Raw genomic sequence first — 282,401 nt, 5'->3', positions numbered from 1 at the left:
ATGCCGGTTCCATCTCAACTGTGGCTGGTTTTCTCCAAAAAAAAAGCATCTTCAAAGAAGAATTCGGCTACCACCATGCATCATTTATAAATAGCTCCACACACTCTAGACCAGGGGTAACCAATTTAAATCAGCAGAGTCCGAATAAAGAAAATCAAAAACTAGTAAAGGTCCGGAGAGATTTTTAATTATAATCCATTACTTTAAACAGCATTTAACACTGAAATAAAACGCAGGTGCTTATGCATCCATGTTATGCATTGAATTTTTTATATAGACAATCTCCTGTCTCACTTTTTTATAAAACACTTGAACTGACCATTTTCTTTCTTTCTTTTTTACGGCTTAATGAGAGCAGTGGGCTTTAGGCTGCCCTGCAAGGCTTTAAACATTAGTTTGAATGGCGACAAAGCCATACTCAAGCACATATCAAGGTGCTCATTTTGAGCCTGGATCAATATTTATTTTTGATTCTGTTCATGGTGGAGAATCCTGCTTTACAGCAGCAGGTTGAGTCAAACATACTGAAAAGGTGCAGGGTCATCTTTGAGCACACCATTTCACTTTTCTTTCACCAGTTCACCGCAGTTCTTCCAGCAGTCCAAACTTTCTCTGCTCTCTTTTTCTCATCATCTTCTCCTTCTTTCCCATCACATGGCTTGCCCCAGGTTTGCCTGCTGTGTCTAAAAGTAGCAGCTGCAGCAACCCAGACTGACAGCTCATTGTCTAATTTGTATCACTTGCAGCCTGGTGCCGGACAGGAGAAGTGGTGCAAGTGATGTTTAGACACTATCGTCGGACAACATGCAGTAATTTATAAATGTTTTAAATCAGGTTAGGTTCAGATTAGCAAACCTAACGCTCTATATACTGTAGGCTGAAATTTAAAAATTTGATCTCATCCTACCAAACTACCTTCTTCTACATGTCTGCTGTGCCCAATTTAGTGGTCAGTCTGGCTCACCCACTGAGCTTTGACCAGGTCACCTCTGCAATCTTCTAATGTGCTTTTTATATCTGTTCCCTTTAAATATGAGGCCTCATTTCTTTAAATTTATCTGTCAGCTTAATACTTTTCACCTCAATTAAGCATTTTGTTAAAATCTGCTCTAACAAATCTAAAAGGAGACTTAAAAAGCTGTCTTTTTCAGTATTTCCATCTGACCTTGAAAGCTCCCTCAAAGTGCCAACAGTCACTTCATGTTCCGACTTTCATGTTGATGACCTCAGCTCCTTCTCTCCGTCTATCTCCTTCCACCCATCTCATTATCTCTCCAAATATCATAACTTATTCAGAAGCTCTTAAAAAAGGCAGACCATACCCTGACACAGCAATATCCCACCAAGAGTCTGCCAGTTCATTAAAAAACCTCATCAGACATGCACAACACAAACACACACACACATACACCCACATTTCCAGCTAATTCAGCTTTCTGGAAGCATTACCTTGTGTTGCTAATAAGTTTCATTTAGCTACCATATAGAGTCTTAGAGTGCAGGATCTGATGGGAGCTTTGTGAGAACAAACTGCAGTGAAGAAAGCTGGCTGTTATAAACAAACCTGCAAGCAACCTGTGCAGCTTTGCTTTGTCACAAGCAGGAATGCCAGCTTTTAAAAGTTTTACATTATGTTGTCAACTGTCACACACTCTAATAATTTCCCCCTCCTGGCATCCCGCTTTTTAAATTGCCTGCACCTGGTTGCCATGTTGCTTGCATGTTTTTGATGAGGATCATTTGCCAAGAAGGAAAGCTTTTCACTTGTCTCTCATTGGAATAGCGAGAGCTTTATTAGGGCCCATACGCCTGTCTGACAACAACCGCTGTCGTGTTAAATTTCATATGCAGCTGTGTGTTAGTCCCAGACTCTCCTGAGTTGCCTGCATCTGCGTGTGCTCTGTTGGGTAAACGGTCCTCTTCAGGTTTATTACCTGGCCATGAATCATGAGCCTTCATTACAGCCAGCTCTTTGTGTTTTGAAGGTTAAGCAAACCAATTAGAGTTCTCAACATGCCGTTGGGGTTCTCAGCAGCAACTGCATCCTTACGCCTTGCATTTAAAGCAGTAGAAATGAGTGTTGGGATTTAACAGAAATAGATAGTGAGATGTATAGGAAATGGTGGATGGTATAAGGGAGAAGACAGGAACAGTGAGGTGAAAGAAGAAGAAGAAGACGGAAAATGGCAGGAAGGGAAAAGAAAGAGAGCCTATTAAAAGAAATGACACCGTCATGGTTCACTGAGTAGCCCTGTGCTTAATGCTCTCTGGCTGTCAGCACCACAGTCAGCAGCACTGGCTGGCTGCTCCCAGAGGGATGCAGTGTTGCTTCGTGCTCTCGATTAACTTTGCGGCTTATTAGAACAGATATCAATGAAAGATGCTGCCAACCGGTCCGGTAGAGTGCGAGATGTGATCCACTGTTTTAATGATGCAAATAGTTCCTTTTTTTTTTGGGGAGAGATGGGAATCCGTAGCTTGCTGCTGCAGATCCGAGCTGAGATGTCTTAACACTCTTTTGTTTTGCTCAAATTTTAACGTCACGCGCACTGAGCTTGACTGATGCAGACGCCTCCATCGTCGTCACCAGATCTGTTTTCCTCGGATCGATAAGTAAATTAGTCTGTGAGAAGGATGCAAACATGCATCCTTCTCACAGGCCTCCGCTTCAGGATTAATCATTAGCCTTTTTTGTTGACCTTCAAAAGTGTTCAGATCCCTCAATGTTTAAGATCACAAAACAAAAAAAGTTAAATGGATGAGAATATAGATAGATAGATAGATAGATAGATAGATAGATAGATAGATAGATAGATAGATAGATAGATAGATAGATAGATAGATAGATAGATAGATAGATAGATAGATAGATAGATAGATAGATAGATAGATAGATAGATAGATAGATAGATAGATAGATAGATAGATAGATAGATAGATAGATAGAGATGAAAAGAGTACGAAGCAACAATGAATCTATCAAAACACAAAACGTTTTTGGAGAAACAGTTTGCTGAATATTTGCAAAAAGGAAGCCATTAGGAAAAGAATAATCCGTCGGGGAGAATTCCGTCCAAACAGACCTTTCTCCTTAGCTCTACCTTCTCATATCTCATCTAAAATAGTCGGGTTATTCTGAGCTATTTTCTATACTCATGCTGCTGTATATATTTAGGCTGTCTGAGAACATAGAGACCACTTTTCCTCATTCTCCTTTATTCTATCTCTATTTCCCCCTTCTGCAGTCTTTGTTAATGTCCACTTTTAACTTTATGCTCTCTTTGCTTTTTCCTGGCAGAGTAGCTTCATCTGATCTCTTCCTGTTTGGCTATCACACCCTCCTGGATTGAAATATCAGCTGTGCTATAGGGGTGTAAATCACATCCATCATGGCGATTCGATTCAGTATCGATTTCCTGACCCAACGATTCGATTATTTTCGATACTCAAGAATACACCACGATACGTTTCGATTCGATTAATCGGTTAATTTTTATTTTTTTTTTTACACTAAACAAAGGCTAAACAAAGTTTCAAGTTTGAAATAAATCAATGAAAGCTGTAATATCGTTATGCCTCTTTTTTTAGAAACAACAGCAAATAACAGAAGTAGACAATTTGCATAAAAAAATACTGCAAAAATACTGCACATAATCAGTGCAATGAGTGCAATGCAAATACCTCAGCTCCAGACGTCCCCGCCCCCTCCACAGTCGCTCCGCTGCTCCTCTCCCAAATTGTAGCTGATTGCGGAAAACAACTCGCGAAGTTTGACCCGCTAGAAGAGCGAGGTGTCCGAGAACGCTGGGACCCTTTTTCCACCTGGATCTCCGCTCTTTTTGGCCCTCATGTCCCTCCGTCGTCGGACTAAACTCGCCCCCACTTCCTCGCCGCCTCGGCCGTATCTAGACCCACAGCGTGTAGCACAGACCACGCTTCAATATTGAGCATAATTTAAAAATGTCTGTGTCAAGCTTACTGCAACACACTGCTGTAAGAGTATAACCAGGAAGCGAGGTAGGAGGGCAAAATAGGTGTAGCGCCACCGCAGCACGGGAGGGAGAATTACGCCCAGGAGCAAATGGATAAAAATAGACCGGAGGAAAAAAAAAACATGAATCGATTCTCTTATCGATGCATCGGATCGTCGACTGTTGGATCGATGCATCGATACAAAACGATTATTATTTACACCCCTACTGTGCTACTTGCTTCACCACCTTTGTTTATAGATTTTGGAGCCTGTTTTTCAGTACAGACTTTATTGTGACTAACTGTGTGTGCCGTACTCTCTCTTACCCTCTGACATGGCTCCAAACCCATCTGGCTGGCTGTGTCTTTCCTGGACAGGTCTACCTGTGGAGCTGGTTAATAGTTGCCTTCTATATCTCTGCTTCTTTAAGTACAGTACAGGTGCTGATCATAAAATTAGAATATCATGAAAAAGTAGATTGATTTCAGTAATTCCATTTAAAAAGTGAAACTTGTATATTATATTCATACATTACATACAAACTCATATATTTCAGATGTTTATTTTGTTTAATTTTGATGATTACAAATGACAACAAATGAAAATCTCAAATTCATCATATCAGAGAATTAGAATATTGTGAAAAGGTTCAAAATTGATGGCCCCTGGTGCCACACTCTAATCAGCTAATTAACTCAAACCACCTGCAAAAGCCTTTAAATGGTCTTTCAGTCTAGTTCTATAGGCTACACAATCATGGGGAAGACTGCTGACTTGACAGTTGTCCAAAAGACGACCATCGACACCTTGCACAAGGAGGGCAAGACACAAAAGGTCATCGCTAAAGAGGCTGGCTGTTCACAGAGCTCAGTGTCCAAGCACATTAATAGAGAGGCGAAGGGAAGGAAAAGATGTGGTTGAAAAAAGTGTACAAGCAAGAGAGATAACCGCACCCTGGAGAGGATTGTGAAACAAAACCCATTCAAAAATGTGGGGGAGATTCACAAAGAGTGGACTGCAGCTGGAGTGAGTGCTTCAAGAACCACCACACACAGACGTATGAAAGACATGGGTTTCTGCTGTCGCATTCCTTGTGTCAAGCCACTCTTGAACCACAGACAGCGTCAGAAGCGTCTTGCCTGGGCTAAAGAGAAACAGGACTGGACTGCTGGTGAGTGGTCCAAAGTCATGTTCTCTGATGAAAGTAAATTTTGCATTTCCTTTGGAAATCAAGGTCCCAGAGTCTGGAGGAAAAGAAGAGAGGCACTTCATCCACGTTGCTTGAAGTCCAGTGTAAAGTTTCCACAGTCAGTGATGGTTTGGGGTGCCATGTCATCTGCTGGTGTTGGTCCATTGTGTTTTCTGAGGTCCAGGGTCAACGCAGCCACATACCAGGAAGTTTTAGAGCACTTCATGCTTCCTGCAGCTGACCAACTTTTTGGAGATGCAGATTTCATTTTCCAACAGGACTTGGCACCTGCACACAGTGCCAAAGCTACCAGTACCTGGTTGAAGGACCATGGTATCCCTGTTCTTAATTGGCCAGCAAACTCTCCTGACCTTAACCCCATAGAAAATCTATGGGGTATTGTGAAGAAGAAGATGCAATACACCAGACCCAACAATTCAGAAGAGCTAAAAGCCACTATTAGAGCAACCTGGGCTATCATAACACCTGAGCAGTGCCACAGACTGATCGACTCCATGCCACGCCGCATTGCTGCAGTAATACAGGCCAAAGGAGGCCCAACTAAATACTGAGTGCTGTACATGCTCATACTTTTCATGTTCATACTTTTCAGTTGGCCAACATTTCTATAAATCCTTTGTTTTTATTGGTCTTCAGTAATATTCTAATTTTCTGATATGATGAATTTGAGATTTTCATTTGTTGTCATTTGTAATCATCAAAATTAAACAAAATAAACATCTGAAATATATGAGTTTGTATGTAATGTATGAATATAATATACAAGTTTCACTTTTTAAATGGAATTACTGAAATCAATCTACTTTTTCATGATATTCTAATTTTATGACCAGCACCTGTATGTCTGCTTCTATCACCTTGAAGCTCAATTGGCCTCAGCAGATGGCCGCTCACACTGAGCCTGTTCTGCTGGAGGTTTATTTCTGTTATTATGTAAGTTTTCCTCTCCACTGTCGCTGCATACATGATCGGAGTGAAGGATTTCTGTAGAGTCAAAGACAAAATACAAACGAGAATTGTTGCCGCAAGCTCATCCAGGAGGAACAGCTCCTCCAAGTCAATATTTTCTTTGACAGAAACTTTCAAGCAATCTCTGTAAAGTGCCTTGAGAAGACTTGTGTTATGAATTGGCACTAAATAAATAAGAGAATGTGAGGTGAAGACTGAAAATTGATTTTCACAGACAGCCATCAGCCAGCCTGACAGAACTTGACCTATTTGACAATGAATGTGTCTAATTATTATTGATTCAAAGCAGTTAAACACATGTTCAAAACATATTTGTTTAGATTTCCATGTAGTGTTTTTTTTCTTTTAAAATCATGCTTTGCTTTGTATTGATCACATACAATTGTTATTATATATCAAACTGAAATTGGTTGTTTTAATGTGGCAAATAAAAGCAATATTGAAAGGTATAGATAACTAGGATGGCAATACATTGTTGTAGGCACAAAAGGATTAAGGTAAACTGACCCAACTGATGAAGAGAGGTTCGAGAATCATTAAAATTACAGCTTTCATCCACATGCAAAGTGGATTAAGCACCATGAAATATGCTATTTTCAGAGCAGCATAAAGAAAGGTCATTTCATTGGCGAATCACGGATGAGTTGGGTTAATACTATGTGACTCTGTAACGTTTTTCTAATTTTGTGAGAATTTACATGTTTTCTGACCTTTTTCTGTATCTGTAATTTTTGAATTTAAATATTTGTAGGTTAAACATGTTTTTTTTCATATTTTAGACTTTAACTTTGTAGAGGAGAGATAGATAGAGGAAGAATATCTCATCCAGGAGATATAAAGATGAGAGGCTGGGAAGCGCTGAGGCTGGGAAAGGCTGATGCAGGCGCACTAAGTTGCCATATTAGCATTTCAGAGGGAATAGCAGAAGAATCGTAAGGAAACTAAAAGGCTGGTTCAGCACTGACAGACAGACCCAAGGACTAATGTTCAGGGAGAAGAAAAAGAAAAAAAATCCACAATTCTCTTTTTTTCCTCCTGCTTTTCTGCTTTTCCTCTCAGCTGCACTCAGTCAGAACAGCAATATGAGATGAATGACTCTCAGGGCTTCATTATGTTCAGCCCTTTTTTGCTTGAATCATTGTTGGTGCCAAGACTTATGCATATTTCAAACCTTTCTGTCAATTTTTTTTGTTTAAAATATATTTTCCTTCACTTCCTTGCCCTTAATATCTATGTAAAACACATTCATAAACATTATTTTGTCTACCTGCTTTCGTTCAGAATTAGCAAAAAAAACTTGTCATTTAGACTTAGGGTTTTAAAGTTCCCGAGGACTTTACATCGTTTTCTTCAGGAATGTTAATATACAATGACACAAGCCACAAAGCCACTACTACAAATAGGAAAAAAAAAAGAACATCTCATTCGAGGAAGAGGAAGCTTGAACCATAAAAGTAGGACAACAAATAGATTAGCGTTACCTTTAAACTAGAAACATTGATATGCAGGAGCTGGAGCTAATGTATTTGTATAAACACATGGCTAGCAACACATATGTTGCTTTTAACTTATTACCAATGAAGTGGGGCTTTGCTGTAGTGTTTGTTATATTAACATTACCAGTGGCATTCAGAGGAGAGGGTCAGAGGAGGCAGTCACACCCCCTTAGGGGCCCAATTGTTAAAAAAATCTGTCCTAAAGTGGTCTTTGGAAGCCATAACTTGTGCTAAAGTGCTCTCTTACAAGCCAAAACATGCACTAAAGTGCCATCTTGCAAGCCAAAACGGATGCTAAAGTGCCCTCTTGGAAGCCAAAACTGTACTATAGTGCAGTGTTTTTCAATCCTGGTCCTCAAGGCACCCTGCTCTGTATGTTTTGGATGTTTCTGAGGTTCAGCATACCTGATTCAAATGATTGTAGTTCAGCAAAGCCTGATAATCTGCTATGAATTGATAACAGGTGTGTAAAAGCTGGGAAACATCTAAAACATGCAGGACAGGGAGCCTTGAGGACCAGGGTTGAAAAACACTGCTATAGTGCCCTCTTGGAAGCCAAATACAAACTAATGTGACCTCGTTGAAGCCAAAATACATGCTAAAGTGCCCTCTTGGAAGCCTAAACGCGTGTTAGAATGCTCTCTTGGAGGCCAAAACGTGTGCTAGAGTCCCCATCAGGGAGCCAAAGTACGTGCTAAAGTGTCCTTCACAGTGGTAAGGACATGCAATTGCCACCCCTGCCCTTTAAAAAGTCTATGTACACCAACAATACCATGAGGTCATTTTAAAGTGCAGTTTTTAGTGTATTAAAATGCTAAAGAAAATAGCATATTTATTTGTTAGAAGAAAAAAAATTAAATCAGCATGACTTTTCTAATAACTTACAGCTTCTAAGCTCTTTGTGTGTATGTGGCAATGTTTGAGAAGCTGAACTCCATGCTCTGCTTCCTGAAATAGTGTCGCTTCAGGAGTTGGTCTGGCACTTTACCCAGTAGCTGTCCCCTCATTCAGTTAGATTTCCTTAAAGCAGGTTGAGGCACTGGGGTCACAGCTGCTGCCTTATCAGCTTGACCTGTTTTAAAACGGCAACATCATCAGAGGGAAAGAGCCTTCAAATGCCTGTTAGTGCTGAGCTTCAGATTTCCATTCATAGCCCTCTAAAAGCCTCACTTACTGCAACCTGATAACAGCTCCAGGTGTCTGGGTGACGTCCAAATAGCTGTCTTTAGTCTTTGCTTGGTTAGAGTTGTTCCGTTTTTGGAGTCAGAGCATTCACAGCCCTTTTTCTTTTTTCATTCTGTTCTTTCCTCTTCTGTCCTTCTTTCATGCATCTACTCATTTTCATCTTGCCCAGGCAGGTTCTCCTGAAGATGTTTCTTTTTTAAACAAACGGAACAGCTCTCCATTGATAAATATGCTTGGTGAGTTTCTTGTCAAATACACTGCTGCCCGCAGACTGTTTTTTTCAGTAGCTTTCAGCTCCTTTAAACTGCAGGATGAGATGGGAGCCGTATTTACTGAAGTCAGCAGTTTTATTATGGTCTATATTGCTGTGGAAGCTGTGGGTTCCATATAATTCCTCTGTAATGCCACATCTCTTGGGGTAGTTTGTATAAGATGAGATAAACCATAAAATTATTTTCCAGCGCTATGTTCCACATGTACATTATTCATGTGCTGGGTCATTTTGGTTAAATTACTTTGGGGCATCCCTGTTCTCATATAGAACCTGCACATTGTGTACATTACACGTCTTTTTTCTTCTTTTTCCAGCATACCAAGAGCTTTTGCTGTAGCTCTGAGATTTTAAATGTGAGGTAATAAATCTTTGGACACTTTGCTCACAACCTTTGTTCTTCTATCACAGCCAAGGGAGGCTGATGAGCTCTTTAAAATACCTGTGAAAGATGATATTTCCTGGATTGGTAGTTAATTGGGTATTTTAACAAAAAAAAAATCCCATTTGTTACATATATTAAACTGTATTTCAAGACAGTTTAATATCAAGACATCTTTACTGCCTAAATATTTCATCAAAAGTTGCTCCTTTTGTTTTAGACCATTTAAATTTGGTTGCTTTTCACATATTGAATGAATTGTAAAGAAAAATGAGGGTTTAGTTTTGCGGATAACATAGAATATTAATAACAACCTCTTTTATTGTCAAAAACAGCTATGAGAGGTAGTTATCAGAACTATGCTCTTGGACTATACAGTACCTATGTTCATTTGGAAGCTCTTTAACCCCAAATGTAGCTCAAGTGAAATGAAAATGAGCAAAATGTCCTTTCAAAAGTGAATGTCAAGAAAGAAATAAGTGTCTGTTACATTATGGACTCTCATTACCGTTCCTGTTGCACGATCAGTACCTTCAGCTCATTTGCACAAGCGTAACTAGAAATACAATTGATTCTACTTTCTTAAAAAAGACCAAAATTACTACTATCTCTCAATGATTATAGTAAGTGGCAAGCTCAGAATTGAAGGATCCAGTATTCAAGGTGGACAAACAGATTTGTATATTGACAACAGCCTCAGCCTCGGCTTCTAAGGCTGGAACCTCTGGTCTTATAGTTTAGTTTGAACCATAAGATAGAGGATGGTTCCAGCCGGCTGGCTGCCAATCTCAAGACTTAAACGCTGATGAATTGGTGGTCGGAGGACAGGCAGGAGATCAGAACCGTGTGGACAAATGTATGCAGGATAATCCAAAGGGCGAAGCCAAAGCCGATGTCAGTGATGTGGTCAGTTGTCAGAGCCAGGAGGTCAGAGATACAGTGAGGCGCCAAATGAGAATCCAGGACAGAGTCGGGTCACGGTTCCAAGTTTCGATAACGAGCAGGCAGAGCTCAGGCAGGAGTCAGAAGACAGGTCAGATAAACAGATCAGGTGGGAACAGGCGGGCTCAGAGGTCGAGAGGCAGAATAGGTCAGGATCAGATAGTCAGAACACTGGAAAGCTAAAATAAGCCTCACCAAAGGCTTAAAATAATCTGGCACTGATGACTGGTCTGAAGGCTGGTTATATAGTGACTGATGCAGGTCCGTGAGCAGGTAATGAGAACTGGGCGGAGCTAAGCAGGTGTGTGAAATTAGTAATCAGACAATGGATCAGTACTTAGATTAATAGTTCTAAACAACAGTGTTTGCCAAAGTTACTCAGGCTTGCAACTGTTTTAAAGCAAAACAACTTAAAAGGGAATCTCATAAAAAATCTGTCTTAGTTGAGAAATTAATATGTGACACAAGTCACTTTTTAAAGGTAGAGTATGTTAATTCAGAGAAGTTAAAATCTGTGTTACACACAGTTGCACTTAAGATTATAAACAGCATTTAAAGGAGCTAAAAGTGGGCCTAGTTGTTAGGGCATAGGGCTTGGAATCCTGAGCAATCCCACAGATTGCTACTCTGGGTCTCTGAGCAAGACCCTTAACCCCTGATTTCTCCCCAGGTGCCACACAATGGCAGCCCACCCATCCCTTTGGGGATTGGTTAAGTGCAGAGTTCATTTCATTGCTCTGTACTTGTTACAGTGTTACGACAATAAAACACTGAGAAAAAAAATTAAATAAATGCAAAGCAAGTCCTTTTGTCACATATTCGATGTTTGAAAAGAGTTGAGAAGATTTTGCAACTTGGTTTGGTGATACCATTTTGTCACCAGGACTCTTTAAAGAAACATTTATTGACCTCAGTGAGGAACACTGATTGCATCTGTGGGTGAAAAGAACTTCTGATAGATAAAACCCTTGCAATAATTTATTAACCTACAAGACATTTAAATTCTAAAATTCAATACCAATCATAGTAATGTACTGTGTACTTGTAATTCAGCTCTGTATAATAGCGTAACTTTAATGCAACAGGAAAGAAAAATATCCAACATGAAAACACTCAACATTTTGGTGGAGCCAAAAGCTATAATCTTCTCTGAAGTTGTAGATTACTGGAATGTGTCTGCCGGTCTTACCCAGTTTCTTGATTATCAAAAAAATGTTGAACATGCAAAAATGGAAAGATGAACCATAAAATGAGAAGATTCAGAATATCACTGAGGCGGCTGGCCGGAATATATTGTACCCGACTAAGGTGATCTGTATTCCAAGGAGGAAGACATTCAAACCTTTTTCATATATTCATGTTACCCTCATGCACCTGCTTCCATTTCACTGATGCCCTCTCTTCCCTCTTGGTTTCCTGTATGAGTGGCGCTTGTCCCTACAGACCCTGGGGCTCGGTAGGTAATAGAATCAGGAGACAAGTATCAGTTAGACAGAGAGGATGTGAGCATCTTCCTAAAGAGGGTGATGAATTTGGATCATTGCAAGTCATAACCTTCAAAAGGGCAATTCACCGAATGACACCATCTTAGAGCAGCTGATTTAAAGATGCTTGATGGAGACTATGAAGGTCCATATGAGGAAGCACACTACTTTAAATAAACTGTGCTTCAACCATATTGTTACAGCCTGGTTAAAATGGTAGCACAAGATGTGCAAGCCAGTGCTCGGCTTGGTTCTTGCCGACCGATCAGGGTCGACTGGACCCGTGTGGACCCGACTGGACTTGGGAGTCGGTTGGGTCCTCGCCACAGCTGGTCCCCTGGATGAACCCCGGTCCTCTCTGGAGCTACAGAGTCACTGGTGCTCTGAGCTTTGGACAGACCTTGCACGTTGATGACACCTGTTACCACAGTGACACACCTCCTCATGGGTGGAACGGCGCTCCCTAGATACCATCCAGCTGGCCACATAATCAGAAGCACCTCCAACAATCAAGGACCTGCATCCACCTGCCTCACAGCATGGGGAGAGGAGGCACAGGATGAAACAGGTAAAAACTGATTAACTATCTATTGAGAAATTAAATCATAACGAAATCACAATGTTGCAAGCGTAGCTGCAATGCTGATTTTGAGATGATAAAAATCAGGTTGCAGAACGTTATTTCTCTATCTATGATGTTAGTTAGGCCTGACGTTTCAGGCTCATAAGGACATATTTGCGGTCAAATATGACAGAAAAGAGACTATCAAGTTTGGTTTTACTCAAATCAAAACGCAAAAAGGGATTGGATCTAAATAAAGTTGTGAAGCGTTTTGCTGAGCAACATGGAAATCACTGCATTCAGCTGTTATAGTCATGTCAACTTTATGTTATGCTCTCTGGTGAGCCTTTACAGAGCTGTTACATTTTGTTTTGGCACCTGAGAAAATCTGATATTTCCTTTAATAAAACCAAAAAGTGTTAAAAGAAAAGTAAAAAAATTTGATACTGGTGTAAATCCTGCTTAATACGAAGCAGTGTTGTTGTTTCTTTTTTTTGTATGTTATATTTTATTGTATGATAGTATGAAACTATCCAGAAATGACCTGTATGAACCTACTCACAAAATGTTTTGTACTTTTACAGATTAGAAGCTAAAATTATTTTTATGTTGCTTCTTTTCAGATTTGTGGAGTTTTGGAGGTAACATACAGTACCTGCCTTTTTGTTGATTTGTTGATACAGCAGCTCTATCTACAGCATATTTACATGCATGAAATGTCTCTTTCATGTTGCCTTAACTGCTGTATGAGAAGTTACTGAGGAACAAATGTGGTAAATGTGTGTTCAGAGTAAACAATACATGGATGTCTGGTACCTTCTTTGGGTGCCTTGACCCTTTTATTTCTACTGTGTAGTGATGCTCACTTTAGTACAGCTCAGTCCATAGATCTTTGATGGGTAACTTTTTCTTTTTATAGTTTCTTCTTGTGCAAATGATGCAAAGCTGCTTCTCTGACAGTCAATCTCACACATCTGCGACTCAGCACCTGTGTCTTACCTTAATACCTTTCCTGTCATAATGCCCTTCTAGAAGTAGTGTTATCATTCTTCTATCTCCTATTAGGTGAGATCACATTGTACAATGTATTTCTAATATGAACTGTTTCACATGAAACACACACTGTACATACTATTCTCACCAAACTGTGATAACTGTGATTAAATTCAGCGTAAACAAATGCCATATGTTGCCACCCCTCAAAAATCCCTGCCCCCCTCTCGCCACCCCATAAATATTTTTCTAGATCCGCCCCTGCTTGTGGAGTGCAACAGAAATCAGTGCTAGGCCAAATTCTCTTCATATATATCTGGCAGAGCATGTCAAAACTAGAAAGAAGTCTACACAGAGCTGAATGAATTATTTCAGTTAATGAATTATTTACAAATCCTGAAAGATTGGACTATAAGCCTTCCAATTATGTCAAAGCTGTGAATATAAAAATAAAAAATTATTGAAGACATGAATATTTGAATGTTGACACTCTCCAGGGTACTCGGTAGGAAAATCAGCCCTTTAAGACTGTCTAGAATCACCCTGGAAGCTAGTTTGGTGATGACTTAGCTTACGTTCCCTCTGCAGGTCTTGATGCTGATCTGATATTTTCTGCATGGTCATTCAGACCAGTGTGAAAGTTTCATAGTCCCAATGCAGCCAGCATGTGCAGAAGGACAGCTCACTGTTTACGGAAGAACATGTCGGCACCTCTGTTTTATTATTAGGTGTTAAACAAGGAGATATTATAATTAAAGACAATACATGTAAGAAAATAGAGAGATAAACATTTAAAATGGATATATGTGAAGCAATCACTGCTGTGCTGGAGAGGAGCGTGCATGAATGAATAGTCAGAGCCCGGATGATAATGTGAGAGTTGGATGAAATGTAACATGAGCATTCAGACTGCAGACCCTCTTAAAAATGTTGGATATGTATCAGATTTACAACCAAATATGGACTTCTTTTAGAGGTGAAAAAATCAGCATTGGGGTGTTTTGACTGTTATGAAAAAGTCACAAATATGCAAAAAAAATCAGATTTGGGCCACATTTTCCTACAGTGTAAATGTAGCCAAAAGCTGTTCATTTAAAGACATATGCCTACCTTTCCTCCAGAAAGTCAACAAACTGAACTATTTTTTCCATGTAAAGGTAATCTACAATCCTGCATTACAATAATTGTGTAACATAGATTAATTGATTGATTGACTTTATTGATCTCACAGTGGAGAAATGTACTCAAATAGTAAAAGGAGAAGAAGAAGGGGCCAAAGAAAGAAAAATGTGCACTGGATTTATACAGTATACACTGCAAAAAACGTAAATTTAAATAAGTCTCTTAAAATAAGTTAATTTTTTCTGGAATTGAGGAGGAAAGTGAGACCCCTTTGCCAATGGAACAAGTCAATTTACATTTACATTTAAAATTAGAAAAAAGGGAATTTTATCTATGAATTCTGTTTAGATTTTGTAGGCAAATTGTCTTATTTACCTACTTAAATTAAGAGTAAATACCCTTGATTTAAGAAATTTGCAGTGTCCACAGTACACATATGATAGCTTTTTTCTTTGTTTTTAATAGCAGGATTATCTAACAAGGTTATTGCCCAGGGTATTTATGTTGGTATTTATATAGATGGATATTTATATTTATATATATATATATATAGTTATTGCACAGGGTATTAAATAGTAATTGCACATTATGCATTGCACAAGTTATTGCCGTTGTAGTGTCGCATGTTAGAGTCTTGTCTACTAATCAAACAGAGAAAAATCTTTCAGAAGTCCAAATAAATGACAGCATCAACTTTGACAGCAACATATACACAAACGAAAAGTGAAAAGCTTAAAAAAAAGCTGAAATATACAAAACTGGTTATAATCAACTGTCCAAGTTTCTTATCTCTGCACTCCATCCATTAATCCATCCATTCGTGCCTCTGTCCTTCCGTAAGTCCATACATCCATCCGTCCAGTAGTTAGTTAATCGTTAATTTAATGATTAACTAACTATATATTTAGCAATAAACATCCAGGGCCTTATGAATAAGATTAAGAACTGCATAAGATTGCTATAACTGAGTTTGAAAACTCAACGTCCTTTCCTTCAAGATAGGCTTTTAAGAGAGAAATTTGTATCTTTTGCAGATCTGATAGTGTCAAAGTATTGAAGTAATGATTTGTGCAGAAGAATTTTGAAAAATGATCCTGTTGGTGTTCATTGATAAAAACAAACCAGAAAATTAAAAATATCAATTTCCTCCTTCTAATTTCAGTCCACACACACTTGGAGATATTGCTTCCTGTGGCGCCAGCTGTAGGTTTTCATGTGTATTTCTGCTGCTGTTTATTCCCCCCCTTCCTTCTCCCTTATCTAATGCCTTTCACTGCAGATGGTTCAACAAACAAACTGCAGCCATTTGATTCATGTTTCATAGAAGCAAGCCAATTACTGAAAACGAATTCTTTCATAAATTTCTGTGAGTGACGTAAATGAAAGCGTTTCAGAGCAGTGCTCTCTCTGCATCATAGCAAAGTCTGTCTTGGGGTCCAATTTACAACGAGGTGTGCCGATGGAAGCCTTAGGCTTGCTTGCCGCAGTAGGAGGGTGGTATCATGATTAATTTAGGCTTGTTTTGTTAGTGCAGGAAGCTACAGAAAAGCTCATTACAATCAGCTGGTTTTTGTCACAGTCTGGGCTGCCTCTCATCTCCCATAGAGAAGCAAGGCGATACAGCTTTCCTGAATATGCATTGATGATGATTGCATGATTTATGCATGAGCTCCGTGGCACCTTAAGACCATTTAGCCCAACAGAAGTCCTCGAAAGTCTGAAATTGGAGCTTTTCTCACAATTCTTTACATGTTTGTTTCAAGCACTCCTCTACATCAGTTACAGGCCACAGTAAAATGTGTGACAACACAACTAAATAACTAGACAGAGGAGATAACAGTAGCTTCTATATTTTAATATTAGTACTTGTACAACGCTATTAGGAAAAATGTAAGTTGTCATGTTGTAATGGCACACTAAAGGCTGTGCTCACTTTGTTGCTTGTTTCCGTTTGACTTTGGGCTTTCAGTTGATTATTATATGCACAATTAGGCCGTTATAATGGAATGATTGGTTGTAAGAAAATGGCTTGCAAGAAGAAAAAAAAAAAACGAATTGAATCGGACAGTGATGGATGGTCACATGAGAGTCGCCAGACTGATGTGTGCATTGACCTTCAAGGGAACTGAACTCATGTGGGAGTTGACCCTTTTATATGTCCAGACAAGCCCTCCCAAACAGCTACAGTGTGTGCTGCTCTTGCAGCAGGCCCAGGGGATTGCTGTTAGCTCTGATAGATGATGATGATGCACTTGGCTCACTACTCGTGCTGCAAATATTTCTGCAGTTTCCTCTCATCGACTACACCTGACTCTTGAGTAAAACTGGGTAGAGGGAATAATCATTGATTGTGGATTATAATTTCGAAAAAGCTCATTAAAGTTCATATTCATACAAAAGATTAGAAGTTCACGGGTGAACTTTTCAGAAACTATGACACTGTCAATGACACTGTCAAAAATTAAGGGCAGCCATTTCTAAAACAATTATTTCATTACAATAAAAAGTTCAATGTTTCATCGAAAAAAAAAATGGTTTACTTAATTCAGTATGACAACAAGAACTTTGGAAAATGGATGAGGCTTTCTATGTTTTTGAGTTTTGAAACATTCAATCAATACGAAGGCAAAACAGCTGTTTTTTTTACTTCATAAAAACAACAACAAAACACTTTCAAAATCTTATCTAACTTTCTTTATTTTACTTAATTGGTGTCATTTCTGACACCACTGGCTGGAAATTAGTCTGTTGCATTTTTCTGCATCACCATAAAACAAGGCACCATAGTTGGTATGGTCACAAAGATGAATTAATAAACATCGTGCCATACTGTTACTTTACATACAGAGTAAACAAATTATTTGCACAGAACCCAGAACCAATGTAATCTTATGTTGGGTTCATACCGCAGGAGTTAGACGCATCAAAATGACTCAAACGCAGAATGGTGCTGGGTTAGATACTGGATCAAACTGGTCAAGTTGCTTTGGCGCTTCTACGCTCTGGATGCTCGGCGCTCTGGTAAAGCTTAGCTTTATTTACTTTATCAGTTGGAAAAATGGATTTGACATGTTTTTAAGCAAGAAAGTCCATCTCTAAACATCATCTGTGAAGTCAGTTCATCAGGATTATGAAACCACTAAAATATGCAGTTCTTTTTCGCAGCATAATACCGACTGGCAGCGCTGGAAATCCTCACTGGAAGCTTTCTTTTGTGGCCGGGATGTGGGGGATTTCCTGCTGCCGTTTGTAGCGGCTGGAGGGGAACATAAAGAGTTTTTAGTGTTGTGGTAAAAAATACAAGTACCAGAATATACGATTAAATATTTTTCGTCAGCAGGTTTTAACATTTCTACTCATTTGGGGTATTTATAAACTCTTTAGCCATAGTTCATAAAAAATGTTTTAGTGCAGCAATAATAATCAGATGTTGCCTTCTGTTCCTTCATAACATAACAATCCATTCTTCCAGCTTTTTTTATTTTTAATGTTTGGAGTGTAACTCCCTTGATATTTATTTATTTTTCATTTGCAGCATGTCTGCTGAAGCTTGCAGGTAGTGTCTGTCTCCCCCGAAAAAAACCCTGGATTAGCTTTTCTGATTGGTTGATGCTCTAGCGTCCCGCGAACAGCACCGAACAGCTCGGACTCTCTGATGCCTGAAAGCTCGGACGGCAGAGCGCTTGAAATGCACCGCTGGACCCTTCAACAATGTCCCCCATAGACTTTGCATATAAACCTGAGGCTTTTGATGCCCCTAACACCTTCAGTGTGAACAAATTATTAGAGGGGTCCTTTCTTTTATAAAAGTTGTGTTATTTTTTAAAGTTTAACCAAAACGAGTCATTTTTAAGTCAAAATAAAGCAGCTGCATTATTAAAATTTTCACAGGACTAAATTAATGTGAACCGCCACCTTAACGTGGTGGAGGGGTTTCAGTGCCTGGGTGATCCCAGAGGCTATGTTGTCGGGGGCTAAATGCCCCTGGAAGGGTCTCCCAAGGCAAACAGGCTCTGGGTGACAGGTCAGACGAAGAGCGGTTCAAAAACCCTTATGACGAGGACTCAAACGAGGCACGTGACGTCGCCCGGTACGGCGGAGCCGGGACCCCACCCTGGAGCCAGGCCTGGGGTTGGGGTTCGTCGGCGAGCGCCTGGTGGTCGGGTTCTTCCTCGCGGGACCCGGCCGGGCCCAGCCCGAAGGAGCGACGCGAGGCCATCCCCCAGTGGGCCCACCACCTGCAGGGGGAACCATGAGGGACCGGTGCAAAGAGGATTGGGCGGCAGCCAGAGGCGGAGACCTCGGCGACCTGATCCGCGGGCGCTTGAACTAGCTCTGGGGACGTGGAATGTCACCTCACTGGGGGGGAAGGAGCCCGAGCTTGTGCGGGAGGTGGAGCGATACCAGCTAGAAATAGTTGGGCTCTCCTCTACGCACAGCCAGGGCTCTGGAACCCAGCTCCTTGAGAGAGGCTGGACTCTCTTCTACTCTGGAGTTACCCGCGAGGAGAGGCGGAGGGCGGGGGTGGGGCTGCTTGTCTCCCCCCAGCTCAGCCGTCTCGTGTTGGAGTTCACCCCGGTAGACGAGAGGGTCGCCTCCCTTCGCCTTCGGGTTGGAGGGAGGACTCTGACAGTTGTTTCGGCCTATGGGCCGAACGGCAGTACGGAGTACCAGGCCTTCTTAGCATCCCTGGGGAGGGTGTTAGAAAGCGCCCCTCCCGGGGATTCCATCATTCTGCTGGGAGACTTCAACGCCCACGTGGGAAACGACAGTGACACCTGGAGGGGCGTGATCGGGAGGAACGGGCCCCCAGCTCTGAACCCGAGTGGTGTCTCATTATTGGACTTCTGTGCAAGTCACGGATTGTCCATAATGAACACCATGTTCAGGCATAAGGATGTCCATCGGTGCACTTGGCACCAGGACACCCTAGGCCGAAGGTCGATGATCGACTTTGTAGTCGTATCTTCTGATCTTCGGCCGCATGTCTTGGACACTCGGGTGAAGAGAGGGGCGGAGCTGTCCACCGACCACCACCTGGTGGTGAGTTGGATACGCTGGAAGAGGAGGAAGCCTGAAAGACTCGGCAGGCCCAAACGTGTAGTGAGGGTCTGCTGGGAACGTCTGGTGGAGCCCTCGGTCAGAGACGTGTTCAACTCCCACCTCCGGGAGAGCTTCTCTCAGGTTCCGAGGGAGGTTGGAGACATGGAGTCCGAATGGGCTGTGTTCTCTGCCTCTATTGTCGATGCGGCTGCCCGTAGCTGTGGCCGTAAGGTTTGCGGTGCCTGTCGTGGTGGCAATCCCCGAACCCGGTGGTGGACACCGATAGTAAGGGATGCCGTCAAGCTGAAGAAGGAGTCCTATCAAGCCTGGCTGGCTTGTGGGACTTCTGAAGCAGCAAGCAGGTACCGTGAGGCCAAGCGTGTCGCGGCCCGGGCGGTTGCAGAGGCAAAATCTCGGGCCTGGGAGGAGTTTGGAGAGGCCATGGAAAAAGACTATCGGTTGGCCTCAAAGCGATTCTGGCAAACCGTCCGGCGCCTCCGGAGGGGAAAGCAGTGCTTCACTAACACTGTTTTTAGTGGGTGTGGGGAGCTGCTGACCTTGAAGGAGGATATTGTCGGGCGGTGGAAGGAATACTTTGAGGATCTCCTCAACCCGACAGACATGCCTTCCGTGGGGGAAGAAGAGACGAGGTGCTTGGGGCTGGGTTCGTCCATCACCCAGGCTGAAGTCACCGAGGTAGTCAAAAAACTCCACGGTGGCAAGGCTTCGGGGGTGGACGAGATCCGACCTGAGTATCTCAGAGCTCTGGATGTTGTCGGGCTGTCATGGTTGACACGTCTCTTCAACATCGCGTGGAGGTCGGGGACAGTTCCCCTGGATTGGCAGACTGGGGTGGTGGTTCCCCTCCACAAGAAGGGGGACCGGAGGGTGTGTTCCAACTATCGGGGAATCACACTTCTCAGCCTCCCCGGAAAGGCCTATGCCAGGGTGCTGGAGAGGAGAGTCCGGCTGATTGTCGAACCTCGGCTGCAGGAGGAGCAGTGTGGTTTTCGTCCTGGCCGTGGAACGGTGGACCAGCTCTACACCCTCTGTAGGGTGCTTGAGGGTTCATGGGAGTTTGCCCAACCAGTCCACATGTGTTTTGTGGACTTGGAGAAGGCATTCGACCGTGTCCCTCGTGCTGCCCTGTGGGGGGTGCTCCAGGAGTATGGAGTCAGGGGCCCTTTATTAGGGGCCATCCGTTCTCTGTACAAGCGGAGCAGGAGTCTGGTTCGCATTGCCGGCATTAAGTCGGACCTGTTCCCGGTGCATGTTGGACTCCGACAGGGCTGCCCTCTGTCACCGGTCCTGTTCATAACTTTTATGGACAGGATTTCTAGGTGCAGCCAAGGACCGGAGGGGGTCTGGTTTGGGGAACAGCGGATCTCGTCCCTGCTTTTTGCGGATGACGTAGTTCTGCTGGCTCCCTCCTGCCAAGACCTACAGCGTGCGCTGGGGCGGTTCGCAGCCGAGTGTGAAGCGGCCGGGATGAGAATCAGCTCCTCCAAATCCGAGGCCATGGTTCTCGACCGGAAAAAGGTGGCTTGTCCCCTTCGGGTTGGAGGGGAGTCCTTGCCTCAAGTGGAGGAGTTCAAGTATCTTGGAGTCCTGTTCACGAGTGAGGGAAGAATGGAGCGGGAGATCGATAGACGGATCGGTGCGGCTGCTGCAATAATGCGGACGCTGCACCGGTCTGTCCTGGTGAAGAGAGAGCTGAGCGAAAAGGCAAAGCTCTCAATTTACCGGTCGGTCTACGTTCCTACCCTCACCTATGGTCATGAAATTTGGATCATGACCGAAAGAACGAGATCCCGGATACAAGCGGCTGAAATGAGCTTTCTCCGCAGGGTGGCTGGGCTCTCCCTTAGAGATAGGGTGAGGAGCTCGGTCATTCGGGAGAGGCTCAGTGTAGAGCCGGTTCTCCTCCACATCGAGAGGAGTCAGTTGAGGTGGCTCGGACATCTTCTTCGGATGCCCCCTGGACGCCTCCCTCGGGAGGTGTTCCAGGCATGTCCCACCGGGAGGAGGCCCAGGGGACGACCCAGGACACGCTGGAGAGACTATGTCTCTCGGCTGGCCTGGGAGCGCCTAGGGCTTCCCCCAACAGAGCTGGAGGAGGTGTCTGCGGAGAGGGAAGTCTGGGAGTCTCTGCTTAGCCTGCTGCCCCCGCGACCCGGTTCCGGATAAAGCGGGAGACGACGAGTACGACGAGTACGAGTAAATTAATGTAAATGTTACTCTTCTTCAGATTTGGCTTTGTATAAAGTACAAACTACACTGTGTATTATTGTCATTTTTTATCATTATTTTTTTTTAAGTTATAAGATAACACTTAGTAGTGCATAGTTGTAAAAGATAGAAAAAATTTGAGGGTTTAGTTGATTTTTACAAAGAGCGCCTTAACAGTGTGGCATCTTTTTTTTGCTAAACCAAAATATAATCTAATGAATTAAACAGCCTACAGTTCTTGGTAAATATATTTAACATTGGGGAAATATAATTGTAGTATATGCAGTATGTGTACAGTGTCTTTAGAGGTCACTTAATGAAAATTAGTGGACAAAAAGTAACATGAACATCTTGGCACATAGCAGAGCAGTCTGGGATAAAGATGTGGGGGAAGTTCAAAGCATTTCAAAGCAAATATCGAAGGTTTTGGACATCTCCAGGTTTGTTTTTTTATCCAGTGACCATAAATATTCCTTTTTATATCTGATCATAATGCCTGGAAGGTAAAGTCCCATGTGGGGCCCCAGGGAGGGATACTAGTAAATAAACTCCTGCATTATTGAATTGACACTACCTGATCTTTTGAGATGTAACCATGATGTCAGAATCTGCACTTCTAACTTCATAGCTCCATACAGAGGGATGCTGAGGTTTACACACACAGTTATACTTTTATATTTGACACCTGATGTTCATAAAAACAAAATACTACTATGATGTGACATTTTCAATTTTCTGTCATAAGATAGAAAGCACTTTCTTCATGCACAAGTTCTTTATTTTGGAAATCCTAAATTTACTGACATCTTATTTTACAAGTACAATATTTTTTAAATTTTATTTATAATTGTAAATTCTGATTTACAAGGAAAAACTGAGCTAAACCAAATTCGAAATGATTCAACAAAATATGGCTAAATTTTCTTAATTATGATATATTTGTCCATGAAAATGAAATGAAAAGAGAAAATGATTGGTTAAAAAAGAAAACTAAGGGGGAGCTCAATAAACTACAAAAGAAAACCACACTTTTACAATTGTTTATTTTAAAGCATTCACCCCGTAGAAGCAAATGCCTGAATTTAGAAAACTACAAAGATAGTGGAGAATGTTACACGTTGTTAGAGCTTCGGGCATAACTGCATTTTTAAGCAGATCCCCTTTATTAATATAGCACACTCAACATCACTTCTGAAAGCCACATAAACCAAGGCTCAAACAGAGCTCTGTGTAATATACAGTCTGGAATCTGCTGGCTTCTCTGAGTCTGAGCTCATTTAGGCCAACAATTTAATTGCCTTTATAATAATTTGTCTAAACAGGCACCCTTTCAGCCTGATTGCATTACCATGATGTTTATGATGTTTATGACTGAGATGGTCACATGCTGGTTTCCTGCTGCCACAATAGTTGGAGCTTGGATCTGTATTTTTTTGAAAAATCAATAAAATATGTTCCCAAATCACACTCTGGTATCATTATTCCTAATAGCTAACAAGAAGCTACACAGTTTTCCATCTGGTATGTATCATTCTTCCAACATAGACGCCTGTCTTTGCAAGTAATATTTTTCATGAAATGCTTTACAGAGCAGCTTATGCCCTAATAAATATTATAACCTTAACTATGACAGCCTTTAACACTTAAGGCTCAGATGTATTAGATTTTTAGGATTCAACTTTTAACCTCTCATAGAATGTTGTGTGCATTTGGTCTCCAAGCATCAAAATAATTAGAGAATGATTTTTTAAAAAGGGTTTGCCAACAAACTTTTGTAAATTATGCAGGACAGATGCTAGAAATGTAAATCTAATAACTAAAGACTGGGTCAGAATTTTTGACCCAGTTTGTTTAAAGGGGAGGAGAAAATGGGGTAGAGTGCCTGTTATACTGCCTGTCTTTTTGAATGACTCAACCTCCCTGAACCTACTTCACACAATGAAATAGAAGATACAAGTATAAAATGGTAAAAAAAAAAATACTGTCTAACAATATTACGGCCTGTATCAATGTTAGATGTTCCAATAAAATCCAGTTTATTCATAAAGCACATTCAGTAAGAAAAAAAGACGGAAACAAAGTGTTATCATGAGATTCTAAGCTATAACTCACGCAAAAGAACAAGCAACTAATGCTGAGTTTAACGTTAGGGAGAAGATATGAGTCTTTCAAAGATTTTAGAAAGAGAGTTAAGAAGTTTGTTAAACATGTAGAGGCAACCTGTTCCATAAATAAGGACCTAAACTTGCAAGAACATGATAACCTCTGAGCTTCAGCCCCATTTTGGAACAGAGCAGATGGTCAGCTGACCCTAGAGACCTTAAAGGATAGTGAAGAATTATAATTCTTATAATAACAATAAGAAAGATAAGGTGGACAAGGCCGTTTTCTTTATATATATATATATATATATATATATATATATATATATATATATATATATATATATATATATATATATATATATATATATATATATATATATATATATATCGTTGTGTTGATCGACAAACAGCAGAAGAAGGCAGTAGTGATAGATGTGGCAATCCCAAGCGACAGCAACATCAAGAAGAAAGAACACGAGAAGCTTGAGAAATACCAAGGGCTGAAAGAGGAGCTAGAAAAGATGTGGAAAGTAAGAGCAGCAGTGGTGCCAGTGGTAATTGGAGCACTGGGGGCTGTGACCCCCAAACTGGGAGAGTGGCTACAGCAGATTCCAGGTAAAACATCAGAGGTCTCTGTCCAGAAGAGCACAGTCCTAGGAACAGCTAAGATACTGCGCAGAACCCTCAAACTCCCAGGCCTCTGGTAGAGGACCCGAGCTTGAGGATGACACATACCACCCCACGAGGGGTGAGAAAACAGTTATATACATACAATTAGAATTAATTATATATCATAGCTAATAGTATCCCTTGAAGAGCAGCCAGCACAGAAGTGTTGAGTTAGAAGTCAAGCAGCTGAATTTTGGACAAACTGAAAGCGAAAGACGGCGGCCTATCTGTCATCTTTATTTAATTCAATCTGTTGCTTTAATTAGTTATTGTAAAAGAGAAGTAAGAACAATGAAGAAACAAAACCAATTCAGGCTGCAGTAACAGCTGAATAAATTGGTTTTCTAAGTAAATAATCTGTTTTCCTCCTCCTATTATACCCACTATTATTGGTAATCTGGGCGTTTGACTGTAATACTTTAAGCAGCATTTTTCTCACTGTCAGGTCAAACCTATACCAAAAACCAAGATGTTGGTTCATATTTGCACTAGGACACATAGGGGGAAAAAAATAACGCTTATGACATGGATACTTCTTACACATTTACTCAGAGGCACCATTTAACATGCTAAATAGATTGTTTAATTCATTTACTTTATATGTGTTTTTTATAGAACAAAGCATAAAACTGCTGTCAGAAAAAAAGAGCAAAAAGCATGTGATGATAATATGACTGTATGGTTTTTAACATTAATATTTTTGAGCGTTAATATAACAGGATATGAATAAAACTGCTGCCACCTCACTCATATTAGACACGTTTTTCCTCCTTTACAGGCCCATGTGATTTCCATTCCTCTCAGTGTATGCTAACACTATCAATGCTGCTGAATGACAGCAAAATCTCTCCATCTCTCCAAATAAAGCATGAAGCAGAGGGTAATCAGTTCTGGAAGACTTTACTTTTTCTTGGTAGTTAATCTGCATCTTCATCATCTTCACTAATTTTTAGAGTCAACATACATTGTGTTATAACAATATGAAATCTGTAATGCAAAAAAAAAAAAAAAAATGTAGGTGTTTAGAATACATGATCCCATTAATACGATATTATTTTAAAGTATAAATTAAAGGTTTTTGATATAATGTAATCCATCTTTATTTTTTATCCTGATATGATATTGCCCAATTCAATAAAAGTTTTATAGTAAAGCTTCCAGGTTCCAACTTGAGATATATTTCCTTCTCTTTTGCCAAGATGGCAGCTTTACACTTTATGTTGTTTATTATCAACATGGTTCCAGTAAAAATGTCGGAGTCCCTAACATCCATCAAGGCCTCTAAGTGAGTCAATTAGCTTGACCTCTAAGTGTCTTTTGTCAAGTCCAGAGCGGTGCTGATTATATGAATAAACAAACATTACTGTCACCGGCAGATTACTGCATAGATCATTGGGAATGACAGCTCTGATAAAAGCTTTTTAAAAAGGTTTGCCTAAGATGGTTTTACTTCTATCTGAATAAGAAGGTGTGTCAGATAGCTGATTAGCAGCAGCACAAAATAAGTTCGAACTAATCTATGTTTTCACTTACACAGAAAATCTCCTCTCCTCTTATAACTCTCACTCTCTCCCACCTAGTTACCCCCTCCCACTCTCACTGTGCTCTCCAACTTTCTTCTCCCCCACACTCTCTCATCTCTCCAAGCTGAGCCAGATCTCTTCTATATTCCTTTTGCTCAGGTCTGCGTGCTGAGACAGACTTATTTAACAAGCTCCTGGCGACTGGGCGGTGGATGTGGCAGCTGTGCAGTCGAGGCCAATGCGGCCCTTCCTTCCACTGGAGAGTAAATCCCTGGGAGAAGGTCTCCAGATGGGCTCGGTTTGAGGCAGTTCCCCCCTGGGTCTGCTAGATGAACGGCATATGAGACAAAACTGCATATGTTAATTCCTAATGAGTTTAATTAATTAGGTGGCTGCATTTTGGTCTGTACTTACATACAGCACCTGATTTCTTTCCATCTTCAGCTATTAGATCATTAGTGTCGTGTGGACGATGGTTACAGCGCTGTCAAAAAGTATTTGCTCCCGTTCTTACAAGTAAAAGCTGACCCCCTCTTGCATATTTTTTTACTCTGACTCCACATATTATGACAGAATATTTTAGTGCAAAGATTGATGTTTAAAAAGAGTTGCAGGGGACCAGCCAAGGGCCCATCAAGGACATTTTATATATATTTTATATATGAATATATATACATAAGAGTCAGTCTTTCAGAGCTTGGTGCAAAGCGACTGAGATGCAGTATAAAAGTGAGTTACTTATCTGTTCTTGAACTAATTTCTGTCAGGACATATAGTCTTTTAGCCTACTTCAGGGTTCTGTTTGTTTGTTCTTCTATGCATCCAGCAGTCAAATCAAATTCAGCTATCCTAAAAATAAAAAATAAAACACAGTGATTTCATTATTTATAAAGAGGGGAAGTAAAACTTCATGCACAGCCAGGTTGTTTGGTTTGGATCTTTTCTTTTTTTTTCTGAAAAAAAAAATCATCATTTATTAATCACATTTTGTATTTATTCAGGTTATCTTTGCCTTATATAAATATTAATTTGACGCTCTAAAGACAGGGGAATTGGAGGATATTTTTTTTCCCCCAGCACTGCAGCTTTAATAGACTTCATATCATCAGCATCAGGGCGTCTGACCATTGTTGCCACACATTAACATTTTCTTTGACACTTTATGTTGATATATTCTGGCTTGCTCCCTTCTTGCATGAGCTGCTGGTATTCTCAGTGCATACTGCGTGCTGACACTGCTTTCTTTTTTGCATCCATTGATTCAGGAGCTCTGAGTGATAGATGGGTTTAATAAAGAAAGGTGCAGTCCTTCCCAAATAAATGAGCAAACACAGGATTTATTAACAACATCTGCATTTTAAATGGAAGTAAACAGGTCTTGAGCTGAGAAACACGATCCTCCCCATCGACCTGAAATCTGGGTCAGAGTGTTTGGTGATGCATTGAATGGTGCAAGGGGACACTCATTCATGATTATTTTACATGAGCAATCCTCTCATTGTCTTTTCTTGCCTATCATTGTCTCAGATTCATGTATTTGTAGTTCATCTTTGTCCTTTAGGAAGAACAGACCTTGTGTTGGTGCTTCTGTTCTCCAGGGTTCCTCACTCTTCTCTTTTGTCTGTCCCTCCTTATTCTGACGGAAGTTCTCTCTTTTGAAGTTTCAGAGCATTTTCCCTTTAATCCAACGAGCTCATCACGGGTTTGTCATTACACATATTGTCCTTTTAGTCACAAACAGCAGCACATTAACTTGTCCTTTCCTTTTCTTGCCATGCCAGTGCCACAGGCTGCTTAGTGGTTTTGATTTATCCGTGCACAGTGCCAGCAGAGTTAAATCTCTACTCCCGCTTGGCTTAGAAACAGTGGTGCGCACGGTTTAATTTCAGCTCGTGCTGTCGTGATAATGCAGGCCTGTTTGCCAGTGATTGGACTAATTAATAGGCTCACAGATGATCCATGCCGTCTCTAACAGTCGCAGCGGAAGAAGGTGGAGAAAAAAATGCGGGGGGGATAAAAAAGGGGCATAAAGGAGAGAGCAAAACTAAAGCTGTTTGACCGGTGAATTTTTCAAATATCATCACTTCATATGTTTAAAATTTCCATCTGCACAGATAGAATGTGAAGAAAATATGCAGATTGTTTTGTACTTTGCGTGAATCTTTTTATCAGTTGCATCTTATTTGGTAATTAGGCACACATTTAGCAGGTCTTCTATTGCCCACATGAACATTTTTATTGTTCACTATCCAGCATTGAAAAAAAAACTACAACAACCCCCCTTCCCCTCTTTTTCTTATTGTCCCCACAGATAATCAACAGAAAGTCTGTGCAATGAACATTAGTATGATAGCCATCCCTCTGAGCAATTACTGACTGAGCTGTGACTAAATGAAAAAAATATTGTGTTTGCCACACATCCATTAGTCAACTATATGCCTCACAATGGAACAATAGGGGAGTGCTGTTTGTCTGCAGAGTGTTGACAATGATGTATGGCTATACAGTTCAGCAAGAGGGTAATTTGTCCCCAAACCTTTACTGTGTGATCTAGGATTTACGTTCCAGCCCAATTTGTAAACTTATAGATCTGAGCTTATTTGCCACAAGTCTCATTCACTCATTCAGTCTCATGCAGCAGCAGATCTCAGGAAATCAATTGAAGGAACTAGCAGCATTAAAATATATTTATAAATTAACATTTCCCTCTTCAAACAACTGCCACACACTTGGTTTTCCTTTTAAGATATCAGCAAAAGCAGGCTCAGTGTGAGTGGCTTTCTGCCAAGGCCAACTGGGGTTCAAGGAGACAGAAAGAGACGTACAAGAAAAGTAGAGATACAAAAAGTAACTGTTAACTAGCTCCACAAGTCAAAGAAAGACAGTCAAGCAGACCAGCTTCCTACCAGTTCTTATTTAGGAGGATGAAAGAGAGCACATACAGCTAGTCACATAAAAAAAAAAAAAAAAAAACTGAACTACATTGAAAGAGAGACCAGGAACAGAGCAGATGAAGCTACTATGATGAGAAAAAGCAGAGAGCACATAAAGCTATGAGAGAGGAACTCAACAAACAATGCAGAATGGGAGATAGAAAGAACCTGAGTAAGGAAAAGCGATCCCATGTCTTCCAGCATAAATGTAGAAAATAACTCAGGGAAACCTAACTATTCTATTTTCTTCCTGTTAAAAGGAAGTTTTTCCTCTCCACTATCGCCTCCTGCATGCTCTTTGTGAGGAATTGCTGAAGAGTCATTGACAAAATACAAGTGAAAATCGCTGCCTCAAGCTCATCCAGGAGAGCATGTCTTGCAAGTCAATGACTCTATGTAATCACGTGGTTTTCCTTGACAGAAATTTTGAACAATCTGAAAGTATTGTCACTGTAAAGTGCCTTGAGATCAGATGTGATATAAACTGAATTGAAATGAATTGAATTTCAAGCCCACTCTCTCTAAACTTATGACTGGCCAAGACTTTTTCCAGATTGGTTAGCTCATGCTGATACCAGTGGTCAGCCCATGTTTAATGCCATTATAATTCTCTGTCATCCTCCTTATGCTTATCTTTACTAGACTTAGGTACCAAATACTTTTAGTTGCTCCTGTTTAAATAGGCATTTGTAAAACGATACAAGATATGTTGGATGGTAAGTGAATGTTGAAATGTCATTTTGGGGGCTGCATGGTGGTGCAGTGTGTATTGTAGCACTGTTGCCTTGCAACAAGTGCTGCAAGGTCCCGGGTTCCTGGTGTAGGGTTTTTCTGCTTGGAGCTTCCTTGAGCATGTATGGATTCTCACCAGTTATTTTGTCACCCTGTTCAAAAACATTACTGTTAGGTTGATTGGTGACTCTAAATAACCCTAAGGTGTGTGCATGCTTGTCTCTGGACTAGACTGGACTTTTTAAAATGTATTTTATTATTATTATTTTTTTAATGGTAAAAATTGTGTTTCGCAACCCCTAGCTGACAAAATGGTTTATTTACCCTTGTGTCTGTAGACACATAATAATGTATAGGCTTTATTTCCATAAACTAAAAAGATAGCATTGTCTTGAGTTGTAAACAGTTAGCATTTTGTTGATTTTCCATGGGAGCACACACTTACCAGCATCTCACAGCATTGAACTGCAATTTTTCACAATATTATCTGTATTTTCACATTACAAGAGTTTACTACAATATTTGCAGAATAGTATTGTAATTTAGTAATTTAGTACTTTTCACAAACTTCACAACATTTTACTGCAGTGTTTTCCGTAAGAATACTGTAATCACACTATCCTTTGTGATAACACAATACATTACAGTACGATTTCACAAACCTGATTTGCTTGTTTGTAATCAGTCTTGCCTTTCAGTTAAGATTGTGTTGACATTGATGCAAGTATCTAAAATTCTGCTAATACTGCTCAAAGTGCTGGTATCAGTACTGGAGCTCAGGCACGAATCATATATTTAATTTATTAGAATATAATCTTTTTACTGATTAGCTCTATGTGCAGCCTCCTGCTGTTTTAGAGGGACGAAGAAGAACTGATCACCTAGATTTAAGGATTTAACAGAGTTTAACCTGAGCCAGACCTTACCACCATGATAGTCAATTTACAATCATGCAAGTGGAATATTTTTTACAACATATTGGTATCTGTACTCTGTATTGGCAATACCCACAGCACAGATATCTGTAATAGGAGAAAAACTGGTATTAAACATTCATACTACTAATAATACTAAATACTAATTTCTTTCTGTGGTGTTGGATTCACTTACAGGGAAACAAAGTAGGAAACAATAGGATGTGAAATGCTAATAGGATTTTATGTAAAACTGAGGGTTGTTTTTTTTGTTTATTGTTTACAGCAGTGTTTCCCAACCTTTGGGCATTTTGTCTTACTATGACTAACCCTCTCAGTCAAATGTATTGATGATTGTCCAAACAAGGAATGTACAAAACTGATTATAAAATAAGAGCTATTTTACTTAATCTTTTCATTTGAAAATTTTATTATTTGCATCTCAAAGCTTTATATGCTTCCATCTTAAATATAAAAAAAAACACTCCAACATAAATATGCTCCCTGGAAGTTAGTAAGGAATAGAAATAAATACAAAATAAAAGGATATTATAAACTTGTATTTATAAAACTGGAGCTCCCCCCAGTGACTCCTTATAATCACTTTAAACTTGATGAATTGTAAACAAAATATAGAACAAAAATGATAGTCAGACTGACTTAATTAGTTTTACTTTATTTTCATCAAGAAACCTGAGCTGCTTTTATTTTCACTTTAGATCAGCGTGAAAACAGCTGATATCAGGCTGTTCTCTTCATCCAGTCCTCTGCTTGGTTTTAGTGTGTGTGAAAGTTGAAGATGAACTCAAACATATTAGTAAAACTTATTTTTTGATTGATAAAAGCTTATTTTATTTTTCACTTGGGTCCTCACAAAACAAAAACATATCCCAGCCCTATTTTATTTTACTACCTAATAAATAAAAATATTTTCATCTACCCCTTGCAATGTACTCACGGACCACTAGGGGTACAACTGATCAACTTTGAATGGATGATGAGAATGTACAAAGTAAATAATTTGTTAATTTACAGCTCTGGGCCGGATTTATCAAGATCCAATTTTGCGTGCAGTAATTTGCGCTCGCAAACTGGAATTTTGCGCGAGGGGCTGAACCATGGTTTGCAGTTGATTTAACAAGAGCGATTGCGTAACTGGTGGCAGGTGCAAAACTGTTGGAAACGCCCTATTTAAATGATGGTTTTGCGCGTTTTGTGGTTTGCGGCAAAGTAGTTTGTAGTTTGTGAAAACTAGTGCGTTAAGAAATTTTAATCTTACAGTGACACCCCCACCCCCTCCAAAAAAAAATAAAAATAAATATATATATATATATATATATATATATATATATATATATATATATATATATATATATATATATATATAAACTTTGGCAACCTTTATTCCCTAAGGTGGTATGTGGCTGAATTTCTACTTCACTGCAGTAAAAAAAAAAAAAAAAAAAAAAACAGGTGTTTTGTATTGGCCTGTAGAAAAATGCACATACCAAATGGCTCACAATGGGACTGTGGATGAGATGACTGCGCGTACGCATCCCAGCAGCATTGGCATGTTGCTCCACAGGTGCAGAGGTCGGGGTTCTCCGGTAGAGCGTCAGGGCGACATGGCATTTAGAACGTCGGACAGCACTTCTGAAAAACGAGATTGGGAGATCCCAGATGCAAAAAAGTGCCATGTTGCAAGGAGTTTTGTGATATCTGGTATTGCGTGGGTCCTCCTTGTGGCTGGCTCCAAATCCATTCGGAGTTCCTCCAACAGCTCCAAAATGGCAATGCTGGATAAACGATATGTTTTGATGATCGTTTCCTCGTTCATTCCAAAAATATTCACACGGAGTGAAAAAATGCGTTTTCTGCGTCTCTTTGCTTCATTTCGATGTCTCCTTCTTGCGACAATAACCGCTGCCATGTGTGCGCAATTACGCATACAGACCATTTGCAACTTCTTTTGAAACGTGTTAAATATAGAGTCAGATACCATTAGCAAAATTGCTTTCAGGTTTAATAAATCACTTTGCAAGTGCTAAATTAATATATTTACATGTTCTCCTCCCACAAGACGCACTTTTGCGTGTAAACGCCCCATATTGCATATTCATTGCAGAGAAAGTACTAAATGGATAAGAGGCGCTATTTAGCACGTTTTAAAGACCAAATCCTTTTAGCACGCTGTTGATAGATCAGTTTGTACATTTTTTAGCGTGCGCAGTGAAATAGCTCACGTTTTTATACACGCAAACCTTTGATAGATCCGGCCCTCTGTGTATATTTTCCCCCCCTATTTCTTCTACTTTGTGTATTTTTTTTTTTGGCTATGTTCTGACTTCAGAGCTGAATAAGTAGCCCTTGTCACTTGGTTATTGTTGTTTTCCTCAGATAAAACTTTTAAATATGACACACTGTGTTTCTATTTTTAATGGGTAGTAGGTTCAAAGGGAATAAGTTAATTTATTTGACAAGCAACCTGTTTATAAGCTCTACATCAAGGATACACAGATAAAGAATAAAAAAAAAAAAATATATATATATATATATATATATATATATATATATATATATATATATATATATATATATATATATATATATATATATATATATATATATATATATATATATATGGTGACCTATTTGCCACTGTAAGTATTTGTAGTTTGAGAGCCTTTGATATGGACTAAGCCTGCCTGACATACTGAATCTGACGTGCTGCCTCGTTCCTTTTTATATATGTAGAGCTTTGACAATTTACGAACCTAGTTTTATGAATTATTTCTGCTCCTGCTGCCTAATTTTGTCTTATCTTCATTACAAAATCACATAAATGTTTTACTTACAATACTCTTCAACTTGCCAAGTCTAACAACTGTTTTCATGTTTGCGCGTTCTTGAAGTAAGGTTCACTCAATGTGACAGAGTGTGAATGAAAAGTGTGTTGAGTTAAATTTTCATCAGCCTTAGAAATGGTTTTCAGGTGTTGGACAAAAATAAATAAACTAAAGATCTGAACAACTAATTCCAAGTCCTTGCTTTAGTTCTGCTTTTGGACAGGTTTGTTTGTCTCTTGATTCGGTAACCATGTTTTTAAAAATGTAGAAAGGGTGAAACCCCCTTTTCCAGATTTTATCAACCAAAGATATGGGAATGTTGGAGATTTTTTTAGATTTATTACTTGGATTTAAACCATTTTTTCACAATTCATGAAGTTTAAAAAAGATATATAAACACAGACTCGTCAGACACTACGCTGAACTAAATTGAACCTGAACTTAGTTGAACTTGAATATATCAAACTCTTTAAACACTCTTTGTTTGTACGCAAGTTTTGAACTTTGTTTATTTTGCCCCCATGTATATAGCACATGTACATTAGTCTGTTTTAAATGGCAATGGACCAAGACCTTGTAGAATGCACTTCCTATTTATATTAAATCATTTTTGTTGTTGTTTTTTTTTTCATAGTGTCATTTATATAATAAAAATCTTTGCCTAGGGGTGAGAATGTTGCAGCCTCAGAACATCACTGAACTGCATTTAGGCTGGTCATGTGTTCTCCTCTGCAGAGAAAAATAAAACCTTTTCTTCCTCTACAGTAATATCAACTCTCAGCGCTCATATTTTTTTTAACTCAACAGTGTTATTCATATAGTATGTCATTTACTTTTTTCACTGCAGGATCTGTGATACCTGGAAACTAGATAATCAATACTATATTCCTCACAACCTCCAAGATATGGGAAGAACTTATGGGTCTGAAAAAAGCCCATATTGTATTTTCAGACCTGTTTTTAATTTTCTTTTTCTATCCACCTTTCAAAGATGGATAGAAGAAGAAAAGGTTAAAACACCATAGATACCGTATGTTTGTCCAACTGTGCTCCCTGTGTGCATCTGCTCCTGCTGCCGTTCCTGCTGTCCGTTTCCTCCATAGCAACATCTGATATAGGAACAACATCATGTGTTCAAGACATCACTGATGTAAGCAACAGCTATGCTTCAGCTCAAACTATAATCAACAAGTATGTGCTTTCCAGAATGAGCCAGTCTCTAATGTGTTTGTAAATAAACATTTGTAAAATGTGACATAAATATTTAATCTGAATATGACAATATACAGGTGATCGGGGAGTTAGAACAACAAAGAAATAATCATTGGTAGCTCTCTTGTGTGCTGGAGTGGGCGATTAACACAAGTAGACCTTCACAGTTTCCTTCCTGGCCATAGAAGAAACTCTGCACTCTGTCAGGATTACAGTGCTTGAAACCTATAAACAGCCCTCTTCTCTCTCTTTGATAGAGCAAACACACTCATGTCTTAGGTGGTCCTTGTCTGGGCATGTTAGGGCCACTTTGTCCAAAAGACTGAAATCCAATGACATTACATGGCAACTCTAACATTCGGAAATAGACAAAGAATATTTCTTTATTCTTTCATCTTTTTCTATACTAAAGGTCTATACTTTTGGAAGGCCTTCTTAAAATGTTACATGTTTTATTAGCTTCAATATGCCAAGAACAGGGCTGCTCAGTGGAGCAGTGGGTAGCACTGCTGCCTTGCAGCCAGAAGGTTCGATTCTCACGCCGGGATCTTTCTGCTTTGTGTTTGCATGTTCTAAATCATCTGAATTCTCCTTAGATGTGTGTGTGAATGGTTGTTTGTGTCGCCTGTGGACAGCTGGAGATAGGCCCCACCACCCCTCCCGACTCCGCTTGGAATAAGAGTGACAGAAAATGGATGGATGCCAACAACATTTTTTAAGACAATTGGCAAAATACTCTGTCTTATCAGCTTAACTTCTGCCAAGAACTAAGTTTATTTACAAAAGGCAACTCCACAAGTTTTTTCTCTACTTTTCCAGATGTTGCAGCAGTTTGAAAATGTGGCTGTTGAAAGCAATGCACAATAGGAAGACAGAGATGTGACCCAACAAAAGACATGAGCTTTAAACAAATCTGAAATCTCATGCTGAAGTGCACTGAGAAAGAACAGATGTGTGGGATTACATCAGTGATGGTTTTATCAAAAGCTTTAATGATGCTAATCAGAATACATTTGGAAAGAATAACTAAAAGCATTGGCTGAAAAGTGTGAGTGATCTTACATAAACTAATATTGGCATTTCTTTGATGGACGTCTGATTGCAGCTACCGTATGTGTATTGACCTGTGGGGTAAACTGACAAGCAAATGATCAGGTAGATTCATAAAGAAAAACACTATTTTGTGTACTTGGATGGTATTGAAGCTGAATACATAACCTATAGATATATGCATTTGCATTTTCTGTTTTTCTTGTAGCTAAAAGCAGTCGGAACAACAGGTCTGAGTACCATTCTGAGGATTTCTTCTCTTTTTTTAAAGAGATATTATATAATATAACATATTTTTTCCAAACATAAAGTCAGAGCTGTACTTGAAAATAAATCTGGACAATCCATTTTAAATAAGGATAATTATAAAACACTTTAATTACATGTAATTACAAATGTGATGTGCCTTTTTATTTAGATTGCAATAAGATATAAAATAATATGATTTTAAATCCTAACCCTGTTCAAAAAGCACTTCCCACATTACCACATCACTCAAAATACAGTTCATTAAATTAATGTATGTCTAAAATGTTGTGTTGTGTAAGTTTAATCTCTCCATCTAATCTCATGTAGTATTTCTAAGCAACATGAACTTCATATAGCATGTTTACTTTATCAAAAAAAACCATATTGTGTTTCACATTAAAACACTAATAAACATTTGTTTAAATTGCTGAAAAAAACTGCGCTTTAGCTAAAACTGCATGCTGGCAATCAAAGCGCTAAAATAAACAACCCACTTCTTTTAGTACCTTATGCTTCTAGTGTTAGTTTAAAAGTGAATGCCAACCGTATACAGAACAAACATCTAATAATGTCCTTAGTGCCTGAGGCCAATTATCTACAGTACCAGGGAAAGAAATATAGCTTTAAATAAGTTCATATTGTCCAGGTTAGACAAATTATCACTTTAACTAATGTTAAAAATATCAGCTATATTGAGTGAAAACAGATAGCTTTGGATTTGATACAGTTAACTGTAAGAGATAAATGAGTACAACATAATGCAATATAAATTGAACCAATATTAAGATACTTGCTTTGCCCCTGTTGCTGTCAAGCAGTTTTTACTGTAAATGCATCTTAAAATAGCTCCTTTGGTAACTGCGTAAATTTTTTATTTTAAATTTAATCTAATCAAATTTCACATTTCGGTAACACCAGTAGGTTACCTGTAATCTAATGTTAATCAAAGCCACTTTTCTTAGGCACGGTTACATAAGAGCTGTGGTCAGATTTTACTTTATTCGTTCTCTTGTTTTATATCTGACCTCCCAGATGATTTTAAAGTGCAGATAATATTGAATTTCAATTCAATTCAATTCAGTTTATTTATATAGCGCCAATTCACAACACATGTCATCTCAAGGCACTTTACAGTTCAACCAGATCATCCAGTCAAATTGATACAAAGTTTTCTATCTAAGGAAAACCAGCTGATTGCATCGACTCATTGACTCAAATACAATCCCTCACACTAAGCATGCTTGTAGCGACAGTGGAGAGGAAAAACTCCTTTTTAACAGGAAGAAACCTCCAGCAGAACCAGGCTCAGTGTGAGCGGCCATCTGCTGAGGCCGACTGGGGTTCAAGGAGACAGAAGCAGAGATACAAAAAGCAGCTGCAAAAGGCTGCCCTGTCCAGGAAACACACAGCCAGGCAGACGAAGAGACCAAATCAAGCCAATCATGGTCAGAGAAACAGGACCACACTGTAAACAGGCCGATCTCCAGCATCTATAAACAAGCGTGTTGATGGAAGCAGCACAGCTGATATTTCTCTCCAGGATGGCGTCACAGCCAAACAGGAACAGACGAGGCAAAGCTACTCTTTATCTGTATAATAGGAAAGTTATACAAATTCATTGATATTTCATATCACATATAAAGTAGTTTCATAGTTACTTGGCCAGGTAGCTAACCACTTTAACTTTGCAGTAACTGAATAAGTAACTCAGTTACTTTTGGGGTGAAGTAATGGGTAACTACTTTTTAATTACTTTTTAAGGTAATTTTTCCTTGCTACTGTTAAGACAGGTTCACACCTCTGATCAAAAATTGAAGACCAGTTAGGAAATGAAGACTTTTAAGAAAGTTAAGAATTCAAATTTTACAGTAGTGGATTTTAGGAAGGTTCTCATAAAAAAAAGAGGAAATGGTAATGAGATAAAAAGGACAAACTAAAACAAAATGAAAATAAATAAGCTATTTACAATACAAAACCAAACTGAAATGCATTATTGAACAAAACGTTCAGCTGTCTCTTTTTAAAAGTGAATGGATTGTTGAGCAGCATAAACAAGGCCTCTTCAACATAAGGTTGGATGCAATAGGACAGTTGTTTTGATTTTTTTTTAATGATCCTGAGCCTCAAGGAACAACAAAATCAAGTGACTGGATCATCTAGCTCAGGAATCCAACTGGCAGGGATCCATTCGAACTATATGTGAATTCCCTAATTCAGGGGGATATCCTCATAACTCGAATTTGCACACGAGCACCGCATATGGGGCATGGAATATCCAGGGGGGTTCCTGTTGACACTGTGGAGGAGTATAAGTACCTGGGAGTGTACTTTAACAATAAGTTGGACAGGACTAGAAACACCGAGGCGGTCTACAAAGCCGACTATTCTTCTGAGGAGGCTGAAGTCCTTTAACATCTGTGGTGCAATGCTGAGGATGTTTTATGAGTCTGTTGTTGCTAGCACGCTCTTCTTTGCTGTCACATGCTGGGGTAGTGGGCTGAACAAACTGAACAAGAGGGCCGGTGATGTTGTGGGGGAGCATCTTAGACAATGACTCACATCCTCTCCACGATACAGTGGTCCAGCAGACGAGCTCCTTCAGCAGAAGACTCCTCCTACCCAGATGCACCACAGGAAATCATTCCTACCTGTGGTCATCAATCTCTATAACACCTCCCTCAAACGATTCAGCCTCCCCCCGTAATTGACATTTATGCACTATTTTTGCACACCACGTATCACTTTACTTGGATTTATCACTTTACTTGGATTTTAACTTTATTTGGATTTAGTTTTTACATATGCATAGATATACGTACAGATAGACAGAAGAGCTATATGTGTATATATTTTATCTATTTTTATTCTTATTTTTTTATCTTTATCATATTTTATACTTGGATTTGTTTAGATATTATATAAAACTGTAACTGGAGCGTGTAACAAAAGTAATTTCCCTCTGGGATTATTAAAGTATTTCTGATTCTGATTCTGATGGAAGATGACGAAGGGTTTAATCATGAAGGGATGGCTTCCAACATTACTGTTGTGACAAAGAGATCTCACCTGAGAGGTTTCTTACACAGCTCATTAGAGGTGGTGGTGGGGGGCATTATAATCTGGGATAAGTAGAGATGTTGAAGTGGGGAGCACTTATGACTAGGGACCATCTACTGTTTGGTAATGACTGTTTTTCTTTCCAACAGGACATTGATGCAGTTCACAATGCCTGTCTTACAAAAGAGTTTTTCCAGAGAAGCATAAAGTTTGGATGGGAAGGGAAGTTTATAAGAATGGACAGCACTTCAATACAGTGAATGTGCTCTGTGAGCCTATCTTCAGCAGATGGAGCAATATTCTCTCTGGCTTCCTGGTAACACTACAATCATGCCTGCTAAAAATGATTTTTTTGAGTTGTTTAACCTGATTGGTGCAGGTGCAACTGCTTATTTCTGGCTCTATGTTTGGAAAAACATTGTTTCTATTTTACAGAAATTGGCTTCCTTTTAGATAAGGTCTTACATCTTAGTTTTGTGGTTGTTTGCAATAAATTGCTTCTTTGGATCTAACTGCAAAATGTAAATTCTTAATAACAAACTTAGAGAAAGAAGAAGACAAAGGCTTTTGGACAGAGAAAAAAACAGAAGAGGCCATTGATTAAAAAACAAAAGAGATTTTATGCTGGGGAGTTTGATTACTAAAAGCTACAAAAAAGGTAATTGTTGAGTAATTGTTTTTCTCGAAAAGTCGAGAGAAACAAGGAGCCTGAAGGAAGGAATAATACCAAAAAAGTACTCTAGGTTTTTTAAAAAGGCAAAGTTGTAAACCCAAATTGAAAAATGTTAAGATCATGAAAAAAAGTGCACAAAGCTGCCTAAAGTTTTTTTTTACCATCATTACCTCTCCCGGCATATATCTGGGATCAACATCATTGTGTATTCCAGAGCTGCTGGTTCGGAGTTGCTTCGGGGGGTTTGAGAGCTCCGCGGCAAGTTAGCAAGCTGTTGGAGCACTGCAGTAAATGATTCATGGTGTACAAGGAGGCACGTTCGTGTCTGCGTTGATTTTAAAGCAGCAACTGAATGATGTCCTTTAACTCAAGGTCTGGAGTCCCTGAGTGGATATTACACCTCAGGTTAGTCCTATTAATGAGGAAGAAGTGATTTTCCTCCGCCTTTTCGAATGTTGTTCACATATGTTCCAGGAGAATTTAGATGAAATGTGTCATTGGAGGACCATTAGTCCAGGGTTGATCAAGCCACTGCAAAGCTGATGGTAATTTGCTCTGGGACAATCTGTGCTGGCACCATTCCTCCCCATGGGACTGTGTAGGTGTAGTAATAATAAAAACAAACACCTCTTGTTCAACTTTACACCATAACTCCCTGCTCCACCGACTTATTCCCTCACCTTCTTATTATGTGTTTTTTTCTCTTTTTTCTTCACACCTCTCCCTGCATGAGCTTGTATTTTAACCCAGTCAGTCCTCGAGGAGATGAAGTGGAAGGATAAGGTCACGGCGTATGTACTGGCTCTTATTGAGGCTTAATGAATACCATTAATTGAAACGGGGGACTTGTTGGGATGGCCATGGCCTTTGTCCAGTCATGATTAAGCGATATTATCAGTTATCAATCGTAATGAGCTTTTGAGGCTGTGGGAGGGGAGTGCCGGCTTTTGAAATAATAACATCTAGGTGCCACAATGAGGGTAAGGCCAGACACCTATCTATCTCAACATAATTATAGTATGATACCCTGGGAGTGGGTACTTTCTCATTACCTCACTGTTTTGTGTTCATTTTTTTTTATGTAAATATCAGTAAATGGACGTTTGTTTTATAAAAGTGATGGTGAAGTGTGAGAAAAATCTCATCCAAGACGCTATACTTTGGTTTTATATCAACAATACAATAAGAATACAGCTAATACCAAAGCTATTCATACCCCATTATGGATTAATATATACATAAATTTTCATTCAACAAAGAATTTTGTTTTTTATAAGAAATATACTGAAACAATGTTGAATGATTACATTTTTGCGAAAAGAAAGTATTATTTAAACAATGGCTTTTCAAAGTTATTTGCATCCTTTTCAAATTTTACTGGAAAATATATATTTTTAGTGTAATAATATCCTTCTTATAATTTCTGATCAGTTTCATCATGTGTGCTCTGGATTTTTGATGATTTTTGTCTGGTGATGAGCTCCATACAATCACCCTAATCTTAAGCTCCCTCCACCAATTCTTTGTCACATTCAGTATGGTACGCTTCCAGAATTATTTCCCATCCTCAAGCTAAGGTAATGAATTCAACATTTCTGTATTTCCATGAACACATATCTGAATTTTAAGCCAAATGCATAAACCTCTTCTTATATCTTCAGAGTAGCAAAGCTTGACTGATTTTCCACCCATGGTTTTCTCTTTCTTGTCACTTCAGCAGTGTTGTCCATTCCCTGACGCACTCATTGAGAATGCAGCATCTGTTGGGTCTTTGCCCTGCGGATTTAAATAATTCACACAAAGCACAGTATCCATTCAGTTTTTATGAGCCCCCTGTGGCAGTTCAAGGCAGTTCAGTCTGTTTATATCACAATCCCCCTTGTGTGCCATCATCTCCGCCTTTTTAAATTTGGTATTTGGTGGCAGCCCTACAAAACCTGTCCCCTCATTGATCTTCTCTACCTTTTTCTTAATAAAAAGCATCACTCGTTCTCCAAGTATGATGCTTTAGAGCCTTTGTCTTTTTAACACCTTAACACAAGTGAATGATAGCATATTTTTATGTAGCTTTTAAAACTTAAAACACCTGAGACATATTCATGGGTGGCTCATATAATCAGGAAAAAACAAGTCATCTTGCAGAGGCTCCAACAGAAAAAGAACAGCTACAGTAAGCAGCAGTGCACCAAGCCTGGAGTAATGTACCCATCTCATCTCTCTCATAACGTTATTAAAAGTTTAGGCCTGGAGGCCATGAAGCTTTAGCAGAGGATTATTATTTCAAGCTCTCTGGAAAATAAATCAATCTTTCATCAAAGTCCGCAGTCCCCATGAACTACCTAATCAAATTGAACAGTGTTCTAGGCAAGTATCCTGCTACTCTTCTATTAAACCGAGCTATTGCTGAGGGAGATGGCTCAAAAATAGCCTTCCTCATAAGACATGGTTGTTATGTGCAGACAATTGAAAAATCCCATAAATCTGTAAAACACTTCTCCTGCAGCATTCTGCCTTTGAAGTTTCTCCTCTCGTCATTTCTAGCTGAGTGAATAAAATGTGAAGGGAAGTTTCCACATTCTGTGAGGTATTTAAGCGTTTTATCCAACGTAGCACCCAAACCTTCATATTTAAAAATACCACTCTTATATTTCGATGGGAAATTGTAGGGCAAACCAATTTCTTTTTTTCATACTTTTATTATGTGATTTCTAAAGAATAATATCTCTCCTCTTAAAGTTGTTCTCCTCTCTCAGACTGGCCCCTGCCCCCTGTGAGTGGATGTGGCTGTTTTGCACACTCCCTGTTAGGTATAGGAGCGGATGAAATGTACGGTATTTAAAAGGACAATATGTTTGGAAAAAAGCTGATGAGTTTAATTGAAACTTGAAAGACTGCATTTTAATGATACCCACGCTTCTTTTATCTTTCATTCTACTATTCGTGGCGGTTTTCAGGTCAGAAGCCGAAGGATATGGTCTATAACACAATTAGTGCAACATGTGACTTTGTTTAGTTCAATTTTAGCTTTTTTCTCATTAGTAGGTTCGACCACCCTTTACAAAATAGGGATTTTTTTCAGTTTGTTGATCCTTAATATCTTGGTTTGAGTTAACAAAATATCATGGGGACAGATATCCCCAATGCCAATGAAACAAATATAGCAACCGATCAACTAGGGTAGTCAATTTCAGAAAGATGAATAATTCTATCGTGGAAAAAAATATTTTTTTTTCAACTAAGAAACATTTAAACTTTCACTAAGTGTCCAAGGAGTGGTTTCCCTGCAATATCATGTTTGATGAAATAACAAAAAAAAAAAAAAACAGCTTGATATCAGATCATACACACCTGATCCAGCATATTAAATGTTTAAGCTTATTATTATTACAAGGCAAGTACAAAGAGAATAACTAAGACTTGTTTAGATTTCACAGCAGAAAATCCTCAGTAGGACTGAGAGTTTTCAAAGCTGCAGCTTAACGAACAATGTGATCTCTGGAACAATGTGCATTTTAAACAGATGTGACTAAAGTAAAGATGCTTGGCTCTAAAGCTTAGGAATATGTTTGGTCTTGCACAGCCTTGAAGCGGACCGGGCTTACCTCTAAATCTCTAAGTAATAGACTCCAATCTGTGGTTATCTGTCAAGCAGTTTAAAAAGAGCTATAGTGGGTTATGAACAGTACAATGATCCAACTAACAAAATTAGATCTCCAACAGACTGGCCAGTCACGAGCTCACCTTACCTGAAACTTGTCAGACTCTGCAGACGGATCAATGCAAATGTTAAATAAAAATTGAGCTAAGATTCAAAAATCGATAGGTCAATATACCTTCGGATCCACTCAAGAGGCTCTTAAAGTAATACAGATAACTAATTTGATTTATTGCCATCAAAGGCACTAGTATAGCTATACATCTAGTGAAGTGATTTTAGTTTTTATCATGGGTGTACAATGGAAAACCGTGTTAAACTTACATTGGGCTGGGTAACTTTTCTGCTTTTTTTTTGTTTTTTGAAAGAGATGTTGTAAATGTTGATACCTGTAGGCAAGAAGGATCGTCTGTAATGGTGTCTTATGACAGATCTAGGAAAGCCTCTGACTGAAGACATTCTGTAGTTGTTTTACAGTCTTACAAACAGGATGGTCACTATTTGTGAATAATTCTTCTTTGTGAAATCCTCTACAGAGGTTATAGGAGTTTCTAGAAAATAGCCAGCCTTCTTTATCTGCTTGTTGAGCTTCTTTAAGTCATTTGCTCTGATGCTTCCTCAGGAAGTTAAGTCTGCTCCATCATTTCCCATAGACCATTTCACAATGTGTCTCCAGTCATGGTATTTATTCTCCTCCACCACCTCCGCTTGGGGAGTGGCGGCCTAGTGGTTAGGGCACAGAACTTGGAATCCTAAGGTTGTGAGTATGAGCCCAACTCCCATAGACTGCCACTCTGCGTGTCTGGGCAAGACCCTTAACCGCCGGTTGCTCCCCTGGCACCCCACGATGGCAGCCCACTGCTCCCCGAGGGGATGGGTTAAATGCAGCAGTACATTTCTCCAATGTGAGATCAATAAAGTTCAATTATGTATGTTATCTTTCCTATGATGTTATTAAGAATGTACTTTTTCCTGAAATCTACAATAATCAGGCTTGATTGTCACATCAAATATTATGATGATGTGACATTATATTGATATTCATCTTAAACACCATTACAATTTAACTAGTGGCTACTGGAATTCTTGCAGACCCACAAATACAAAGTGAAGTTTTGGGATTCCTTTGCAATCACAGTGCATTTTTCATCGGTGCACTGCTATTGAGTGACACATTTGTATCCAGGACTTTGGTATGCACGCACAAAGCTCAAATGTGCTTTATGTCCTTTCAACCAAAACCATGCACATTTGTGTGAAGAAAATTAATTTCCAATCAAGTTTTGGTAAAAGTTTGAATGAATAATTGCATGCATTTTGCGACTGTGATCATGTGGACTACACATCAGACTGTGTTGTCCTCCAATTAGGTTTTGTAGGAGCAGCAGTGACAGGAACATCACTTCCTGCTCAAAGACCGGGACTGTGTCACTCCTCCACTGTAGCAATGCTTTTATTTCCAACCCTAATGAGCATGCCACTCTATTTGTCTCATATACTGTAGGCTTGTTTACTGTTTGTCTTCTTTTACATCCTATTTTTCAAACACTACATTCAATTCATCACCTCAAGGGCATGTCAATTGAAAAGGTTATACTTTTATGCTACTGTTATTTGTGAATAGACATCAAAGAAGCAATGTACTACAGTATGTTTCTTTTCTTCTAACTCTCACATTTTCTTACAAACACACAAGAAAGGTATTTTTCTCTTTATATGCCTCGGTGAATGAAGTAAATTACTTCTTCCACTCTTTGATATACACGTACGGCCTGTGCCTCGTTTGATTTTGTTTCAGCAGTCAGGCTTCACTAGTCTTCTAAAATGTTGATGAGACCGTTTTAGAAGACACCTATAGTATCGTGACAGAGATTTTCACAGACCTGCATAACTTTGATACTGAGAAGAACTGGCTTTATAAAATAGGTTCATGAAATTACCTTTTATCAAGTAAATACCTTATTTAAGTATTCAATAAGTTAGATACTAAGTGATGATTATACTTTCAATAAAGTTAGACTGAAAACTTTTCTATAAGTTGGGTATTCTTTAAAACATGCACACAGATATTCTACAACATTTGTGAGTTCAACCCTCAACTCTATGTTCCCTGGGCTTTTTCTCGTAATATCAGCTTCATCCAGTCTGTTCCTGTTTTGCCGTGACACCGTCCTGGAGGAAAAACATCATCCGGGCTGCTGTCATTCACAGCTTTGAATATAGATGATAGAGTTGGGCCTATTTTTCAGTGTTTAGTCATGTTTCTCTCCTAAACATAGCTATGGGCTCAGCTAATCAGCCTTAGCAGAGGGCGACTCACACCTGGTTCTGCTGGAGGCTTTTCATTAAAAGGGGAGTTTTCCTTCTCCACTATCATTCCATGCATGCTCAATGTGAGGGATTTGTGTAGAATCAGCCACTCATCCATCCATCCATTTTCCATCTCCCCCTTGCAACTCCAAGTGGGGTTGCAAGGGGTGCTGGTGCCTATCTCCAGCTGTCAATGGGCGAGAGGCAGGGTCCATCCTGGACAGGTCGCCAGTCCATCGCAGGGCAACGCAGAGACAGCGCAAAGACCCCAGACCTGGAATCGAACCAGGTTTTATTGCAAAGCAGCAGTGCTACCCCCTGCGCCATTGAGCAGCCCAGTCAGCAACCCAGTGCATGCAAATGTCTAATGTTGCTACATGCTCATCCAGAAGAGGCTAATTTGTCAAAGTCAATGACTCAGTGCAATCAACTGGTTTTCCTTAGATAGAAAACTTTGAACCAATCTGTCACTATGATCTGGTTGAATTGTCTGTGTAAAGTGCCTTCAGATGACTAGTATTGTGAATTGGTGCTACATAAATAAACTGAATTGAAATTGAACTTTGTATAACTTATACCCAGGATGACTTGCCAATTTGTCTTTAATTTTAGAAGTGTAGGAGAACATGCCACCCCCCCCCCCACCCCTTAACCTGCCGCAGCGCGCGGCTGCCGCAGTCAGGAGGACGCGCGTGGAAGTCATGGCGGAGCGACAGCCACCAGCGAAAGAGAAACTGCCCTTACTGCCCCTGCCGACAACTGCTTACACGGCAAACTTCGGTATAACCAGCATCTTATATCTAGCTGCTTGGAGGTGAGTGTTATCGCTCTTACCGGTTCACACTCCATGCCGCGTACGCTGCTTGGATGCTTGTGGTCGCATGCGGTAGCCGCGCAGATGCTGTGAGAGGGGTGGAGCTTGGAGGTGGGGCATGAGTGAAGCAGAGAGGGTGGGGGAGTGGCGTGAAACCTGTTTTTCTTCAAATTTTCAGTCGAAGTTTGCTCTCTTCTCAATGTTACAGACTGCTGCTTTAAGCAAAGTTATCATATTTGAATATGGCCTGTACTTATATGGTGCCTTTTCAATTTAGAGGACTCCAAAGCACTTTGCACCTCTTTTAGTCATTCACCTACAGATGTCCTGGGGCACACTGACATATACTGGCATCACCAGACACTTTCTCTACCATAAGTGGCCCATGGGGGTGTCTTGCCCAAGGACACAATGACTCACCTGACCGGCGACCCTCAAGTTGCAAGGCAAACTCCTGAATCCTACATCACTGTTGTTTTTTGTATTTAAAAAGGGCTTTTTGTGCTGAAAAAAAGACACAGTGATAAATATTTAAGTGTAGGCAGTAAACCTACTAATGTATTTACACTAATGAGAACCAGAAAGCTTTTCGAAATGGAAAAGGGACTCATCAGCCACATTCTGACACCTGATTCTCCTTAAAGAAAAAGATCAGAGATGTTAAAGAACATCGGCTACTATAAACAAGTTCATAAAACCAACAGGAGATAAAGCAAACAAAAATTGGTAATAGAGAGGTTCCTACAGCATTAGATACAAAATGTTATCTCTTAACTGGCATATTCTTCTATCCCATCATATAGCTGGTGATGATCCGGGTGATAGTTATTGCAAAAAAGTAAAAAAAAAAAAATAATCCACTGGACTTATATGTTTCTATGTTTAAAGACATTTTGGCTACGTTCACACTGCAGGCTCTGATGCTCAATTCCAATTTTTTTGTGAAATCCGTTTTTTTTTGCGTTGCCGTTCATATTTCCAAATATATGCGACTTGTATGCGATCTCCTGTGTCAACTGCAGTCATACAATGCAAGTGTCCCGCATGCACAGTAGAGGACGCAATGATGTCACGGCCAGCGTGCTCTGTGTTTACAGAAGTAGACATGGATGGTAGTGCCGGCGCGCATCTAGCAGTCTTTTCCAACCATAAAAACTCAATCTTTTCACATGGTAAGACATAAATACTGCTCTCCGGATCATCATCTGCCATTGTTGTTTTTTTGCTAAAAAAAAAAAATCGGATTTGGTCACTTCAGGCTGCAGTGTGAACATAGCCTTTGCTTCCCATCCATCCAGGAAGCTTTTTCAATCGAAATGTCAGGATTAGCGTTGAGTTCGAGCCAATATACAGTAGCCCAACAAAACCTTGTTTTTGTTTAAAAAACCTGAATAAGTCTCTGAAAGGGGCGTCGTTAAGGGGAATTGTTGGCCTGGATGAATAGGCGAGGTCTTCTGTTCCCCTGTAAAAGGGAACAGAAGACATTAAAAGGTTATCATCGTAACCGCTTTACAGGGCAACAGAAGTCCAGTGGATTGTTGTTTAACCTTTTGGAATCCCATATTATTGTCATGTATGTGTTATAAACTTAGGCTTATACAAGATAGAGCACAACTGCAAACCCTGGTTCCTCAAGTATGTTAAAAACGTGATTCATTTATGAAATGCGATGCATGAACCAGCTTATCTCTCGGTAGTTCATGGTGAAGACAGAATAGCATTTTTTCTTTCCTCTCAACCACAAGGTTTTAGGTGCAAAGCATAGCTAAAGATTGCATGGAGTTAGCATAATCTGCTTCTGCCTGGCTTTGTTTGTTCTTTATACAGCAAATATGTGTAAATGTATGTTTTTCCATCTCTGTGTGTGATGCTCTGGTGATCTTCTCAAGCTGTTCCCCACATCTTGCTCCTTGACAGCTGGGATTGGCTCTATCCTCTGTGTCCCTGAACAGAATGAATAGAGTGTGAGGAAAAGGATGGATGAAGAGTGATGATTATTGATCAGTGCTTTAACCTCAGCTTGGCTCAAAAGATATTCCTTCAAAATACTGCATGATAATATTATTTCAGCAGTGATAGTGCTAGAAATACATGTATTTTTAAAAATGTTTCTGATCTTTACAAGCTGTCTATAACACTATGATATGTTTTAAGTATTTTTCAAAATTATATTTCCCCCATTTAATGTGGTTTTATACATTATGGACTCAAAAACTGAAAATTGCAATGAAGGGACTGTGCTATGCCACAGCCCAATGAATGTTACTTGGAATATTTTACCCTGAATTGATGGGGAAGGTGAAAAATATGACATCCGTTTATGGAATGGTCTTAAAGTCCCCAGAGAGACAGAAACAGCTTTTAAGGGTTTGAGGTTCCAAATTGGTAACCAGCTTCATCTTTCAGAGAGCAGACTACATAGAGCAAAGGCCACACACCTGAAGGAAATTAGAATCTGCTGAGCGGTTTGTTGGTCTCCATCCATCATACCACCAGCTTAGCTCTGCACAGTAAGGGCCACACAGAGACAAAGGGATGTACAATATTGTGGTAACAAGAAATATGACACTATTCTAGGTGTAATGTTGGAAAAACTCTTTTTCCATTTTACAAGTAAAGAATTAACATATGATGAAAAGTTTTTAAAATAATCTCAAATAAGAGCTGAACATTAGATCTTAAACAACAGTAAACTTACACTAGAAGGTTGAATATTTTAAACAATTGCACAGCGCTTTGTCATAAAAACTGAATTAAATGACTTCTTTCTTTCCCTGAACATTTTCATTACAGGCATTATGCTACGCTACCCACAGATTATAGAACATTTTTATTTTTATTTTGGAGATTTATGACCTGACAGAGCCAGTAAAAAAGGGCAACAAATGTCATAGTCTTGATTCTGTTAAGTTTTCAGTTTCATGTTGATTTATGTTTTTCTTTTTTTTTCAAGTTTTAATGGTTTAATTCCTATTTTGTTGTGTTTTTTGGATGTATTTGAGTTCTTGGGTTTTACTTTGTTGCCCTCTTGTGTTGGTCTCCTTTACCCTCGCTCCTTTCTATTAGCCTCTGTTCACACCTTCCCCCAATCAGCTCGTTAGTCCATCTTTGTTCAGTCAGCCATAAATACTCTCCCTGTGCAGTTCCTCAGTGCTGGTTCCTCGTCTTTCTCCATGGTTCTGGTTTGTTTAACCTTATTTAAGTTGGATTTTTGGATTCCTGCCTCTGTTACCTGTAAACATTCAATTAAAACTGTAAGAACTCACCTCTGCCGCCCTGCCTCTGCATTTGGGTCCTCAAACCTCAACCAAACCCTGACAGAAGGAATGAAACCAATAAAACTAGAAAACAAAGAAACACATGAATCAACATGAAACTGAAAACTAAAAGAAAACTTAACAGAACCAAGACCATGACAAAAAAATAACAGAAGGGAAAGAAAGAGGGAAAAAATAAAGATCCAGCAAGAGAATATAAGGGAAAGACATTTACTTTGTGGCAAGACCTCAACCAAACAAAATGATCCATAACTGATGCAGGCCTGACAATGCTGTTCTTATATACTCAGAGATTTAGCTGTGACGCGTCTTCCAGCTACAATAAGAGTTACAGCCCTTTAGCTGTCGGATGCTGGTTCATGGAGGGCAGTCAGGGTTTACAACAGTGCTATTTTCAATGGGTCCTGCAAGGAAAGCATTATTGAAATATTACTTAGTACTGCTTTAGAAAATTTTTGGGAGCCCATAGGTGGATAATCCAGGTCCAGGATGTAGAATCCTGCCTAGTTTTCATTCATCCTGTTCATTCTTCATGTTCAAACTGGGGGGTGATTAGCCTCTAGTCTGTGTTGGGGAGCTGGAAAAGCAGCTTTCTGGACCTGATTATCCACATTTCCATTATCTCTCATCACAAACTCACAGACTAGGTGGAAAATTATACATTCTCTTTTCATTCACATCATATCGATGCAAATTAAAGAATGTTATTTTCTCACAGTTTAGCAACACTCCATCTCAGTCCCCTCGACTGGAGAAAAGCAATACATTTAGGAAAGGATTCAGTCAAGTCAATTTTCTTCACTAGCCAATCAATGCATTGCTGAGAAGAACCATAGCAGAGTCATATTTCCCTTTGTTTTAATCATTATAACGTACAAAATCTATTATGGTGATTGGATTTAACATTGGGAGAAAAATGAGCAGCATTGTTTAAACAAGTAGACATCAGGAAAATAAATGATTTTTTAGAAATGCAACATCTCCCTAAAGCGTGGGAGTCAATGACTGATGTTCATTTCACATGAAAATACCAAGTAATGTCTGTAATATATCTGGGTCAGCTTAAATTTTGGTTGAAGGGTGTGTTTGTGCCATCAGCTGTGTGCCAAAAATGTATCTTTGAGTCTGCTGCCCTAAGCTGTAATGAACAACCGCAATGTCCAAATGTGCTGTCACACTGAGCTACTTGTCAGCTCTACTGGAGCTTTTAACAAAGCTCTGCAGACCACCGGCCCCTCCCTGTTTTTTCAGATCTCTCTGATCTAACACTGCAAATCTTCTCACTGCCTCTCTCTCTCTCTGCACCGCACATGTAAAGTGAAAGTACAAAACTACACACATGAATAATCAAAGCTGGCGTAAATCAATTCAACACGCTCCAAAGCTCACGCACATTTCACTGTCGTCCAGAAGTTACGCTTACTCCCAGAACAGAGAGATTCATCAAAGGAGGGATTTAGCATGATGCTAACAGTGCTCTGCAGGAGTAGGCACTGGTAGCTTTCCTGTATTACCTGCAGATTTTTCATCCAAGTTACCTGATCCATGCTGCGACCTGAACAGCGTGTTTGAGGAAGGATCCAGCTGGTTGAACCCCTGATGAGAAGATTGATACCCTGTCTCATTTCGTCTTGAAAAACCAGCCTGACTGTGCTCTAAAGCTGTTTTCTGCTGAAAATGTCACACAAACATACAGCAAAAAAAGGAAATAAAGATTCATTTGAATACTCAAATAATGTTGGTTATTCTTTTTGAAGAAACAAAACTGGAATAGTGAATTTTTTTCCTGAAATGTAATAATAAAATGTGCCAACTGGCAATCCTTATTTGGTTTAAAAAGATATTGCTGGGCAATTTTTATCCAACTTTTACACAGAAAACAAAGCTAAAAGTAGATTAATTAGGGTAACAGAAGAAAAAAAGAAATATTTCCCCAACTTTTATACAACTTCAGGTTAAGAAATGTTATATACACAGAGCTTTACAACACAGTTATGCTTAATTCAGAAAAGGCATGATATATCTTGTGTCAAACTGTCAAACACTGCAAAATTAAATTTTCACCATGGTGATATCCTGAAGACAGGCATAATATCAATGAGTTAAACACATTAAGTTATATAAAGGCAGATATAATTCTATATAGAAGAGGTAATCTTCAAAAGACATGAACCTTTGAAGACTGATAGGCAGGGACAGCAATCTTTCATTTAAATAATGTGGTACACCTGGCAGGGAAAGGTTTAAAAATGCAGGACTCAGTTCTTTACACGGGTATTCCTTCATCCTCATTATCCACTGTACCAAAAGAGGCAGTAAAGGATTTGCACCAGTTTTAAGTAATCAAACCCTCATTGATAAGGTTTGATTTCCCGTTATATTGCTTTCACTTGTAAATAATGCAATACAGCTGGAGGTTAATTAATATATTATGCAATGTGTTGAACATCTGTTGTAAACGCTCCCTTGGTTTAGCTTTTAAGTCTGAAACAATAATGTGTTGACCTGAGATATCATGTTGACAAACTAGTGTTAGCAATGTGTTGTTAGAATATAGAAAACACACAAAGAAGAACTTGTCTAATGGACTGCTATTTTTCCAATCAGAGAAAGCTATTCCATACATTTTTATATGTGTTAATAGTAATGTCTACATGTAAAGGATGTGAAAATGTTGTTAAAGAAAACTGAGTACTATAATGAAAGCGTCTAGGCCGGTTTAGTTCTACTTTTTTAAAGCTTGTGGAGCAAATAAAACATAAACTAGTCTTTAAAATAAGGATTACCTTCATATACTGGAGATAATACAGAGAGCTCCAGTTTACAACTATGGGTATTGTTTATCCAATTATATTATAAAACTGGAGATCCTGAGCACAGTAATTGTGTGAATAAACAACTTTGAAGCTTATATATACTTACACACATCTAAATTTAATCTGAGAACATTTTGGCTTTGAATAAATGCTGTTAATTATTGCTTCAGTTTCAGTTTGCTTCAACAAAATGACCTCTGGTGAGCAAACACTAATGCAAACAATAACATATAACCATTATTTTTGCATCCTTGCTCCTTAAATGTAAAATTTACCCATAGTTGTGATTATTCTCATACATATATCTGGTTTTGACTGGTGAATATTTAGATCAATCCACTGGACTTTGCTTTCCAAGTTTGAAGATGTTTCGCTTCCCATCGAGGAAGCTCTCTTAATGCAAAATGTCTGGAGTAACGTTTCAACTTCAGGCTTATTTAGTAGCCCAACAAAAGTCTTGTTATAGCTTAGAAAGCTTGGAATTCAATGCTAATCAAGACATTTTGAATTGAAAAAGCTTTCTGGAGGGGAAGCGAAATGTCTTCAAACTTGGAAAACAAAGTTCTTGGTTTGTTTTTCTTATTTTTTTGGAATGATTATGACCTGAATGACTGAGAATCTTCACCAGCGATTAATTGATGATTTTGTTATATTTCTTAATAAATATTCATAACACAAGTAGAGAATTGCACAACAAATAATTACCTTATACTTTTATCCTTGTGTCTTGCTATTTCTCCGCTTAGCGTTTGTATTTCTTTGCTCCCCTACAGCAGTCCCACTGTTAATCTGTCTCACCTGTTTGTAACCCGGTTGTAAATTGTCTCAGTATTTACACTCCCTGCTCTAAAACCGTCCTTGCAACCTTTTCACCTCTTGTCTCCTCTATAATAAAACCAGTATTTGTATATTTTTCTCTCTCTGCTCATATGATTCTTTAAGTCTCCTGCCTGTACTTTATTGTGTCAGTCTCATGTCATGAAGACACACTACATGACAACTGGATGTACAATCTCATGAAAAGTAGAGCATTGTGAAAATGTTTGATATTTTTATTCATTCCAGAAAGTGAAATTCATATATAGTCATCAAATATCACACATAAATAATGCAGTCTTTTCAAAAATTGTGTGTCTAAAAAAAAAATAGAATATTGTATAAAATAATAATAAAAAAAAAGATTTTAAAACAGAAATACCAGGTTTCTTAAAGCCATGTTAATTTCAATGCAATCTGTACTTTGGTGAATTATTGTGGTTTGGCATAATTTTAGCTCTGTGCATCATTAGTGCAGTTTGCAGTTCAACTCTGTGAATTGTTATTATATTTAAATAGTGAATCTGTGTTATGCAGATATCCATTTTATTTACTGTCAATGCTCTTTTTTTTTTATAGTATTTCAAGACAGCTGTATAGTTTTGTAGCTGTTGTCCCAAATGTCTCAACTATAAGTGAAGCAGGGTAAAACTACTGTATGGGACTATACATAATATGCAACACTGTTTCATTATATATATTGCCTTGTGTAGTACAGAACTATATTTTTTGATATTTTGCTCTAAATATATTCAATATAGGTTTTCCTATTCAGTTTATCATTGGAAATAACATCAATAATTGTTATCATGAACCACTTCAACATTAACCATCTTTATCTTTAAGTTTAGCTCTATGTGGATTCTACGGTTCCAAAATAACATTTTTGTATTGCTCGGATCTTAAGATAACTTACTATGATGAGCTCTATGCACAACTCCAATAATTTCTGAACTTAACTCAGCTCATTTGTTTTCCGTCTTTCTTTACTAAGTGAACTGATTAATCCAGGTGTGTCCAGCCATTGTCGTCACGGTTACTGAATTCACACCTGAATTAATTAGTTCACCCAGCAGAGAAAGGCAGGAAGCAAACATGTTGCATTTAATTCAGGAGGTAGTGGAGTTATGCATAGAGCCCACTGAACCATTTTGATTCAGTTCATCTCTACGGTTACATCCATTAGTATTTAAAGTATCTCCAACATAAACATTGTTTGTGTCATTATCAAATAACACAATTGTCAATATGTAAGATATTTTGCTAATTTAATTGACATATAAGAATAACTTAAGACCCAGAACTGGAATTAGAAAGCAGATCTCTCATATTACTGCCAACCATTTGAACAACTTCTCACCCACCTAAACACAAACCTAAACCTAAAAATTATTTCAGTTCGTTATTAAGTAGTTTTCCAATTGTGGAGAATTTTTGTACAAGAGATTTAGGTATATGTATAATGGGATTAATTGAGACATTTGTCTTTTAATAGGAAATGAACAACATAAAAATGACTTCTGACTTTTAAATCACCCCTAATACATGTTTTACTTCAGATAAATCAGTGCTATGTTTTATATATACATTTCTTTATCTATTATTCATTATCTATAGCTTTAATGATTTGTTTTGTTTCATTTATGCCTAAGATAATTTGAACCCAAATGGACCCCCCTGACCCCCACCCCCAAAAGAAAATGTAAACTTTAGCAATTTCATTTAAATAGAAAAATAAATTTCTTTATTAATAGAAAATAGTAGAGTGCTGTGTTTTATTTGGGCTATTTTTATAAAATACCATTCAAGTTTTTTTCTGTTACATGAAATGTTTATTTGCACAAATTTTATATAATATATTTTCTGCCAACTTCTGGCAGAAATCAAAAGCAGCATCTATACAAAGACTTTCTGCACAAAGAGGTATAAAGTGCTCTAAAATGTCCTGATAGATGACTGTGGACTTCAAAAAACCCCCATGGATCAACAGGACTAGAAGCCATGGCAAACCAAATCTTTACCAGGTGCAGAAACTTCATTCTGGAGTAAAGGATAATTGAAGTGCAACTTTTCTAAACAAATTAATTGTTAACTGGAGTTTAGAGACTGTAAAATATGTCCTTAGTTGACAGAGGAACCCACTTAGAGTAGTAATAATAACATAATTGTAAATAAATGAATAAACATTTTGCATTTAGGATAAAAAAAAAAAAATTTAGCTGTCTGTCAATATGCACTATCCAGAACTCCGTAAGTGGAAAAATAAACCTGGTTTATTTTTATAAAAAATCTTCTATAAGGAACCTTTGGATATCCAATTATTAATCGATTAATCCAAAAAAATTGTTGTTTAGTTGCAGTCCAACTAAAGATATTTTTCCTTCCTCTCAACTATTATATAAGAGGAAGGAATTATAATTATATGAAATTCTGCAGAATAGTCTAATTGTGTGAGGAAACTGAAGGATGTTTGTGTGTAAGCAGTAAGCGTCAAACAAACGAGAACTAAAGCATTTAAATAAAAATAGCAGAAAAAAAATATGAAACCTTTTCACAATATTAAACTCTTTAACTGCCTCAACAACCAAATGCTTAACAGTTTGCTCTGCAGAATGGAGGTTGACATAGCAGTTAAAGAATTGTAGTATTAGTCAATCTGAATTGTATTTATCATCTTTATTTTGTACTCCATCACAACTGTCGGACTAGAAACTTAGTAACCCTTTGATATATAGTGTTCACACATTAGCTACGTTTAATATTTTATTAACTTAAGCATGTGAAAAAATAATCAAAGAAGTAGTGACTGATTACTCCAACTAAAAGGGAAAATCCTTTCTTGTGTTTACTCCCTAAAATTGTGGCTCATCTTTAAGCTTAAGCCTTTGTCTGTCTCATATGACCCCTCTCTTTATTCTGAGCATGCATTTCTTGTCCCCAACAGCACTCATTCTTTATTAGTTGCAGACCATGGGTGTGAACTGCACAATACTCCCATGTGGGCAGCTGTCACAGCAGATGCCGGAGCCGACAAATCTGTTGCCAGTGATGGCAACTTTTTGCAGAGTTGTGTTATGAATCGTGACCGCTCAGATTCAATCAGACACTTCCTGGATTTCTTACTGCTGTTTGCATGGACTCTGAGTCACAGCTGAATTCCTTCAATGTCTGCAGAAGAAATGTTTTGCATACATAAAGATCTTATTTACAAAAAACACTTTTATGCAAAACAGTGCATTTAAAATGGCTTGTTTGCTGCAGCTTGTGTAAATCACTCAGCGTAGCATAGTTTCTCTGCTAATATTTTTTTAATGTCATTTACCAGTGTCGCCTGGAGGCTTTACGCATGATCTGTCTGTTATCTCGCTCTATATGTCTTGTCTATAAATTCGATAAAAAGTTCTTCAGAGGGGTTGATGAAATGAGAGACTGTTGATGTTAAGAACAAAGCATTATAGCAGCTTTACTCTATTGGGACTGTTTAATCCAGGGAATTTTGAACTATTTCCTGAATAGGTCATATGCTCAGATGGTTATTAAATACCAGGTCAAGTGCAAGTCTCTTCAGGTGCACTTGAAAACAACTAAAGAGCAAAAGTAAAGGTATGAGAAAAATGAAAGGAAAAAAAGGTCAGTTTATTTATTCTGTCCTTGAGAGCAGAGAGATGTGAATAGCTGCAGTAAAGTGAGGAAAGTCTACAGTAAGAGTTGCTTTGTTTGCAGAAGTAATCAAACTAAGTTTATGTGCTTCCTTCCATAGACCTTTGTCTTTTTCTTTAAAACAGGGAAATACCTGCCCTTTTCTGATTTTTGTGTAAAAACATGTTATTCTAGTTGTACTAGATGCTGTCTGTGGCTGTGGTGGTTAAGGGCAAATTTATCTGGTGATTTAGCTAACATATCTTTTACCTGTGTTGGTTTCTATATCAGACATATCACCAAAATAGCTGTTTTAAATTAGCTTCTCTTCATTTTCCCAGGATAGACTCCAATGTAGTTGTCAACACTGGCAGGTAAACTAATTCTGAAAGACAGTCTCATGAGCATAGTGTGCTGCAGCTACTGCAACATTCATGAAAACCACTACATTCACCACCCCCCACCCAAAAAAAATCATTGTGTTATTCCTTGCTGGTGGCAGTCCAGGCATAATAGCAGGGAAAAAAAGAAGTGGAAAGGGAAGGTGAAACAGCGAAGCAAATGAAAGAACAAAAAAAAAAAGCAATATCCTTTCTTTCTTTGTCGGATATGGCTTGTTTGGATTGTAACATCTCATGTTGGATGAAAAAGGTGCAGCCATGAATAAATCGTAATTCCAATTGTAATGTCCAAACGCGGTGACCACAGCTCCATCGCATCCTTCTGGTCGGCATCACGTCCTGTCGCGCAACAGGTACGTCACCATCTGCGTCATCTGAGCGCCGCTATGCCTACCTCAGATATGGCTGAGTTGGACCGGCGAACTGGAAGACCTGGAGTGGATTTCAGCGTTCTCCGCTCTCTGCATAAACTGGACTCAAATTCCCACATCACAATGGAACAGCTTAATGTGCAGTCACTGTCAAAGAAATCCGGATTCATCCACGATCACATTCTGGACAAAGAAATAGACATTCTCTGCCTCACAGAGACTTGGCAACAGCCCGGTGTCTACAGCTCCCTGAATGAGGCCTGCCCACAAGGGTACTCATACCTGGACAAAGCCCGCACAACTGGGCGGGGTGGGGGCCTTGCTGTTTTATTTCGCAGCTACTTTGCAGTGTCCCTCCTGTCTGTACCCGGTGCTTCCTCCTTTGAAAGCCTTGTTTTTAAATGCAATAATCCTTTCTCTGCTACAGTAGCTGTCATATATCGCCCCCCTAAACCACAACCAACTTTCATTTCTGACATTCATCAGTTCCTAATCTCTCTCTGCACAGCACACTCAAATATTCTTGTAATTGGTGATCTCAATATACACATGGACTCACACACTTCCCGTCTAGCTGCCGAATTCAAACAGGTTTTGGACTGTCTAAATCTTCAACAGCTGACAGATGGCCCCACCCACAGCAAAGGGCATACTCTGGACCTTGTTATAACTGACTCCCTTCCACTCACCAGCATCAACATATACGATGTTGGTGTCTCAGATCACCTGGCAGTTACATTTAGACTCCCAATAACCTTTTTCACCAAACCAAAACGCCATATCACTTTCAGAAACATCAAAAACATTGATTCCTCATCCTTCAGCTCACATCTTCAGCATCTTTCCCCCTCTCCACTCTCATCAGCCAGTGACTTAATGGACTTCTACAACACAAGCCTCAACTCCATCCTGGATACTCATGCTCCTGTAATAACCCGGACTGTCACATTCACACGTTCCGCTCCTTGGTTCACCAAAGAGCTAAGGCAAATGAAGAGGTCTGGCCGTGTCCTGGAGCGGGCATATAAAACATCTGGCCTGACGGTGCATAAATTGGCCTACCGGGAACATCGCAGAAATTATGCAACAGCCCTCTCCAAGGCCAGGTCCAATTACTACTCCTCGCTCATCAACAATAACCCAGGTAATTCCAGAAAACTCTTTTCCACAATCAGCCATATTCTCAAACCACAGGTCTCCTCATTCTACAACCACACAGATATAAACTGCAACCGGTTTCTGGACTTCTTCATATCAAAAATAGACAGCATCCGCTCTTCACTTTCACCTTCAAACAGCACCACTATTGATACCCCTGAGACATCTCCCACACAACTCCTATCACACTTCTCTCTGCCAACGCAGCAGGAGGTCGAGAACATCATCCGCAAATCTAAATAATCCACCTGCTCTTTAGATCCCCTCCCATCCCCTCTGCTCAAAACTCACCATCAATCCATTAGTCATCTCATAACCAAAATAATAGCCAGTTCGCTGGAAACGGGTACCGTCCCATCTACCCTTAAAACTGCCCTCATTAAACCCCTCCTAAAAAAAACCACCTTGGACCCTGAACCTCTGTCAAACTACAGACCCATTTCAAACCTCCCATTCATCTCCAAACTCCTAGAAAAAGTTGTTTCCACCCAGCTCCACAACCACCTTAAATGCAATAATCTGTATGAAAAATTCCAATCTGGTTTTCGCCCCTCCCACAGCACAGAAACAGCTCTCATCAGAGTCACCAGCGATCTGCTGATGGCCTCTGATTCCGGTTTCACGTCCCTCCTCATTCTTCTTGACCTGTCTGCTGCGTTTGACACAGTAGATCACCACATCCTCCTCCACCGCCTCCAGCATTTCATTGGTCTCTCTGGCACTGCCCTCCACTGGTTTCACTCCTACCTCACTGACAGGACCGAGTACGTGGCCCTGGGGGAGGCAAAATCCAGACCTCACACTGTCACCTGTGGGGTCCCCCAGGGCTCCGTGCTCGGCCCTACCCTGTTCACCATCTACATGCTCCCCCTTAGTTGTGTCGTCGGCAGGCATGGGGTCAACTTCCATTGCTATGCTGACGACACACAACTTTACATTAAAATGACTCCTCCCAGCTCCCCCGCCAACTCTGTCACCCGCCTCAGCTCCTGCCTGGAGGATATAAAGGCGTGGATGAGTCAAAACTTCCTGCAGCTTAATGCCTCAAAAACAGAGGCCATCCAAACTGGTACTCCTCATCAACTCCGTTCCTCTCCTCTCACCTCTGTTTCATTCTGTGGTCATACCATTCCCCTCTCTCCCTCTGTTACAAGCCTTGGGGTCAAGCTTGACCCCCACCTCTCCTTTGACAATCATGTCACCTCCATCTGCAAAACGTCCTTCTTTCACCTCCGTAATATCTCTAAACTCCGTCCCTCCCTATCCCTCCCTGCTGCAGAGAAGCTCGTCCACGCCTTCGTCTCCTCCAGGCTGGATTACTGCAACGCTCTCCTCGTCGGGATCTCTGGCAGGAGCCTTCAGAAGCTCCAGTATGTACAGAACAGCGCTGCCAGGGTCCTGATGAGGGTGAGGAAACACCAGCACATCACTCCCATCCTTCACACTTTACACTGGCTGCCCATTCACGCCCGTATAGAGTACAAGATTCTTCTGCACACCCATCACTGTGTGCACGGTGCGGCCCCCATGTATCTCACTGAACTGCTCACACCACACACCTCTTCCCGGACCCGGTCAGGCCAACAGCACCGTCTGGCCCCACCCAGGACACGGCTAAAAACAATGGGCGACAGGGCCTTCGAAGCCGCAGCTCCCCGTCTGTGGAATGCCCTCCCAGACCACCTTAGGGCCCCACAGACGGTGGATTGTTTTAAGAAAGGACTAAAAACTTTCCTTTTTAGAAATTCCTACAATTGTTGATTTTAGATTTTCTTTAATAGGCTACGTATGCCTTTTAATGTATTGATTTTAATGACTGTCTTTTTACTCTGTTTTTAATGTTATGGTCTTTTAAACTTGTTTTGTAGCACTTTGAGATTTGAAATCAAATGTAAAGTGCATGATAAATAAAATTCATTATTATTATTAAATCCTGAATCACAGCAACAGCTTCCAAAGCAAATAATAGAAAAGAAAAGGAGCATTGTTTTCACCATGTTTGGTGGATTTCTTATTTGAGCTTTGGCAGCCTGGATCTCTGGGGGGAAGCTTTCATTTCACCAACAAAACAGACAAGAAAACCACTAACTTTCATTCTTAGCACAGGTTGATTATACTAGTATTACACTAGATTTATAGATAGAGGTACTAGCAAGAACTTTTTCAGCAAAACAATTATTTTTTCCAAAATAACACATCCCCATGATGTCTAGGGTGCAGGATAAAGTTATTATTTTTCCTGTGAAAATACAGGATATAAATTATTGTTTAATAAATTTTTTCCTGTCTAAAATACACAAATATTTACACTTTCTTTTGAGCAAAGATAACCAGATCCTAGTACTTCTGTGATACATGACGAAGACATAAAATGAGGGTGAACACAGTTCAAGCGTTTTAGTGTTGGTGCATATTTAAACGTGCAAAGAAAGTCATATGCCACACAGAGTTTGCTGCTTTTCTTCGGATCATGTAATTTCACCAAAAGGAAGCATTGGTGTTAGAAGTCCTGGCAACCAGCTGGCAAACAGCGAGGAACTAGAGCAGACGTGCGCCAAACTTACTGTCCTGGAGGAGTTACATTTGCAGCTGGCATCCTCATAGGGTTGATTATTGATTGGTTATGGATAACTGAAGTTATCATCAGTCATATATATAAACTGTAGAGCATTCGAAAAATATTTTAAATATTTAAAGTGCAGCTTAAAATTCTCTATTTTAACATTCAATCACAAAGTGAGGAATAATTGTGGTGTGGCAGGAAAGTTTCTAATTATACTCACCATTGATAAGTTTGTGGAGAGATTTCAATATGTCATGTAGTTTGGATACTTAAATCCAGGAACAGAATAGCTTGTCAAGGTTGATAGGAAGAGTTTTTAAACTAAGCATTTGCAGCCGGTTCGGATGTGACATTTGAGTGAAAGTCACTGTTTAGATAAAAGTATTTTGTGGTAGAATGACGCAATCAAAGTCCAGAATAAAATAGGATAGATAATCTCTGTCAAGACTGAAAAAGGTTAAGGTTACAAACTCAGCATCCAATTTTACTAAGCCTTAAATATTCAGTTTTATAGAGTGGGCAAGAGTTTAATTTGCTAGAAGTTAGTAGAGATATACTCCAAAATGAGCACAGAAATTCACAATATTGTTTAAGAGCTATTTTTGGAGTTCACATTAGCCACTTTGTTTTTCTATCACATTAACCCTTTAAAGCCTGATCCAAAAATAAAACAAAAAACAAAATTACTTTTTTTTTGTTTGAATTCCTTATTTGCCCTTTTAACAAAATATGTAAAAGGAAAAAACAGAAAAACATTTTTGATATTAATAATTTATTACTAAGCGATAAGTCAAGATAATTTTTTGTGTAGTCTTCTACTGGCTGTTATCGGGTATATCTGATTGTGTACAATAGGATTTTGAGCAAAGTTTTTACCATTAAATTATGCAAAAGGTGTCAGACGCAAAACATTTCAGAAACCGTATGCATCAAATACATTGCATTTGGCATTATAGGGTTAAATCGTTGTAAAAAAATAAAATAAAAAAAGCCAGGTGTGTGGTTTCATTTTGAGAAAAAGAGAACAATGGGTTTGAATTTCATGGGTATGAATACTTTTTGGAGACACTTTATGGCCAAAATATACCAGGCAACAACACCTTCATAAAGCAGACAGTAAGCTATGCTTCAATGAAATTTGGAGGTTATAATATATTATTGATCATGTTAGAAAGGCTTCATGAAGAGTAACGGGGGGAGAGAGAGAACATGTCAAATGAACCCGTCTATGTAACTCTCAATCAGTGGATACAAGGCAAGATACTAGGATTAACGCAGATGGTGCTTACTATTGATCCAAAACGCACACTTTTACTGACTAACAGCTCAATATCGGACTATTACAGGAAAACCTGATGCATTTGAGTGCTGATCCATAAGAGTGCTGCTTGATAATGCTGCAGAGGTTGCAGTGTCCTTAACCTGATGTGAGAACCACTAACTACCGACACAATCTTTGCAAACCACACAGATCTTAACTTTAAAGTTTATGGAACAGATAGAAATAAGAACAAAGCCAAAATGACCTTTCTGTATAGTTTATTTACAAAAATGTATTAAAATCCTTTGTACAGCGCCTCTTTCGATGAGGTTCAGTAAATTATGCATGCAACTTTTGCTCTTTTGTCACCATTACTACGCTTGGTGATTCATTTTTTTTGTTTTTATGTTGCTGTTTTTTCTGTCCGTTTCTGCAGGAAGTGACACCTACTTTAAAGAAGAAGAAAAAAAAAGAAATACAAAGGAAAATGACCAGGGTTTTGTCTCTAGCATTAACCTAGGATCAGTTTGTGCGTAGCAGAGCTCGTCAAGCATCACTGATTTCACATGCAACTCTTTAGAGAGAAAAAAAAAAAAGAAATAATATAAGAAGGGAAAACCCAATCACTCATCATGTAATAAATATTTCTTTTTTGTCTGAATGTACACATCTCCTCTGGCTTACTCTTGGTTTCTAATATAAAACTATCTGCCCATAGTTTTAGGTGATTAGATAAATACCCTCCTAAACCTGTGGAATCACAGTCTTTATGAAAAAAACACAATTAATCACAGCAGTATGGAAATGTGCTAAGCTCCAGATGCCCCAGTGTGATCTTATAAAAAGTCTATTTTTTGTTGCATTTATATTTTTTATCATTTACTAAGCAAAATCCCTAAACACTTTAATTTTCATGGAAGAAAATCATTGTGAATGCAAACCACAGCTCATTGAAAAATATGCAATTTGACAGAAAATGTAAAAAAAAAAAAAGAAAAAGAAAGAAAGCTACCGAAAATCTAACTGTGAGCCTTTATTTAGACTACAGTTAATCTACAACTTAAGTATCGATTTGTTTGGTTTTATGTTATTGTAAAGAAGACTTGAATTAACCCTAAGCTCAGGGAAAGACTCTTCAGAGCATCAAACTCCCCTTGATATTTTACAAATTGTCTACATCCCAAACATTTTTTCTTTATCCAGACTTTACATAATCATTGTCATACAAAACACACTCTTGGCAGTATTGGAGGTGCGAATCAGGACCCGGTTCATTTTATCTTCTTCTCCTCTTGAGTCCCATCAAAATTCTTTTCCGAAGACAGTGGTGGCAGCAGCATCAGAGTTCCACATACAAACACGCAGGTTTGTGTTTTGCTCTGATGCAACAGTTTTTTTTCTTCTACCAGTTCATGGTCATTCAAGGGATTCACAGCATTATAAAAAGCTATTATCTAATAACTGGTGCCCTACAGTGCACTGAAAAGATCTAGTAAAATAATTTGAATCACATTGAACCAGCGGAAAATCTGGCAGCGGAAGGATGAAGAGTAATCTGATCATAGTCATTACAAGAAACCAATTAGACACTTGTCATAATATATCATCTATCTGGCACTTCAAAATGTGCTTAGAGTTGCAAATGATGGCTTTATTCTGTCATTCAGGTGTGTATATATATATATATATATATATATATATATATATATTGGTTTTAACTCTGCACCATTCATCTGTTTTGTATGAGTTTCAAGCAAAAAGCATTATCATTGTGATCGAGTTGCATTGTTTAGACTCGGAGTTCCATAAGGCACTGAGAGGCGGAGGGAACCTCATCGGCTCTTCCCATGACCAGTCAAGTCGTGTCGTCAATGCGGATTATCATGCCATGAAGCACAAACCCCCGTGGTCCTGTGCCTTTCACAGATGTTAAGTCACAGTTGTAGAGGATGGATGAAATGTTTCGTAAACCTGTGTGAACAGACAGAGTAGAGACAAAGATGGGGAATATGAATCTTAAAATTAATAAAAAATTATTTAAAAAGTAGGTAAATGTGGAACGGTTGGAGCTGCTCATGATATTTTGCTTTTATTGGAAATAAATAAATCACTTGCAATTATTTCGAACCAATTTAGCTCCAAAAGGCTTGATCAATCTGTTTTCCTCAGACCTGTGCTGCTTTTAGTCAGTCCCATTTGCTTGGCAACGGCAGCAACAGAGAAACCCTTTCACCTTTCGTCACATTTCTGCCACTTTGCTGAAATTATGTCCTCTGTTTTCAACTAAATCTGTGCCACTTCTAACCAGTTAAAAGAATACAGAGTGTAAAGAATTTACTGCAGAAGTCTTGTATATAGGGATGCACGATATAATCGGCCCCCTATCGGTATCGGCCTGAATCGGCCTTAAAACTGAATATCGGACATCGGCCACCCCACCGATATTTAACCCGATATTTGATCAGCTTCTGAGTTTCTAAAAAAAATATATACTACTTCTTCTTCTTCCTCAAAAACTTCTTTTTTACAGACTAAAAAACTTTTAAAGACGAGGGAAAAAATATTGATACATTAAAATATCACAATATCTTCATATGCTGATATATTGCCATTTAAAAACACCATATCAATCTCTTTTACTAATGAAATATTGCTATATGTCATCATTATGCTACGAAATCCCCCGAAAATTCACGAAAGTTTGCCATATTTTTATGTGTTGATATATTGACGCGGTATCGACCTATTTTACAAACAAAATCTCACAAGAATTTGCAAAATATCACGAGTTTGTAACATCTGTATCGGTATCGGTTATCGGCTACATGAGTTTTAAAATATCGGCATATCGGATATCGGCCAAAATCCCAATATCGTGCATCCCTACTTGTATATATAATGCAAATGCACTCTATCAAAACAAAACGATAAAAAGATCTCATCAGTGGATTCTTGGATCAGTCACAGTAATAAGCTGATTGGAAAATGTGTTTTTCTGCCATTTGAAACATTTCACATGTCATGCACTGCGTTTCATGAAAACACCCATGCAATGTAATTCTTTACTTTATGGGGTGCGTTGTTGCACATCATAATTTCCTTATTACTGCTGGTTTCTAAAGAAATCATTCAATGACTTTTAGCTGGAACTCCTAATTGTAGTTTTGCATTAGAAACTACTTTGAAAAACTTTAGTATGTCTCAAGTGATGTCCTTTCTGCTTCTAATTAGAGAAGAGTTTTAAAAGAGCCTTGCTCAACATAATCATTATTCATCCTAGCAGTAGGTAGATCGACTGGGTGCAATGTGTCAGAGGGTTCATAATCAGAGAATCTGATTTCACATCTCCTTAGCCTTACAGAGCACTTTAGTTATTTTCATTTCATTTGAATGAGTGACTTTATTTCAGATAATCCAGTAAAATAAAATGTTAATTCATACAAGCATGATGTATTTTTAATAATATATAATTACATGTATAATTCATGAATATGTCTGAAACAGGGTTAGATAAAGTGAATCTTATTTATTCATATCCCTTCACCTACCTATATTCCATAACACTAACAATTTCCCTACTTCACATATAAGTCCAAACTAGGGCTGGCCACTTAAATGCATTTGCAATATAATCCTAATTTAGCAAAATGCAATTTTCAAATCACAGACGTGCTCAATTTCAGTAACATTATACCATATACCAAGAGTAAGAGACTGAATTTCTCCTTCCAGCCCTTTAGGTAGTGGTAACATGTTTATAGTGGGTTTGTCGCCTCTCAGAAAGGAAGAGAAAGTTGCAGCTAGCACGCATATCAATGCATGATTGTAGATATAAGAACTTTTTCACTAAAGGGTCACAGTGAGTCTTGGACTCTGGACAAGCAAGCTTTTAAGGTCATGAAAAAGTGAAACCCTCAACCCTCATCTAAATGCTTGTGATGGGCAAAGGGCAATCTCAATAAAATCACAATAATTGCAATTTAGATTTTTGGCAACATTGTTCACCCTAGTTCATACTACTTAGAAGTACATTAAGTACATAAAAACATTTGTATAGACATTCACATGTGCCTACACACATCTTTACTCATACAAATATTACCCAAAGCCCAAATTACCAGAAACTTTACAAAATATGTATACACCTACTGTATGTACCTGACTGAGGGGCTGGTTATACTCACACACCAGTGTGTCGCAGTGAACTTGTCACAGATATTTTTTATTTATGCCCATTATTGAAGCGTGGTCTGTGCTATGTTATTCCACGCCACAATGCAAGAGGGACAATCCCAATATAGCTGTGGGTCTAGATACAGCCGAGGCAGTGAGGAATTGGAAAAACGCAAGGGGCAAGTTTGTAGCCTGGGTGCCATTCCGAACTTAGTCCCGCCCACAACGCTTGAGGTCGGGAAGTTCGGTCTGGCATTGCTTAATAGTAGCGGAGTATGCTCGCACAATATCTGGCGGGCCAATCAAATTGTCAGGGCGGGCTTTGTACGATGATGGACAGATGATCAACAGTAACGTAATCAACCACGTGACCAATGTGCGCTTGGGTGACAACAACAATGGCTGCAGCTGGAGAGTTGAGGTGTGTAGATTCTGCTATTAGGTCTGTTCTAGAAGATATGGACAGCAAATTAATTTTAAAAGAGGAGCAGAGAAACGCGATCAGGGCTCATCTTCTTATTCTAGGCGTGCAACTGCATGCTTTGATTTTTGTTGACAACGACTATGCGTCGCTTAACATACGTCACGCACTCCGTTGCTCTTATTGGTTGTAGGTCTATCCAATTGAGTGCAGAGGCATTTTTTTTTCCTGGTTCGTTCGAAACACGCCCCATGATCACAGCTCTATGGAGCAGTATCAGACTCATATTCTGACTAGAATTGAGTAGGACTACATCAGGCTAGCAAGTTTGTGCCACAACGGAAGAACATGAGGGCGAAAAAGAGCAGGAATCCAGGTGGAAAAAGGTTCCCAGCATTCTCGCACACCTCGCTCTTCTAGCTGGTTGAACTTCACGAGTCGTTTTCCACAATGGCGGTCATACAAAAAAGAAAAAAAACGGTAAGGTACCAAACAGGAAATATGCATAGTGTAGAGCGGATGTAGATTTGACCAATCAGAGGCCACCTCTCTGAGGCTCTGTCTGCGGTTTTGCAGAGGTGCAATAGAGTGTCTGCATTGGGGGATGCATGGTCTTACTAAAAAATAGTAAGAGATGATAGTAAGAAGATGCATGGTCTTACTAAAAAATATCTTTAAAAAAGCCTTTTTATTTGAGCATTTATGACTAAAACATAGTTTGATGAGTACACTGACACCTTAGTAGTAAAGCACCATTATAGCCATAAACCTGTAGCCTATTTTCCTTGAATTTACTTTGGGTCAGAATTTCCTGTGCTGTTTCTGCTGGTGCTACCTCAAGGGCGTCCATGTTGAATGGATTCAATCTAACAAACAGTTTAAGCATAAAATTCAAGATGGATTTTGTGGATACTCAGACGCAACAGACATCCAGCTCCAAAACTCTGAAATGCCTCTTTAATGTTAGACTGAAACTTTATTTTCATCTTGTATACACAGAGTGTATACAAAAGACAATTCTGATACATACAGCTTTTTGACAGTGAATGAGCAGCTTAGCAGTGAAATGAACATTTCCATTTATAAAATGTGAACAGTGTAGGAGAGACATAGTGCAAAAGGGATTGATGTGGAAGGTTCAGAGCAGTACAAATAAATAGATAAATAGATGTGGTGCAAAATGCAGTGGAAATACTGAGTTGAACTTAATTTAAAGGGATTGGAAGATTTGTCATCTAGTGCAAGTACGATATTTACAGTGGGATGCAGATGTTCACTGCGCTTCTTTCATTTCATATCTTTTAAGAAAGCCAAATCTTCCAAAACTGTCTCATGTTGGTGATTGCTTTATTAGAGATTTTATTTGATTCTTTCATATCATTTTTTAAATTGCACATTTTTTGTAATATGCAATATTTTAACATTTAGATAATTCCTGTAACTATGCCCTCCGTCCCTCTCTCTGAAACGTACCTCTATGCTGTCTGGTTGCTCTTTATTTCTAGTTTTACACATGAATTTTGAGGTTTGATTTTCTGCCACATCAGAGAATTTAAGCAAGCAGGAATGAATGAATAATGGATTAGGGTGGTCATAATAGCCAGCCTTATGAATAACCCTGATGGCTCCTTTCATCAGCGTGCATAGAGGTTTGAGGGATGCTGTGTAGGTCTTCTATGCAAAAGCTCAGGTACGGTAAAATCAGTAGAATATGTCAGCCTTTGTAACTCAGAAAATGTTTCTCTTTACAAAGAACTGCAATGTTTACAGATAGTTTGGTTTGAACACTTTTTACATTAGTTTTTCTGCCGATTGTGGAGATTCATGATGTGAATAATAGAAATGAATCAAGTTTCTACAAAAATTTGCCCCTTGTGTGCCTAGAAACATTAAAGCATTAAGAACTTGATCAAATTAAGAGATGAACTGAATTATACCTACTTAAAAACAACATAAAAGTCAAGTGCAGTTAAAGGTACAAATCTATATAAACATCTTACTGTGATCTAAGATTTTCCACCTTGAAACTGAATATGGAAGGTAGAAGTCTACTTTAAAACAGTGAGAAGCACAAGTTCACCAACAGTGAAAAGTATCAGTTCACAGTAAAGGCCGAAATGGAGGAGGCTCCTAAGACAGCAACTCTCCAGGAGGAGAGTTTAGAGCACCTGAAGTCTCCAACTCCATGTAGACATATGCAGGTTTTAACAAGAATATTCAATAAATGTCAGTGAAAAGTAGACGTTCCCCAACAGTGAAAAGTAGTAGTTATATAAAGACTGGCCGTCAGCAAACAGTACTAGGATAATGGGACAAAAACAAAGTGCTAAGGAATTGCCTCCCCCCAAGAGAAAAAACAAAATAATTGATTTATTGTGTAGAGAACTTGGGCCATAGTAGAGTCTATACCTTTCTGAAACATTTAATTTGTAGTCCAACTTTTATTTTATTGCCTAAATTGTGCCACAGCTATTTGTTTGCCTCTGTTTTTCCTTTTTTTTTTTAACATCCTGTTCATACACAGAACTTTGAATGGTCTTATTACAAAAATTTTCTACTGTACATATTTAAACTTGCCGGGGCTTGAAGCTCCAGAGCTTCGTTGTTTTCTATCAGTTTGTCTAGGCTGCTAACACCTTCACATATTTAATGTGCTACTATAATCATGAAATCACATTCTTATTCCACTAAAAATGTGCATTCTTATTTATTGCCACCACTACAACTTGAAATGTTGGGCATCTTGTCTTTTTTTATTTCACAATGTGTATCAGAGTTTTTTGGTGAGTGGAAATAATTGTGTTTTGTCCAACATGACAACCATAAACAATTTCCCTGGCAGCATACACAGAACTGAATAATTCAATCTGACTGCGATGACAGGAATCTAAATGATTCATCTCCTCTGATACACAGGGAGTCTGTAAAAGGTAAAGAGTACTTACCTCTAGATCTTAACACTCTCGGTTCCGTAAACGTTGTAGCCTTCTCTGTATGTGGCAAAGTTCTGGGTGTTGGTCGGGGGAGCGGGCTTAAAATTTTGGGTATTCTTGGCCAATTTTAGCCGTTTGGTTTCTTGCCTTGATTTATAACAGAACTCTATCAGAGCCACCATCATTGCAAGCCCCAGCCCTCCAACCAGAATATAGAAGACACCTGCCACATTGCTTAGGCTGAGAGCACTTGTCTTGTCCTGGGGGAAAGTGAATATCAAAGTTAAGAGTTTTATACTGGAAAAAAGGCAACATTCAAAAGGCAACCCTGAAACTATGCTGTTAACTACTAAATGTAAATCTAATCATAGCTAATTGAGAAAGCTATCAACATATAAACCAAAAACAAAAAAGCCAAGACTATATTAATATAGCTAAAAAATCTTATAGTAGCCAAGAAATCTTAATTTTTAGATAGAAGAGTTTAACTCTGCTGGTGAATGTAGAGCTTTGCCTGTTATAAGCTACATAAACATTAAAATGGCTTCTGCTCTTAACCAAAAAAGGAAGCCGGTCAGTATCGCATAGGTCGATAGCTCTTAAAAAAAGATCCCTGTCCTTTTAATTCTCTAAGAGACATGTACGTATAACTCTTATGGCAACAATGTCATACAGTACAGTCAAGTTGATAGCATATGAATGATAGCTGAGTTAAGAGTAAAAAAAACTATCAATCCAAACCATTTTGCTGCTGCTTACCTACCAAATGTATTACTTCAAAATTTGTTCATTAGAGTTTTACTATTTGCAGTTTAACCCTATGAGTGTGGAGTTATACTATAACCCTATGTTGATATCTGATACACCTGGATCTCAAAGGGTTAAATGACGGGTTTATTAAATTCTTCAACTTCTTGTAATGCTCAAACAAAGCATCTAAGCCTGCTCTCTGAGTCACCACAAAATTTAGAGGACACCCCGTGGCGCTCTGAGAGGTTGAATTTGTGTAACTCATCACAATAAGAGGGTTTGCTTGTTCATCACACCACAGGACACCAAAGAATCTAATAGACACGTCACGATGCAAAATAGTAAGAACACAAACAAATCAAATTTTCATTAACGGTTTGGTAAATAGAAACAGCAGCATAATGGTCATAGTATCATGAATGTCAAGAATGGAAATGAGCAAAAATAAACAGCATTTATCAACATATGTTAACTGCTGTGATTCAGAATAAAAAAAAAGGCACTTGCTCAGTTTCCCCAAAAAGTTATCGTTACAGTTTTTATGAAAAAGAGTGTCACATATTTTAAACTGCCTAAAAAGGTGTCTAGATGCAAATATTATTAAAAAAAAAATAATAAAGAGAGAATTAAAAAACTAGGGGAAGCAGTGCCCATCGCCGCGCAGAGGCTGGGTTACAGTGTGCGGCAAATTGTGAAGTTTAAAAAAAAGCAAAGTGTGTAGAAAATAAAGAAAATGCATTCTAGACATGTAAGAGTTCTTGTCTTGCATATGAACAGTACGTCAAAATGCAATTTGGAATCAGTACAAAAGACCTGCAGCGACTGACCTTACTTCCAGAGTCCTTGGTTCCACATTCACCCTTATCGTACCACCATTTGTTTTTCAGCTTGTCTAAGATGCCTTGTTCACTGAGTTTCAATACTGCAAGGTTTACAGGAGTTCTTCACGTGGGAAATAACATAAATAACATTATATTATGTTATTTTATGTTATTCAACTTTTAAACTACTACATATTTTACAAAGCGATAAAGCAGGGCACCTGGCTCAACATCACAAAGAGCAGGCATTCTACCTATCACCTGTATAACCCCTAGTCTAAAGCCAGGACCTACCTAATCGCTTTGAGTAATCGGCAGATGCTGCTAACAGAGCGACGAGCAGGTACTGTGAGTACGATCTGCAAGTCTATGAACCAATACATGGACAGGGGGAACCAGAGGCTTTCAGCTGTAGGTATCGTTTTTTAGGATCTTTGTCATTACTTAGAAAAAAGAATTAAAATGTAATTTAGACCTCATGTCTTTAACAAATTTATTTTTCTTTTTTTATATGTCTAATTATGAGTCCATAATAACAAGAACACATTCTGGAAGTGAATGAAGTGCAACAATTAAAGCCATATTATGCATTACAAGGTTTTTTGGGGCTGATTACTAAGGAAAGTTTTCTGTTTTGGCAAGTTAGGAAGTTAAAGCTTCAGGATGAAGCTAACGATTAGTGAGATATTTGTCCTATGTTGGCCTCCAGCAGCAGAACTGTATTATTTAACATGTTTGGAAAGTATCACAGCAGATGTAAGTAAGAAGACAGAAAAGCACACATCAAGGATCCACCTAATGAGTTTTAGTCGGCTGAAATTTAGCTGCATTTGTAGGTAAATGTAAAAGTTGAATTGACAGAAAAAAATAGAACATTGATAAATGAGTGACCTGACTACTACCTGGAAATCCATACCACAGATAACACACTGAAAGAAGATTACACCACTGTATGTCATTCATAGCCAATCTGTAGAAACAGAGTGTGAGGACCAACCCATTGTCTCCACTTGGAGAGACATTGATTAACAATGCAATTACCCAGCAACATGCTCTGTGTCTGAAAGTCAATCTATGCAGCGGTGTGTTGGGCCTGAGGGTGAGGGGAAACTCGGTGTCTCTGTGTGTTTCTGTGTGTGTGCAGGGGGCAGATTGGATGTGCATACTGCTGGGTGAAAACAAATCTGTGCATCTCTTCAGGTCTGCTAACGGGACCACAAAGCCAACGCCAGACCACATGATTGGATGTTCCAAACACATCGCTCCAGGCTAGTTTAGTCTACCTATCCAATGATCCCTAAGGAAAACCTATGAAACAGACAGATTGCACATTTCCTGGACTTCTATAGCACATTAGACAAGAGTGATAGAAACTGCTGTGTGTGGTAAGGAAAACTGTTAAGACTAGTGAGGTAAAAGGTTGCTGGGTAAATATTAAAACATGTTTGTCAAAAGATTACAGGAAAAAAAAGCAGTAAAAAGCTAAAAATCACATTCTTACAAACCTAAAAAGAAAACAATAAAAAAATAACATATAAATATATATGATTATGCATATGCTGCATCCTGAATTTTATTGTATTTATTGTGTTCCTCTGGTAATATGCTATTAATAGAGGTTATTGATGAAAAGGGTTTTTCTAATAATCTTTATCATATATGCATTTCTTTTCATGTTCATGTGAATAATTATCCCCTAGGAAGATACAAAAGAACCACACAATGTTTGTAGCACAAGGTCCTAGAATAATTATGTCGAACCACTTTGACAACTTAAAATAAGCAGCTCATTTAATTGAGTTACTTTCCTGGCAGGGACACAGCTTTTAAGGGTGGCTTATACATTTTGAATTAGTTGGTGGTTCAGGCCATTCCAGAGGCTTAATGTTAGCAGGCTTTAAAAACCAACTTTGGTCTGTGTTTGGGATGACTGGCCTTTGGAACACCCCACTGTGTTCCCATTTCCAACAAGCTCCGGTTTATTTAAACTGGAAGATGGAGGAAAATTAAGTTTCTACTGCTACTAGACTATTGAGACTAAGCTTCAGATTCACAGCTTACACATTGACCATATATACTGTATGTCCATTGACACTGTAAGGTTAAAATCCACATTAAACTTGATGAAACAAGCTGTCCTGAACAAATAGATGTCCAGCACTAGCTACCCCTATAAACTGGAATTATGTATTTGATCTCTGTAGGGATGTCATCAGTGGACAATTTTTATTGTAGTTTGTTGATTACTTTAAACATGAATAACTTTTAATAAATAGAAATAACAAAAATTAAAATGCAGCTTTTATGAATTTGTTTTTTTAACCAATAAATGGAATTCCCTTACAGCTGCATTATAAAGAATATGTACAATGCAGAAAAAGTATTGTCAAAAACAAATGAATATGGTAATAATTAACTAAGAATTGTGTACTTAACATAAAAAATTATACTATTATTTAGGAGGATATGTATAAATAAAAAAAAAAAATTTAAAACTCATATTCTAGGTTATTTCAGTTCCCCCTTAGCAAAAAGTAGTTTATTCAAGTATACTAAAAGTGCACTAATTTCATACTTAAAATCAGGGAGTGCACTTAGAGTTTACGTATTCTAAACTATATTCCATATACTTAACAATAGTATAGTCAAGTGTACTTGACTATACTATTGTTTACTTTATTGTTTACTAAAATATACTTTAAGTGTACTTTAGTGAACTTAAAAATGTCCCAATTTAGTTCGAAGAAGTATTACTTTAGTAATACTTCAAGTACACTAAAAGTACATTGTTCTGTATACTTTCTAAACTTATACATAAGTATTCTTAATAGAATTTACTTCAAGTATACTACTTTTTGCTAAGGGATAAGTGGAATCAGAAATAATAATAATACTATTAAATAATAAGTAATAATACTTTTTAAAGTTGACCTATACTTAATATTTTTATTCCATAAATTAAAGAAACATAATTAATAACAAGCAGTGTTGCAGCATTACAGTTATGCACATTATATATTGTTCAGACTCTAAAGACAGAAAGGTGCTAATACCTTTTAGCTTGTCGGAAATCAAGGTTGTTATCTTCCTGAAAGCAAAGAGTGTCATTAAACTGAGCTACTCTGTGTAATGTTTCAACCATCCTCTGTGAAAAACAGAAAAAACACATCATTTCGAAGCTCATTTCACCAGGAGCTAATCGATGTGTCACACTTTCCACCACCGGTTGGTGATTGCAGAGATCTGATGATCAGTGGGGGGGCAGTTGGATAGGAATCAAAGCACAGGTAGGTTATCAGGTCACTCATTTAGAAAGAACAAAAGTGTTGTTTTTAATTAGAATTCTCACGTTTGCCTGTAATGCTTAGTCCCCTCAAGACGCCGCTGTTCCCCTTGCTTTATGGTTGGCCTCCGCCTAGCAGCCATCTTTGATTTTAGAAGAACTTCTTTCTCTGAACCCAAGCTGATATGCTGAAACAGCTGTGTACGCAAAGACGTAGCTATGTATTGAGAAAATATTAAGGTTTTGACATAACTAAAGTTAACAATATATTAAGACATGTCTGCAATACATGTCAGCCATAAGTGAGAGCAATCATTTTAGCAACTAACAGTAAGGCTGAACATATAACAGGGAAATTGCTCTGTTGATTCATTTTAGTCTTCAAACGGTGTGTGTTATGGAACATTAAAAAGGTTGAAAGCTTAAGAATTATAATTTTCTTTGAAAATTTGCAGGGCTTGCTTCTTCACACATATATTTAAAAACGCCATAGCCAGATAGAAATGTCTAATTCTAAATTAGACTGATATTCTCTAAAAATGTAAAAACAATATTTAAAGCAACTGCTTTCTCTCACAGGTTAAATAATCTGGCCCTTAGCCCTGATACAAACACTCGCCAATCATAGGAGGAAGTTGAAAGAAATAGATTCAATGCTAAATCTTTATTTTCTTACTGCGCAGGTCTTGAGAAGAAATCAGGATCAAGTAAAATTGTTATCAAGAGGTCCCCACTTTTTAAAACCCTGAGATTGTAGATTGGCCATAAAACTCTGATCAATGCTTCTCTACGATTGCTTGTATTGATTAAACTGCCCTTCACATGTGTTAGGCTGAATAAACATGTTTCATCCTTTCACAACGGCAGGGCAGCTACATTCATTTCCAGAATCCTTGTCATTTATTACTCAGTATTTTAACTTAACAAAATATTTTTCATCCGGTCAAGGCCAGAGCTCCTTAGCTTAATTAAGCTGTTACGCCGTCTGGTCAATCTAACTGTAAATATTCCTCATCTGCCTCAGTGCAGCAGGTCTGTTGGTTTGGTCTGGATTGGGTTTGCTGTCGGTTGGGTTATATGTTGGCAGCTTTGCCGATTACTCTGCACTATGGTACCCGATTGTGGTGACATCGAGGCTGACCTTGGAGTCACCTCCCCCGCTGCCGCACTCTCCCTTGTCGTACCACCATTTGTTTTTCAATTTGTCCAAGAGGCCTTGCTCATTCAGTTTTAAAACTGCCAGGTTAACAGCATTTCTTGAAACGATAAAACATAACTTGTAAGAAAATGCACAGGTCCGTGAGAAATCTAATGCAAAGTGATAATGATAAGTCATAATAGGAAGGTAGTGAAACTACCAGTGTCAAAGAAGGGGCTTATGCATAGACTGTGGTTAATCAGAATAGTCTAGGAAGAGGACAAATTGCTTAGGAATTTAAGGAATATGGAGAGATAAGAGATAAGGCTCATATAAGGCAGAAACAGTGTTAAATCTTGGAAAAAGGTGGCATGAAGGGTTACGTAGTTTAGAACTGAAGTGTGCGGGATGGGGACACTTGTCATTGAGAAGAAAAAGTAACAACAAACATCATGCAATTAACATTCGTCACAAGTGACAGCGCAGCTTTTAAAGGCTAAATTGAAAAACCATTGAACTGTTAAATTAAAAGTGACAACACAACAGTCAGGTAGGACAGCACACAGGACAGAAGGAGGGATCGAAGGAGAGAAAAAAACAGCAGTAAGAAAGACATAAATATGAAATGATCATTAGCTTTCACCTTCTCATATGGTTTTTGTCTTTTTTAACATAACACACCAATTCAATGCAGAAAAAACCCCATTAAATAATCTTTGAATCCAACTATAGTTCATTGCATTACTACCATTACCTCTGCGTCCATACAAAACAAAGAAGAAGAGAAGAAAATGACAAGGGGACATCAGGGTAGGTGGAATACTATAACAACAGGGGGAATATTGTTATATTATTCCACCCACCTTAATGCTGAGCCTTTAGGCGTCGCCACACCGTAGCCTTTGGAGTCGAGGTTCCCTCCCACTTTCATGGTGTCGCACGGCTTCCGCTGCTCGATGTACTCATTCATTGTGGACTCAAGGAGAAAGGCAAACTTGCCCTTCGACTTTCGCACTCGGGCAACACCGTCTGGTGTGGTCTTAACAAACACAGAGGGCTCTGCAGATTTCATGTATGACCACATCTTCTCGTATACCGCTATTTTGGATCGCTGTGCAGAGGAGAGAGGGAGAAGGACTTTAGACGTTCCAAAATCTTGCAAACACAGGATGGATTTTGCAGGATTTTTGTGCTTAATGATCACTTGGTTTAAATAGGTGCTGCAAAGTATTTATAGACATCTAGGAAAGTGGGAGTGATATCTTTAAATACTTCCAGAAAATATGGCAGATGAACATTTATGTGATCACGTGGTACAAGAATTTACAAAATCCATTTCTTCTCTGCAGTGTTAAAGCAGCAAAACATATAACATCTCAAATTTCCTGCATGTAAATGCATCACACATTAACAAGTTTGAATTGATCAGTTGAAAGAAAAGAAAATGCATGCGGTTGTTCCATGAAAGCATCCTAAATTATTCAACTGACGGTAAACAGCAGGCAATGATATTTTTATTTGAAATCATGCATAATTCCAATATCATGTCTTTGATAGATATTCAGCCTCAGTGAGGGAAGTTAGGCTTTGTTCATAATTCAACATCAACTTGTAGAGCTTATTACAGTCATACATTTGAGAAATATAGTTAATGAAATATCTTAAGAGTGACTCAGAGGCATTGAGTAGAGGAAGCTGGAGAAGTGAACAACAAAACACCCCGTGACAAAGTGACAGAGACGAGTGCTTCTCCAGCGCCGCAGGTCAGGCTTAGTGAGACTGTGAAATCTGGGAGAGTTGGACGCTATCTATAATAAGCATCAATTAAATTATTCAGTGCTGCTGGATTGACTTTAGCATAGCCATGTCACACAGCCTGGTGTGATCATGGTTCATGCAGAAATGAGCTATAGCCAAAAAAAAGTAGCCTGCGAAGATTTAAAGTAAAGAAACACATTTTATGAAAGCAAATACCAAATTCAAAGTAAGCTGATTGGTATATATTTTAAATTTTTCAGAGCTGAAGGATTTTTTTATGTTTCTTACAATGTTAAATAAAGCAAACAAAAAAGAAATTTCCCTTTAAAAGGTTTATAATTTCCATCTAATCAATTAAAAATTAAAGATTTAATTAACACAAACACCGTCTTCTCTCACCAAAAGTTCTTTTTGTTTTCATGGATTTTTTTTCCCAGTTTTCTTCTGCACAGTGTATAGCTCTCCATCAGAGATTTATTATGTGACATTTGGGTTAATATGACCATCATTTGATCTAACTCTCTTTGATATTGTCACATTTAAAGCGATTACTATGTCTAATATTGTGTGGCAATGAAAGAAATCAATCCTCCCAAAAAATACACTTCGAGTAAAAGCTTATTTAGATGTCTACTGATTTATTTAAATTCAGTTATTTTACTACATAGTGCTTATTAGCAATATGTTATCACCAGTCACTTTACAGAGACAAATCAATTCAACATACTCATCTAATAGGTTTGTTATTAGTAATTTCATTTATTTTCAGATTTATTTTTTGGCCATCACCAACAAGGCTCTGCAGTGATCATTCTACACCAAGATGGCTATATAAAACAATATAACTTGGTATACATTATAATTTTTTTTTATTTAGGAGCTATAACAGATGACAGGTGGTTTTTAAGTCCCAATTGTATCCTTCCAGGATCAGCAGAGGTGCTGCATCACGTACCACTGCTGCAAAGAATGATCGCCAGTAACACAGATTTATAATGAGCCTAGCCCTTGGAGATAACCACATTATGGCTGTACCTGCATTGCAGATGTAATTCCACCGGACACCAGTGAGAAAAAAGTAAGAAATAACATCACTCTATCAGAAGGAGATAGGGATTTCAGGTAGGGTACGTAGATGATGTCATCCTTACCCTGTGCTACAATGAACCTGTAGGAATTCCAAAACTGCATATACTGAGGTGACTAATTGGTTCTAGGTGAGCAGAATATTGCATTTACAAGAGGCAAACCTCCTTAGAAACCATCCAAATTGGAAAATGTAAACAAAAATATGTATTTTTATTCATATATTTCAGAGATTCAAATGCAATAGATTTGCACCAGTTAATTGTCTGCTACGATCACTGACTTCATCACATTTGTTTTTGTTGCAGCTGTCGGTAACAGCATCCAGTATTGCTTGTTGTCTCGCTGAAACTACTATAGCTGAACCCCATGCATTTTGAACTCCTGCTCTGACTGGTCTTTATTATATTCTTCTTCATCTGAGTTGTGGATTCCTCAGGGGTAAGATCCAAGAGGCAGCATGAAAAGGCTTCTGAAGCAATGATGGAATCTATCAAAACTTGCTTTTCTGCCAGACTACTTACTAATGCCAGCTGATATCTGTAAACCTCAGCTGTCAATCATTGCTGTCCATGCCAATTAAAACTGCAACCTAAATACAACAAGCAGGAATTAGCAATTTTAAAGAAAGTCAATTTAAGGTGGTTTTGTGGCTAGTGTTCAATTCTCTCTAGGAAAGTAGCTACACCTTTTGTTTGCTTTTGTGATTTGCTACCAAGCAATAGTGTTGGACACAGTTCCATGCATCAGGGCGATACTTGCCTTTTTTTAACCTAAGGAGCCACAAGTCCATCAGTTTACATGTAGTCAATTAAAAATGAGAAGAATTATAATTAACTTTTAAACAATCTTAAATTGATAATACAATATTATTAAATGATGATTATGATTATAATAAGGACTTGACCAATGAAACGTAAAATTGGTTTCTGGACCAATGCTTTGGTTTATCAGATTATGAGCCTTCAGATGGGATTTCACAATTACCAACAGGGGAGAAATAATCAAAAATACATTTAAAGTGTCTTTGATATTTTGTGCATTATGCTGGAATGTAAAATTTATCATGGATTAAGTTTATAAACATGCTTTTAAAAGTAAAACCACTTTATTATTGTTCTATTGCTCTCATTAGGTATAGTAGAAAGTGGGTAAAACACATTGCTCTTTCTACTTTGAAGTTGACCAGAATAATAACAACACATCATCAGCTGCATTACTCCTCCAGTCAAAATATGGTGAATATGATAGAGGGATCTCTGCCTTGAATTAGAAAGAGTCCCCTGAACAGGAGCATATCCATCTCTAATGCATTTTCATTAATAAACAAAAGCATTAACCTTGACCAAATGAAAGTGCTTTTCTGGCTTTGTGTAATCATATAGTTTGTTTGCAGGCATCTGTCACAGCAAATCAGGGCATGGGTGAGGCTAAGATGAGACAGCCCCATTATACAATTATAGAAATCTGTTTTTTTCCCCCTTCTGAAATGAACAAACCCGATGCTTGGGTTATATCCTTTCGGCTCTAATGCAAACACAGCAAATGAGGGGAACAGCACTTAGTGACATCTGCTGTTTTTTTTACTTCCAACAATCATAATTTGGTGTGTGAGAGAGCATGAAAATAAGACTTGCTTGGAGGGCATTTCCCCAAAGACACAGGGCTCATCTTCTCGCCGGTGAGAAATCTCCTCGTGTATTGAGAAAGGAATAGATCTCACCGTTGATCAGTAACAACGGAATGTGCTGCCGCCGTGCCTTATGAAGTCAATTTATCAATATCAGAGAGGTTTGCAAATTGTGACCGAAGCCCAAATATGCCCAATTCACTGGAACTAAAAGTCTCAGCCGAGATGCTGCTTCCAGCAGGGAACAGGGAGAGAAAGCGGGATTTGAGGAGCGAGCGCAGCAGGGAAAGAGAACTATTTGATTGTTGACTGCTGGCACATTAATGTGCACACTGACAGCCTCACAAAGGCATTCATATTTACAGCTGACTAATACGAACAAACATCACTCATCTCTTTTTAAACGTTATCATTCATGTTCTTTGGTGGGCATGTAAAATTCAATTAGAGAGCAATTACCAACGTCCATAAGCAATCAAGAGACAATTTAAGGAGCTATTAAATGAGGTTATAAACACAGCTTTATATGTGTGGCCATGCTATAGATTACATAATGACCCTGTTAATGTATATGGATGGATTTTACATTTTAATGGGATGTAGAAGTGAAGGATTTTCATATTTGTCTTAAAAAACAGACGTAACTCCAGGCTTTCTCATTTGCATGCATATTATTCTCAGTGTCTTTAAAAGTCATTCTGAAGCAATCACCATGTTGCTGGCTTTATACCAGAGTACCTAAATAGCCAGTCCTCCCACCTCAGTGACACGGTTACATCATCTGTGTAGGTGTTCAACCTGCAAATCATCCAGAAACAATGAGCTTCCTGCCGTCTAGTAATGTAATGTTTTTCAAAGTCTCTGACCTGAGACGAGAAAGCAGACAGGAATTGCCTCAGGGGAAGCAGGGTTATGTTGAAAGCAGTGGTCCATAATAGCTTTGTTTTACAAATATCTAATACTGTAGACTTTTATTGACTGTACAATTCCTAAACATAAGATAAAATGGGTGGACTGAAGTGCAATGAAAACACATTCATTGCTATAGAGACTGTCTGAGGGATAATTAAGGATATTTTAATTAAATCAATATGGCTTTCTTTTTGTTTTTACATCACCTTTACATTTGATGCCCAGCTACTTTTCTGGATTTAATAATAAATTTAATAAGCTTACATTTTTTTAAATAAATTTGTGTCTATATTCCCTTTTTCTTTTGACACCTCCAGCCACCTCTCATATTGGCTGGATATCACACTAATGAACTATACTTAAAACAGTTTGGTTTTTCCATATGAACTATTGCATTGCTGCTCGATGGTGCTTTTCTTTAGTGCGTTTGCTTCTAAATGTCAGGTTTTAGCTCACAGAAACTTAACAGATCCCCCCTAAAGGCTGTAATATCACCCATTAGAGTAGGAGTTATGAGAACAGATTTTCAAAATAAACTTTCATTAGATTCCCCTGGCTTTTAGTTTAACCTTTGTTGGGTTTTGTTTTACATTTTTGTAGTATTAAGGTGTGTTAACTGCTGGGTGCTGTTTGTGTTTTTTTATTTTCTTTGCTACTGGATCAAACATGTTTAAGATGTCCTTCAGTCTGTTCACATCACATCTGGCCTGCCTGGCTCTGCTTATGGCAGTGGTTCCCAAAGTGTGGGGCGCGCCCCCTAGGGGGGGCGCAATGCCATTGCAGGGGGGGCGCGGGAAGCGGTATGAGTGAAGAAAAAAAAAAAAAAAAAAAAACAGCGCTTGCTTGACTGAGCATAATGGATAGTTGTGACACTGCAACCCAGATTTGAGAAGATCTACAGCTAAAAGCAGGCTCACTACAGCCACTGCAAAGATGAGGAGGATTAAAGTACAAAGAAAAAACTCTCAGGGAGCTGTTAAATGTTTTCACTCCATTTTGCACAGAGGCTTTTTTAATGTATAGATTATAGCAAAGTTAAATATTGTTACAAATAAAAATAAAAAAGAAATATGTTTAAAATAACACAGACAACTAATCTACAGTATAGAACTATGAAAAAAATACAGTTACACAAAAGTGTTCCACTGTAAAGATGGTGTAGTTTTTTTTTTTTTGCAACCTGAAGTGTGAAATAAACTTCAGTGGAGTTTGAAAACAAAATATGTGTATAGATTTATTATATCTGATTGAACGATGTGTGTGCCCAGTTGATTGGACGTGGACATCTTATTGTAATCCAAAGGGGGGCCCAGAAGAAAATCTTTGGGAACCACTGGCTTATGGCTTCTAAGGGACCAGATTCATTTACAAAATAGTTTATGATGTTATCCTCTTATATTACAAATTTATAATATATATATATATATATATATATATAGATATATTCTCATAATTACTATAAAACTATCAAAAACTCTTCTCTTTCGTCTAGCCCTAATACTCTGTCATATTAATAGAATAGAATGGACATCTCACCCTCAGCATACTTATTACCCTAACTAGCTTATACTTGAATTTTAATAGAGACAGAGCCAGAAAAATCTAAAATATATGTAGAAAATTGAAGAAAGCGACCATGATATTGTGCACATATGTCACTGTTTATGTATTTTTGTTTGTTTATTTGTTTGTTTTATCCTTGGTGCCTTTATGTTGGTATATTGATATATTTCTAATAATGATACACGGACTAGAGGCACCTTTTTTATTTCGTTGTACTTGTAACAAAGAGTAAAATTATATATTATTCAATTCTATAGTATTCTATTCTACTGTATTCTATTCTTTTCTGTTCAACATTCACTCTATTTTCTTTAAAAAAAATTGAGTGTAAGAGACTAAAAAAATCTTTTTCTGTCATGCTGAGGGTAAGCAGAGCAGAAAATCTTAGCTTCTGGGAATCCCGTTTAGTGTAGACAGGGTCTAAACTGAACCATCGGGTCATGTTTCAGGACTTTTTGCTCACTTTTACAGCTGTCTAATGATGCAGAGATTTGTAATATAAAATGAGTCAGATGAGCTTGACACATTTAGCTTTACTTTTCCTTTGCATCCTGCCTGGTTATGGTTTGTGCATCTCTGTAACAACCCCCACCAAAAAAATCCCTGTAGGCTATACAACGTGTTAATCATAGCTACGTTTCACAGAGAGTATTGTTATTGGCTTGAATGAGAAATGCAGACTTCTGCTTTGTTTGGCAGATTACGTCTGTTTGCATGATTACTGGGCATACCCCACAAAGATGAAGAGAATGAGCCAGGACGTTGTGGTTAGAAGAAAACTATGGAATTTCTAGTGATTAGAATTGCAAAGGTTGTATACATTATATTTGTAGGGAACATTGTATGACGCAGGGGCCCTGTAGAAAATATATTTTTTGGCAAAGTCTTGATAAGTTAGCAAAGTTAATTAAAATGGCTAATGGCCAACTAGTGTCATGGGAGACACAAAAAGTAATTGCTTTTTTTGTGAACCTTCAATGCAAAGGGCAAAAATAAAATAAAAAACAATCCATTGCAGGTTCCCTATATTATTGCACAAAGCTAATCAGCTGTGGCTCAACATTTGTCATCTTATAAATAAAGACATAAATGCTGGAAAATTGATCTGCAGTCAGATAGATATGGAGAATGTTGTTTGTTATTGTTACTTTGAGGATACAGTAGTATTTTCTAGTGATTGTAATACACCTATAAAAGGTTTGAATAAAGATGGTGAGGCAAATTCAGAATCATTACCTTGGAAGGAATACTAAAGACCCACATGTCTGACCTGCCCTATACAAACACTGACAATGACACGCCTTTGATAAGTTAACTAAAAACTGGAAGAAAAGTCAATAGCAGGAAATAAAACTAAGATCCAGAACCGATAAAAGAAATTCCTCAGAATCAACAGAAAAATAAAAGGAACCAAGTTTTTTTTTTTTTTTATTTACATACTTTTCTTACAGTCAACTATTTTGGGTTGAAAGGGTTTGGATTTAATTTGTTAATTCTAGAAAACTATAGAAGGACATGAGGAGGGAATTATAGGGGAGGTGGGTCTAGAAGGAGGGAAGGGAGCAAGTAAAGAAGGAAGGAATTAAATAAATGAAAAAAATAAATTACACACATATATATATATATATATATATATATATATATATATATATATATATATATATATATATATATATATATATATATATATATATATATATATGTTGTGATTTTATAGTTAAATTCTATTCCCAGCCCGCTGGGAATTTATGTTTCTGATACTTTAAGATGTTTATTGCCCTCCCCTGCTGTAGGGGTGGTGAAATATCTTATTTAATCAGATATTATTTCAGCTGTTATATACTGTTTATGACACACAGTCCTACTAACCGTGTGTTAGAACAATAGATGAAAGAGTGATTCGAGCACTAATCATGGTCAAACAGTTATTTCTGCACAAACATGGAATAAATTCACAACAACTTCTGTTCAAAATATAAGATTTTATTAATAAAAATCATTCAGCTCCATGTCAAACGTATTTCAGTTTAACACTCTCAACTAAGACTAGTAAAACTCAACTAAACTAAACTAACTACTATGTACAAAGAGGAAGGGAAAAACGGTTGAAAAACATATTACAGTTTAAGATGGATTCTGTGTTTGAAACCAAAGTTTATCTGGAAGAATTTGGGATATGATCAAATTAGCTTTTCACTAATTTTAAGGACATTGGAATGTTTTCAGACCAATTCACAATGCAAATCCATGCGGTGAATAAAACATTATTTGGCAAAATAATGTTTTATTAAATGATTTGCTTAATCAAGAACCAATAACCTTTAGCTAAATGATTCTTTACCCTCTTTGAAATAGCTAGCAGCGAATAGACATCAGGATTCCACTAAATGACTCTTGGTCATACTTGGCAATGGAAATGTAATGAGCATTTGAGGAACACGTGAACACTAATGTTATATCAGTGTTTAAACCTTTAGTGAATAAAGCTTGTCTAAGCTTTAGCAACAGCTCAACACATATTCCTGTAGCATAGCGTAGCATGCAGTCCATTCTTTAGCATCAATTAGCGTTGGCTTTACTCAGCAGTAAACACACGATATGATTAGCATCATCAAAAGACACATTGCTTGTTCTGTCCCTAATCATGCCAGACCTGCAAACCTTTTTCCATGTCCATTTGGAAAGCTTGAGTTTCATCCAGTTTTGCAGCTCTGCAGTCAGGGACTCATTGTCTCAGTCTCACAGCAGGGGTCCTCTCAGTCTCACACCAGGGCATGCTCCTCATCCAGTTTGGCTCTGTAAGTTCTGAAACTCAAGAGAAATGTGTTGCAAAAGTTCTGTTTGCAGCAGTTAGGTTCTGAAGAGTTCTGACTCATCCTTGATGGTTCTGGGGATCTGGTTCCCTGGGGCCTGCATCTCCACTGTGGGCCACAGTGGGCCCCAGCTTTGAGAGCAGGAGCAGAAGCAGGCTGGATCAGACGAGGGAGAAAAAGTGAAGAAGCAAAAGAGAGAGAATCCTGTGTGCTCTATGGTTTTCTCTGGCTTCACAGGGAGGGGGGGTAGGTTTTCACACCTCTGGTGGCTCCCATGTGACTTGCTGGCTGAAAAAGGGGGGCTGCAGAAGTCCCCCAGCTGTTATTCACCAAAGCTGCGTTTTCTTCTCTGGTCATCCTATCAGGATGAAATATGGACACTGCTTTCCAATGTCCAAAAAGTATGATCATGGCATATGGCACAACATATCCCCCTTTTGATCTGGAAATAAAAGATGCAGTTCTTTGTTTTCAGATCACAAATAGGTCCATAAAGCCATGAGATCTGGAGCGGTGATGAGTCAGGTTCCTGTTGGCAGGAAGAAAGTTCATTTAGGGTTCATATCTTCTCCAGTGTTTGTCCCTGGATGATTTCTTGCAGGTCTGGCAGAAGCTGACCCTATCTTATCATAAAACTGTTAATTTTCTCCAGAGGTTTTGCATCTGGTTGAAGCAGGTCTGGCAGGAAAGTCTGACCCTGATACACAAATATATACATTCCAAACAAAATTTCCTAACACCTTCATGATGCTGTTGTTCAACCTTCATCATTTCTCAAGTTGTAAAACAAAAGAAAGAAAGGATAAAACAGGTTAAAGTATGTTAGAAATTATCAGCAACTATCATACTCTTGGATATGATACGTTTTACCATTAGCTTGGAATTGTGGTACCTTGTGATTGGTCAGAGAAGCCAGTAGCTCTGTAAGAACTGTTTTGCAGATCTGTTCTAAGTTTTCTTTTGTGATTGTTTCTGTAACTTGTTGATGTCCCCCTTTACCAGTGTAAACCTTTGGTTTTGCATTGTGATGTGAAGGCTTATGACCTTCATCTTGGTGAACCACTGGGGAACTGAATCTGTGTCTGTTTCTGGTCCTGTTCTTTGTTTGAAGGTTAAAGACTCTAAGCTTGCTTTGAAATCTATCTGATTTGAGACGTATTTCCCAAACAAGCTGAGCATATCTGCGAGTTTCCTGCATAGAAAGGTTCTCTATCCTGCAATGCATTGCTACATCATATCGTACACTTTCATGAAGATTTTGGATGAACAATGCTTTAAATGTGTGATCTTCTTCGTCAATATCTGGAGAACTGCAGCCCTCAAAATAAACCTGTCTCAAGCGAAAGCAATATTCTCTGGGTGTTTCATGTTCTCCTTGGAGAACTAAAGATGCCTCAAGCGTTGCTAACGCCGGATCTCTGTAACCAGAATATTCTTCTCTTAAGTTTTGACAAAGAGCTGAATAACTTTCTCTGATTTTTGGAGGAAGAGATTTTATGAAAACATGGACGCTTCTAGCTGTTGTTTTCCAAATCAACTTCAATTTCTCACGAGAAGAAGGAAATGGCAAGTCTTTTAGACAGTGTTCAACTTCTTGCAGATAATCAGCTATGTTGGAGTGTTGATTTTCTGGGTCAAAAATATCAATGTCTTTGGCCAAGGATTCAATTTGTTGAGTTCTATGGTCGCTCGGTGGACCTGGCCCGTCAGGAAGCTGGTTCTGCTCATTAAGTGGTGGGGGGTTTTCAGCTAACCTTTGATGACACAAGGGAGACTGGTTCTCCTCAGAGTTTTTCAAGCTGTGAACTTTGGCACTTGGTGCTCGGTCAGCGGAGTGTGAGACAGAGATTGGTTTGCATGGCTGTCCTTTGCAAAATTTTAAACTGCTTGAGTTTACCAAGTGATCTACTTGTTTCTCTCTGTCTGCCACACTACTTTGACTTTGAACATCTTCAGATCTATTTAGTGTTAACTCAGAGTTTAGAGACTTTGTATCTGCTTCAGGAACTGTTCTCCTTTTGACTGGGGTGACCTCCTGCTGATTCAAAGTCTGCTTGCTTTGTTTATTGCATAGGTCCTCAGAGAGGGGGGTCACCATTTGTTCTGAGGCATGGTCAGTCTGGCCACATGGGTCTTTGATCTTGTCAGCTCCTGACAATAAAATGTTTGCAGCACTTACTCTGTGGCAGATCATCTGATATTTGGCTTCTAACTCAGAGTACTGTTTAGCTTTTATTTGGGATTTAAGCTGATAAAGAAGCGTGAGCTCACAGAGTACATCTGTTATCAGAAAGTTTCCATTTGGGTTTTGAATTAAGTTAATTAATTCTTGAATCTTTTCTTCACATAGGCTGAGGTTAAAATTGTTTAGGTTATCCTGCTTTTCTGGAGATAAGTGGATAAGCTTTGCAACAATTTGTTTCTGTTTCTCTATGCCTATGGAGTCAATGATGTGCCCAGAATTGAGGATGCTTGGATCCATTTTCAGCTGATGGCACAAAAACACAAGTTATGAAGAAATTTCAAAAGAACAGAATCCAGTCAATACCCACTATACTTGTATATTTACATATACATATTGTAAGGACTTATTTTTATGTGTGTAGAAACGGGTCACGGGTTCTCTTTAAACCTGTGATATCAAAGAAACACTTTTCTTTCAGTGTTAAAAATGCTACACCTTGTTTAGGATTTACCAGCTATTTTAGTGCATGCTTTACCTGTCTCTGAGGATTTATAAGCAGTTTGGCGCAAAGCTTACCTTTTAAGGACTTACAAGCAATTTTGCTTATGCTTCACCCTTTTCTGTGATATCAAAGAAACACTTTTCTTTCAGTGTTAAAAAAAATGCTATACCTTGTTTTAGGATTTATTAGCTATTTTAGCACATGCTTTACCTGTCTCCGAGGATTTATAAGCAGTTTGGCGCAAAGCTTACCTTTTTAAGGATTTACTAGCAAATTAGCTTATGATTCACCTTTCTTTAAGGGATTTTAAGCAATTTAATTTGAATCCACCCCCTTTTGGTCAGGTAGGACCACAGATTAACTTACGTTAAATCTGGCTACAAATCTTGTTCTACACAATATAAAATAAGTGTTTAGGAGTCTTATCAGACTAATAGACAAAGGGATTAAGGTTAAATTTCGAGGCATCTAACCTATTTTGGACTGGAGGTGACTTTGAAATAGCATAACTTGGGAGTTTTCATTTTTGGGATGTAGTTATAGAAACCACAAATGGCAGCATCTAGTTATAGATGTGCCTAAATTTTGGTCGAACGATAAGACTAACTTGGGAGTTAAATCTTTTAGTTTTAGTTGGACCAAAGTGATCAGATTGATTTGAATCATCTGAGTTTTGCTTTGAAGTAAAGTTGGTTATCACTAGCTGAAGAGATATTTTGGAGTTATTAGATTTAGTTAAATTTTCTATATTTTGATGCTCCAAGAATGTCAAAGGTTATATTTTCTTCTCATATAAGCTAAGACATTTAGTATTGGATTCTTAAGTTGTGAGTTTAAGATTTCATTATTGAGTGGTGAGAGCTGATGTTAATGCTTTCACACGGTTTTCAATAATGGCTCTGAGTTTATTCTCATATATGTGCAGAATGACTGTTATATTCGATGACCACCAAACTGAGACACCAATTAAATGTTACATTCAATGAGCCCAGTCGCATGGGACGCTAAATAAATGTTACAATTAATGGGCCCACCCAGGGACGCCATATTTATGTTGTGATTTTATAGTTAAATTCTATTCCCAGCCCGCTGGGAATTTATGTTTCTGATACTTTAAGATGTTTATTGCCCTCCCCTGTAGGGGTGGTGAAATATCTTATTTAATCAGATATTATTTCAGCTGTTATATACTGTTTATGACACACAGTCCTACTAACCGTGTGTTAGAACAATAGATGAAAGAGTGATTCGAGCACTAATCATGGTCAAACAGTTATTTCTGCACAAACATGGAATAAATTCACAACAACTTCTGTTCAAAATATAAGATTTTATTAATAAAAATCATTCAGCTCCATGTCAAACGTATTTCAGTTTAACACTCTCAACTAAGACTAGTAAAACTCAACTAAACTAAACTAACTACTATGTACAAAGAGGAAGGGAAAAACGGTTGAAAAACATATTACAGTTTAAGATGGATTCTGTGTTTGAAACCAAAGTTTATCTGGAAGAATTTGGGATATGATCAAATTAGCTTTTCACTAATTTTAAGGACATTGGAATGTTTTCAGACCAATTCACAATGCAAATCCATGCGGTGAATAAAACATTATTTGGCAAAATAATGTTTTATTAAATGATTTGCTTAATCAAGAACCAATAACCTTTAGCTAAATGATTCTTTACCCTCTTTGAAATAGCTAGCAGCGAATAGACATCAGGATTCCACTAAATGACTCTTGGTCATACTTGGCAATGGAAATGTAATGAGCATTTGAGGAACACGTGAACACTAATGTTATATCATTGTTTAAACCTTTAGTGAATAAAGCTTGTCTAAGCTTTAGCAACAGCTCAACACATATTCCTGTAGCATAGCGTAGCATGCAGTCCATTCTTTAGCATCAATTAGCGTTGGCTTTACTCAGCAGTAAACACACGATATGATTAGCATCATCAAAAGACACATTGCTTGTTCTGTCCCTAATCATGCCAGACCTGCAAACCTTTTTCCATGTCCATTTGGAAAGCTTGAGTTTCATCCAGTTTTGCAGCTCTGCAGTCAGGGACTCATTGTCTCAGTCTCACAGCAGGGGTCCTCTCAGTCTCACACCAGGGCATGCTCCTCATCCAGTTTGGCTCTGTAAGTTCTGAAACTCAAGAGAAATGTGTTGCAAAAGTTCTGTTTGCAGCAGTTAGGTTCTGAAGAGTTCTGACTCATCCTTGATGGTTCTGGGGATCTGGTTCCCTGGGGCCTGCATCTCCACTGTGGGCCACAGTGGGCCCCAGCTTTGAGAGCAGGAGCAGAAGCAGGCTGGATCAGACGAGGGAGAAAAAGTGAAGAAGCAAAAGAGAGAGAATCCTGTGTGCTCTATGGTTTTCTCTGGCTTCACAGGGAGGGGGGGTAGGTTTTCACACCTCTGGTGGCTCCCATGTGACTTGCTGGCTGAAAAAGGGGGGCTGCAGAAGTCCCCCAGCTGTTATTCACCAAAGCTGCGTTTTCTTCTCTGGTCATCCTATACGGATGAAATATGGACACTGCTTTCCAATGTCCAAAAAGTATGATCATGGCATATGGCACAACATATATATATATATATATATATATATATATATATATATATATATATATATATATATATATATATATATATAAGCCATAGTTGTCTTGTTTAATTTGAACAAGATAGTGAAATCAAATTTTAAGCTCATCCATACTTTTCCATTCTGTAAAGGGCATTTACATACAACATATGAGCATTATAGGAAGTTATAATTGGATCTTAGAAGATGATCCTTCTGTGTGAAACACACATCCAAGAATAGTATCAATATAACAATATATACTGTTCATTGAAATGCTTTATTTGACCCCCTTTCCAAATATATTGGTTTTGCACAAGCAGACATTATGTGGCACACCACCCCTGGCTTCCATCTCCGGTATGAATAACTATTGTTATGTAAAAAAAACAACAACTTCCTAATGCGAACATAACAGCAATTTAAAGCAACTTCTAATAGAGAAAAATCATCTTTAGTTCAGGCAATGTTTGTAGAAGCTGTAAACTTAAGTGTCTGGGACCAAATATTTAAAATTAACACAGACTGTAAAACAATTATCCTTTACGAGCAACATAAAAACTGCTTAGCACTTACAAAAAGAATCTGACTTTAGACGATTTTAACTGTGTTAAATCACTATGCATGTTCATAAGTCTTACTAATGCATGCATTTAATTGCTTTTCTTATGAGGGTGTAATTGTTACTTTTGCTGTAATTCAAATATAATTTAATTTAAGACATTTAGCATCCTCTATGTTTTTAATTACAGCCCCACATATTGCTTGTTACAGGGTTTTTTCTGTAAAAAATCTGCTATGAAACACATAGCTTAACTATGAAACAAGTTGCAAAACAATGAGCCTAGTTGCTTTATTGCTAAAACAATAACAGCAGTTATACAATAAAATATCTAATTGTATTATGATTTTTTTCCTTCTTTTTAATTCCGCTCTTTAAAAGCACAGTATCTTCTTGCAATGGAAGAAAAGTCTCAGCCAATTCTAAGGCCTATCTCTGCTAAGTTCTGATTGTTTAGTATACCTCTAAAAGCTTTATTGACAGGGAGAGGGGCCGTATGATATTGCATTTTAATGGATTGTTGTATAAGTTAGTGAAAAGAGATTTTCTTTCTTTTCTTTATAATCTCAAAACATGTCATTAAAACCTCTCCAAAAAGACAAGTGATTAAACTCCTAAGTCAAATAAATTGACCTCTCCATTCCAAGTAACCACTTAATCTGTATCGATTTTGAGTTACGCAGCATTTCCAGCCCTCTGCCCACTAGCCTACGAACTGCAGCGTCTTTATTATTCTCCCTCTGGCAATGCAGGACTGCTTTCATTACAGCCTCCCCCATGTATGCTCTACTGCTTGTGCATTTAAAGGCCAATGGTGAGCACTTCTGCAACATTTCATTGAAAAGAACTTCCCTTCCATTTTGTCCGTCGAACATTGCTGCTTCCCTTCAGAATCCTGTATGCCAGGACTACCTGTATCTCAAGGAGGCAGAGATGAAAGTTGAGGCTGGGGGGGTGTATATTGTTACTGAAGTACCACATGCTTCACCCTGAATACCAATTACTCGTCTTTGATGCTGGGTGCCGGACTCCAACGGTTTCCCTCCGCCTGCTGCCGCTCTTCTTTACTTTAGAGAATCCTCAGAGGACTGTACTTTTCCTCTGAGGTTACGCCTATCTCGAAGCATGCACATTTGTCAGGTTTTTCTGTCATGCAAACAGACTCTGATCTTTGTAGGAACCTCCCTTTTACTTAACGCTATTCAAAAAACACAAAGTGACAAGAGCTCTGGGAGTTGTGCTGTATACGACTACCTAAGGTTTTCTTACACAGAATCGCCTTTCTATCTCTTCTCCATGAAACCCTCCTCTAATACTAGTCTGCAAAGGACAAAGAGCTGCTTACTAACCATTGTACCAGGCCATCCTGAAACAACTGTGTGTGCCACAATAGCTGAGACGTGAAATTGATTTTTCTGCTCTGCGGAATGTATTGGTGCCTGCACCCTAGCTATCTCCACCATTCTAAGATCACTAAGATGCATGATGGTTTGCCATTGACGCTTTGGGTAATGGCCAACAATTTTTTTTTTCGTCTTGGAGGTATCAAAATCCTTATTTCTCCATGCAGTTATAACTCTCCTGCCTTTATGCCTAAAGAGGAGTATGGAGGGACATTTGGGTTTGCTTTCAGTGATCCATTCCATTTATTTTAGGTAATCAACCATGTCAAACAATTTTAATCATCAATGTTATTAGATCAAATTTTTTCCCTGTACAATGAATACATGTGTAAATAACTCTTAAATAATCAATCTTTTTGTTGAAGTGACCTAAGGCAGTATTTATAAAAACCCAGACCTTAACTTACGCTCTATTTTCTAAGTTTATAAGAATGTCCAGGAGAAACAAAACAAAAGAACCACCCATAATTTATTATTTTTTGCTTCTCTAGCAGCTGCCTGTCGCTTTCAGCCATTTTAAACTTACACTCAGGCCTAGTCAGCGAGAGAATAGCAGAGATGCAATTAGAAGACATGACTTAAGAAGAAATATATATATTTTTTGTTAATATTTTATTTGATTTTAGAACTCCATAGGAACTTTAACTGGAATTGGTGTTTGGTTAAGATGAGATTAGCTTTCTGCACCAAAAAATCCCAATTGGTTTTGACGTGAAACAACTGATGAATATATGCAAAATTACTTTATGTTGTCTTTGAAGTATTGTCAGGAATCTGTGATACTTTGGGCTTTTAGCTAACTTCTAAAATGGTAAAGAAACTTCTTTGAACTTTTGGCATTGTGAGTTGTTTTAAAAAAAAAGAATTTTGAGTCTACCAGTAAAGTAAAACTAAGTTTTTTGATTGGTCTTTTAACAGGTTAAATAGTCCATAAACTCAAGAGTCCATAAATTCTTCTGCTTCCTGACTGTATAAAAGTTAAATGATGGTTGAAGTTTAGGGGGAGTTTAACTAAAACTGCATACTTTGGTCTCATGAGGCAAAGATTGAGCTCTTTCAAAAAACCTCCTCCAACTCAGTTTGAGAAGGAGCAAAAGATAAACATGGGGAGAGGCACATCATGGCTAACAGTGGGTTAGGTATAGAAGAGGTTTTGTAAAGCTGAGGGTATTGATTACCTAGTTTGATTGAAAAACAGACATCATAAAATCTGCTCAAAGAAACAAGATAAAAAAACTAAATTCATGGGACCAATTCAACATAGAAAACAACTTGAGCATACATTCTTTGATCATATCTTTGATTTGAACTGAACAGAAGACTGCATATGGGGGCACTTAGGAAGAGGTCAACAATAGCCCTTTTTTTTTGCACTGACGTAAAATTTAACATTGCAGAGAATCTACAGTTATTTTTTCCAAGAAGGGGTTCAGAAAATATCAACCATCAAATATCAATATCAGCAACAGGAGTTCCAAACATTCTGTCAATGAGAACTTATGAACCTCTTCATTATTTTCAGATAACTAAAACCATAATTTGCTAACTTTAAGCAAAGAAATGAAGTGCATTGTATCTGCAGTGTTTACACAAAGCAGGCATTTCGAGTTAAACCAGACATGCTAAAGAGTGGCCAGGAAATGTTTTCAAGCAAGCATGGTAGTCTGGGGAAAATGCCAAGAGCTCTAAGAAAGCCAGTGGCAAATGCCTTGAGTGTTTAAGGCTTATACAGGGCACATCAATGAGCTCCCAGGCCAGCTGCTCTAGTGTCACTGGGCATCAGAATTTAGGCTTAAAGGTGAATCTGTTGTAAAACTCAGTGTTTGATATAACATCCAAAGCTTTCAGGAAGATACAAACGTCACAGAGCATTATGGTTCCTGTCAGGTAGAAAAATGAGTAAAATAATTTACCCAAAAACAACAGCATTAATTAACCTATGTTTCCTAATTATATGCAGCTAAAAAAAAAACGAAATCCTTTCCATCACAGAAGTTGTTCTTCTTGTGAGAGAACCTTGGAAAATAAACCAGGAGAAAGGATAAAAAATTAAAGGCTGATGGTGTTGGACGTGATGACATTACCCTGGTTTGAAAAGTTGGATTGACTTAAAATCTCTAGCTGGCTGATGCCATATGGGTCTAATTAGCAATGAATGTATTTTCTGGAGAAAAAGACCTGAAATGGAACCTGAACTCCTATTAATCAGTGAGTTTTCTTCTTTGTCAGTCCTCTGCAGCTTTAATTAAGAAGTCCCCTGGAACAGAGCTTCACACATGTCATTTCCTGTTTGAAGACTTGGGATGTATAACAAGGACACTCGTAAGACAGAATACATAAGAATGGAAATCCCCATACACATTTCCCATTGCTCTGTGACACAGCAAACCTTTCAGGTCGTCTCCATTTTCAACTGCCACTATCATGGACTTTACAGGCTTACACCTGCACTGCACGTTTGATTAAAAGCATAACAGTGACAGCGTTTTGTGAGCTGTTCCATGAAAAATAAATTTACTGTCACTCCTTATCTATTCCTAAATAAAAAGCATTATCTGCACTGCATTACATTTCATATGCCTTATTCACAAGGGGTTGCAGTCCTTAATCCAAAAATAAAAATAAAAAAATGCTTTGTAGACTGTACCTCGTCGTTCTTTGATTTGAGTCTGGATTTTTTGGTAGTGAATCAAAATTCAACTCCAACACAGAGTCTCTCTGCCAACAGACTGCAGCTGTTTAACATATGTATTGTGTCTCTCCTGCTGATGAGTAACGAGAGAGCATAAGATAAAAGACTGTCATATTGCCTTTTTTGTCATCACAGTCAGAGCAATGTTTCATGAATTGGTTGTCAGGGGTGCCATTGTGAACACACCATGAGCTAAAACATCTATGGATGCCAGAGCAGATTGTCCAGACAGCATACAGCTTTGGTTAACTCTTGTACTGTGAGCATGTGAATAGTTCTTAGAGGGTCATGCCTCAGATTGTAGTTAATTTATAACTTAATTGCTGAGCTAGTTTCCCACCACCGGCGGACATATCGCTGAATTCTTCTGAAATGTCTTTCCAATTGCTTCGTTTGACCTGCGGGGGCTCTTCTTCATCATAGCCAATTTGCCAGCCAGGGCTACCTTGCTAATTATAACTCATGAACTGACCCTTCTGAATTTGAGTCTTATGTGGGTGCTTTGATTAGCCTGCTGTTTTATCACCTCTGTGTCTTCCTTGTTGTTATCATGCTTTCTGCTGACAGCCTCAAGAGGCCTCAAGGTTGCGCACTACAGTGCATGCTGCATAAATTTGACACTTATGTCGAAAGAGTACAAGAACTGCCTATTCGTCAGGATGCCTTCTAAGGGGCAATTTTTCAAAGGTCAAGGGTTCTTAAATGAAGCACAAAAAGGAATAGCTTCAAGCAGTTGTTGATTAAATATATAGGAAAGGTTTATGATTCAATGTTTTGGGTTCAATGTGACTTGCCATATCATCTGGCAGCTGCAAGTCAACTGGTATATTGCACAAAAAAAAAAAATGTTTTCTGCCTCTACTCACCCTAAAGAACTCTTTCGTTGAGCCTGAGTCCAGAGTGCCATATGCTATCTCTGTCTGCTTTGCTAGATCCTCAGCACTCTCTATAGGCGACACCATTCTCTCCACGGTCAAGAAGGCGGCCAGGTTGGCAGTGTAGGAGGAGATAATGATAAGGGTGAAAAACCACCAAACACCACCAACGATACGCCCTGAAAGAGACCTGACAGAGGGACGGTGTATGATGGGGAAACAAAGAATGCAGTTAGTCACATGTTGTGCTTGCAAAGCTGCTAGCATATACCAGTTGTTTACAGTGTATAGATGGTCACAAGTCTTTAGAATTTCCTGGTTCATACTTAAAATGAGCAGAAAATCAATCAGTGGGCTAGAAGAAAATAGTAAAAGATATCGGATTTTTTTAATCTTTTTTAATCAGTACCTATTTGGCTGTAAATTTGTTTTCGAGTGTTACACATAAAATGCATCGGAAGTCTCCCATTCTAAAAAGGTGTACCAGTTGGTGTAAAGGTTATCAATATCCTCTTATTATCAAGTGTAAGCACTACGTTTGGCTAAATTTCACTGATCTATCCTGTCCTGCAACACTTCAAAAAGACTCGTCCAATCTGTGTTTATTTATAAAATGACACACTGCTTACTGTAGCTGTGTTTCCATTTTGTTTGTGCCTTAAATCCACCATACAGCTGATGGCAGATTGTCTTAAATTTTACATTGCACCATTGAATAGTGCAAATACTTACATAAGATGACCAGAACAGAGCTGTTATTAACTTGGTGTTCAGCTTAGAGGCATGGCAGTAGCTGGCTGACAACACACATGCCACACACATAAAATAACAAAAAGCCAGTCTTTTAGAAAGAGGCTAATGATTGTTCTATTTGGATAAAATTCTGAAGAATGTTAGGACAAGTCATGTGAGGTTTTCAAAATTAGGATCATTATACCGCCTGTCCAGCATGCTGATGCTTTAATGCTAAAGATCCCTTTCCCTGCAATAAGCACTAGTTTTTACCTAAAGAGTAACTACCTCAATATGATTCAATCTCATAACAAACTTGGACACCAGTGTGCATGGAATCTGCTCCACAGAATTCAGAAAAAAAAATTGAACACGTTCATTTCTACTTTATTTCTTGTCACCATTCAATCCAGGTGTCTGCTGGAGCTGACCCACCTTGGAGATATGTCACAGCCCTGCTGCATGAAGGCACCCAGTGAGAACCAGAGTGAGTTGAAGATGCCAAAGTCATTGGGAGGATCGGGGGGAGTCTGGGGGTCTTTGGTCTCATCCTGTTCCTCGAGGTTCCACTCATATGGGCTGAACCGACTGACCAGGAACAGGACCACGCTCACGCCAATGTAGGCAAACACTATACACATCCAGATCTCATAGGCCAGTGGGTCCAGGAAGGAGAACACGCCAGGCTTGGACTTTTGTGGCTTCTTTATCATAATGGAGATGCCCAAGCTCATAAAGGGCTTGGAAAAGTCTATCACCTCCTCTCGAACCAGAGTAATGGTGAGAGGCGCAACGGCTATATCTGCCCTCTGGAAATAGGGACATGCACAGCAAGCATTAGTCATGAAACATGTTAGGGATATAGGTCATTGTATGTGTGAATGGCTGCAGCTGTTTCAATCTCAGTTTATGTATGATTGTAAAGAAAGAAAAAATCCTCTCTCAGGAAAGCTGTGAAAAAAAGAAAGATGAATAACAGGAAAGCAGAAAAGTTGCTGAAAACGTAGGTAATACATCTAAGATGAGAACAGAGTGAAGCAAAATTTCACATAGAAATGTTGCTCCATTTAAAAGAAGAAAAGAGAAAAACTCAAAGAGAGGCAGCTTGGAAGGGATCCATTGAGACAGAAGGGTATTTGAGTCATGTTTGACTAAATGAGGCAGAAAGTGGAAGAAATTTAAAGATACATAGAAACTAAAGATTAAACCGGATTTTTGCACCAAAGTAGGAAAGAAAAGTGCATGTCTTTCAAATATTTCCAGCGTCTGAATATAAAGTTATTGCTGCATATATAAATTTAAGAGGTCTGGCTGTGTCCTTCACTTGGTTTCCCAGACATAGCTTATTCTGGCTCCGTATTTTTTCCTCCAAGCTGTTTCTCTTTATCTCCTTCTCCCTTTGCTCTGCTTCTTCAATCACATTATGCTATCAAAACAAATCCAATGAAGGTGGTTATGCTGCCCTTTTTTCAGAAATCACAACGGCTTTCTCTGTAAAAGCAGAAGAAAATAATTAATCACGTTAGACAATTTTACTGCATTCTGTGCGTGTGCGATTAATTAAATAATGCTCCTCTTCAAAGGAGCTAGTGTGGGAAAAGACAAAAGCGTCCATTGTTGCATTGTGCTGCGTTTGTCTTTTCAAGTCGAAAACGAGAAAACATCGAATCGAAGGAGAAATAGAGTGTTTGTTTTTTATGAGGTCGGAGCAAGAAGTGGCAAAAATAGAGCCAATAAATAAGAATGTTTTCTTTAGTCTGTCAACGCAACACTGAAACGTGGGCTATAACATTTTAATTCCCGCGCTTTGCTCAATCAATGGCGAGGCAAACAAAACAATAAAGAGGAGCCTCGGGCCTAACCTTTTAAAAGACAACTGAAATCAAATTAATTTACTGGTCAAAAGGTTACGATGTACAAAACTATTAGATCCAGCCCACCTGCTGTAAAGGCACAGGGCTGGAAAGAGTTGACAGCAATGTGGTTGGAATCATTTTCCCACCACTTTCATCTGCAGGGAGTAGACTTTTCCTATTTGAAAGATAATTTGGCACATGAAACTGAGCAATTTGTCTGGCTGATAGTAGGAATATTGAACAAGTGAAGAGGTCTAACTCTCATGCATTTTGTATTTGGCCCCTGCTCAACTATTAAGGCCTCAGAGAATAGTCACTAGGAGGGAGTGGGATAATTTTGGAAATTCTCAAGGTGTTGCAAGTGCTACATGCTTGCTCTCCTCAGATGTATAACACGCTGTGACCCCCGACTTAATGCGAGAGGTTGTGAAGCGCAGCACATATGGATCTTGTTGTTTCAAACCGCAAACCATCATTTAGCTGTTGATTCTGAAGCAGATTACTCAGCTGTGAATGTGGCATAATTCATCAAACGCGTGAAACATTGAACATAATTACACAGTTACTTCAAAGACATACAATCTTTCATTCATCAAAGTGATTACAGTGTGTTTGCCATATGGACTCATTGTTTTCATGTACCTACCTCTGTTTCAACTGCAAGAAAAAGAGAGGAAGAGAGACAGTTTCTAGACTAAGCAAGAAGGATTAAATGCAATGAACAGCACTGAGAAATGATTTCATTTTCTCCGTCTCAAGATGATCACCAACTCCCAAATGCTTCAGGCTGCATTTGACAAATTCACTCACAGCTGAGCTTCATGGGACATCATGGGACTTTGAACTGGGGCAAGAGCTGATGAGTTCATAGTGGGTTTGGTGATCACCTTAAGACAGAAAAATGAGATCTCCTCTCATGTTGAAGTTCCTTGCAAACTGTCATGTAATCAGCAGAATAGAGACTCCCAGTACTCACCCCATAGACCAGTTCACCCACCATCCCGTTCCACGTCTTGGTCTCAGGGTCTCGGGCTCCGTACTTGCCATCCATTACTATTGACAGTTTGTACTTAATTCCAACATGTTTGGCAATCTCAGATGCTAAATCGACGCAGTAGCCTTCATATCTCTCATTCCCCTCCAGATGCATATAATTTTTCTTGTACATCACATAAGGAGCTTCCTGTTGATTCAAACATATGCTGGTTTATTCACTCCTATGCCCTTGTTCATGTTTAAAAATACAGAAATATGCAAATATGCTTTCAAATGCATGCACAGACACAAAACAGACCCCCCTTACACACCAACACATACACACACAGACACTCAGAATTTGTATGATGTTAGAGCTCTTCAATTTAGAGATTTCTTTATGCCTGAACTCCTAACCTCCAAACCTATAAACCATGAGTAATTCTTAATCCAGCCTCTTTATAAAACTACCTCTGCATTTCAAGGGTAAGACGCCTCTCATAATCAGGCTGTTAATTACTCGCACTTTCATGGTAACTGGCCACTTTATTAGGTTTTTTTTGTTCAACTGCTTGTTAAAACAAACAGAAACTCAGCCAATCATTTCAATAGATTGATTATACATGTGGTATTTATGATTAACATGGTTAGGGTATTTTGTGGATGGTCCAAGATAATGGAAAGCCAACAGAAAGCCAAGTGGATATTTGTTACAGCTATCTTTAATGTGGGAGATTAATAAGGGCAGCATTAGAACCAAAAGGAGACTGCAGTTCAAAATCAGTTAGAAAAAGATTTAAAATATGTTGCCAGGTTAGTTTCATTTGAATAACAGGAGCAAATTTTAAAGACTTTAAATTTGCCTTAACATCAAAGAAAGTTTCCATTCAGGTCTTGTCTTATTTGTAAGATGGATTCATTTTCAATTTAGTTCAGATAATAATGCCAATTCCCAACACATGCCATCTCAAGGCACTTTACAAAGACAATTGTTCTAGATCATACAGTCAGATTGATTCAAAGTTTTCTATCTAAGGAAAACCAGCTAATTGCATCGACTCATTGACTCTACAGCAATCCCTCGTGTCAAATGGATATTTTACTTTTTTTATTTGGGGCTCTTTCTATCAGTTAAACATGCCTGAAAGCACAGCCTACTCAACTATTGTGACTGACTTTTTTCATCACTTTATGACTAGTGAACATAGTGAATCAATGTTCATTAATTGGCCCAACAATATACCAAATCTATACTTCCAGTTTGGGGCTGAGGGTTTTAAATGTTATACACTTGGAGTTACCTCTCCAAGCTTTTTTTTTGTTTGTTTTTTTCAAGTAGCAGTTAAGAAACAAGTGGGGATATAAATATTTAGGACTCTTTCTCTTCGGGTCTTTTAAGACTCGCAATTATTTTTTTCAATCATTGCATTTAATTTTCGTCTTTCTGTTGTCTTGGTTGTTGTATAACAGGCCCTGACTTTATGAGAGGTTTAAAATTAGACAGTGCTTTTAAACCTTTACTTGAAGGTTTTATTTAATCTATAAGAAATTGCCCTCTGTCCTTGAAATGTTTTCCTTTTAATGTAATCACAAATGAGAAATGCACACCAAGCACAAGCACTCACACAGTCCATTTTTTAATAGGTGCTACAACCATGTCCATGCAGTGTTGCATAAACAAATAATGGCCCGCTAATGCACAGTTGTGAAGTGATAAAAGCAGAATGATCAGACGCTCTGACTGCTCTTATCAAGCCTCAACAGCAAGCAGACACCAAGCCAAACCAATATGTTTAAATTTTTATATTGACCTGTAAATCCAAATAACAGGTTTTTATGTGAAAGAAAAGGTATTTGTAAATTGTATTAGCCACAATATTCTTATAATTGGGTTGAGTCAGTGGTAGGCAAGGCATGGGTCAGCTTAGTGGAGAGTGGGGATGAAAATGGGGGTGGGGAATGGGTTTCACAAGTAAATGTTAGAGACAGGAGAGGGATCAGAGTGTACTTCTGGTATCTTAGCAATAATAATAATAATAATAATAATAATAATATTAATAACAATAATAATACTACTACTATTACTACTAATACTTATAATAATAATAATAATAATAATAATCATAATCATAATAATAATTCTTGTGCCTTAACTATAAAAATTTTGGACCCTGCTGTTCGGGGAAACTCAAGCTTTTGTTACCCTCCCCAAGCCCAAAACAGTATCACAGGACACTGCTACAGAGGTGTGCCTTTGTTCCCCAATGTGCCTTGACGACATATCAAAACTCTCAGGCTTTTCTCTTCCTCTTTTCCGTGAGGCTCTGGGAGGTCCACACTGGAGATGAAGCCATCATAGATCATGGCTCATGGCCAGTTCTTCCGACTGACCAAGGCTAAGGTGATCTAGTGGTTGAAATTGAAAACCAACATCCTGCAAAACAGACTGTGTGCATCATTCATTTTTAGGAACTTTGAGATACTTGAAGATATGAGGAGGAAAGCTTACATGATGTGTACCTGGCTGGAAAAAAAGAACTCCCCTACTGTAGGCCTGCCAAGCTCAGCTCTGCTAAGGTCTGGCACAAGTCAGGAAGACATTCTAGTTAAATTATTTTGTTTCTTAGATGTTTTTTTTTTGGGATTATTTCAGGTGTTTACTGTTGAGTAAAGACAAAGCTCACAAGATGGATCGCATGGTATGCTATGTTAACATGTCTGAGCTTTTGTTTATAAAGCTAGAACATAGGGCTGGGCGATATAGAAAAAAAGCTTATCGATAAAAAAAATGCATATTGATCGATATCGATAATTATTGAAAAGATTTGAAACCATATTTTATGTGCAGCTCTGCCTGGACTTTTTATGATATTGCTAAATGATTTAATTCTAATAAAGAACACAAACACAGACTTCCAATTAAATATTTATTTAACCAACTTTTTTAACCATAACAGAATTGTTTTAAAGAAAAATAACTTAAGAGACATGAGTTACGTTATTAAATACTGACAAAGAATAAGCTAAAGTGACCAGAAAAGTGACCAAAATAAATATAACAAGTAAATATATGGACCCGCCCCCCACTGGTTCCCTACACATTTTACAGATGACTGTGGTTTGTTTTTAGTCCGACTTGCCATGACCGAAATACTGCCAAACTGACGAACTACAAAAACCTTCTTTGGAACAATTTCCTCCGCCTCTCCTTGCTGTAACATCTTCATGTGCTCTGTGTTGTGGTTTGAGAGGGCGGCGCTTTGTGACGGCGTGCCTGAGTCCGCGGTTGTGATTGGTTGGGAGGAAGTAGTGACTAGCATAAACCTACATGATAGGCTACAATGAGAAGGAAGGAAAACTGCATTTCTTTATCGAACTTTTATCGACTCTCTTTTTTTCTATTGCACCACACGTCTATCGATCGATATATATCGTTACTGAATTATCGCCCAGCCCCACTAGAACAATCTTTATTTCACTTAGGGTTTAAACACAAATATAATGTTAACGTACATGTGTTTTCTCATATCCTAATTCCATTTTGATTACCAAATTATGACCAAAAGTAATTGGAATCCTCATGTCTGCTAGCTGCTAGTACACTCAAAGAAGGTAAGCAATAAATTAACTAAAGGTTACTGGTACCTGAATAAGCAAATCATTTAATAAAAAAAAAGGTATTCACCTCTTGGATTTGCATTTTGAATTAGTTTGAAAACATTCCAATTGCTCTAAAAAAATCTAGTTGATCACATTTCAAATTCTTTATGATAAACTTTGGTTCTCAGTCATAATATCCATGCTAAACTGTGATATCATTGCATCACCTCATGATTATGGTTTTCAACCATGGTTGTCTTTGTACATGGTAGCTTAGTTTAGTTATGTCTCACTATTATAGTCAAGAGTTTTTTAACTTAAATATGTTTGACTTGGAGCAGAATCCTTTTTCTTCATACACTTATGATTTTTAAGGAAGTTGAGGTGAATTTATTCCATATATGTGCAGATTTACCTGTTTGACCATTATTTAAGCTCTATTTACACTTTAATTTAAATATCAAAATAAATAAATACCACTCCTACTGGGATGGGCAATAAATATATATAAAAGTTGCACACATATTAATGATAGTTATGATACTAATAATAAAAAAACAGAGGTAATTATAATAATGGTTGATATTATTTTTAAATATGAATGTAATTACAATTTTTTTGTAAAAGTTTAGATTATTATTATTATTATTATTATACTGTAAATCAAAAAATAAATCAATACATATATGAATAAAAATTATTGATATTAATAACTTTAAACTAAAAAACTGTTTAATTTTAGTAAATAAGCAGGCACATAAATAAATATTAAATATATCATAACAAAAGAAGAGCTGAAGCGTGCACATTGTTTCACTCCATTATTAAAAAAAGATTTGTGCAGCTTGTCCTTTCTCTTACTGAGCACATCGTCATTACGAAACAACAGGGCTGCTCAGGAGAGGCGGCATTGTCATTACAGCCACACACAATTAAAGTGCAAGTGGGAGAGGAATGATTTGTTTGTTCTGTGCTGAATGTATCCCCTCACACCAGATCCACAGAGTATTTCCTTCTCTGTTTTTTCTCTATCCAGAGATGGTGTTTGGTCCCCCCAATTGTTCCCTCTGGCTTCTGAGTGATGCTCAGTCATCTAACTGTACATACATTTTGTAAGACAACAGAGACAATACTGTTCAGAATGAATTTCCCTTTGTCACTACTAAAGATGTTGTTTTTTTGCAGAATAGTGGATCCTTTTTTAAGATAAGTATAACTCTGATCTTTTAAAAGCAGTTCGGATATTAAGCCCGAAACATTTGGGCAATTTAATATATTTAGACCTAAAAATATTTCAGAAGTGTTCAATTCTTATTTTTGCAACACAGTAAAGTGCTGAGGATTAGTGCATACTTCAGCACAGAACACATGGAAGAGCAATACAAAATAGATTGGAGAAGTAATAACAGGGGAAACCGCCATACCAACCAATCCTTCTCCAATGCTGTTTATTTTGCTTTGCCCAGCTTGTGAAACCACTGTAGCATCATTCTCTCATCATTATGCAGTCAGTCTGTCCCAAGTGTCATTGAACATTTACTTGATGAGGACAGACGGGTCTACTTACGTATGCGTTTTTATGTTTTGTTTTTTTTGTGACTGATGGAGTCAACCTTAATCACTTACACCATTTATTGTGACGTCACTGCTACGACAGGCCACTAAAACATGGAAAACCAAAATGCTTTGACACCCACACGTATACAGTCGAAACACTCCCCCATCGCTCGAAACTGCCACCTTTGCTGGTTTGGGGCCGACTGTTTCAACATGTAGTGAGTGGGTGGAAAGCAACACAAAAAAGATGTGGTTCTACCCGTCCAGGACAGAATGTATCACTTGTTGGAATCAACACCATGACCTCGAGTGGCAGAATATGTGACACACTTAAAACTGCGTGGAAAGTGTACCATAATAGTAGTGACCACAATGGTTCGGTTTTCCACTGAGGAGTCGTTGGAGACCTGCGGATCCATAATATTTACAAATCGTGTGTACTCGTTCCAGTAACCAATCTGCAAAGAGAAAAACAGCAGTTAGTTATACAGTAAGTTTACTACACCAATAAGAAAAGTGAGCATTAACAGTTCCTTGCAAACACATTAATTAGCCCAGCATTATGAACAAAAGCTGTATATAACCTTGACAAAACCAAACATATAGGGAAACATAGTGGAGATAGTATCATAATGAGAATATACCTTCCCTAAGCATGGACAGAAAAACTGTTTGGGTATTATAAGAAGATGTTTGGGTGTACGCATTTGGGAAGTTCTTTTAACCTAGCTGAGTTATAGTTGAAGATGTAAAGCCGCAGTTAATGTAAAGCTAAAGATAAAATGCATAGAAGGAAGTCTTCTAGTAAGACTAAAATTAAATTTGAGTCATGTTTTACATGTTTGTGAGGCCCACGCAACTGGATGATATAAGTTTAACTTACATCACGTCTGAATGAACCAATTTACCGCACTGCTCACCTAGGAAATCTGTAACTACAAGGACACCTGATGAACGATCGAGAGCACCTATTTTTGAGGGTTCACCACAATCAATAGATTGTGAAAAACTCTGAAGCCCCTATCACACCTTGATGATTTGCAAGCGACAGATCTGGCAAAAATGCTGGCATACATTGGATAAGTTATGGGTACGTTTTGTATAACTTATGAGCACGCTGAAGTACCCTGAAGCACGCTGGTACATGTCGACATACAGCAAGTACGTCCCGACATATGCCAGCGTATGCTCATACGTGGGCCATAAATTACAGGTAAGTTATCTGATCCTTGATATAAGTATGGGTGTGACAAAAGTACAGGCCAGAACCAAAATAGTGAATTTGTTTGGATTCGCCTGTTTTGTGGTGGAAGTTTAGACTTGTGAGATTTGCAGAGAAAGGAGGTGTCAATGGGCTTGGAACTTCTCTGTACGTCCATTTCACCCACTGAACTATCGTTATTTATCTATGACAATGTAAACTGAGCTTTGCATTCTATGAACCCTTTAAGCCAAAGACAGGTCATCAGTATATTGCTGGGCAACGCAGAGTCATACAACCAATTACACTCACACTTAACGACAATTTGGAAATATCAATTAACCTAACAGGTATGTTTTTGTGCGGGAGGAAGCCGGTGCACCCGGAGAAAACCCGCGCATGCAAGGGGAGAACTGGCAAACACGTTGCAAAGAAACAGTGCTACAAATTGCTCCACCTTACAGCCCTTGCTTTTGAAAATAAAGGAACAAAAAAAGTTCATAGTGAGATGGTCTCTGCCTCGTCGTGGGGCACATGAGGGCACCTGGCTCTCAGTGCAAGTCCAATCCTCTCAGATGACTCCCATATCTGGCCATCTATACAGCCCTTCATGTCTTGGAAGCCGTGTCCCCGCTGGTGAATTAAGAGGTCTGAGGAAGTCCAAGTAAAGAGGTGTTCTTCTCTATCTCGTGAATGATGCTGAGTGAGATCTTCAACTCTCTGTGTGACATCAGTTGCAGACACTTGTCCTTTGTCTTGTTCATGGGCTTGTCGGGAAGTGATATTTTGCCATCCTTAGGTGTTCAGTGAGCTCCTCCTCCCAACGGGAAGCTGAACTCGTCCTTTTTCTTTGTATGTGCTTTGACGCTCGCTCAGTTCTTGGTGATGTTTCTCCACCAACTTTACAATTGTCCTGTCCTTTTTTGCCAGTGCACCTTTTAAGCTGAGGATTATCTCTCCGTTATGAGTATCTCTTTCTAGTGCGTCAACTAGGCATGCCACGGCCTCTTCCTTTTCTTTCAGGGTCTCTTTGTAGAGGAGCTCTAGTGATTCCTTTTCCTGCTGCAGAGCGACAAGCTTGCAGTTCTCTTGAACCATGTGTGCTGTGGGACTTGCAAATGGCCCGCTTAATGAGGAGTCAAGTACCTGTCGCAGAATGCTAAGCTCATGGTTATGTTCCAGTTGCAGAGCGGAAAGCTCACGGTCCAGTTCCTGTCTCCGAATCTTAAACTCATGTTCCCGTTCCTGTTGCAGAGAGACAAGCTCACGTTCCCTTTCAACTGCGTTTGCCTTAAGGGTTGCCATCTGTCTGTCTTTTTCTATCAGCAAGTGATCCAGGGCATCATTTTTTTCTCCATCTTGCTTAGCTAGTTTTCTTCCTTTCCGGTTCCTCGCGGGTTCTCTGAAAGCGGCTCCTCTCTTATGTACCTCCTCTTGAAGCGCAAGCCCCTGTCCCTTCATTTTGAGCTGAACAGATTCCAGCTTTGGTTGTTCCTTATATTTGTCTGAAGGTGTAGAAATTGATGTGTCATCAGAATCTGAATCACAGTCTGTTAGGACTTGATCTGAAGGTAAGGAAATTAAACTTGAATCAAAATATGAATCCACCTCTTGTGCTTCCTCTGATTGCGTTTGTTTCTGTGACAGACTTGGTTCCCTGGCCTTTTGGTCACAGATTTTGAATCCTGATTCTAAATATACTTGTGTCTGTGCCTGTTGGTCAATTGTTTTTGGTCGCAGAGCGAAAAGCTCACGGTCCCGTTCCTGTCTCAGAATCTTAAACATATGTTCCCGTTCCTGTTGCAGAGAGACAAGCACACGTTGCCTTTTAACTGCGTTTGCCTTAAGGATTGCGATGTGTCTGTCTTTTTCTAACAGCAAGTGATCCAGGGCATCATTTTTTTCTCCATCTTGCTTAGCTAGTTTTCTTCCTTTCCGGTTCCTCGCGGGTTCTCTGACAGCGGCTCCTCTCTTATGTACCTCCTCTTGAAGCGCAAGCCCCTGTCCCTTCATTTTGAGCTGAACAGATTCCAGCTTAGGTTGTTCCTTATATTTGTCTGAATGTGTAGAAATTGATGTGTCATCAGAATCTGAATCACAGTCTGTTAGGACTTGATCTGAAGGTAAGGAAATTAAACTTCGATCAAAATATGAATCAGAATCTGAACTTTTATCATCAGATGTATCCACCTCTTTTGCTTCCTCTGATTGCGTTTGTTTCTGTGACAGACTTGGTTCCCTGTCCTTTTGGTCACAGATTTTGAATCCTGATTCTAAATATTTTTGTTTCTGTGTCTGTTGGTCAGCACGGTTGGATCCCTTTTTAGATTGTATTGGTTTTAAGGGTTGGATTTTAGGAATTGTTTTTACTAATTGTTGGAAGGAATCTGAACTTTTATCATCAGATGTATCCACCTCTTTTGCTTCCTCTGATTGCTTTTGTTTCTGTGACAGACTTGGTTTCCTGGACTTTTGGTCACAGATTTTAAATCCTGATTCTAAATATTTTTGTTTCTGTGTCTGTTGGTCAGCAGGGTTGGATCCCTTTTGACAATGAACCATTTCTGAATGTGTAGAAATTGATGTGTCATCAGAATCTGAATCACAGTCTGTTAGGACTTGATCTGAAGGTAAGGAAATTAAACTTCGATCAAAATATGAATCCGAATCTGAACCTTTATCATCAGATGTATCCACCTCTTGTGCTTCCTCTGAATGCATTTGTTTCTGTGACAGACTTGGTTCCCTGTCCTTTTGGTCACAGATTTTGAATCCTGATTCTAAATATTTTTGTTTCTGTGTCTGTTGGTCAGCAGGGTTGGATCCCTTTTTAGATTGTATTGGTTTTAAGGGTTGGATTTTAGGAATTGTTTTTAGAAAATGTTGGAAGGAATCTGAACTTTTATCATCAGATGTATGCACCTCTTTTGCTTCCTCTGATTGCTTTTGTTTCTGTGACAGACTTGGTTTCCTGGACTTTTGGTCACACATTTTGAATCCTGATTCTAAATATTTTTGTTTCTGTGTCTGTTGGTCAGCAGGGTTGGATCCCTTTTGACAATGAACCATTTCTGAATGTGTAGAAATTGATATGTCATAAGAATCTGAATCACAGTCTGTTAGGACTTGATCTGAAGGTAAGGAAATTAAAATTCGATCAAAATATGAATCCGAATGTGAACTTTTATCATCAGATGTATCCACCTCTTTTGCTTCCTCTGATTGCATTTGTTTCTGTGACAGACTTGGTTCCCTGTCCTTTTGGTCACAGATTTTGAATCCTGATTCTAAATATTTTTGTTTCTGTGTCTGTTGGTCAGCAGGGTTGGATCCCTTTTTAGATTGTATTGGTTTTAAGGGTTGGATTTTAGGAATTGTTTTTAGAAAATGTTGGAAGGAATCTGAACTTTTATCATCAGATGTATGCACCTCTTTTGCTTCCTCTGATTGCTTTTGTTTCTGTGACAGACTTGGTTTCCTGGACTTTTGGTCACACATTTTGAATCCTGATTCTAAATATTTTTGTTTCTGTGTCTGTTGGTCAGCAGGGTTGGATCCCTTTTGACAATGAACCATTTCTGAATGTGTAGAAATTGATATGTCATAAGAATCTGAATCACAGTCTGTTAGGACTTGATCTGAAGGTAAGGAAATTAAAATTCGATCAAAATATGAATCCGAATGTGAACTTTTATCATCAGATGTATCCACCTCTTTTGCTTCCTCTGATTGCTTTTGTTTCTGTGCCAGACTTGGTTCCCTGGACTTTTGGTCACAGATTTTGAATCCTGATTCTAAATATTTTTGTTTCTGTGTCTGTTGGTCAGCAGGGTTGGATCCCTTTTTACATTGTATTGGTTTTAAGGGTTGGATCTTAGGAACTGTTTTTAGGAATTGTTGGAAGGAATCTGAACCTTCATCATCAGATGTATCCAGCTCTTTTGCTTCCTCTGATTGCTTTTGTTTCTGTGTCTCACTCACTGCTGACAGACTTGGTTTCCTGGACTTTTGGTCACTGGTCTTTTTTTTGGTCTTAGATCCAGATTTTGAACATACATTTTTCTTTTTAGGCTTGGGTGTGCAGTCACTGTCGTTCAAGTATTCACGGGTGTCATTTTGCATGTCAAGATACTTTCCAGATCTAAATATCTCTATTTCGCTCTTTTCTGACAGACATGGTTCCTCGCATGGAAGACAATCACGCTGGTTTTTATCTTCCTGTTCATCTCTTTTGAAGTATGTTTCAAAATAATCAAGTTCTTTTTTCACATCACTGATTTTCTTCACGATGGAATTTAATTGTTTTTCCATCTCCTCTTTCTGTGCTTTGTTCATTGTTGCAAATCCTGTACAGGTTTGAGGGTGAAAATCTCGTTTTAAATCATGAATCTTTTGTATTAAATCTTTTTTAATATTCACCAACTCTGTAATTGACTTTTCTGCCTCTTTGTAACTATTAGCCACTTTATTTTGATATGAAAGATCTTTTGTCAACTTCTTAACATGTTCTTCCAAATTCTTGTTATCTTTCCTGAACATTTCCTGCTGCTTTTTTACAAGCTTGTACTGACTTTTCAAAATTGTTGAATCTATTTTTTGTTCTTCCATACTTTCCAACTGGTGTTGTAGTTCTTCATTCCTCAGGGATAAAGCTTTTACTTTTTCAGTTTTGGCAGTTATTTTCTCCATGAAATTCTTCTGGGAACATAGCTCCCGTTGTAGCTCCTTCATCCTTTTTTCATAATTTTTGCTTAACATTGTTTCAGCTTTCATCTGTTTTTCCATTTCAGGGTATGATTTAAGTTCAGGAAAACATTTGTCTAGATGTTCGTTCAGTTTACAGAGTTCTCTAATATTTCTCCCATTCTTTTCACGCGTTCTTTCTAGGTGAAAAAGATCACCTTTCTTAAGCCAGGAAAGCATTTTGTGGGTAATACTTGCAGTTTAAATCCAAAACAGTATGAAGACAAAAAAATTGCTGCTTCCTGGTCTGGAGATATGGAAATATGATTCCACCTTAGAATTGTACCGCTCACTTAAGAATTTTGATGACATCATCAAAATTCTTAGATGGGCGGTACAATTCTAAAGTGGGCGGTAACTAGTCAAGTGGGAATGCTTATGCATTCCCACTTATTGTTGTTCACTTCAAATTTTTCAACAATTTTGGTATCAAAACGTTCAGCTTGTTCAGGAGAATTGTGCTATGTCTTTTGGTAAAGATATTTTTTGTAGTTTTCGCGATATTCTGCTTTTTCTGCGTTTTTTTTGTCCCCATTGAAATGCATGTAGAATTCTTAGATTTCAGCAAAATTCAGATAAAACTTTATCATCTTCGACCTTTAACTACTTCAGCATACTTTCAGCTAGAAACACCATTCAACTTTTAAAATGTTTCCGTATCTTTCTGCTATTACTGTTTAACTCAGCTTTTTGCTAACTTTTACAGTTTTGCTTCAGTGAAGCTTCAAACTTTAAAAGAAATTTTAACGATTTTCAGATTTATAATGGAAGTCTATGGACGGAATTCTTCAACTGCTAGAGTGCGTGCTCTAGCTTTTGAGCTGTTCTGGTTTTTCCGAACAAATTGTTCTCAGTCCCTCATTTTTAACTCAATTGAAATAAATTATACATCAAAACGTAGGGATTTTTATCAGGATTCAGGAAATATAACCCTAATTTATGTGGCATTTACGGTTTTCCGACAGTTTGGCCCAGACCATGAAGAAGTCCACACTTCCCCAATAGAAATCCAATGAGAGATTTTCCAAAAATCACAGACAAAATCCAAAACGATACATATTTTCGTATCGCTCCCATTTATTAACTATTTGATGTACTAACATGAAACTTGGTATACAACATCTTCAGAACCTTCTAGCACTCACATTGAAGGAATTTCTTCAATATCATTTATGGTTTAGCTGTTTAGCTTAATTGTTCGGGCATAGGAAAACGCTGATTTTGAGAAAAATACTCAAACTCAGAAAATGCAAATTTTTACATCGTCACCGTGGCCAAATAATTTTTAGTAGAAACATGAAAGTTGGCACAGTCGAAGCCCAAGGATGGCTGACGCCAACAGTGAAAGAATTTTTTGAATACCTTTTACGGTTTTGGCTCACCGCTCGTTTGTTCGCAGGGGAAGTTTTGCTTTAGGGAGTTCTGTTCTACCATGGAACTCCATGTTATTTAATGAGACCAGCAGGATTTACAAACCTTTATATTTCTCCTTCCCATTAAGGCTGTGAATGAGCTACAGCCATGAACATTATCCCAATTGGAGACAAAGGATAGCTGTTGCTTAGACTGAAAGAATTTTTTAGATACCATTTACGGTTTGTCTTCAGCACTCGTTTGTTCTGAGCTGATAATCCCATTCAAAAAAGCCTGAGAGGAAAGGAACGAAAGTGATGCGCATTTCTCTCTTTCACTGACAGGCTCATTAAGCGTTGTCAAGTTAACCGAGCTTCAAAGGGATTTTACCTCTGCCACTTTAAACAGCACATTTTAATCTAATGGAGGGAGACAACACTGATTTAACATTTGGAAATGGATAAAATATGACTACTGGCCATGACCCTTCCCTTCACACGCAATCCTGATAGACTTTCAAAATAAGACTCCGGGGACCCTTCAAAATAAAAGCTCCTACATTAAACTCATATTTTTTTCCCAGCCTATGGCTGAACATTATAACCCAAACTCAACCACTTTTTTTTTATTACACTTAAGGGGGGTTTTCAAAACACACCCCACAGCAAATTTCAAAATAAAAGCCCCCCACTGCCACTTCATCTCCTTTCCTAATAACAGTGGAAAAGAGTGATTTAATGATTGGAAAGTCATCAAGTATCATTGCTGGGTCTGACCCTTTTCTCAACACACAACCCTGCTAGACTTTCAAAATAAGACTCCAGTGACCCTACAAAATAAAAGCCTCTATGTTATACTCGTGCAGTAATTGATGCAAATGGCACAGCATTATGACCCAAACTCTACCAGCTTGTTTCTATTAGACTCTAGGAACCTTTTCAAAACATACCCCAGAGCGAATTTCACAATAAAAGTCTCCCATTTACGCTCTAATGCAGCATCTATTCACCCAATAACATGGAAAACCAGTGATTTCATATTTAGAAATGGATGCTATATCACTGCTGGGCATGACCCTTCCCTTGACACACATACATGATGGACTTTTGAAATAAGACTAAAGGAACTCTACAAAATAAAAGGCTCTTCCTTACACACACTCATTCATTGTGCCGTATGGCTCGTAGCTATAACCTAAAGTCAACCAATTTCTTCAAAATACACTACCAAGGCCTGTTGACCACACACCTCAGTGCATATTTTTTAATCAGGTTCTAAGATTTACACTGTAATAAAGCATCAGCTAACCTCGTAACATGCAGCCTACGTTTTTTCGATAAATTCAGCTCCTTAAGTGGTATTGGTTCTCTTTCTATAAGCTTCTCTCTCTATCCTTACTCTGCTTCTCATGGTCAGTCTTGCACATAGGTTTGTAGATTTTCAATCCTCAAATGATGACACTGTTTTCTTTATGCTGATCAACCGACACATTTTAAATCATTTCAAATTGTTTTGCCAAGGTTTGACATTTCCACATATGATTTCAAAATTTTGATACTTATTCAATACCATCTTCCTCAGCATTTTACTTCCCATCCTTAAGCTACTATTTTTTTCTTCAACCACTAAGATTCAAGTTTTTCATTATAATTTCTTTTCTGATTCAGCTGATTTAATACTTTTCAGCCTATGCTGTGAACTTGGCTTCATTCTGCTCTCTTTTTGGACAGGAATTTAAGCTTTTCTGTATGCTGCTAATTCATAACATGCCTGACATGTTTCTGGAAAGTAGGTGGACCCCTTCAAAATTTCTTTAGAACTTTTTCTTGAAACTTGGGAGACATTACATTTAGACCCTTCTAGTGCCCACATTTATGAATTTTTTTGATATCATGTATGGTTTGGCTGTGCAGCTTTTAAGATGAGTCTGTTTCTACCATTTTACTGCCAAATGATTCTACCCTACAAAATCTTCAGATGATTCAAATGTTTTCTGCAGTTCGAAGTTTCTGATGACTTCCTATCACATGTTCACATGTTCCTCAACTAATTTGTGCTTCTTTTCCTTCTTGCAGTTCTTTTGCTAATTTTTATTATTTCGTTTAGCAAAAAAAAGCATTCCCACTTTGCTGTTTCTGCGAAACAGCTTTTTCTAGTTACATTTAAATTTAGTAAATTTAAATGAGTAAATCTTTGGGGAAAAAAGTACTTTGAGGAGTATTTTTAAGTTGTACTTTTTAATATTACTTGAATAAAAATATGATACAGTTTCACTAGTCTAAAGTAAAATTTCTTGCTACTTCATCCATTGTCAGTAACTTCACTTAAAAACAAGCTTGTTTTAACCAAATATGCACCATTGAGACAATTTCTTTTTAAGTATTCAAGGCTCATTGGTTAAATGTTATCTTTCTGCTAAGCCGTTGGACTTGGTGGTAGAGTGAGACACAATACATGCTGTACTGTACTGTACTGTACTGTGTACAGTACAGTACAGTACAGTGTTGTGTACAGTACACAGTACACTCACTGTACACAACGCCCAACGCATGTTTCTGATTTATATTCTGTAAAGAGTAGCGTGACCGTCCTCTTTTCCCGGACATATCATACTTTTCCTACTTTTTGTCTGGGGGGAATGTCAAAATCGTCTTTTCCTAGATTCCCGGCCCTCCATTTTAGAAACCCAAATCTGATCACCCTAGCAAAGACCGAGGGGCGAGAACAACATCCAGGGACTTTTCTGTTCTTGGTCTCGAATTCTTGTGAAATAGAAGAGTGCTGGGGCTGAGGCTGATGATGTTTTAATTAAGAGAACACAAGCACATTAGAATGCACAATAACACATATTGAGAAATGGCCTTGATCTCAATTGGATGCATTTAAGTTTTTTTTTTAGAGTCCTGATAATGCCGCTCCTATTTGATTTAGGTCAAAGGTCTTGAACAGGGGGTCCCTTACCCCTAGGATAAGCGTAAGTGTAAGTTACTCATAAGTCCTGGGGTCTAGCTTATCCAAAACCTACAGCAGTAGCCATTCAAAATTTCCCAACTTTCCTTAATAGGTCCTTTGCGGTCCCCTACAATTCCCTTTTAAACATCAATATTTGTACTAAAATCTTCTTTCTGTAATGATTTGTGGACATTAAGATCTAAAGAGAAGCGTCATCTCCTGGTCAGACCCTGTAATTCAGTAAAAGGGTGGAGTCAGAGTAAAAGAAACATGTAAAAGGCTGTCGCTCCAGATGCTGGAAGATGGAGGGAATTTTGTTGGGAGTTAGAAGGAAGTGGGCAGGCAATTGGGTGGTGTTTTACTAGGAATTTTTAATGGCTGCTACTGTATGGTTAACTAATGCAAGTAACTTTTCAAGAACTTATCTCCAATGTATTTGACATGTTCTAGACGACCGCTGAACGTGTTTCTAACTTATAGCTACAGTATAATCTCATATTGGCAGCATTGTGGTATAAAAGGGGGTTCACAGGTGGCTTGTGCATAATTTCGTGGACATTACGATGCCGTGCTTATGCATAAGTTAGGCTGTTGTTGGACATACGCTCTGGACTTGTTATAAATATGCTATGTATATGCCCAAAATTGAAAAAAAATGCATAGAAAGTGCAGTGCATGCCAGCGTTTCAGGAGATTGTGGGATGTCAAGCATACGCTGTATAAATTGGCAAGGTGTGACAGGGCCCTCATGTAGTGTGGTGTTGTAAGCTTGCAGTTTGTGCTGTAGATGCCTCACTGGATTTAGCAAGAATATTGTGACAGGGGAAAAAGCTGCAGGGAGTATAAATGCTGCAGACATTGTGTCCACAAGTCTCATTTTGGGTGCCTAATGTACGAGTGTTAAGTATAACTGAGCTGTTAGAATACAAGCATGGAGGGAAATGCAAAAAGGCTGGTAGGGAAGTAAAGGGTAGGAAATGCTCTCTGACAAGCTGGTTCTTTAAGAGTTTTTTGATAGACAAGGACACCCTTGTCGAGTTTCACAGGTGATGCCACTGTCAAGAATGACAATTGAAAATACACTGTACTGTGGTAAGCATGATGTTGGCATTGCTAGCTGACAATCCATGGGAAAAGATGTGACCTGTCAAAATACAAGCCTTCGCAAAAGCATGCTAGTAGATTTGACTCAGCTAAAAACACTTTTTTTGGCCAAAGGATCTGAACCATTGCATAGGTCTTATGGCACAAGTTGAGAATTTTGTTAGAAGGGCCGTGCAGTAGTCTTCTTTGGGATCTGACCTTGCACTGCCCTAAAGAGTATTTGCATTGTTAGGTGTAGTGTGGCCTGGTCTGTTTAATGTTGAATAATTTAAAATTAACTAAGGGAGGCAACATGATCTTTGTCTAGCATTTTGCCCAAGTTTTTAGGTACCTTTCTTTGGAGCAGAAGATAGGGGTTTTAAAGCAGACATTGTGGTGTATAATCAGTTTAGCTTGGAAGATGAGCCAAACTAGGGGGACAAGAGAGTTAATGTCTGATTGCCAGTGATGGGCAGTAGCGACCGTAGCATCGCTGCTTTATTTATCAAGTAACTTTCCTGTAGTGACGTTATTGTTTTTATCAAGTAGCGACGTAGCATCCACAAACGCTACAAAATCCAGGGCAAAACTAAGTAATGAAACCAGGTTTTTTTATTTTTGAAACAACAATCTGAGTTATTCGTTGGATATTCATGCATGAGCCTCTATTCTGCCTCTCCTGTCTGTGAAACATGCGCATGCGTACTGCAGTGGAACTCAAAGAATAACACACACAGACACAGGCAGACACACAGAACCACACACACAGGATGGAGGAGGAGACAGGAGCAGAGCGAGAAGAGCAGCCAATTGTCGCTACTACACCATGGCCTTATCTTTTGAATTTTGAAACTTGTTGAATCCTGTGATAAAAAGTACGTGTTCAGATGTTTTAAGGCTTATTTGCACAGATAAGATTTTTTAGGTATGGAGGAACAGCTCTCCCATGTATAAAAATAAATACATAAATAAATACATGCTCAATAAATAAATAAGCATTCAATTAATTAGCCCCCAAAATACAATGAATAAATATGTAGGTAGAAATTAAATTATACGGTGAGACATAAATGTATATATATATTTTAATTAGTTTCTTTATTTTTTCACCTTTTTTATAAACAGTTTAATTTGTTACTTGAATCAACTGTTTAATTGAGGTCTGAAGACGTTTTCTCTAAGGGAGACCCTAAAGAAATGAGATGCCTTTTGTAGGGTTTTGTTTTCCCTAGAGATGTCCATTGAATGCAAACTCATAGCCATGTCTCGATGTGGCTATGAGTGTAGTACACTACACTGTACTTTAATTTGGTTCTAAAAACAGCAGATTGTTTATTTTTTTTGTCTACTAGTAATTACTTTAGTTTTTTTTATTATGCTGATCATAAAGCAATTTTTACACTGTGTTATGTCATTGGCTGATCTTTAATAAATATTTTAACCAGTGTATCAGACTCATTTTGAATTGATATTAGGTTGGTACAACGTTAAGTAACTTCTGATGTAGTTAAGCTACTGTTAACACATTAGTGTAACTTAGCTTGCTATAATTCTTTAGGTGGTAGCTTTTGTGTAGTGAAGCTTAATTTATTGTTGAGAAAGTGATAGCTTAGCTCACTACACTGGACAAGTAGCTTGCCCAACACTGCTGATTGCCACCGTATTGATACGCCTCTTTTGAGGTTGTCCGGATGACTGAAAATTTGTACATGTAAAACTTTGTATAACAATTGTATATAAATATTTTAATTGAGTTAATCAAGTTGTAAGTTCCCAGCCTAAGTTAGATTTGTGACAAGACATGTGTGTGTGTGTTTTTTGGATAATAAAATGTTATGGGTCTCGGTAAGGTTAGAGAAATTAATGGAGGTCTATGGAAAGGCCCTGCAAAGATAGAGAGACACATTTGTGTGTGTGTGTGTATGGTTGTTTATGTTACCAATTGAGGACCATGTCTGGTATATTTACTAACCTTCTGAGGACCAACAGGCTTTATGGGGACCAAAGGCTGGTCCTAATGCGGGGGACCCCCATTTTTAACCTTAGAGAGTCAGTTTACATGTGAGGTGTGAATTAACTACAGTAGGTTAGGTGCAGGTTTAGCTTAGGGATATACTGATATTGGATAGGGTTTGGGTAAATGTCAGGTTAAGCATAGCTACAGTAACTAAAATGAATGAAAGTAAATGCAAAGTCTTAATTTGGATAGAAATAAAAACTTGAGTGTGTGTGTGTTGGAACTTCACAAAATGTTTAAAACTCCAAGGGGTATTAATGCTCCTGCAAGGCACCATAAAAGGAGCACATATAAATTGAAACTGTAGTGACGCAACCCTATTTAAACAACAGCACATATCCCTAAGGCATGCTGCTTTCACCCTGAAGTTAAACTAAAATAGCAGCGATGAGCAGACTTCTAATGCAGAACAAGCAAACAAGAGTTCCCCATTTATCCAAGAGCACAAAGGAGACTTTTTATTCTTTATTCAAGATTTAGTTGAGTGTCACAAATATAATTTTTATGATTAATTTGTGTTTTTTTCCGGGGTTCCAACAGCTCCAGAGGAATGTATTCTTATACAAAAGCCAATTCTTACCAGTTCACAATTTAAATTTGCAGGATGTTATACTAATTATCAACACTTAGGTTTGTCACTTATTATACGCACAGAGTTTATAATTAGGAAACTTCCAAAATTTCTTCTGCACAACCCTGGCTGTTGCAGGCCGTCTGCTTTCTGCCATGCAGATGTTTAAGGCAAATCACTGTCAAGTGTTTGTTTGCGGATCTGAAATAATGGCTGCTTTGGCTTATGATGAAACATGTTGCATATGTAGTTATCAGCAGTGTTACTGGCTGGGAGTTTCCCCTTCACATCTGGTGAGCATTTTTCTTTTTCTCAGATCTTTCACTGATTTCAACAAACAGGTGTACAGCAGTGCATTTATTTTACGCTCCAAAAGGAGGTGCTAAAAAACAGGAAATATCTAACATTTCAACTCTAAACTGAGCTCACATCTGGCGATCTATTTAATCCATTTGTCAGAGTAAAAAAAAAGGTTGTGGATTTTTTTTGTTTTTATTCCCTACACTTGTCTCATAGTTATATTTGAAGGGTGTTGCTTGTGGGACAGAGCTGCTGGAGCCTGAGGAGCTCCAGAAGGTATGTCTTGATCTCACTCCATACAAGTGTGACACATATCAGCTAATACATCATCGTGGCAGTCACAGCTAGGAACCTTCATCCTCTAACTGTCACCAGGGTGGCTGAGGCTGCAGGTCCTGACAAAGTGCTGCCCTCCTTGTCTGATCTCCCCTCCCTTGTGTTCTCCCACTGACCTCCTTTCTCCTATTCTCGCTATCCATCTCCCTGCTCTTTCCGCCTCTGTTCAACTGTACGGGAATGTCGGTGAGGGCTATGCAAAGCTAATTGAAGTGTGGGCTTTGGACGCCTGCAAGGCAGGCAGCATAATCACACATCATATCAGACTGAGCCTATACTTATCCAGGAAAGGAGAAATTCACAGCTGCCTCTTGGATCTTTGTAGGGTTATGAAATAAAACCAGAGGTCATCATATGGTTCTGTTTTATAATGTGAACGTTCCACTGGCAATTACCATTTGAAGAGGAGCCAGAGGAATTCTTGGATACCCTTTACTGTAATTGGTTATTGGAATGGTAATTACTGTCAGGAGAGAACAAAAATCATATCCAAGCTATCCCATAGTAACGCAAGCGCCATGTCATTTTTTTACAGCACTGTTTTAGCTGTCAGATTGCAAGCTCGAAGTGATTTGTGGGCCTTTTAATGCTTGCTTTTACCTCATCAGTGCTGCTACCCAACAGAGGTACAGAAAGCAATAAGCATTACTCTTTGCTGTCCACTCTACCCCTTAGACCAACATTTAATAATGAAGAGGAATATACCTTTGAAGCGCCTAGATTTATAGGAACTTTGCAAGACATGAATCTGAGCTTTAGGCTATGCTTAAGAACAACAGAGCTCAAGGTTGTCAGCTGTCAACAGTTTTACGTGTGACTAAAGCATGACTGGTTCTGCTGATCAGTTATCATGCTTTGATGCATTTGTTTTAGAGAAGTCAGTTTGTGATGAGTTCATCCAATACTTGTTCAGAAAGGGGAGAAATTGAACAATAAGATTCTGCTTTATTTTCTTTTATTTTTATTTTATATAAATGGAAGCACAATTAACAAAGCTATTAGACTAATTAAAAACAAATGAAAAGTGGAGACTACAAAACTACAAAAAACAAATAAACATTAGAAAGATGTGTACATTTGAATGTGCTACACAGAGTACATGTAAGAAATATTCTTTTTGTCAAACTTTTTGGATAGAAAATTAGGAAGACCCTTGACTAAATTGGTGCTAGAAGGCATCTCCTTCTTTACCGCCAATTGTATTTAGATAATACTGATTATGGCACTAAGTCATTTCTGCCATGAATTATCACTACCAATTTGAGGTATTCAGATTGAGCCCAGAAATAAAGAACTGATTATTTGACTCAGGTGTGTTGAAGCAGAGACACAAAAGGTGCAGGACAACGGAACTCGAGAACCAGAATTAGGGAAACCTTGGTTAGATGAGACTAAGATTGACCTTTACTGCAATGTAGTAATGTCTACATATAGGTGAATATATATGAAATGTTTATTTCATATTAAATATAATGAAGAACCTGTGAGGCTATGCGTTTGCTTTTTTCCAGTGGCCCATAGAATCATGTCATAATTATTGGCATCAGGACTCTAAAACACCAGGCAATTTTTAATAATCAATTCACCACTGTGGTGAATTCTTTCTGAATAAACAACAGATTTTACAAAAAGGAACAATAAGAAATCCAAACCATCACAAAATCATTTGGATAATTGGTCGTTGCAAATTGTAAAAAACCCAATTTAATGTTAAAATTTCACCTTAAAGATGTTTTCGGATTAATGTTTACAAACAAAATCACAAAATCAATAGATCAATATTCTTTTAAGGCTAGTTTCATTTTTGTTTTACCAGGGGTGCCTATAGGTTTGAATGCAACTATAGCTACATCCTTTTGCAAATGGTAGAAGCTAATGATCTAAGCCAAGTCTTTTTTTTGTATATTCACATTTTGATATGTAAAATACATGTGTTAATATTGCGCTTTTGTTTAATAAAATGTTTGTTGTTCAATTACAACCCCATACAACTTTCAAACTCCCAAGTTGGCTAAAGGGAATTATTCTGATTAGTTGTGGAAGCTCAAAAGGGCCTTACCTTCCTCGGCCCACCTGTCTTCATTTCATATATGTCTATGGTGTAATTGGTCCTGCGGCCATAGTTGTCAAACTGGATGTTACCGGTCATCCCCTGAACTTGGACCTTAAAGAAAAACAAACAATTAGATCTGAGAAAATGAGGAAGACTTGCATCACTCTGCAAATTTTGCAGGCATTAAGGTGCCTGTGTCAGTTTTGCAACTGGAGCGCACTCAGTCCGTTAATCGAATGATGAACTGGATACGCTTTAATAAAAGATGTAGTTTTATGGTAATGAGGGCTTGGATTTGAGCAAGCTCTGCGCAGAGATGTCTGGAGGCAGAGAGCGGAGAATAGCTGTGCACTCTCTCCCCTTCTCTCTGTCACTTTCCATCTTTATCATGCGAACCCCGCTCCGCCACATCTCCCCGTCCCTTCTTTTTCTGTTTGGTCTCAGCCTACCACTCCCTCCCATTTTCCTTCCTTACCGTTTTCAGAGCTCTTTCGATGTCTATGCCCTGGCTCCAGGGAACAGCGGGATTCGCCAGACAGTCTCCTGCACTGCCTCTACGTGAGACATCTACGCGTTGACGTCTTAGGTACCTGAATGCCTCGGCAATCACTAGAATGGCATCATGGGTCAGGGCGGAGGTGTACTGTCCAAAATGAGAAGGGTAAACAAAAGCAAGAGAACATTTGATGGTGAAGAAAACATTGGGAGAAATGTAAAGAAAATATAAACTGGTTGTCTTTGGAAAGCTGCTATATTGAGAGAATGAAGGAGAAAAAAAAACAACTTTCAGACTGGTTTGGTTAGGGTGGATGTAAACTTTGACACCTTGCTTATGAAGCAACTTAGGCTGTTAAGGACATATCTGTGGTTTAGGACCTCATTCATAACTTTGCTGTAGAGTTAGGTAGTTATATAGGATAAAGTTTGATTTTTATCTCCCACGTACTTACCCTGAAACTTCTCTTGACCTTTTCACCACTGAGGGGTTGAGCCACTTGTTTGTTGACCACCACACCATGGCGAAATCTAATTAAATGGCATTCTAAATCCATTTCTTCCTTGATCATTGTTTAATTAGATGTAAATTGAAGCTGCAATATAACCTTGCCTTGCATGGCCTATCAATATATTGATTGCTCTGAGAAATGCGAAGCAAAGACGGTGCAGAGAGCGAAGAATGGGAGAGGGGAGGGTGAAAGAATTATGAACGTAAACAGGATGAGATAGGAACAGCTGATGGAGATCACTTCTGAAGGAACGATTGCCGTGTCCTGCATGCACAATGTAATAAAGCCCTGCAAAAGCCTGAGTACCTTCAGAGGAGCGTTTCGTGCTTCTGGGAATTCTCTTTCATCCAACCGCTCCCATCGCTGTATGAACTGCTGCACAATTGGATTCTCAGGGTTGACGATCTGAAACCCTGAAATGTTGGCTCCTCCGGCGAAGACTTTGTCCAGACTCACATTTGAAAATCCCTACAATGAGTCAAAACACAAATGGGACAGGGGTATCATTATTGTGACTTACTGCCTTTTGAGATATATTTGTTTTTATATACATAAGGGCTTCTTATGTATTATATGAAATTATGCTTCACAGACTCATATAGTTGGTCTTTATTTGGATTCATTTCTATGCTTAAGAGCAGGGGTCTGCAACCTGTGGCTCCAGGGCCACATGCGGCTCTTTAGACGCTGTACAATGGCTCTTAATAGTGGCCAAGATATAAAGAACTAAATAATATACTATATTAATAAATACAAGTATTAGAACCTTTATTGGTTTTTATAAAGAATATTTAAATTGAATTTTCACAACTGAATGACATTAAAAGCATCAGAAATATGTTTTGTAGAGCCATTTTTCTTTTAGTTAGCTTGGAAATTATGTGTTTTATTATTATTACCGTATTTTACCCTATAGAAGAAAAGCCATGCTTCATCTTTATGAATAATTTATTTTGCATTGTCTTAATTTAAAGAAGCAAATCAAATGTTCGCTGTTTAAGTTGGAAATAGATTTCCTATGGCAGATATAAAAGTAAAAAAGTTGTTTTATATTAAAATATGATGTAATATTTTGCGGCTCTAAATGACTTTTACTTAGCCAGACGTACAGTAGGGCAATTCACTCTTTGCATATAAAGGGTTGCAGATCCCTGCTTTAGAGTAATAATAAAAAAAAAAAAAGGGAAAAAAAAAGATTTGGTTAATTAATATGATGCAGTTCTTGTAGAAAGGAGGTTTGTGTGTCTGTCTGGAGTTTCTATGTTCTCTGAGTGCCTGTGTGGGTTCTCTCCGGGTACTACTACCACTGCCTCCCGTGGACAAAAAAAAAAAGCGAAGTTAAGTTCCACTTAAACACTTGATATACCAACCAACCTTAACCAACAAGCCGAGAAGGTATCAGCAGGTATAAACAAAAGATGGATAACAAAAAAAAACTTAACTAAAAAAACAATTGAGTTTTATTTATCTTCACAGTCAAGAAAGACACTTTTGTTGTTGTCACTTTATCTATTGACTTTTAAAAATACTGCCTCTGGCTGCATCCAATGTCTTGTGAATAAGCTCTATGGATATAGAGCTCTGTGAACATCAGCCTTACTTAGCAATGACCTCTTATAGCTTATTCTCCACACAGATCTGAATCATTCAATGTCAACCCTTCTCTATAATTGCATAGGCAACAGTGCATAACATTTTAATATCCATCCATCCATTTTCTGACACGCTTATCCCAAGCGGGGTCGCAAGGGGTGCTGGTGCCTATCTCCAGCCGTCTACGTGCGAGAGGCGGGTTCCACCCTGGACAGGTCGCCAGTCCATCGCAGGGCAACACAGAGACAAACAGGACAAACAAAAATTCATGCAGACACTCACACCTAAGGAGAATTTTTGAGAAACCAATTAATCTAATGGCCATGTTTTTGGACTGTGGGAGGAAGCAGGATTACCCGGAGAGAACCCACACAAGGTCAGGGAGAACATGCAAAATCCATACAGTAAGACCTGGGCCGGAAATTGGACCCGGATCTTCTTGCTGCAAGTCGGCAGTATATCTATTGTATACAAAAGTAATTTTCAGAAAAAAATAATTCAGGTTTTGTTATTATCTGGAAAGTATCATTAACATGAACAGAAATACAGTACATAGTTTTAATAGATCATTCTATGGTTTAAATTAATCTATGTAAATGTGAGGTTTCACCTGTCAAACTGAATAATTAAAATTTCATTAGTATTAACATTTTTTTTGGAGAAACCTATATTCTATTAAGTTTGCTTTTACAATAATTATTGGTTAACTTTTGGCTAAATCAGTTAAAGAGATTTTTAACTTGTAATCTATCTCTGATTGCGTTTCTTTTCAGGTAGATGACTTCAGATAAATCCCAACCGGTCACTACAAATCACATAGTACAGTAAGTCTGGTCACTGGTCAGAAGTGTGCAGGGCATAAGTAATAAATCTCTGCACAGGAAGAAGGTGCAAAGCATGCAATCCTCTGTACGTAGTATCTGTCTGTGTTCTGCTTTAGGCTATTTTATTTTTACATTACTAGTGTTTATCAAATTCATATTAATAAAACACCTTAAAGTTGATACATGGCTTTGTGCTCTATGCAAAAGACGCACGGTTATTGTCTATTTCATTGTTAATTCCACACTATCCAACAATTTATACCTGGCAAAAAGAAACATTTGGCACAAGTATGGTAGCTGTGTCATGCAGAGGGTAGATCACGTTCACACCATAAAGCAGTGGTTTCAAACTCCAGACCTCATTTTCTTAGATTCAACTCTTCGTCAACACACCTGATTACTGAGCTCATTAGCACAGCTCGGCAAAGCTTGACTGCTTTAGCTATTTAATTCAGGTGTGTAGGGAAATGGACCGCTAAAAGGTGCACATCGGCCCTCCAGGATTTAATTCGGTCATAAAGGAATTGCACCAGAGTTGTTTGAGACAGAGTTGTCTGAAACCCTATTATCATTGTTGTGTTGACAAAATAGAGCTTGTTTGAAATGCATTTATCTTTAGTAGAATTGATTACTGTAACATTGTCTTTATAGTTTGCCTAAAAAGTGCATCAGATGGCTGCAACTGATCCAAAACGCTGCTGCCAGTGTTCATCGAGAGAACTAATAAAGTACAGCACATCAGCATGGTTCTGAAGTCCTTCCAGTAACCTGTAGTTTAGAGAATAGACTTTAAAATCCTTCTCTCAGTCCATAGCTCACTGAATGGATCAGCACCTCAAGACATAACAGATTTGTTGTCAGTCTATCAACCTCCCAGACCACTCAGGTCTTCTAGTTCCAGCCTACTCTGTCCACCCAGGACTAGACACAAACATGGAGAAGCAGCATTTAGTTCCTATGCCTCACTGATCTAGAAAAAAAAAAAAAATCATAGAAGACTGGAAAAGAGCTGAAAGCTTTAAAGTCAAAGTTAAAAACCCATTTGCTTAGACTTGAAAGTTAAACTGTAAACTGAGGTATAATTAGTTTATGTTTGTTGCCCAATTGTTTTATTTGTTTTACACATGTTTTTTTTTATCTTCATTTCCTTTTATTCTGCTTTTATTTTTCTTATATTTTATCGTGTTAATAATATAAAGGACTTTGAATTATCCATGTAATGAATTGTGTAACTCAAATAATTTGCCTTGCCTTTCTTAAACACTGGTGTTTAAACACCTTAAATAACATGTTGGGTAAAAACATGTCTGTTTGCTGCAGAATCACATCTTCAAGCTGAAATAAACATTTCTTTCCTCAGAGTCTGGGAAAGGTTAAATTACCTTTAGTTAATAAATGTTTGGTATGCTTATTGAATGTGCAATGAAAAAGGACAGCAGCAGTGGGATATTTAATGATTGATCAATGTGGATCAGTCTTTCTTTTAGGGTGAAGTTAATACACAAGTGACCTCAACGGTAATCAGAAGTTTTAGCTACAAACTTCCGAATCTATTGGAGATTTCTATTCATTTACACATGATCAGATTTTTACAAACAAAGGATATAAACATATGCTGTCACCAAAATGGGAATCAGTACCTCATAACAAATCTGTACGGTTTTGACAATTTCCTGCAGTCAGGACATCCAAATTTCCCCTAACTTGGTGTCTTTTGAAATTGGAATTCAATAATTTTTAGAGTGAATTTGTACTAACAGCACCAAATATCACAATTTCTGGTGGATGGTATCTCTAAACACACTGACTACTGAAACATATTTACTGTCTTTTAAGTCAGATTATGAAGCATTTCCCAGATGGTATTTAAAACTGCAGTTGAGCAAAAGGTTTTGGTTTTAGATTGTGGTTTCAGACTTGTCAAAAGCTTCCTTGAATATTGAATTTGAGACCCCTGCTCTAAATCTTGTTTCACTTGACAAGGACAATGGCGTGTAAGCAGTTTCCAGTTTATGAAAAACGGCTGCTGGGTGGTTCCTGTATTGATTTAAAACCAAAGTAATATCATTTAATGTGAGGAGGGCAGTTTGGGTCAGATGGGTAGACAGTTAGATTTTCCAATATGAATATAGAGGTAAATTCATATAAAACCCTTTTTGGAATGTAGACGGCAGACATATGCAATCCTATTGAAAATTTGTGGACTTAACTGATTACCAGAGACTACAACAACGCAAAAGACTTTTGCATGAAAATAGAAATACCAAAACAAAGAGCCTTTTTTTTTTTCCTACCACAGCCCACCTATGAACGTACACATTTTTTTCTATTACATGTAGCAAAAAGCCGATTTCCCCCTTCCCAGGGGAACAGCACGGTTATTACTCACAAGATTGGCCAGAATGTAGTGGTAACCACGGCTGTTCTTCCCCAGGGTCACAACCTGTGAGAGAAAAAAAATTCATCAATACAGTAAACCACCCATGAGATGAGAGCGAAGAGTCATGGCTAATGTAAGTGGGTGCAACAATCTCTGTAAATACAGCGACGACCTGTGAGTGCACTGGATGTTACAGGAGTTTAAAGAAAGCAAAGTTCTCTAATGGAACAAAGGAAGAAGGGGAGGGAGGACGTTTTCATTAAAGAGAAAATTATAATAACCCTAAAGGAAGAGGAACAAAATGGACCCCTTTTGATTATTCAGCTTGCCTTGAAGTCATTCACAGAACACAGAGGAATCTTTCACAGGTGCTGGTCTTAAGGTGGAAATGTGGGAAAAAATAGGAAACTTACAGTGAGACAATAAGGCGCCGATCTCACTATGCTTCGAAAATATCACACCTTTGGAGCAAAACAGCGTGTTTCAGCCTACACAGCTTGTCTGAAAATAGTAAGCACTGTTTCCTTCTCAATGCAGCCGTAGAAACCATATGCTGCTTTTATCTTCCTTCAGGATTTTTCTGTATTTTATTTTGGTGTGAAACACCCAGCAACAAAGACTCAGAGTAGCCTGTCTTTCTGTGTTCTTCTCCAGGACAGACGGCTCAACAGGCGCCTTAAACTGGTTGTATTTTTTCTGCTGCGTACAGACTTCTTAACCTGAAGACTGCAAAGACGAAGTTTGTATAAATAAAGGTTTTCATCATAGCGAACACGGCAATACCTGTTTACACCAAAACCAGCCTGTTTGCACATTTGGCTTATGTTCCATCCCTTAAGCAAATTGTTGGTTTATAATACATTGAGTGTGCATGTGAGGCCAAAAACACATGATATTTGCTTCTAGGGATAGTTTACAGAGTTCTCCCAGTATGATAAAGAGCAATGAAAGGCACCCTTGTTCCCTTACAGATCAAGTTTCTCTCTCATTTCAGCTGCAATTACTACTTTTTCCTGTTTGTTGTTAATCTACAAAGGTGGGAGCTATTTGAGCTTTATCCTTCCTTAGATATAATAACTTGAAGAATAAAATAAATCCCCTGTCTGCTTTCCTCCAGAAACAAGTAAGTCGTTAGCAACAGGGAAACTTGTCAGTGGTGCTTTTCAAGAATGGCACACGAGGGAGCACAAACACACAAAGTCTCTCACTCAGTCTATGTGGACGGGTCAGCATTCTCTGAGAGTTTCCTCTTCATTGAGGCTTTGCACCCCCAACAGTGCATGACGTCAGATTTTAACAAACCAGGAAGGTGAAAGAGAAACAAAGACAAAATGAGCTGATTATACAGCTAAAAAGTAGGAGCTGGCTTTAGATCCCATCAGTCTCTTTGTAATAAATAAGTGAAATCAATTCCTGTAATGTTTTTAGCATTTTAGAAGGAACAGTTATTCACATGTCTACTGGATTTAATGTATTACAAGCACTGCAGCATTTTGTGACTGAAGCCCATCTCTCCACAGTCCTTCCTTTGTGTGCTAACCTTGACTCTGGCTTTAGACCTCCTCACACCTGCTCTGAAGCAGAGCATAGAAAGACTTCACCGCCTGCCTGTAGCCCACAGCTTACAGCCAGACTGGCAACAGCTACATAAGGTAACCTTGGGATAAAGCACACCAAACATTGATGACACAGATACACACGGCACCTCCAGCCAGGACACAACCCCTTATGTAGTCAACATGTTCCTTCTCTTAATAAAAGTGACACATTTCACGTCTATGTGACTGAGAGTAATTCATTTGAAGTGTAAAAGCACCATTATTAGGCAAATCGTACAAAAGAAATGCATATTTGCTTAATAGTTACATAAAGCAGCATCCATCCATCCCATTTTCTGTTACACTTATCTCAAGCGGGGTCATAAAGGGGTGCTGGTGCATATCTCCAGCTGTCTAGGGACGAGAAAGGTCGTGGAAAGGTCGCCAGGCTATCACAGAGCAACACAGAGAGAAACAACAATGCACACATACACCTAAAGACAATTTTAGGGAAGCCAACTAACCTAACAGTAATTTTTTTAGACTGTGGGAGAAAGCTGGAGTACCTGGAGAGAACCCACACATCATCAGGGAGAACATGCAAACTCCATGTAGAAAGACCCGGGCCGGGTATTGAACCAGTGCTACCGACTGCTGCCTTCATTATATATTTTGCAGTGGACCCCGATCCGTGCTGCTGCAGGGTCAGTCATAAGCATAAATAATCAAAGATGTCTTCTGATGCAATGGGAAATTGGCTGTTGTGGCCTACTGTATTGGATGTTGTCACTGCCGTCTTTCCCTGATCTGTGATTTAAAGCAAAAAATTCAATCAGCTTTCTTATCAGTAATGAACCATAACAAAGAGCTAATGGGTCTTTCTATAATATTTTGAGTATGTAATTTGTTGCTGAGTATAAAAGCTATTTTCAGGGTCACAGTGAACAAAACCAGGGGCAGCGATGCAGAAAACAATCTGAACTTTTTTTATGGAGGCATCAGGGCTATCCCTTCTTTTTTCTTTCGCACATCTAAACAGGAACCTTCAGAAAATAACAGGTTGCTAAACCTATTCCCCCAACTCTGAGGCCTGTAATGAATCTCTCTGGATTAGGTATGTAGACAGTTTGGAAATATCCCCATTAAAATAAGGGTCTCATACCTGAAACTGTAGAAGTATTCTTTTTTATAAGTATGGCTTATTTTTAGAAAATGTATGAAAAGAAAATGGCCATAAAATCTCTGATCGGTGTATCTTTATACATATGTATGTATATAGCCCTCCATTGCTTTAAATACACATATCTTTGAGTTACTTAGATAGCTGAAGATATCAGAAAAAACAATAAAAAAATTATTCTTGATTTTAAAAGAAACCTTTGAAAACAGTTGCGGTTCATCACATTCCACTAATTTTGCTTTAAATATTCAATTTTTTACAATAATTAGTTTATCACACATGTTGTGAGTTGCAAATATACATAATAATCCAAACACAGAAAATGGAAGCAAAGTGCAAACCTGCTGCAAATACATGGAAGCACAGCAAAGAAACACTGTATTCTTACACACTAAATACAAAAAATGCTGCAAGTAGCAAAAAAAAAAAAAACTCTAAGTCAAGCAAATCTAAACACTAGTTCTGCATAATAGACCCTAAGTGAAGTCTGCTATTAACTCATGTTGGTCCAGACAGACCCTGAAGGGTCAGACCCTCCAATTTGCCAAAAAGAGATTTAAAGGGAAGAAACAGAAATACTTTTACCTTTTAGTATTTTTTTAAAGTCCGAGGCTGATTCCAAATACAATAAATTGTATAGGGTGACCAAACGTCCGTATTTCCCGGGACATATCCGTATTTCACGTCCTGTCCCGGGCGTACCGGGTTTTTTTTAGAAAGTGAGGAAATGTCCTGATTTCACTGCGGACAACGCTCCGTGTAACGTAATCCCTGAGCCGCGTCAGTGCGGGCAGCCCTGTTCTTAATCAGAGGCTCTGTTCGAAAACCTAGGACGTATCCTCCAAGGACGCGGTCTACCTAGACTGGATCCTTCGAAGTCCTTGAAAATAAGGAGGCTGGAAGAGTTTTGGCTGTAAATTCGAACAGGTCTCTACCCTTCAGCAGGTTTTACCGCTGTATGCTCTGTTGCTTAGCAACCGTGAAAGTTGACACACAAAGCAGGAAAAGAATGAATACCGAGGTTTTCAAAACTGTTTATTTATTTTTTTTAAAGTTAAAGTGAACAAGGACTATACTCACAAGAATCCAGAGTGGAATAAATGTTTCAACCACCGGGAGCAGGAACAAATAAAATCAAATGCAATGATAGAAACCTTAGTCAGTTAAATAACCTGCTGCTGTCATTCTGCACATCTCTGATGTTGCTGCTATTTTCAAATATCCATCACTGTAAAAATGTCCATAGATGCATATTGGTTATTAATTCTCCAGTTTTATATTGTTAAAACACTTTACAGAATTTTATTGTTTATATTTTAACTCTTCCCTATTATGTTATTCTTATACATTTTTCTAAGGTCCTCATTTGTGTGACCATTTTCAATAATCTTTCTGCTGCTGTAAATTTGCCCATTGTGGGACAATAAAGGGATTTTCTATTCTATTCTATAAAAGGGTTAAAAATATATAAGTAAATCTAAACAATGTATCTACAAAATGTATCTGCAAAATCTCTAATATTCAACAACAAAAAATACTTAGTTAAGCATATTGTGCAAAACAACAATAAAAAAATTAAACTCCTAACTCACTAAACTAGATAAATCAAACACTACCGCCACATATCTGACTCTATAACCATTAAAACAACTTGTAAGAACTCTGTAAGGTGGGCTGTGCGTACATGTTCTGTCACCCAAAGGATTATGGGAAACCTTATAGCTCCTAAGTGCCACAGAAATGTTGGGTGGTCCCTGTGCTAAATGAACTATCGATAAAAAGCATCCTGCTTCCTCTTCCTACCAAAAAAGTGAAAAAAAGCGTTTTCAATTCAAAATGTCAGAATTAACGTTGAGTTTGAAGCCTTATATAGTAGCACACTACTCTCCTCTTCCTAGAGAATTCCTTACTGCCAGCATTATTTGGACAGTACTTATCATGACGGCAATTGAAATACTTACACTTTAGCTTAAGTATCCTTACTGATTTGCATAATTCAGAAGGAGCTTGAATTTCTCTCAACATCCCATTTATGGCTCTGTTCGAAAACCTAGGACGCATCCTTGGAAGACCGGATTCGAAGGCCGATTACGTCATAGCGCGGCTCCGAGGTCTGGTCGGATTCCAAGAGTCCTCGTTATGCGGCCTAAAAATGCGTCCGTCTTTTTGCCCGATTTGAAGGACGGGTCTGATGTATCCTCGGTATTCTTGGATATCCCAGGATTCATTGCGAGACAAAGCAAGCTGTGATCAAAGTAAAGGTTACTTGGCGCCGAACAGTGGTGAAAATTGGAAGTTCAGTTTAATATAATACAAGTTATTTAATAGTTAGTGTTTGATTTATCTAAAGGTTTTTATCTGTTACTGTGTAAATGGGTTTGGCTGTAATTAAAGGACAGATTCTAATATATCTGCAGGGTGGGGACTATAAATCTGATAGGATTTTTATCTTTTTATTGCTGTTTTGCACAATATGCTTAACTACGTATTTTTTGTTGTTAAATATTAGAGATTTTGCAGATATATTTTTTATAAATACATTGTTTATATTTACTTATATCTTTCTACCCCTTTTATAGAATAGAAAATCCCTTTATTGTCCCACAATGGGCAAATTTACAGCAGCAGAAAGATTATTGAAAATGGTCACACAAATGTGGACCTTAGAAAAATGTATAAGAATAACATAATAGGGAAGAGTTAAAATATAAACAATACAATACTGTAAAGTGTTTTAACAATAAAAGACTGGGGAATAAATAACCAATATGCAGCTATGAAAATTTTTACAGTAATGGATATATCGAAAATAGCAGCAACATCAGAGATGTGCAGAATGACAGCAGCAGGTATTTTAACTGACTAAGGTTTCTATTATTACATTTGATTTTATTTGTTCCTGCTCCCGGTGGTTGGAACATTTATTCCATTCTGGATTCTTGTTAATGTAGTCTTTGTTCACTTCACAATAAAAAAGAAATAAATAAACAGTTTTGAAAACTTCTGTATTCATTCTTTTCCTGCTTTGTGTGTCAACGTTTACGGTTGCTAAGCAACAGAGCATACAGCAGTAAAACCCGCAGAAGGGTAGACCTGGTCGAATTTACAGCCTAAACTCTTCCGGTCTCCTTATTTTAGGATCCAGTCTAGGTAGACCGCGTCCTTGGAGGACACGTCCTAGGTTTTCGAACAGAGCCTATGTTTTTGCTAAGCTCCTGGCCAAATATGAGTCAGCAATTATTTCCCTCTAGTGGTCTGGAGCAAGTTTGTTATACAGAGCTAGTTCACAGCTTTTCTCAACTTTCAGTTGGTTTTGTTCCTTGCGGAATTTTTCCTTCTCATGCAGTTGTTATTTCTGTGTTGGCATCACTTATTTGTTTGCACAATATTTTGTCTTTGCAGCAATTGTATGTATTTATATATTTTTTTTAAATATATTTTATGTTACTGGCTCATCTGTCCATTACAGTAATTTTCCTTTGAATGCGTTATGTGTGTTGCTCTTACTTTTGTGTTTGGTACTTTTCTTTTTTTTTTGCTGGCCTAATTTTTGTGAATTCTAGCCTAATTTCTGTGTTTAAAGTACTTTTTGTACATGCTGAATGTTTATGTAATTGCAACACCTATTGCGCCTCTCTGCCACCTTAGACTTAGACTTAGACTTAGACTTCTTTATTTGTCATTTTGTATGCACAGGGTGCATACAGAACGAAATTGCGTTACATACAGCTTATGAACGTTGCATTGATATTTCAAATGGCACGAGTTATAGAAAAATACAAAAAGTGCAGCAGTGGTCAAAGTGTGAACAGTGCAGAGGATAAGAGACAGTGTGCAAGTTGCAGTGGTTCAGTGCAAAATGGCATTTGTGCAAAAAATGCGTTATTGAAAAATACAATGAGATGAACAATTTAAAGGGCTAAAAGTTAAAAGTTCAGCAGCATTTGATGCCCGATAATGTGCAATAGGTGCAGAGTTCGGATTGTGGATCAAAGGTTCAACAGTCTGATGGCAGTGGGGAAGAAGCTGTTGCACAACCTGGTGGATCTGCAGCGGATGCTGCGGAACCTCTTTCCAGAGGGCAGCAGGGAGAACAGTCCATGGTGGGGGTGTGAGGGGTCTTTGATGATATTACGGGCTCGGGACACACAGCGCTGTGATGAAATGTCCTTAATGGAGGGAAGAGGAGCCCCAATGATTCCTTCCGCTGTCCTCACCACCCTCCTCACATTCTTCCAGTCAGAAGCTCTGCAGCCTCCACACCACAGAGAGAGACAGCTGGTCAGAATGCTCTCTATGGTGCTTCTGTAGAAGGTTGTGAGGATGGGCGGGGGCAGGCGGGCTCTCCTCATCCTCCGCAGAAAGTACAAGCGCTTCTGTGCCCTCTTCACTAGAGATGAAGTGTTTACAGTCCAGGTGAGGTTGTCCGTGATGTGCACCCCCAGGAACTTTGTGCTGCTGACCACCTCCACAGCTGAGCTGTTGATGAGCAGTGGAGCATGGTGGGGGCGGTTTTTCCTGAAGTCGACGATGATCTCCTTCGTCTTCTCCACGTTCAGGATCAGACTGTTTTCACTGCACCAGTCCACCAGCTGCTCCACCTCCTCTCTGTAGTCCCGGTCGTTGTCGTCCCTGATGAGGCCCACCACCGTGGTGTCGTCCGCAAACTTCACGATGTGATTGGTGGTGAACCTGGGGACGCAGTCATATGTCATCAGGGTGAACAGCAGGGGGCTCAGGACGCAGCCCTGAGGGGAGCCCGTGCTGAGGGTGATGACATCAGAGGTGTTCTGACCGACCCGGACTGACTGAGGTCTGTTGGTGAGGAAGTCCAGCAGCCAGTTTCGAAGGGGTGTGTTGAAGCCCAGATGTTCCAGCTTTCCCACCAGGTGCTGTGGGATGATGGTGTTAAACGCTGAACTGAAGTCCAGGAACAGCATCCGCACGTGGGTGTTCTTCTCCTCCAGGTGGGCCAGGCTCAGGTGAAGAGCAGAGGAGATGGCGTCCTCAGTGGAGCGGTTTCGCCGGTAGGCAAACTGGAACGGGTCGAGTGTTGGGGGGAGACTGGAGACGATGTGTTCCTTTACCAGCCTTTCAAAGCACTTCATCATGATGGGAGTCAGTGCGACGGGCCGGTAGTCGTTGTAGCAGGTGACTTGAGGTTTCTTTGGCACTGGGATGATGGAGGCAGACTTGAAGCATGCTGGCACTGTGGCTTGCTCCAGCGAGGTGTTAAAAATGTCCGTGAGGACACCAGCTAGCTGACCTGCACACTCCTTGAGCACCCGCCCAGGTATGTTGTCGGGACCTGGGGCCTTCCGCGGGTTGACCCTCCTCAGAGTCTTCCACACGTCGGCTGTGTCAAGGCAGAGAACCTCCTCTTCCTGATGTGGGACAGCCTTCACTGCTGGAGTGCGATTTAGTGCCTCAAACCTCCCAAAGAAGTTATTTAGTCCGTTTAGGAAGTCAGCATCAACTTCATCCACCGGGGCAGGGGGCGTGTTGTAGTCTGTGATCGCCCGTATGCCTTGCCACATGCTCCTGGTGTTGTTGGCGTCGTGGAACAGATGCTGGATTTTTTGGTTATGGTTCCGCTTTGCTAACCTGATGGCACGGTTCAGGGTGGCTCTAGCTGTCCTCAGTGCCTCCTTGTCACCAGACTTGAAGGCTGAGTTCCGTGCTTTTAGCGCGTGGCGGACCTCCTCAGTCATCCAGGGCCGTTGGTTGGCTCGGGTGGTGATGGTCTTTGTTGGTCAATATGGTTACATGGTCAATATTTACAAGGAGCAAATATGATTTCAAATTAGCTTTCACAAGGTATTTGTTGTTTTGGATTGACATTATCTTCCATCATCCTATTACTCTGAGGTGATTTGTTTTGCTCTGGTCTTTGGAATTCATAAACAAACACACATGCCTACTAAAGACTAAAAATCCTTCTCTTTCCAAGAACAATTTTCTCCTTTTGCACATCGATCCACCAGTTGGCTCCACCACCCTTTTATTCTGCAGCTTAAGAAGACAGTGCACTTTGCAGGATTTTAGTTTTCTTTTAAGCCTCAGGAGAGAAGAGAACTCAACTGACCTTGGCTTCACCCTTCTCTAGCAACAACATGCATCGGCCCCAGCAGACAGAGAGAGCCAAATGTAAAACTACAGCTTCAGATTTTTAATAAACGTTTTCTACAAAGCATGACCTTTTCTACCGCAGAGTTAGCAGCAACACAGGAAGAGGCAGACTGAAAGATTCCCCTGAGCTTAGAAATATCTCCAAGGTGAGTGAAAGATCAGCAAATTATGAAGCCAGCAGATGAAAAGAAAATATAATTCTGTATTAATGTGGAACTTTTGTTACATTTTTTAGATGTTATCACTGCAGAATTGAACATGTTTTATTGTTTTATTGTATTACAATAGAAAAAAATATATAAAGTAGATAATAATTGTGAAAAGGAAGTAAGATTAGATATGTCTACAGTACATATAATCATTATTGGATAAAAAAAAAAAAAAAAAAAAACTCCAGAGCCATTAGTTACCAAGAGAGCATCCTTAATTAGGGAAAAGTATTAAGAAAGATGTAATATAGAAGTTGTACAGTAAGGACTGCAGAGGTTTGTTAGAAAACATTAGTGGAAGAAAAGGATCATTAAGACCAGCAGACACAAAGATACAAATATACAGTAGAAGAGAACATTATTATCTGAAGAGAAGCTACAGAGATGCACTGCTCTGGTGGGAATATCTGTCCTGCATGTCACACTTATCATAAACACATTGAACTTCATGGTAATACAATTTTTTAAAATGCAAAAAAAAGCCCAAAAAACATGTAATGTAATTTAAAAACTGTTTTTAAAGCAAAAATAAACGTTTTTGAAATAATTACTTAACTGCATTTTATGTAAGCAAATAATATATAAATGTATGCATATAAATTAGTACATCGTTTATGGTTTATACATACGAATAAAATCTATTTTTTTAAAGACATTGAAGGTTTAGTTTTAAACAACACAACTGAATCACAATGTTTTCAAAGCTTTTCTAAATTCGTATGGCTTCAATCCTGACACTTCGAATCTTAATCACTGTCACTTTGAACTGATAATAAACAGTAGCTGTTTTATTTTCTATGCTTTTCTATCTCTATTACTGCAAAATAACAAATATAAAAATGAATGATGATGATTGTAAGTCCTGTTACGGCTGTCGCCATCATATTTGTGTTTCCCCTTTATTTTCTTTATTCTCCCTGTTTCTCACCTCTACTAAGTAGGCTGCATGGCCCTCTGGAAAGACCCGCCTACTTCCTGGTTTCTGGGGATCTGACTTCAGTCCCATCCATTGGCCCCCTTAGTTCCACCTTCAACCAATGGCTCATCACCACCTGCAATCACCTCCTGCCCATAAGGAAACCTCACCTGTTGATTGAGGCCCCGTCCACACGAAGTCAAAACGAACACGAAACGCTGATATTTTCCAAAACGTTTGTCGTAAAGACGGAGACGTAAAATAAATGTGATCGTCCACACGAATGCATGAAAACGCTGCAAAATGTATGCCAGGCCTGTAAGTGGCGCTGTGGTGCCAAAGCAAAAATAATCGACGAAATGTTGGGCATGCGCACTAATAATTATAAATGGTTGCCCTGCGGGTCCATTTTCGTAGTTAAGTCAAATTCAGGTGCTGAACTATCTCGTCGATATTGCTCTGTTCTTCCTGGAGATATTCCAGAAGAAGAAGATTCTGTTGTAAGCCCGACAGCAGGGTGAGTAGCATGAGCAGCAACCATTCAACACAGTACGGCGCCATTGTTGTTGTGATACTGTGTCGCGCATGCGTGTTTAGAGGCGACGCTATGACGCATGTGTGTAAAAAAAAAAATGCGGTTAGAGCTTAAAGATGGAAACGCGAAAACGCCGTTTCAGAATCTTCCCACTCTGAAGGCTGAATAAAAAAAAGATCGTTTACAGACCCCCGAAACGCCGGCTTCGTGTGGATGAGAGGCTGGTTTGGTGAAAAATTGGTGCGTTTAGGCCAGGGTTCGGCTTCGACATTGCTGGTTAGCAGCTGCTTGTTTGTTTAGTGGAGTAGCTCTCTTATCTTTTTGGTTACCCATTTGGAGTTTGTGCTACTTAGCTTGTGTCAAGTATTTTGTTCTGTTTGGCTAATGTGCAAACTTTACTAGCTTGATGCTAGAAAGAGGGTGGAGGTAGGGCCAGAGTCTGGACTGATTGCATCACTGAGTTTTTTCTTTGTTAGTTACATTACTGTAGGTGTTGTGGGTGCTGTGCTCTCTGTGTTTTTTTAGTAAGAATCCCCTTTTGGTTTAAATCTGTAGTTAGGTACAATCCTCCTTTTGAGGATCTCTTTTATTTAACTTTGTTATTTTCACAGCACCCTCACCCACCCTCCTTTTGTTTGTTTATTGCTTGCACCTCTTGTTATCAAATAAATAATCATTTTACTTACCGGTTTCAGAACTTACCGGTTTCTGCCTATATGTTTATGCCCCCACTTCCCTAGACATACAGGGGGTCGTAACAGTCCTAACTATGGTGGTTCAACGACTGAGAAGTTGCGACCTATTCAATAACTACAGCATTAGGTGCTTCTCTACTATTATTTTAAATTCAAAGAGACTATATAACTAAAGGTATAATTAAGATAATAAACAGAACATGAATACAACCTGCACAGTGGCACAGCCTTTAGCACTGTTGCCTGTTCCCTTGCAGTAAAATGGCTTTAGGTTTATTCCCTGGTTTTTATCTTTTTGAAATTAAGTTTGCATGATCTCCCCATGCATCCGTGGGTCCTCTCTGAGCACTCTGGCTTCCATGACTGTTAGGTCATGTGGTGACTCTAAACTGTGTGTGAGTGCATTGTTATGTTGCCCTGCAATTGATTGGCAGCCTAGCATGGGTTCCTCCCACCTTTCGCCTGCACCCAGTGACTGATAATAGGAAAAAGATAGATGGAATGGGAATGCAATACCCATTTATACAATATTAGATTAAGCATATTTTGTAAGTAAGCTGCTAAGTAGTAAGGTAAATTACCAGTGTTGGCCAGTTCTGATCCAGGCTTACTGCTGTTCTACTACTCTAATCCTGCTTTTATTTTAGTTATCTAATAGCATCATTGCTCCAACAGGGTGCTGTGAATCAAACCCACTGAACTTCAAATATGATTTGTATTTGCATTTTCAAGTGTCCATAACAAGCTTTCCAGACTGCTGTGTCATTTTGCTCTGCAGCGAGCTACCAAAGTGCAGTACTTGACACAGTTTGGGACAAAAGGGTGAATCTGATCTCCATAAGCCTTTGATGCAGAAGGACTTTCCTCTCTTCAGTTCCTTTTTTTACTTCAAGGCTTTTGCAGAGGTGTTCTTGGTGAAGTGCTGCTGGTTAATTTACGACCAAAACCGGCTGAAGCCGAGATGCTTTTCTCTGGCTGCAGTGATTTATGTCGCTACCGACAGAGGCTGAAGTGTTGGCCTTCTCCTCGTTGGAGAACATTTTAGATGCACATGACTTTTTTCAGATAACACCTTCCAATTCATTTGAGATATAAGAACAATTTGGTATGGGATATTGTGGAGGGGAAAAAATTGTTTGACACTGCAGCTCATGTTTGCGAGGCCAAAAGTTGGAAATGCTAAAACAGCCTAAATAGGTTTTTCTGTAAGCAATCAGGATCATCTTTCACGCCTGTTAATGTGAAAATAATGGCTTCTTCATGGTAGTATCTTTATTAAATCATTGTGTTCCTTTGTAGTCCTAGAAATATAACAAAATCTTGAAGGTCATAGCCTCTCATTCAAATGTTGAGTCAGCAGGTCACTTTCTCTTTAATGATAACAATTTAATCCTGTTTAGTTCTATAATCACAATTAGTAAAGGGTCCTCAATAGTACCTAGAGCTTTACATCCAGCATGGAGGACACATTGAGAGCACTCTTAAATCTGACTAAGGGAAGATAAGATACTGTTAAGTTTAAAAGAGCTTTTCCAAAAGAGGCACTCCCTTTGAAGTTTGTTCTTTTCCTTCTTTGTTTTTGAGTCAAGATACCTTCATTATTCTCCCATCTCCGTAATATGTGTTGCTAAAAGGGTCAACTAAGACATATTATAAGGTTCCGCTTAGTTAAAAGGTGTGTAAATAGAATAATGAGATCCTTATTTGTGATATGATTTTGATTCCCTCTATAAAAACAGATATAACACAGCAGGCTATGCAGGAAAGCAAATATTTAAATGAAAAATTAAGGCTTCAAATGTATATGCAGCTGAAGCCTTTCCATGTTTTATTCTTGTTAAGCAGAGTAGGATATTTTCATACCTACAGCCTTTAACGTCAACAATAACTAGTTGAACATTTTAGTTCCCTTTGCGACCAATTAGTATTTTTTAATTGAATTTCATAGTAATGGAAAAAATAACTGATTTATATTTGCATTGAAAGAAAAGAAGATAACGTCTGTGAAATTGTTTTATTCTCTAAATAACGGCATAGCAGGACAACTCCAGGCTTTCACAGCTGATTTTGATAGAAAACAGCACTAGTGTGGGATCTGACAAAGATTCAGTAGTGTCAAAAATGTATACCGCCAATTGCAAAAGTTCATTTACTGTAGATAGATTTTTTATTTTCAATGTCCTACTTTAATCCCCTTTCCATACAACAATAACTACCCCCTTGGAGTTTCTCCATATTTCTCTAAGAGAAAAATGTGGTGTGGGATATTTTGAAGGGGAAAAATTGTTTGACACTGCAGCTCATTTTCGCGAGGCAGAATTTGGAAATGCTTAAATAGCCTCACTCGGTTTTTCTGAAAATGATCGGGATCATTTTTCACGCCTGATTAGGTGAAAATAATGGCTCCTTAGTGGTAGCGCCTTTATCAAATCCTTGTTTTCATTTGTAGTCCTAGAAACATAAAATCTTGAAGAAGATACTTTCCTCTCACTCAAATATTGAGTCAGCAGGTCACTTTCTCTTTGATGATAACACTTTAATCCCATTTAGTTCTATTATCACAATTAGTTAAGGGTCCTCAACGGTACCCAGAGCTTTACATCCAGCATGGAGGACACATTGAGAGCACTCTTAAATCTGACTAAGGGAAGATAAGATACTGTTAAGTTTAAAAGAGCTTTTCCAAAAGAGGCACTCCCTTTGAAGTTTGTTCTTTTCCTTCTTTGTTTTTGAGTCAAGATACCTTCATTATTCTCCCATCTCCGTAATATGTGTTGCTAAAAGGGTCAACTAAGACATGTTCTTAGTTTCCCCTTAGTTGAAAGGTGTGTGAAGAGAATAAAGAGATCTTCATTTGTGGTATGATTTTTATTCCCTCTATAAAAACAGAGATGAAACAGCAGGTTATGCAGGAATGCAAAGATTTACATTAAAAGTTAAGGCTTTATATTTATAGGCAGCTGAAGATTTTAGCTTTTTTATTTATTATCTGGTTCTCTGTTTTCTGTAAAGCAGAATGGGAGATTCTCATACCTACAATCTTTAACTCTACAATAACCAGTTTAAGTAACCTTAATAAGATTTACAACATTTTATTTCCCTTTGTGACCAATAAAGTATTTTTGAATTGAATTTCATAGTAATGGAAAAAATAACTGACTTATATTTGCATTGAAATAAAATAAGATTAACATCTGTGAGATTGTTTTATTCTCTAAATAACAGCATAACAGGACAACTACAGGCTTCCATGGCTGATTGTGATACAAAACAGCACTAGTGTGGGATCTGACAAAGATTCAGTAGTGTCAAAAATTAATACTGCCAAGTACACAAGTTTATTTACTCTAGATAGATTTTCTATTTTTATTTTCAATGTCCTACTTTGATCAACTTTTCATACTATAATACCTACCCCCTTAGAGTTTCTCCATATTTTTCCAAGAGGAAAGGGAAGAAGAAAACGGCTTCCCACTTTGCCCTGGGATGCAAATTAGGGCCACAAGGCATATTCTGATTAGTATTTTCTAAAATGTTAAACTTCTGAAAGGCTAGTTTCATGTTTTAATGATGACCATTAATAATTGTCTCATAATTTTAAAATAAAGATGGAGTTTAAATCATAGTTGGTCATCATGTCGTCATTATTTGTTTTGTTTGTCTGTCAAACATTGTAGCTGGATCTTATCATTTTATAGGACAACCATTACTTCGTTTTTGTTTCCAAGTAAGGAAATTAATTGAGTAGATCTCCACTTCCATCACTCACTAACTCCCTGTGGTGACTAATGCAAAGTTATGCTTGAGCTCAATGCCTATTTATTTATTTTACTCTATTTATTAACCTATTGTCAGAATGTTTACTCTACCATCATGATGGTACAGTCTTAGACATTCAAAATTTCCCCACTTTCCTCGATGGGCCCTTAACTGATCCCCTACAATTCCTTTTTAAACATCAATCTTTGTACTAATATGTTATTTATGGAAATTAAGATCTAAAGAAAAGTGTTGTTTCCTGGTCAGATCTTGAAATTCAGTGAAAGGGTGGAGTCAGAGTAAAAAAAGGCCACTGTCTGGAAGTTTGAGGAGATTTTGTTGGGAGCTGCAGGGAAGTGGGCTGCCATTCGGCTGGCTTTTGACTGCAAAAGGCCATTTTGTTTCTGTATTTGGCATGAAAGATGAAAAATTTGATGCTTTATGCCGAAAGGAGAACATTTGCTTTAGGAAAAGCATCAAGAGGAACTGAGACCTAATTTGATGGACTCTATCACAGTAACAGTCCTAAAGGTATAGTAGACAATGTTCCTTCAGCTTCTTATCTATTGGTTGTCCTACATGCCAACATTACTTATGTATACAGTGATCTTTGATTTTGACCATTAATCACAAAATATAAATAATTTCTTTCACTGAATTAGTGTCTTGGAGCGATGCAGACTGAGGGTAAACAGAGCTGTGAATGAGGTCAACAGGACTAGAACAGGCCTGCATATTTGAATTTTGCAGGTGAGAGGGCTTAAAACATGCATAGACATTTACAAAGTGACTTGGCTTTGTTTTTTTTTTTGTTTTTTTTACTTACTCATAACATTACATTCCAGTCCATTCTTTATGACCGAGTCTATAGTCTCTACAGGCAAAGGAATTGTATTCTGACAAAACCCCAGAAGAACCTATTTTCTTCCCACTCTGTTTGAAAAACCAGTTCACTTCTTATTGTCTTTTGTTTTTCTGTATTAAAATACAGCTTCTTGGCTGGCACAGAGCTCATTGCCTGCTTTTCTTTGAACAGCTTGCTCACCCTGGGCTTGTCCCCAGTTTTCATATTTCCTTCTTTACTTTTTCTGCTTTCTTTACAGAAGTGACAAGCAGGTTGCTCCTTCTGAACAGGCTCCAAAACATGAATCCCTTGAGGAAAGTGGGCCAGCAGGGATCATCTACACAGATATAAGAAATCTTATACCTGCCTCAGATAAATATGACAATACAGATGCTCAAACACAGCTGCAATACAATTTTATGAACAATGTATATATATATATATATGTATATATATATATATATATATATATATATATATATATATATATATATATATATATATATATATATATATATATATATATATATATATGATTGGAAAGTATTATAACAATTTTTGTTTTACTCCTTTTTATACAAATCTATTACTTTTTTTGCAGTCCTTCTTGTTAATGCCTCATTCGCATCACGGCATTTTGAAAACAACCTTCAGCATCCAATAAATGGGTTTTGGGAAACACGGCTGTAGGGGTGATTTATTTGTTGTACAGTTTGGACGGAGAACTCCTATAGATGATAAATCCTAAGTGGTTGTTACAGTGTAAAGTGGTAATGGTGCTGGTGTAGCTTTCTGCTCAGATCCAAAAAACACATTTACAGGGCAGCTCGCTCAGCACTTAAAAGGTGGCCTGACACAGCAGTATGTAAATACTTGTCTTGGTGTGTTGTTACATCACGGCACACATAAAAAATGGGGCCAATATAAACAACACAGAGCTGGATGTGATCGAATTTTAAAACAGGCAATGTTTTGTTTACAGTGAGCCTGATGAGCCCTTCATCGTCTTCAGAGCACAAACTAAAATAACTAATTCATTAGGTGATTGGCCCAGAAAATCATCAAGTCTCCGTTTTTATAATTGCTTAATCATATTTATTTGATGAAAATACAGGAATATTGGTTCTTGCTGAACAATTTAAGTTAATTTCTGTTGAGTTTGATCATGTGGAGCCCAGTAATGCTAGTTTCTATACAGATGGTAGAAAGAAGATAAAATATCGGTTCAAAAATTTATATCGGTCGCCAGACGCAACAATATGCTTGCTTGATATCCTTTAAGCGTTTTTCCTGAAATTTATAAATCAGACTTTGAACGATGATTAAATTTGGGGTGATGTTTGTCCCAAACTAAAATAAGCTCCCTTAAACTGATTCTAAGTGATTGTTTTCATGATCTAAAAGGTACTACTGTAAGCATGTAATTAGTATTATGACAAGTATTTAGAAAAACAAGATATCTTCTTGGTGTTCATTTAAAGAATATATTTAGAGTGGACTCTGCATGCTGTGTAATGAAAAACATGCATTGGTTTAATCAAAAGTTCTTCTTAGTCTGAAATCAACTACTTTTAAGAGTTAAATTTCTGCAATTTATTTCTTGAAGTGTTTAAAAATTACAGACATATAACCAATGAATGAAGAGATATTACTGTGAATGCCAAACATCCACTTCTCATTAAAGCTATCCTCAGCTTACAGTCCTTTGCAGAAGTATGTCCATATTCTTTATTGTGTTAGAAAGCTCCTTTAGAGTTACTATGGGCCTTTTGGCTGCTTCTCTGATTAACTCTTTCATTTCTCATTTTGTGTCACTCTTTCTGTTTGTATGTGAGGAACTGAACAACACTGTTGTTTCATAACCTACAGCAACCCTACTTAAATCTATGCAGTCAGTTTTATTCCAGATCTATGTGTTGCTTTCCTTGTTCTTCAAGTTGCCATTTGTTTACTAAGATTCTCGAACTACTTCTGTAATTTACTTATATGACATTACACCCATGGGCAGTGGTGGCTCTAGAGATTTTTCTTTTCTGTAGGTGCTAAGGGGGAGCAAAGCATTCACTGAGGGTGGTATGGAGGATTGAAGAGTTTTTGTTCATACATTTTTCAACAAACACAGACAAATAAAAAAATGATGTCTCACTCCTTATTCCTCCTATTTCTGCAACTGGCAGCAGTAGGGAGCATAATGAATTTGTTATTTTGCTAGTCAATTAAAACAACCATGTGCGTGTGTATAGGGAGTATTGTGTAGAATAAAAAAAAAAGTAAGAATTAATTAACTGTATTTTTTTTTCTACTATTCTGGGGGAAAAATATACAGTGAAGTCATTAGGAATTCAACAGTGGCAGCTGAAGAGGTGGATGTAATGTAAGGTTAAATATAGGCAATGAATGAATACTAAATGGTTAAAGTTCTCAAGTTATATCAAAGTTGAGAAAGTTAAGATTATTATTATGAAAGAAATAGAAAAGAAGAAATACTTTGAATTGACAAGACTGGATTTAAATATAACGTCATCAATGAGACGGACAGACAGACAGACAGACGGCGGGGTGGACAGACAGGCAGGCATACAGACGTCGGTCAGAGGTCGGTCAGTCAGTCGTTCTTTGTTCCTTCATTCGGTAGTTAGGTAGGGAGGTTGGTAAGTATTGTATGTTGCATATGTGTTAACTGGTCCAGTCATTTACTTGAAATGGAAACATTCATGCCTTCAATTCCTGTTGAACAAGGTTTTTCTCTTTCATATACATAATTCGTTTTTAATTATGCTACGTTCACACCATACGCAGCAGGCGCAGCAGAAGCAGCGAGTTTACATGCAAAGTCAATGGTTGACAGGCGTCAAGGCGCAGCAAAAGGTCCCGCAGCGCATCTGAGCAGCTGAAGCAGCTTGAGATGGAAAAATTTAACTTTTGCTACTCGACGCGCCACATCAACCAATCAGAGAAGCTGATCTGGGAGCTGGCAGAGAGTCAGACACATCGCTGATGACACAGAGCGCTGTGATCACTCCTCTGAAATAGTTTATTCACGCCTAAATTAAAGGCATACTATGCAACATTTTTCAGTTAATTAATGTGTTCCATAACGTTTTGGATGATTAAATGAGTCATTTCAGGTTGAACAAAGGTATTCTTGGCCGCCCTGGTGGTCTGTGGGGGAAATACCGCACTTGCAATTGCAGGAGCACCGACCCGCACCCACAGGCTCAGCAGTCTCGCGAGAGTCGGTCTTGCTTTACGGCGAGAACTGCTACACCCCCCAGTTAAAAGCATGCTCGTTGCTAGCACAGTGGCGATCTTTGTGCAGTGCTGCTTTCACACCGGACGCAGCAAAAGCAGCAAAATCGCGTCTGCTGCTTCATTTTTACTGCTTGTACCAGTTAGTTCCGACGCGTGGCTGAAGCAGCTTTGCTGCTCTGGCTGCGCGGTGAAAAAGTGTGTCTGAGGCGCGTTGGGCGGAGCTTCACTATCCTTTCTCTGCCTTGCAGCTATATTTGCTGTGATCAGTGGGAATAAAGTAGTTTTAATATGTGTTTAAGTGAGAAAATACACCTGAAAACGTAATCAGTGCAGTCAGTTCATTCAGATTATCATCCTGCCTTAAAATATTTTTTCTGTCGGAGCCGCTCAGACCCCCACATACCAGCGGTGCGCCCCAGTAGAAATCCCTTCATCAGCAGCCTCTGGCCGGGTCGCCTCCTCGCGGTTCACCGCGGCAACTGGTAGGTGTTTTTCATCTAAATAATCCAAACTGCAGGCAGCAGGATAATAAAAGCCAACATATTCTGCCGGCAGATTTCTGCATTTTAAGTTAATTTAGGCGTCAATAAACTGTTTAAGAGGAGTGATCATCAGCGCTGTGTCTCTCTCCCTGCCAGCTCCCAGATCAGCTTCTCTGATTGGTTGACCCGGCGCGTTGAGCAGCAAAAATTCAATTTTTCCATCTCGAGCAGCAGCGCGTTTGCGGCGCGTCAGATGCTTAGTCATTCGTTGCGTTCGCCTGTCTGCTAAGCTCAAAACAACCGCGCCTGGCTTGACGGAGAAACCAGGAGAACAGCTGTGCATATTTACGACAGTGCACTTTTACTTTCACCCTCTGGGGGGAGCCTCGCTGGAAAATCAACACCGGTTGCATAGTGTACCTTTAACTTAAAATGCAGAAATCTGTCCGCAGAATATGTTCACTTTTATTATCCTGGTGCCTGCAGTTTGGACTATGTAGATGAAAAACACCTACCAGCTGCCGCGGTGAACCGCGAGGAGGCGACCCGGCCAGAGGTTGCTGTTGAATGGGATTCCTACTGACAGCGCACGGCTGGTATGTGGGGTTCTGAGCGGCTCCGACAGAAATAATATTGGAAGGTGTGATTGTAATCTGGATGAACTGACTGCACTGATTAAGTTTACAGGTGGATTTTCTCACTTAAAAACATATTAAAACTACTTTATTCCCACTGAACACAGCAAATATAGCTGCAAGGCAGAGAAAGGACAGAGTAGCTCCGCCCAACGCGCGTCAGACTCACTTTTGTACCGCGCAGCCAGAGCAGCAAAGCTGCTTCAGCTGCATATCAGAACTAACTGGTACAAGCAGTAAAAATGAAGCAGCAGATGCGTTTTTGCTGCACCTGCTACGCCCGGTGTGAACGTAACATTAGAACTGGTTGTGCTATGTGAGACTAATACCAAAACAACCAAAGGTTCCTGAATAATAACCTAGAGTGAAAAGAAAATCTAAATCTACTAATTTCTTTGGGGTGCTATGACTTTTTAGGGGATAGTTATAGCACAGCCTAGCTCACCCCCCGACATCACTATGGGTCTTAATTCACTAATGTGTGACTTCTAAAGACAGCTGGTTGCACCGCAAGATATTTAAGGGTATCAGAGTGAAGGTAGTCAAACATAAAAGGTACCTGATGTTAATAAGCTGATTTTACGTCCACCATGGTGCGTATTGCCTTCTAGCACATTGCTAAAACACAGAATTTGCAGTATTTCAAAGATTGGATAAACTGTGCTGCTACATCATGTGCAGCATAAAGGATTTTTTTTATCTGCTATGAAACAATTATATCAAATTATGCATACTTAAACTTGCCTATTCAACATATCACCACATTCCACAAGCTGCAGCAGTGTGTATAAAGTCATTCATTCTGCAGTGGGATTACTTACAATTAAATCACAAAACCAAGCCACAGAAAAAAAAATCCCAGTTGGCTGCTGAATCTGCACCTCTTTATAATTCCTTCTCAGCGGGCAATGACCTTGACAGAACAAAGCGACAAGTCAGCATTCCAAAAAAAACGGACACTGGCCTCGGCTGCTCAGCCCCTCTCACCAGTCTACCACAGATGTATCTGTATCTGTCTGCAATAGCTTCTTAATAGAGCCACACCAGCAGGTAAAAGCCGTAGGTCTTCACATAGCTCACAGTGGGGGCCATTTTTGGTGTGATTTCCCTAATGGGACACAGTCCATTCCTGACTCAGAGTATAATGGTGTGGCCCAATAGGGGGCAGCTACAGAGAGAAGTCCAGCAGCTTCCCTGAATGCCTGTGACTCATTTATATTGGCAGAGCTGGACGGATTATTCCAATTAGCTCCAAAAAAGGAGGAGGGAGAAGCCCCCATGCTGAGGTTGTTGCAGAACGGAGGGGCAAAACCAAGCAGCTGCTTTGAAGGTTAGCTGCTGCAAAAGCGGTGTTTTATCTCAGCATGAAATAAAAGAACATTAGAAAGGGAAATATTGTGATGACAATGTATGGATAGGTGAGGAGCACTCACCAAGAGAAAATAATTACATCATCGATGAGTACACTGATTGAAACAGCAGAGCAGTTAGACACAAAACTGTGGATGTATATCACCTTTTTGTATCAAATTAATGTACTAATTTTTTCCTTTATAAGACAAAGCCTGTGATGGACTGGCGACCTGTCCAGGGTGTACCCCGCCTCTCACCTGTAGACAGCTGGAGATAGGCACCAGCACCCCTCGCGACCCTACTTGGGATTAAGCGTGTCGGAAAATGGATGGATGGATAAGACTAAGCTTGTGTTAAACACAATAAATAAAAAAGTCTCTCTCCAAGATTGTGAGCAGAAGGAAATTTGCAGCTTCAAATTAAATAGACAAAGCAAATGAATACTATTAGCAGCTCTGTTTTATAACTGTGGCTCTCGGATCAAATTAGATTCTTAAGAAACAAGTGAAATTAATGGTTGTTGAGGGGATATTGTGAGGCAAAGAGAAGCCAATATCTAAATAAATGTTAACCTGCAGAATCCAATTCTGCAACTGATTGCCTTATAATCCATCAGAAGCAAGCCAGGGGGAGGGTAGAGTGAGTCAGGAAAACAGGGGAGATGCAAGAAATAATAGCCACTCGTCTATTCATGGTAATTATGTTTTCCCGTAAAACAAGGACTGGTGAACCTTTCCTTTGCTCCTCTGGCAATCAACGTGATCAAGGAATGAGTGGGTTTTGGTTGTCAGAGAAGGAGTAAACAAGCTGTATCATCTGCAGTCTCCCCAAATATGATCGGTTCATGCTCTTATGCAACTATCAGCCACCCAAGACCAGAGTGACCTCTGGCAGGTAGAATAAGCATGTCTAATCTGTGTGATCTAACATGAGGTTGTAATAAGAAATCCAACAACATATATGCATTAACAGAGAATGCTGACATTTCATCAGAGGACAGATCAAACAGGGAGAACAGATGGTTTGAAAAAGGGGTGAAGAAGCCAACTTTGCTAAAAGAAAAAAATTACTGAATTGCAGTTTCAGCTTCCAAGCATATTCACTCAGGTCCTTTAACACATTTCAAAGAGGTAACAATAGTACACTCATCATGATTTAATTGGCCAAACACAAAATCTATATAAAACAAAAGACTAACAACCCAGGAGAACAATGGATGAGTCATTGATTTGCATCTCGTTTGGAATTTACTTTGGAATATGGACCTCCATTATGCTTAAAATCATTGCAGGTTTCTCTAGCGTGACGGAATCGACGTCAGGACAGGGGCCAAAACGTTTTCAGAAAACTGAGCCAGAGTTTGTTTGTCTACCATTTAAACCTACTTTGTGGATTCCAGTCCAACAGAAATAAGTGGAAGAGAAGCTTATGCCCACTGTTAGGTTTTGAGGAAGGATCTGGAATGTTTTTTTATGTTTTTTTCTAATTCAAAGGCTTTTTTTCAAGCTACTGTCTGTGGCATCATAAACCCTTTAAAATATCAATACATTTAAGCAAATGGATTTAGGTTTAACCAACAAATCTAATGATCTCTCCAGAATTATGGATAATAATAAATTATATCCAAAAATTCTAAGGACAAAACAAAGAATCTGGTTTGATCCAAAATTATATGACAATTAAAACCTATATGAAGCATGTACTGCTACAGCTTCTTATATCATGTTTAAAAATAACAGTGACTCCAACGAGTCTCTCATTCTGCTGATTTTGCTATAAGCAATAATAGTTAACTGCAATACTGTTCTACAACACATTTCCACTCCAATTATTTCTTTGCACAGGAAAACCTCAGACTAACTCAGCTGAGCAAGGAGGCACTGACCTCAATCTCTGATAAGCAAGGCACTTACTCAAAAAAAAGAAAAAAAAAAAAAAAGAACAGATAAAGATAACTGCCTTAGTGCCCAAGATGCACAGTAGGCACATACAGGTGCTGGTCATAAAATTAGAATATCATGAAAAAGTAGATTGATTTCAGTAATTCCATTTAAAAAGTGAAACTTGTATATTATATTCATACATTACATACAAACTCATATATTTCAGATGTTTATTTTGTTTAATTTTGATGATTACAAATGACAACAAATGAAAATCTCAAATTCATCATATCAGAAAATTAGAATATTACTGAAGACCAATAAAAACAAAGGATTTATAGAAATGTTGGCCAACTGAAAAGTATGAACATGAAAAGTATGAGCATGTACAGCACTCAGTATTTAGTTGGGCCTCCTTTGGCCTGTATTACTGCAGCAATGCGGCGTGGCATGGAGTCGATCAGTCTGTGGCACTGCTCAGGTGTTATGATAGCCCAGGTTGCTCTAATAGTGGCTTTTAGCTCTTCTGAATTGTTGGGTCTGGTGTATTGCATCTTCTTCTTCACAATACCCCATAGATTTTCTATGGGGTTAAGGTCAGGAGAGTTTGCTGGCCAATTAAGAACAGGGATACCATGGTCCTTCAACCAGGTACTGGTAGCTTTGGCACTGTGTGCAGGTGCCAAGTCCTGTTGGAAAATGAAATCTGCATCTCCAAAAAGTTGGTCAGCTGCAGGAAGCATGAAGTGCTCTAAAACTTCCTGGTATGTGGCTGCGTTGACCCTGGACCTCAGAAAACACAATGGACCAACACCAGCAGATGACATGGCACCCCAAACCATCACTGACTGTGGAAACTTTACACTGGACTTCAAGCAACGTGGATGAAGTGCCTCTCTTCTTTTCCTCCAGACTCTGGGACCTTGATTTCCAAAGGAAATGCAAAATTTACTTTCATCAGAGAACATGACTTTGGACCACTCACCAGCAGTCCAGTCCTGTTTCTCTTTAGCCCAGGCAAGACGCTTCTGATGCTGTCTGTGGTTCAAGAGTGGCTTGACACAAGGAATGCGACAGCAGAAACCCATGTCTTTCATACGTCTGTGTGTGGTGGTTCTTGAAGCACTCACTCCAGCTGCAGTCCACTCTTTGTGAATCTCCCCCACATTTTTGAATGGGTTTTGTTTCACAATCCTCTCCAGGGTGCGGTTATCTCTCTTGCTTGTACACTTTTTTCGACCACATCTTTTCCTTCCCTTCGCCTCTCTATTAATGTGCTTGGACACTGAGCTCTGTGAACAGCCAGCCTCTTTAGCGATGACCTTTTGTGTCTTGCCCTCCTTGTGAAAGGTGTCGATGGTCGTCTTTTGGACAACTGTCAAGTCAGCAGTCTTCCCCATGATTGTGTAGCCTATAGAACTAGACTGAAAGACCATTTAAAGGCTTTTGCAGGTGGTTTGAGTTAATTAGCTGATTAGAGTGTGGCACCAGGGGCCATCAATTTTGAACCTTTTCACAATATTCTAATTTTCTGATATGATGAATTTGAGATTTTCATTTGTTGTCATTTGTAATCATCAAAATTAAACAAAATAAACATCTGAAATATATGAGTTTGTATGTAATGTATGAATATAATATACAAGTTTCACTTTTTAAATGGAATTACTGAAATCAATCAACTTTTTCATGATATTCTAATTTTATGACCAGCACCTGTATATACACAAAAAGATCAAAACATACACAAGTTAGATTAATTTAAATAGAAATGTAACTATATAACAACAAAGATATAATTCAGATTTTTAATTTTTTTTTATTCTTGCATTATGGATGTGAAATAAGTTTAAACAATTGTTTTGTAAACATTTAGATTTCTTCCTTAAAAAGTTGTGTTCTTTAAGAATTAAATTCTGTATTCAGCGGGCTCAACTCTTGTGGTGGTTGCAGTAACGAGGTGTAAATTAATCTTGAACTGTTTTCATTTTATATCTACTAAAAATTAAAGAAATATTAAACATTTACAGTAAGAAAATTCCCTTTCATTTACTGTACATTTTTTCACAAAATTATCAGTGTCATTTTTATTTCACCCCTTCCAGTTCTTCCAATTATAAATGTTACTTTTTATTTACAACCCTATTTTTTCTACTTTACCTGAGTAGTGAGGTTTGAATTGTTGAAACACATTAAAAATTTTTGGAAGGTACAAATAGGATGAGACATGAAAGCCTATACTAACATGCGCTGGCTAATATAACAGAGGTAAACTGGGTTCACTTTGACGCTTGTAAAGATGATACCAGGAAGGAATAAAAATCTCACTGTTACCCACAGCAAATAGCAATATCACAGGACTATCTCCACAAGAGCATGTAATCTATCTGGCAGGAATGGCTCCAAAACTGTTTTTCAGACTCATGATCACAAAATTAAGTGTTTGTAGTTTGCCAACGTCTGGTGGAACTTTTACTGGAAATCTGCTAATAAATAAGATGAAACTAACATTTAATTTTTAAGCAGAAACCTCCAGCTAAGGTTTAGTAGATTAGAAAAGAGGTAAATGAGGTTACTTACTTACTCTACTTACTTACTCTTTTAAGGTTAACTTACAAATAAGCTTCAAATACAAATGTTCCAATCCAAACATTTTTTGACTTTTATGATCCATCCTCTTTTTGTTTTGTAAAGCTTTGGCCTCTTGATAAATATTTAGCTAACAATATTAAAAGATTTTTTAAAAAGCACTGAAAATACATTGGTCACTACTATACACTGTTACTAAATGCTATCTAGTATGGTGGGATAAAGTGGACAAAATTAAATAAAATCTAAATATTTCATGAAATAAATGTTAATGTAAAATAAAATAAAATAAAATGCAATAGCTGAATTTGTTGCAGATATTTAGGACCAATTTTTGGATAAAACAACTTGATGTTAATTCCACACTTCGCAGCATATATATTGACCTCAGAGTCAAGGTAAACTCGAAAGAAGTTGTCCGGACTTGCCAATTATTAGTCAGAACCTCTATGTTGTCGTTCTAATCCAGTTTAAATAGTCAACTTGAAATAAAGATAAAGAAGAAAAAGGAAAAAGAAAACATGGCTCTTCAGCTCGCCGACCTGTTTGGTTGTTGTTACCCAATTTTTTATATGGTTATATTGAAATTGTTGTTTCTGGCGTATTGTATGAATCATTGATTTTGAATACTGATCTGATAAAATAAAGTCTTTGTTCAAAAAAAAATAGTCAACTTGGCAGTTTAGATAATTTCATGATGAGCCACAGAAGTCACAAAATATATTATTTAAATACAGTGAAATAATTATTTATATCATATTGCTGAATTTATAAAACATAATTTCATCAGCATTCATAATTTAACTTTAATCACTTAAAAGGCATGTTCAGTTATTATGCGGTACAGTTGATTATTATATTGTCTATCTCAAAACTTAATGGTTAGGAAATTCACATCTTTATTTTATTATGTATTCATTCATTTAAGTTTGTACCCTCAAAAACTCCATAAACTCTTAAACACTGAGTCTTCTTGACTTACGTAGTAAGAACACGCAAACCAAAGACTGGCCGGTCACCAGTCAGAACACATTAAACTAAAACAAACGGTGAGTCACTCTCACTGCTGTAACGAATTTGTGCAGAATGAATTGAAGCAAGTCTGGTGACAAGAAGACTCAAATTTGAACAGTTCCAGAAGTTAGCAAATCTGAGCCAACTAAATATGACGCGGAAACTTTCCCACAATCTTAAATTCTAACAACAAAGGAAAATCTACATGAAAGAAAGACTAAATAGTTTGAAAAGCTTTGTATATACTGTATCACTAAAGTTCATTCAACAATGAGTGTTTTTGAACAATGTCAGCTATATAAGATAATAATATAAGATAATTTCTACATAGAGGTACTGAATTTAATTTCATAATCTGTGAATGCATGAAGACAATAAACGATTCCTGATTTTTTATTCTTGTAGGAAGTATTGTCTGCAGTGTTCTAACATTTGCATTGTACAGGTATTTGGGTATGTCTGCAACAATAAATGCCTGACCAGAGTCTAAAAAACTGGACCCACCTGTTCCAATATAGTACTGATGCGGTCCAACTCGCAGTCGATCACATAACGCTTCTCCTGCCTCCTGTCCATCTCTTCAATAATGCGCTTGAACTCTGCGGCGTCTGTTGTGCTGCTGACAGAGCGAGCAGTCACCTGCCAGTTGTTGGCCACTGCTGCTTCCATGATGGCCTGAAGGATTGAAAAACCTGGAGAGAAAGAGATAATGACTCAGAGGATAGCAGAAAAAAACAAAAAACAGACTGGGTCAAAGAAATAATTATGCAAGGGCAGCCTGACTTATTCTTGAGGTTAATAGAGGTTAAAAGATCATCTCATTAAAATAAAAGCATTGTGGCATCTGAGTCAAAACACTGTCTACTGTTTGGAGAATGTGCGTGCAAAATTTAGTAATTTTCAGTTTAAATTAAAAAGGCGTCTCCACATTATTAAAAGATCAGTAAGTTACTTTATTGCATTTCGCATTTATTGAATGATGCCATTTAGCTCAGCCAGATGTTGACTTTGACACTGCTTTGAAACACACTGTGTCCCTGTCTCCTTGGTGGATTGTGCTAGAGCATTTAAAGATAAAAACAATAAAAGATTCATCCAGGCCAGTCGTAAAAGGAGAGAGATCATTATGCTATGAGAAGAATGGAGAATGAGCCCTTCTAATGATTAATTCACACGTGAAATATTTTCATTTAACAGTGCGCTCAGAAACACTGCGGTCAAATCGCATACCACAGAATGAATAATGTAGACCTAATTCTGGGGGGGATGAATTGCATGTAGCACAAGCTGAAATAAAAATGGCTTAAATCATCTCCAGTGTTGAACAAGTGACAATGAACATGAAGGTTATTCATGAAAATCAAACACACTACTGGTAATTCATTAAAAACCAAGGTCAATGAAATTGCAAATTGAATGTCAAATAAGCCTCTTTTCTATACATCGCCTCATTTTTCTTCTTATGACATGCTGGTAACTGATACAAAAAGAGGGAAGGAAAAAAGGATGAAACAACACCAAATTCTGGCAGACGTAAATAGATTTTATATCATGATTTATATAGGCTCACTGTGAGACAATGTTATTCAAATTTCCTGTCACATTTCCATGATAAGCAGTGGACAAAGTTAACAGTTGTCAGTTTCTTATTACTGTAAACACTGTAGGCAACCTAATCTCCACATCTATGGTAAAGTATTCTAAATGACAAAAAATAGCTAAAAGAGAAGAAAATTAAAATCCAAGTTTCTGTGTCCAGGTGACTTTTTTAGTTGAGGTTGAAAAAGTTGTGCTGATTGTGTGTCTGTAATTTCCCATACTTTCATATAACCACCACACGTCTTTTTGTTGGCAGAGTAAAGCAATACAGACTAACTGTTGGATTAATTACACATGAGTTATTCTACTTTAATCATATTATTATGCTTACACATTTTGTTATCCTTATTTTACTTATATCATAAAGAGTGTTGAAATATTTTACCTGCTTGCTCTGTACTAATGTTTTAAGTCTGTGCAGACGGAGTGCTGATTGCTAATTGCTAACACTAACCCAGCTCATTATCTATCAAAAGGTTAAGGGTCCAGGTGCATGGAGAGATATGCAGGATTTCAAAAAAGAATGAAGCGCAAGCCAGAAGGTGTGGCAAAATCATCCCTGGGTTACTGTATGCTGATGATGTTATGAAAGCACGAGTCTAGGGTCCTGATCTTGGGACTGATGACTAGCTTAATAGTTCATTCCATTCACCTGTCTAGCCCTGCCCAATTTCTCATCACTGTAAATTTGTGTCACCTGCTCTAGTCTCTATTTAAACTGCTTGCTACCAGTTATCAGTGCCAGATTATTTAAGTCTTCGGTAAGTTCCTCAAAGGCTACCAGGTTTTGACTCCTTCAATAAAAGTTCTAGACTAAGGATTAGAAACATGTCTCCTTGCCATTTTTTCTAAGGGTCAATATATTCAGTTCTCTGATAATTAGACAAAAAAAACAATAAAACTGTTTTCTCAAATGTTCAGTTGCAATTTTAACTTTTTTTCTCCAAGGTTATTTGGAATAATGTCTCCTGATATGCTGCTTTTCACTCTTCTTCCAGCCCCGTCCCCAAACCCTTCTTTTGTTCTCTAATATGACAAAGGGTCTTCTTTGCCCTTTTTTGCTATTTCTGCCATGTCATAACCATTCAAAATAAAAAATGGTTGCATCCAGGTGTGTGGCTATTGATGAAAATGGTCGGGCTGCCATGAACAGACTTCCACTGGGTCGGTGCCAAAGTGTGGGTTTCTGAACACAGCCCGTAAGTAAAGATAACAAGGGTCTTATAAACACTTAAATTATCATCTTAGGGACTAGAAAGAGAATCTATATCAAAGTAAAAATGTTATTTAGTTCTGCTTTAAAGAAAAGACAGTAGCTACAACAAAGACTGCAAAATGGTTTACGACTGTGTCAGGCCACTGAAAGCTGATTGTCAGAGAGCATTTTGTAAAGTTTGCTAAAATTATTTTCCAGCTTCATACGGAGGAGAGCATAATGTAAAGTAACACTGTAAAAGTGTGTTGCTTAAAGGGATAGTTCGGGATTTTTGACATGAATCTGTATGGCATCCCCATCACCAGTGTCATGCAATCACACTGACTTACCCCTGGCAGCATCCTGTGAGCAGAGTTCTCGTCCAGCTTTGGTCAAGCCGAAAGTAGTCCGGCAGGTTTGCTAGACCCAGCAAAATAAAACGTTTCTCTTCCCAAAACATTATGTGTTCAAAAGAGCGATATTTTTGCATCCCAAAAACATTGTAGTGGAAAAAGTCACACGTCGTTATCACTTGGTCCTATTTTCTCTCTGTTCGTATCAGTGCGCGCGACACCATGACCTGACAGCTAGGGCCTACTAACCTGACAACAGCCAGATGCATGTCTCATGCATCTGGCTGTTGTTGAGCTCGCTGTCAGAATGACGGCGCGCACTGATACGAACAGAAAGAAAATAGGACCAAGTGATAACGACGTGTGACTTTTTCCACTACAATGTTTTTGGGATGCAAAAATATTACTCTTTTGAACACATAATATTTTGGGAAGAGAAACGTTTTATTTCGCTGGGTCTAGCAAACCTGCCGGACTACTTTCGGCTTGACCAAAGCTGGACGAGAACTCTGCTCACAGGATGCTGCCAGGGGTAAGTCAGTGTGATTGCATGACACTGGTGATGGGGATGCCATACAGATTCATGTCAAAAATCCCGAACTATCCCTTTAACATACGGCTGAAAAAACGCTGCCCCTCATACGCATGTTGTCCTAGATATATTTTTTTAATCCTGTGATGCTAGTTTACTTCTATTAATTTTATGATATCAATTTTGGTATTTCAGAGTGAAGACTAAAAGGAAAAGTAAAAAAACCTTAATTTTTTTTCATACTAATAACCAGTTAATAAATGCACAGTTAACATGCGACTTAAAAAAAAAAAAAAGCAGCCTACATTTCAAAGGTAAAGTTTTCTTTACATGTTCCCATGACAACTGATCCTAATCCTCCACATCATTAATTAATTAAAGTTTGACTTATTGATCTCTACTTTATTGAATGTGCAGAAAAATCTAATTATCTATTGTTTAATAAAACAAATGCCTACCCTCGATTGCTGAAAGATGTAGGCATATGAGATACGCTTCCTTTAAAAATGCTACCAAAGCAAAAATCGACTAGAGTCTGCCAATATTTAAAATCCTTGTGCTTCCACAATAGATAAATTACATATGTGCACTATGAGAATATTAGCATCATTATGGAATGCTGAAATATAACATGAAAGATTTAAATACTATCAATAAAATTACCTCCTAGAAAATAATGCTCGTAGTATAGTTATTGAAAATTGCAACTCTACTCACTCCATGATTAAAGCAAATATTTGGTGTGGTAAGTTGGGGAGATACGATTAAGTAAAATGATACTACTGGCATAAAATCAAATACAAACAGCATAAAAATAAAACAACAAGCCGGTCGCTGTAACCGCAGAAAATCCCGCTTCACAAAGATAGGATATTATTGGTAGGATGAGTCTTGAACTTAATTAACCTGTGACAAGAGGCACAGATGTACCAACTAATGTAATTGGGAGAGGATACCGCAATTTTTTATATTTTTCAAAATAAAACATCACTCAGACTATGATCGTCGATAAATTTATATATATATATATATATATATATATATTTTTTTTTTTTTTTTTCTGTGCGGCCCGGTACCAAATGACCCAAGGACCGGTACCGGTCCGTGGCCCGGTGGTTTGGGACCGCTGACTTAAACCACATACAGCTGGCCCTGCTTCAATCATCTTCATATTTATTTAATGCCATCTTTTACACCCATTTTTGTACATTTTGTCCCTTCAAACTGTCATTAATTACTGGCAAACAAATACTCAATACACACGTGTTGTCTTATTCACTAAATTAAAATAATAATACTGAAAACGTTCTCTTTCTCATTAAATTAAAGACTAATATAGATTCATTGCATAGAGACAGATGTTTCAAGTAGTTATGTCTATTAACATGATTATGTGCTTGCCACCAATAAAATCAGACCAATTAAAAGAAATATTTTCTATAAATGAAAAGTTTAATGAAAATATTTTTTTAATTGCTGCTTAAAAGTTGTATTTTTTAAAAGCAACTTTTGATCTAATAAACAGGCTGAATAAGAGCACATATTCTAATAATAAATACGACCATCCCTCATCCAGGGATAAGTGTTTGTTACAGTGTATGTTCTTTGTTGTTCAATATTTTTTTGTATTATGGATATAGGTTTTCATAAAATGCTTTAATCTCATACAATCTAATTCTTTGTAGATTATTTTCTGCAGATGGTGCTTACACCATATTTTAGCTCATTTATCTTTTCTTTTTGGCTGTTTAGGGGAAACTAATGCTTCCCAAATATGAGATTTTGACCATGATTAAACTGAATAAAATCAAAGTGCCCCCTAACACTTTCATAAACATTTATGAAGCAGCAAACACAAAATATAATGTGAAATCAATCATTGGAAGGAGCTTTTTAACAAATAAGGTTTAAGTTTTATCATCTCCGGTTTAAAATCTAATATAGTCAGACTTATCAAGCATTAGTTTGATCACTCAACATTGAACAGATATTGTTTAAATATCTTTTTATAAATAATAAAAAGTTTTATTTCAACCCAATTTGGTTAACTTTAGTACGCCTTAGAAAGAGATAAAAAGCGCATTATGGTTAAAAGTAAAATCTGGCTTCAAAATGTCTTCACTGATTATAAACAAATTAAAAACAGGTTATGTTAATCATCTAAAAGAACATCATTTCATCTAACAATGACTAGCCCACTGTTGCATATCAACTTTCTTTAGTGAGCTGGATGCATTTATAAGTCCAAGCAAAACCTTAATTATCCTAAAGGGAATACCAATCCACAATATTTTTGTGTGTCAACCTAATGCCTACTTTTATTGTGGAGAAAAATCTTTTTTAATCTATAATTCAACTCTGTGCATAAAATCATTTCTTATTATGTTTATTACGACGCTTTCTGTATAAAACTGTACCCGATTGATTTTGGCTAATGCTTAATGTGTGTATACCTTACACCATAACTGAATTAATGCAATTCTAAAAATCTATACATAAAAAAAGAATGTATAACATACATTAACACTGTAAATAAAAGATTAAATAAAAATCCAGTTAAATATCACCCATTTATCACTGGCTGCTTGCCTGCTATATGGTTCCTTGAAACTCATCCACCTTAAAGCTAAATTGACGGATGCAGGTTTGAAAAACATGGATGCATTATTCATTGGAGACATGTGCTCAGAACCTCTCCAAGCGTCAGCTAGCTGAACAGCATGGCAGTCTTCCCAGCAGTAAAAGCTTCTCACGTTAGGAGGTGTCATGCAGATTAACTGGGTCAAAATGGTCTCTAGTGGTTTGGAAACGTTTAGGAAAGCGAGGAAAGGTAGAAAATGTCAGAAAGCCATTCAGCAGGCTATAATCACATCAGCTGTATGACATGTGATAATAAGAAATTAGTAGATGTTTGTTTTGGGTTTACAGGCATCTAATGATTCTAGCAGAGCAGTTTGACAGGCAGTGTTTTATATCTCAGAACATTAAGAATTAAGAGACAGAAAAACTCAGGGGAATGCAAGAAGATTTTTGACTCATTTTATACTAGAAGCAGTAGTATTGTGGATGAAAAATATGCAATACTTTTTGTTGTATGAGTTTGGGGGTGTCACAGAAATAAAAATAAATAAAGTACCTCCTCCAGTGCGGAGGAGCGAACATGTTCTGTCAATCAGACTCGAGTCATGGAGGCCTTTTATTTTGAAACTGCTGATTTGTACAGCATTTGTCTCGTTGCTGCCTCTGGCAAACGCAGAACTGCTCAGGAACAATTGGATTCATTTAAGATTCACAGAAGATTCCATGCCTGCAGAGTTTTACATTTGTATGGAAATGAAGAGATGAAATCTGGTGGCAGTAAATAGTCTGTCCAGAAAAGGATTATTTCTGCTCTTATTCTTTTTTTTTCTCAACTCAGCAAAAAAGTTTGTTTTTGGGATTTAGACAAAAATCTATGTACAAAGAATTTAAAAATGTTATAATAGTTCGTACATAATGCATTTTTGTTCACTAGTTAATACCTTTCCTATAAAAAAAAACAGACTAAATGGATTTTTTGGTGATTTTACAAAACAAAACAAAGTAACTGTGAAGTGGAAAGAAACCTACAGGTTTTTCTCCTCTTTTCACAAACATACATCTAGGTAGCGTATGTGTTTGTATTCATCCTTTCCATTTTAATACTTATTGGTTTTCATCTAAATCCTTCCTTGTAGATATAGTTGTATTTTACAACCTTTTTCGAAGGCAAACCTTAGCCCTTGTTGCAAGTAGTTCCAGCCTTTGAGATACTTTCTTTTAACACTGCATTTTATGGAGCTCAATTCATGTTGCAATCAACTTTGAGCAGCTCCCGCAATTAAGAAATTATAGGTTCGGGTGAATGTGCATTTTGCATGAAGCTATATCACCTTCCTTCACATGTTTGCAGTGTCCTCTCTATGGCTTGTGTTAAACTGTAAATGTCCTACTGCTTAAGAAGTAACATTTATTAGAAGTTCTGGCTAATTGTTTTTCTTTTCACAGATTCCTCCAACTGTTCAATGGATGTTTGTAGCTTTTTCAGGGTTAACATGAGCCTTTTATCCTCCTTTCTGATAGATGCTTTTGCTTCTTGGCCTATCAATTCAAGTGTACATATTTCTGTAGGTTTGCATACACTACCGTTCAAAAGTTTGGGGTCACAGTGAAATGTCCTTATTTTTGAAAGAAAATCTCTGTACTTTTCAATGAAGATAACTTTAAACTAGTCTTAACTTTGAAGAAATACACTCTATACATTGCTAAATGACTATTCTAGCTGCAAATGTCTCATGTTTTTGGTGCAATATCTACATAGGTGTACTGTATAGAGGCCCATTTCCTGCAACTATCACTCCAGTGTTCTAATGGTACAATGTGTTTGCTCATTGGCTCAGAAGGCTAATTGATGATTAGAAAACCCTTTTGCAATCATGTTCACACATCTGAAAACAGTTTAGCTCGTTACAGAAGCTACAAAACTGACCTTCCTTTGAGCAGATTGAGTTTCTGGAGCATCACATTTGTGGGGTCAATTAAACGCTAAAATGGCCAGAAAAAGAGAACTTTCATTTGAAACTCGACAGTATATTGTTGTTTTTAGAAATGAAGGCTATTCCATGCAAGAAATTGCTAAGAAATTGAAGATTTTCTACAACGGCGTGTACTACTCCCTTCAGAGGACAGCACAAACAGGCTACTGCGGGTACTATTTAATGAAGACACCAGTTGGGGACCTGTGAGGTGTCTGTTTCTCAAACTAGAGTCTCTAATGTATTTATCTTCTTGCTCAGTTCTACAACGCGGCCTCCCACTTTTTTTTCTACTCTGGTTAGAACCTGAAATTTCAATGTGACCCCAAACTTTTGAATAGTAGTGTATGTGTAATATTTGTTTTCATTTTTGGATGATGGATTGGACACTGCTCTGCTTAAAGTTTAAAGCCTGAGGTAATTTTTTATAACCTAGCACTACGGTAAACTTCTCCACATTCTTGACGTACCTGCTGTGTTCTGCAGTCTTCAAGTAGACGTTTACTAAATACTGTTCTTAAACCAACCTCTGAAGCCTTTAGAGAACAGCTGGGTTTATCATGAGAATAGATTGCATACCAGCAGACAGTCGAAAATCAGAAAAAGCATTTACTGTTTTTCTTCCATTCAAGGTTCAGTTGCTTTATGTTGGTCTTTTAAATAAAATGCCTATAAAATCTCTGAAACCTTTTCGGTTGTATGTATATAAAAACTAAAATGGTTAAATAATATGAATATTTAGCAAGTTACTGCTTTAATTTGTATCTATATTTAAGCTTTCTCCTATTTCATGCTTTTAAGACCAATTTGCAGCAGTCAGTTGCTATTTTTGCAAACGGAATAATTTCGATCTTCAGCTGGTATATCATTTCACCCTGCTAAACTGCACTGTTGGGTCCCATAAATGCACTTGATGGCAATATCTATTTCCAACATAGAAAAAAGAGCTGTAAATAAATGCAAGTCTTTGCCAGGAACCCCACAGCTGTGATACATCTGAAAATATAACACACCACTACATAAATTATGAAAGACAACGACACAGTTTCCTTATCACCTCCTATAAATCGCTGCACTACAAATGCAACAGCGTGGAGCAGCTTCTGCTGATCAAGCTTCTTAGTACCAATCATACTGCTGAGACAATAATATACACTATCTCTGTAAATCCATTCTTGTTAGCTCTCATCCAGATTGCTCTTACGTTAGGTACAACATATCTAGACAAATTTGTTTCATGGGTGTTGGTATTGCATCCCAAATAGTGAGGCAATGTCAGAGTGACCTCCTTTCATGTATCCTTTTAGGTCTGATAAAATACATCAGTGTTTCTACAATATAACGTTGCCAGGATACAGAACTAAAGCAAAGGTTAACTTAGATGCCTGCGATAGCGACTAGAGAAAAACAAAACAAACAAACAAAAAACACTTGCTCACATACTGCTGATTCTGAAACATGATTGGGTTAGATGGACAACTAAATCCTCAACAAGAGTATGGTAAAAACATAGTAAAATGAAGCTGGTAAAACATTTCTGTATTCTCTTGCAGCATTAGGCTGAGCTGCATAGGCTGCTGTTGGGGTGGGTGAATGACTCAGAGCTATGTGGAGAACCGGACCTGAGAGACAAGAGAGAATGTTAGTGCCATAGGCGTAACTAATGGCAGAGAGACTTGGACAAAAGTTGTTTCTAAAAATGCAAATTGTCATTTTTCATGCCTGAATTAGATGTTAAGTTGGTTCCTAATCTCCAAATGCTCTATTGGAACCACTATACGTTTGTGTAAAACTGCATAAACAGCTGTTGGACAAAAACTTAATAACTACAAGATTTTCCTGTTATAAAATCCAGATGGGACCTAAAGATGACTTGTGCGCTTATTAAAGAAGAGCTTTTGGGAATGAGATGTTGCAGCTGAGTGGCTGACTGAGGGTTGCGCCCCTCTCCTTCGTTTCTGAACCAGTTCTTAACAGGATGAGTTTTGAAGCATCAACCGTGGCGGCTCAGCAGTAATTGAATTGAGTTGCATCTAATCTCATTGCCCAGCTTCTTTGGTTGCCTGACTCTCATTAGGCTTCATTGCAAGAACTCCGTATCGCTTTCTTTCCTCCTCTCTCATGTCCCTCCATTCATATCTTAAAGCTAATCGGTACTAACTCTGTAATTCAAAGAAATGCTCTAATGCCTCTAATCATGCACCTCAGCATTTACTGAAACATCCATTTCAGCTTCAGAAAAAACTCTAGTTGCTAATTTCACCGGCATTACAGTTGTCATTCCTTTTCGTTATCATGACAATCAATCTTATAGTCTAATGAAATAGCTAAAACGGTCCTTTGTAAAAATGATCATACCTATTTTTCAAATTTTGTCAATTTATAATCACAAATTTTCATGTATTATAATTCTATTTAAACAATGCAGGACTTTCATCTTTCTACACATATATAAAACCTAATAACTGTGAGATATCAGTACAGGTAAGCTAAGAGAAAATGTCAAATTAAGGGTTAAAAAGCAAAAAAAAAAAAAAAAAATATATATATATATATATATACTTTTTTTTTTTTTTTTCATATATATATATATTTGATATTAAGAGGAAAAAGACCAGACTATAACTGTAAATACAAAAGGAAAGTTGATGTTTTTGCAGCACTAGTGGCTAGTTTTTTCGACAGTAGGCTGACAGGAAAAGGGGTATGAGAGAGGGGGAGAGACATGCGGCAAAGGACCAAAGGGAAATTCAAACCCGGGTCGGCCACATTAAGGACTAAGGCCTCTGTGGGTCATCCGCGCTAACTGCTGCGCCACCTACAGTACAGCGCTACCTGCATGCCCATGAAAGTTGATGTTTAATAAACTGGGAGCCAAAGCTACTTACTTTGGTAAGTACTTCCAGCAGATGGCCACTTAATGCAACAATGTTTATTTCTGCTTATTGTGGAAGTGAAAATATCACTTTGACATCAAACAATGAATTTAATACTTACATTAGATATGTTGTGCCTATATTGCCTTGTTTTAATTTTAACATGTGATTTTTGGTGTTTTTGCTAAAGGCATAGTATCACTTACTGGGCAACTCTAAGCTCTGATAGTTTATACAGTGGGGACTGGTTGGAAATGGACGGTTTCCTGCGTGATTCCTGTGTGATTCCCACGTGAATCACGTTGTATTTCCTGAGGCCAGTTTTTTTATTTCAAAAAGAACTGCAATGTACCCGGACAACCACCAGGTGGCGCTTGGGACCTCTGCCGTGCTGAGGGTGACGTTTGTGGGCCTGCAGTCAACTGAAAAGCAGGTTTATTGGGGATCTTGGTGTGATACTGTGCTATTTTATTTTGTTTTTGATTAAAATAAAGTTAATGAATTAATTTAACATAAGATTATGCAGTCAAGTGACTGCATAATCTTATTTTATGAAAATGGTTGCGTAGTAATAGATACACCTCCGATCTTATCTGAGAACTGTTATTTCTATTTATCTGCATCGCTATTATTTAATGAAAAATAAAATTAATTAAGTTGGAGCCGGGGATACGGACTGTAGCGCAACCAGAGAAAGGCGACAGAGACAGTGCTGCGGCTGGTGATGTTGAAATTAAAATCATATCCAAAGTTGATTCCTCATTAAGATAAGCCAAAGTTATTCAAAAGGGTATGTAGGAAAATATATTTTCTTTAGTTTTGTAAAATATAAGTGCCGTTGAAAGCTTTGTTTTTGTGTGTTACTTTCTTGCCGTGCAATACGTGACACCCCTCCCAGTCTGGTCAAGTAGCAGGGGAGGGATGTCACGTGTTGCGAACTTATAGCGCAGTGGTTAAGCTGAGTGGTGTGTAGACTAACAGCTTGTGGGTTCAATCCCAACTGTGGCCGAGTTGCCTTAAATGTTTTTTTATTTTTATTTTTTATAAAGCATCTTAATGCACCTTTTTCCTCCCTGTTTGCACCTCCAGTAACTTCTATGCCAATATGTGACGAGTGAATTTCTCCGCTGTGAGATCAATAAAGCTCATCTAATCACATCTACTCCAATCTAAATAAATAAATAAATATACACATGTTCAATAAATAAATAAGCATTCAATTAATTACCCCCAATAAATGGTGAAATGATATGTTCTCATAATAAATCATTTATTTAAAAAATGCTGTTATGTTCCTTTTTTTTAAAATTCCTTTTAAAATGCTTAACTATTTTTATTCTTTTATTTTCTTTCAAAAAATCACTAGATTTTAAAAACACTCATAGGTTTTGAAAGGTATTATTTATATATAGAAACTAAAACGCTCGGATCTTTCTGTGATTTTGTGTGCGTGTGAAGCATCTGCAATGTTTTCGTTAAATATTCAAATAAATAAGATGGACTTTAAACTAGCAGACACGTTTGGATTTTTGCCATTTAATTTTTTTATTTAATTTTAAAAACGAAAGAAATGGAAATGGGGTTTGACGAAAACCAGAAATATGGTCTGCCTGCATTCATGAACAACTTATGTTTGTGAGACCCCCTACCCCTCAGGACCCCCGCCTAATCAGTGCAAAAAATAACAACAAATGGCTTTAGCAGGTTATTCAGAGTTGACGCGGTACTTTGCAGACAACTTACTCTCTTGGTCTCTGACAATAGAATTCAACCACCACCATTTACAGAGACCCCCTCCCCCTCACAGCTCAACTTTGTGGTTTCAACACTGCAGCGAAAGTTTCCTGATATGGGGAAGAGTGACTTGAAGGACTGCATTGATAAGATCAACGAATTTCTCCGTACAACACGCAAATCATCCCAACGACTCTCAATGTAAACCTGTTCAGTATTCATCACAATAAACACATTTTCTCTCATGCTCTTTTCCCACTTTGTGTTGTTTTAAAATCTAATCTGAAATATAGAAATAGAAATTATAGAAACAAAATGTTTCACAGCAGTTTTTTCAGGAACAGAATCAGGTTTATTGACATTGTCAGAGAAGGAGTTCACAAACTAGGGATTTTTTTATGGTACAATCGTGCAAGATGACACATATAAGGGTAAATAGAATTATAAAAATATCTAAACACTGTGGCAATATATAAGCAATATCTATACCGTATATCCAGGTCTGGGACGGATTTTAGCAGGGGCTTACCGGGGCTGCAGCCCGGGGCCCCGGCATTCCCGTAGGATTTATATTTTTGTGAATGGATAGCGTTAGAATTTACCGTATTTTCACGACTATAAGCGCACATAAACGTCTTTTTATCCCTTGAAATGTGCGATGCTCCCTTTGGTAAGGAGACCAGGTGGGGGTTTTTTCCACTCATCAACATCGCTGTTGATGCAGAAGCAGCGAGTTTACATGCAAAGTCAGCTCCTCTTTTTATACAGGCTCATGCGTGAATGTCCAACGAATAACTCCAATTGTTGTTTCAAAAATAGAAAACCTGGTTACATTCTAACTTTCATTACTTTATAAAAAAAACTGTTGATGCAGAGGCAGCGAGTTCTGCGGTTCTAATCTGATTGTTTGCGTCCCATCAGCGCCAGGTTATTTGTGTGTTTTGGTGAGACGTTTCCTAGCTTTCTTTAGTCTGTCTGCTTCCCTGATTATGACCAGTTTTTTGTCCTGTGGATCAGCAGTCAACTGAAAAGCAGGTTTATTGGGGATCTTGGTGTGATATTGTTCAATTTTATTAATTTTATTTTTAAACTCGCTGCTTCTGCGGTAAGCCCCTGCTAAAATCCGTCCCAGACCTGGATATACGGTATAGATATTGCTTATATATTGCCACAGTGTTTAGATATTTTTATAATTCTATTTACCCTTATATGTGTCATCTTGCACGATTGTACCATAAAAAATCCCTAGTTTGTGAACTCCTTCTCTGACAATGTCAATAAACCTGATTCTGTTCCTGAAAAAACTGCTGTGAAACATTTTGTTTCTATAATTTCTATTTCTATATTTCAGATTAGATTTTAAAACAACACAAAGTGGGAAAAGAGCATGAGAGAAAATGTGTTTATTGTGATGAATACTGAACAGGTTTACATTGAGAGTCGTTGGGATGATTTGCGTGTTGTACGGAGAAATTCGTTGATCTTATCAATGCAGTCCTTCAAGTCACTCTTCCCCATATCAGGAAACTTTCGCTGCAGTGTTGAAACCACAAAGTTGAGCTGTGAGGGGGAGGGGGTCTCTGTAAATGGTGGTGGTTGAATTCTATTGTCAGAGAACAAGAGAGTAAGTTGTCTGCAAAGTACCGCGTCAACTCTGAATAACCTGCTAAAGCCATTTGTCGTTATTTTTTGCACTGATTAGGCGGGGGTCCTGAGGGGTAGGGGGTCTCACAAACATAAGTTGTTCATGAATGCAGGCAGACCATATTTCTGGTTTTCGTCAAACCCCATTTCCATTTCTTTCGTTTTTAAAATTAAATAAAAAAATTAAATGGCAAAAATCCAAACGTGTCTGCTAGTTTAAAGTCCATCTTATTTATTTGAATATTTAACGAAAACATTGCAGATGCTTCACACGCACACAAAATCACAGAAAGATCCGAGCGTTTTAGTTTCTATATATATATAATACCTTTCAAAACCTATGAGTGTTTTTAAAATCTAGTGATTTTTTGAAAGAAAATAAAAGAATAAAAATAGTTAAGCATTTTAAAAGGAATTTTTAAAAAAAGGAACATAACAGCATTTTTTAAATAAATGATTTATTATGAGAACATATCATTTCACCATTTATTGGGGGTAATTAATTGAATGCTTATTTATTTATTGAACATGTGTATATTTATTTATTTATTTAGATTGGAGTAGATGTGATTAGATGAGCTTTATTGATCTCACAGCGGAGAAATTCACTCGTCACATATTGGCATAGAAGTTACTGGAGGTGCAAACAGGGAGGAAAAAAGTGCATTAAGATGCTTTATAAAAAAAAAAAAAAAAACATTTAAGGCAACTCGGCCACAGTTGGGATTGAACCCACAAGCTGTTAGTCTACACACCACTCAGCTTAACCACTGCGCTATAAGTTCGCAACATGTGACATACCTCCCAGTCTGCTACTTGACCAGACTGGGAGGGGTGTCACGTATTGCACGGCAAGAAAGTAACACACAAAAACAAAGCTTTCAACGGCACTTATATTTTACAAAACTAAAGAAAATATATTTTCTTACATACCCTTTTGAATAACTTTGGCTTATCTTAATGAGGAATCAACTTTGGATATGATTTTAATTTCAACATCACCAGCCGCAGCACTGTCTCTGTCGCCTTTCTCTGGTTGCGCTACAGTCCGTATCCCCGGCTCCAACTTAATTAATTTAATTTTTCATTAAATAATAGCGATGCAGATAAATAGAAATAACAGTTCTCAGATAAGATCGGAGGTGTATCTATAACTACTATCAATCTATCTATAAATATTTTCATGAAATAAGATTATGCAGTCCCAATGTTAAATTAATTCATTAACTTTATTTTAATCAAAAACAAAATAAAATAGAACAATATCACACCAAGATCCCCAATAAACCTGCTTTTCAGTTGACTGCAGGCCCACAAACGTACAGACACGGTGTTTCTGACTAAAGGAGCTGGTCAGCTCCTCTTTTTATACAGGCTCATGCGTGAATGTCCAACGAATAACTCCAATTGTTGTTTCAAAAATAGAAAACCTGGTTTCATTACTTTATATTCTAACTTTCATTACTTTATAAAAAAAGCGATAATAATTATAATAAAAAACAAAACAAAAACATTTAAGGCAACTCGGCCACAGCTGGGATTGAAGCCACAGTCTATTGAACCAAAGACCACTCAGCTTAACCTCTGCGCTATAAACTCGCAACCCGTGACACCCCTTCCAGTCTGCTACTCGACCTATGTAATTCTGACTCATGGGACGCCGAAATGGAGTCAGACTGCCACCTAGTGGCTATAGTAGTCACATGTTTTTCACACAATACGTGAAACACGCGGAGCGTGAGTGAAGTGTCCATTTCCAATCAGCGCCCACTGTACATGGTAGAACCACCTTTTTCTTTCTTTTATGGCTGCAGTACTTCAAGATCAGGTCTCAACCACTGGCACATCTTCAGCTACAATAGTTTTTTCCATTTGCCTTGCATTGTATCTGAACTCTGGAGAATGGAAAAGTCCTTCCTAAGACTGAAGTTGCTTTCAGTCTGGATTTTAAGTGGGACCATTCCAGCTTATGGTTTGTCCGCAACCCATGGCTCTATGTTCCTGCTCATGTGAGTGGTGTGTTCAGGTATAAGTGCAATGTGTTGCTTACAAATAGCATTTATTACTTAGTCTGTAATAGTTACATTTATGTCATCTATTAATGGTGCATTTCCTTTCACATTTTTGCATTGTCCCTAACATAATCTGCCACAAAGATAGGACTTACAGAGTTTGCAATCAAAGTTTTATGTCTCACCTTAGAGCTGGACCTCAGCAATGGTTTTCATTATTTATCGTCTCCCTTGCATTGCATGTGACAAACTTGGATGATTTTCTAATGTAACTGGTTTCACTGGATGTCATTCATAGGAATCTAACCAAGCTGCACTACATGTTTCAGATTATTATTGGTGAAAAAATTTCTTCCTTCACACTACAATTACACATTTTTGTGGCAAAAAAAATCCCAATGAAATATAATTGTTCGTGGTTTTACAGTTGGTAAAAAACTTTTGAAAAAGGTTCCACAGGGTTAAATACTTTTATATTGTACTATATAAAAGAAATCACCCAATATTACCTAAAGCGTGTTATTTAAGAAATTAAGATTTACAGTCACCTAAAACAGCCCTAAACTGAAGCTACTTACGACGGCTAAAAATCTAAGGGGCCACATGCGACAAATAAGAGCAACCATTAAATGCAGAAGCCATCTGCTCTAAAGTGCCAATACTCTAGTAAATGTGGGTCTCCAGAAATATCACTTTGAGCGATGTACCGGGTTGTCTCACAGAATCAGAAACAACTGAGCTGATTGGACAAAGATAACGGCTTGTAAAAGTAGGGTTGCCTTGATACATCACCGAAAAAAGATAAGAACTCGCTTTTGCAGATGTAATACTCTTACAAACCTTCCATAAAAGATGACTTACAAAGAAAGGGAAAAACGATCAGTGAGGGATGAACTCTACATGCAACTTGCGCACAGCATTTGCTTCGCCAAGTGTCAAGCCAAATAGACGGCTTTATTTGGTGCATTTCATCTTGGGGTTTGGAGACTCATCTTCTGTTTCAAAAAAGTAATTTTATTCACACCTGTTTGGAATGGCAGAGAGAATATCTCAATATATAAAAAAATGACTTTGATATGAGTGGGATCAGTTTTAAAAAACTTTAACAAGCTTTTCACGAGATGTTATTTTTTTGCACAATTAGATTTATCTTGACCCCCACCAATGCATCAATGGAGCAATTTGGAATTGATCACATCGCAAATAAAAAAGGCATAAAAATCACATGAATATGAGATTTCTAAGAAACATGTTTTTAAAACGAATGTGATTGAGATGATTACTCCAACGTTGTGTAATTCAAAGACATAGGAAGTTTATTATTTCTGTCCAGTATTGTGCATAGGTTGTCTCAATGAAAAATCATGCAAGATGCTTAACCTTTTATCTGAAAATATTAAATATAATACTTTCCTCAGTGCTACAGCTTTTTACAAAACTCAGTCAGCTCCCACATTTTTTTATTTAGATGTTATATCTTAGATTTTTGTCATTAGAGGACATGGGACTGCAGTACTTGGATTTATTCATTCTATTTTTTTTTTTTTTTGTCAGTTCCATTATTTTTATGGGGTCCTGAGTTCATTCTGACCATGAAATACATAGGCTGCAAGTTCTGATGAAATGTTTTTTGTTTTACATTTTGTTTAGTCTGTTTCCATTTCAAATCCGGTTAAAGTTTGTTATTCACACAAAAACATAGCAACTTTTTTTTTTTTTTTTTTTTGCCAGATCTTATCTCCCCAGGAGTGCATTTTACTCACTCTGTTTTGCTAAATATTTTGTTTGTATAAATGACTAATGGGATAGTTGTACACAGTGTGCGAAATACCTGTCAATATTTGGGGGGGTCCCCATCTCCCGATTGTTGCGCAATACCGATCTAAATTTTCTCAATATGCAGTAGGCCTATAACATTTCAAAGTCAAAGTCAGCTTTAATGTCAATTCTTCAGATTCACCAGACATACAAGGACTCGAGAGGACGTTCGTTTCTCATTCACCAACAGTGAAACAGATAAAGTGCACAGGCACAACAGATAAGATCAGTTCCTAATACTAAAATTTAAACATTCAATTTCACAATAAAATATAAAATGTACAATAATATAAAATATGCAATAGTGCAAAAAGGCAGATGGTAGTGGCAGCAGAAAAATTATTATTATTATTACCAATTATGTAAGATAGCATTTGTAACAGTAACAGTGCAAAGTAAATAAATATAGTATAAATAGTAGTGTAGCAGACAGTTTGTCCGGAGTGATTTTTTTTTTTTTTTCAGGGGGGCTCAGCTTCCTGACAGCTTGGTGGATGAAGCTTTCTGTGAATCTGGTGGAGCGGGCAAGAGCCTGAACAGACAGTCAGTCTATGAAAACACACACACGCACAAAGACTGTCTGTCTGTCTCTCTCTTTCATGCACGTACATGTCCTGCTTTAATCCAGTTTCTGACGAATGGAAATGGGTTGAATTTGTCCAGAGGAGGTCCATTGAGGTCCACAAACAGGAGTGAAGACCTGCTGTCTTCGCGCAATCTGTTCTGCGTTGTCCATGTTATTAACTGCGGAAAAGCACATGGCTAATTTGCATACGCGAACAGGATTGGATGGCTCCACTTCGCAAAAAAACAGAGCATATTTGTGAATAAAGGTTTTGAATTTTAGTACTGGACACTTAAACTTGAACTTAAAAACATTTTAGTGACCATTAGTGGCAAAAAAATATTTTATGTCCTGCCCTCACTCTTAGCTTAGCAGGTAGATAACCATCATTTCCAATAACCACACCGTAAGCCTTTTCTTTGGATTTATTGGCTGGTATGGATGGATGAATGAATGGTAAAACTGCAACAAAGAAATCGGTCTCCGCCAAGTGACGTCAATTGTTTACCTCGGGCGCGGTACACTACGCCTTTTCCACCTAAAATGGCGTCTTAGCAACAAATGTCACGTGACTAGCGGAGACCGATTTTCCTAAATCCAACCCTGTTTTCAGGCTTATGTTAACTGTAATGACTTATCTTGGACAGGCTGCTATGTAAACGGGCCTTTAGTCCTTCGTTTAGCTATGCTGCGGTTGTTTACACTACGCCTTTTCCACCTAAAATGGCGTCGTAGCAACAAATGTCACGTGACTGGCGGAGACCGATAATGTGCATAAGTCTTTGTGTACTGTAAACAGGCACAATTCCAAATAAACAGGAACAATTCTCCTAAATAATAAACTCAACATATTCTCTGAATATGCACAGAAACACATAATGACACAAACAACATGCTCACATTAGCTGCTAGCTAGCGGCATCGCTAACGGCTAGTTAGCGCGTATGCTAACGGCTAGTTAGCGCGTATGCTAGCGTCTTTTTAAACTTCTATTCTCTGTGACCTTTCTTGCAATAAACCTCCAAACATAACATGAAACATAGTACTATGGCTCTGTTCAAAAACTGGGCTGCATCCTCCAAGGACGTGGTCTACCTGGACTGGATCCTTCGAAGTCCTTAAAAATAAGGAGACCGGAAGAGTTTTGGCTGTAAATTCGAACAGGTCTACCCTTTGGTGGATTTTACCACCGTATGCTAATTTGCTTAGCAACCGTGAAAGTTGACACACAAAGCAGGAAAAGAATGAAAACCGAAGTTTTCAAAACTGTTTGTTTATTTATTTATTTTAAAAAAAGTTAAAGTGAACAAGGACTATACTCACAAGAATCTAGAGTGGAATAAAGGTTCCAACCACCGGGAGCAGGAACAAATAAAATCAAATGTAATGATAGAAACCTTAGTCATTTAAATAACATGCTGCTGTCATTCTGCACATCTCTGATGTTGCTCCCATTTTCAAATATCCAATACTGTAAAAATGTCCATAGCTGCATATCGGTTATTAATTATCCAGTTTTATATTGTTAAAACACTTTACAGAATTGTATTTTTTATATTTTAACTCTTCCCTATTATGTTATTCTTATACATTTTTCTAAGGTCCACATTTGTGTGACCATTTTTAATAATCGTTCTGCTGCTGTAAATGTGCCCATTGTGGGACAATAAAGGGATTTTCTATTTTATAAAAGGGTTAGAAATGTATAAGTAAATCTAAACAATGTATGTAAAAATTGATCTGCAAAATCTCTAATATTCAACAACAAAAAATACTTCGTTAAGCATATTGTGCAAAACAGCAATAAAAAAATTAAACCCCAATCAGATTTATAGTCCCCACACTACAGATATATTAGAATCTGTCCTTAAATTACAGCCAAACCCATTTACACAGTAACAGATAAAAACCTTTAGATAAACCAAACATTATCGCCACATATCTGACTCAATAACCATTAAAACAACTATTTTCATTCATTTCAGATGGAACTATTCACAGACTTGTATTATATTAATATTAAACTGAACTTCCAATTTTCACCACTGTTCGTCGCCAAGTAACCTTTCCTCTGATCACGAAGCAAATCCCGGCTTGCTTTGTCTCGCAATGAATCCTGGGTAAACCAAGGATACCGAGGATACAACGGACCCGTCCTTCAAATCCGGCATAACGAGGAGTCTTGGAATCCGACCAGACCTCGGCACCGCGCTATGACGTAATCGTCCTTTGAATCTGGCCTTCTAATGTTGGGTAGGGGGTCGAGGCCCCCCGGACCCCCCCGTATTTCGCACTCTGGTTGTAATTCCTGATCTTATATCACTTTTGTTTTTTCTCAGAAAGGATTCGTTTTTTTGTCATAAATTCGATAGACCTTTGTAAAATGTAGGAAGAAGCCTGTGCAAAGCTGTTTCTTTAAATTAGAAACTTTTCAACACTTACTATAGCATCACGATAGAGTAAATACTAAAATGCATATGATTGAAAAAAGACAAAACAGATTCATTAAAATAACAGTCAAAAGAAGGTTCTATAATTCTATAATTTGATTTTATTTAAGACAATATTAAGACAATTAGACCCTTACAGTGACTATTGGAATTTTAATTATTTCTTAATTATTTTGGATCTAGTCGGTGCTTGGTTGTGGTTTTATGCTGACATGGCTTATATCTTGTCAGTAGCTGTAATATCTAAACAGAGGTAGGTATAAAAGATATATTGTCCTTAAAGTTAATCATTTTCAGTCACTCATTTCAGAATAGGGAACTCATACATGGTATAGGTAAAACATTTTTAAAGCATTTTATTCTCCTTGTCAACTCATACTATTGTCTTTGGTTCAAGAGCGGCTGGAACAGAAGAATAAAAATGTTGCAGCATAGTAAGAACTGTCTGGGCGTAGCTTTTTATGCCCTACTTGCAGCTTCACTCCACTTCTTACAAGGTAAGAATCCTCTAAAAAGTGTGGTTTATATCACTTAACTTGGATTTATCACTTTACTTGGATTTTCACTTTATTTGGATTTAGTTTTTACATATGTATAGATATACCTACAGATATATATACAGAAGAGCTATATGTGTATATATTTTATCTCATTTATTCTTATTTTTTATCTTTATTATATTGTATAGTTGGATGTGTGTATATATTGTATAAAACTCTAACTGGAGCGTGTAACAAAAGTAATTTCCCTCTGGGATTATTAAAGTATTTCTGATTCTGATTATTCTTGTTGCTAGTGCATCTCTTCCTACAGCACTTTTTCCTTCCCCCAACTTTCTATGAATATGGATTAAACACATTGTGAGATGAAAAGTTTGCTGGTAAAGTTTCTTTACCAGTGAGTTGTTTGTGTATTAACTGCTTTGCAAAGGAAACCAGTATCTTTTAGACATCAGCAGTCTTCTCCATGATTGTTGAGCCAGACTAACAAGAATTAAGAAAAAACTTAGAGATTCAGGAAACGTTTTGAGGTGTTTTACGTTAATTATCTAATTAGCATGTGACACTATGAGATTCAAATAATTTTCCAACATGTTAATTTTCTGATGCACTTAAGTCAGATTCTCCATGATCTAAAAGCCATATTCATCAGAATTCAAAGGAGTAAAAGCTTGAAATACTTTATTCTCCGAGTGATGAATCTACATACATAATATATGAATTTCTGAAATGAGTGAGATACATATTATTTTCCATGATTTTGTAATTGAGATGCCACCTCACTTTACTTCACAGAAATCTAAACTATCAGGAGTGAACCCCAACAGGAGAAATCAGATTGATGCCTTAATCTTCTCTGAAGAAGATGTTTGTATCAGCTTATAGAAATACCCACAACCACCTTCCTAGAGGGGAGGGGGGATGAATCAAAAGAAACGTTGCAAAATTTGAAAAATAAAAGTAATTCTTTCGGCTAGAACCATTTTTTTTTCATTTCCAAAGAGGTGTGTCTTTTTGTCTAAAAAACAAACATCTACAGTAGCCTGAAACTACAGTATGTTTCCAGAGCTTTGATCTAAAATTTACAGCAGGACTACGACTAAAACAGCTTCTATCCAAGGTGTTGTTCTAATTAACAAGACAACAACTGTCAAATCAAACAGGCTTTTGCATGTGAAGAAGAGAAGAGAGGAGCATTTTTCCCTTGTGAAAATCCACCCACAGACTTTTGGGGGCTTTCTCTATCCTTCCCTGCCAAATTTTGTTCCACCTCACTTACTACAAACTACGCCGTACTTGTATACAGTGCGCACACAGCCGTTCATGGACCTGACAAACAGGGTTGTGTATGTGTTTGTCGTGAGGGACTAATTAAGTTCTGCTCTGAAGTCCTAGCGCAGCTGAAGCACAAAGAGAAAAAAATAAAAGAGGAGGATTTTTTTTTTTTTACTCTGAAATGATTATGTTATTTTGTTTGCTCTTTAGGATTATATATACATTTGTTCTCTCAAAAAAGCAAATTGGCCCTGTGACATATAGTAACATCAAAGCAATCAGCCGTCTATGTGGCTGCTTGAGGGAAAGGCCACAGCACTTTGTTATAATGAAAAAAAAAAGGAAGCTCCCAGCTGTAATTTCATGGCTGCTGAAGCTAACAGTGGGCAGGTGGTAAAATAGCTTTATTCCAGGTCTAGTTAAAAGGACCCTGGGAAAGCGGAGAGGTTTATTGTGAGCTGATTCTGAGAGACGGTGACTCTCGAAACATGCTTTTTTTTTCTCAGTTACAGGTGCTTGACTCCTACTTTTGAAGCGGTTACTGAATTAGATGGTCCACTCTAAAACTTTGACACTTTTTATTGGACTGACACTTTCGCAGTGATACCAGTTTGTGTGCAAAACAAAAAGAGAAGGTGAATGCTGGTGATGCATCACTTTATTCATATTTCTCTAATATTTTTCTAGTGCATTTAATGGCTACTCTGATGTGCCCTTTCTTGTCAGCGTGCCCAAGCTGATTTATTATCCTGATGCATGCATAATTTAGTTGCTACGATTTTGCCGTGAAGGAGAGTTTGACTAAAGCGTATGTGTTTGTGTGTGTGCGTGTGTGTGTCACAGCTGGGTGCAACTGAGGTGTAATTATTGTTGCCGAGATTGGGACCTGAATGTTGAAGAAACAAAGTGTTTATGATACTAACACTGCTGCAGTAAGAGGCTGGAATTCACACCTATTATCTGAGTTTTGGAGCAAAAAGGATAGATCACCTATTATGGAGGAGAGAGTTCTCTGCGGGAAATGGTTTGTGCCATGAATGTAAGGCAACAAAATAACTTTTCATGACATAATGAAAACTAGAATGATATGTGTGAGTGTTTAAGTTAAAATAAAGGACAAAGACTGAAGGGCTCTGATGAAATCCAAATAGCCAGTTATGGTTCTGATAATGAAATACAATATTTTGATTCAGTTTAATAAAATATAGCACAACTAACTGCTTTGAAAGTTCTTTTATAATTTAAAAGAGCCCGTGTGTTTTTAACATTAGTGTAGATACAGTATTCTGTAAAGGCTTCAGAGGTTTTGTTTTATTTAGAAAGAACTATTGAACTGACAGCATCCTGAAAAAAACAAGAAACAACAGAATAATGTAGAGAAGTTAAAAACAGTTAACTTACGAAGAAAAACACCCCAAGCTTTGAGCATCCCTTAGAACCCTCATCAATGCACTTCACAAAATAAAAAAAAGCACAGCACAACTGTAAATGTACCAAAAAATGACCCGCCACCTACACAGAAGGCTAAGCAAATGGAGCTTCAGACATGCAATCAATAATCTTAATTTTGATTTGTTAACAGTTAAACTAAAATTAGCCCAACATTTTTTTTCTCTATGTAGCAGCAGCAAGAAGAAAGCCATGTTGAAAGAAAACCAAAATAATTAGCCTTTTTTGCTGTCATAAAATGTGTAGGGGACAACTAAAGGGGGTAATATGGTCCACACCGAGCAAAAAATTGGTTGAAAAGACATTTAATAAATATAATTTACATCCAAGCAACATCTACATTTGTTTGAAAAGTGAATGTTGAACAGATTATTGAAAGGATGTTGCAAACTGGGTTGGCAACATCTTTTCAAAATGAGATCAACCAAATGCAGTCCAATTTACAACAACCATTCTTGACTAAATCAAGTCTATGATGGACAGATTTAGCCTAAAAAACACATCTAAATGAGATCTGGTGTTTGAACATTCAGAGAGGGCCAAAAGTCATTTTCTCAAAAAAACTGGGGGTAACTCAACATCACCCTGAACATTTCCGTGGAAAATAGTGATGGGTTCAAGCTGTGAGGACACAATTTTAACAGGGAAAAAGAAGCTGAACTGAGCTGATTTCAAGGTAGAATGAGTTACTGTAAATACTATGATAATCTGACAGAAGTCTAACTCTTTACAAGGTCTAGATTTGCATAGAATATAGATGCCCAAGGCATTGTAAGTGGTTGTTCTTCCAAAGTATGCACTGTATTTCCACTTTGCAACTGTGCAACTCTGCATCATTTAGATACATTTACTTTGTGATGTATTATGGTCTGTATATTAATGTGACAAAGTTATAGGAAGTCAAGAGTTTTGAATACAATTGAGTTTAGATATTCTTTTTAAAATGTAGAGATTAAGAATTTCATTTGTTTTCAGTCGCTTTTGCTCATACCAAAATGAGCCAGTTTTGATATTACTTAAAAAAATAAGCACACTAAATAATGTTGACATGAACAAAAAAAGAGGGAATATCATAATAAAATTAATCTAATTAAAAAAATTTGTTTGACTTGAATGCCATGCAAGGAATTCATTAGATAAACAGGAGGCTTACAATGTTTGACTATTTAGACGTATAATAGTATCCCTTTAGACAGCTTGCTTCTAAGATTTCTATTTAGCTTGGGGAAGCAGGCAGAAACTCCTGGTGGCTCTTATGGCTGTTTTAAGATAACCTGACAAACCAGACTGACTACACAGTCTGAGAAGTTTCAATTATTTCCAGTCTTAAACAACAGAGAACAATCACAGCGCAGGAGTTAGGAGTTTATGCTTGCACAATAATTACCCATAATTCACCAGCACCTTACTGTGTGACCATAACAGTTTTTGATGATCTCTTTTATTATGTCCCAAACATTTCAACCACAGGCTTTTGTAAGACTTTTCCTTTAAGAAAATGTGTTTTTGTGCCAAATTGGTTATCATTTAGTTGGTTCTAACCTGTTTCCTGTCAGGATCCCAGTTTTTGTGTTTGTCTGTTTGTCTTGTCTTTTGTCTTTCTCCCTTCCACCACCAGGAGGCGCCTGGCTCCGGTTTGCCTCCTCACACACCTGCAAGCTGTTGCCTCATCACCGGACTGCTCTTAAGCTGCTGGTTGCCACTACTTCGACGCCAGAGTGTTTGCCAGTTTGGGGTACTCTAGCCAAGCCTTGTTTATGCTGAGTCTAATCTGAGTTTTTGCATTTTGAGTTTTTGTTCTATAGCCAAGCTGAAATCACATTGAGTTTTACTGAGCACTTGTTTCTTCCTGAGACTCAACTGTTTGATCTTTGCCTTTCAGCAGGAAGCCTTCCTGCAAACTGGATCTTTTCGGACCGCCTTCACCCAAGTGGGATCAACTGAGTCTTATGCTACGTTCAGACCGGACGCAGCAAAAGCAGCAAAATCGCGTCTGCTGCTTCATTTTTGCTGCTTGTACCAGTTAGTTCTGACGCGTGGCTGAAGCAGCTTTGCTGCTCTGGCTGCGCGGTGCAAAAGTGGCTCTGACGCGCGTTGGGCGGAGCTTCACTATCCTTTCTCTGCCTTGCAGCTATATTTGCTGTGATCAGTGGGAATAAAGTAGTTTTAATATGTTTTTAAGTGAGAAAATACACCTGAAAACTTCATCAGTGCAGTCAGTTCATCCAGATTACAATCCTGCCTCCCAATGTTATTTCTGTCGGAGCCGCTCAGACCCCCACATACCGGCGGTGCGCCAACAGAAGGAATCCCTTCATCAGCAGCCTCAGGCCGGGTTGCCTCCTCGCGGTTTACCGCGGCGGCTGGTAGGTGTTTTTCATCTAAATAATCCGATCTGCAGGCACCAGAATAATAAAAGCCAACATATTCTGCCGGCAGATGTATATATTTTAAGTTAATTATGCGTTAATAAACTGTTTAAGAGGAGTGATCAGAGCGGTCTGTGTCATCAGCGCTGTGTCTCTCTCCCAGCCAGCTCCCAGATCAGCTTCTCTGATTGGTTGACACGGCGCGTCGAGCAGCAAAAATTCACTTTTTCCATCTCGAGCAGCAGCGCGTTTGCGGCGCGTCACACGCGTCAGATGCTTAAACGCGCCCGACGCGCTGCTTCAGCTGCTCAGACGCGCTGCGCCTGCTGCTCAAAATGCACCGCGGGACTTTTTGCTGCGCCTTGACGCGCGTCAACCATTGACTTTGCATGTAAACTCGCTGCTTCTGTCGCGCCAGCTGCGCCAGGTGTGAACGCAGCATTACACTGAGCGACGGATTCCAAGCAGGAGGTTTGGGTCCAGCCACCTTTGAGCACGCTGAGATCACTCTCTGAGTAAGGAAGTCATCTACACCACGACCCGTTCAAGTACCACAGGAAAACTGAGTTGCAACCAGTGGCTGCATCATTCCACTCCGTCCGAGTTCTGGGTAAACCCTGTTCCGCCCTCCACCGAATTGAACAAACACTGGAAGACCAACACACAGATTGGAGTCTACGTGTCTCTTCCTCTCTGGAAACGTGAGTGGCAGCAAATCCTCTCATTCAAGATTAACAACTCCAATTCCCCACTGAGCCTGAATCTAACAGTTTGTCTTCGCCTCGTCTTTCAGTTTCCCGGCCGAGCAGAGTTCGGAGGAACTCCGCACCGAACTCTAAATACCTTTCAATAAAACCCGTTCAAACTTTACTCTGTGTCTCTCTGTTTGGCTTCACTGCATGTGGGTCCGAGCTTCAGATAAAATCATGACATTTCCACTGACTCAGTTACTGTAGTCTCCCCGTTGATACTGGGTTCCGCCAACTCCTTTCCAGACTGATTTGTCGTGTATGCGGTGTAAGTCAGTCTGGCTGTCCAGGCTGGTCATGAGAAAGTAACAGAACGATTATTACTTTCCCGTAAAGTTACTAAACTTGCAAAAAAAAACACAAAGAAAAGTCGCTAAATTTATGTCCAATCACTTTTTTGAAAAAAAAATATGTTACTGGAGGGCTCTGAACAGTCGGCAGATATAACAACAAAGTCCAGTGTTGCAACTCAGTTGCAACACGGGACAGCAAGGACAGCAGTGTATATACTCATCTCTTCTGTGGTGTAGATTAGCTGGAAGCACAGAGTGTACACAAAATTGAAATAATCTATTTGTGGCCATTCAGAAAGACTTCTGTCTCTTTTGGTAGATCCCCGTCTAATGAATCGTCTTTTGTCTGTAATCATCTGTAGAGAGTAATAAGGCTTCTAGTTAAGAAAAAAAGTCCAGATAAGTTTGACATTTTGACAGTTTTCTTTCCGTTTTAACATTCATTTGCATTCATTTGCGAAACATTTTAGAATTTATCTGCCATTTATTACCTAAAGCAATTCTGTTAATTTTGGGTTTCACCTACCTTTAAATTTTCAAAAAAGATAATCCGATTTGTTTCAAATTATGACTTCATATTCGTTAAAAATAATTAAAATCCAGTTTATTCTATACTGTAAAACTTTAAATGTAAGTTTACATTTAAATTAGGATAGTATTTAACTGTACCGCTGGCATAACGTATAACTTTATCATAAAAAAAAGATTAAAACTAATTTACAAGATTTCTATAAATTTTACAGTAAACAGCTACAGCATTATTGGAATGTAAAATAAAAGTGCAGGAAAACTAGAACCTCCAGACAAGAAAGGTGTCTTTTCCTTTTACTTTAAACTTAGTTTTTGTCCTTCTTTTATTGCCTTTTTTTCAAGTTATATAAATGCAGTCACTCAGTGTTTAAAGTAAGCTTTCATCTTTCAAAGAAATCCTCTGCTTTTTTCATTAACATCCTTTGTTTGCTGTTTTAAACAGCACAGTGTTATCGTAGCTTACGATGAAGGAATTCCAGATTGGCTTGTTTAATTTGGGTTTAGGCACAAACTGTTGTCTTGAAAACAGTAATGGAGCTTCCAAGTTTCTAAAGTGCTTCTTATATAATGCAAGCATACTTTTCTTGTACAAAGTTTGAGATGTGAACTTTACCAACTGGAAAACCAGTAATTCTCACTGTAGTCATCCATTTTCTTAGAATTATTATTGTTTATTCATCTAATTTTTTCTATAGGACTTACTGAATTTTCAGGAGAATCAATAGAAACTAAGGATGATAAAATAAAAAAAAGTATGCTCTGAAAAGAAGACAAAAATTAAATGAGACTCAATCGAATGTGTTCATATCATATAATGATGCTGTGACATGTTTACTGTTTATGTTCAATGTAAGATGATATTTAAGTTTTCTGCACAACAAGCAGCTGAATTAATATCCTTGGACCTGAACCATATTCAGAGGATTCGTTACTGTTAGGACCTTTGGTATTTGGTATTGATTGGTACTTGCCGATGCCAATACAACCATTTTAGTGCGGTATCGGGGCCCCGCTCCATACTGGTATCGGGGCAACACTAGTTCTTTCCATTATCAGCTTATGCTTTGTGAATTTTTAAAAGCTGTTATTTTATAATCTATCCGTTTTTTTTTTCCTGTTTTATTCATGAAGGTGTTTGAAGCTGAACTTCTTTAAAAATCTTTTGTGAACATTAAAGAACATAAAATGACACACAGGTAAAGTTCTATCATTGGACTAGATTTTATTTTTTGGGATGTTAGAGTAGAAGGAGGTAGAAAACATGTGTATGCCACATTTGCAATTAGTTGTAGGGCTACTTCACATCCAAACACCTTTCATCCAAGTAAAATCTTTAAAGAATACACTGGATAAGTGACGTCCAAAATCACTCCTGGTGACCTCCATGGTTTATTGATTGCCTTGATTCAACACACCTGAGTTAAATCTGTGGTTCAAAGGGAGATCGTTAAAGCGCTAGGTGACATACCAGGAACAAAATTTGACCATTTAAATCAGCAAGTACATATTTTAAACCTGCTAGGATATATTCACCCCCTTTAGACCCAGAGCTGGAGACCTCCATTTCAGTCATAAATAGAACAGGTTTATGACAAAAACATCTGTGTCATTACTGAATATCCACCATTGATTCTAATGCAAAAAATATCAAATCAAGCCTTTTTTTTTTTTTTTTTAAAGGTTCTCCTGCAATGAAGCTCTTATGTAAAGTATGTTGTCATGACATGTTGATAATAATCATTCTGAGTTTCTTGTAGGGCTTTGAAAGGATGTTTTAATTGATAATATACTAGAAAATCAATTTATAATTCTAAGCGCGTTTGGTTTTATATCGACAAATGTTGTTAAAACCTTTTTATGAGGTTTGCTAATCTGCTAAGTCAGTTTATGAGCATGTTTGTTTGTTTAACTTGTGAGCCAATAAACACAGTTTGAATATTTAGAGAAGCAGAACCGTTAAAAGCTAATCAGAAATCCAGCTGTAAAGTTGAGAGACGCTTTTGTTATTCTGCAAACTAATTCTTCATATTACCAGCTATTTTTTATGAATTTTTTATTTCTTTTTTTTGCATCCTACCATCACAGTGACAAAAATATTATACAAGCAGATAAACTGTACTATTTCTGTCACATTTTGAAAAAGTTTTTTTCTATACAAAGGAATGCCTTTAAAATACTATTGTAAAGATGGGGTGAGATTTTTAAATGGCAGCTAAGAATTATGTGTTACCAAGTAAATTGAAGAAAAACAGAATATTTTTTTGCAGTCTGTAAGACGAATTCAAGCACTTTGTTTCTATGTAAAGTACTAGTGGGAAGTTTACAGTCACACATGGACATAAACTTTAATTTCCAGCTCTTAGTGATGCACTGCTCCTCTTTAAGTTTTTGGGTGCACTTGGTATGTATAGGCTATTGTAAATTCCCTGTATGAGCACCTAATGTCTAAACCATCTACTGTAGCTGTTACTTTGAGCTGAATCAAATATATTACAGGTTGTTCTCCTTTTTTATCATCACCTGAGAGCACGTCAGCCCCGCTCTCACTAAATTATGATTTCACTTCCATGCTTGACAGTCGGTGCAGTATTCTTAGGGTTGAAAGATGTACAGTATCTTGACTTTTTCTAAATGTGCAGATTTTGGTTCTTCTTTTTTGGGTCAGCATCCTCGCACTGCATGGCACTGTCAAGTTTATTTGGGGGTTTGTAAAAGACTGAAATGCATAGATTGATGCAGAGATTGTTTCTTGTAGATTTAATGATGAGGGTGGTGGCACACAAGCATGAAGCCAGAAGTAAAAAAAAAAAAAACAGGGAACACAGGAACCAGAGAAGATAGTAACAGGAAACTTCAGTAGGGAATGAAGACAGTCCAGCAATTAGTATCTGCAGAGGAGGTGTATATATGGCCAGCAGAACAATGAATTTAGAAATTCACTAATTGGGAGCAGGTGTGGAGAGAAGTACTAACCTAGTGGTTAGGGCATAGGGCTTTGAATCCTGAGGTTGTGAGTTTCGATCCCCCACTCCCACAGACGGTCCTTGAGCAAGACCCTTAAATGGTAAATGGTAAATCTAATAATAATAATAAGTCTAATAATCCCTCTGGGGATTATTAGACTATAAAGTATATAAAGTAGCTACAAGGAAGCTAAAGGGAAAGGAGAGTTGCACTGGAGGGAAACAGAGAGTAACCAGGGAATAGAAAAGGGTGTATATATAACTATGACATAACTTAAATTAAGCTAAAGGGGAGCAAGACTACCCATTCATCAATTTTCTCCCGCTTATTCCATCAGGGTTGGGATGGGGCCAGTGCTGTCCAGCAAGAGGCAGGGTACATCCTGGACAGGTCGCCAGTCTATTGCAGGAATTAAACTAATGACTAGAAAATACAGATTGACCAAGGGGAAGCTAGAGGATAGGGGAAGGGACTGGAGACAACTTAAAATAAGTATGAGGCTATGGGAAACATAAAGATAACTGTACACAATGAATGGCAAAATAAACCTAGAGCAAAGACTAAAAAATGCTAAATAGGAGATAATTGAAAAACCATTCAAAAGGAAGAGTTAAACTAACAATTAATTAAAAACTGATCTTAACAACAAACACAGATTAACATAAAGCAAAGCATTTCTGAAAAAAAACAAATTGAAAACTTAAACAGAACCAAAAACCCAGAGCAGCAGATCATGGAAGGCAGACTGAAACTGGACTCTGCCACTGAAGATCCAGAACTTAGCAGTTTGTGGAAAACTCAAGCTTTGATTTTTCATGGACTAATTCTCATCATTCCACAATTTTTTACTAATTTGCAAGGTTTCAGCTAAAACGACATTTTAATCTCAATGAGCCCAAAATAATAATCCTAACCTAAGATTTCATGCCTATGATGAGTTCCATTGGAAGTTTGTAAAATAAAGTTACTTTAATGAAACATTAAATTAACCAATAGTTAATGAGCCAGATCCATCTGAGACGGACAAGACACCTGTTGTCAAAAGTTCAATACAAGAAGTGCTTTTTGTAAACTGCTATGAGCCATGGGATGCAGGTATTCAAATTATGTGCATTCAAATCAGTTTCATCATATCTCAAACAAATAGTAAATATCCTGACCCCTTGTGATTTGTTTTGCAATTCATCTTTTCCAAAGCACTTTGCTGATGTTGAGGAAGAAAAGGTTGTGACTGCTGTACAACAACAATCAGAGCAAACAGATAGACATACACTGGGTGGTGGGGAGGGAGCATATGTGAAGGCTAAAAGCACATAAAGAAGAATAATGGGGGAGGGGGGGAGGGAGAGTGACTCATAAATCAAGAAGAGGTGAGATTGCTGAATCAGGGTTGATTGTGCCTGGGAGAGACAATAAAGCCTGTAATCATCTGTCTCTGCTGCAGAGACCTGGCAATTATCTGCCCATACCTGACCACAAAAACAGAAAGGGCAGGATCCATCTACCTTCACCCCATCACCCTATACTGCTCAAGTTTTTAAGGGGAAATATGATGATGCACTTTCTTAGTGGGAAGCAGAGCAATACTGTGCTCCTTCACAGAGGTATGTGTAGAGAGAGTGGGAAGAGGATTTTTTCCCTGCCTTTTGGTGCGGAGATGAATCAAAAGGAAAGGTGGTGATAGCTGCTTAGGATCTTTCATCTCCCCCTTCCCACATGCCTATTAACATACACACATAAGGAATCCTATCAATTTATTACCACAGATAAGAGGAGAGTGGCCACTTTTAATGACCGTGCAATACTGCCTATATAAGCTCCATTTGCTTCAGCTGGAGCTCCTTCATTGCGACGTCTGCTTTCAAACAGCTGTCTCATATTGGCATTTAGGGTACAAATTTCCCTTCATTTTTTTCCAATACATATTAGCCTGAAGCACATGGACATCAGTCTCTGACTGAAAGCACAGCACTGAGGACTAAAAGCATTTTTTGCCTGTCCAATAACAGAGCCAAATGAATAGTGTGGTGGTAATTAATCTTTTCTATTGACTGAATAAAAACCTCTTGGTAGTGCTCAGCTACATTTTATATTTATTTATTTATCTGCTTTTTTTTCTCCCTATACTTTTCTGTCTAATCTGAGAGTTTGGAAAATAATGGAGAAGTTGCTGCCAGTTCTTTGGACGATCAAACCTTTTATCAAATAAAAAAAAGATGCCAAAGGGAACAGAGGATACATGTGTTTCATGAGGTGATTATTTTTGCACATCCTGAGCACAGCTCCATTTGCAATTCTGATTATTTATTTAGTTCAGTGCTTGTGTACAGCAAATCATAAATGTAGCATCCCATAAAAACCTGAAACATATTAAGCCTTTTTTGTTTTAAATACTGTCTTCTCTGAAGATCTTGAATATTTTTTTCAAAAATATCCTGGTTTTTATTAACCAAGACACATTTGGAAAATAAACGACAAATAATCATATCAATATATAACAAACCAAACATCAAATAAAATATTAAAACCCAGAGTAATAATTTTTCAACCTTACTGCCTTCTTTTGCTCACAGAGTAACCTGGTTAAAAAAAACTTCATAAACTAAGCAACATTTTTTTTAAAAATTGTATAATTGTCAGTAATATTCATTATAATTTGAAATAAAATAAAGCATCACAGGCTCACTTATTGGGAAGAGGGTTTGGGTTAGAGTTAGGGGTTGATATTGTTCTTAATTGCAGTTATATTTGAAGTTGCCATCTAAAATGTGCAAGTATTCTGTATCAGCTGCAGAAATATAATTTAATGCCTCACTTCCTCTGTCTTATGTTATACAGATTTGTGAGAAAAATATTTTTAGTAGCCTACAAAAATAATTCCCTGTTATGGCATCACTTTTCAACAACTTTCCTTGAATGATTTCTAATTGCACTTTTCTTCCTTTTAGTTTTAAAGAGAAGTTGCAGATCACACTCTCTATAATTTGTAACCTAAAATCATATGATATTGGCTGTAAGAAAAACAGTTGTAGCTCTTTAGAGCTTTAACTTTATATTTTATATATTTTTTTGTGTGTTTTTTGTAGTATCCGCCTGTAGTGTCCCGATTTAGTTTAGGCTACATATAAGACATCTTGTAATGAGAAATCCCGCATTTTTTGCTAAATACATTATAATACATACTATTATAATGTATTTATACATATAGTACATTATATTTATCATAAATGAACTTTTCTTCATATGTAAAATGTATCCAAACCCCTTATGATTGGAATGATAAGCTAGAATTAATTTGGGGTTTCAATATTCCTGTATTACAGGTTTTTGGGTTTGTCTGAAAGTGCGGCCTCATGTCCTCATGCAGTGCCTTCAGCATAGGCCCCCCGCCTGCTGACCCAGCAGTAAAAAAAACAAACTTAAAGGCTACTTCTGTATTGCTGCGCATTTAGCGACGTCACTATATTTGCCGCCTTTTCGAACCCATCTTGTAACTTTTTTCAAAAAATAGCAACAAATCAAGCAACGTTCCTTTCCTTTCTTGCTGGAGTATTTGGCAACAGCACATAGAGCACTGATTGCTCTTAGTTAAGCCAACAGTTAGCAGGCAAGGCAAGGCAAATTTTTTTGTATAGCACAATTCAGTAGAAAGACAATGCAAAGTGCTTTACATGATTAAAATATAGGAAAATAAAACAGAATCAGAGCAAGTAGAAGAAAAAATAAAACATAAATAATAAAAAAAAGCAGAAACAACAAAGTACATTAAAAGCAGTTGGACTAAAGAAAAAAAAATGGACTAATGATGTTTCAGTTGAACTTTTTAACAAGAACAGTCGAAGGGAATCCTAAACAAATGTGTTTTTAGTATTGATTTAAAGGAACTCAGGCTTTCCGCACTTTTACAGTTTTCTGGAAGTTTGTTTCAGATAAGTGGAGCATAGGAACTAAATGCTGCTTCTCCATATTTAGTTCTGGTTCTAGAAGAGCCCATCCCTCTTTTAACCACAATGACTCAGACGCAGCACCTGCAGCCTTGATTCTGCAGACAGAGAGCAGAGCTACTTTCCTCTCTTTCCCCTTTTATCATGATTCAAACAAGTGTGAACCTTCCACTGATACCTCTAAATTCCAACTGATATTCAAATAAATTATACAAACGTTTATTTTTTTTTAAAAATAGTTGTAGTTAAATAGAATAACATATAGGCATGATTTTAGCAGTTCTTGCATAACCACGGTAAAGAAATCTGACTCCCCCCCCCCCTTATTTTGTATGCTTAATTGTGTGTCCTAATCATTCTAATTTGAATGGGTGATTAATAAAACATATCTGTGGCGTGACAAACTGAGAACACAATTATTTCTTATGTATTCTCTGCGCTAGTCTTTTAAATTGTCAATTTTATTTCAGTGGTAATATGCTTGTTTAAAGTATTTCAAAGAACCTGCGTTTTTTTCTTATTGTTTTCAGGGCAAAACGACAAACTTTGAAGTCTTATAGTAGTATTTCACATCATAGATCAGTAGAACAGAATGCATTACTATAAAGGGAATAGATAAATATCCATGCCTTTTAAAACTCTTTAAAATAACAAAAAAATGCGTTCATGATAACGTTTAATCTACAGAAATAGCACTCAAATATACTTTGATCTGCACCCCTCTATTTTATGTCTGCATGAATATTTAGGGTCTTTGCCCAACAGTGCAGATAACGTCACCCCTGTTTCAAGTCTTAAAGAACCTCTTTAGTAAAAGTCTAAAGATAGAAGTAAGGACTACAGTAAAGGTTTCTTTAACTTCTAAAAATGCAAAAAAGCAACAACAACAAAGAGTTAAACGCAACCGTTAGCAGTTTATCAATGCAAAGATATGTGGTTCACCTTTGGATGTGGGGAAAATATTATAATGCAAATGTATCTTTGTAATCTTTGGGGGGGGCGGCTACCCTCAAACCAAGGAGCTGGAGCTTATACTGAGACATCAAACACAGCTGTCTTAAAGTGGTCAGCCATCTGTCTTCCAGTGATGCAGCTGAAAGATCTAGAAAATATGCAAGCAGGACCAAACTGTTACAGTCCCTACTACTCAATATTAACTCCAATCACTATCTCATCAAAAGGTTAAATTAAATCAAAGGGCAACAGAAGCAAAATCAACAACAAAATACTAGAAACCAACACCAGGGGGGAAAAAAACCATGAGGAGCGAAGCAACGGCAAGACACCAGCACTGAAGAACTGCACAGGGAGAGTACATATGAGAGACAGAACAAATACTGGGCTAATCAGCTGATAGGGAGCAGGTGTGGGTAGAAGTGACTAGAGGGGAGCTATGGGAAAGGAGAGGCAAGGCTGCTTACATATAACACAAAATGGTAAACAACCCAAGGATCAACAAAACAGAATGACAAAGATAACTCAAAATTCAAAGTCCAAAAAGGGAGAGCCATAACACCATCAGACAGTTGAAGCTGATCCAGAATGCTGCTGCCCGCATCCTCACTAGAAGTGAGAAGGTGGAGCGCATCATCATAGTTTTAAAGCCTTTACTTCTGCTCCCCGTATGTCAGAGAAGAGACTTCAAAATACTTCTGTTAGTCTTTCAACCACAGAATGGCTTAGCTCCAAAATGCAATACAGACATGTTATCAGTTTATCAATTGCTCTTGAGTCTTACATTTTTAGTTCTTCCTTTCTTTGTATCATAAATAATTTTTTTTTTCATAATCAGTTTATGGCTTAAATTATTGATTATAATTCCCTTAATTATTTTACATTTAACGATTTAATAACCTTGATGCCGTTGCAATGTACTTTTCTCCCTGTGTTTTGCCTTTGTCTGGCCACTAAAATGTGCTATATGAATGAAATCGACTCAAGGCTTTCAGATAGGCCACCATCATGTTAGATGTGCTTTACGCAAAACGATTTGCATGCAATTATTTTTAACTGATCAGAGCCCCTTCTTTAAACGTTTTGTTGTTCAGGAAAAGGAACTTCCTAAATTGGATGTTCTTTTGGCCACTAGGTCAAGCTTTATGGAGTGACAGCCACCCGGTTACTAGATTCTATCATGAAACCTGTAAACCTCTGCAGCTTCTCCAGAGGCTAAAGGCTTGGGACATTAAATCATATTATCATAATTAACATTAATACTACAGCTAGTTTTAAATAACAATAGCAATCTAATATTGCTTAGCCCAGCTTGTATAGGAATTAAAATACTTGAAATGTAATATTTAAATGTAAATTGAGCTGCTATAATTTACCTCAGTCTACTCCGGCTCCTTGTTATTATAGTGACACAGAGCGGCTTAATGTGGCTTATTAAAAGTAACACATCTATTCATTTCTTTCCAGATGTGCCTCCAGCATCTTTAGAAACAAGGCCATGTTAGGACACCTTTTACCTCGCTCTGCACAGCAGAGACTAAATGTGCAGAATAATACATCCTTATATTTTTATCAGTAAACATTTTTGCAATAATTATAATTTTCTAAACTTCAAATTTTAAACTTTTCATAGTTTGCCTTAAGTGGAAAGAAATTGAATTTTATGGATGTAATGATATAGAATATCATGGAATTTTTTTTTCAGGGCAACATTGCTGCATTTCTCATAATAAAGCAGTGAACATCTGTGCCTCTCTTTGCTAAAAGCATTTCACATTTTCTTCTTTTTTCTGGGTATGAAACGTCCATTGGTCTTTCTTTATGTTGCCATAGTTTTTTTTATTGAAGGAGATTAAACTAAAGGAAAAAAAAATGTAAGAAACTAAGACATTATTGGACCAAACAAATATTTAAATTAATTCATATGTAAAAAAAATAGAGCTATGTACTGCACTGCCTGAAGTTCCAGCACTTAATGTACTTTGACATTGCATATTTAACACTGTGGAATTTACTGTGTACCTATTGTGAATCCATTTGACTCTTTACTGGAGTAAAATATACACTAAGTAGAGTTCTAATTTAATACTAATTGCCAAATGGGACCAAATGCACTCTTAAAGTATTACTTTAACAATGCAAAATTTACTGCGTAACTTAAATGTGTCACTTCTTATTACATGAAGTCTAAAGTACACTGAAACTATAATGAGATATAACAGAATAAGAACATATTAATAAGAAGAAAAGTGTTTAGACGAATAAGAAAAATAGGGTTAATTTTTCAATTAAAAAAGATTTATAGCTGAACTTAACATTTCAATATTTAAACTTGTTGTTTCTCTGCATTATTATTATTGTTATTATTTTTCACTTTTTTTGGTGGAGGTAGTAATAGAGGGGTAGTAGATCAAACTGCTGCTTAATCACATTGGGTGTGTAAATACTGTCAGAATAAAAAAATACATGGAAAAGAAAGAGTTGAAAATCATTTGAAAGAGTTTAACACAATCTATTGAAGGGTCTGCCAGTTTTCCACTTCCTTCAGATCTGGGCCTAAAAGGAAAACATGAACCCTTGAAAGCAGATTTCCTCCTGTCACTCCTCTCATTTTGGCCAGCATTCAGTGTCCACGATGCCAGGGGAGCTGCACTACCTGATAAGTGGAGGTAGAGGCTCTCTGACATATCTGTCTGCTTGATGAGCCAAGTGTCAAAGCCCCCCAAAGTGCTGGATGAAGTGCATCAATAAACGACTTTAATCCCCTCCCGGGGCCAATGTCCTCCCACTAATAAGGGATCGTTTTACACCACTGGCTGTAAGCAGAGAGGTAAAAGTGGTTTGGCATGCGCCTCAACACGCGGATGTGCTCTACGCTGGGAATTGTCTATACACAGGTAACAGGCTGTAAATCACAGGCGCCTACTGTTTCCTTAATTGTCAGACCGAATTGCTGTTTGTTTCCTTGTTTTACCTCCCTCTGTTATCCTGTTTTGGCCTTTTATTTTTTAAAAGACTGTGTCTATTTGTCATCACTAGCCTTCAATCTTTGCTTCCTCAGGATGAATTAGCTACCTCAAATTTTGAATTTCAGGCCATTTCCCACTGATATGACACAGGCTGCGCCTCAGACAGTTTCAGTTGCTAAACTAAATAAAGTTAAGAATAAAAAAAAAAAAAGCCCATGGGCTGAGCAGTATTGGTTGTTCTGAAGGACATGTAGGTTGCTAGCATCCGCAGGGGAGCTCCAATGAGTGTCCTAGTCAGTGTGACCCTAATTAACCACGTATTATCTGCAGACTGTGGGAGGATTAGGGCCCTCGGCTGCAGACCATACAGGCCTGGAGACCCAGAGAAAGAGGACTCTGCATGAAAACCCACTTCACATTCTGCCTCAAACCTGATTTTAAATAGAGGTGAGAAGGTGAAACTTGACCTTAAAAGATCCAAGTAAGAACACAAAATGCAGAAGAGGAAGATGACTGGAATTTTAGAATAAAAAGTTCTTGTATCTGTGTTAAAGGTTTTAAGCTTTGTCACGCCTTATTTTTTGAATTCATTACACACCTTTAATATCAAGAGAAGATAAGCCAAGGAAATATGAAAAGCCAAATTATAGTTTAACCTCTAAGGCGTAGGTCTTCAACAGGGGGTCCGTGACCCCTAGGGGGGCCATGGAGGTACTGCATGGGGGTAGCAAAAGTTTTGGTTGATTAGACTTTTTTTTATATTCCCCACTGCAATTTTTTTCCACTAATTGAAATGTCTTTAAATCCACATTAACATGAATTCAACACACTGTTGTAAACAGATAAATGGAGGCAGAAGATGTCTTTCAGTCATCAATGCACAGATTCAGCGACCCTCAGGAGCTCTTTCAACCTGGGCACCGTTTCATTCACAACACCTGTCCCATCTACCAGGAATTAGAATCAGAAATACTTTAATAATCCCCATATGTAATAGAGTGACTATAGGACCAGTTTGATATAACACAATTTCATACAATATATATAATTAGGGGGTCCCCGCTCCATTTCGCCATCAGTTTGGGGGTCCTTGGCCTGGAAAACGTTGAAGACCCCTGCTCTAAGGGTATAAAAAGCAATAACAAACCAACACAATCATTTGTTAAAAAGTAATCACTTCAGTTTTGTATAGTTGACATTCTGTTGATTATTGCCAATTCAGTAGAATCAAGATATCAATTACATATAAAAATTATTATATTTCTTTGTTTGGAAAGGGTAAAAAACCTTTAACTCGAGCAAAAATGAAATGATTAAAAAATGAAGGTTATTTTTTACAAATAGAGAAACCATGGTACAGCAGTGTAGAATATGAAGACATATCCCAGGTACTCCAGCAGTGCATTGATGACTTATGCACAATGTGAAAGAGCAACCCAGAACCACATCTAAAGTATGCCTGTTTGAGATGTAAACAAGTAAGCAACTTTTCAATAAACGGTTTATATGACAAACATTTTCTCCATATGATTAACTGATAAACCAGCTGAAAAGGGTCTCCAATAGAGGGTGCAGCTGTTCATTCACAATTAAAGCCTCACTGCTTTTTGCAAGATAAGTAATCCCATTGTGTAAAAAAAAATAGGCATACTAAAGCAGAAACATGAAACAATGGTGAGTCCAATCTGGGAATATTGCTTTTGTGATTTAATGCACGTCATGAAATCGAGTTTTAACATTTTTTGAGAGCAACCACAATAACCTGTTCAAAAGCGCTAATAACAGCACTAAGTTTCTCCCACCAGATTAAGATAAATATTTTTTTATTTATTCAGTCACTTTGTAACAGTGCTGGCACAATAAATTGTTTAAACATATTGCACAAATAACTTCTTAATTCAGGATATTGTAAAATAATTCAAGTTTTCTCTTGATGCAAGACTTTCTCATGATACAGGACTTTGCGTCCACCTCTTACTTTCATACCCTTTAAGGTAATGGGAAAAATCCTTAATATTTTAGACTATTATTTGCTCAGGAACAATGTGCAATGCTGTTTTTCTCTTACTTGTGTTCAAGTGAACTGCAGAGCTAAATGGACCACAGGTTTTTACCTCTCTGTGTCATTACAAATGACAAGATCATGAAGAGAATTCCCTCATTTTGGAACCACTAATAGTTAAACAAAAAGTATTTCCTAAATTAAACCTCCTTTTTTATATACATATAAAAATAAATCTCGCCTGGGCTGAATGCCCAGTGGGGCAGCCAGTTCCTCCAGCCATTATTTTTATTTATTTTCATATACAAGAGGTTAATTGCAGCATTTAGGCCCCTTGGCACTATTAAGCTTCCTCCACTCCCTAAAAATATCAATACTAGTTAAATAATGTGGAATATTTTGGTTGTCTTGTGGTGTTTTGCATGTGAAACATTTGACAATAAAAGCTTATAGAGAAGAAAGCAGTAGGGAAATAATACTTTTGCACAGCTCTAAATGAACAGGAAAGGGCTTCTCTATAATAGTTAAACAAAGTAACCGCAAATCAAATCTCCATGAGGGAAAGGCAGTTTCTGGCATTCCTATGAACAGATATTGTGACTCTGTCAACTCCTGAAAATCTCCCTCTCCCCCTGCCAAGGTGATGTTTTTACAAATTGCAGTTAATGTAGGAGGAGCGGATTGTTTTTCTAGTGAGAGATAATGACCTAATTTTCCCATATGACATTATAAATCCAAGAAATTAACACTTTGTTTTGTTGACAGGTTGTCATGTACACGGTATCCACAATTTGAGGCAATCTGGGGACTACACATAACCCTTACTGAAGCAACACAATGAGCAGCTCCCGCGGGCCACCAGAGAGTCTGATTTTGGTTGGAAACACTTTAGTAGCAGCTGTGACATACCTCATTTCAGAGAAAAGACGAGCCAATATCAACAACACGATTAAACAGGAGATTAACTGGCATCAACCAGTCAACTGTTGGATGGATTCACAGATTATTGCTCATAAAAGTGCTTTTGCTTTCAGAGGAGTAGAGTATTGAAAGTGCAATGCACTGCAAGTGAATGTATTTTATATTTTCATAAAAGCAAAATATTCTATTACTGAGTTATATCAGCTCAACTCTTTACAAGGCTGTCATGAGGTATTACACAGCAGATTTTATACTTCTATTATTCTGCTGTGCATTAACTTTACCGACTCTCTGTACTGTAACATGGTTTTCTGCTTTAATTCAATCTACTTAGACCCCAGCTCAACTTACCTCGATCGGTGTCATAGAGGTAAACAAACTTCTGCCACTTGTAGTGGGAGAGCAAGCTGAGCACCGCACCCCTGAGGGCCGGTCGCATCTGGATGACAAACTGCACCTCGTTATCGGTGGGGTAACTGGGCGTGACGAAGGAGGTGTGCAGAGCACCGCAGAACGAGGTCAAGGTGTTCATGGACTTCTTGTCGTAGAATCCGAAGATGGCGTACACCCCGCGGGAGAACTGGGAGCAAACTGTAGGGACAGTGGAATGAAAAAGGACAGGCATCAGCAGGATTTTTTAATGATCATTTAACCCTGATCAACTCAGGGTGTAATAGTTATTTATTTGACAAACACATACCAGACCAAAGAGAAGTCATGTATATTTGAAAAGCTTTATCACACATAGACCACTCTAAATAAATAAACAGGCAAAAATTGTGTACTAAAACTTTACTTATTTCATATTTCATATTTTGTTTATATAATAATATACAGGGAAAGGGACATCTGGGCCTCCCTGCTGATGCTGCTATCCCCGCAACCCGACCCCTGATAAGCGGAAGAAGATGGATGGATGGATGGAATGATATACAGTACTTTGCAATAGTTAAACTTTTGTTTAACTAGTTTGGAAAGGAGCGGGTAGAGCCCCAATCCAAAAGCTGGACTGGGAGTTAGAAGAAACAGTTTAAAACCAATTCATTAACTACGGATGTGATGTTAAAGCATCCGTCTTTATTAAAAGCAAAGTTTTTCCAGCAGCCAGTTTTAATGATATAAACAACCCTTTAATAGAAGACATCATTATATTATCGCTGCATATGTCACTGTTATGGTTACAGAAAAGCGTGGTTGCATTATGGGCCCTCCTCCCGTGTGATTGGTCCAACCTATTTTAGAGCGGACAGCATTGAGCCTTAAGAGATTGATGTAAAATTTTCCATTTATAGTGAATTTCAAAGCCTTTCACTGGAATTCTGTTCGATCATTTTAAAACGCAACTCAAAACCCATCTGTTCAAGATTGCTTATTCTCTTTAAATATCAATTTCACTGTCACAGCCTCTGTATTTTTTAAATGTTTTTATTTTTATTTTTTCTGACACTGTTTTTATGCTTTTGTACGGTGACCAGAAAGGCGCCTTTTTAAATAAAATGTATTATTATTATTATTAAAAATAAAGACTTAATTGTGAAATTTATGCAAACCAGTATAGGGTTTACAACATTATTTACACAAGCCCACTTTACTCTAAAACCCAGAATAAATGGTTGAGACCAAGATTTGACATTTCGGCCTAATTGAAAAGCAGTTTACTCGTAACTGCAAATCACTATATCCTTTATTTTGACCTTTATGAACAATGTGTTTTTTTGTGTGTTTTTTTCACATTAAATGCCTATGAAAACAATAAAGTATATGGCAATGGACATTTCATAAAGTCTGTACAACTTTTCATAGTTTTCTTTTGCTGGAAAAACCTCAAAACAAAACAAAAATTAAAAAGAATCATTTTTTTGTCATTATTTCATGTGCCATTTTAAGAATTGGATGAAGCTCTGCTTTGCTATAAATTAAAAGTGAGGTCAGAAAAGATATCTCACTCTAGGATATGTCAACTCTTATTTATCTGTATCCTTGTGCAATCCAAATCAGCGCTCCACATCCACAAAGACAGCATACTTTCCCACAGGATCTGTTGAAAAAGGCCGCAGCTTGTGTGATGGGAAAGTGGCAGGCAGAGGATAGAAACGTCACAACATGGTGAAAGCTTCCAGCTCCAAACTCGAAGCTCCCAGCAGTTATCTCTCTGCTCCCTCATCCAAAGTGAACAAGTCACTGTGGTATTCCCAGAAGCTGTGAGTGCTGCTGCTTCCTGTCCTCACTTCAGTTAGTTCCCTCTAAAAGAGTTGCGAACGACAACCCTTTTCACCTCTGGTAGAAAAAAGACGAGTTTTGGCAATTTTGCAAAAAATAGTCTGGGGTTGTGGCTTGTTCTGTCTACTGCTTCAAGTGAAAAACATCATCATGTTCAAAATATCTCATCTTTATATTCATATCAAAATAACTGAGGAAAGAAAAAAATAAAAGCCTTGGTTGGTTATTCTATATTTAAAGGGTAACAAAGGCAAAAAACAAATATTTTATTACTTTAAATATCTTCAATAGTGTAGCAAACAATCCTGGAAATAAACAGTTCAGTAAAATGAGCAGCATCCTTATCAGTGAGAACCCCTGTAATTTCTTCAGAGACCCAGAAAAGAAGAAAAAAAGGTTTGCGTATTCACCTTACATTCTAGTGAGAGAGCAAAAGCTGTTATGCTTGAACAACTTCCATTAAGTCAGAAGCCATTAATGTGTAAACTAATATTAAGAGCTACAGGTGTGTTTTGGTTGCCCGCTCTATCATAAACATATTCTGATTGACTCTCCAGTTTTCCCGCTGGGTAATCAAGCATTCTCAACACTCTTAAACACTGAATATTACAGCACAGTTGGGTTGACAGGGGGCATTGCTGTATCCATATCCATTTGATGTCTGCTTCAAATATTTGCCTCTGATTCCCTGAGGGATGTTCACTTGGGTTGAATTTAAAGATATTGCATTGACTCTTGCCCTAAATGCAGGGTATTAGTGACAACAGTCAACGACGTGACTGTGATGATTTTGGGACCTCTAGTTAGGCAGGGATGTCTTTTTATCCTCTCCATATTGCATTTTTCTGCCTTGGTGATTCCAAGTGCAAGTCTCCTCTGATGTTTAGAGAAAAACATGATGAGACTCATTTAGTTGTTTTTTTTTATGCACAGCTAATGTGTGAATAAAAGTTCTCAGCACTGGTGTGTTTGGACTCTACAGCTTTAGTTCTATTCCAATTTCATCTATGCTCAGACAAACTCCTCTTCCAAGGTAAAAACAGCTATTCACACAACTCTCTCTCTCTTTCAAACACACACACAACAAAGCTTTCTTGATAAGAGAATCAACAGATGGACAGCAACATTGTGTGTAAGTGCTGCAGGGTGAGTGGGGCAGTCTGCCAAAGTGAATGGGAGCCAATGAGAGTTGCAGCCCATGTCAAGGTCCGGCTTCCTTTACACTTCCTTTTAATCTGGGCGAACACTGACACAGGACCTAACCTAGAGGGCTGGATTCAGCAGCTCCTTTATCTCGGCTAAGCTGTCCTCTTCTTTTAGGGTTAACCTTTGAGCCAACCCACACGTCAATAGCAAATAGCGCCACGTCATCCCCTGTTGCAACCCCCATGGTAGTTATTTTTGCAGAATGCTTTGATTCACATCATAGTATTCTGGTGAAAACGTTGTTTTGTTGTGGTGACTCCAAGAATAATGCCATCTTGAATAATCTAAACTCAATAAAGGTTGTCTCAAGGAGGTGACATTTGTACAGATGTGTACTGCTGTTGTTTGCAGGCATTTGCTTTCTGTACAGTAGACATGCCTGCACCCTGCAACTGTTCTCTTTTTGCACAACCCTTCCCTACATAATGCTAGAAAAAATAAACAGTCCTGTCTTCAAAATCTGCATCTCCAGAGCCAGCCTTCATGAACATCTAATCCAAAGGCTCATATAGCACCAGGGGGCTTGTTGTTGCAGCAATGCTTATGCATTGCACTATGGACCCTACAAGAGTTATTCTACCACTACATACAATTAATGGGAGCAGTGTTATTGATTCTGACTGGAATACCTTAAGCGTGGTGCAGAATCTTTTTGTTTTCTCTCCCTCAATTACAACTAGCTATAACCCTTTTAGAAACAAGCATAAAATGCCATCCTGTGTTGTTTTCCCTGCAAAGAGGTGAGGGGATGGAAATAAAAATCAACATGCTATCTTCATAATTCTTTGGACTTTTACATACTTTAGGGAATGCTTTTAGTCCACCTCAGCATGGCTGGGTAGAGTGCCATGATACAACAAAAAAACGTTTTTTGATTTAGCACAAATCTAGTTTTCATTTGCTAATTTGCATTTCTAGCCAATAGGAACTAGGACACCAAATTTAATGAGCAGAAAGCAAATACTGCTGTTCACTGATGACTTTAAAGTTGGTGTCTAATTTGAAACTTATTAGTTGCTGCAAAAACTAATGGTCCACTTTAATGGTATTTTCAGGAGTCTTTAATGCATATCACCATAACATGATGAAATATGTAAACATTTTTATTTTGCAGTCCTAACTACAAGGTTTACTCTCAGTATAATTGCTCATAATTAGAGATGTACACTATGAAGCCTGCAGTAAGTTTTTGCTTATTGTTAAAGTATCCTGGATTCAGATTTTCTGTGCCTGTAAAATATATGGTGCCATTTGTTATTTAATGCAGCATAAAAGTTTATTAAAAAGTGAAATAGCAGTACGGTGATTAGTTCACTAGGAAAATACAATTAAGTCGTGCCAAATCATTTATTAACCTCTATCAAGTTAAACATGTGTCTTAGAGGTTTTAATGAAAATAAAAACTTGTTGTTGAGAACGAAATATTAAATCTAATTTCCCAGTAGCTAAGGAGACAACTTATTGTCTAGGGCATTTCTTTAATACATGCCCGAAGCAGAACAGCTTTAAAATGCTTAATTGTCTATCACAAGTCAAATTATCACTGCAATACTCACTAATATCACTTGTTGCATGTTTGTAATAATATTGTGCCGTACAATGTTCAGTCATTGGCATAATAATCCCCTTAGATAATGGAAAGTATATTTAAGCTGAATTTATTTGAAATGACCATGCACCATTTAGAACATCGCTTTTCATTCGTGCAACTTTCTAGGAGAATGGTTTTTTTTTTCCAAAAACATGTCCATCCATCCATCCATCCATCCATCCATCCATCCATCCATCCATCCATCCATCCATCCATCCATCCATCCATCCATCCATCCATCCATGTTTTCTTCCTATTCTTTACAATATAGCTTTTTTCTGTGACTAATTTGCAAGCAGGACCTGTGTGCAGCTTGTATCTAGGAGCCGAATCCTTATTTATCTATTTGTAAAAAAGAAAAAAAAAATACAGTTAATAGACATCCAAAGTTGTGAGATGTTGGATTTTTTATATAGTAGTTCAGGTAATAGTTTGCGTTTTCTAAGAAAAGGAATTGTTCTACATGGATCTGTGGTAATCATCTGTAGTTTTATCTATCTCACAGGAAACTGATGTTTGTTGTGGGAGTAAACCTGATGGGTTTGTTTCATTAGCTCTGTAATTCCTCCAGGCTTGAATTATTAGCCAACTTATGCAAGAGGCTGAGTTAATGTAATGTTCATTTATCTCAGTCTTGACAGAAGGAGAGCCAGTCATGATCTAAGCTGCTGTAGAAGTTTATGGAGTCCTGAAGTAGCGCGGATTTCTTTTTCATTCTGATTTAATCTTTAAGTTATTAAAGGAAAATCTAGTTGTCTAGTTCCAGCAAAAGAATTGTTGTTATTGTAATTCATATGAAAAGAATTGTTGTTACAGATCGACTCTGTTGTCATCATCAAAAAAAATAAACTTTTATATCTCTATAACTATTTATCCAAACTTTTTAATAGCATTGTCTTTAGCTGTTATTGCTAGAACCTACACATTTGCCAGGTTGCAAGCAATATTATTATTTTTTTGGGGGGGTGGGGGGAGGAGGACGTTGGGGGGTAAAAACTAATTGCAGAACTGCATCTTCTTTTGACTAGATGTATTATTCAAACGGCCCATCTTGTTAGTAGAGTTCCTCCCAATTAGAAGCATGCGATCCGGACTCATTTTAAAGGTGGAGGATCATGGGAATATTCCTTTATGCACAGTTTACATACCCGTTCTTTAAAGAGAGAAAAAAAATGTAAATCCTGACATTGATTTAAAAAAATTTATAAATATAGCGATATATAGATATATTTATAAATAAAGAGATAAACAGACCTGATGGAGCTTCTGAATTACATTTTGTTAAAGCTACAGTGTGTAATTTTCAGCGACATCTAGCGGTCAGACTGCAGACTGCAGCAACATGAACGTCTCCCCCCCACCGCTTCTCCCCCCCAACAGTACGGCGAGCGTTACGGGACAAAATGTCTTCCACGACGTCCGCATCACCTACCTTCTCAAGTGATGAGGTTTGTTTACATAGATAATTTTACAGATAGTATTTCATTAGTCTGTGTAGGGTATAGATTTCATGTAGACTTAAGATAATAAATATACCCGTTATTTTTTCTACGTCGTTGTGACGTTTTGGTGAGCTGCTTTGCATGGTGATATAAACAGACGAAGTAATTGTAGTCATTAGTTTAACAGCGAGATTGTGTTCGCTGGAAGAATATATATTCCCCGTTTACAGAGTCCAAGTCTTGTTTGTGGCACGGGGGTTACAAGGCAAGGAAGAGGGAAAGGAAGAGGGCAGAGAGGCCGGGGTGAGCGTGCAGCTGGGGCCAGGCGAGAGAGGGGAGCCAGCGGGGTGAGAGCAGAGGAGGAAAGGCTTGAAGATCTCCAAAGGAGCCGGAGAGAAGTAACCGAGGTATATATCCAGAAAATTATTTTACAGAAAATTACTGAATCATTACCTGTGAAACGTCAGGGACGTTGCTGAATAAGTATACTGGAGAGTAACAGCATCATCACGCAGCATGTTATTGTTTTAGACAGGTCTGAGCATCCTGTACTCCAAAAACTGCAGTGATATTAGACAATTGTGTGTATAGGATTAATTACCTGTCCAAGAGAAAACTGGCAACTTGAGCGTCACTTTGAAAACCTTTTTCCTCCATCAGTGACTTCCATCGTGTAAATGCCGTGCCAATGTTGATCCGTGTTTTTTGTCGTTTCTTGTCACTCTTGCGTTTATTCTCGTCGTGTTTCCGCTTCTTAGATGACGGGGGTTCGGTGTCCGCCGCTTTTCGTTGTGATACAGAGTAGGCATGATCCTCCATTCGTCTGATGTTTGGCCACACAGTGCCAAACAGTTTGCAAAGTCACTCACGCCTGCCGCCTTGTTTACCTTTCTTGTTACCGAGGCGCAGTATACCTGCTTCTTCTTCTTCTTTGGTTTCAGGCAGACTAAACGCTTCTCAGGCATAATACTGCCATCTACTGTTCAGTACCGTCTCAGTTCATCTCTCTCAACTTGCCGTAGTTATTTTCGAGCGTCATGGGAGATCTCGCAATCGCTAGTTTGTTGCCTCTGCGCTGCCGTAGCGCAAAGATGTCAGCCTCCATGGCTGCGAGACCCGCTCCTATGTAATTATAAATAACGAATTCTAAGGCAACGCAAATGTTATGGTTAAAAGGCTGAGCTCATAGGTGATGATAAATAACATAGTTATGTATAATATATTAAATTTCTGAATTTATATGCCTGTAATTATTACACACTGTAGCTTTAAGCAACAATTTGAGGCAATCATTGAAATCAGGTGTTTTCTGTAAAGTTCAGGAAATGTTCATTAAGACTTTTGCACCTGTTGACAGGCACGTTGGTTCACTGTTAATAAGCAAGGTCCTTTAATTTGTCTCGGATTTGTTAATTTTTTAGAATTATCCTTTTAACAGAAATTCTAAATCAATATTTTTTTGAATAAATTATCATCAGTACATTTTTATTTATTATTATTTTTCCTGTTTTGTGCTTTCTTAATTACTAATGGGAATTTATCATTTTCTTTAATGTAAAGGTATGTAAACTTTCAAGTACAACTGTACTTGTCAGTGCAATACATTGGTTATGCTATTTGTATGTTGCTATGTTATAGCCACTGTTCACACAGCTGTGGTGTTAAAAAGGGCATTCTGCTATGGCTACTTCTACCTCTCTCTGCTTTTTGAACTATGCATTAAAGATGATTCATTCAATCATTTTCAAGAGAATTAAATCTTCTATTTGGTTGTTTTACATTTTTAGTTCTGACAAATCAACAGTTTTTTCCCCCTTTCTTTTTATTAAATTAAAATAAAATCAGTTGTTCTTCATTCATTGCAAAAGAAATTATGACCTTCATGATCCAGTTGGTATGAACCATATGCCAAAGCCTATTTATTTCAAACGTGCAAATGTGTCTTTTCTTCTTCCTGTATATGTTCCACATAGCAATCACACCTGACCTCTGTGTGGAATGGTTTTGCAAATTCTTGGGTTGCACAAAATAATCCACTCTGCTGTATATATATAAAAAAAAAAAAAAAGAAAGTGTGGCCATTATTAGGTGGAAAATTGTATCTGTGTTATAACTGTACTTTTTGTTGCTATACAAAATTTGCTCACTTATGATCATTTGACTGCACTAGTATTGGAGTGTTTTTTGTAACATAAAAGCAACAGTGACCATTAAAGCAAAGCTGGCTTCAGGTGTTTTAATAACTCCTTAAACAAACTAAAAGAAATATATAGATCACAAATATTATCATGCAGCTACAAAGTTCCAGAAAGTTACCTGTTTGACACTTTCTTACAGAGTTGTCCTCCTATCCTGCTCTGACCCTTCTCTCTTCCATCACTTCTGTGACTCTTCCTCTCTTGTCTTCTTCACCCTGGCCTCTGAATATGACCTCTTATTTTTTCTCTCCTGTCTTTTTGCCATCTGGTCATCCCCCAAAGCACACATCCTCTTCAGGCATGGCAGTCCCTCTCTCCACCTGAGTGCCTCTCACTTTTTCTCCCTCTCTCAGATTGTTTCCCTCATAATATTGCTCACCTCCATCAGTAGAGCGCAGATTCATGCCGGACCTAGGCAGAAACAAAGAACCGAACTGCGCAGTGTGAACAAGCTAAGGTGCTGGCCTCGGTTTCATCTCTTACCAATTAAATAGCAATTAAATAAATGTTACGCTCCAGCTAGAAATAAGGCAGCTGAGCTTCTTTCCAACTCTGAAGCAGTTATGCATCTGCTAATATGATTCCACGAGCATCACCTGGAATTTCAATAAGGTTAATTTTATTTAGGTCGGACAACCGTTTGCACGCAGACAAAGTCATTACACAGAGAGGCTGGGATATGCCTGAGTGGTAAACAACATGACCACATATCTCTCTCATCTGCTCCCTCTTTTTTCAGTTCTTCTTAATCCCTTTTTTTTTCTCCTTCTTTCTCTGCAGCTAAGTGTGCCCCCTCCCTCCTCCTTCTCCTGCTGCAGGGAACCATGCATCCCATCTCCAGTTCACTGGTCAAACACACAGTGTGCCGCCCTCATTCCCTTCTATAATCAGGACACTCAGCAGCGTATGGGGATATTACATTTCCAATGCATCACTTTTGATGGGTGGCCTGGTATGCTTGTTCAAAGGGAAATCTGCAGTCTTCCAGGCACTTTGAGCTCATTTATAAACCTGATTTAGAATTAAAAAAAAAGAAGAAACACACACACACACACACACACACACACATATATATATATATATATATATATATATATATATATATATATATATATATATATATATATATATATATATATATGCACACACCGATTCAGACGTCTTTGCTCTTCTCGACACACTTGAGGCTTTGCAATTGCAGTCAGGACTGATCCAGTAAACGTCAACGATTATTAGATCACTTCACTTTAGCTATTTTACACCTCTATGTCACTAAATCCACATCTTTTAAAAGCCCGTTTCGGCTCTGCCGGTTCTCTCCTTACTCTTCCTCCATTTTCTGCCTTTGTCTCTCTCTGGTCTTACTTTCTGCTTTTGCTGGTTTTTCTTCTTGTAGCTCGCCTACATTAGGGCCTGCAATTCCTGCTCAGAACTGAAGAAGGAACACTGTCACAAGGAGATATCTTGTAAGTGCCCAAGGGGATTGCATCAGCTCTTGTCATACAGAGACATGAAGTGCTTCAAACTGTTAACTCAAATGGCAGACCCAGATTCAAGAAGTACTCAACAGCAGTGGTGCCCTGAGACGATAAAAGCAAGCTGTTCCTAGTCCTGCTGCATTGAGCTTTTATCTTATCTGGTAGGACAGAATCTGATCACCCAAATCAAACCATTGCAAATTAGAATGTTTAGAATAAACAATAGCAAAGTTGTTGTTACCTGTAGTGTACCTTTCTGACACATAAATGTTTATTATATCGATGTTCATTGATTGCATGGTATGAATTACTGTAGGGCCAAAATTAAAAAGGCCTTTGGAAAAAATGTTGTCTCTTCCAATAGTGTAGAAACGGAACAACTATCGAAGTTGACTTCCTTGGTTTAAAATCTATCTTACATTTTACATGCTGCAGGTAGAGATAGATAAGCACTGCATAGCTTAATAAAGACACTTATGTATGAAAATAATTGGACACATGGGGAAAACCTCCTTTTACATGGAGGTTTTTCTTTAGTGGGGATGTGACAGCTGGTTGCAAAGATGATTATGGTTAAAGAGAGGACAATCCTTAAAAGTTTTTAATACCATAATAAAAAAAGAGGGTCTGTAGGGCCTTTGACAGGTAAACAAGCCCACAGCACCACAGATCCTCCACCTTACTTGATAGTTAGGATAGAGTGTTTATACAAATATTATTTTTAAGTTTATCTCTCTCCAACCTAGAGTATTTGTTGCTAAGAAGAAGCGGCAGCAAACTCACCACATACAGCCAGGAGTGACTAATAATAAATTCAGATGTATACTTTTAATACAGCTATCTGATGAGAATTTCTCTTAAGGTCTGGTATAACATTTACTTGTTAATCAAATTTATTTCTTCACCACATCTTAGCTCTAATAGTTATCAACATGTTTTCTAAAATGTTATATTTTCCTTTTAAAGATGAAAACTCACTTAATCATTTCAAAGTAAAGTAGTAAGTCTAAGCAATCTTATATAGTGTAAAATTCACATTGATTAAGCTTGTTAAGTGCAGACCATTGAGTTATTAAACTAAAAACTTAGAAAAATCCCCTTAAAAACAGCCTTTAGGTGCCACATTCACAACATTCTACATATTTGTAGGTGTCTTTAGGTTAAATGGAATGCCTGAAGGGGAAAAATGATCAGTCCCCTTCTATGTTTTAATATAAATCAAAAGAACTGCATCTAGGTTACTATCATCATGTATTCTATTATGGACATTTAATGCCTAGAAAACAGCATCCTTTGGATTTTTGGCAGTAAACATAAAAGGAAACCAAGCAGCTGTTTTACAGGTGATCACATCTAAAATTCATTTTGTTTTTCAACAGAAGCTCTGGCTCTATATAAGAAAACTCGGAATTTGACATCTGCCCTATGTTTAAGCTGCCAGGTTGTGAATTCCCAGTGCTCAGTGGCTCATCTGCTGTTTGGGTTTGGAAAACAAGTACGAGCAAGTCACTGGTGTATTCACATCTGTGTCTGCATCTTTTTGCATATATGTGGTGGTGCTTACCTGGTGACTCTATATTGGACAGTAGAGCAGGCCCTAGTAATGTTTTCTTGCTGAGAAATTAGAAATGATTAATTACTGTCATAATTAGGGGAAGAAGATTTCTACTTTCTTTTTGACAAAATATTTTTCAATCATTGCAAAATTGAACAGTGGTGCAGTGGGTAGCACTGCTGCCTTGCAGCCGGAAGGTTCCAGCTTTCAAATCCTACTGATTACTTCTCGAAAAAAGTAACTGGGTTAAAGCTAAGTTATGCTTGATGCACATACGTTCTGCGTTGAAAATGAGACACATGGACCCAAACTCTGCATATTTTATATTCCATGTGACTATAACACTTGTACCTATTATTCTGGCCGGCTCCATGGGGGGCATGTAAAGCACATACCGCAGGCTTACAACATTAGACGCAGACTTAGATTTAGAGAAATTAATTTAGTCATTTTGTATACGCAAGTGTTAACAAAAAGAAATTTTGTTAAGAACAGCCCTCTAGACAATTTCATTTTTTTTCTTTTTGTTGTGTAGCCTTGCAAACAGTAAAAAATACATAAAAACAGTAATATAAACATATGACTGTATATTTACAGTTCTAACTTCAGGGTTTTTTTTTCCCCACTACATGAGGAAATATGAAAGACTGCCATGTACAACTTTTATTTCAATCTGAAAAAACTCACATGGAGAGAAAAGACAATTAGAAGAAATGTTTTGATACAATTAGTCTTTGACGCTCAGACCTCGGCAGGGAACATAGCGCTGAATTTTGATTGATATGCAAGAACAGGAATAAAGAATAGGGCTGTTTCCCCCCAGGCCTGAAACTGTTGGTGGAGTGGAGATAGATAAAGTTGGTCAGCCTGTAGACTGCTGGTTAGCGAGACGGTATGCTGAGCTTTATTGGGAGATCCAGTGGACTGTGTGAGCTGATACTAGAGCTTCACTCAGGGACCTGGAAGATGGAAGTCCGGTTTGGATAGCACAGGTTGAGAGAACCTGACCATGATGAGCAAGCATAAAGCGACAGTGGAGAGGAAAAACTCACCATTGGGAAGAAACCTCTGGCAGAACTAGGCTCAACATGGCGGTCTTCTGCCGGACCGGTTAAGATGAGACAGGGAACGCAATAAGAGTCTGGGAGGAATGACACTCTGATGAAGTTTTAGCTACTGGTGGAGGAGGGGCTGGAGGTGGGTTAAAACGGGGTCATCTGAATCAAAGTCACACAGCATAACCACCGCCTGCGTGAAAAAACATTGCAACTATGTGGACTGCATGAAGCTGTCCACATGGTTGCAATTTTTCTTAAGTGCTTGGAGCAGAGATTAGGTCCGCCTGGATGGTTGCAGAGGCTAAAATTAGGTAGTCTGGTTACTGCAAAATCAAAGTAAGTAGTTACTAGTAAAAGGAATTATGCAGTTATAATCTAAAAGGTTGAAGAATGTGGATAACTTCCTCGTTCTGGAACTTCAAATCTCCCAACTGAAAAGACTGATCAAGTTGAAGTAAGGTAGTACAGTTAACAATATGTGAAGAGAACTGGTTAGATTATGTTTCAATGAAAAACTAACAAATTTACTAATGTTCTTTTTTACGTAATGCCTTTACTCCCAAACACCTTCTACAATCTTTTTTTTTTGTTTGTTTGTTTGCATAACCAATTAATAGAAACACTAAAAAGCAAAAATCCAGAAGAGAGACTGGCCTCTGTTATTAGCTTTCTATTCTAAATATCAGTAAGCATGTTGCAAAAGCATTAACCCCAGCCCCACTGTAATCACAAAGATTATTATCAATTATTTCACACTTTTATCTTTTATGTATCTTTGTTATTACAAGGATCTATTAGGTTGAATGGCAGGATTTTAAATTCCTCTTAGCTGTAGGTGTGTGTTTCTGTGAATGGTTGTATGTCTCTGGGTTGCCCTGTGATAGACTGGCGAACTGTCCATGGCGTACCCTGTGTTTGCCCCATAGATCGCTGGAGACCCAAAGTAACCCTGACAGACAATGTAGAAGATGAATGGATAGAAGGAATCCAAAAGTCTCTTAACTAAATATTTGATTTGTTTTCTTTATTTTACTGCATCAAAAATAAAAAGGATAATCTGGTGTCTTATCTCTTTTTCAAAACAAATCATATTTATTTGAGGCACTGTTGCCTTACACAGTAAACAGTCTCAGTTTATGCCTCATGCTTGAATAAAGAACAAGGCATAAATTGACACTCTCCAATTCAGTGCGTATTTAAATTATTATTGCCCAACATTGCAAAACTTTTTCTCGTTTGTAGACTTTCTTTGAGTTGCAAAGAAAATAGTGTGCCGTGAATGTGAAATAGACCATTGGAATCATATACAAGCATTTGTTTAACTCAAACATAAAACTTTATTTTCTACTATATTCCCTGCTACAGTGAGGTGCTTGTTTACTGAGAAATCCTAAAGGGACATGTTGACTTAAGTCTATCTGTTTTTCACAGGTATTATAACAAGGAAACATGCACCACACATGGAAATATACACTGAACAAAAAAAGAAAAAAACGTATAAAAAAAAGTTTTAGCTAAAACATTTAATCGTTAGCCACTCCAAAAGTGATGCAGCAGTCAGATTGGTTGATCTGCAGAATAATCAGTTTGATAAGACCCCACTGATATATTCTGCGTGCCCCCCATTCTCTGCATGCCATCTCCTTGACACATGCAATTAAGGACTATCTGTGTGAGCAGATAACAGACCTAACCCCTTTGGCCCTCGCTTCACCTCCGTCATGACACGCACTGAGATCCCATCCCATTACACAGTGCAAATAACAACCTCTTCTTCAACAGCCGGCTCATGCAGTCCACCATTTGCTGCAATGCAGGGGGAAAGGACAAAAGCTGCGGAATTTGTCTTATCCTTTCTAAGTTGAGCACTTTCCTCATCCTGTCATCACAGTTTACACCAAGAAAGGAGACTAAACACTGACCTTTCCGTCTTTAGCGGTGTGCATTTTTAAGGAGAATTCAGGAGAGTATGAAACTTGTAAGGCTTATGATATTCTGTAATTGGATTTCCCGGAAAGCTGACAAAGTCCCTCACACACCACTAATCCTCCCAATCACCACTGCAGGCATAACGCATGCTCTTCTTTCTAGATGACTGTGGAAGAAGTGAAGAAAATGGTCCATAAAGCGAGGAAGAGCGCAGACTTCTGCAGACAAGGACGGTGGATGGATTGTAGCATAACCACTTAAGGGCAGGTACATTTAGGTGTCACTGGAGTCAGTCTAATCACCATCTAAGAGGTAAAAGAGAGATGATCAGGGGAACCAGAGCACCAAGGTCTATGAGAAAAGGAAAAGAGACGGACAGAGTTCAGCGAGTCACACCCCAAAACTGCAAACACTCTAACTGTTGCTGTCAGAAGTAGTGCTGGCCTCTGCCATCACAGCAAGCAGGGCAGATAAGCAGTGCTGAATCATAAGAGACAGTTCACCTTAAGGCTCCCTTTGAGAAAATAGAATATGCAAGGAAAAAAATGTAAGTCCATCAAAGAGATTAAAGAATCGTTTTCACAAGATGACACTGAATTATTTGATGTGACTACAGGACTGTTGATCACGCCTGAGAAAAAGTTCATGCTGATATATTTTCTGTATAATGCTCTGCACTGAGGAGGCTTGTTTTGGATCCAATTCATTTAACAACAAGAATACCTAGCAGCTAAAAACAACATCCACTGCTGCTCCTGTTTGAATGTCAGACTGAAGAGAAACAAACAAAAATTCTATGGAAGAAAATTTTAGGAGACTGTGCAGACACTGAAATGCTACATTTACCCGCTTCCACATACATTAATTCTATTGGTATATTTTGCTTCAGTTGAAGTGCTTCACTTTTTCTTCTCTGCAACTACAAGATGGCTGGATGTCTTCAGCAGTTTTTCTTTTTCTTTTTTCCTTTACTACTATAAAGCTGATATCGAATGACAAACATGTTTTTTTCCCCAGTAGAGCTAAAATGTCTATGTACACATTTTGTTTTAACAATTATTCATAAAGCTTTGTGCTGAACATTCATTTTTGAATTAAAGTGCACTATAGTATGTGAACCCCTAATTGGCTACCAGAGTCTCTTATGGTTCTGTCATGCTCTGAGCTGCTTCTTTGGATTTTCATCAATTCTCGAATGATTCGATGTCCCACTATAAAAATTATGCAGGGTTACACCTCAGCTTAACATTATTTATAACCATACAGATTTAACTTGAAGGTAATATTTTAAGTAAATGAATATGTTTTCTGGATGGAGGTTTATTAAAGCCCAGAGTCCATACATGAATCTGAAGGGGGAGCTAAAGACTAGAGCTAAGGAAGGACTTTTAACATCTAACTTGTGCTTCATTGCTAAATTATCCAATACCAGTGGAAACATGAAAAATACTAATCAGCTTTTAAAAGAAGGGTTACGTTGCTTTAATACTAAGATTTTTTTAATGAATTTTAAGGTGGGTATAAATGTGTGCTAATCATTATTTTTACAATATGTAAACAAACAAAAAAACAAAAAAATCAGAGATTTTTATTTAATACAATAAATACTACTCATCTATTTATTGTAGATTTCTATTTGGCTCTTCTCTTATATTGTTTTTGTATTTTATCAGAGCTATGAGTCTAATTTTGGATAAAAATTGCTTCCTTGAATTAACTTTTTTAAACGGAAACCTGTCAAGGGCATCATTCCTTTTGGGAGCCCAGAACTCCATTTGCAGTAAAGGGGCTGAATGACCTTGGGTAAATCTTAATAACAAAAGGTCAACATTTCTAGGGAACAGCTTGCCAAAATATTCTGTCAAATTTCCTTCCTTCCTGTGAAATATTTATTATTTTTTCAATTATAGAGTTGAGGCAGACACCCTGTCTACCTTTCAGGCAGACACCCTGTCTACTTTTAAGGCTAGGCTTAAAACTTTCCTTTTTGATAAAGCTTATAGTTAGGGTGGCTCAGGTTATCCTGAGCTATCTCTATAGTTATGCTGCTATAGGCTTAAACTTCTGGTGGACATAGGGACTCCCATTTCATCATTCTGCTTCATTCTCTCTCTATTCTCCTATTATGCAGAATCTGTTAGTTCAATCTCTAATGTTCTGCTCTCTCTGCTTTTCCTCAGAGTAGCTTTGCCTCGTCTGTTCCTGTTTGGCTGTGACGCCATCCTGGAAAGAAACATCAGCTGTGCTGCTTCCATCAACACCCTTGTTTATAGATGCTGGAGATCGGCCTGTTTTCCAGTGTAGTCCTGTTTCTCTGACCGTGACTGAGTGGATGTGCTCTCTTCGTCCTCTGGCATGGGAGCTGGCTCGGAGCTCGTCTGCGTGGCTGTGTGTTTCCTGGACGGGGCCGCCTTTTACAGCTGCTTTTTGTATCTCTGCTTCTGTCTCCTTGAACCCCAGTCGGCCTCGGCAGATGGCCGCTCACACTGAGCCTGGTTCTGCTGGAGGTTTCTTCCTGTTAAAAGGGAGTTTTTCCTCTCCACTGTCGCTACAAGCATGCTTAATGTGAGGGATTGTATTTGAGTCAATGAGTCAATGCAATCAACTGGTTTTCCTTAGATAGAAAACTTTGTGTCGATTTGACTGTGTGATCTGGTTGAGCTGTAAGGTGCCTTGGGATGACGTGTGTTGTGACTTTGGCACTATATAAATAAACTGAATTGAATTGAACCTAAAATGTAAAAATAAATTCTCATATTCAAATGTATGTATGGATTTTGAACCCTGCTTTGAAAAGTACAAATAAGCTAAATCTATGCTCAGTTACAGCAATGCAAGTAGATTTACCATCTTTGTTTTAAAGAGGTATTTACCTAAGACTTTTAAATTAATACATCTTTAAATGATTTGTATCAGAGTCCCGAACTGCAATAAATTCCTGCCACCTGTAGTTCATGTAATGTTTTATTTAATTTTTTCTTAGTTGCATCAACAGCTTTTGCCGATAGGATGCTCAGGCAATCTTTTAGTACTTATTCTAGCCAATTTTTATATGCAGGGCTTCCAATACTGGCAGGCAGCGGACATACTTTTCCTTTACAATTACTATATATTTTTTTATTCTACAATAACATTTACAGTGAGCGGCAGACTCTTGTCTGTCACTTGACCTACCATCAAGCCCTTCACAAAATGTAGGAGTTCCAAAATAACACAGTACCTAAAATTGCCCTAAACACCATTGAGGAAAATGGCAGCAGCAAAGAAGTCCAATATATAACTTATAAGAATAACACTCAATGGATGAAGAGGGTGATCAGGGAAATGTTGAAGGAAATAACACAATTTATTTGAAGGTCAGTAAAAGTAGCAGGCATGCTCCACAATGTTAAAAAATTATTTCAGACATTGCTTTATATTGGTGATAGGTCGGCTTCCAGATATATATACATATATATCGCATTCTACTGAGCAATTTCAACCTCAATTCTGGTGACAAGGCCGCATTTGAAAACAGAGACCTTACAAGACTGTTGTCTCCCAGCCATTTGTCTTTCTGTGATGAATGACAGAACAAGTCAAGGAAGATGGTCGATGGGATCACATGTTTAACCTTGAAGGCATCACTTAAACATTTCCCTTTTTCTGTCTCAGCCTCAGTGCAGGGCATGGTTAAGTATGTAGAGTCAGACATCACTTTCCAACTTATTAGTGCCCTCACAGAGATGGTACACTGTCCCTGAATGACAATGCTGAGGAAGAGATAAGAGAGATTCAAATGGAAAACAGATGACTTACAGTACATGAGACAATGACAAAGTGACAGAAATACGATCTTTCGGTCTTCACAAAATCTGATTGTAAAACCTTTACATATATAGTTTTCCCTGCTTGTATTTATATATATATTTCTAATGAATCACTTAAACTACAACTCATGCTAATGAATTTTGCCCCAACATGCAGCTTAAGATGATTAGTGCTTTGTTTTTTTTTTGACTGCCTCTTCCTTTTAAGAAAAAATAAGTTTTTTAGCTAGAATTATTACATCGTTAGGTGGAAGTATGGTACGTGGGTGTCAGTTCTACTAAACAGCTCACAGACGTGCTTACAAGAAACAAAGGCATTATTTATAATGATTACAGGTTTATAAGACGGGATTTATTCAATTGTAAAATGTTGTACTTTAATAGATTTGTCAATCTGTTTTGTAAATTTCACTGGCACTGCATTAAGTGTGGTGCTATTCTAAAGCCCTGAAAGAGTTTAAATAACTATTCAATGTGGTTTCTTGCCAGCTGCATCTTTTATGAAGATTTAAACATAACAAAAAAAAGCAAACCTCAAGTCTTTTTAGATGCACTTAAACCATATATCATTTAGAGGGTATAGAACATTAGACATTAAAGCATTCCTATGTGCGGTGTAAAAAAAATGTCTTTTTAAAATGGAAAACACTGGGCAGAATTTAACACTGAGTTGTAATTAAATAAGTAACACATTAAAGTTGTGACATGAAGTGGGTATTTTTAACTGTCAATATTGACTAGAAGCTGTTAAGGTTCCCAATGAAATTAACAAGGGGTCCAGAGCGGTGCCAGGGTTTTTACATGGGGCACTGAAGAAAAGAACAACAAACACACACAGCCAAACAAAAAGAAAAACAGGGCGAGAATGCATCAATTAGTATATCAAATGAGCCACAAAACTTCTAAATAATAGTTAAAGTGAATTGAAAAGGTGCAATATTAAATTGGTTCAAGGAAAAACCTATTACAGTCTTTCCTATCAGTGAATGTCAGCATGAAAGATTAATTATTACACAGCAAAGAATGGTCCAGAAAAAGGGAAAAAAATTCCTAAAATATGTGTATTTACACCTAAATTTGAGCTGGTAATTATGATGATCTTCCAAATGTATATACATTAAGTTTTGCAGTGTATGTTTTATAACAGCGGCCATGACCCGTTCGATGGGGGCATTGACCCCTGTCTAGAACCACTTACAGTATTAAAATAAATTACAAAAAATTCATTGTGTGAACCTCAGTTATAAACACTTAATTTAGCCAATAGAAAAAAAAACACAAAACCATTATTAATGTGGTTAAAATATGCAGCTACTTGGTTGCAACATAGAGGTTAGTTTGCAGTACATTTCTTGGATGAAAACCTACAAGTGCTGCTGGAACAGAGCTGTAAAAGAAACAAAAAATAGGTGGGCTGGAATGCTGCAAGCAAAAAATGTCTGAATTTGCAGGAGAAATTATGTCAGAAGTAATTTTATCTGATATACAGAAGAACAAGGAGCTGGATGGAGCTGCTATTCCCATTCAGTTCATTAGATGTACAAAACGTTTGCGGTAATCAGTAAATGTTCCTCAGGTGAGAATATGTCTTGTTGCAAAAATAATCTTAAATACAGGTTGCATGTAGATTTACATATCCAATTGCTACACTTGAAGTATAAAACTGTACTTTTACGCACGTCTAGCAGTTTTTTTTTCCATAGCCTCCCCTTCTGTGTTCTTTTTAAATAAAAAAAATAAAAAAACAAGTCTAAAAAGTAAATACAGTGTAAGGTGTACATAAATAAATGATTACAAAACAGGTAATGCCTTCAGTCCTAAAATAAGAAAACTGTTCCGTCATTGGAACGGTGTACAGTTTAGGGAATCCTTATTTCTATAGAAAGAAGTTGTCACTTCTTAGAAAAAAAAAAGTCAGTTCTGAGCTCTTTTTAAAAAATTTGTACAATTGTTGCCAACTGAGCAGATATTTAAATTTAACAAAGTGGCACTCTTGCTTAAAAACATCTTCAAAGTTTACTTTGGATCTAATTTTAAAAAACTTTTTTGACAAAGTTTTACCTAAGGACCGCCAACCTTTTTTCCTTAGAATTGAAAATACTTTTCCAAATACCTGAGAACTGACGTTTTTCCTAAAATCTGTAATCTGTTTTACTGAGTACTGAGGATGTCCTAAAATACACTCCATGCAGCTGCTACTTCACCATCTTCTGCTTCACCTGTGGTTGTTTCACTGCAGTTTGGCGCTGTCAGTTCTGCTGGCGGCTCCAACACATACGGAGCTGCGCCTAAAACTTTTGCTCTGCCATCTGCTGGCAGCTGACATTTTTCATCTGACTCAGCTTTGCCTCTGTCCAATAAAACTAAAATACATTTATGGAAACATCAAAATCTTTACCACTGTCTGTGTTGTTAGCCATTGTTAGCAGCAGTTAGTTGAACTGCTGGGGTTCGTTTCTCACATCATATTAGAGAAAATACCAAAATTGTGGTCTGGTCTGTTAATTTAAGCAGCTCAATTTTTTCAACGAAAATTTAATTAATGGAATCTTACTTACTGCATATATGAAATTATAATAAGAAAAGGGTATGACGTCATACTTAACTTTATATGTTTAGTTGTCAGGTAAGATTACCAAAACTTGTTTCACTTCATCATTATGGAAAGTATATTGGCCACTTGATTAATATAGTTTGGCTGGGATGTAAGGTATAAATTTACAGAGGACCATTTTTTTGCATAAAAAATATATTACAATTACAATATTTTTTTCTTGGTTTTCATCTTTTCAATACTTATGACGAGATGTCCCTGTTTGACTCAAAAGAAACAGATTTATACACAGTGCTTGAGTACCACCAAGATTTTGAACTTCAATATTTCATACAATTATAGATATTTTGTTTGGGTTATCTTTTTATTTTCATCAGTTGGCTGGATATTTTTCAGTATTTTTAAAAGGTAAACAATTCAGAAGGACAGGAAGCACAGAACGCATAATTTGAAGGTTAAAATCAGCTTCCAAGACGGTTGTTTTACGTAAAATAAATAATGTATTTTGTCATTTTTGGAGGCCCCATGGATTTATCTTACACGTGAGCTTGTCTATCCCAAGGCTTTTTATCAACATAAACATGGACAGACTTGGTTTGCTGATCTGTTTTTAGAAATTCAGCTGTGCACTCAAAGCGTGCTGGGATGTTTTAGGATACAACTTATAGCTTAAAGTGACAACAGAACAGCCTTTTTAGGGGTGTTTGCAATGTACAGCTTTTAGAAAAGAAGCAAATCACCTCCCTTCAGAGTTCATAATAGACTTTAGATGTATAAAACACACTGACTGCTAAACAGCTACTTAAGTCATTTCATGCAACAAGAGTGTTCATAACTCGTTAATATTTAATTCAGCTACAGGGAGTCTTTAGGCTAAAAAGTATTAATTAAAAACAAAGCCCTAAAATTGGAAATGAAATGTTCACTGACTTTTTCATAAACTTTGTCCACTAGAAAATTATCTAAAATCTAAGTTTATTTGTAAAATACAAGACACAAAATCAGTTCCCATAAAGCTTAGAGACAAGGAAAAAAGAAGTAGCAGAACATTGGAAAATTATTAAAAAATTACTAAATACATCATACTGTAGAACTAAGACAAAGTTCATGAGTCATCCCTAATTTTGTTTAGACTTTCCCTCCTAATTATCAGACACTAAGATGAAAGGGGTTAGATGAATCACCTTTTTTTTTTCTTTTTTCAGAGACCCCAGTTATGCTATTTGGAATCTGAATTGAGTCTCAGTACTACATTTAATCACTAGCAAAGCCATGCTGCAACACATTTTTAGGCATGTTAAAAAAACTTTGTAGCATTAACACCACAGCTCTAAGAATCCAGAAATCTAACGGAATCACTTCGATTGCTTACATTCCTAGTAGAGCAAAGTTGCCCTTACAAACTGGAGTTGCAATACTAAGTAGTGTGGTTTTCGAAATTGTTTCATTGATGCTCCTTTTTTTTGCAGTATCTAGGCAAGAGCTGTCAGTCTGGTAAAGAATCTGGTAGTCATTCAAAATTTTAAATATTAACTTTTTTTTTGCAACATAAAACTGACTAAAACTAGACAAACCTTTTTACGTTTTAGTCGACTAAAACTGACTAAAACTATCACATATCATAATGACTATAATGGGACTAAAACTAGGAATAATTTTCCCTCCTGAAGAAAAAGACTAAATCAAAGATGGTTGTCAAAAACAACATTCGTATCTTTACAATACTATAAAGATGGACAGAATTGTGCAGAAAGATTAACAACAGTCACATTTCAATATCCTGCAATAGCAACATCTTGGAAATTAGAAAGCTCTTTGAACATGGGAAAAACATTTATTTCACTACTAGTCTCATTTGATTTTAGATCTTATTTTAGTTAAAGAAATTAGCACTTTAGTCATGGTTAACTTAAACTTTCATCAGTAAATATCATAGCAATCTTTTCATCTTTGACCATATTCTAAACCTACAACAGAAAATTTATACTTAAATATAGTAAAATGCACAGCAATTACAAAGCTAAAGTAATATATTATCACCATAGAACTTAATTATATATCTTATTTTTCAGTAGTAGTGTAGTTGACAAAGTTGCTGAATAATCTTTTGTAATAAGAGGTAATTTCTTCAAATTTTTCTTCCAATCTTTCAAAATTAAACTTGCAGCTATGATTACATAATCCCATTTAAAGCAAAAAAGTTGATTTTCCACAATTTCTTTAATCTGTATATACTCTGCAAGAGAATGTTTGCATGTTAGAATGCTGGCCCAGAAATCACCCACATAATTTACAAAAAGCCTCATGGGTTACAGGAATAGGTGGATACAGACATGGTGAAATATTCTGGAAAGCTAGGTAAATGTGTGAAGAGCTTTTGATTTTTGTAAAAAATTCTATACACTGAAACATTTTGAGAAACACAGCCTTTGATTTTTTATTTTTATTTTTACTCAGTGATGAGAATTACTGTATTCCAAATTGAAAATATATTTCTTTACCTAAATTAGCATTACGTAATTGTTGGTACCCCTGCTGTTTGCACTTACAACAACCACTTTGTGCTAAAAGGAAGAAAAAAAAACAGGGTGGTCAAAATAGAGTTATTGACTTAAAAGTCACATCTGGTTCTTTGGATCCAAAACTCTGGCCACTTAATCTCTTTATCTAGCTGCTGTGATTTTCTCCACATCTACTGCCCCCCTTGTAGAAATAACTAAGCTACTGAACTCGTTTTTCATTATTTTTTAGCTCAGTTGGGTTAAAAGGCCACTGTAAAAAAAAAAAAAAAAAAGAAGAAAGAAGCTATAAGGAAGGCTTTCTATGGAGGCCTTTAGAATAGATTCTCTTCTCTTCCTCACCGGCTACAATGCATTAGTTCTGATGCGAGTCCACATGAGGTTCTCTTTTCTGATGTGCTCAACATGTCATAGCATAGAAAGCCATTACCGGACAAAGAAAGCACCCCCAATAAATAAATAGGATAGAATGGTTGAATATAGCTTGATACACCATTTTAATATTTTAACACAACAGTCATGCATGGACACGCAGACATGGACAGCAGCGTACAAGGATCCACCCACAGCTTTTACGTATCCATGTGTGAAATGACAAAAGGCACACAACTGCACTCTCTATATTAACTTTCAGCGAGGGAAACACAGGAGGGCAATGGTTGACAAAGCACATCATGTTCACTTAATTTCTCCTGATGGGAGGCAGTGAATACGGACAGGAGCGCAGCAGAGGAAACATGTAGAGAAAGGCTACAAGTACATTGTCTCAAGAAAAGAGATGGATGGGAGTGACGCGGTTCTTCTCTGTGACCAAACATTAAGACAAGCAAAAAAAAAAGTAGCTTTTCAGTCCACTAAAACAGATTCTAGGCATATTAGTCATGGCTGTTTGGATATTGTTCCACTCTTTATGGCATTCATGCAGAATTGATTAAATCCACACATCCTCTGTGAATCAGTGAGCTATCTGAAATGAACTTGCGGCGGTGAGAAAGCCAACTATAGTGCTTTTGAAGGCTTGGGCTCTATACCTCTTTGCCATAGCATATCGCAGTTTCTCATCATTAGCAGTTTACTCCACAACAACAGCAGACCTCTCTGTGACATTGCAGACGCTTTTATCCATTCAGCTGTAGCCACAGTTTCACTAATAGCATGAATTAAACACCATTGCTTTGGATTATGCCTTTTTTTATAAGGAAAACATAATGTTAACTACTACAGATGCTATTCTTGGTCTAAGTATCTTATTTGCATCTATATATCACTGCAAGGAATATGCTAATACCCCCCCCCCCCCCCTTCTCTTTCTGTGTGGTAGAGCACCCATCCGCTAGCTCCACAAGGTTATGATGCTTCAGTGGCCTGGCGACTGCGAACTGTCACAAGAAATCATTTATGATGGAGCCCTTGTTTCTGCACAGACATGCTGCTTTGGCGGGGACTTAGCCAGCGACTGGCTCTCTCAGAACAGACCAGAAACGTGCAGATCAATCTGCTCAGCCGGCAGATGGAGAGCTGCAAGTTGGAAGCCCCCATCGCACTGTGATCCAATATTTACAAGTTGAAGAACTACATCGTGACACTCCCAGTTGGTGCTTTGTATTCATCACAACACAGCTGTTTCATCTTTGACTATCCTTAGCACAAAAAGCACACATTTAAGAAAGGTAACGAAAAGTGACCTAGTGATAATTTGCAGAAAAAAAATAGAATGTCTCTCGTTTGTTTTTTAAGATGTTTGGGAGTAATTGAAATACAAAGCGTATAAGCTGTGCGACCTTGGTTAGGACAATGCAGGCTGCAGCCTCTCACGGAGGAAGACAATATAAAAATTCCACTTTTTTTTGTGCTCAGTGAAGTCAGATGAATGGAGTAATCTCTAGTAAAGATGATTCCAGATGTAACACTTCAGAAAAAAATGATGACTAATTCTGTAAACACAAATACAGAGGTGGAGTCTAGCGGTAAGACAGCAAAGAATGCAGTAGCACGGTTTCAATGAGCTTTGTTAAGTAGTATGCATACTTGTAAATGAAACTGATATGACATTTTTAAAATCAAACAAAATCATGGTTTTTAAACAATCATTTATCATAATATTGTGTATAATGATCAAACAGTTTTTAATTGAAGTAAAAAACAAAAAATTGATTATGATATGAACAAATTAGAGAAGGCTATAGTTTACCTACACATTTACTTTCTAGGAGCTTACTTTTAAGAATATTGTGCAATTTTACCTGCATTCTATAGTATAAGATGAGGTGTTTTTAAAGGTTTGATATATATGAAAACAAACTATATTTCTTTTCCTTGTAATCACTGGCAAAGCATAGCAGCCTTCATTAAATCAGGGTACACACAGTAAATGCTAACATCTGGTTTGATGCGGAGTTCTGATGAACATTATAGATTGTAGGTCAAACTGGCAACCTTTTGGGATTCATGTAAAGAATGTGCAATGGGAATTTTGCAGCAGTTGGGAGACGGTACTCACTTCGTGACCATGCACACTTAGAATCAGGAAGTTATAGGGGCAAAGGAGGTCAAACCCACTTCTAGATAGATGTACTTAATAAAGTGACCAGTAAATGTTTATCCACATAATGGGGAAGATGAAAGGCAGTGATAGGTAAAAAAAGAAAACCTGACTGGAAAGAGTCAGGCTTTTTTCGAAAACATTCTTTTATTCTCTTTGTGCTTTAGTGCCAGTTTAAACCTGGCCTGTGACATTTTTGAAGAATAAATAATCTCAACTGAAAGAACATAAAACCACTCTCCTTGAGAGGTTTTGCTCAGTGAGAAAACAAAATGGAGAGCAACCATCGCACATAGCCGGATTGCTACCATGAAATGAATGGTTTAAAAAAGATGCTTGTCCCTGTGTTCATTTCTCTTTAAATGCACAACAAGTGGCCTTTGTTTCTTATCAGAAGCAGCTTTTTCTTTGCACGGAGAACAGCAGCAAACCTGTTTATGCCACAATGATTTTGTCTTTCTGACCATGCGGCCCCCTCATAGTGTTTATCGCTTCTTTTTCATATAGTAAGCCTGATGCACTTCTTCATCACAGAGCTGTGTTGATATCATCTTCAATAAGGGAACGCAGACTTATCCTGTCATTGTTGACTTATAGTTCAGAACCTACCTTGTTATTTGCAGTGTGCAGATGTGCAGTGCAACATTGGCCTGTCATGTTACATCATGTCTGCTGGCAAAAAATGGAACTTCATGTACACTTGGAGTAATGTTACTGCAAAAAATCTGAAACATGCGTTATTCTTAGGTAAATCATACCTAAGCTTTTTAATTTCAGTTTTTATGATGCAATTGGGTACAAACAGCTTTCAAAACTGTTTTTTTATTTAATGTGTTTTCCTATTAGCCCAGTTCCTGTTAAATAATCCCCTACTCAAACTGCCACATTAACGTGGTATAGTGGTTTCAGTACAAGGATGATCCAGGAGGTTATGGTATCGAGGGCTTAAATTCCCTTGGTAGGGTATGCCAAAGCAAGCAGGCTATGGGTACTGTTACATACAAAGAGCAGTTCGAAAAGACCTAATGATGACAACAAAATGAGGAAAGTGACATCATATTGTAGGGTGGAGCTGAGACATCACCCTGCAACCATGTCTCACGTTGGTGTAAGCCTGGTGGTTGTGTTCCTCCTGGAAGAACCTGACCAGGCCAAGTCTGAAGGGGTGACACAGGCAGTCTTTCAGTGGGCACACTACCTACAGAGGGAATCATGAGATATTGGTACATAAAGAGGTGGGCACAATGCTTAAACTGGCTCTGGGGATTTGGAATGTCACTTCGCTGAGTGGGGAGAAGCCTGAACTTGAGTGAAAGGTAGACTGATAGTGGCTATAAATATTTTTATGCCCATGCACAGCCCAGGGTTTGAAATCTTGCTCCTTGAGAGAGGCTGGACTCTCTTTTGCTCTGGAGTAATCTGTGGGGAGAGGCGGAGGGCTGGGGTGACTCTGCTTGTCTCCCCAACTTGAGCCATCTTGTGTTTTCTTGTGTGTTTACCCCAGTGGATGAGAGGGTACTTTGTAGTCGCATGTATCTTCTAAAGTTTAGCCGCATGTCTTGAACATGCGGCTAAACATTGGTGATCACCACTGGGTGATCGCTACACAGTCCCAAGCTGGTGTGCTTCACTAACAACATTAGGATGGTAGAAGGAATACTCTGAGGATCTCCTCAAACACCTTTTGTGACAAAAGGAGGGACTGGGTGATCAGAGGTGGACACGTTAATCATCAAGGCTTAACTCACAGAAATGGTCAAAAAAACTCCACAGTGTCTAAAATTCAGGGGTAGATGAGGTCCATCCTGAGTATATTAAAGGGCTGGTTACATTCCCCACAGCAGTGTGTCGCAGTGAGTTTGTTGCATATATTTTTGATTTATGCCCAATATTGAAGCCTAGTCTGCACTATGTTATTCTACGCCCCAATGCAAGAGGGACAATCGGCAACTAGCTGAGGTTCTAAATACGGCCGAGGTGGTGAGGAAGTGGGGGCAAGTTTGTGCGAGATCGGAGGGACAAGAGGGCGAAAAAGAGCAGAGATGCAGTTGGAAAAATGGGCCTAGCAGTCTCGCGTGCCTCGCTCTTCTAGCTGGTCCAACTTCACAAGTCATTTTCCGCAATGATGATCATACAAACAAAACAAGCCAGTAAGGTACCAAACAGGAAATACGCATAGTGTAGAGCAGATGCTTGTGGTCACCTACAGTCTGCGGTCACCTACAGTTTTGAAGAGATACATCAGAGTGTCTGCGGCAGGGGCAGAGACACATTTCCATTCACTGCGAGTAACACACAGATGACCTGGTTTCAGAGTATAAATCAGCCTAAACTCTCTGGAAGTTTTTGGGCTGACGCAGTTGACATGCCTCTTCCACACTGCATTGCAGTCTGGGAGAGTGCCCCTGGATGGCAGACTGGGATGGTGGTTCCCCTCCATAACGGTTTGTTTTAAATTTAGGGGGGGGTCATACTTCTTAGCCTCCTGGGGTCCTGGAAAGGAGAGTCCGGCGGATTCTCAAACCTCGGCTTTAAGAGGCGCAGTGTGGTTTTAATCCTGGCCCTGGCAAACTCGTGCTATTCTATATTATCTGCAGGGTGCTCAAGGGTTTGTGGGAGTTTTCCAAACTGTCCTATATGTAATTGGTAGAAATGAAAAAAGGGGTTTGACAGTGTCCACCATGGAGGGCGCTCTAGGAGTACAAAGTGAGGGGCCATTTTTTAAGGGAAATCTGGTTGCTGTACATGTGCTCTAGGAGTGTAATCGAACATTAAGTCATACTTATTCTCATTTCATGTTTGACTTTGGTAGGACTGCCCTCTGTCACTGATTGTATTTTTAGCTGCAGGTAAGAGTTGGATGGGGTATTGACTCAATCCAGCAAGATTCACAACACATGTCCTCTCAAAGAACCTCTGAGAGACAGTTCATTTGAGTCATACAGTCATATTGGTTAAATGTTTTCTATTAAAGGAAACCAAGATAATTGGATCAAGTCATTGACTTTGCAGGAGTTGCCCCTGTTGTGGATCTGGTTTCAGGTGCAACAGATCACCTGAAGTTTGAATTTCTTCAGCTTGAAGAGTATAATATTTTTCAGAAAACAGTTAGCAAAGGTGTAAGGGAATAAAAGAAATATCTAGTCTCTACTGTTAGAGAACTGAAGCAAAGAGGGACATCTTCGTACTTTGCTGGCCAAAAATGCAATCAGACTCAACCTACAGGTCAATCTATTGTTGAGGAAGAGGTGAAATAAAAATATATTTTTTTCTCCTACTATCACAACTATGAACGGATGACTTCTTGTTCCCACATAGAGCATCTGCAAAAAATTATTTTCTAAATCAATCATCATTGAGTCTTTCAAAATATACTTGAAAATGTATGGTTGACCAGATACAAAATTCTTCTTCTTACAGAGCTTTCCTAATCTTTAGAACCAGATCTTAAAGCAAACATAAATGTTACCTGAAAAGGAAGAATGTGTAAAATAGGACCCAGTTTTTGAAAATCAAGAAATGTTTTTGCAGATTTAAATGCTCAAAGATCTTCATCTCTGTAAGTTCCAAAGCTAAGACTTTTCAGAGCTAGAATAGTAAATGCCATAAAAAGTATTTACAGTGGTGGTACAGGACTAGAACTAGGAATTTAATTAAAAATATATTTTTTTATATTACTATGAACAATATTTTGTTTTTTTCCTGACCTGATACTTGCACTAAATTAATGGTTCATTTTTAAGTGGAAGATTCAGCTGCTACAATAAAAATGAATATATTTAACAGTTTTTCAAATGATCTAAACCATAGATGCCAAAATATGGTTGGAAATGTATAAAGCAAAATAAAGAGTGGTCCATTTTTTTACATTTTAATTTTGCCGGGGATATTTTATAACAATGACACATTTTTAATCATTTTAATCTCACCAAAAATCCTGTGGTATTTGCCTCATAAAGCTGAACAGAAAGATAATTAATTGATGCAAAGCCTAAAAACATATTTAAATGCAAGAAAATATGATGATGCAAAGTGATCTTTAATATAAATAATTTCCCTAAACTTTCTTACCCCTCATAGCTCATAGCTGCTGTAAATGGCCAAATTCAAACAGATTATAAGAGAAGCACGAGAAATCTGAACCGACCAGAACAAAAGAGGAAAAACAACTTTTACCAAATAACATCTTCCAGTATCACTGAGTCCAAGACAAACAACTATTCAACAGCGGCACTTCTTCTCAGGTTCAGTTCAAGAGGATCTTTGATATTCTAATTAAAGATTAATTGTGTTGAATCTGCCTCGCAGTGTGTGCTGTGTTTTGTATTTTGAATCTCATTACTGCTTCAGTTATGCGCCTAACATTACGAAAATGCAGCTGAGGGTATCTCGGGGCCAGTAAATTAGGTCAAAAAAAATATTCCCTTTGGTGATTTGGTCTTTGGTGTGTTTCCAGTTGTTAATCTGTGAAATTCAAAGAAAAAAAAAATCTTGCCTCATTTGACCACAATACAATGTAACCATAACTGAGAAATATATGGGCAATTCAGAACATGATTAATATTTTACCTAAATAAAATAATGTGAGATAAATATCATTGTTGTAAATATATATATGGAAGTACCTATTTGTTTGTCCTGTTTATCCCATTATTCTGCTCTAACGGGCCAGAGAATTGACCAAAGGTATAATGCACCTATTACCAAATGCCCAGCACCAGCCCAACCTTAATTGATGTACGAATTAGAATTTGCATGTGACCTGCAAGTTCATGGTGCATAATACAAATATACCCTACATGGTATGAAGATACCCTGAATCAAAGTGCCCCTAGTTGTTTCTTTGTTGAAGCCATGAGTAGACATCACACTGTTTAAAAAGAAATATGAGGATAATATGAGGATAATATGTATCTGAAGAGAAGGATGTGGAGAAATCAACCCAGAGATGATGCATCTTCAGATGATGATGATGAAGAAGAAATCTCTCAAGGTGACAGAGAGACATTTTGTGTCAAAGAACGCCAACATTCCATGGTTGTCATCCAATTCAATCAGTTACCTGGAAGCAACAACAGCACCAAACATCATGAGGATGACTGCAGGCCCTTAAAGGTAATCAGCTGCCTATGTCTAGGACATTTCATCCACTTTTCTTGTGTTTATGACACCAGCCATCGAAAAAAATATCCTGGAGAATACAAATTTGAAGGGTTTCTGGGAGATAAATCTGACCTGGATGTCAAGGAAGAAAAACAAGGGAAGGATGTTCCTTGAGCAGTTGGGAAAGGCTCTTGTCACCCTGTGTATTTAGAGAAAGGAGTGCCTGCCCCACACAGAAGTCTCTGCTGCCATTGTTGAAACTGTTCAGGGACCTGAACATTGTCCTCATCCACCTGAGGCTCAGGCTGTGTCAGTCCAAAACAAACAAAAGAGCAAGTTCAGCCCCTGGAAGAAGAACTGCAAGACAAATGTTGTGATCTATATGTAAGAAATAATAATAATAATAATAAATCCAATTTGTACCGCACTTTTCATTAACAAAAATCTCAAAGTGCTACACAGTGCAAATAAAATCAAAGATAAAAATCAACATCATAAAAATCATGTGGAGGCAGAATAGCCTTGCTTAAATAAAAAAGTCTTCAAGCCTCTTTTAAATACACTGCTAAGCCCATTCTCAGAAGCTCATACTGTACATGTGTTTATAGAATTGATGTTGGCAATTTTTTCACAAAATTAAGTAACATTTTATGGTGTTATGATAGATGTGTTTTAATTATTCACTTCATAAAATATATAAAAGAAAAAATATTGACACAAAGTTTCAGATTATTTTGAATGTTTTTTCTTTCTTGTTAACATATCTACTTAAGAGGTAAATAATTCAAACAGAAAACTGCCATGGCAGTTGATATGTGGTAAAAACTGAAAAAAAGTGTATATTGCTGTTCACTGGTGATAATTTTTTGTACTATATAATAAAAGATATGTGATAAAATATTAATTAAATTGAGTTGAATTGATAAATAGGTTGTTTCATAATCCAAAATAGAATTTGAATTTAAAATTTAATAAAGCTATCATACTGTAATTTGAGGCTTTGGTAGGTCTTGTTTGACCTGGGGAGTAAGCAGTGTGTTAAAACCCACAATGGTGAATAGATATATCAATGCCAGGGTGTAATTTTAACTAAATCTACAAAAACTCTCAAGAATCATTGTTGTTACACCCCAGCTTCAACCACTGATCGCGGTCGAAGCGATCACTGAAGATTTAAGATTTAAGACAGGAGATAACAGCTGTGACAAAATAGCAGCAACCCTACATCCAAACCAAAATAAGCGTGAAAAGACAGAAGGAGGTGTGTTTAGCTGCTGCTATCATATCCGCTTTGTCAGAAGCCACAGTTAAAGAGAGGAACAGCAAGAGTGTAAAAGTGTAAGTTGTTCTTTCTCACAAAGTCTGCTGCTATTTTATTTGTTTCTATGAATGGCTACAACTTAATTATAAATTTCCCAAACAGATTTGATCTGAGCAGTCCTTGACCAATAATGCGTAAAACCAAACCAGAGTGCTACATCATTAGTCTCACCACCTGAGTTGTGGGTCGTTGCATATCCTCTATATTCTCCATGTGCTTCAAAGCTGATTCCCTAACTAATTCTGTTTGTGTCTAAACAGTTCATTTAGTTGCAGAATTGAGAAGATGTGAAATATTTATAATTTGTCATTACTATCGAAAGGCACTAAGAACAATTACAGTAAGTGTGCTATATAGTGTACTATACACATTGCCAGTGTTAAGATATAAGAGATAAATGTGCATGTATATCTGACTACCATGGCTCTATGCATGCAGATGAGGACTTGCCCTAGCCTGAACACACTTCTCCATCATGGCCATGCATAAACCTCCATCTATGCCTCCAACACAGCTGGACTGCAATGGCATGTCCCAGTAAAACGCCCCACCGCCCGGAGAAATCTCTCTCTGAAACGTAGGCATGCACTTACACAAACACATCCTCTGAGCAGGTTTTTTTCTTTTTTTTTTAAGAAAAGGCTCAAATTGGATTCTCCTCTCTTTTTTTCAGTTTCTGCAATCCCTTGCTCTACCCTCCCACTCCTTCTTTTACCTCTTTTCTTTCCCCACGTTTGCCCTCGTCGCACATTTCAAGCTTAGCTATGCAGCCTCCAAGAACCAGATTTGTGGCATGCTTGCAGTCACCTGAGGAGCCTCTTCAGCAGACAGCCTGTCCCTGTCAGTGCTCGCAGGTCAAGCTCTGCAAAAACATGCCTCCTTGTCACTTCGTTTACAATCTCTTCCCACAGGTCCGGGACAGCTGAATCTCCAAAAGCTATAAGCTCAACAATGTATGCAAAGATTTGGTAAGGGCCCTTTTGTCTATACTTCCAAATGCATGCCGTTTGCTACCACGCTCTGTGAAAGTGTAAAGAGCCACATCACATAGAAGTCTATTGGTCTTTCCAGACAATTTCTGGAAAGCCAGCATTCTGAGTTAGCAGAGATATTCATAAAAACATGGTTTTATGGCGGGCTGCTCAGTGGCGCAGTGGATAACACTGCTGCCTTGCAGCAAGAAGGTTCCGGGGTCTTTCTGCATGGAGTTTTTTGCTCTCCCTGTGCATGCGTGGGTTCTCTCTGGGTTCCCCGGCTTCCTCCCACAGTCCAAAAACATGACTATTAGGTTAATTGGCTTCTCTAAATTCTCCTTAAGTGTGAAAGGAAGTTTGTCTCTGTGTTGTCCTGCGATGGACTGGCGACCTGTCATAGGTATACCCCGCCTCTTGCGCGTAGACAGCTAGAGTTATGCACCAGCACCGCTCTTGACCCCAGCAGGGATAAACGTAGACAACTTTTATTGTCCTTTTGTATACACAGAGTATACAAAACCAACTTTCGTTTGGTACAGCTTTTAGAACATTTCCATTCCTGAAAGTGCAGCAGTGATCAAATGTAAACAGTGTGGGAGAAAAAAAAACATGGTTAATAAAATGCATTGATACGGAAGTTCAGAGCATTAATATGTATGGTAAAAGTAAGCAGAATTTTGGTTTGTTGTTATCAGTGTGAAGCAGAGTCAGTAACATGATTAAGAGTTTTCTCCACACTTCAGCTGTCGGATGGAGGTGTAAAAGATGCTGTTTCGGAATCTGCTGGACCTGCATCAGATGCTGTGAAGTCTCTTCCCAGAGGGCAGCTGGGAGAACAGTCCATAGTGGGAGTGTGAGGTGTCATTGATTATGTTACGGGCTCGGGACATGCAGTGCTGGGATGAAATATCTTTAATGGAGGGAAGAGGGGCCCCAATGATCCTCTCTGCTGTTCTCACCACTCTTTTCACTTTCTTCCAGTCTGAGGAGCTGCAGCCTCCACACCACGCAGAGAGATAGCCGGTCAGAACACTGACAAAGGTGGTGGGGGCAGGTAATGGGAGCGTGATGGAAAGTGGATGAATGGACGGACAGATGGATGATTTCATGGCCTCTGATTCAAAGAAATAATTGGGCTTATTAAAAAAAAAATCTTAGCTGTAGATGTCTTGTCTACATTCAAACATCTACAATTAGGTAACTTTAATTTGCCGGAAAGCCAACCAGGTCCAAAGCATCTCTTCACGACTGAACTGCACTATCATGCAAAACAAAAATAACATCTTTCCCTAGTTTAACATACTTATATTATATATATATATATTATTTGTAGTTAACTAAATGACCAATTGACAAAACAGCTGTTGCTCAAAATGTCTGTTATATTAGAGACACAACTTTAACAAGAGTGTAACTGCAGTACGTACACTGTCAGGAAGACTGATTATTTGATCAACAATGAAACATTACGAACAATGCAAAGTTTTGATTAGCAAAAAGTAAATTCTGAAATTACAGTGAAGCACCAACAGCAGCATGTTACAAACCATGTGCTATTCAAATCCTCAAGTCACTTTATCACCGCCCATGATCACTGAAAATGTTTCATAAAGCAGGATTAAAGAAAACGTGACCTTGAGAAAGCAAGACAAAACAGAAATCATATCAGAAAAGAAAATAAAACAAATTAAATTTTATAAGAAAGCAACAAATGTATGGGATTATTTCAATACAAAATGAGTAAAACAGCAATGTGCTAATAGTTTAATTCATATTATATCCCAGCAGGTACCATACTGTTTATGTATCTGTTTCCATTTCATTTAACACCAATGATAACATAAAATCATTAAGTTCAGTTATTGGTCACTGATGCAAAGTAAATTGAGGAGCCTTTAAAAGGTGTCAATAAGAAACAAACAAACTGTTAACCCAGCAGATCAACGCATTTCCTGAAGCTGGAATGGAGAAAATAAGACAAGATATGTGGTTTTTATGACATTTGAAGCTGTTAAAGTTAGAAACCCAAACATAAATACACAAGGTAAATTTGTGTTGCTGAAACAGCTTAATGAAGGAAACCTTTACTGAAACACACTCGTATCAATTTCCTCTAAAACTAGTCAGCACATTATTTTAATCCAAAGAATGTTGATTATTATGTTAAATTGATTGTAATATGTTTGCCATGTTTGTCCCCTTTTAGTTCCCCCTGTTCAACAACTGAAAAGTGTATTGTGTATGGACAATATAACATTTTGATGATGACAAATTTAAAGTGCTTCTATTATAATTTTCTACTGTATATATATATATATATATATATATATATATATATATATATATATATATATATATATATATATATATATATATATATATATATATATAGAGAGAGAGAGAGAGAGAGAGAGAGAGAGAGATTTAAAAAAAAATGTAACCAGTATAAGTCTTAGATGTCTCACTGTTCTCTTTTCTTTATATTTTTTCATTGTTTCTTTCATTTAACTTTTTTTTTCACCTACAAACTGTAAACATATTTATTTTTTATTTTTGTTGGCAAAGAAATCCAAATTAAAAGCCAACTGACTCACCTAACATGATGGAAAAACAGCAGACCTGCCTAAGCCCATAGGTAACTAAATGTATTTAGACCAGCGTAACATATTATAAACACATTTATTGTTTGATAAATCCAACCAAAAAGAAAAGAGCAATGACTTCCTGGGGTCTCTGATGTATCATAGTAAATAAATTACATGTATTCTTGGTTACAGTCATCTTGCTCTACTTTGTTTTTGCTTTCCACAACAGTGAATATCCAAAATGTCGAAATTAAACAGTTTTTTCTATGGACATCATCAGACGAGAAATGGTGGACGAACAGAGCAGCCAAGGAAGCGTGGGCTTTTGCCAGGGTCTAAGGACCTCAAGGATTCAATAAAAGAGGCTAGGCAGATGTAAAAAGCCTGGCAGAGAGGACACAGACCATTAGCTTAATGACAGAATGAGGAATGAGGAATGGTGAGATAAGATTCAAAAGCCAGGGAGTGCAAAATTTCCTTTTAACAAGAATCAAGGCAAGTAATCTCATAAATAACACAGCAAGAGGTGTGTAAAGAACATATATATACATATATATATATACATATATACATATATATATATATATATATATATATATATATATATATTATGCCTCAGATTAAGTAAAGAAATAGGTAAGAAAGGATGGTTGTGTCATTTAGTTGGTGAAGCCATGACTATCAGCAATATTAATACTGTCTGCTCTGCTTTTCCTCAAAAGCGGAACCTTTTGCTTTGAAGTGCTTTGAGTTCCCTGAAAGCACACCTGACTTTTAGCTTCAGCAGCTATTATGGTGCCTGAGTTGGTAATTACACATTTCACAATTCTTGTTACTTCAAAGAAACAACAGTCTTGTCACCAAAGGACATACCATGCTGCTGTGGTACAAAGCAAAGCCTTGGGGATTACTGAAGCCACGCATTGTTGTTCTCAAAGTCCCTAATTTCATTAATAGCACACAGCTTTAAAGTTCCTTAAAATAATTGACAATGAGACAAAACTATGTTTTTTTAATAAATGCAAGGACTTTCAAGTCTGATTTTCAAAACTTTTTGAAGTTTCTTTCAAATTAATGCTCATTAATCCTTTCATAATTTCACCAACAATTTTAGAATTTAAGGGGTGTAAATCAAATAATGTTACAATAATTATTTATTTGGAAAAAAAGGTACAATTTTTACACCTTTTATAAATCATAGAGAGGATGTAAGTAACTACTGAAAAAGTCCTGAGTCATTCACAATAGCCAAGTCATTCCAAAGGAACTTGGGATGTCTGGTAAATTATTGTGACAGTTTGCAGAACAAACATAAAATAAAAGACAAAAGCAAAACTCGGAGAACAGAATGTCCTAACTCGCCACAAAGCACGGCTTCCAAGGTCTGTAAGTCAGCAGATAAGTGATATTTGGTTTTATACTTTTTTGTTTTGTTTTTGTTCCCTACATTTAAAAAGGCAATCTATAATGCTTGCGGATTGTTGTGAGCTCACTATGAGTTCTCTTCAGTCTGTGTTGTCAACTTAAAGGAATATCAGGGTACCTTATAGACATAAATCTTATACCACATTGTACAAAAAACAACTGAATGAGTATAAACTGGTCAGTTTTAACATTTTGGCCACTAACAGATAAAGTGCATCTCATTGATGCGTATTGCTCAGTGGGATATACAATAAATAGTCAAATACTTTTACTGTCTGCTTCCCCACATATGAGATTTAGTAGTATCCTTACACCATAAGTCCCCATGAAAAATATAGTGGCACTGGTGTGTATTGGACAGAGAGTAAACAAGTTGAAACCAGATAGAAAGAAACAAACAGAAAGATTGAGGTGGCTTGATGATTGGATCAAAGCATCTGCAAAACTGCCACTTTCTGTTTTAGTCTACAGTGTCTAGTATCTATTAAAAGAAGTACAAGGAGGGACAGCGATGGACTGCCAAAAACTAAATGAAGTGCAAGAGGAGTAAAGGCTTGCATATTATGTCCAGTTCAGCAGACACACTACTGCAGCTCAAATGTTAGACGTTAATGCTAGCAATGACAGACAGGTGTCAGAATATATACTGTGCATTATAGTTTGTTGGATGTGAGCTTACATAGCCTCAGACCAGTCAGAGTCCTCATGCTATTCATTATGTCATAACTAATTAGTGTATGTCTTGGTACAATTTATCAAAACTGTTTTGATAAAAACTACAGACAGGGCTTTTTTAATATTTATTAATATTATTTCAGTTCATAGGTTCATGCAGTGAAACACATTTTGTAGATCAGATAGATAAAGATGGATATTTTACCCTTTTCTTCTGTTAATAACAATGATTTAATGAAAATTCACATATTTTCCTAAAGGATTTGAATATAACATCAGTCTAACATTTCTAAAACTCAAATATAAGGATATTAAAAATATAGTATAAATATTTGATATCAATAGCATTTTCAAAATATGCCTTTGATTTAAAAGAAGAGCTAACTTATTAGAGGTAACTCTATGAGTTGTGGAATACGCAACTAACAGGAAAAAAACATGATCTGAACAGAGTCATGCAGTTTCCCCCTTATATTTAGAATAAAACTCAGCTATGTTACTTCCTAACATACGATACACTGGCACTGTGGCCACAGATCTTAAATGTTCTATATATATAAAAAAATAGATCTTTAAATTCATCTTTAGGATGCTCTTTCAGACTTGGATTTTCATGATTTCAGAGGAAATGCAAAAAGGCAGCAATACTGCATGACTAGAACAAAAATATTTGTACATGTTTATGGCGCATTGTATCATTAGCAGTTTTAGTGATAATGGCAGTAGATTATCACAGACGTTCCAGAAGCAGCACAAAAGGAGGTTTTTATTAAACATTAAAGAGACGCTAAAATTTTTTTTAATCATTAAGATGTTTGCACTTGACTTTAAATAGTCTTTCCAGTGACTTTGAGTTTATTTTTTTCTCATGCAACTTTCAGGAAAAGCCAGCTTCAATTTATACCCATTTTAATGATATTCTATTAACCTCAAAATCTACTGAGTGAAAATAATTTCCTATAATCTGGTTAAAGTCTACTGTAAGAAGATGTAACTTATGTGCCTCTGAAGAATACATCTATGAACAGAAGGTTGCTCCCAAGGGTCATTATCACTAAAAAAGCCTACTGGCAAAAATGAGGATTTGAGGACAAACCCATAGAATAGCATGAAAAGGATGAGAAATTATGTATAAATAAGTTGAAATACTGTATATCAATATTTAATCAGTCTTATGTTTATTTCTACAAGTTTTCAAAATGCTGGAAGATATAAACTAATATAGAGGGAACAAGAAAGTGTGCAAAAGATGGATAGTTTCCAGGTACAAAAAGAAAGTAGGCAGGAATTAAATGGTGTTCACTTTAGTAAAGGGGGGGGGTTAACCATATCATCAGTGGTTAAAAAAATGTTGGAATTTATTGCATTTCTTCATCTACACATCATGAGCTGCTTCAGTTGTGGTCAATTGATCCTACAGCTGGAACCTCTTACACATCTGTGTATGTATTGACTGCAAATGGGTTTATGTAGACTATTGCCTTATAGGGAGAACAGCAAGACTATAGGCATCACCAAATGGTTGCAGAGTGCCATGAAGAATCCAAACAAATTTTTCTTTTTTCTATACCTACTTTTCCTTTAACTTGCCAGAAATTATACTTACATTAAGTGTATATGTTGTCAAGTTTATTACACGAGAACATTAAAACTGTCTTTTGGTAAGGGCAGCTAGAAACGGTGCAATTGCTCTTTTGGGGTGAACATCCCTTAGCTAAAAGTCTGCCTGTCTCTGTTTTTAATTAGATTCTGATATCAGCCCTTTTCTCCCATCCTTCCCTCTCCTCTCCCAACATCCGTGAAATTGAATGGCATTATCTATTATTTATTCACCCTCATTTGCTTATTGTTTCTCGTGGATGCCTTAGTTAAGCCACTTGCTGCTCTGCTGCCTGTGATATGATGCTCTGCTTCAACTGCCTCACTGTTCAGGCCCACCTCCTCTGCAGGTCTGAGTCCAACTCATTTGCTGGCGTTGGTTGGGGAGCTATGGATTTTTTTCCCCTTTCACCCAATGACAGCACGGTGAGGTGCTATGAGGGCTGAGTGCTAATGAGCTGACTCTGCAATGCCGGGGAAGACGCTCTCTAACACAAAGGGGGGGATCATAGAAAAGAGCAGAGATGCTCCAACAGACAGCGGAAGTCAAGGGGCCATTATGATCATGTCATGCAGGGGGTTAGAAGGACACAGCTGCAGCAGTTTTTTAGACAGTGCCATGGGCCAAAAAGTTGACATTTTCACCAAACTGAAGATCTTGTTTATATTAGATTGCAAAACTGAATATTTTATTTACTTTTGCTCGTTTATGATTTTTTTCAAGAAATGGTAAATGAAAGCATTTTTTTCCACATCTCTTATGTTGGTGTGATCATCCACACACAATAAAACTACTATGTACGCCTACTCAAATATAATATATATATATATATATATATATATACATAATAAATTATGGACACTAACCAAACAGCTTTTTTAGTACAGACGTGATAACTTCAACAAGAGGGCAGCATGTTTACTAAGTTTACTAAGCATCATATGGCTTAGGGCATCTCATATCAATGGTAGCATTAATGCTTATATCAAGCATATAGGTTAAACTTCCAGGCTATTAAAGATGCTATCAGATTCCAGATTCTTATTCAGTACCAGACTACAGATTTTCATCTTTTTTTCTTTTTAAGAATCTGAGCGAGGCTCTGACTTGAAAGTTTTGAAAGGCCTTGACCAGTCAAACTGCTTACTCACGACTGGATTATTGGAACCACCCTTTGAGTTTTATTAAACCTTAACTCTGGATATTTGTGAAAAAATAGTTTTTTTTTTATTTTATTTTCTAAATTTTCCTAAGAAACCAATATTGTACATGTAAACCACACAGAGGATCTCCCCCCAGGGATAGATGTATTAAGGAAATGCCAGCGTGAGTTATGTGGTGTTACAATGTTGAATAAGTGTGAAGGCAAAAATATCACCACATATGCTTTAAAAAGCTTGTGTTTTTTTAATTTTACTATAGTTTTTTTTTTTCAAGTTTGTTATTTCCAACAAGACTTCTGATTCCGGGTGAAGGCTATAGGGACGTGTCTACATGTCTTCACTCAGCTGCAACCTCCATAAGCTCCTGAATAATTCCTGCTTATTCTTGGCGGACCCAGAAGTATACAGCAGTCTCGATGTGACTGAAAAAGAAGCACACTTACATGCATGAGTAACCGAGAAGCTGTTGGACGACTCGAGATTGTCGACATTGTAGTTGAGGTGAAAAGGTTTCTCAGTGGTGTTTTGATTGGTGTTGTAGAGTTGGACAGCAAACCTGAACGCGCTGTGCTCCTGCACAGTGGATCGCATGAAAAGTCCCCCTTCAAAGAGATAAATACCAAAATCAGACAACTCTAAGGGTCGAATGCACACTCTATAATCATAATTTCCGTCCATTCTTTTTATTGGATGGGAAGTTACTCAGCAGGTACAAAGAAACTGTTATTAATTTAAGGAGCAACTCGTTCATTTCCGAGCAGTGCGCCGGTGTGGAACTCTTCGGAACAGAAAGGGGAAAAATTAATACTCTCTTTGTCTTAAAAATCTCTCAAAAACCATTTCTGACAGTTAATGTAGAAGCTGCAGCTTAATTGAAGCTTTTTATTCAAAGCAGCTACCTTAAGAATGCAGCACTGCCTGTGGAAAATCAAGTTACTCGGCGTCATTGCGCAGAGCTCCGCATGCAGTTTCCAGTATAAAACTGCAATCATGCATTATATTAGCATTACACAAGCAAAAACTGCAGCCGCCCAACACAGCGGGACACTTACCGATGTTAATCTGATTCGGGAATCCGGCCAAGGACTGGTCCGAGAGCCACAGCAAAAAGAAAACCACGCGTTGTGCCATTTTCTCCGACCTGATATTTTCAACTCCTTAAAAGGTTTTCTCTAAGCAGATTCATATGTTCGGGATAGATGCCGGGAATAAATGCAAATCCAGTTGGTAGATGATGGTGGCTCACAGTACACCGATTCATTCATTGAGGTGCAGCCCAGCTGCAGAACATTTTTTTTTTTTTGCAAGTAAGAAAGAGAGGCAGCGAAAGAGACGGAGAGGGAGGGATGTTGGGGGAAGATGAAGCTGATCTGAACTCTGATTGGACCCTTCGCGGCAGGCCAGCGTTGGTCAAACTTGATCTGACGTTAAATTAAAAAAGCCTTAGCCTGCTAGATTACGACACCTTGGGAAGAGCTCGGCACTTGTCAATATTAGCCGTCCGCTGACCGAGTCAATAAAAAAAAGAACAAAAACACACCACATTCTCAGGCGGCCGGTTATTTTTACTTGGCTAGCTGCTTCCAGATGCGACATCAGTCGCTTTATTGTTCGCATGTAAAGAGAAGCGGCATTTGCTCTGCTGGTCATGTGTAGACTATGATTTTTTGGCAAATACTCAGAATTACATTTTCAAAGTTTGGGTTAATAGGGAGAGTCAGGAAGAAAGACCAAGGAAATCGCGAGTTGAAAGTAAGATCAGTATGTGATTAAAATAAATGAAAGTGTAAGAAGAAAGCCAAACATTTTATAGAATTAACCACACAGTCAGAATTTTCACTTTAGAGGAAAACGCGAAGCCTCAGCGAGCATGGAGCTGACCATGGTGCTGAAAGAGAACCGAACGAAAGTTCTGTTCGCTCAGGGCATGTTTAACCGCATTTATTTATCACCTAATAGATCAGACATTATGTAAACATAACAAAAAAGAAATATTTTGTTTCCATACGCATGACACTTAAGGAAGACTAACAATATTACACTGCTTTATGTTGGTCTGTGGCAATATATATGTATTTTAAATCTTCTGTGACATTTTCTTTTTTTCAATAAAGTTCAATGCCACTTCTTTATCACGTTTTTTCTCTTAAAGATGATACAAATCAGAACATGGTGGTGAAATGTCGGGAAAAGCACAGAGAGTTTTAATAATAATAATAATAATAATAATAATAATATAAGATCTTAAATGTCCAGGATATTGGGTTATGTTGTGATATCACTTAGTCATAAGAGGATGGCAATTTGCAGTAGAGTAGGGGTCAAACATAGTCATTTTCAACAAATTATTACATCTCTAGGAGTTTAATATACTATAAGATTACATTGATATTGTGTCACATGAGTATTGATTTCAAAGTTAAATAATCTTGGCTGCCTGCATTTAATAACTGATAGCATCATGGCAAGATAAGTGCAAATCTTTGGTTTATTTTTTTAAACCGTGCTATTACAAAAATAGTTGTAATAGTGGGGATAGAAAAGGATTTTATGAATAGCACGCATGCAATGAAAGTTTTTCTTTTTTTTCAGACCTGAGCAGGCTGATTATTACAACTGAGGATAATGAATGAGTAAAAGGCAGGTGGTGTGTGTGCGTAGGGTTGGAGGGAGAATTCACCACCAAAGGCACCCAAATAGTTTAGATAAGGCCTCAGCATAATTGATTTTAGATTGTGGTGATTGCACTGTAATATCAGTAATTAGGGCATTTTGGCCATGCTAAATTATAATTATTATCAGAGCTCAGCTTCTGCAGGAGCTCTGTTCTTTCACAAGTGTTACTTGGGAGAGAATAGAATTCTCAAACTCAAAGATATTATTTACGTGACAACAAACTATTATGTGATCTGGATTTTTTAGATTTGAAAAGACACAAAAGGGTGTAACCTAGAAGCAGGCTTAATAAATAGACTGAGGATTAGATAAGGGGAGGTTGCTTTTGTATTAGAAGATGACGATGATTCACAGCCCGTAGCTTCGAGGATCACCAGCAAGAATTACTCATTTGCTCCCTCTCATCCCTTCCCAACACACCACGATAAAGTTTTCATCTTTTCCTGTTAGAGGGGACATGAATGAATAAGTCTGAGGCTAGTGTAACATTTTCTGCAAAAAAAATAATGACAGTCCCTGCCTCTGTTGGTAGTCTAGAGGCAGGGATTGTCATCATCTTTTAGGCTTGATTCGATCATGATTACTGGACAATTATTTTATCATCTTGACATTAGAAACCTACAGTGTCTTATAACCATAGGTCAATTTGATATGGAAAATAATAATTGTTTTTTAAGCAAATTGTGTCACTCCCAATTAGAGACTGAGCAAAATAAAAAAATAGTGACCTAAACATTCCCAAGAATTACATAAAATGTTTAAACATCCCTACAAAAAGAGCAGACATTGTTACAAGGCCTACTAAGTTTCTTTTATTCTTCATCTTGAACTTTGACCAATTCAGCTTATTAAGATGCCTTAATCTAATAGATTGAATTGTAGAACTGGATGCATGTTTAGGGTTTCCATTACACTGACAGGTGAAGTGCTGTCCTCTTTGGCTGTCTTTAAAACCAAATATGTGGTTACCTACATCTTTCCATCCCATATTACAACTCTCCTTATTTGTGCTGAAAAAAAGAACCCCACTGTATGATGCAATTAATCAGATTTGTCACAATGAGGATGGGAGGTTTAGAGAGATGTGTTTTCAGCGTTTGCATATAGTTGTTCAATTTTCGTTTTAACTGATCAAAGAACCGTTTTCATTATATCTAATGGTCCATACTAAGCTTTAACTGGACTTTTATTTAAAAATGGCTTTATCCTTGCCACTCTTCCATGAAGGCCACAGTTTGTCATCAACACTCAACAGTTTCTCCCAACTCAGCTGTAGCACTCTATATCACCTCCACAGTTACCATGAACTTCTTGCCTGCTTCTCTGAGTTAATGCTTTCTTAGCTTAGCCTATTCCCATAAGTGATGGCTGTTTGATGCTGTGCTATACTCTGGTTTTCCATGGATTTCTTTACCAGTTGTTCGAATCTTTTTTACAGAATCTATTTTTCATTTAAAGTTATTTATAGCTTCTCTGTCTCTGTTCTGATATGTTTCTTGGTTAATATGATGCCATTTATTCAGTAATGTTTGCTATTAAACTTCTTAGGCTTTCACAGAATAGCTCTATTTATAAGGATTTTAAATAACATTCAACTGGACACAGTTTAATTAAGCAACTTTTTAAAGCATTTGAAGTGAAATAAAGATAATGGAATTTGATACATGATCTGGATGGGTGTTTTCATTTTGTTTTTTATATCACTATATCTCTGTATGCATATTTTTCCATATTTTTCTTCCACCTTACATGTTCTTCTTCACCTTGAGACCACAAAAAGCCCCATAACATACACGAAGGCTTAGGTTTTTATTTAATAAAATGAGAAAACATTTTAGGTCATGTAAGCAAAGCATAACATGGCTCAAGCTTGTGTTATATTCACACTCAAAAAACTATTTTAAACAACATCTCTAGGCACCTTTTAAAAGCAGACTGTAACAATGTGCAATCTGAATAGCTGTTTCTACTCTAACAAGGAGAATCCACAGAATCATTTGTCAAAACACCATTCCCATTTTAATCAGACAAAATGAAAACAATAATAACAAAAAATGAACCAATTCCCTTGAACAAAAACGTGTAAAAAGCTTACAAAGTGAACTGAATTGTAAAAATATCCCTTATATTAAAAGGAAGTCAGCTTTCTGGAAATGCTGCAATACCAAGAAATAAGGCTCAAAAACTTTTCTTTCTGCTTTTAAATATCACTACCTTAATCAAACAGGTCCTGTGATTCACATTTGTTTTTGCTTTTTTTTTTTTTGGTTTTGGTTATCAATTTGATTACTAGAAAGCTAAGGAAAAGTTCAGCACTGTGTGTCACACCTGCACTTGTGTCACAAGGGGATCTGTGTGGGGGGAAATGTGCATCTGCAGGACATTTTCTGAACCTCAGCATGCGCCTCACTGCCAAGTCAAAAGAAGCAGCCAGCAACTCCATGTGAACTGGAGACAGCACATGCCTCTACTCATCGCCCCCAGTAGAATGGCAAGAGGCAGCTCAGTGATCCCTGAAAAACATGAAGATGTGACCAGTGGGCAGGGAGGAAAAAGCTGATGTTTAATGTGTGGATATTAAACCTACTGCTTTGTTTAAGGAAACCCTGCAAGTCATAAAAATTTAAATTAGCCAAATAATAAAAAATATCCCCTGTATCCCTAAAAACAGCACTTATCGAAACATTGCTGAGAAAGACCTTGGACAATTAGCTACTGCAGAACTAAAGGCCTATCCCAAGCCACCCTTTCATCACTAAGCTTATTGAAATCTAGTTGTGTTTCGAGAGTTAAACAACTTCCTAACAATGACCAGCAGCTTTGACATCTTTCACTCAGGTTTCTTTGCTAATCATAGACTTCCCTGGTCAAGGTCTTCATTGATTTCTATATAAATGCAAACTGAAAGAACCACAGTGCTGATAGTATTGAACCTTACTGCAGCATTTGACAGTGTTTATCGTTCCACTTTATAAGATAACCTTGAAAACTAGCTCGGCTTCTCTGATACAGCACTTGACTTATTAAATCTAAATACTGTGACTTTTTGTGTCAGTAGGTAACTTTAAATGAGAGACCACAAAAACTACATGCGGCGTTCCCCAAGGGTTCATTTTAGGTCTCATCCCCTTTGATATCTACATTTTCCTCCTAACTCAGATTTTAATAAGCAACAACATAAGTTACCTTAACTATGCAGAGGGCACACAGCTATACATTACAGTGTCACCAAGGGACTATGAACCCATTCAAAGGCTGTGTAAATGACAAAAAAAAAAAAGCTGCAGGCTTAGCCAGAAGCACACACGCCCCTGTAGGAGGTCCGACAGTGTGGGTGTGTTATTTGCACAAATGATTATTGGTTCATTGATTTGCCAACCCTAACCATAACCCCATCCCTAACCCACACAGGATTTGGAACGCCCACACAGTAGTTACGCCCACACATTTCTTCAGTTATGTGTTATTGGGGTAAGTGCATGGAAGAATTAAAGCATCGGATGTATGCACAAATTTTTCTGTTTTCCTGAATCAAAACAGAATTAATGTAAACATTTTTGGACGAAAGAAAGAAGTGTTTGGGGAATTTTTTTATATCAAGTATAGATCTCCCCATAGTTAGATAAATGAGCTAAAATGCTTGGTGATGGTGCACTTTAAAAATGACAGATATTTTAAAGCAGCTAGATGATTTTTTACAATACCACAATAATTCAGCAAAGACTGTTCTTCACGTTTCATGATTTTAGGTCCTTCAGCTTTGATCTATGATTTATAAGTCTTGTTGTTTTTAGTTTACTTTTTCCTTTATTATTTGGAGTTTTTGTTAGGTTCTAATTCTTTTCTTTTCTTTAAATTATTCTTATTTTTGGCTTGCCTTAATCTATTTGGGTCTTGATGTATTAGTTTTTTATTTCTTGCTCATATTTGTAAGTGTTTTTTTTTTTTTTTTTCTCAGTTTAATTTAGATTTTTTTTGTTTTGGTTTTGTCTTATCTTACCGTAGTTTAGTTTCTTTCATGTCAGATTAAATTTTTTAGACCTATTGGGTAGTTCTCATCCAGGTCAGATCTGGTTTCCTTTTCTTTTCTGTTTTGTAAGCTGCCCGTTCTCCAGATTAAACCATTTTACTTTTACTGTATGTGAACTGAACTCATTACATTGTTTCCATCTGCCTTTCTCTGTTTGAGCCCCACTCCAGGCTCCTCTCTATAACATCATGTAAAAATTAAAAATTTAACAGCTGGCAAATGTAATGTTTGTCAATTTTTATCTAACCACGTCACATCTTATTTCTTCCCCCTTTTCCTTTTATTTGACTTGACTCACCTTTCAGTCTAGTTTTTCTTGCACTTTAGAGTACTGCCTGACATTAATCCTGTCCTGTTTAGGAACTAATTTCAGTAATCATAGAAATTGGTTCCTCTGGTGAAAGACACGTAATGAGAGGGGCTGAATTACTATTGTAGGAAGGATGCAGTTAAACAAGCATTATGCAGCTCAAACTCAATGATATTTGGAGAGCGGTTCCAAGAGCCCATCAGTCTCAGCCAGATGTTGGAGGCTGATAAGAGAGTCTGCTCTAAAGGAGCTCTTCTTTATTCTGTCAGTGCCTCATTCAATGAGAGGAACTGTGGGTAGGCAGAGGCCTAGGGAGAAAGAAACGCACTTAGCATTGTAGCAGAGCTGAACTGATGTAAAGAAACAATGGATTCGCTGAACAGAGGATGTGAGAAATTGTAAAAAAAATTAAGATGTTTTTTTTATTGACAATGAGGCAGGACATTCTGATACAGAATCTAAATCACAAAAGACTATTATTCACTATCACTATTCTCTTCATGCTAATGAAAAGATTGTGGCTGTAGTTGGTATGAATTGTAATTACCTGGGTTATACAGAGCTGATTTTATCAGCTACAGACATCGACAAGCTTAATCCCAGAACCACAGGGCTGCAGCAGTAAGCTTGCTGTGTTGCAGGACCAGTCGCCACATCAGATCCAAGCTGTGACACCACCAAACAGTTGCCTCTGTCTCCCATCTCAAACGCAAATATGTACAGAACAAAGCATGTTTAAACACTATTACACATATTTAACATGTTTGTGCCTATACAAAATAAATGACCTCTCATACAGTTATGCTGTCATAGTATATATGCACATTTAAATATGACTACATCACCAAACTAAGTCAGAATTATGGACATACAAATACACAAATATTACAGTGTGGCCACATATGTGTCACTGTTAAACAGAATATAGAGTATAGATTATACACATAGTAAAAGAACCTTTAGTAGGTAAATAAATAAAATAACTGTTTTTTGTTCTTAGCAACATCTAAAATAAATACTCTTAAACTCTATCATTACAACAATCACATGAAATATCAACTTGATGCAAATAATACTTACTGTACCTCATGACTTAAACTGACTAATAAAAGAAACAATCCAACATGTCATTGAATTAATTTTAAAAAAGTGGCCCATGTTAGCTTTAAACCCCACCTTTAATATATTTAAGCAAATATCTAAATACCAAGATGTGTTCCTCACTGATCAACAGTAAACATTGGGCGAAAAAACATGGTGCAAAAAAAACGCATTGATACGGTCAGTTTGATGCAGAGAGTGACGTGATTTACAGTTTTTTCAACATTCAGCTATTTTTTTTCATTTCAGTTTTTTCCTTTTTTTGCAGTATTTCAGTTTTTTTCAACATTCAGCAGTCTGTTGGCTGTGGGGAAGAAGCTGTTTTGGAATCTGCTGGACATGCATTGAATGCTCTGAAGCCTCTTCCCAGAGGTCAATGTTTCGGTCTCGGGACACGCAGCGCTGGGATGAAATGTCTTATATGAAGAGAAGAGGAGCCCCGATGATCTTCTCTGCAGTTTACACTACTCTTCTCATCTTCTTCCAGTCTGCGGTACTGTAACCCCCACACCACACAGTGAGACAGCTGGTCAGAACGCTCTCTATGGTGCTTATGTAGAAGGTCGTGGGGATGGGTGGGGGCAGGTAGTCTCTCCTCATCCTCTGCAGGATGTACATACACTTCTGTGCCCTTTAGATTATTGAGGTGGTGTTTACAGCAGTGTTGGGAAAGTTCTCTTTCTACGTGAACTAGTTCAAAGTTCAGTTCACACATTTTAAAATGAACTAGTTCAGTTCATAGTTCATAATTAAAAATTTTGAACTAAGTTCACAGTTCCAAAAAATGAACTAGTTCATAGTTCTTTTTTTTTTTTTTTCATATATTGCTCAATTACACCATAGCCTACTGTAGAACCACAGACGGCAATTATTTTATCAGTAACACTGAAACTGTGCGTCAGATTTCATCTTCATACCCAGTTTTGAATCCTTATCCAACCAGGGTTTACATTAGCATTGAGGGGACAGCATTTCCCCATTGTTGCTTTAACGCTTTGTTGCTGTCCATTCACTTCACACTAGTAGCAGCTGCAGCTTTCACTCCTACAGTATATTCTCAAAAACAGCAGGAAAATTTTTTTGCTTGAATGGTCTTTTTTATGAGGAATTATTAAAAGAAAAACAGGAAAGTAGTCTTTAAGGTGCAAATGTTTTTCTTAATTAAATTTTTTTTTTCCATTTGAAATTTCTTTTCAGTACACACTAAAAAGGAATACTGGAATCCTGGAAAATTATACCAGGCAGGTTTATGTGCGTATTTTTTTACGGAAAGCCGGCGGGCAAAGTTTGCAGAGAAATGTAAGATTGTTGCCATCATCCTCATCGACCACCTGGTCATAAAACTGTTTTAAGTGATCATACTGCTGCTTTGTCGCCTCCACGGTGGCCTCCATGCTGCTGTGGCTTCCGCGCTGCATTTTGTTTTGATGACGCACGCGGCTGTAGGCTACGACACTGGTAGCTGGTGTTGCCAGATTGGGTGTTTTTCCCGCTACATATTAAGGCCTGTTTACGGTGTGATTTAGCCGGGGTTTCGCCTGGAGGGCTCTATAGAAATCTGGCAACCTATTGAACGGCGTTGAACTGAGAGAGCTTGCCGTTCACAGACACAAGAATGAACGAGTTCACAATAACGTTCATCAGGCAGTAATACAGTACGTTCAGTTCACGTTCACCCAAAATATGAACGAGTTCATGAACTTTCGTTCAATGAACGCGTTCAGGCACAACACTGGTTTACAGTCCAGGTGAGGTTGTCTGTGATGTGTATCCCCACCAATTTGATGCTGCTGACTACCTCTACAGGTGAGCTGTTGATGAGCATTGGAGCGTGGTTAGGCAGGTTTTTCCTGAAGTCAACAATGATCTCCTTTGTTTTCTCCATGTTCAGGATCAGGTTGTGCTCTCTGCACTGGTCCACCAGCTGCTCCACCTCCTCTCTGTAGTCCTGGTCATTGTCATCTCTGATGAGGCCCACCACCGTGGTGTTGTCTGCAAACTGCAAAATGTGGTTGGTGGTGAATCTGGGGACACAGTCATGTGTCATCAGAGTGAACTGCAGGGGGCTCAGGACGCAGCCCTGAGGGGAGCCTGTGCTTAGGGTGATGACATCAGAGGTGTGCTGTCCAACCTGGACTGACTAAGGTCTGTTTGTGAGAAAGTCTAACAGCCATTTACAGAGAGGTGTAATAAAGCCCAGCTGTGGGATGATGGTGTTGAAAGCTGTACAGTGTCTGAACGAGGGTGTTCTTCCCATACAGGTGTGGCAGGCTGAGGTGAAGAGCAGAGGAGATGGTGTCCTCAGTGGAGCGGTTTAGCTGGTAGGCAACTGTAACTGGTCGAATGTTGGGTGAAGACTGGAGATGATGTGCTCTTTAACCAGTCTTTTGAAGCACTTCATCATGATAGGAGTCAGTGCGACAGGCCAGGAGTCATTGAGTCAGGTGACCTGAGGCTTCTTTGGAACCGGAATGATGGTGGCAGACTTAAAGCACCTGGCACTATGGATTGGTCCAGCGAGGTTTTGAAAATGTCTGAGAACACCATGCAACTGATCTGCACACTCCTTGTACACCCGCCCAGGTATGTTATCGGAGCCTTGAGCCTTTCTTGGGTTGACTCATCTCAGAGTTTTCCTCACTTCAGCTATGTCAAGGATGAGTACCTCCTCCCCCTGATGTGGAACAGCTTTCACTGCTGAAGTGCTGTTTAGTGCCTCAAACCTTCCAAAGAAGTACTTTAGTTCATTTAGGAAGTCAGCGTTTGCCGCATTTACCGGGGGGGAGGGGGTGTAGTAGTCTGTGATCACCTGTATGCCTTGCCACATCCTCCTGATGTTGCTGGCATTGTGGAAAATATGCTGGATTTTCTGGCTGTGGTTCTGCTTCACTGATCTTATGGCACGGTTTAAAGTGGCACACTCTGTCCTCAGTGACTCTTGCCTAAACATTTAAACCTGTCTCTATCACCAGATTTGAAAGCTGAGTTCGGTGCTTTTAGCAATCTCTGAACCTCTCCATTAATCTAGGGTTGATGGTTGGCCCAGGTGGTGATGTTCTTTTTGATGCCGACATCCTCAATGCATTTGTTGATGTAGGCTGACACTGTCATGGCATACTCATCTATATTTGTTATGTTGTCATAGGTTGCTGCAGCCTTGAAGATGTTCCAGTAAGAGCATTTAAAACAGTCTTGGAGTTTCTCCATGGTGCCCTCAGACCACACTCTGACCTTTTTAACTGTTGGTTTTGCCCTGATCAGCAGGGGCTTATATGCTGGAATTAGCATGACAGAGAGGTGATCTGTTGACCCGTGGTGGGGGCAGGGAGCTGCTCTGAATGCATCTTTGAAGTTAGAGGTCTAAAACACCAGCTCTAAGGTGTTTTCATCCCAAGTTGCAAGCAATATAATTTTTTATTATAGAAAGTTTTACATTCACTAACTCACAGCTCAATCAAATCCAAAGTATAACATGATTTTGTAAAATTCTGTTTATTATGACTACTAGATAAATCTACATTCCCTGCTGTCTTTCATCCTTGGGAGCGTGTAGTAACAAGAAAAAGTACAGTATCCTTTCAACAGGAGGAAACCTACAGCAGAGCCCAGCTTAGTTTGTGCTGCATCTGAAAAGAGATTTAAAAAGACAAATAAGACACAGAAAACACACAGAACCAGTTGTTCAGGAGTTTGTCCTACGTTAACAAAAACGCCAATGAGTTAATGGCAGTGGCATGTCCATTAGTTGCCTCATCTTGGAACAAAACAGTTAAACAGAGGCACTCTAATCCAGTGCCACAATCTAAGATTGAATTAAATAAATGGCCCAGTCAGTTACAACAGTGAGGAGCATTTAGCATTCTTCTTTGGAAGAGCGATAAGGTACAACAGAGGAAGACGGGGCCACGTGGATCATTTACAGATAAAGAAAATAAAGTTGCAGCAATAATAATAGTCATACAACTAAACACACAAACAATCACCTAGGTGCAGCTTATATGGACACAAAACACAGAGACACAACAAAAAGTTGATGGCCGCAACAACAGCAGATAAGGCATCGATTGAAAGTAGTATGAGAAGATAGCAGAGTGAGGAAGAGTGGTAGGCATGTACACCTGTAGAATAAGCGTGTAGCAAGATAACTGCAAAGAATACTAACTGTAATCTTTATCAAAACAATATGTTTCAGGACTAAGTAAAAAGAGGTTTTTGTCCATGACAGGACAAAAACTGTCATGGACAGTTGAAAAACGTGGATGGTTTCAAGGGAAAGCAACCTGACAGCTTCAATATCCTACTGTCATTCTACAGTTAGAACCTCTCTGAACCACACATAAATCTGTTGGGGGAGAGTGAAGTGTGTTCACTCTCCACCATGTAAAATAAGGTAAAATAATCTGTAAAATAAGAAAGAGCTTCATTATTCAGGGCTTTTTATATATATGGAGGAGCACTTTAAATTTACAGAATTCAGGCTGCACCTTTTTTGTACAATTACTGAATATTTAAAGCTTCTTGATACTCGGGAATAACAGTGACGTAAAATATGCCTAATAGGGAAAAAAAGAGAAAAACTTGAGGTTTTTAATATGCATTTAAGCTAAATAGGAACAAAGTCTAGCCTAGCACTGTTGGCAATACAAAATATGTCTATGATCATCTTTTTTTTCAAAGGCACACTAAATCCTAAATATGTTACACTATTGCAAATAAATGTTGGAAATACAAGATGTATTTTTATTTAAGTGAACATTGAGGGTCGATTTTACCATTCTAACATTTTACCTGAACCAAAGAAGAAAAGCCAAATCAAAAAAAGTTAAATGGACCCCTAATGGACAACAAAATAGTGAACAGAAGTAGGTCACAGTAAAACGGCCTAGGTCAGGTTTCTACGACCCAGTCATTTTAGAACTAGACGTTTTTTTTTAAAGTCAGAGCAAGTTATATTGTCAAAGAAGAAGAGGATTCAAAATCCAAAACTATTCTTTAAATGCCCCAGAAACTGTTTTTTTACTACTACAATCTACAAATAGAAAATTAGCTTGGTTTCATTTATTATGTAAGCTTCATTGAGAGGAAAACAAGATAAGAGGAAAGGTGAGAAAAATAACTACTAATAACTTGTGATCCCTTTAAGTAATTACAGGAGTGCCTTCTGTGACCTGCTTCAATGATTGATGTCTCATTTAATGCCCCTGTTAGGACAAGTCTGCTAATCTAAACAAGAATCATTGCCATAAATCATATTCATTGGCAGACTTTTTTAACAGTAAATATTGAACATAATATTTCAAACCACTGAGCTTGAATAAAACTCTTACATAAGGTTTTGTGTTGGCTAAATAACGACCATGAGAACTGCATGCATATCAAATAATAACTGGAGGCAAAAAAAAAATAAAAGCAAGGGAAATATTTATATGTAAATAGCAGACATGTATGTTTTCAGGCTAACTGAGTTTGTGATATCAGCTAAATGGCACTCAATCGTGTTTCTATTTCAAACTAACACAGACCCATAAAAGCAGAATTCAAGGTCAAGCATTTTAAGGAAGCAACCCACTGAAGCCTGCAGCAAATGACAAAATAAATAGCAAACATTTTCTAGATAGGCTATGTTGTATCTCTTGAAAGGAAGAATTTAGTAAAACATTAATTTTGCTGAGGTAATTAATATTGCATTTCATTTAATGATTGGGGAATAAAGTGGTCAGAATGCGAATATTTGTATTTTGCTGCTTCATCTGCAATAAAGCCTCTTTTCTTTGGTAAGCCCACACATACTGCAACTGTAACGCTTCCCCTATTCTATTGTTAGCTGGTTCTATTGTACCTGCAATTAAATTTCCAAAGTCGGAGGAGCTTAGCTAATTACTGCCAAGCAAATGGTTCAATTTTTCTAAATGCAAATAATTCCTCAATATGCCTTAATAGTCTAGAAAGCCATAATACAGGATTCAGGGAAGTGCACACTGTCAATCAATATGAAATTGGATTTGTAATGCAGTGTTATGTAAGCTCTTCCTCGGCGTTCATTTGACAGATAATTCTGTAATCAAGCTAATGCAGTGCAGGCACAGGGGTGGTTAAGCAGAACAGGTTAAAATGGCACAACTGTTTATGTTTTCTATCTGTAAGTCAAATGCTGCATTTCTCAACAATAATTCTTAAAAGTGCAAAAGCCGAACAAAAACTAAAACTGAGGCACTTAAAAAAAAAATCACCTCCCTTCCCTGAAATATGAATTTTAATGTGAAATCTCTTCATTCTTGAGACACATTTCACTTTTTTCATGTGGTGTGCTGTCAGAGGCTATGGTGGGTGGTATTGGAAATAAGAAGCAGTGCTCACTTTGGCATACAAGTGCCGCTATAATTGGAATGTCTGCAAGTCCTATAAACATCACCTGTGGGCCAACAAGGCCTTCAAAACTAGCTCTGCGTGGTTTGATTCTGCAGTGGTCAAGCTAAAGCTTCAGGCCAGGCTCTGAAAGGTTACCACTTCTAAAGACTCACGAGAAACTGAAGAACTTAAAACAGCATTTCAAAAATGGTTAAAATCTTTATAAAACAGAAACTTCACACAGTAACCTAGAAAATTATACATACGTTCACATTTTGTTATGATTAAACCACACAACATTTCTTGGGAATTTACATATAACAACACAATATGTATAGTAAAATCCACCTCCTTAATTTAAAAATTATTAAATTTTAGGCTCTAATTGCAGTGAAGGTTATTTTTCATTTTAATTAGGAGTAATCTAAACCACGTTGCTCTTTCTAGGGAGTATGTACAGGTTCTGAGGTGTTATTTACGTACATAAAACATTGTATAGGAACTGAATTAATAGTGTACATATGCCATAATGCTGAGAATGTTACACACCCAAAAAAGGTTGATTTTTAGAGCCATGCGAATGCTCACAAGGGTCCACTTTTCTTTTTAAAAATCACAGCTGCATCTCAGCGTGTTCCTTCCTCAACCTGTTCATGTTAAAACATAAGCGTCAATGCAAAAGACCTCATAAACATGTTTTCTCATTGTCAAATGTGTCATTGCGTTACTAAAAAAATGAAAATAGAAAAAAATGGACACATTTGAGAGGAGGAGAGAGAGAAAAAAAGTTTGGTAGTCATGGTATGGTGGTAGTTGATTGAGGACCCACATGCAGAGATGAGTTTTGCTGATTTAATGAAAAAAGGCAACAGAAACACAATCCAAGAAACCAAAAACCAGGCAAAGGCAGGGAAAACACACATGGGGAGCCAGGTAACAACAAGAAACCAGCAAAGAGTCACTGAACAGGAGGTGTATTTATGGGAGACAGAAACAATGGGAGGACTAATTATCTGATAGGGAGCAGGTGTAGACAGAAGTAACTAGAAGGAGCTGAGGGAAAGGAGACTGGCACAACACAAAATGGAAAAGAAACCAATGAACAAGAAAACACAGAATAAAACAAATCAAAGTGGAACTGAAATCCTAAAAAGAAACTGAAACAGAAGTCCATATAGGTCACAATTATGATATTGGTAGCCACAGTGGTGCGTTGACCAATAAAAGGAAGACAGAAGGAATCTTATTTTTGGATTGGTCATATTAGCAAGGCCTCCAGGATATCAGAAATTACTGCACTATTTTATCCTTGGATAATTTTACATAACTATTTCTTATTGATGATTATAAAAATCTGTGGGCAGATTTGCACTGGTAAGAGCTGGTTGCCAGGATGAGGTAACAGCTGTAAAAAACAAACAAACAGCAAATCAAACAAATAAAAAAAATTTTCTTTTTCGTTTTCATTCATTTTGTGGTTTCTGTAAGATTTTATGTATAGATAGAAATTGCACACGTTTCACATCAATTTATTATATTTAGTTTTTTCCCAGATGAATATATGATATATTTGGCGATAATGTAAAAGCATTTTAGATTCTATACATACCACAGGTGGCTTCCGATATTGGTATGTTGTTCTTTAGAACTATGGCCATAGCTATGCTTCCCTTTTTTATTTTACATTTCAGTTGTTTACAATGACCTTTCTTTTTTCTTTAACAGCTGTGAGAAACAACGGTGGAATGGGTCCTGTGGGTTGGTCGCTTCAATACTTAACCCAGCTCAGTACATACATCCAAGGGTAATTGTCTAAATCGCCTCATCATAGACAATGGTATTCCTTGAAATGGTATTCCCATCTAATTCTTCTATTTGTACATGTCATTTATAAAAAAGAAAATGAGACTTTGGTCCAGTTAAAATTGTTCCAAAGTTTTGATATTATAACACTTAATGTTAAACATGAAAAAAGCATTTCTAAACCAAGAACTCCCCTAATGGCATCAGATAAAAAAATGCACATGGCGCTAAGAACAGGTTTAAATGTTTAGGCAAGATTGACCTAAACCTTGAGCTGAATTTTTGGTTGTGGCAGTGACTCAAGTGTCCTAATTGCACCATTACTGACTATTGATCTTTCAAGTGTGATTATTCCAAGTTGCTTGTTATTTCCAACCCTGTTTAGAACTGAAACAGCCTTTTAGATAGACGCTAAAACATATTTGAAAAACAAACGACATATGCATTTGATTTATGTTTGAGAATTTAGTGTTATCATTTGCTGGATGAATGAGAATCTAGACCAGTGTTTAATGTCTGTCATATTCTACTCTGTTTGTTCTTGTGCAACATGGGATTTTGCTGATGCAAAGCTCTTATTTTCTAGCCCTTCAGAAATATTCTCTGTGTAATTTAATCAACTCTATATCTCCTTGTTTTTTTAAATACTTATCTGTTTAGGTAGCTTAATTTTTATTTTGCTGTAACCACTCATTACTCCTTTAGATGCCTGTGTAAAATAAATGTGTGTATAACTCAGTTTAATCAACATTTTGTACAATTTAAAGTGGTGAGGGGAACTTCAAATAATCTCCACTGTTTTCTTTTGTTTTTCCAATATAAAAGTAATAATTGTGCCATATTTGGAATTCTATTTGAGTTTGTTTTTTTTTTCATTTCCACTTTGATTTGTGTTATTCTGTGTTTTCTTGTTCATTGGTTTAAAAAAAAATCTATTCAGGGTTATATTTACTGGGTCATATTTACTGATAGAGTCTAAATACAAATCCACACTGTTTAGATGTTGTGTTGTAAAAAAAATGGGAGCCATATTACCTGTTACTAAACAAGTTAGGCTATAAAACATAACAAATCCCCTCAAATAACTGTGAAGTCTCATGTTTTGAAAGGATAAAAATGTTTAATGGGTATGGAAATTTTGTAAGTCGCTGTCACTTGAACTCTGAAAAGAAAACAGGTCCAATTTTAAGACATAACTTTCATCACTTTTGCTAAATTGATCCCGACAAAATGTTTCCAAAGTACTCAGATGGGTTCCTGTTTTCATCACATTGCATCACATTTTCTAAGCGCTGTATATGTGGTTCTGAAAACTGAGAAGACACGCTGCTGCTTCTGCTTCAGAATAAAACATTTTCACATTCTTACTGGATGCTAGATTTTTGTTTCTCAAAGCTTTAATATATATTTTCTGGACTTTGCAGGTGCTGTTTTCTCAAAATACCAAAACAATAGTTATTACAACATCTTGGAGACTTTCTTGTTCTGTACATAAATGAGGCACACAGCACTATTTTCATAGGTGGGTGGCAAATGGTTTAGATTAGTGTCAGTTGATGATGCTGTTTTACTGCTTACAAATAAAGCTGTCTTGAAAATCAAAGAAAAGTCATATGAACACATATTGTGATTGATTTGTAAAGTGTTCACATCTCTTTGAGAATAGCACAAGTTGGCTTCTCTGCATACATTGAATGAATTATTGAGTCATGCAGAAAATGCATGACTAATTTACTGAGGTGAGAAGCAGGAGCACATAAGCTATTTTTTTTTTCTTTTTTAAACTTAAAATGAGAAATTACTAGTTGTTGATTTTTTTCTTAAAGAAAACACCATACATTAACAACAAAAACGGTCAAATATTTATATTGTGTTTTTTTTTAGAGAACTGCTTAGCCATAATAATAAAATATTAAAACTGCAAGCACAAAAAAAGCTGAGATCTAACAAAAAAAAAACTCCCATGGTAGAAAAACAGATTTCAAAGCAGAAGCTTTTGTTTTATTTTTAACATTCCATGTTTTACTGACATTTCTAAACACACTCAACTTTATCACATTTTTTTCACATCTCTTTTCCTGAACACCACATTCCTCTTAGAGTCATTAAATCTTCACATATCTTCCTCTTTTTTCATTCCTTATCGAGGTAAAGTGCTCTGGATGTGTCATCCGCATGATCCAATCCACTTTGACAGTAGCCTTTATAGCTGAGCTCTGCTGGCTCTACATGTAGGCATGTCCTTGAAGAATGGTCCATATTTATTTACGTTTATCCTGACCAGTGGTGGAGCCACAATGACAATAAAACACCTCATTTATTTGACATGAAAGGCAATGATTAGCAAAGACAGCTAGAGTGGTGACAACAAAGCCAGAGAAGAAAGGTGGGGGGTTGATCCGTCACAGATCAAACAAATGGGTCTGTCACTGAAAGGGAAAGCTGTACTTTATCCTCAACTGTCCATCCAGTTAACCCAGTTTTTTTTTTTTTTTTTTGTATAAAGCTGCTTAGAAAGGCCCAGCTGGGTATAAACGTAATATGTCCGTAAGTTCTTAAAAAGTGTGCCTAGAGGAAAGGAAATCTGAAATGAGATCTCTGACATGTTTCTTGAACTTCAAAAAAGTAAAAAAGAAAAAAAAAAAAGTAAAAAATAAACCACTGGACTTTTTTTAATCAAGTTTAAAGACGTTTCGCTTCCCATCCAGGAAGCTTTTTTTCGAATCATAATGTTTGCATTAGCGTCAAGTTCCAAGCTTTACAGAGTAGCCCAACAAAGCCTTGTAATGGCTTAGAAAACATGCAAATTGAACCAAAAGAAACAGTTCCACCCTTTAGTAAAGGGGTTCCAAAAAAGTAAAAAAAAAAACAATCCACTGGACTTTGTTTCCAAGTTTGAAGACGTTTCAATTCCCATCCTGGAAGCTTTTTCAATTCAAAATGTCAGAAATAGAGTTGAGTTTGAGGCTTTATACAGTAGCGCAATAAAGCCTTAAAATTGAAACAGGCGAACAGGTCCACCCCTTTGGCATGTGTGTCGTTTGGCTTCTTTTGTTAGCCTGCAAAAAAATGTCCTTAGTGATTTTGAGGACCAGAATGTTCACATTTTGGACAAAGAAAATAGATGGTTTGAGAGGGGCGTGAAGGAAGCCACCTATGTTAAGAAAGAAAAACCAACCTTAAACAGAGGCGGTGGACTCAGATTTCAACGTTCAAAATCCTACAATCCTTCTCACTATCATTGTAAGCCCAACCCCTTTACAGGGGAACAGAGGACCTCACCTGTTCATCCAGACCATCAATTCCCTTTAACGACCCCCTTTTAGAGATATAGACGGGTAAGGGGCATTGCAGGCTAACATAAGAAGCCAAACGATCCCTATTCCAAAGGGGTGGACCTGTTCGTCCGTTTCAATTTGCATGTTTTCTAAACGAAAACAAGGCTCTGTTGGGCAACTGTATAAAGCCTTGAACTCAACACTAATCCTGACATTTTGAATTGAAAAAGCTTCCTGGATGGGAAGCAACATGTCTTCAAACTTGGAAACAGTCCAGTGGATTGTTTTTTAACTTTTTTGGAATGACTATGACCTGGATGTCTGAGAATCATTTGTCAGTTTCTTGAACTTCTTCTAGACAACTATGAGATAATATGTGTGGCACTTAAATGAGACTAAAGTTTATTTCTTCTGTGTCTCAGTTTTTTTTCTTCTCTGGGGCAATAATAAGATGTACAAAAGCTCAATTTTGTCTCCTTTCAAGTATCAGAAGAAATCTTTACAAGCTCTAATATAACTCTCTGACTTCCTCCACTTTTGTGTCTACTTGTGATCCTAAGCAGAAAAATCAGAGCATTATGTATGAACTCAGTCTACTCTTATCCAAGTTTCCCATCATGCTCCAACAGAGCAAAGGTAGAGCTTTCCACAAGAACTCCTTTCAAGTTGTAGAGAAGATCTCAACAAGAGCTAATGTTATTCTCAGGAGTTTCTCTACTTTTTTGTCTCTTTGTAATCTGAGACAGAGACATCAGAGAGCTCTCTATAAACTCAGTGTACTCTCATCACAGCTTTAATATCCTTTTTGGAAAGCATTAAACACATTTCTAAATTGACACCACATTCAAATTATTATTCAACTGTAAAACACAGAAGAATTAGATGTTGCTTTTAAACAAATGGCAGTAAGCAAGTCACCTGGTCAAGTTTTTCAGTGAAAACTTAAAACGATTATTATTCAAAGCCTTAAAAAATGTATTCAAAAAGATTATTTGATGCCACTATGAAACAAATAGTCCACATTATTACACAAAACAGGAAAAGACAAAATATATATTGATAATCTGAGGCAAATAACTTTACTGAATTTATGACCTAATAGACTAATTTGTTTATTGAAGATCAAGGCTGTTTTATATTTAGATTTCCACAAAGCTCTGTACAGCATCCCTTTATAATTAAATCCCTAGATATTTTAACTTTGGTAAAATGTTTACAGTATAAAAGGGATTAATTTAATGTATAAAGATGTTAATTGTTCAGTTTCCATCTCTCTGAAGACAACAGGGTTGCCTCTGCTCTCCTTTAGAGTTGTTGGCTTTCTTTTTTAAGAATAGCAAAGATATTAAACCATTCAATGCTCACAATTTTTCCCAAATATGAACAACAGAGTTATAAATACTGTAGTTATAATTAAGATGGTTTTCTAGAGCCTCTGGATTATACTTAAAGGGGAACACAATTTTTTTACATTGGCCCCTTGATTTTACGTTATTACATCATGTTCTACTCACCCACATGAGTTTTGTGTCATTTGGAGCTGTTCTGAAGATATTCCGTTAGGTTATATCCAAGTAACGTCTTCCAATGGGCAAACGAGTTGAAGGCACAAACTAAACTGTTCATAATGTATCATTTATGGTACGCTAGCATTAATAACATGTAGGCGAATCACTGTCCCCCAGACGTCCGTGGTTATGTTTTTTATATTTATATTTTTTTTAAACAAAGCGGAGTGTGTATGACGTCATCTGCGTGCGACGGCTACCATTCATTTATCCTGTCCACTGAACTGCTGCTAGTTTTACTCACATGGAAGATTTCTAGTGCTGCTACCACAGATGATCTCGCTCTCGAAATGGAAATGGCATGTTATAAATGCTGGCGTACCATCAGTGATAAATTATGAACAGTTTAGTTTGTGCCTTCAACTCAAAAATAAAAGAATAACAGATAAAAGAGGTATCTGAATAAAGAGAAGTCAATTCATTCTTTTTTTGCCATCTTCTTGGCCATAAAGAAATCTGTCAATTTTTGGATGAATTTTCATCACCCAAGTGGAGGAAATCTCTCTTTACATTTCCAGCTTTTTCTTTCATTAGCACTCTTTTTTGCGACAGTAGCGTCAGATTCAGGAGTTTGCCCTGCAACCGGGGGTTTGTGGGTTCAATAATTTAATGTTGTTGTGGCCCTGGACATGTAAGTTAAACTGTATGTGAAGAGAACTGATGGTGGTCAGAGGGTCACTGAGCTCCAGGGCAGCTGTGGCTACCATTTGGCTTGTCATGATGGTGTGTGAGTGTGTAAATGGGATAAATTCAAGTTTTGACAGGAATATCCTTTAAATCTCAAGTATGACTCCTGTACTGTAATGTTAATATCTCAACTAATTTCTCCTCGGGAATTTCAGGAGAAACATTTGAGACTAAATAAAAACTAAAATTAGGCTCACATGAGAAAACCAAATGTGTCTCATGAGCTGTAAAAGAGCAAATTTTGACCAGTAATATGTTCTTCTGGGTGAGCAGGCGGTTGACTGACCTGCCTTTTGAATGGTCTGTTTCACCGAGTGGGTCTTCTGCTTTAAAAAATGAATTTCTAGGAGAATGTGTAAGCTATCACAAATTGCCCAACGGTCATGAGATTCATCACTGTCAGAGGCTCTTTTTTCATCCTGCATCCTCCCCCAAAACAGGAATTCTCTGAAAATGTGGCACATTTATTTTAAACCTCCTCACCTGACATTTAAAAAGGTTAAGCTCTTTGGAAAGGCCAAGCTAATTAAATAATTTCTCCTCAAAAAGAAGAAAAAGCTAGCTAATCAGTGCTGAGACATATCCCGCCCATATTACATGATCACTTAGATGCACTTCAGAAAAGGCTTTAGAGCAGTTTCAACTTTCAGCTAGTTCAATCAAAAACAAAAAAAGCTTTCTGGGTAAGGTTATTATCCTAGATCTAAACAATGATGAGGATGTAATCAGAAAATGTCTGTTTATAGCATTTGTAACTAAACTTATCATGACTATCAAGGTTGCTGGATATTTGGACCCTCTACAAAGCTTCTTGACAACTTAAGCTTAATTTGAAATTTACTATCCAAAAAATAATAATTATATTCTAAAAATAAGTTCATGTTCAATAATTGCATTGAATTTCAACATTAGACTAAAACTGAAAACTGAAAGTAGTAGTAATTTTTCTTTAGACCTCATTTTCCTGTTAAAAAATGTAAAAAGAATGCCTTTAATTCACAAAATTTCACCAAAATATTTGATTCCTTCTGAAGAAAATGTGTCCACTATATTCTATTCTTTCAAATTTGAAGCCTAAAAAAATGTATAAAAAGGTAGATATTCATTTTAGAGTTTGCATCTTTAAAATGTTTTTATTTTGACAGAAGACTATATTGATTCTAGGGATTGTAAATGTGGTGTTGAGCAGGTGCAACCATCATTTAAAACTTAATTCTTTAAAGATCATACAATGTGATTCCCTAGATTTTTTTCCCCTCATTTTGTCTCTAGTAGTTGACGTCTCCCTATTATGGAAATTACAGAACTCTCTCATCTTTCTAAGCAAAACTTGCACAATCAGAGGCTGACTAAATAATTTTTATTTTTTTTGCCTTACTGTATATATAGAAAGAGTCATAGAAGAGTGAATCTCAGACAAGACTCTAAAATGTATAGATACAGTTACTTGGTGTTTTTTTTTTTTTTTTTTTAGAGAGAAATGACCCAGAAAATCAGTCCTTAGATGTGCAAAGGAGATTAAAAAAACAACCCCCAACAAACATGTGGGGGCTGCCAATATACTGTACTATCTAAGTCTGTAAATAGATGAATGCATTTTAGTTTATCAGCTCTTAAAATTCTGCTCTATTTTTACAGGTTAGACCTTTTGGTCGGCATGCTATGATCCTTAGCCTCGGAGCCTGGAGCACCCAAAACCTTGTGTTTAGCCCAGTAGCCTTAAATATTAGAGTCAAAGAACATTAATCATGAAAATGCTTTTAATAAAGAAACCTGCATTTTTGGTATGTAGAAAAATTAATGTTTCCTCTGAAAAATCCTTTCTCTCTACAGAGCTAAAATGTCACAGATTTGAGAAGTTTTTTAAGCTAACTGTTCACCTGATCACATATTAAATAGAGTGCTGCTCATATTAGGAATAAATTTGTTCTGAAAACAAAACAAAAAAATCATAAAATATATAACAGCTCCCTCATCCTGTCTAAAAGGAAGGACTATGTGTCAAAATTAGCCACATAACCTCTCTAGTCATTGGGAGGACTGCCTATCTTACTACCACACCAGTTCATCAAACTGTTCATTGTTTTTTATCACTGGACATAAACACCGCTGCTGCTGATACAGCAAATTTGCCAAGATCTCTATATGTGAAAATGATCTCATCTTTTTTTACCGTAACATTATGTAGAACCCTTTACATAATGGGATGCATTAGCATGATTAGGATCAGGACAGGAGCGATAATCCCACGCGAGGCTTGTGTGATTCCACAATTTGACACAGCAGGTTATGATATAAGACTGTATCCTATCAGACGGAATGGAAAGGACGGACAAGGCAGCTGCATTAATGCAAAGTGACACTTGCTCCCTCGTCGGCTCCCCTAATGGCCCAGAGATAGATGGGCAACACGGGGTGGTGAGAAGGTCAAAGGGGTTACAGGCTGACTTCACTGCTTCCTCTAATCAGAACTGCCTTGTTTATTGTATTACCCATATGAAAATATTAGGAAATGCAGTATTATTTAAATATAGTTATTCTCTTTTTAGAGAAGCACAAGCTGTATAGTTATTTTTCTACACACATAAGGCAGTAAACAAAGTGAAACATAAAACCGCAGAACAGTACTATAATAAAAGTGCAAGTAGGTGTTTAGTGGAGTGACAGTTATCATTTTTCATTGTGCAGACTGACTGTTCAGAGTAGGGGCTATTGGTCCTTGTCTCAGTGCATTTTCAAGGAGGCACAAAGGAAAGAAAGTGCCGGTGGCAAAGATGCTTCAATCTAAAACCCTATTCTACAGAAACACTCAGTAAATCGAAATAATATCAATGAGGCTTTTATTTGTGACCCTGACCTGAAGTCATCTTTAAACATTAGAAAAAAAGTTGAGTACTGAATCTTTTCATTTAGTTGCATTAAAATGTCAATAAAAAATAAAATATTTTCTATCTAAGAAAATACTGCATTTCATGGAGTCATTTAGTGACTGATAAATCTTTGTTTTATATTTTTTTTCTTGGCCCAATCTTAGAAAATGTACGCTGAATCTAAATCAAGGCCTCATCACTAAGATGCCTCCATGTTAAGTATTTAGGCATATTTGATATGCTCCTGCAGTGACCCTAAGTCTTCATCTTACTAGGGCTGCATTTTAAGAGTGGGCACTTCCCTGCAGAGGATGCTTAGAAACTAGAATAAAAGCTTTTTAATCAATTTATGCAGAGAGGAGGGCTGCCTAAAGCTATTTGTGGGTTACCTATCCAGCAAAATGTTTTATATAAATTGTTTGTTTTCATCCTTGTGTTTTTAGGTTAAGTATCTAATTAAAATATCCTGTTGTTATTTTTAAACCCCTAATCTAATAATTCCACAATAGTAAGGTAAATATGACTAAACAATTGTACATGTGGATTGATGATGTCATTAAAGGCAGCAGAAATTGAAGCCAGACAGCAAGATTTGACAAGAAGCAGAAAGATAAGAGGTGCTCTGCTGGCAAGGATTTCAATTTAAATTATAAAGTATTTGTTTCTGTCAGAGTTTTACACTGAGGAATACCTTCAGATGAATTAAAACACCATACAGAGTTTGGGTTGTACTCAAGCATTTCAGGGGTTGACGTTAAGGATTTTTACCACTTGCCCTTTGCCCAGAAACAATTTTTACTTGCCCAATATAATGTTTGATAAATATAGTTCCTAATATTAATTTTTGTATATATATCGATGAAACATGTTTGTTTTTAAAATGTTTTTTTGTAATTCAGTAAGTTTCCAGGTTCCTGGTGTGTACATGCATGCGTCAGATAATGAACTCAAGCCTACATTACCGTGTTAACATGCTTTTCAACCCTTCCTGCACATTCTTTTTAAACTAAACTTTGCTTTAAACTGTTGTGTGCTTGGAAAAATATAAATTGTAATGTTAAAAATCTAAAAAAAAACTTGACAGGTTACAAACTTACACTACTACTACTCATCAATTTAACATGTTTAGCTCTATGACATTTAAATGCACCACTCCAATGTCTAAGAGAAAAAAATGTAATGAACATTTTTTAATGTATGATCACTGTAAGGAAGACTGCCATATGATAGAAATATTTACACTGTGCGCATACAAGTATTATTATTATTTTCCTAATCCCTGACTGATTATGTTTAATCTAGCGTGTATTATAGTATAGATTAAATTCATCATTCAGCTGCTGCTCTGCAGAATTCTCTCCCCAAGACCTGTATCACACCTTCTAGCGGAAAATCACGCAGCTTTTTCAAATCACACGAGAATGTGTACAAAACAACAAAAATTGCGCCGGCAACGCTTCTGGGTCGTTTTCAGCGAATGTAGGTGATTTTAAAGTAATTAAAAAATCAATATTTTTTTTTTGCGATCATTGCACTTGCCTGGCGGGCAAATGCAATGAAATTTGTACTCTGCCCACAATAAAAACTACTTGCCCCAGGCAATCGGGCAATGGTTAACATCGAGCCCTGCATTTTGTACTGTTTGAGTTTTTTTCATTTGATATTGTTTTAATACATGTGTACGGAAGAGGATTAGGGCCACTGAAAAAAAAAAAAAGTTAACTGATTTTTACATTTTATTTCAGTTTAACATGGGAATAAAAGTCAGAATTCTGACTTTTTTCTCAGAGTTCTGACTTTTTTCCCATACTATACTGAAAAAAAAAAAAAAAATCAGTTAACTTTTTTTTTCAGTGGCCCTATTCCTCTTCCGTACATGTGTACCACCATTAGTGCTATATTCTTTTTGTCTTGTTTCAACCAGTCAATTCAGTGCATACAAGTCAGTTCTGAAAAGACATAAATCCAATTTGGAATTAAAAGATAGTCAACATTTTATATGTATTCCAGGTGTACTCTGCTTCTTCTAAGTCAGTTAGGTATCATAGAGACAGAAAACCTAATAATTTGTGTTGAGCTCAAAAGGTTCATGGAAAGATGTGAATCTGAACAACTGGATGGATGACAAAGAGGAGCTGCCTGTCATGCTGCAGCACAACTCAGATGGTAGGAATTATCACACTGACTAGAAAGTCTTCTATTAGTTACTGAATAGAGAACCTACAGATGAATAAGGGCGGTAATTATCAGAAGAATAGTACAGTCAGCTGGCCCAAAAAACAACCAAAACAGAGGCAAACTTCAAGATATAGTTTGAAAAAAAACTTGGCCACCGCTAGCTTGCTTGATTTTGCCATGACAATGTAACATTCATGAACTTGTGTTGATTTGGCCTAAAAATAATTAAATTAAAATCCAAATACACGTAATAGTAAACTATAAAAAAGTCAGAATCATTTCCCAAAATATTCATAAGAAGTCTGACTGATTCATAACCTTCCTTTACCCAGTAAATCTGGATTCTTGCAGCTTTGCTTTTCTAAGATTTTTTCCCCTCCTGTAACCGCTCCTTCACATTTTTGTCCTAATTAAGCAGAAACTGTGAATTTGCACAACAAGGGAATGCCAGCTACAGTTATTGTTGAACTTGCTATTGTTCCACTTTATCTTGCAGAAACACTCATTTAACAAAGGCTATGTATTTGCTGTGAGAAACTTCGGGCTTATTTAAATCACAGCATTCCGTAAATACTTGTGTTGCACTTCTCTGCAGAACTGGAAGCCTTGTTGACAAAGACATTACATGTGGGACGTTTAGAGAAGCTAATAAATGATTAAACTCTTAGCTTTTTTCTCTAAAATGCAAATAGTTGAAACTTTGTAAGAAGGACGGCTTTAATATTTAAAATAGTCCTTTTTGATCCATTGCTGAAACAGAGATTTAACAATTGAAAAGTCTTGATTTACAACTCATTTCTTAATGTTATGTTATGTTTTCATAGGGGGAAAGATTTTATCATCAATTTAAAAAGGTCTAGTAGAGGACATGTGAAGCCTTCCACTTGGACCTCCTTTATCTTGCACAATCCACTTTTACCCATTATGTTATTTTTAGTCCTATATAGACCACTTATGGAACATTTCTGGAGGGATATAGTCTCAAATTATAAACCCACAGCAATAAAATTATTTTAAAGGAAACTGAATTCAAAGCAATCGAACTGTGTTGAGAAATACAATACAGGTTTGGAAAAAAATCTGCTTAAAAATGGACCTCCTGGCACCTTGTTACAAGCAGTCAAAAACAAAAGCAAAATTCTTCCCTTTTTATTATTTCAACAAAAAGCTGAAACAGTTTGATATATAATATATATATATATATATATATATATATATATATATATATATATATATATATATATATATATATATATATTATAGCACACAAGTTAATGAAGAAAAGGAAGCATAAGTCAGGAATAGTGGAAGGTATTTTTATTTTTTTAATTCATTTTTGATCCTAACTTTCAGATACTGTTCATGGGTAGTAAATATTATTTTATTGACTATTTAAGTATTGCTATTATTGATATTTTCCTGTGTATTGATTTATTTAAAGACCATACAGCTGTGAGTCACCTGGGTTGACAAAAAGAAAGCCTGTGACTTGTTACAACAAGTATTGATTCTAGAATGCTAAAAGCAGTATAATATCAACCATATTTAATGAGATTTAAGAAGGTCTGTTCTAGAAGTCTCTTTAAAATCAGCAAGACAAGGTTAAATGTAATATAACCCTAGATATCAGCTCGTCTTTTCCACTGTTAAATCAACGGCAACCAAACTTAAGCTTTAGTTTTTCTAAAAAGGTTTCAGATATATCCAAGTGTCTTTATCAATTCTCGTAGTTTGCAATACAGCAACCTCTAGTTGGAGTGCTGCTGTTTTTTAATAATAAAGGCCCATCCTTCAAAGTGCATTCCAAGGCAGACACAAATCAATGACCCACCTGCCTTTGTCCTTGGTCATTTGTCTGTTGCTTGGTGTGAGTGGTATAAACAACATGCTGTAGAGTGCCTGGAGATGACATATATCTTTAATTGGCACTACATAGATAATATATCTATAAAGTGAATTGAACTGCATATTTTCTGTCATGGCGTAAGTTGTTAAAACCATTTTATGGTTTGACAATAAAATTAGGTGATACAGGTTTCAAGCACAGTCATAAAAATTTAAATAGAGGTTAAAAACACATCTGCCACACCTGAGAAATTCTGGAGTTTATTATTGTTTTAGTCGCTCTTGAGTTTTTTTTTTTAGCTTTTTGCTGCACTGCACTCTGCGATAAAATCGTTAATTATTGTCTTTTTCCCATTATCTCCGCAAATTAATAAGATGCCACCTGTCATTTAATCTTAGAGGCTTGTGAGAAACTGACTAATCAGCAATCTCGATCTGTCCTGAAGTGAAAAGGCCCTTCTCTGCAGCAGCGTATTCCGACAACCTTACCAGGCTTTTGCAATGGAAGGCATAGTGGAAATGGGAATTTTCTCTAAAAGAATGTGTACTAAAAGGCTGAATGTTGTCAGCAGAGACAAAGCAATTCAGAGATGCCAAAAACAAAACAAAAGGGAGTCTAAAAAAAATCTAAAAGATTAACAAAGCCTGCTTTCAACAGCATGAGCAAAGGTTAGTTTTTCATCTGAACAAAGGTCACAAACAGTTCTTTTGTTTTTTGTTGTAATCATTCTATTTGTTTATGTTAAGCTTCCTTTTATTAGGAATGTGTGTGGTAATGAATTGCATCAAAGGTGACATGGTTAATTTTTACCCATCTCTTTCTTGTGTACTATGTTAACTAACCCATTTGTTACTGTAAATAGCAAGGCAAGTTTATTTGTATAGCATAACTCTATAGAAAGCCAATGAAAAGTTCTTTACATGAATTAAACAATAGTATAGAAGGGATATAAAACTAAATTTCCCTGCATTATCTGATTTGTAGTTGTGTTGTGTTTAAAGATTTGTTTATACATACATACATATATATATATATATATATATATATATATATATATATATATATATATATATATATATATATATATATATAACCCTAGATATATATATATATATATATATATATATATATATATATATATATATATAATATGTGTGTGTGTATGTGTGTGGACGTGCAAAATTTATTTGATGTAAAAGTACATTATTTTGTTTTCAACTGTATGTATTTTTTGTAGTTATTTAGTAGCAAGATAAAACATTTTCATCAGAAAAGGCATGTATTATACAGCTTTGCAAAATAATATTTCTTCTTTTGACAAAGCTGCCTTTTTAACTTCAGCTTACAACAGGAGTAACAGCAGATTAAAGTGTTTCCATGTCAAAATCCACCCATTTAACAGTCACATTTTTCATCCTTATCCACAGCTTATAAATCATTTACCATAATGCAGAAATTGTGGTGCCTCTACTAGAAGGACTCACTTCCTAATTCCTGTTTGAAATGCAAAGGAGAGGCTCTATCAGCACAGGAACAAAACTGTGTGGAGCAAATTTACATTTACTGGTTGTGAAACCTATTAAAGAAAAAACAATCAAAGAGCTCAGCAGTACATGACATCCTTCCTGCTGTTAATTGGAAATGTTTCACTAAGAATTTTGTCATATTTTCCCTTCAAATTCTCTTAACAGTTTTTGTTTTCAAGTCAATGAAAAGCTTAAAGTGGAGAACAAATATGCCTGATGGTGACTTAGACAAAGAGGGGCTGTCTCTCATTTTGCCATTGGTTGTTGTGGTACTGGTGTGACTAACAGCAGGGCTGAATGTCTTTTGTCAGTAAATGAGACTTTAATATGTTGCACCATGGAGATGCGACGTAGAGTGTGCGGTCCCCGCTGTTTCCTTCATCAGCGCCTTGCCTTGTCACAGGCTGCACCACATGACTCCAGTCTCATCTTCAGCGACAGGAGCTTGAAAGATCACAAACCCTGGGACCTAAGTAACAGTTTCCTGAATAACTATTTGATGTGCATTCATGAGGAAGCTTCTTGATTCAGTCTCACTTAAAACTTAAATATTAAGCAATATTCTCATAGATATGATCAGTTATCAATTCATAAAAAATATAATCAATAACATAAAGCAATCTTTATTTTTATATATTTTAAATTATTTATTATGTTAATTGTGTAAAACAGATCACAATATTATATCTACTCCCTGTCATTTTTTTTTTACTTTGCCCATTTTGAGCAGTTTTTAGTTATTGTTTCTTGTAATACAACACATGTTTAAGATGGTATTTTATATGAAATAAAAATGTGTCTGATGTTATTGCATGTAGCAAAACATTATAATCAGGGCCAGAGTGGGACTCATTTTCACCCCTGGAGTTTTACGTCTCAGACTTTATTATTATTAAAAAACATATAATTGTAAACTTACAGGTTAAGTCTATTACATTGCATGGTTTTATAAAGGATTCTAATTCAGTGTATTTTTCTAAAATATATCTATGACTCCAAACATTATTCTTCCTAAAAGTGAAAGAAAATCTCTGAAAATATTAATATTCAGAATAGAATTCAACTTTTTTGTCATTTCACTGTCACAAGCAGTACTTGAGTTGAGGGAGGGTGGCAACCCCCTTCTTAAAAATCATCTCCCTTAATGATAAATGACCTTCCCCCATAACATCTCTTGTGACAGTCCTTGGTGGGGGTGTGAGGGGTCGCTGATGATGTTATGAGCTCAGGACACATAGCACTGGGACAAAATGTCTTTTATGGAGGGGAGAGGAGCCCCGAAGATCCTTTCTGCTGTTCTCACCACCCTTTTCACGTTCTTCCAGTCTGAGGCGCTGCAGCCTCCACACAACACAGTGAGAAAGCTGGTCAGAATGCTCTCTGTGGTACTACTGTAGAAGGTCATGAGGCGGTGAACCTGGGGGCGCAGTTGTTTGTCATCAGAGTGAACAGCAGGGGGCTCAGGACGCAGCTCTGAGGGAAGCCTGTGCTCAGGGTGATGACATCACAGAAACCACCTTATATAGAAGCTCCAGATGTCCCTTGGACACCTTTCTTGGGAGGTGCCGCAGGCACATCCCACTGGGAGAAGACCCAGTGGACAGCCCAGGAAATGCTGGAGGGACGATGTCTCTTGGATGGTCTGGGAACGCCTAAGGCTTCTAGTGTCCAGTGATTAAAGTGTGGGAGTCTGCTGAAAAAGCTGTGCCCTAATTATGGACACACAGGCATTGAGTACGAGTATTAATTACATAATTTTAAAACATTTAAATTCTTCAATTATATGAAAACAAAAGTGTTCATAAAAAAAGAGTGAATGTTTTACGTTCAGTTGTTTCTTTTCTCCCAACGATTAATACACTAAGACATCCAAATACTACTCATAAGTCCGATCTGCCATTTAAACCATCAGGGTTTCATTATAACTAACCCTAACCCTAATCTTTTGTACGATGACCCTGAGTGTACAGAAAGGTGCCTTTGAAATAGAATATATATATTATTATTATTATTATACATACACTCACCAGCCAATTTATTAGGTACACCTGTCCAACTGCTCGTTAACACTTAATTTCTAAGCAGCCAATCACATGGTGGCAACTCAGTGCATTTAGGCATGTAGACATGGTCAAGACAATCTCCTGCAGTTCAAACCGAGCATCAGTATGGGGAAGAAAGGTGATTTGAGTTACTTTGAACGTGGCATGATTGTTGGTGCCAGAAGGGCTGGTCTGAGTATTTCAGAAACTGCTGATCTACTGGGATTTTCACGCACAACCATCTCTAAGGTTTACAGAGAATGGTCCGAAAAAGAAAAAAACATCCAGTGAGCGGCAGTTCTGTGGGCGGAAATGCCTTGTTGATGCCAGAGGTCAGAGGAGAATGGCCAGACTGGTTCGAGCCGATAGAAGGGCAACAGTGACTCAAATAACCACCTGTTGCAACCAAGGTTAGCAGAAGAGCATCTCTGAATGCACAGTACGTCGAACTTTGAGGCAGATGGGCTACAGCAGCAGAAGACCACACCGGGTGCCACTCCTTTCAGCTAAGAACAGGAAACTGAGGCTACAATTTGCACAAGCTCATCGAAATTGGACAATAGAAGATTGGAAAAACGTTGCCTGGTCTGATGAGTCTAGATTTCTGCTGCGACATTCGGATGGTAGGGTCAGAATTTGGCGTCTACAACATGAAAGCATGGATCCATCCTGCCTTGTATCAACGGTTCAGGCTGGTGGTGGTGGTGTCATGGTGTGGGGAATATTTTCTTGGCACTCTTTGGGCCCCTTGGTACCAATTGAGCATCGTTGCAACGCCACAGCCTACCTGAGTATTGTTGCTGACCATGTCCATCCCTTTATGACCACAATGTACCCAACTTCTGATGGCTACTTTCAGCAGGATAATGCGCCATGTCATAAAGCTGGAATCATCTCAGACTGGTTTCTTGAACATGACAATGAGTTCACTGTACTCAAATGGCCTCCACAGTCACCAGATCTCAATCCAATAGAGCATCTTTGGGATGTGGTGGAACGGGAGATTTGCATCATGGATGTGCAGCCGACAAATCTGCGGCAACTGTGTGATGCCATCATGTCAATATAGACCAAACTCCCTGAGGAATGCTTCCAGCACCTTGTTGAATCTATGCCACCAAGAATTGAGGCAGTTCTGAAGGCAAAAGGGGGTCCAACCCATTACTAGCATGGGGTACCTAATAAAGTGGCCGGTGAGTGTATATCATCACACAGCCCTATAGCATTCAAATTTTGACATATAACAATCTGCTACCCAGTTCCCATTAAATCTTAGAGTAACCTCACACATTGTGTTGCTGTGCTACAGTAGCCCCACAATTGGCCAACTAGTCAGTGTTAAAATCTGCAGTATTTCCTTTTCACAGTTAAGTAGTTCTTTGTAAAGTTACATAAGTTATACTTATCAATACACCAGAATAAATCTAAAGGTGTGCGTTAAATGTATTCAAAAAACTAGAATGTGTTATGTTAACTCAACAAGTGAATTTGTAGGAATTTTACAAATAAGTTTAAACTACTTCCTCTAATTAATTACTTTCAATGTTATGGTTTACAGTGCACTTGAGTCATCAAATCATATTTAGGAGTTTACTGATACAATTTCTTTACTTGTCACTCATTTTTTTAAAATGCCAGGCTGGAACACACGCATGGACAACTATAATTCTCTTCCTTACACAATGCTTTTTTCTGGCTCTTACATTCAGCCTCTCTTGTCTTGCTCACTTCTATCAATCTGTCTGCTCCCTTACCCTCAGATTGCTTCAGGGAACTTGACTGCCTGCAAGTCTACCTTCAATCAGTCTGCCATTTGGTAAAATAATGTTTTCAACTCTTGAGAGTTTTGTAGGTTTCTTATGAATTAACATTTGGTATCAATCTAACACTGCTTTGGAGCTCCTTTAGCTAGTTCTTCAAGAAAGAAGTAGAGAATAATGGACCGCTTTACATTTCAAGATTTAAACATGTTAAAGGGATTTTCAAAATCGAGACCCCACAAAATAATGAAATATTGTAGATTTTACAGGTTTGGTCCTACAGTTTGTGACATACAGCCAAACAGAAAAAAAAACACAACAAACCACACACAAACAATTTATTAAAGAAAATTCAGATGTTAGAGAGAAAATTGTGAGTGCAGTGTAAATAAACATCGTCAACAAGGAAGAAGCATTGGAGATACTCTGTGGACTAATTTTAACTGAGAAAAAAAATATTACAGTAAATAAGCAGTTGAAGGAGTGGAGACATTAAGAGCAATGGCTCTACTTACTACATTGGTTTGTTATGTGTATTTTTCCTGCTTTGGATTGGCTACATGTCTACTGCGAACCAATCTATACTCGGAGGAAGAGCACATGCACTAGGATATTGGGCAAAGACAATGCAATATCAGGATTTGCCAAATTTTCTCTATTTGTGATTAAAGCAATCAGAAAGTCCTTACAAGCTGACACGTTATTAAATTATAAGATTTTCTTGAGATAATTTCTTAAGAGATTTTTCTTACGAGATCTTTTTTAAGATTTATCCTGATAATTCCCTCAAAAAGGGACAATCGGAGCAAAAATTATCAAGATCAACTTGCTAAACTTGCTATACTTACTGCTTTTAAGTATAATGGAATGGAGAATATATAATTAACAAATTGGCAAGTTTTCTTCTAGCCACTTTTTAGATTTGGAAAGACAAGACAACGTGTCATTTAAATAAAATAAAGTATTTGCATTGATAATATAGCAATATACTCCACTTGTGTCAGCTGGGTTATGTATTAGGTCTAGCTACAACGGGTTAGAGATGTAGATGGCTGTTGTGGAGAAATGCTAGATAGTTCATGCAGACACTGTGTCTGTCACAGATGTCCTTCATAGGTTGAGATTGATAAAGGGAACTGTGAGTTATCAGGGGGCACAGGCTCAAGTCTTGGACACAGATCTCTCAGTTATCATCCCACTGGTGGAACATTTTCTACCGATGACATGTGAGGCAGTGCATGTGAGCTCCTTTCAGGTGTGTTCCTAGCGATTTATAAAAACTACTGTAATCCATGATTCGGTGCTCTTTGTTCACTCTGCAACCACGTTATCTGGCAGGAGCCTTGATGCTGATCTGTTAACATTTCACTGCCTTTTTAGATTAAAGTGATAAAGTCTGCTTTTATTTGAGAGTGGTCCCTTTTTAGGTCATGATTGCTTCCGGGGTGAGACACTGAGAGTGTGGTCCCTTTAACAGCTGCAAAACAAAGAATAAGTATTAGGTAAAGCATCTCATGTGCACCAATGTAAAGCATTTTGGAGGATATGCAACGCTATGGGCTGGTTTTTTTAACCAAGGACCTTGTCGGAGTGCATGGTAACAGGATTCTTTGAAGATTATCTTGAGGACTCAACCAAAAAACAAACAATAGATGACCAGTAAGGCCAAGGAAAGGCTGTTGCAACCATTTTAATGTTATTGTTATTTACAGTACAGTACCTACATGTGCACACTAAAAACAAGCACGTCAGAAATAATCCAAACTAGGCTGCTTTCAGTCAAGTTTCTGGGCTATCATAGCACCAGCCCAGCAGTAGTTGATTTGATCCAGCAAGAAGAACTGGTCCATTATAAATGTACAAATGGGTTAAAATATTCTACCGAAAATATTAATTGAATTAACTGCAAATTGGGATTTATTCAACATAGCTTTTTGTCATTTAACCTACCCGTATAGCTACATACATTTGTTTAGGACTCCTTATAAAGTCGTAGGAAAAGGGCTGTTCCAACCGTTCCAATTCAGAATTCTCCCGAGTGGTGCCCAACTTTACACGAGTGAATAAAGTGAATGTGATTGGTCGTTTATCAAGATTATTGTGGCGGACGGTTTGTAAGCAAGTTTGGTTGTGACCTATTTCTCTGAACCATTTTACTAACCAGTTAGCAACTTAGTGCTAGTAGCTTCCCAATGGGAAATGACATTGGGACCAAGCAGCACTAGATGTTTTAAAAAATAGAAATTTTGGGGATAGTTTGGGATAATACTATAATATAGGGATAATATAGTCTGATAAAGAGTACATTTATATACATGGTTAAGCCAGAATGATTTGACATTTAAGACTTCCCTATGACTTTAAATGCTTGGTAAACTTGTCAATTCTAACATATAACGGTACAATCATTACGAAAAAAATTGCAATAGAATACCCATATTTATAACAAAATACATGCTAAATCTGGTCATGCATGGCATACATTATGCAAATGACATGATACTGGGATCAACCGCTTTAAAATTTATTAATCCTTAATGCCTACAAAAACGAAGAAGTCAAATTAATTATGGAACTATTTAAACTAGCATCATTAAAACAATACACAACAGTGTATATCAACTGAGAACAGTAACAGGCCAAGAGTCAGACTAGTAATAACAAGCTGTCCTTGAGGCCATTAGCTCCCCTGGCATCAAGTATTCTAGTCTGAAGAAACTTTACCAGTTCAGACTCTTCTCTTGGCATTTCATTGAGTGCTGGAATTCCCTCAGATGTTCACACTCCATTAGATATTTAATGTGTAAGATAAAAATTGCCTTGAAGCAAACATTGATGGCTGGATACAGTGTGTTGTGGTTCAATGGCTGTCCAGCAGTGGTGAAAGAGGCTTAAGATGCATGCAGATCATGTCCCGGTGTCAGAATGTAAGGGTAAAATCTGGATGCCTTGGCCTCACGGAGTCACTCCACCATGTTTGTATCAGACTAAAAACAAGAGAGCAAGTGAGAATGAGTAAGAACCCAACAATGGTATTAAGATAAAGACTGGTAGCATGGACTCACGATATGTGCGTATATGCAGAATGAGGGTGATTAACACTTCATGTAACGACGTAGTTAATTTACCAAGGTTCACAGTCTGCTCAACATACAACCTGCAATCTGTGCTCATTTGAATAACAACAGTGCGCACCACACACTTAAGCACAAATAGGGAACAGCAACACTTGGATGAGCACATGGATACTCGCAGAACAAGAATGGCGCAGGATTAGGGAGGGAAATGTAGCACTGCTACATTTTTTATCCCACTACTTTTGTTTTTATGCAGTTCAGAAAGTTGCATCCATCCATCCATTTTCCATCACGTTTATCCCAAGTTGGGTCTTGTGAGAGGCGGGGTGCACCCTGGACTGGTCATCAGTTCATCGCAGATCTAAGGTACATAATAAAAACTATTTCCACCAACACTAACTGGCAAATTAACATCACTCTAATATGCCTGCTGGGTGGAGAACCAGCTAAGTGTCTTAAAATCTACCCGACCAAACACCAATGTAAATTATGAACTAGTTTCAAAAGATTATTCTAAGTCTCAAATGACAAAACAGAAACGCTTTATTCATGTGTACTGCCATGATAACAGCTAAGTGGCTAGCTAGTTAGCAAAACTATCCAACTAGCCTTGACAATAAGATACTACTTTCATATATTACACAAAACAGACACTGTTAGATATTTACTGTGCACAAAACCATTGCCTTTAAGATAGCCAGGCAAGGGCTGTTTTAGCAAATGGTGGATAGAGCTTGCAACTTGGCACATTCATTGGCTTGGTGTGTACCCTTATGGATGGAGCATGTCTTTCCAGGTGATGAGTTCAAAGCACAATCAAGCCAGTTTATGGGCCATTTGATGGATTTGAAAAACATTTTGATTACACAAAAAAATAATCCAAGTCCTATAAAAGTAATCCAACTACCCTAAATATTACTCATAATGGGTGAAGAAGTTTATAACCCAGTGTTTGGGTAGATAATATAAACCAGCATGTGTGCAATGATCAGCTCAGAGTCTGAGAGCGCTGATATATGAAGCTCCAAAGGTTTCCACCCTGGCCTCTGAGCTCAATACACTTCACTGTGTCCTTTGTGTTTACATTGGTTAGTTCTCTTTGGAATCCTCAGCATCTGTACATATTATTTATAAATGTGTATTTTGTCAGACTGCTTGCTGTTTACAAATGCATATATCGCAGAAATGCAATGGTTCTTTTAATCTTCTTTCTTCTGACCTATTTTTTATTGTCATTTCCAAATATCCAATGCAAGCTGGGTGAGAAGCTTTTAGCAAACTGCTCTGTCTCTTGCCTGGAACCTTCAACAAAGTACTTTAAAACTGAGGGACCTGGTCTCCTTGGAATATTTTAAAACGACTTTTATGTTACAGGAAAGCTGTTAAATAAACATTAGCTGTTTTTCTTTCATGTATTGTAAAACTTCTCACTTCAGATAATTTGATATTTGTAAATATTTTTCAGGTTTGTAACTGTATATTTCTGTATGTTTGCTCAATGCTGTAAATGCTGTTGCTACTTTTCTTGGCCATGACACTCTTGTAAAAAAGATGCTTAATCTCAATTAGACTTTTTCTAGTTACATTAAGTTGGAATAAATAAGAAAAAGGTTAACAAGTCTTTGAGTAGATTATTGGGCACCATACCTAGGACTGTCAGTATAAGGACTGAATAAACCAATGAATGATTGGGAAAAAACAATGGAAAAAAAAGTAATTAAAAAATATAGCTGTTTTGGGTTTTATTGAGATAACCGATTGGCTAAATCTTTGTAACTTGCATTTTACGATTTTGGAAGGCTGTGGTACCGGTTTCAACTTACATCATCCATGTGCATTTTGGTCATATATGTTTATCTGGAGGGGCTATGGCTGTCCAGATTAAGCACAACAGTCCAGAGATCCTTTATTTTTCATAATGGTGTTCTTATTGTTGACTCTTCAAAAGGTGAAGGAATGAGCTAGGAAGAGACAATTTGCCCAATGCAAAATTAGCCTAAGTGCTTTAATTTTGGCAAATTAAAGGAAAAGTCTGGTCAGCAAGGAATGATCAATGGATAATTAGCTATACCTAAAACTAATACGTTTGCACTGATTTAATGAAATGAGCATTAATCAGTAAAAACATAAAAAGAATAATTTTCGTTGCGATCACTGAGTCCAGGAGCGGCCATTTTTGCCCAAATATAGTAACACATCACTACTGACATCTTCCGGCAGTGACGTTACGGTGCGGTTAGCCTATCGCCATTCTCTCAGCTTTACAAGCCAAATCAGTGGGAACTACTAAACACCCTTGCAATCAGCAACAATTATTTAAAATTTCGAGAGGACTTAACCATTAAAATTCATGAAAGCTATAGTTAAACTGACAATGCCCATGTGCATGGTAGCTGGATGCTGTAAAACATCGGGTAAAAGAGAAAAAAATTTGTTATTTCATCTTTCTGATTCCTGATCCTCCACGGAAAGGGTTTGTTGTTGGATTGCCAACTTAAAGAGGGAGGATTTGCCATCGAACTTCTGGCCAGAGAAAAAACACGTAATATGTAGCCAAAATTTGGAAGAAGAATGTTTTGAAGAGGACTTGCGTTGTGACAAACACCAGATACAACACTGGGGCTTGATCAACAGCCGATACCGCACCGTGACGTCACAAACTGGTAGGTTGCAGTAGTGTTCTTTGCCAAACATGGATGTCTCTGGTAAAGCACATTAAAATAAAATTACTCTTAGTTAAAAACACTTATCATTTATTGAACATTATGTAATATTTCTATTTTAAAGTACTTTCAGAAGTTTGAATTCTGAATATGACCGGACTCTTCATTTAAAATACAAAACAGTTTGTGCAACACTTGGTTGTATGACCATTGATTGATTACTGACTTCTTCTTGCAACATTTATTAGGATGCATAGTTTCCTTTGTTCATTTATTGTTAATACAAAGCAATGCATACTCTATTTTTAAAGTTGCCATTAAAGTAGATCTTCAGAAGGTCACACTGTAAAGCAATACTTCAGAGGGACATCCTTGCTTCACAGCTCAAAAGGTTAAACAATACCTTTAAAGTTTCCCACCTAAATTAGCTCACTGGGGAACCAGCACCTTCTTAAGTCAATCAGCTCATGAGCAACTCACAAAATCAGATGTATTCATGCTCAACTTTATACAGTGGGGTAGAAATTACAAACATTCGATTAAATTCTGAGCTTGCTATTTTGCTGCAGTGCTGAAACATTTTTGGTCGCTCCCAATATCTCTCATCTTATCCCAGCGAGCTGTGAAAGAGGTTGGACTAGATTAAGACTTGATGCAAATTTGCTTGATTCCCCAAGCAGTGATTGACAAGTGTTCTGAACGCCTAAGGATAGTCAGTGCCCGCATACCAGGATGATAGGACTGAATGATGGCCTTTCTCTCTCTTCAACAGCATTTTACTTATTAATCACATTGAGAGTATGAAGCGTGAAATGAAAGCCATCCAGTTAAACTATTCTAGCCTTGACTAGATAAATAGTCCTGTGAGGAAATAACTTTTCACGGGATTGGTTTGACGGCAATAACCGAAGACTATGCAAAATACCCCCAAATATGTTGTAAATCACACATCAGCAGCAACCTTGTGTGGAATTATACAAGCTGCAAGGTTTTTATTTTACCACTTTCAAATAACTATAGAATGTGTTTAAACACTTTTCATTTCATATTAAGAGAGTACTTTGAGATATTGTTGTTTTTTATTGTATTTTTTTTTTATATGCATGTTTGGTCCAGGAGATCCTGGCAGTCATTTAAAGTGATTTCACACACAATCACTCTGAACCTCGCTTTAATTTGTAGTTTAACATTTTTAGGATAAGAAAAGTTAAATAAAGCTCATTTAGACCCCTTTTCAAACCCCATTTTTCTTGCGAGGGTACAAATAAGGATTTAAATTGTAGGTAAGCTTGTTCATGTAGTGATGTTACAATACTTTAGCACTTTATAGGGTAGCTGTAATTTGCTTAAACACTAAAAAAAAACATGTAGAGAAATAGAAAAACACCCATGTGGCAGAAAAATGAAGTGAGGATATATCAAATGCATAAATAAGACCTATAAGTTACAAATGGATGACATTATAAACTTTTACCATTACCTTTCTTCATTTCTTATTGTTTCATGGTGTCTGACACAACAGTTACACAAGTAGCAACACTTACTGACTGCACTGGAGGTGATTCGTTAATTAATGGATTCAACCAATTATCCAAACGCAGGCTTGATGCCATTCTCATCTGGTATTGTCCTAAGTAACTGAACCATTTTGGAAGCAAAATGTGCATAACAGACATAAGTTGCAGGGAGAGTCGCTGGAATTTCGTTATCAAAGATAATCATAATCCTCTGCTTCCTTCTAGTTTGGCCCATATCTGCAGGCATCCTGCAAACATTTGCTTGTTTACTTTGGCAACCAACAATGGAGCAGCTGAAGTAAGCATGATGTTTAGATACCCTTCCACAACTGATTTAAAGAGGACTTAACTGATGTTCGAGAATTCGAAATCTTTTAACTTAGGTCCAACAGATATGATTTAAGACGGAGCAGTCAGACTTAATAATCTGAAGTTCGGTGGTTTTATCCATGGCTGCTCCTGTTCTAGTGATGTGCCAGATTGTCCTTAGGCTGAATTATAAACTCAGCATTGCCTCTTTAGCCCTCATTGGCTGCGTTACAGTCAGAGATATTCATTGAATGTACAGATTCCATTTTGCTGGACAGTAAAATACAAAATCATTGAGCCACAAATAACGCTGGAATGATACAAGCAAAGTAGACCTGACTTAATAACAAATACACAAGTGCAGTTTTAGGGTCCAATGCTGGATGGTGCTCGGCATCAGCTGCGCCTCGTCATAAGAAGATGAGTCACTTGCATCTTTTGAGTCATTTAAATGAGCTCAATGAACTGTGCAAATGTTAATTTTCTTCTGAGGGGCCTTTTGTGTTCCAGATCCCTGAGGAAATGAAAAGAACATTTTTCAAACTTAAACAAGCTCAAACTTTGGTTCTTATGTCGTGCTGCTGTCCCTTACTAGGGATAGAAAATTAACTAAACACTGTATATTTTTAATGTTTTCTAGATCTAATTTCAAATACAAATGTCAAATTACACCTATTCTGTCACAGTTCAAACATAGATGGCCTTTTAAGCAATGTAACATCAATTTCCTGATGAATGAAAGCTTGGAAATAAGAATAATTATTGGTGGACTAAAAAGCCTTTTTAAAAGCAATGTGAAAGTAAAATCGTACAACAACAAAGGTATTTTGGAAAAAAAAACTCCTGAGATCTGAGCAATAATCTTAAATGCATTGATTAAATATGTTTGACTTGTTTGAATGAATGAATGATGCAAGGTAAAAAACACAAAAAAATCTATTATTTTTTATTTTTTTATAAGTCTTCAATGAATCACTTATCAACATGGGTTAATTTATGCTGCAGTTTAACTGAGAACTGTACTGGTAGCATAAAAAATATTCAGCCATTTCTAATGCTCTATTCAGAAAGTGTTTCAAAATATTTAAAGAGAATTGAAATTATGACTAAATGTATGCTGAACAGAATAAAGATTAAAAAACAGCAAAAAATTTTTTTTTATTTTGTGTACACAGGGGTAAAGGTGTGTAATGGGTCTAGAAAAAAATCTGAAATAAACAGTATATGATCATGATAGTGGAAATTTCCCAATTTAAAGAAAAAGTTTTAACAACATAGTTATGTTTTTTTTTGTTTTTTTTCTTGTAAAAACTTATGGTGCCAATTATGTCATACAGATCGTAAAAGGAAACACACTTGTCATTACTGTATACTACTTGTGCCTTTTAGATTTTTTTTCTACATGCTGTTGAAATTTGGCAACATCTGCAAGCTTGTTCAGGCTTTAAGCTTCAGGTTTGCTGCTGCTGCTTACGGCATCTTTCAAACACAACATCGAACATATCAAACATACATCACCAGTTTCTCTGCATTATTCTGCTTTTTATTTTTCATTGATTCTGCTTTGTGCCACTCCACCATCCCATCATCAACCCAATGTTACAAGATCAGAGATCACCTATTTATGCCCTAATAACCTCAAATCTTTCTATATTCAAAACCTTTTTTTTAAAGCATATGTTAAAAGATTGTGTGCTGACTCAAGCTGACTCTTTCTCTTAAGCTATAAATACTTTTCACTTGGTGCATAATTTAACAGAGGACATATGATACAAAGTACCTTACATGTCCTCTGTTACTGTAAAGACCAAACTCTTAAATATGTAAAAAAAATATCGTATTGATTTCCACATCCAACTCTGACATAAATAAGATTATACAATTCATCGAATAAAACAGGTCATCTCCATAACAGTTTCCTGTGGAGTTTAGTAAAACCAGGTCAGGCATACGTGATTTTTTTACCTAATGACAATTAGGATATAAGAGCCTTTAATATTCACTTTGAAGCCCTGGCATTAAAGACCCAGCTCAATTCAAGCCATATCAGTTAGTAGCACTGCTTGATAAATTTCCCTTTTATTACTCTCCTCACAAAATAACGATTACTTTTTTTTTTTTTATTTACAATGGCAGTAAGTAAATAAAAGATCACGGGTCAGACAATGATAACAACATTCACTTTAACTGAACTATAATTCCCTTTGTTGCATGTCTTCAAATTCCAAGGGATATTAAATGAAAACAAGCAATTAAAATAGGCATAATTTCATAAAAGCAGCCAATCTAATTCATTATGATATAATTACTACTGCATTGGCAACATTTCCTTCACCAGGGATTTTAAGGCAGATGTTCTTCTCAGTGCTTGTTCATTTTTAAGCGCTAAACGAAGATTGAAAGACGGTTAACCTCCAGTTAATAGTGTTGATGTTTTGGAAAAAAAAATATTAACATTGCTTCTTACAGAAGTCTG

At 37.6% G+C, this 282,401-nt stretch overlaps 1 protein-coding gene across 3 annotated transcripts; it reads right to left on the bottom strand.

The window, feature by feature from the left end:
* Positions 1-63,167: 63,167 nt before the first annotated feature.
* Positions 63,168-239,657, bottom strand: LOC119797468 (glutamate receptor 3). Of its 3 annotated transcripts, none has more exons than XM_038306547.1 (16): positions 239,389-239,655; positions 238,780-238,938; positions 197,741-197,980; positions 155,643-155,830; positions 128,135-128,188; positions 123,635-123,796; positions 122,797-122,964; positions 122,328-122,432; positions 106,066-106,170; positions 100,557-100,763; positions 98,160-98,533; positions 96,984-97,182; positions 77,289-77,536; positions 76,429-76,543; positions 70,446-70,693; positions 63,168-64,877 (listed from the first exon to the last, which is right to left on the bottom strand). In XM_038306547.1, the coding sequence occupies exons 1-15, from the start codon at positions 239,465-239,467 to the stop codon at positions 70,448-70,450; spliced, it is 2,649 nt and encodes an 882-aa protein (XP_038162475.1). In that variant the 5' UTR covers positions 239,468-239,655; the 3' UTR covers positions 63,168-64,877; positions 70,446-70,447. The 3 variants fall into 3 exon arrangements, 2 of the variants coding, with proteins under 2 accessions (XP_038162475.1, XP_038162474.1); XM_038306546.1 differs by lacking the exon at positions 76,429-76,543 and adding an exon at positions 72,011-72,125; XR_005282593.1 differs by lacking the exon at positions 63,168-64,877 and adding an exon at positions 72,011-72,125 and having other exon boundaries at positions 70,559-70,693; positions 239,389-239,657.
* Between the last annotated feature and the right edge of the window lie 42,744 nt (positions 239,658-282,401).

Source organism: Cyprinodon tularosa, unplaced genomic scaffold (assembly GCF_016077235.1).
Source record: "Cyprinodon tularosa strain WSP-4 unplaced genomic scaffold, ASM1607723v1 ctg584, whole genome shotgun sequence".
In the NCBI taxonomy this organism is placed as follows: Eukaryota; Metazoa; Chordata; class Actinopteri; order Cyprinodontiformes; family Cyprinodontidae; genus Cyprinodon; species Cyprinodon tularosa.
This window is presented reverse-complemented; position numbering and strand designations above follow the sequence as displayed.

Bases quoted from the DNA above. Each gene is read 5' to 3' on its own strand.
- LOC119797468 (XM_038306547.1), bottom strand. From the start codon at position 239,467: ATGGCACAACGCGTGGTTTTCTTTTTGCTGTGGCTCTCGGACCAGTCC. The intron at 100,764-106,065 runs GTACACTTTCCA...TTGAATCAACAG, and splicing joins TTGTGGTCACTACTATTATG to GAAGCTCCTTATGTGATGTA. The intron at 76,544-77,288 runs GTGGGTGGAATA...TATCGTTTCAAG, and splicing joins CCTAAAGGCTCAGCATTAAG to AAATGCTGTTAACCTGGCAG.